Here is a 288,358-nt window from a genome sequence, read left to right as displayed (position 1 = left end):
GTGTTTAAGAGGATTTTGGAAAGGCACGTGAATATGCAGGGAATGGAGGGATATTAATCACTTGCAAGCAAAAAAGAGTTTAATTTGGCATCGTGGGCTGAATTACCTGTTCCTGTGCTGTACTGTTCTATGTAAATATTTCCTTTTAAAGACTTTTGATATTTCTGTAAAGAGGATAATCTTTTAATAAAAAATATACCAGTTCTACCACATAATAATAATAATAATAATAATAATAATAATATAATAATATATCTTTTATTGTCATTGCACGTCAGTGCAACGAGATTTAGTGTGCAGCTCCACTGATGTACAAGAAAGGTAAATAAATACAATACATAAATAAGCAAGCTGAATTGATTGACGTGACCATCTGAGGGAGACTGTCCAAAGGGGGTGGGTGGGGGGGGCACTCATTAGGGCCGGTTCAGAGCCGCTATAGCTCTTGGGATAAAACTGTTCCTGAGTCTGGAGGTTCGGGCGTAGAAGGCCTTGTAACGTCTGCCGGAGGGAAGTAGTTGAAACAGACCGTGGCAGGGGTGTGATGAGTCCTTATGGATACTGAGGGCCTTCCTGAGGCACCGCGTGTGGTAGATGCCCTCCAAGGCTGGTAGCTCTGTCCCGATGATCCGCTGCGCTCTGTTGACGACGCGCTGAAGAGCTCTCCTCTCCGCCTCCGTGCAGCTGAGATACCACACAGAGATGCCATACGTTAGTATGCTCTCTGTGGTGCAGCGGTAGAACGTTGTCAGCAGCTGTTGGGGCAGACCAGTCTTTTTTAATATCCTCAGGAAGAACAGTCGTTGCTGTGCCTTCTTGACCAGCGCGGCGGTGTTTGTGGACCATGTGAGGTCTTCTGAAATGTGAGTGCCCAAAAACTTAAAGCTGGACACATACTTACCCACGGAGCCTGAAATAGTCAAATTTAAAAAAAAAAATCTCATAGCCAAGGATTTCTCTCTTGATACAATGATTCAATGACACTTTATTGTCACGTGTACATAGGTGCGGTGAAATTCCTTATTTTTGCACACAATCTGGTAACATCATACAGCGGACCTCACCCAGGCAGTACACAAAGAATCATAGAAATATAGAAAATAGGTGCAGGAGTAGGCCATTCGGCCCTTTGAACCTGCACCACCATTCAATATGATAATGGCTGATCATCCAACTCAGTATCCTGTACCTGCCTTCTCTCCATACCCCCTGATCCCTTTAGCCACAAGGGCCACATCTAACTCCCTCTTAAATATACCCAATGAACTAGCCTCAACTACCTTCTGTGACCCCTTGTTCTGGACTTCCCCAACATCTGGAACAATCTTCCTGCATCTAGCCTGTCCAACCCCTTAAGAATTTTATAAGTTTCTATAAGATCCCCCCTCAATCTTCTAAATTCTAGCGAGTACAAGCCGAGTCTATCCAGTCTTTCTTCATTTGAAAGTCCTGATATCCCAGGAATCAGTCTGGTGAACCTTATCTGTACTCCCTCTATGGCAAAAATGTCTTTCCTCAGATTAGGAGACCAAAACTGTACACAATACTCCAGATGTGGTCTCACCAAGGCCCTGTACAACTGCAGTAGAACCTCCCTGCTCCTATATTCAAATCCTTTTGCTATGAATGCTAACATACCATTCGTTTTCTTCACTGCTTGCTGCACCTGCATGCCTACTTTCAATGACTGGTGTACCATGACACCCAGGTCTCGTTTCATCTCCCCTTTTCCTAATCGGCCACCATTCAGATAATAGTCTACTTTCCTGTTCTTGCCACCAAAGTGGATAACATCACATTTATCCACATTATACTGCATCTGCCATGAATTTGCCCACTCACCCAACCTATCCAAGTCACCTTGCAGCCTCCTAGCATCCTCCTCACAGCTAACACTTCCCCCCAGCTTCATGTCATCCGCAAACTTGGAGATGTTGCATTCAATTCCCTCGTCCAAATCATTAATATATATTGTAAATAGCTGGGGTCCCAGCATTGAGCCTTGCGGTACCCCACTAGTCACTGCCTGCCATTCTGAAAAGGACCCGTTTATTCCTACCCTTTGCTTCCTGTTTGCCAGCCAGTTCTCTATCTACATCAATACTGAACCTACAATACCGTGTGCTTTACGTTTGCATACTAATCTCGTATGTGGGACCTTGTCGAAAGCCTACTGAAAGTCCAGATATAACACATCCACTGGTTCTCCCTTATCCACTCTACTAGTTACATCCTCGAAAAATTCTATCAGATTCGTCAGACATGATTTACCATTCATAAATCCATGCTGACTTTGCCCAATGATTTCAACACTTTCCAAATGTACCGCTATCCCATCTTTAATAACTGACTTTCTTTCAAAATCTATCCACATCAATTTGATTCACCCAATCTATATGTAGATTGAAGTCACCCATTATAACTGTTTTACCTTTGTTGCACGCATTTCTAATTGCCTGTTTGATGCCACGTTTCTGGCACCGACAAAGTTACAAAATGTTCATCGGACAGATATATTTCCTCGCAGCGGCAAACCAGGCCAAGTGCCGCAAGAGGCAGCAGGCAGCCCCCAGCTGGGCCCCGCTTCATTCGCAGCAGCCCCCCAACAGGTACCCGCTCCTTTCTCCGTACAGAATTGGCACATTCTCCCTGTGACTGCGCAGATTTTCTCTGGATGCTCTGGTTTCATTGTGCATTCCAAAGATGTGCAGGTTTGTAGGTTAGTTGGCTTCTGTAAATTGCTCCTGGTATGTAGGATATGAATCTGGGATAACATGGAACTGGTGAGCAGGTGATGAATAGTCAGCATGGACTCGGTGGACCAAAGGGCCTGTTTCCACACTGTATACCCAGTGTTGATTAATTGTGGGCGCTGTATACTCCAAATGATTGCAATGTGAGGGTGATCTGTCGATGATGCTTTCATTATTCGTCTGAATGAAGACCTGATTCTTCTTGTTGAATATGGCCATAGCATTCCTCGACACTTTATTAAATTACTCCTGTGCCTTGGCTATTCATTTAAAGCATGTTGTCCATCATCAGAGCCTTTACCCCTCAGTATCAGCCATCTGACGATGTTATCCCCAATGGCGGAACTCAAAATGGAGGAGAATGATAAGTAAGGGGTTTTGAATAGAAGTTGCAGCTTGGGTAGAAAATAATTCATAATTCAAGAGAAATACGTACTGCATTTCCACTTTAGCAAAACTATTACAAATTACAGGCTATGTTTCCACAAGTTGGGATTACTATACATTAGATGAAAACTGATGTACTTTAAAACAAAAACAAGTATGAGATTAAATCTTTTGGCAGAATACAGCCTGTGTCTATATGTAGGAAAAGGTTATTCTTATGTCACAGCCAGTGGCAAAACACGTACAGAGTGGGTCTGTAAATATCTGTTTGAATGCTAGTATTAACTGTTTCAGAATGAGAAGTACTGCAATTATTTTATAGTCACAACAGAAAAAAACAAAGTTATTCCTTCATCTTTCTCCATTTCGATTAATATTTTATGTGTATATAAAAGTGCCTGTTTTGATGATACAACACAGCTCTTCAGTATTTGAGTTTTTACTTCCATGAGGAGAAAACGTTGCATTCCGTGCCATTATGATGAAATGAATCTAAAGCTGCTGGTTAGGGAAATTAAAGTAACTAATTGCTGTCGATCTGGGGAGTAAAGGCCAATGAGCTATTGTGGGTGGAGGATACATTCTACAAGCTTTAACTTTCTTTCTGTGAGCAATTTCTATTGATTTGAATTTGCTATTAAAAAATGGTTCATTTTAATAGCACATTTACACTGTATCTCATATTAATAGCCCAGGAAATGTAACAAATCATGGAAACTGGTTAATGCTGTTGGTTACTATTAATTCAGAATTTGTAGGTCTCCATGGACAATCTCAGTTGGAAAGAATGTCGGCTGTGTCTGTACTGATATAATAATCTTGTTGATTATTTTATTGCTCATTGAAGGGCAGTGATGTCTGAGTCTGGGTTAATGGAATGGGAGGGGCAGGGAAGTAAGGTAAGTGGGTGGAGGGCTGGTACTGTGCAGTCTGGTGCAGAGTTGGTACTGTACAGTCTGGTGCAGAGTTGGTACTGTACAGTCTGGTGCAGAGTTGGTACTGTACAGTCTGGTGCAGAGTTGGTACTGTGCAGTCTAGTGCAGCGATGGGTGGGGTGGGGGCCTTATGCTTAGGAGGTAAGTGTGAGACTTGGCTTCATTGTACAATTAAAGGAGAGTTGTCCAGGTACTGACCAGCAATGGCCGGTCCTTGTACTGCATGAGCAAAATACCCCAGCGACTTTCCTTATCTAATTGTTTAAGAAAGAACTGCCGATGCTGGAAAAATCAAAGTAGACAAAACTGCTGCAGAAACTCAGAGGTTGAGGCAGCACCTAAGAGAGAAGGAATAGGCGACGTTTTGGGTCAAGACCCTTCTTCAGACATATAAAGACTCTTTTTCCCGCCCCCCACCCCCCACGACATCAGTCTGAAGAAAGGTCTCGACCCGATACGTCGCCTATTTTTTCTCTCTTCATTCTGCCTCACCCGCTGAGTTTCTCCAGCATTTTTGTCTACCTTCCTTATCCAGTTGATGTTCATTGTGAACAAGCCCCACCAGCTAATGCCTTGCCATCTAACTTGACCCAATAGTCACTAGGAAGCAGGAAGCAGGAAGCACCCGGTTTAATATCTGGAGAGAGGTGATTATTCACTGGTCAGTAAGCATTGTGAGTCATTACATCAAGTTGCCATGTCAACAGATAGCATTTGAAATGTTTTTCAGTATTACTAATACTGGAGCTCTGATGGTTTCCATGGTTTCCAGGTAAATTGACTGCAATTTCTTGTGCCTGTGTGTGAAGAAAAGAAAAGTTGCTGTCAATTATGTGCTTTATTTTTTTTTCAATTCAATTCAATTCAACTTTAATGTCATTGCACAAATACTGAGTATGGGTACAACGAAATGCAGTTTTGCGTCAGTCCGTAGTAGTAGTGCATATAGAAATTTAAAAAAAAGAAGATACAGAATAATCAAAAATACAGAATAATTAAACAATGGGGACGGAGGGACCGGAGAAATCTATCGGCGGGACTCCGAGTTCAGCAATGTGATGGTATAATTGTAGAAGCTGTTCCTCATCCTGCTGGTACGAGACCTGAGGCTCCTGTACCATCTCCCTGATGGGAGGAGGGCAAACAGTCCATGGTTGGGGTGGGAGAGGTCTTTAATGATCTTCCCAGCCCGTCTCAGACACCGTTTTCGGTGGAGGGCATCCAAGGCAGGTTGCACCGAGGAATCTGGTGGCGATCATTGCAATGGTGTGAACTTGTGAAATCTACCCATTATAGACACCAAATACTGGAGTAACTCAGCGGGACAGGCAGCATCTCTGGATAGAAGGAATGGATATCCTACACAAATTGACCCATTGTCTACCATTAAAGATGGATAGAAATATTAGAAGCATTGTAATCAGTGGTACTGCCTTGGAATTTTGTCCATGAGTGCAGTATTTATGGATGGTATTCCATTCAATTTCTAATGCAAATTTTAATGAAAGAAAATCAACGACTTAATGCCTTGATGGCAAAATCTACAATTTTTTCTTCAACGTGGTGAAAATATTAGACACACCGAGGTACAATTTTCTGGACACAAGCTGTGGCATCCAACAGCGTGCAGCGTGGGTTCGTAAACTATATTGATAATCTTCATCTGCACACGTGTGGCTCACGTATGAGGTGGATCATTCAGAGAGGAACAAGGCTGCACAGCTGATCCAGCCCTTAACCCCAGCTCAATCCTCCCACTATCTCAACATATTTGTGTGGCCCGTCAAGACATGGGAGCTGGATGTGACTCCATTCCACCCCCCAACTTGACTGATAGACTTCCACCACAACTTTTCACGCTGCCTCGGCAAGGCCAGCAGCATAATCAAGGACAAATCGCACCCTGGCCACTCCCACTTCTCCCATCAGGCAAAAGGTACACATCCAGATTCAGAGACAGTTTCCTCCCAGCTGTTATCAGGCAATTGAATCATCCTACCAGAACCAGAGAGCAGTGCTGAACTACTATCTACCTCTGATGTCCCTCAGACTAACCTTGACCGGACTTTGCTGGCTTTACCTTGCACCAAATGTTATTCCCTTATCATGTACCTATACACTGCAAATGGATTGATTGTAATCATGTATTGTCTTTCTGCTGACTGGTTAGCACGCAACAAATAGCTTTTCACTGTACCTCGGAACACGTGACAATAAACTAAACTGCAACTGGAACCTAGGCTTTCCCCCTTAGAAACCCAACTCCCAAATGCCTCGAAATTCACTTTGATTTTTGTAAGCAAGAAATAACAACATAATTTCCATCTTTTGGGATCGATATACATTCAATGCTTCTAAAGTTTATGAAAATTAATTTTGGCAGCAGATTTCCGGCCTTGCTAGCTTTCTTCAGTTGTTGGTTGAACCACACTCGTCCACCACTATCTTTACTCCATCATGACTTTAGCTGATTTTTGTTTTAAATCAGGGCTCAGATCATTCAGAAAAAATCTATACCTGAACACGACTTTTAATGAAGTGAGAATTATTTTCATGACCGAAATCTTGCAAATATAAATGGGATATAACACCACCTTTTCACTCTGCTGCCCTCTGGGAGGCGATACAGGTCTCTGAAGGCCCGCACTTGTAGACTAATTAACAGTTTCTACCCACGTGCCATTAAAGAACTAAACTCAAATAGATAACACTGCAGGCAACACAACACAATTCGTGGTGCAATATAAAAATTTGTTTGCTGGAGTGTGCAATATAATGTGCAATATTATTTTATATTTCTAATATCTATTTATTTATTGCATTCATTGATCTTGCCGGTAAATGAGAGTTAATGGTTGTTTGTGTTTTTGTTCTTTTAAATCTTTTATCCCGTGTCTTCTATGTATACCACTGAAGGAGATGCAATGACATGTTGTTGTACAGTTGTTGTGCAATGACAATTAAACGTATTTGATTTGATTTGATTTGACTTTAGGGGCTAAACTGAGTGATCAGCAAATGGGTTCATACCGATAGCAAAACAATGCTTCCATTTTCCAAGAATTTGTTTGTTTTTAGTCATGGTGATGATTCAAGATGCAGGTAACAATGCAGTTCTCTCCTATTTATATTTCTTTAAAAGTAAAGGTAGTCTCTGAAGCAGTAAGGAACTTCATGTCCACACTAGTTCCACCAGGCTGACTTTGTCTCTCCATTCATTAAAATAAAATCACTCTTCCCTTTTTTTTGCTTTCAAATATACAGATTACCATGTGAGTTGTCTCCTTTATCAAATGGGATCACGGCTAAGCTCCAACAGATATCGTCCCTTCTTCTTAAATTATTTTAACATTGACAAGGTATGATTATTCTCGGTGGCAGTGACTGTTACTATCAGACCAACAGCCTGGACCACTGGTGAAAAATTCATAGGCTATTGCTAGTATTACAGAAGGGCGAAAGATCCCATTTTTTGTGGTGCCGACGATGGCTGCCACGGTGTACCGCTCCTTGCTGTTTTGTCTGTATTTGTTCATTTATGTCGTCTGTGAAAATCCCACAAAGATCACTTTCATGAGAGAGGTACTCATTAACATCAGATATTCGGTACCTCCAAATATTGTTCCAGATTTCTCTCACTCGCTGGATTATTAGGACATACTAGTCAGCGGGGCTGTGGCTGTGTTCAAGGTCTTGAGACGGAGGAGGACACGAGGGAAGCACTCTGGAGCACTTGCCCGACTCTGGCAACGAGGATTACTGCACTGCCACTGGCTGGCTTTCAACTACACGGAGCGGACCGCGAAGCGGAGGTAGCGGGGAAATCAAGAGGCGGTGGAATATGCTTCTATACTAACCAGGGCTAGTGCAGCGACATCACGGTACTGTCAAACTTCTGTTCTCCTAATCTGGAATCTTATTTTATAAATTGCAAACTTTTATTCTCCGAGGGAATTTACCTCTTTTATTCTCGCTGGAGTTTACATCCCCCCCCCCAAACCCTGCGTACGTGAGGCGCAAACGCAACTCGCTGACCAGGCAATGAGGGTAGAGAGTGACTTCCCGGACTCCATGATCATTGTTTTGGGGGACTTTAACAAGGCTAACCTCAGCGGAGAGCTTCCAAAATACAGACATCACGTTACCTGCCCCACCAGAGGGGAGAGAACACTCGATCATTGTTACACTACAATCAAGAACGCATATTGCTCTGTTCCCTATGCGGTTTTGGGTCTCTCTGATCATTGCCTTGTTCACCTTATTCCAATCTACAGGCAGAAGCTAAAATCTGCTAAGCCTGTGGTCAGAACAATGAAAAAGTGGACAAGCGAGGGCACTGAGAACCTACAATCCTGCTTTGACTGACATTGGAATGTGTTCAGGGAAGCAACCACAAGCCTCGATTAATATACAGACACTGTGACATCATATGTCAGCTTTTGTGTGGACAGTTGCAATCCCACTAGGACCCGGATCAGGTTCAACAATGACAAGCCTTGGATTACAGCAGAACTCAGACAACTCCGCCAGTCTAAAGATGCGGCCTACAGGAGCGGGGATACAGACCTCTACAGGCAGACCAAGTACAAGCTGAGCAGAGGAATCAGAGCTGCCAAGGAAATGTACTCTGAGAAGTTGAGGAGCAAAATCTCAGTTATAAACTCTTCTTCAGTTGGAAGGGCTTGCAAGAAATCGCCATCTACAAGAGGAAACTCCCCCGCTCCTTGGACAATCGTCAGCTGACCAACGGCCTGAACGAGTTCTACTGCAGGTTCGATAGACAGAAACATAACCCCGGTACCCCCTCCCTCCCTCCCCCACCCACTCCTCCCCAATCACCATCCTGATTCCGGTCTGCAAAGACTGGACCTTCCCCACCCACTCCTCCCCAATCACCACTTCACACCCACTTACAGCCTGACTCCAGTTTGCAAAGACTCGTTCATTACCCACCCCCTCCTTGCTGCCCAACATCAGTCTGGCCATTTCTCCATCACTATCAATAGCAATTGAGGAGGTGGAGAAGCTATTCAGGAGACAGAAAAGCCAGAAATCTCCAGGACCAGACAATGTTTACCCCTCTTCCCTCAAGCTCTGTGCCGAACAACTGGCACCGGTCTACACAGCCAATCGGTCCCTGTCTGCTTCAAAGTTTCCACGATTGTTCCAGCACCCAAAAGCCAAGGATTACTGGTCTTAATGACTACAGGCCTGTCGTACTGACCTCTGTAATCATGAAGACCCTTGAAAGACTTGTACTAGCCCACCTGAAAATATCACAAACCCCCTGCTGAACCCCATGCAGTCTGCCTACCAGGCCAATAGATCAATGGATGATGCAGTCAACCTCGGCCTGCTCTTCATCCTCCAGCACCTAGACCGCCAGGGGACCTATGCAAGGATTTTGTTAGTGTATTTTAGCTCTGCATTCAACACCATTGTGCCAGAGCTACTACACTCCAAACTCTCCCAGTTGACTGTGCCTGAACCCCTCTGTCAGTGGATCACCAACTTCTTGGCAGACAGGAAGCAGCATGTGAGGCTGGGAAAGCACATCTCGCAACTGCTTGCCCTCAGGATAGGAGCACCGCAAGGCTGCGTACTCTCCCCTCTCATTTACTCTCTCTCCACAGACTCCTCTGTCAAGCTTCTCAAGTTTGCGGATGACACAACCCTGATTGGACTGATCCAGAATGGGGAGGAATCTGCCTACAGGCAGGAAGTGACACAGCTGGCGTCCTGGTGCCATCGCAATAACCTGGAGCTCAATGCTCTTAAGACGGTGGAGTTGATTGTAGACTTTAGGAGAGCTCCCCCTCCCCTCCCTCCCCTCCCCCCACTCACCATCAACAACACCACAGTCACATATGTGGAGTCAATTAAGTTCCTTGGAACCATCATCTCCAGGGACCTTAAATGGGAGTCCACCATTGACTCCACAGTCAAAAAGGCCCAACAGAGGATGTACTTCCTGCAGCAGCTGAGAAAACACAATCTGCCACAAGCAATGATGGTCCAGTTCTATGCTGCCATCATAGAATCTGTCCTCACCTTCTCCATCATGGTCTGGTTTGGCTCAGCCACCAAGCATGACATCCGGAGGCTGCAGCGCATCGTTCGATCAGCTGAGAAGATTATTGGCTGCAACCTTCCCCCCATTGACAAACTGTACACTGCAAGGGCCAGGAAGCGAGCGGGTAAGATCATCTCTGACTCCTCTCACCCTGGCCATAATCTCTTTGAAGCACTTCCCTCTGGAAGGCGACTCTGGGCTGTCAAAGCCGCCACAGCCAGACACAAAAACTGCTTTTTTCCCCGAGCAATAGCGCGACTCAACAGCCAAAGGTCTGTAGCCTCCTTTTGCTCTGGTATTTTATTATTGTCAAACCTGCTGTTATGGTCTGGCAAACTAACCTGCCTCTTGCAGAAAGGTCAGCATTTGGCCACATGCTCATGAACCCATATCGATCATCAGGCCTTTGTCACCCAGACAGCCCAGGACCTCAGTTTCTCAGGAGATCTTCCCTCCACAACTTCCAACCATATTGTTCTCCAGCCCCTCACAGCCTGTTTCCACCTCTGGCCAAGATCCACAAACAGGACTGACTGGGCAATATCAAATTTTGCAACTTAAGTTAACCTGGTTCCTCTGTCTGTGTCTGGCCATTCCTGCTTTAAGGCATCCAGTTGTGATATTGGTTCAGAGTTTCTCCCTCCATTGGAGCAGACCGACTTGCACAGTATATCCTACAGCCATGAAATCCAATATAATGATTCAATGATACTTCATTGTCACATGTACCTGAGTGCTGTGAATGTTTCATTTTGCATCCAACCAGGTAAAATCATGTAGCAGACCTCACCTAGGCAGCACACGAGTGTTGCCATGTTTTGACACTGACAAAGTTACAAAAGTTCACCGAACATTCCTATCTGCTGCCTGCCACTGCACGTGGTAGCAGTCCACCACCCCTTCCCCCCGATACCCCTCCCAACCCACACCTCCCCACTGATTCCCCTTCATTCTCAGTGTCCTCCCCCCACCCTGACACCCAACCCCCTCCCACCTCTCCACTGATTCCCCTTCATTCTCAGTGCCGCCCCCCCCCCCCCCCACCACTACATTTTCCCCCTTCGTTCTCAACGCCCCCTCTCCCCACCATGTCCACCAATTGTTCTCGGCAGCTCTCGCTCTCCAACGACGCTCCACGCTTTCCGACAGCCCTCTAATGTTCCTCTCGCTCTCTAATGCCCTTCCTCACTCTCCGTGGTCCCCTGGTTCTTGGCGGTTGCTCACAGGTCCCTCCATGCCCTCATGTCGCGGGTCCCGATGCCAGTGGCCCAGGACTGACTTCAATGTGTGAGCTGGGCCTACCGGGGTAGGTCCACGGTCCCGGCAGTCGTGCTGGGGCATGTTGGAGGGCTTGGCCCCACTGAAACATTAACTCTGTTTCTGGTCGAGACCCAAAACGTCACCCATTCCTTCTCACCAGAGATGCTGCCTGTCCCGCTGAGTTACTCCAGCTTTGCGCATCTATCTTCGGTTTAAACCAGCACCTGCAGTTCCTTCCTACACATTAACTCTGTTTCTCTCTCCACAGAAGCTGCCAGAAGGTGGAGTGTTTACAACAATTTCTGTATATGTTCCATATTTATGCTTGATTGTATGCAAAATGCCAAAATATGCACCTATTTCCCAGATTTGCAATCTCTTGCCCTAACTAATTGGCATCCATTTAATTCCATGATCGAGTTGATGAATCATTGTGGTAACAAGAATGATTCAAATGATATCCATAGAATACAATGTGAATATTAAGACACAATGATTGCTTGAGACAATCACTGAGAAAATTAACCTTTTTGCAGCAACTGATTGGCACAGCTAATCAGGGAAAGAAAACCAGGTGTCAATTCACTTAGAATAAAGGTATTGACAGGAAGCCTGTAAAATATTTATTTGACAAGCATAAGAATAATTTTGAATACAGATATAGCAGGTTTGATTATTGCAATATTTGTGTCTTGCTGCCCTCTACTGTTTTATGTGAATAACCACAATGTTTTTCAAAAACGTTAGTAAGGCTCTATCTACAAATACAAAATGAATTTTAAAACATTGTTGCTTAGATAAGACAAAAAGTGCCAAAAGTAATATTAATTCCTTATTAATAGCACAGATGATATTGAGGGTATTCCTTCTAGAGTCTTATCAAACTATATTTCCAAGATTAATTTTATTCCACTACATTAATTGCTGTTCCAAATGGTAGTTGTCAATGATCCTATATCAAGCAGTTCCCCTCCCATCACCCCCAACAAAAGAAAATTCCCAAAGGAGACCTGACTTTATAAATGTGAGGTTGTCCACTTGGGTGGCAAAAACAGGAAGGCAAATTATTATCTGTATGGTGTCAAGTTGGGAAAAGGGAAAGTACAACGGGATCTGGGTGTCCTTGTTCATCAGTCACTGAAAGTAAGCATGCAGGTCCAGCAGGCAGTGAAGAAAGCGAATGACATGTTGGACTTCCTAACGACAGGAGTTGAGTATAGGAGCAACAAAGTCCTTCTGCAGTTGTACAGGGCCTTAGTGAGACCACACCTGGAGTATTGTGTGCAGTTTTGGACTCCAAATTTGAGGAAGGACATTCTTGCTATTGAGGGATTGCAGCGTAGGTTCACAAGGTTAATTCCTGGGATGGTGGGTCTGTCATATACTGAGATAATGGAGCGGCTGGGCTTGTATACTCTGGAATTTAGAAGGATGGGAGGGACACTTATTGAAACATATAAGATTGTTAAGGGTTTGGACACGCTAGAGGCAGGAAAAGTGTTCCCGATGTTGGGGGGGAATCCAGAACCAGGGACCACAGTTTAAGAATAAGGGGTAAGCCATTTAGAACGGAGATGAGGAAAAACATTTTCACAGAGAGAGTTGTAAATCTGTGGAATTCTCTGCCTCAGAAGGCAGTGGAGGCCAATTCCCTGGATGCTTTCAAGAGAAAGTTAGATAGAGCTCTTAAAGATAGCGGAGTCAAGGGATATGGGGAGAAGGCAGGAATGGGGTACTGATTGGGGATGATCAGCCATGATCACAGTGAATGGCGGTGCTGGCTCAAAGGGCCGAATGGCCTACTCCTGCACCTATTGTCTATTGACTTCAATGTTATATCTTAGTACTAAACGTTGTACCCCTTATCCTTTATCTATGCTCTGTGGACGGACGGCTTGATTGTATTCACCGATAGTTTTTGTTTTTACTGGATAGCACGCAAACAAAAGCTTTTCACTGTATCTCGGTACATGTGACATGCTGTACTAAACTAAACTAAACTAAACTAGGAGTAACGTCCAGCTAACAAAGCAGTTTGCACACAGTTATTTTTTTATTTTACTCTGAGGATTAATTTCTACAGAGGTTCTATTTTGCAAAGGGGTTCCATAACACAAGTACAATACGAGAATAACATACCAATGATTTGCAGATGAACAAGTCATCAGTCATGGACAGAGGACGAGGAATTGATTATGTGTCTTTTCTCTATCTCTTGACCACCCTCTTTTAACATTTCTACTAGGTGACATCATCTGTATGTGATGTTTTGGATGACATACCGACCAAGATGCCACATCTAAGAATTACCCATGTTTGGCCCATATCCTGCTAAACCTTTCACATCCATGTACCTGCCCTAATGTCTTAAATGTTGTTGCTGTACTTGCTTCAACTAATTTATCTGGCAGCTCGTTCCATATACTGACGACCCTCTATGTGATAAAGTTGCCCTTCAGGTCACCATTAAATCTTTCCTGTCTCAATTTAAACCTATTCCCTTTAGTTTTTGATTCTCCTACACCGGGATAAGACTCTGTGCATTCACCCTATCTATTCACCTCACAATTACATTCAACTCATGATTATATACAGTCCACCTCTATAACATCACCTCTCAACCTCCTGCACTCCAATGAACAAAGGTCTTAAAGGAATAATGGAATTTACCCTGCTCCTGCTTCAAGCCTACAAGATTTACCTTTCAGCAGTGTCGTTGCTGTTGGTAATATATTTCACAGTAGTGATTTAAAGGATTTTGTGCCTCATTAGACCGCGGAAGAGATGGTTCTTCATCCCCCATGAGTAAGGATGTTAAGACATAGTTTTCATATATATTTCCTGTGTAAAGTGTTTGCCATTTTCCATATCTAACTGAAGTGACTGTTCTTTTCGTACTATTATTACTATTTTTCAGGGATATAAATTGTAATTCTGTGATGATAGGTTTGTCTCCTTACAGTGGTGTTACTGCAATAAGTGTATGTTATACTGTAGTGAGACATTGCTCTAAGGTAGTAAATCTCTGTTCTCTCAGATGAAATTACATGAAGCATAGTGCTTGGGAGCTTGTATTTCTTCCCCTTCATTATAGCAGATACCTATTGCAGACGTGGGAGAGATTTGCCAAACAAGAGATTTTGTTAGATCTGTTGTATTGAGATCTATTGCTTGTTTTATTGCACTCATCAGTTTTTCCAGTGCCTCATAATCATCTGGAGTAAAGGCAAAGGGTTTTCATTTCTTCGAGTACATCTATCATACAATGGTTGGGCTAATCAGGCATATCAGGAACAAAAACTGTAACATAATTTAGTAAGTCTAAAATTGATTGTAAGGCTTTGAGGATCTTTGGATATTATATACGATCAACCTTCTGTCTCAACGCAGGGGTTAACCCATGCCGTTTCATTGTTAATTGACATGCTGAGAAAGATTACTTCTGATCGGCAGAGTTGTGATTTTTTTATGTTAATTTTATGGCCTCCACCTGTCAGTCTTTTAATACTATTCACAATCTGTGTTGGATGTTCCTCTGATGTACCTGCTGCGCTGTATACATTATCTGCATTTGCACGAATACTTGGTGTTCCCTGTAGAGTCTGAATAGCTCCTGCCGAAAATATTGGTGGACTACTTCAAAAACCTCGGGGGCGTCTAATCCACTGATATTGTAAACCATTGGGAGCTGTAAAAGTCGTATAATATCTATTACTTTCAAGGATTGGATGTGACCAGAAGCCATTAGCTAGGTCTATGTAACTTTTATATTTTAACCAGTTAAACACTGCAGCTTTTGTTGTAATTTCCAACACAGTAGTAATTTGCAAAAGTCAGCAGACATACTTGTTTCCAGAATAGCAATATAAACTATAGCAACAAATGTTCTACGTACTTTTAGACCAAAAAAAATACCTGCTGGAAGAGTGTTGCCTCATAGCTCCTATTGAGGACCAGCTACTGATGAATTACAAATAGTGATGAGTATAGGAGGGAGATTGATCGACTGACCAAATGGTGTCAGAATGACAACGTTGCTCCAAACGTCAGTAGAAGCAAGGAACTAATTGTTGACTTTGGAAGAGGAAAAATGGGGATCCACGAACCTGTCTTCATCGACAGGACAGTGGTGGAAAGAGTTAAAAAATTCAAATTCTGGGATGTGCATATCTCTGAAGATCTGTCCTGGACCTAGCGCATTGGTGCAATTGTAAAGAAAGCCCATCAATGACTCTACTTCCTTTGTTGAGATTTGTTATGTCAATGAATAATCCCTTGAAATTCTACAGGTTCACAGTAGAGACCATATTGATTGCTTGCATCATGGCCTGGTTCGGAAACTCGAATGCCCAGGAATGAAAAAGATTGCAAAAAGGGGTGAACACTGCCCAGTCCATCACAGGTACTGACCTCCCCACCACCGAAGAGATCTATAGGAGTCGGTGCCTCAAAAAGGCAGCCAGCATGATCAAAGACCTACACCACCCTGGCCACACTTTCATTTCACTCCTGCCATTTGGAAGAAGTTATAGGAGCCTGAAGACTGTAACGTCCAGGTTTGGGAGCAACTTCTTCCTAGTAACCTTCAGGTTATGAAACCCTACTACAAGCAAATAAGCTGTCAATGACATAGATTTTGAGGCATTGTTATTGTCTTTGCACCACTATTGTTTGTTATTAGCTCATATGTACTGAACTTCTATTTTTGTTGTTTATTATGGTGTTTACAGAGTAATATGTTTACAATCTGCTGTGCTGTGCTAGTAAGAATTTCATTATTCCATTTTGGGGGTGTATGACAATAAAACACTCTCGACTCATGTTGTTCCTGCATCAGGGAGTGAAAGGACAGCACTCAGTATTGCAAGTCTGAGAAGGGAATTGGGTTGTTGGGAGCTGGTCATACTTGTACCCAGGATGGAGGAAGTATGATCCTAATAGTCAGCTCAATGTATCCCCAAGAGCCAGTCCCATCAAACCAATAACTAACCCCCAAAGAGAGAGGGAGGGAGGGAGGGAGGGAGGGAGGGAGGGAGGGAGGGAGGGAGGGAGGGAGGGAGGGAGGGAGGGAGGGAGTGCAGTTTGATTCTCAAATATTCTGCCAATGTTCCTGTTGTGGCGGCACCTGACAGCAACCCAAGGTTACGACGAACCATCGGCTCTAGAGGGCGGCGTCTTGATGGGGGAGGCGTGAGTCACGGGGTCGTTATCTGAGTTGTTATTTAAGGTCGGGCAACGCCCGTGTCAGTGAGGAGTAGGGAGCTGTATGCAGAAGATTAAACACGTCTAGAGCACACAACCTGTGTCCGACTAGTTTTTTGGCTGGACTCCTGCCAGTCCCCGCCACACTGTTCTACTTAAAGTCTGAAAAAGGGTTCTGACCCAAAACATCACTTACTCCTTTTCTCCAGAGATGCTGCATGCCCCGCTGAGTTAGTCAAGCATTTTGTGTCTATCTTCCTGTTCTCTGACACTATAAAGGATAGTATTCGGCTGAAGGCAAGGGCATATAAGGTAGCCAGAGATAGTGGGAGGGTAGAGGATTGGGAAGCATTTAAAGGTCAGCAAATAATAACTAAGAGATTAATTAAGACGGGGAAAATAGACTATGAAAGGAATTTAGCGAACAACATAAAAACTAATAGTAAGAGTTTTTATAGCATATAAAAAGAAAAAGGGTGGCTAAGGTGAACGTTGGTCCATTGGAGGGTGAGACTGGAGAGTTGTTGGTGGGGAACATGGAAATGGCAAAGGCATTAAACGAGTATTTTGTATCAGTCTTCACCATAGAAGACACAAAAAATATTCCAACGCTGGATAAACAGGGGGCGGTAGGAATGGAGGAGCTAAATACTATTAAGATCACCAAGGAGGTGGTATTAGGGAAATTAATGAGACTGAAGGAGGATAAATCCCCTGGGCCTGATGGATTACATCCAAGGGTCTTGAGGGAGATAGCGGTGGGGATTGTGGATGCATTGGTGATAATTTTCCAAAACTCCCTGGAGGCAGGAACGGTCCCAGTGGATTGGAAAATGGCCAATGTAACACCTATATTTAAAAAAGGAAGTAAACAGAAGGCGGGTAACTATAGACCGGTTAGTCTAACATCGGTGGTGGGTAAAATGTTAGAGACAATTATTAAAGAAACACTAACGGGGCACTTGGATAAACATGACTTCATCGGACAGAACCAGCATGGTTTTGTGAAGGGGAAATCCTGTTTAACGAATCTGCTCGAATTCTTTGAGGAAGTAACAACCCGGGTGGATAAAGGGGAACCGGTGGATGTGGTATACTTGGACTTCCAAAAGGCTTTTGACAAGGTGCCACATAAGAGACTATTGCTAAAAATAAAAAATTATGGGATTAGGGGTAATATATTAGCATGGGTAGAGGATTGGCTAACAAATAGGAAGCAGAGAGTGGGGATAAATGGTTCATACTCGGGATGGCAACCGGTAACTAGCGGGGTTCCGCAAGGGTCGGTGCTGGGACCCCAGTTGTTCACAATTTATATAAATGATTTGGAGGAGGGAACCAAGTGTAATATATCAAAATTTGCGGACGATACAAAAATGGGAGGAAAAGTAGGGGATGAGGAGGATAGGAAGAGTCTGCAAAAGGATATAGATAAGCTAGGTGAGTGGGCAACAACTTGGCAGATGAAATTTAATACTAATAAATGTGAAGTCATTCACTTTGGGAAAAAAAATGATAGGGCAAGTTATTTTCTAAATGAGGAGGAGCTGCGTTGTAATGCAACGCAAAGGGATCTAGGGGTAGTAGTACATGAATCACTAAAAGTCAGTATGCAGGTGCAGCAAGCGATCAGGAAGGCCAATGGAGTTTTGGCCTTTATTGCTAGGGGGATTGAGTATAAAAACACGGAGGTCTTGCTGCAGCTGTACTCAGTATTAGTGAGACCACATTTGGAATACTGTGTACAGTTCTGGGGTCCATACTTAAGAAAGGATGTACTAGCCCTGGAGGCAGTGCAGCGAAGGTTTACAAGATTAATTCCTGCGATGAGGGGATTGACATATGAGGAAAGGTTAAGTAAGCTGGAACTCTACTCTTTGGAGTTTAGAAGAATGAGAGGCGATCTCATTGAAACATATAAGATCGTGAGGGGCCTTGATCGGGTGGATGCACCGAGGATGTTCCCAATGATCGGGGAAACTAGAACTAGGGGACATAGTTGCAGAATAAGGGGGGGCTCTTTTAAAACTGAGATGAGGAAGAACTTCTTCACCCAGAGGGTGGTTAATTTATGGAATTCACTGCCCCAGGGAGCAGTGGAAGCAGAAACGTTAAATATATTTAAGTCTAAAATAGATGGTTTTTTAGCTGCCAAGGGGATAAGGGGCTACGGGGAGAGGGCAGGGATATGGACCTAGGTATGGTTAGTATAGTAAGACCTGAGTGATCTCCTGGACAAGTGTCGATCGCCTGGATTGGGGTCGGAGAGGAATTTCCCGGATTTTTTTCCCGAATTGGACCTGGGTTTTTATCCGGTTTTTTGCCTCCCCCAGGAGATCACGCGGTTCTTGGGGTGGAGAGGGGTGATAGCGGTATAAAGGGGAGGGTAGTGTCTTGTGTTCTGTGTCTTGTGTCTACTGTTTGTGGGTAAGTGTGTCTGTTTAGTGTTCAGCCATGAGCGAATGGCGGTGCGGGCTCGACGGACCTGGTGGTCTACTCTCGCACCTACTTTCTATGTTTCTATGTTTCTATGTTTGCTGATCTCCCTGACCCATGCCTGAACACACATTCCACCTGTACACTCATCACTTGCACCATCCTTCTTCCAATTTTGCAAATTTCTGGGTTTACTCAGAAGCCAATTAAAAATTAAATATTGTAATAAAACTACACAAACAAGTGAGCCCTTTGTTCACTACGACCCTTATGCTTCCTTCAGGGACATAATAGTTCCATATACATCTTTAACGACTTTACTTGTCTAATTCAGAGAATAAATATTGTAGCGTTATTGATGTAGAGTTATTTTAAACTCAGTTCAATAGAGAGATAAATGCATTCCCCGTGAAGGCTTGTTGGCAGATTTTGACATGCACTGTGACTACTTTTCCAGTGTACACTGAAAGAAACCGCAATCATGGTTTCACTTGAATATTTCTCATCCATTCCCTCCAAAAAACTGCACGCTGATAATTCAGCTCAGACCATGAAACAATTGATACAGAGGCTGGTACTAATGAATGTACTCATAATTCTGCAGTTCTGCAACACTCAAACACATGCATTCATTTGGAAGCCTTTATGTGTTGTCATTAATGTAATTAAAATAAAAAGATTTATTTATTTTAGTAACCAACAGCAACCCAGCAAATAGACCAGTTAACAGAAAAAAATGTAAAATAATACACGACAGAATTATAGCCCCAAGAAAAAAATGACAGCAGCATGTTCTTGTATTCATATTCATGACGTAAAAAGTTCTTGATTAGTATGTTCACAGTGAAGGGAATGCAAGAAATTCCATTTGATAGTCAGCTGAATATTTGGCTCGAGACATGTGAACATCACTTTGTTTAGAAATGGCCAAATAACTACTGAAAAATCTACAGCAACAGCAAACTGCTATGACTGCTGGCAAACTGTAAAACTGATTGCCAATCTGTTTTGAGGCACAATCCCTTTGGTGGCTTGGATTACAATTCAACCCAGAATGTTCAGTTTGCATCATTAGGAATGTGCTCTTCCTACAGCAAATCAGATAACCTGTAAACAAGTGGGCAGAAGTCAAAGTTTAGGCACACATTAGAGCATGCAACATCAGCAAGTGTGTGCAGTTGCTTTTACAGTTAAAGGGCTTTCTCATTGTGCGACCTGAAGCAAGACCTAACAAGATTTAACATCGTGGGAACCTTCTGCGATAGCAGTACGGCATTCGTGGACCACCGAGGACCTCCGTGGCGCACACGGCAGGTAGTCGTGTGACTTGGTAAGGTCGGGAGAAAATTCAAACATTTTCGAATTTCTCCAAGAGTGTCTTGAGCAGCGTTGCAACATTGTATGGACGCAGATGCCTGTGCGATATCCGTGCGATATCCGTAATGACACTTGCGAATACCGTGGGAACTCCTGCGAACGGTAAACCCGGAAGCTTGACAGAAGGGACATAAGGTGAGTAAAAGAGGTGGTCTCAATATCGCCAATGGACCATGTGTCCATCGAGGACGTCCCACCTAATTGTCATTGTTTGAGAATCTTTTTCACAGTAAGACTTGCAGAGGTGCCTCTCAGAAAATCGCAAAGAAAGGGGTCAAAGAAAGTCGGAAAGTTTTTAGCCATGCAGGTAAATGAGGAGGAAACTCAGCAAGAGAGACAGGTGGAGAGGCAAGAGGAGATGCCAGAGATACCACTGCCTGTGGGCTCCTTGGAGCAGGGAGAAGGTGATCAGGGTGTATTTGAGATTGCCTCCCCAGTAGCTGTTGCCTCCACAATAGTGGCCCGTGCAATGGGGGGACATCCACCATTCCGTGCTGAACAGGTAAACTATTGTGTTTTGTGCAATATAAATTAAAAAATAAACATTACCATGCGCATATGGACAACAACTTATTCATGAGTTGTGTTAATGAGATTCAAAATAAGAACTCTGATCTTCAAAGGGTACTTTAATGAAAGGTCCTGCAATTGTAAGGTCCGTGAGAAATTTTTGACATGTAACCTCTTAATTTCCTTCTAGAGACACTCAACATCACCTCTGATGTTTGCAGAGCTGCAGCCTGCTCGAAATACACCTTTGCCTGTTGTTTACGGAGAGGTCCGTGCAAAAAGTCCTTTTCAAGAAAGTGCAGCAGGCTGCGCTGACGTCAACTACCCCAGTTAACCCTCGGAAGCTGTGAAAAATCTGTGTGTGTAGATTTTTTTTGTGGTGTTTCAAATGACAGTTTGAGTTTTCGTTTATTTAATTTGTTGGCCACTCACCATTTGGTGTTACATCTGTAGTCCTTTGTAAATGTCTGTATGTTAATATATGTGCCCTTTACTCTTGTGCATTTTCTTTTTGTTGGTGGCTACACATTTTATTATATCCTGAAGTGTGATAAAGCTTTTACCTCTGCATTTTGATTGTCATTGCCATTGCTTGTTTAAAATAAACTTATCTTTTACTATCAGCTTGATGTCTGCAAATCGTCATTAATTCATCACTACAAGACGAATGTCTCTAATGTTATAATCCCTCTCATGCTGAAACACAAAAGACCTTAATGGAGGTGATATTCTCACATTTTGACTCATTAACATTTCTGAGTGTGCAGGACACTGAAATGTCCAGCTTTTTAAACGTGTTCTTCACCTCTTGGTAGAAAATAAAATAAGACAATCAGCACGGTAAATGTGATACAAAGTCTTTATTCCTATTTGAAAATATAAGAAGACGACTTCTGTCACATATTGAGAGGAGATGCATCACACAAAACATTTGTCTGTAAAAGGGCCTCGCAAACACGAAATACAACAAATGAGGCACGCCAGATTATTTAAAACACATTATATCCATCAACCTCCGCAACAAGCGTCAACTCAGGCATTTAAAGGGACAATGCAATGTTCTAAACGGCAGGTTTTGCGGACGGACATCTTAGAGGAAGCACTTTTCAGAGGACAACACTAGGAAGTCAGCTTATAACATGCAGTAGTGTTCCCATGGTCGGCTACCCATCAATAATGCTGTCCTGCCACGGCACACTCCCCAATTGTGAATTGTAGTAAGCGCAGAGATGGTTTCTTTGCTCTTTCACACAGGATATGCCCGAGTTACCTTTCAAACGCTGCAGTGAGACCATTTTCAACTTGTTCGCACCACTTCTCCAAGCACCTAGTGTTACTTCCCCTGTGTCACTGTCCACTAGGTCACCGTCCTGGATGGATGTTGCTGATCCAGCAGCTGCACCTCTCATTCGGATCAGGTTGTGCAGAACACATGCTGCATATACTATACTCTCCACATTCTTGGGCTTCTGCTCCATTGTCTTGAGCAAGCATCTAAATCTGTTTGCCAAGATGCCAAAAGAATTTTCTACTACCCTCCTGGCCCTTGACAGCCTGTAATTGAAGATCCTCTGTTCCCTAGTTAGATTCCTCTGTGGATATGGCTTCATAATCCAGGGCCGTAATGCAAAGGCTTCGTCAGCAACCATCGCATATGGGATGTCCGGGCTGTCTTCTCCTGACAGTGGTTCTGGATCAGGCATGCCTGCTGTTCCACCTTCCATTTTATTTCCAAGCCAGGTTTCTTTCCAAATCCGGCCATCACCAACACTTCCAGGTGTGCCCACATCCACATACAGGAAGTTGTAGTTATAATCAACCACCGCCATGAGTACAATTGAGTGGAATTTCTTGTAATTGAAATAATTTGAGCCACCTCCGGGTGGTTTATGAATTGCCACATGCTTGCCATCCAAAGCCCCACATGTGTGAGCAAAGTTCCACCTGTTTTCAAACCCCAGTGCAACTCTCTTCCACGCATCTGGTGTACTGGGGCATTCCATCACTTCAGCTGAATAAAATTGGATGATCGCCTCACAGGTTTCTCTGACAATACCACAGATGCTGTTGGTGGCGACAAGAAAGTTGTAAGACAGACTTTTATAAGAATCGCCTGAGGCCAAGTAGCGGAGGGTGATTGCTATGCGCAACCCTGGTTCCAGTGCCTTTCTCATTACAGTGTCAGTCTTCTTCAGCAGAGGTCCCAAATTATTCTTTAACTCATTAAAGAGCTCGGGTGAAATTCTGACAAAGTTTTTGAATGCACTTTTATCCTCTTCGCACAGCACATTAAGCAGTTGCTCATATTGTCCTAATTGAGGTCTCCGTTGAAACATGGGCTTAACCCAGTGAGACTTCCTCTTAATTATCTTTTTAATTAATCTCACCCTTCTGCCTTCACGCAAGCGTTTTCGATGCTCATGTTGCGCTAATGCATACAGCACGTCAATGAAAATAACAACCAGCCTGTACTCGAACCAACTTTGTATAGGCATGTCTGCAAATGAGACAATTCTACGAACGGAGGAAATTTATATAGCGTGTGAAAAAAAAGTGACATCATTTGTGCCACGTGATTAACTACACTACAGTCCACGATGTTCATTCACGATTAACGGGAAAGATCGGGAGACGGACAAGTCAGTCGCACAAATGACAGAATTGCCGAGTACCGTGGGAACTCTTTATCGTGGGAACACTTTATCGTGCGGAACTCGTGCTGGACCACGACCACTTCACTCGGGTGACATCTTGCTTCAGGTCGCACCGTGAGAACTCGCCATTAAGGCCAGAGAGTAGGGTCTTGTCTAATCGCCTGAGAGGTTTCTCAGTTCTATTGATAGTTGCATCCGTCAAGGTCTCTTTTGACCGGAGAGAACTCTTGACTTTAGTCTCAGTTTGCAAAGATCACAAGGGCGGTACAGTGGCACAATTGGTAAAGCTGCTGCCTCATAAATCCAGAGGCCTGGATTTGATCCTGAACTTATGCTGTCTGCGCAGTTTGCATGTTCTCCCTGTTGCTGCATGGGTTTTCATAGAGTGCTCCAGTTTCCTGCCATATCCCAAAGACATGCAGGTTTGTAGGCGCGGCTCTGGCTGCAGCGGCTCTCCGGCATTCCTGTTTGTTTTGTGTTTTTTGTGTTGTTTATTTTCGTTTTGGTTAGTCTAGTTTTGGTTTTTAGTTTCTGTTTTGGGGGGGGGGGGGTTGAAAACGGGGCTTGCTGTCTCTCCCTGCGGGGGAATGCGACTTTTTTGTCGTATTCCCCTTCTCTGCCTCCGTCTGCGCTGAGGCCTAATGGCGGAGCTGGCGACCTCGAGGCTCAGGAGGCAGAGCCCGCCAGGACTCGCACTGGGCTCGCTCCCGTGAGGACGGCCCGGCTCGGGGCTGGAACAGGGCTTCCGTGAGGGGCTGTGACGCTCCCGTGAGGATGGCCGGCCCGAGGAAGGAACGGTGCTCCCGTCGGAGTGGCCGAGCTCGGGGAGTTACTGCGTTCCCACCCTGGGGAGGAGCGGCGCCCAAGGTCGGGAGGGGGCTCCCATCCCGAGGAGATCGCGCCCATGTCAGGGCGGCCCAGCCCGAGGGGAACGGTGCCCAGTCTGGCGGCCCACCGAGGTAGGAGCGGCGCACATGTCGGGGCAGCCTTGCGCGAGTCTGAACGGTAACGTACTTCACGTGAGGCGATCCGGCTCGGGGCTGGAACCGTGCTCCGGTGGCTGGGACGGTGTTCTGGCGGCGGTGGCCTGAGTCCGGGGTCGGCCGCGGGCCAGCGGCTGCGTCAGCAGGACTGATGGGCGGCAGCTTCGACCACCCTGGGCCGCGGTGTTTGAGCCGCGGGACAGTTGTAACATCGCCCGGGGGGTATCGCCTCAGCGCAGAGGGAGAAGAGGAGGGAAGAGACTGGAGACCTAAGACTTTTGCCTCCATCACAGTGAGGAGATGTTGGGTGGACTCACTGTGGTGGATGTTAATATGTGTTTATTGTTGTTTTTTATTGTATTGTATTGTATGTATGACTGCTTCAATTTCGTTCAGACTTCGGTCTGAATGACAATAAAGGCTATCTAATCTAATCTAATCTAATCTAAATTGCCTGTATGGTGCAGGGAGTGGTGAGAAAGTGGGATAACATAGAACTAGTATGAATGGGTGATCGATGGAGAGGGGTGCTCAGTGGGCCAAAGGCCCTGTTTTCATGCTGTTTCTCTAAATTAATTAAGATTAGTTTCAATGGGAGTGGATGCGCTGCCTTGCAGCTGCGGCTCGCCTGCAGTCCGTTTGTCTTTTCTGTTTTTTGTTTTCTTTTGTCCGTTTTTTGCGGTTTGTTTCGGTTTGTTTGGCTGTGTGTGTGGGGGGGTGGGTGTGGTGTGTTTTTTGGCTCTTCCTTCTGGGGGATGCGACTTTTCCTGCCGTATCCCCGTCTCCGTGTCCGTCTGCGCTGAGGCCTATCGCGGAGCTGGCGGCCTCCAACTGCGACCGACCTCGAGGCTGTGGAGGCTGTGGAGCAGAGCCAGGACTTACCAACGCGAGCCTGGCCGACTTCGGGGCTGTGGTTGCGGTGCGGCACAACTTCCGACCTGACTTTGGAGCCTCGGAGGCTCGGCCGGCAGGGGCCAGTGGACGACATCATCGGGAGCTCGAGTTCTGTTTTCCGGAGCTCCCGCAACTACAGCTGCGTCCGCTGGACTGGAGGACGGCAGCTTCGGCAGCTTCGACCGCCCCGGGCCGCGGAGTTTGAACCGGCCCGTTTGCGGAGCTCGGATTCAGCCTGCGGGACTTACCTACCATCACCCGGCGGGGTCATAACATCGGAGGCTTGGATTGCCTCAGCGCAGAGGGAGAGCAAGGAGGGAAGAGACAATGACTTTGGGACTTTAAACTGTGTTGAGTGTTTGTTATTTATTCTATGTTATGACTGCAGGCTAAACCATATTGTTTGTTTTGTTTTTGTTTTTGTCTTTTGTTTTTACCTTGTTTGGGATGTGTTTACCTTGTGTGGGACTAAAGATGGAAATTAGCTACTGGCTACAATCTTGCATATTACATGCAAATGTTTATTAATATGCACTGTCCCTAATAAAATCAATTCAATTCTATTCATTCAATGCATTCCCAGGTATTCAAATAGTAACAAATTAAGATCTATGAAGTTCACCAGTGTCTGTATTTAGTAATGTAATGGCTCCCACAGAAAATCATACATGTAAGGATGTTGACTGCAACGTACAAGCAGAATGACCAACAGTGAAGTGAACAGAACTAAATTTCAAAGGCAGATCAGAATGTGATGCCCCCACTTTCGAACACATTTGAGACGCAACCAGTACAAATTTCTAGGCACAACCTTTCAAGGAAGGAAAGGATCAAATTTGTGGGTAAAATAATTCCTTTCCAATTAGACTCTCGTGGAAGACTCCAGGTTAAAGCAACAAATAGTGTGCTGATAATTCCTGTACTTTTTTATTCATTTCAATTGAGCCAAGGATTAGTTAATGAAAGGTTAATGACTGAAATATAAGGGGTGACAGATGTCCAGGCAGGAAGCATTCTTTGTTTAAAGCGGTATCTTTGCAAACCCTAGCTTCACTGCATGTGTATTTTTAATCCACAAATCCTCAAAAAAAAATGTTTTAACGATAGTCTGCAATTAATTACTGCTTTAAATGGTTGGAATGCTTCAATAGACATAACTTAAACATCTATTTTTAATTTATACTAGACTAAGTGGGACCCGTTGGGTCCCATGTTCACACGGGAGGGCTGGCCCCCCTACGCAATATTCCACCTCTCCACCAATTCCAATATTAGTGGCCAATGGGGGGGGGGGGGGGGGGGGCTTTCTGGAGCGCTGGTATGGGTGTTGTTGGCTGCAGGGACTACTGGTCTCCAGAGGGCTAGTATGGACATTGTGGGCCAAATGGATTCTTGGGGTGGCAGCTCAGTCCCTCAAGCCTGATGTGCTGGCAGCTCACTCACGGCTGGTGGGCTGGCAGTTGACTCACGGCTATTCCTTGAAATTCCATTTCAAGCAGGGTGCAAGGCCACCAAATTCAAGTGCAGTTTCTTACCTCTTCGAGCAGCGTGCAAGGCCACAAAATTCAAGTGCAGTTTCATACCACTTCAAGCAGGGTGCAAGGGCACCAAATTCAGGTTCAGTTTCCAACCACTTCAAGCAGGGTGCAAGGCCACCAAATTCAAGTGCAGTTTCCAACCACTTCAATCAGGGTGCAAGACTACCAAATTCAAGTGCAGTTTCAACCCACTTCAAGCAGGGTGCAAGGCCACCAAATTCAAGTGCAGTTTCATACCATTCAAGGAGGGTGCAAGGCCACCAAATTCAAATGCAGTTTCATACCATTTCATGCAGGGTGCAACAACACCACATTCAAATGCAGTTTCATACCATTTCATGCAGGGTGCAAGGCCACCATATTCAAATGCAGTTTCATACCATTTCATGTAGGGTGCAAGGCCACCATATTCAAATGCAGTTTCATACCATTTCAAGCAAGGTGAAATCACCATAAATCCACCATAAAACCACCATAAAACCACACAAAACACCACACACAGTTCAGTCGACATTCAGTTTGTTCAGTTGATTCACAGCTCGGACAGAATTGTGACCTCTCCCTCCCCCATCATACAGAGACTGAGCCATACCCACACTTCCGTTTTTTTTTACCGGAAAAGGTGTGGCCTTCATGGTGTGATTGACAGGAGAGAGATTCTCAACATTTTTTAAACACTAACAACCATTAGCAGTGCATTTTTACTTCAACCTAAACAACCATTAGCAGTGCATTTTTACTTCAACCCAAACAACCATTAACAGTGCATTTTTACTTCAACCCAAACAAACATTAGCAGTGCATTTTCACTTCATTAGCAGTGCATTTTTACTTCATTAGCAGTGCATTTTTACTTCATTAGCAGTGCAATTTTACTTCATTCGCAGTGCATTTTTACTTCATTAGCAGTGTATTTTTAGTTCATTAGCAGTGCCTTTACTTCATTTGCAGTGCATTTTTACTTCAACCCAAATAACCATTAGCAGTGCATTTTTACTTCATTAGCAGTGCATTTATACTTCATTAGCAGTGCATTTTTACTTCATTAGCAGTGCATTTTTACTTCATTAGCAGTGCATTTTTACTTCATTAGCAGTGCATTTGTACTTCATTAGCAGTGCATTTATACTTCATTAGCAGTGCATTTTTTACTTCATTAGCAGTGCATTTTTTACTTCATTAGCAGTGCATTTTTTACTTCATTAGCAGTGCATTTTTTACTTCATTAGCAGTGCATTTATACTTCATTAGCAGAGCATTTATACTTCACTAGCAGTGCATTTATACTTCATTAGCAGTGCATTTTTACTTCATTGACAGTGCATTTTTACTTCATTAGCAGTGCATCTTTACTTCCTTAGTATTGTACTTCTGGTGGCGCTGGTGCCAGCTGCCTCCACCTTCAGCCCGGTATCATTTTGTTTTTTTTGGTTTTTTTGTTATGTTGAAGTGTGTTTTTTATGTTTTTTTTAATGTTTTAATGTGGGGGAAGAAGGTACGGTAAGGGGGATACCGTCCTTCAGTCACTTCCTGGAGAGGACGCGACTATTATTCGAGTCGCGTCCTCACCCCCCCCAGCGGCCTACCTACTGGATTGGCGCGGCCTTTCCTGCCTGGACCGACCAGAGCTCCAGCAGCGGCGGGACAGCGCTGATACATCGCGGGGCTGGCGATGCCTTACCGGGGATCGCCGTCTGGAGCCCGGAGTGCTGGGCCTGCGGCACCGACATCCTGGAGCTGTGGTTCGCGGTGCTCCCAACGCGGGCGGCGCTGACAAACATCGTTGCACATCGTTGCTTTTTGCACAAATTTAATTACAATGCAGATCAGAAGTGGTCAAGATGATAATTTTAGTAATGGTATAGATGAGGGCGGAGGTAGAGGGACAGGTGTTGCATCTCTGCAGTTTTCAGGGGAAAGTACCTGGGTTTGGGTGGGAAGGGATGAGTTAACCAAGGAGTTGTGGAGGGAACCAGGTACTTTCCCCTGCAACACCTGTCCCTATACCTACTCCCTTGACTCCATCCAAAGACCCCGACAGTCTTTTCAGGTGAGGCAGAGGTTCACTTGCACCTCCTCCAAACTCATCTACTGTATCCGCTGTTCCAGGTGTGGACTCCTATATATCCAATATTATATCTATCATATCTATCTATTCTATCTATATTTAAAACTCTGTGTGTGTGTGTGTGTCTGGCTGTGTGTGTTTCTGCCTGTCTTGTGGGTGCCAGCCTTTGATTCATTGCTACGCCAACACCACACGCAGAAACGCCGACATTTTTTCCATTTCGGTAGAGATTTAACTTTTCACTCCAAATATCCACTCCTGATTAAATTTTGTCGTATTTATGTACACATTTTTAATAAAATCCTTCTCCCCCCCCCCCCCCAAAATTTCAAAATGTTAAAAAAAAAACAGCTCACCCATAAAATGTTGATGAACGTTCCATCGTGTGATGTCACAATGCCCAATGCTCACAGATGTCCAATCGGAATGGATCCATTTACATATGCCCTTGCACCTGCACCAGCCGCAGCAACCCCCCCGCCCCCGCAGCCTGTGTCGAAGCGCGTCATCACGTGTGTGGGAATAGAGAAAGAGGATTGGGGGTGATAGGGAAATGGGGAACAGATGGACTGCCCCTACCCCTCCCCTTCCATTCTCCCTCCCCACTATTTCCCCTCTCTCCCCCCACCCCTCACCCCCTCCCTCCACACTATTCCCCTCCCTCCCCTACCCCATCTCCCTCCCCCCACTATCCACCCCCCCTCGCCCACCCCTCTCTCCCCCATCCCTTTCCACTCTCTCCCCCACCCCTCTCTCCTCCCCCTCTCCATCTCCCTCTCCTCACCCCTCTCCCTCTCCTCCCCCTCCCACCCCCATCCCTCTCTCCCCCCACCCCCTTCCCTCTTTCCCCAGCCCCCTTCCCCAACCCCTCTATCCCTCTTCCACCACTGCCCTTACCCCTCTCTCCCCACTCTTCAACTCTCTCCCCCTTACCCCCCCCATCTCCCTCCCCACCCCTCTCTCCCCCTCCCTTCCCCCTCCCTCCCCTCCCTCCCCCACCCCTTCCCCCTACCCCTCTGACCCTCTTCCACCACTCCCCCTACCCCTCTCCTTCTCAACTCTTCCACCTCTCCCCCTCCCACTCTCCCTCCCCACTCTTTCCCCTCTCTCCCCTCACTCCACGCACTTCCCCCTCCCTCCCCTACTCCATCTCCCTCCTCCCCTCCCCCCTCCCCCACAACTCTCTCCCCCTCCCCTTCCCTCTCTCCTCCCCCTATCCCTCCCCTCTCCCCTCCCCTCCCCCACCCCTCTCTCCTCCACCTCTCCATCTCCCTCTCACCCCTCTCCCTCTCCCTCCTCCTCCCACCCCCATCCCTCTCTCTCCAATCCCCTCCCCTCTCCCCCCACCCCCTACCCCATCTCCATCCTCCCCTCCCCCTCTGTCCCTCTTCCACCACTCCTCCTACATCTCCCTCCCCACTTTTCCACTTCTCTCCTCCCTTCCCCCACCCCTCTCCCTCTCCCTCCCCTCCCCTCTCTCGCCCCCTCCCTTCCCCCTCCCTCCCCTCTCTCCCCCACCCCTTCCCCCTACCCCTCTGTCCCTCTTCCACCACTCCCCCTACCCCGCTCCCCCTCCCTCCCCACTCTTCCACCTCTCCTCCCTTCCCCCACCCCTCTTCCTCCCTCCCCCACCCTCTCTCTCACCTTCCCTCTCTCCCCCCACCCCCTTCCCCTACCCCTCTCTCCCTCTCCCACCACTCCCCCTATCCCCTTCCCCCACCCCTCTCTCATCCCCTCCCCCACCCCACTCTCCCCCCTCTCCATCTCCCTCCTCACCCCTCTCCATCCTCCCCTCCCACTCCCTCCCCCATCTCCCCCCCACCCCATTACCCTCTCTCTTGCACCACTCCCCGCTACCCCTCTCCCACCCCCCTACCCCTCTCCCCCCCTTCCTGCTCTCCCTGCTCTCCTCCCACTCCCCACTCTCCTCCCCCTCCCCATCCCCCTCTCTCTCCCCTTACCCCGCTCTCCTCTCCCTCCCAAATCTCTCCCGTTTCCTCACCCCCCTCTCCCCTCCCTCCCCTCTTCTCATCCTCCCCTCTCCCCACACCGTCTCCCTCTCCCCACCTGTGTGTTTGGGGGGTGGTTAGTGTGAGTGTGATGCCGCAGCCCCCCCCCCCCCCCCCCCCCGTTGGGGAAACAGACCCAACGGGTCTGCACTTGGTCTAGTATACTTTTAAAACTGTGTGTGTGTGTGTGTGTGTGTGTGTGTGTGTGTGTGTGTGTGTGTGTGTGTGTGTGTGTGTGTGTGTGTCATTTTGCCTTTGAAACGTATCTCTTCGAAAACCAAGCACCGAAACGGGAACATTTTTACATATTTCAGTTGAGATTTTCCATGTGATTTTAGAAATCCACTCCTCCATACATTTGGTACATTATTTTCCCTAATTTATTATTAAATTTGTTGACCAATCTGACCTTTTTTTTTCATCTGACCGCTGCTCAGCTGCTGACGTTACAATAACAGTGACATTTTTACATGTTCTTGTAGAAATTTTCCTTATGATTTCAAAAATCCACTCCTTTATAAATTTGGTCAATTATTTCCCGAGATATTTACTAAAATGCATCACCAAACAGACACTTAAAATTTTTTTTTACCGTTGCCCAGATGCTGACCGCTTGGCCCCCCCCCCACCCCCACCCACTCTGGAATAATGCAGCTGCTGTCAAACCGCATGCGCAGTTTTCCACGAGGTACATTACCACTCTCCCCCCACCATTCTTCAAAATACTCAGAAAAAACTAGCGTTCTGTTTGCTTTGTTGTCAACCTCCCCCAGCTAACAATTATCTATTCATAATTTTCCTTGAACTTGATCTCTTTTGATCTTACACTTCCTTATCTCTGTAACTCCCTCTCCCCTGATGCTCAGTCTGAAGAAAGGTCTCGACCCAAAACATTACCCATTATTCCTTCTATCCAGAACTGCTGCCTGTCCCACTGAGTTACTCCATCATTTTGTGTCAACCTTCGGTGTAAACCAGCAGCTGCAGTTCCTTCCTGCACATTTGGTGTTGGTGAGTGTTGGTTGTTCAGGGTGAACATGCAGGGATGAAGGGCCTGTTTCCATGCATTTGTTTTGAAGGGCATCCCTTTGCGCTTTAAATCTAAGAAAATAAAATACTGGAACAAAAAAGTGGTGGGTTTGAATAAGTGCCAACAAGGCAATCAGAGAGTTACAAGAAGCAAGGGGGTAAGCTTCAGAAAGTGAAGCATTGTTGACTGTCACTGGTGAAGCAAGGGAGGAAAAAATAAAAATTACATCAGAGCAGGATTACAGGAAGGCAGTAATCACAAATGGATTTAAATGAGGGGAAACAAGATGACATTTGAGCACTGGGTAAACAGATGACCTAAACCAACAAGGGAAATACAATGGCCAAGCAGGACTTGTGCAATATGTGGACAGCAGACTTTGAATAAGGTAAATTTCATGAGTGCAAATCATAGAAAGCAGGAAAACAGTGGAGTAGTCACATCTGGAGTTAACAAAGGCGGAAAAGTTTCAATGTAAAGGATAGAAGTGTGAGACATGATGGAAAAGTGATCTTTGTAAAGGGGCTGTCCCACTGCAGTGAACTAATTGGCGAGTTTAGAAGAATTTATGAGAGTTTGAAAAAATGACATGATGAAGACCTCCTTCGACCTCCTTCGACCTCCTTCGACTAGCTTTGGGAAAATTGGACACCGAATAGTGGAGAGTGAAGACGACCTCATTCGATCTCCTTCGACCTCCCTTCGACTATGTTGAAGACTATTTATGACTACCTTCGACTACCCTCGATTACCTACGAATAAATTGCCAACCTACTACAACCTACTTCGACTAAACCTACGAGTAAAAAAGTATCGATTTTTTCCATGGTGACCTTTTTTCCTCGCAGGCATTTTTCAACATGTTGAAAAATACGCCGCAACCTAGCTGAGGCCCGCGAGGACTACTCTCGAGCATGAAGGAGAGTAACAAAGACCGAGGACATCATGTCAACCATGCTGCGTGTATGAGTCGAGAGCAAACTCGCTAGAACTCGCGGATTAGGTCGCCGCAGTGGGACAGTCCCGATAGGGAGAAGAAACTCATACAGGTTCAGAAAATCCAATGTGCTTACAAGTGGTCTCCTTAAGCCTGAGAAAGTGTTAACTGCAGCAAGTTACTGTTTATCCCCTACAGGGGAGGATCTAGGAAGGATAATACTTGGGGAACCCCGGAGGTAATGTTGTAGGAATGATGGATTGGATGGAGGAGAAAAGCCGATCTTTGAAATATTCTGGATACAAATGGATAAATGCAGACTAAGCTAAGCAAGGGGGGGTCCCATGGGTTTCAGGTTAATTGCCAACTTATCCATTGCCGGTTCTACCCCCAAGTCATTATTATTAAGTATTTTAGACCCAGTGTACAGATTGCTATAACAGATTAAGATTATTGTATCAGTTAAAAACATAAAATATCAACGTTACATTTTCCTTCAAACTTATGTTAGCAAAACAATTAAAAATGAAGGTCAGTTATATGCCTGCAGTCACAAATACATTTTTGCTTATACAGGTATTACAGAAGGGGTGAAAATATAGCCCGAAGTGATGTTCATATTTTGTTGCACTGGGAACTATTAAGAATGAGCATATTTTTTGCCTTATTATACAGTACTTAAATATACATTATTTAATGCTACCTTAGTTTAAATTTAAATGTTAATATAGTCACCAATTATTGAAGTTTTTTTAACATGGTGGAACACTTGGGGCTAATTTTCCCTAAATTAAATCGAGTGATCGGCAAAAGGCAGTTGATCCACTTCGACGGTTTACAAACCAAGCAGTGAATCTTAAAAATAAACACCATTAAATATTTATTGAATATTTTTATACGGCATTTGATTAATTTATTAGGTTATTTTAAAATAAATGTACAGTGAATCATGGGAAACATACATGTGATTAATATTCAGATGCTCCCAAAAGGTGGGAAGAGACAACAAATACTCTCCATACTCTTTTCTAGTGTATTTACTCTTGGAGACAAATTAGTATTTCTAATACTATATACAAATGATAATCCTGCAGAAAGTTATTTTCTTGTATTTCCCTAGACTATTGTGACCTATCCCCATCTCTGACCACTAATCCTCCCTCCTCTGCAACTCGCCCTAGACTCCACCAACTCCCCTTAGACCTCAACAACCCCCACCTCACAGCAAAAACTTGGCCCCAGACTTAGATGATTCTTTCCTCTGTACTGCCTTTGCAATAGTGTAGAGTGTGCAGATGAGATTTACCAGAATAACCCTGGATTGTTTTCTCTTGACCGTCAAAGGTGAGTGCGTGGATGGGTGGAGAGCCGAGAGAAAGAGAAATATATAAAATTACTAGACTAAGTGGGACCCGTTGGGTCCCAGCATCACACAGGAGGGCTAGTCATCCAACGCAATATTTCACCTCTCCACCAATTCTAATATTGGTGGCCAGTTGGCTTTCTGGAGCGCTAGTATGGGTGTTGTGGGTTTCCAGAGGGCTAGTATGCAAATTGTCTCAGTCAATCAAGCCTGTTGTGCTGGCAACTCACTCACGCACGGCTGGTGGGCTGGTAGTTGACTCACGGCTAATCCATGAAATTCTATTTCAAGCAGGGTATAAGGCCACCAAATTCAAGTGCAGTTTCTTACCACTTCAAGCAGGGTATAAGGCCACCAAATTCAAGTGCAGTTTCTAACCATTTGAAGTAGGGTGCAAAGCCACTAAAGACAGCGAGTCGTGACCTCTTCCTCGTCCATCTAGCAGAGACTGAGCCACACCCACATTTCCGGGTTTTATAATCCCTCCCCCCCCCCACCGGAAAAGGTGTGGCTTTCATGGAGTGATTGACAGGAGAGAGATTCTCAACATTAAAAAAAAAAACTAATAACACTTTTATTTTTCATTGATGGGAAGAATTCTCTGCATCTGCTCAGCGGAGGGGGACTGAGTAAGATGGCCAAAAATGACAGCCGTAAGTGGTAGCGTTTTATCTAAAATCAATATACAGTGCAAACAGAAAGTAAGTGCATTTACAGTAGTGCCTTTTAACTTCAAGCCAAAACACCCAAGCCACCATTTGCAGTAAGTAGTGCCTTTCAACTTCAAACCAAAGCTCCCAAGCCACCATTTGCAGTAAGTAGTGCCTTTCAACTTCAAACCAAAGCTCCCAAGCCACCACTTCCAGTATGTAGTGCCTTTCAACTTCATGCTACCATTTGCAGTGCCTTTCAACTTAATGCCAAAGCACCCAAGCTACAATTTGCAGTAAGTAGTGCCTTTCAACTTCAAGCCAATGCACCCACGCCCCCATTTGCATTAAGTAATGCATTTTAACTTCAAGCCATTGCACCCAAGCCACCATTTGCAGTAAGTAGTGCTTTCAACTTCAAGCCACCATTTGCAGTAAGTACTGCCTTTCAACTGCAAGCCATTGCACCCAAGCCACAATTTGCAGTAAGTAGTGCCTTTCAACTTCAAGCCAATGCACCCCCCCCCCCATTTGCAGTAAGTAGTGCCTTTCAACTTCAAGCCACACCCAAGCCATCATTTGCAGGAAGTAGTGCCTTTCAACTTCAAGTCAAAGCTCCCAAGCCACCGTTTGCAGTAATAGTGCCTTTCAACTTCAAGCCAAAGCAACCAATCCACCATTTGCAGTAAGTAGTGCCTTTCAACTTCATGCCACCATTTGCAGTAAGTGGTGTCTTTCAACTTCAAGCCACACCCAAGCCACCATTTGCAGTAAGTAGTGCCTTTCAACTTCAAGCCAAAGCAACCAAGCCACCATTTGCAGTAATAGTGCCTTTCAACTTCAAGCCAAAGCTCCCAAGCCACCATTTGCAGAAAGTAGTGCCTTTCAACTTAATGCCACCATTTGCAGTAAGTAGTGCCTTTCAATTACAAGACACATCCAAGCCAAGCCAAGCCAACCAGGGTGAACTGCAGATGCTGGAATATCGAAGGTACACACAATTGCTGGGGAAACTCAGCGGGTGCAGCAGCATCTATGGAGCGAAGGAAATAGGCGACGTTTCGGGCCGAAACCCTTCTTCAGACTGATGGGGGGTGGGGAAAGAAAGAAGGAAAAGGGGAGGAGGGGGAGGAGCCCGAGGGCGGGCGGATGGGAGGGTGGGAGGAGACAGCTAGAGGGTTAAGGAAGGGGAGGAGACAGCACGGGCTAGCCAAATTGGGAGAATTCAATGTTAATGCCATAAGGACGCAAGGACCCCAGACGGAATATGAGGTGCTGTTCCTCCAATTTCCGCTGTTGCTCACTCTGGCAATGGAGGAGACCCAGGACAGAGAGGTCGGATTGGGAATGGGAGGAGGAGTTGAAGTGCTGAGCCACCGGGAGGTCAGGTAGGTTATTGCGGACTGAGCGGAGGTGTTCGGCGAAACGATCGCCCAACCTACGCTTGGTCTCACCGATGTAAATGAGCTGACATCTAGAGCAGCGGATGCAGTAGATGAGGTTGGAGGAGATACAGGTGAACCTTTGTCGCACCTGGAACGACTGCTTGGGACCTTGACTGGAGTCGAGGGGGGAGGTGAAGGGACAAGTGTTGCATTTCTTGCGGTTGCAACGGAAAGTGCCCGGGGAGGGGGTGGTGCGGGAGGGAAGGGAAGAATTGATGAGGGAGTTGCGGAGGGAGCGGTCTTTGCGGAAGGCAGACATTGGGGGAGATGGGAAGATGTGGCGAGTGGTGGGGTCACGTTGGAGGTGGCGGAAATGGCGGAGGATTATGTGTTGTATTTGCCGGCTGGTGGGGTGAAAGGTGAGGACCAAAGGGACTCTGCCCTTGTTGCGTGTGCGGGGATGGGGAGAGAGAGCAGTGTTACGGGGTATGGATGAGACCCTGGTGTGAGCCTCATCTATGGTGGCGGAGGGGAATCCCCGTTCCCTGAAGAACGAGGACATTTCCGATGCCCTGGTATGAAATGTCTCGTCCTGGGAACAGATGCGGCGTAGGCGGAGGAATTGGGAGTAGGGGATGGAGTCTTTACAGGGGGCAGGGTGGGAAGACGTGTAGTCCAGATAGCCATGTGAGTCAGTGGGTTTGTAATGTATGTCGGTCAGGAGTCTGTCCCCTGCGATGGAGATGGTGAGGTCAAGGAATGGTAGGGAAGTGTCGGAAATCGTCCAGGTGTATTGGAGTGCCGGATGGAAGTTGGTGGTGAAGTGGATGAAGTCAGTCAGTTGTGTGTGGGTGCAGGAGGTGGCACCAAAGCAGTCGTCAATGTAGCGGAGGTAGAGGTCGGGGATGGGGCCCTGGTACGCCTCGAACAAGGATTTTTCAACCAGGGGAGGGAGGGGGGGAGGGAGGGGAGGGGGGGGGAGTGGCTTTCTGAACTATTTTAGAACCAATAGATATTTTTTGCAAGCTTTAGAACCAATAGACATTTTTTTGCCAGCTTTAGAACCAATAGACACTTTTTTATGCAAGCTTTAGAACCAATAGACATTTTTTTGCCAGCTTTAGAACCAATAGACATTTTTTGCAAGCTTTAGAACCAATAGTCATTTTTTTTGCAAGCTTTATAACCAATAGTCATTTTTTTGCAAGTTTAGAACCAATAGACATTTTTTGCAAGCTTTAGAACCAATAGACATTTTTTGCAAGCTTTAGAACCAATAGACATTTTTTGCAAGCTTTAGAACCAATAGTCATTTTTTTTGCAAGCTTTAGAACCAATAGACATGTTTTGCAAGCTTTAGAACCAATAGACATTTTTTGCAAGCTTTAGAACCAATAGACATTTTTTTTGCAAGCTTTAGAACCAATAGAGTCATTTTTTTGCCAGCTTTAGAACCAATAGAGACATTTTTTTGCCAGCTTTAGAACCAATAGAGACACTTGTTGCAAGCTTTAGAACCAATAGACATTTTTTTGCAAGCTTTAGAACCAATAGACATTTTTTGCAAGCTTTAGAACCAATAGAGACACTTTTTGCAAGCTTTAGAACCAATAGACATTTTTTGCAAGCTTTAGAACCAATAGACATTTTTTGCAAGCTTTAGAACCAATAGACACTTTTTTTGCAAGATTTAGAACCAATAGACACTTTTTTTGCAAGCTTTAAAAACAACAGACACATTCTGCAACCATTTTAGAACCACTAAGGGCACTTACATTTGAGTAGACATGTGTTCAGTGTTATTCACAGCTCAGAGAAACGTGACCCTCTCCCTTCCTCCATCTTGAAGAGACTGTGTGGCACACCACTTCCTGGTTTTATAGTCCCTCCCCCCTGCCGCCAGCGGGGGCAGCAGAGAGAATGGGGAATTTTGTAAAAACATTAATATCTCTGTCATTTTTAATCAACGGGAAAAATCCTCAGCACACATGCGGCGGAGGGGGGCTCTGAGCAAGGTGGCCAAAATGACGGCCGTAGGTGGCGGCGTTCTCTCGGAAATCGCAGCACAGATGGCCAAAACCGGTCAAGAACAGACTTTTAGTAATATAGATAGATAGATGAGGCATAGTAAAGGGCCTGTCCCACTTAGGCAGACTGCCTGCGACTGCCAAGTTCACGGCACTTGCCTGAAAAACCGGGAACTGGAACGGCGACAGTCAATGTGGAACACACACACACACACACACACATCGCAAAGGCGGGGGCCAGGGCAAGCAGAGGAGCGCTGTATGAAATTCACACGGTGCAAAGCCAAGGTGATATAGACACACGCCGCGATGAACAGGAAGGTTAAGATGGCTAGCACAGTGTACGGTAAGTCCTTTAAAAGAGGGGGGGAGGGGAGAAGGAGACACTTTTAAGAAGCCAGACAACTTTTAATAAGCCAGAGATACACAGCTGTGAAGTTTGGCGGGCATTTAACATTACCGGTCGGCTATCCTTGGTTCTGAAAACTCGTGCTTACGTTTTTTTTCCTCAATGAGTCAATGAAAATGACCGGACAGCAAGGCGATTAACTAAAACAACCTATGACTACCTCGACTACGTATAACTACATAGCGACCCCACTACAACTGCACCTACGACTACAGGATTATCGATTTTCTCCATGGCGACCAATGTTGAAAAATTAGCGGCGACCATACTGAGGCCGCGACTAGTTCCCAGAATGCGGGAACTCCTCGCGAGCGCAGTCTCCTGCACACGCCTAAAAAGTCGCCTAAGTGGGACAGGCCCTTTAGGGTAGACAGCCAGAGGTGGAAATGTCAAAACATTCAGTGCATTGTTTTAATTTAGAGGAGATCTTTGTAAGAGAATGGGCTAATTAGGGACAGCCAGCTTGGCTTTGTATCTTACTAGGTCGTGTATTACTAACCGAGTCAATTGTCTTTTTGATGAGGTGACAAAAGATATTGATGAAGGTAGGGCGGTGGTTGGTGCATACATGGATTTTAGTAAAGCTTTTTATAAGGTCCCACATTGTAGGCTGATCCAGAAGATTAAGATTACAGGATACACGGTGACTTGGTCGTATGGATTTCAAACTGGCTTATTCATAGAAGGCAGAGGGTTGTGATGGAACTTGGATATTCTGGCTGGAGGTCTGTGATCAATGGAGTACCTTTAGTATCTGTGCTGGGACCTCTGCTGTTTGAGATGTACAGTATATAAATGACCTAGATGTAAATGTAGAAGTGTTGGTGAGTAAGTTTGCTGATGACACTAAAATTGGAGGAGATGCAGATAGTGATGAATGCTGTCAGATACATGAAATATAGATCAGATGCAGAAATGAGCAGAGAACTGGCAGATGGAGTTTAACCCATGCAAGTGTTGCAGTTTGGGAGGTTGAATATAAGATTAGATTAGATTAGATTAGATTCAACTTTATTGTCATTGCACAAATACGCGTACAGGTACAACAAAATGCAGTTTAGCATCTAATCAGATTGCAAAGTAGTAAAATACTGGTTAAAACAATATGTACAATGTGGATATAATTGATCTAGTACATAGGCAAATAAATATATACAGATAAAAGGGTATAAAAGATAGCTAGCGTCGGGCCTGTGAGTTCAGCAGGGTAATGGTATTTTGGAAGAAGCTGTTCCTCAGCCTGCTGGTGCGAGACCTGAGGCTCCTGTACCGCCTCCCTGATGGGAGGAGGGCAAATAGTCCATGGTTGGGGTGTGAGGGGTCCTTAATGATTTTCCCAGCCCATCTCAGACACCGTGTGCGGTGGAGGGCAGCCATGGCAGGGAGCGGGCCAATGGAGAGAGTATACAATTAATGGCAAGAACTCCTTAAACAGAATTGAAGTGCAGAGGGATATTGGAGTCCAAGTTCATAGCTCATTGAAGGTGGCAGCACAAGTAGCTCGGGTGATTTTTTAAAAAAAAGGTTGTATGGTACGCTTGCCTTCATTGCTAGGGGTATTGAATATAAGAGTCAGGAAATCATGATGTAGCTGTATAAGACTTTGGTTAGGTCACATTTGGTGTATTGCTTGCAGTTCTGGTCGCCCCATTACTGGATAGATGTGGAGTCTTTTTAGAGGATGATTTATCAGAATGCTGCCTGGATTAGAGGGATCCAGTTACAGAGAGAGTGTGGAAGGAATTAATTTAGAGGGAAATTAAACGAAAATGAAAAGCGGAGACTTCACAGATTTGCTTCAAGAGACTTTATTGCATGATGTCATGGAGAGATGGCAGCAGTAAACTGCTCACCAGTTCTCTGACTTCATTGCAGAATTAGCCAACAGTTATATTGTGCAGTAAACAACTTTTTTTTAATTAGATTCAACTATATGAAAATATACTATCTACTACATGGGTACCAATTATTTCATTAGTCATTAAATACGTTTTGTTTATGTCAATCTTAGTCAACACCAGATGGTTAATACGAGTCAAACACAATACAAGGGCATCTTGACATTATTCTATCTCACCTTTTAGATGGACCGCTCATCATCCCCTCTCTGAGCCAATTATAAGCCCCCCCCATTTACTGTAACGTATCTACGCTACTTGCGGTAGGGGGCGAGGGTGGTCTACTGTAACACACTGCTGAGAAAAACAAGCTTCTTTATCTCCGTCTACTATTTCATGTTTACATTTACCATCCACCCTTCAACACATTCCTAGACAAGAGGTAATACGTCTAATCTTACTTTGCCAATTCCCAAAACCTCTTCTACACCTGGCCAATGAGAGATGCCAATTGTCACATCCAAACACCCTATCGTTACCTTGTTCATTCCAATCAAAATTAAGTAAGAAAGAATATTAATATTTTCTTTCACAGAGAGGTTGGATAGACTTGGAAGGTACACAAAAAAGCTGGAGAAACTCAGCGGGTGCAACAGCATCTATGGAGCGAAGGAAATAGGCAACATTTCGGGCCAAAACCCTTCTTCAGACTGATGGGGGGGTTGGGGGGCGGGGAGAAGAAAGGAAAAAGGAGGAGGGGCCTGAAGGCTGGGGGATGGGAGGAGACAGCAGGAGGGCTGAGGAAGGGGAGGAGACAGCAAGGACTAACAAAATTGGGAGAATTCAATGTTTATGCCCCCAGGATGCAGACCCCAAGCGGAATATGAGGTGCTGTTCCTCCAATTTCCGGTGGTGCTCGCTCTGGCCATGGAGGAGACCCAGGACAGAGAGGTCGGATACGGAGTGGGAGGGGGCGTTGAAGTGCTGAGCCACCAGGTTGGTTATTGCGGACCGAGCGGAGGTGTTCGGCGAAACGATCGCCCAACCTCCGCTTGGTCTCACCGATATACTGTAGATCTGCTGACATCTAGAGCAGCGGATGCAATAGATGAGGTTAGACTTGAATTGTTTTTCTCTGGAACGTCAGAGTTCCAACATTAGAGGGCATAGCTGTTAGGTGATGGGGGGAACGTTTAATGGAGATGTATGGGCCAATTGATTTTACACAGAGTACTGGGAACCTGGAAAGCACTGTCAGAGTGGTGGTAGAGGTAGATACGATAGTGGCATTTAAGAGGTTTTTAAATAGTTACATGGAAGTCCAGGGAATTGGGGGGGGGGGGGGGGGGGGGTTACGGATCATGTACAGGCAGATAAGATCAGTTTGACTTGGCTTCATGTTCAACATTTTCTGTGAGATATGCAGGGCACGATTTTTTTGCAGAGTGGTGAGTGCCTGGAACGTGCTGCAATGGATGGTGATGGAGGCAGACAAGATAGTGGATTATTAAACAGGCATTGGATAGAAACATGAATAAACAAGGAATGGAGGAATATAGATCACATATAGAAGCTGGGAGACTACGTTAGAGTTGGACAGAACATTGGCGAGGCCACATTTGGAGTATTGTGTTTGGTTTTAAACCACCTGTTATATGAAAGATGAAGTTGTCATGCTGGAAAAGGTGTGGAGAAGATTTACCAGAATGTTGAACGCAACATTTTCACACAAAGGGTGGTAGGTAAACGGAACAACTGCCAGGGGACAGAGTTCAACTAGTTCCTGTCACAACATTTAAAAAACATTTGGATCGGTACATGGATAGGATAAGTTTAGAGGGGTATGGGCCAAAGCCAAAGGCAGTGGGGCTAGTGTAGTTGGGCATGTTGGTCACCATGGGCAAGTTGGGCCAAAGGATCAGTTTCCATGCTGTATGACTCTATGACATGCATGCAGAGGAGATTAGTTTAACATTAGAAAATTCTGTGAGCACCAAAAGATCGCACCGAAACTCTTGGTGCTGACAGATTTTCTTCATATACATAGAACAATACAGCACAGGAACAGACATGGTAGATGTCAGCTGATTTACATCGGTGAGACCAAGCGTAGGTTGGGCGATCGTTTCGCCGAACACCTCCGCTCAGTCCGCAATAACCTACCTGACCTCCCGGTGGCTCAGCACTTCAACTCCCCCTCCCATTCCCAATCCAACCTCTCTGTCCTGGGTCTCCTCCATTGCCAGAGTGAGCAACAGCGGAAATTGGAGGAACAGCACCTCATATTCCGTCTGGGGTCCTTGCGTCCTTATGGCATTAACATTGAATTCTCCCAATTTGGCTAGCCCGTGCTGTCTCCTCCCCTTCCTTAACCCTCTAGCTGTCTCCTCCCACCCTCCCATCCGCCCGCCCTCGGGCTCCTCCTCCTCCCCTTTTCCTTCTTTCTTTCCCCACCCCCCATCAGTCTGAAGAAGGGTTTCGGCCCGAAACGTCGCCTATTTCCTTCGCTCCATAGATGCTGCTGCACCCGCTGAGTTTCCCCAGCAATTGTGTGTACCTTCGATATTCCAGCATCTGCAGTTTCCTTTTGAACACAGGAACAGACATGGTGGCTCACAATATTCATGTACTAAACAATCACACCAGGCTATGAATGTTCAGCACTCAGTGTGTGTATTGTTAGTCTGCTTATGATTTTTTTCCACAGTGAAAACAACTTCACTGTGAGAGCACCAAATGGCCCTCCAGCACTTCTGAATCTTGTTGCAACAGGCCCACATCCAAGATGATCATTGGCGCGCCACACAAAAATGTTTTAGCACCCCTCCTCTGGCATGACTCACTGGCCTACGCTGATAGCAGTTATTGGTTCCATATCTGAGGAAGGATGTGCTGGCGTTTTAGTGGGCCCAGAGGAGGTTTACGAGAGTTATCCTAGTGATGATTGAGTTAACGTATGCTGAGCATTTGGTCGCACTGGGCCTGTGCTCACTGGAGTTTCGAAGGATAAGGGGGGATTCATTGAAACTTACCGAACAGTGAAAAGCCTGGATAGAATGGACATGGAAAGTATGTTTCCACGAGTGGAAGAGCTAGGACCAGAGGGCACATCCTCAGGCTAAAAGGACATACCTTTGAAAAGGAGAAGAGAAATATCTATAGTCAGAGGGTGGTGAACCTGTGGAATTTATTGTCACAGATGGCTGTGGAGGCCAAGTCATTGACAGATTGACCCTCACAAAGGATGTCAAAGGTTATGGGGAGAAGACAGGAGAACGGGATTGAGAGGGAAAGATAAATCGGTCAAGATTGAATGGCAGAGTGGACGATGGGCCAAATGTCCTAGTACTGCTCTTATAACTTATGAACTTAAGAACCTACAGTGTGCTTTCTTGCAAAACAAAGCTTAAATGTCTTACTATTTATAACTAATTTGCACTGACAAACCAAATTAAACTATGTAATCTTACTTGCACAAAATGGGGGAATAATGGATATAAAGTATACTTAATTTCATGATTCCATTTCAATCAATCAACCTTTATTGTCATCTTGCAAAGCAACAGTTGTACAGGGTTAAAATGAGAAGACGTTTCCCAGGGAATACCGGAGCATCGCACATGAAACTTAAAACATTTCACACATAATAACAATAAAAACAATCCAGTCCCTGATGAAACAGTATAAATAGTTAAAAGCAGGTAAAACTGCAACATTAAAATACAGTAAAACCAATCATTAAAATGTCCAGGGCAGCCGATTTGAATGGCCAGTGCCAGAGTTATTAAAATGTCAGTGCAAAGCCGCAGAATCAGGTGACTGTGAGTACAGAGTGACTGTTTAGCAGCCTCACAGCCTGTGGCAGGAAGCTGTTTAGCAGTCTGGTAGTCCGGGCTTTGATGCTACGGTGTCTCTTGCCTGATGGCAGGAGATCCAGGTGTGTGTGGAGGGGGTGCAGTTTGTCCTTAGTTATTCTCAGAGCTTTTTTCAGACAGCGGCTCTGGAACAGTTCTTGTACCGATGGAGTAGACAAAGTGTTTAAGAAGGAACTGCAGATGCTGGAAAATCGAAGGTAGACAAAAGTGCTGGGGAAACGCAGTGGGTGCAGCAGCATCTATGGAGCGAAGGAAATAGGTAACGTTTCAGGCCGAAACCCTTCTTAGTCTGAAGAAGGGTTTCGGCCCGAAACGTTGCCTATTTCCTTCGCTCCATAGATGCTGCTACACCTGCTGAGTTTCTCCAGCACTTTTGTCTACATTCTGTTTGATGGGATGGAAAACAGCCAAATATTACAGTTTTTGGACTTGAGTTACAACATAACTCGTACACGACCAGCTTTATGTTCATTGAATAAAGAGGGCATATTCTCCAGTAACACTGTTACCTCTCCTTGACGTCAACACCCCAATTCCCCTCACCACAGTCACTGCGCACACACTGAAGTGCCTACAAGTATATCCTGAGATTCCCTGCACCATTTTGGGTGCCCCAGTGTCTTGTTCCTTCTGAGCAGGATGAGTTAAAATTACTCCCAAATACTTCAAATCACACAAATAAAAATTGTTTTATCCACTAATCTATTCACGCTAATAAATTGTTACTGTAACATACAACTCTCTGATTCTATGATGGACTGTGAGCAGTGGCGGACTGGCCAGGGTGTCAGCTTGCCCGATGGCAAGTGGGCCCCTGATGAAGTGGGCCCCCTTTGTCACCTGGCAACCAATATTTTTAGACCCAGTCCGCCACCGAACTGTGAGTTTATTACGGATATTTTCAGTTTCTGTTGAAATGTTAACTAAAAACAAGCCATGAGATTCTTCCAGACAAAGGAATGTTTCACCAGATGTTCCCTATCGTATTATTGGTTTGTTAATGCTATAGTGAGTCATCTAATAGATCCAACCCTCCAGATGGCATCAATAGCCAGACTGGCTGTGTAGGCACTAACAGTACACTGAAGAGATTTGAATCTGTGTCACATGGTCTGCCACATTAGATCTCCTCATTTTCAATGTCCTATCACCAAGTTTACCATTGTAAAATCTAACCATATGCAGATGACCCTCCTTGCCTCCACATTTTGAGAAGGATACACAGGTGGGTTTAAACTAGTTTGGCAGGGGGGTGGGATCTCGTACAGGACAGAGGCATGTGAGAGACTGGAAGTTGGTATGGAGGCTAGTGTGCGATATGTTAGTGGACAGGATAGGCAGGTGAAAGGCGGAGAGTGAGGAAGGAGGGTTGGTTTAAACTGCACATATTTTAATGCAAGGGGCCTGACGGGTGAGGCAGATGAGCTTAGGGCATGGATAGGTACGAGTGACTGGGACACTGTAGCCATGACTGAAACTACGTTAAGGGAGGGGCAGGACTGGCAGCTCAATGTTCCGGGGTACAGGAGCTTCAAGAGAGACGGGTGAGGGGAAAGGAGGAGGGGGGGGGGGGGGGTTGCATTGCTGGTTAAGGAGGATGTCACGGCTGTGTTCAGAGTTGACATTACGGACAGTTTGTCTAGTGAGGCTATATGGGTGGAGCTGTAGGAAAAGCTGCGGCATATCGACTTTAATGTAGTTATGTCTGCAGTTATTTACTCTGGATGAAAGGCAAGGCTGATTTTTTCATTAAATGGAGCAAATCTAGAAACAATATGTCGGAAGGAACTGCAGATACTGTTTTAAACCAAAGATAAACTCAAATCTAGAAACAGTTGTCCAAGAAAGTGATAATGTACACAGATAATTGCAATGAAGTAGCCAGATTTTTTTTAAAGTAACTAATTATTAATATTAAATAATAACATATAGGGTTTTTATAACCATTGGGTAGATGGCATCGTGACATAGCAGCTGGTGGTGCTGCCTCACAGCTCCAGGGGAGGTTCCTTGGGTAATGTCAGTGTGAAGTTTTCACTTTCTCCCTGTGACCACTTGGGTTTGCTGGTTACTTCCCACATCCCAAAGACCTGGTGGGTAAATAAGCTACACTAAATTGCTCCCAATGTGTAGGTAAGTGACAGAATCAGGGATGAGTTCTCCGGGTGACTCTTCTGTGTGGGAGAGATTCTGGGTGTGGGAATAAAATAGGTTAGAAACAAAATAATTCGAATAGATTGTAAATGAAATAATTTAGTGTTCATGGGTGTTTAATGGTTTGCACTGACTCAGCAGCCCAAATCCAGCTTTCATGCTGTATAACTCTATAGGCTGAGGGAAGTATTGCTGTAGCTCTACAAAGCCCTGTGTATATCACATTTAATGTACCACATACTCTGAGCATCTTAACCTTAGAAATGATATTAGAATAAAATAAAAAGGATCTGAGAAGCAGTGTGGCGCGGTCCAGATTCACTTGTTTTACCAGTATTCAAAGGTCAAGGTTATCTCATGTAGGTTTTCTTTCTCTTCAATATAAATTGCTAAGAGGTGATTACATTGAGGTCTCTGTTAGTTTTAGAGGATGCAATCAGTTAAATACAAACTTTCTCCACAAGTCAGGAGTTGAGAGGGTAAGATTCGAAGGCAGGCTATTCAACTCACAAGTAAATACTTCCTACAGATGAAAATGAGAGAAGTGTGGAACTTTTTCCAACATAAAAGAGTAGACCGAGGTTCAACTAATTGTATAAATGAAATAAATAATTTGACCCTGACCCTTTATATAAAGATGTTGGGCAATGGAGGAACAGATTAGCACACAGATTAATCAGGACCTCACTGAAGGGGTAGACAGGGTTTAGGGACTAAACGTCCTATTTCTGTTCTGTTCCAGTGTTCCTGTGTAATAATGGTCTGATAAAATAAAACCTACTTGGTTAAGACTTACACGTGTGATGTACGAGTAGGAGATGTTGGTTTATTTGGATAAACTACTTCATGAACTCGTGGTTGGGTGCACATCAACCTGGCATTATTGTGGTTTATGTCCTATGAAAATATTATTCTCCCATGTACGTGCTTCATCCATGGCAGTAGAACGTAAAAAATATATACTGAATAAAACATCCCCTGTGGAGTCAGAAGACCAGGTCACAGCCTTCTTGCCTAATAAAAATAAATCATTTGTGAGAATTGATGAACTTCTGTTAATACAAAACTCTTTCCCAGACCAGGAAGGGAAATTTTGAATACTCTGGAGAATAAAAAAATTAATAAAAAGCTGTTAAAAATGAACATTTAAAAAATATATTAACTCCCTACCACACGTGTGAGGTGGCGCGACCGACTTTGCAGCGGCCTCTGCAGTCCTTCTGTCTTTTTTTATTTTGTTGTCCCGTTGAGTGTATAGTTTGTAGTGTTTTTTTTATTGTTTTTAACTGTGTATGTGTGCGGGCGGGGAAACTTTTAAATCGCTTCCCTGCACCGGAGACCCGACCTCCATTGTCTCCGTTGTGGTTGGGGCCTAGCACCGTGGAGCGGCCTCCAACCGGAACGACCTGGGGGCTCCAGTCGCGGAGCCTGCGGACTCACCATTGTGGGGCTGGCCAGCTTCAGAGCGTGGAGAGCTGTGGTGGCGCGCGGCTGCGGCCCGACTCCAGAGCTTCGGAGGCTCCAGCTGCAGGCCCGGTGGATGGTAACATCGGGAGCTCGCGGGTCCCTGGTGGGAGACCGCTGTTCGGACCTCCCGCAACGGCAACTTCTCCCACCAGAGTTGCGGGGTTGAAGGCGACCCGGAGCGGGGCCTTACATCACCTGGCGCGGCCTAAATGTCCGCGGGACTTGCCATAGCCCACCGGGACTTTGACATCGGGAGAAGAATGGAGAGCAGGGAAGAGACAAGACTTTGCCTTCCATCACAGTGAGAAGGAGATTAACTGTGATGGATGTTTGTGTAAATTGTGTTAGTGTGTGTCTTGGTTCTTTTCTTGTTGTAGGACTACAGAAACCAAATTTCATTTGAACTTCATTTGAGGTTCAAATGACAATAAACAGTATTGTATTGTATTGTAGTCTGTGGTTTTGTTTAATGCCATGGCTTACTCTTAATTTAGTTTAGTTTAGAGATACAGCGCAGAAACAGGCCCTTCGGCCCACCAAGTCCGCACCAACCAGCGATCCCCGCACACTAACATTATCCTATACACACTAGGAGCAATTTACATTTTTATACCAAGCCAATTAACCTACAAACCTATACACTTTTGGAGTATGGGAGGAAACCGAAGATCTTGGAGAAAGCCCATGCAGGTCACGGGGAGAACATACAAACTCCATAAAGCAAGCATCCATAGTCCTTGAGCTTGATCAGTACAGGTGTCAGAGGTTATGGGAAGAAGGCAGGAGAATGAGGTTAGGAGGGAGAGATAGATCAGCCATGATTGAATGGCAGAGTAGAGTTGATGGGCCGAATAGCCTAATTCTACTCCTATTTCCTATGACCTTATGATAGTCAGGATCAAAGCCGGGTCTCTGGCACTGTAAGGCAGTAGCTCTACAGACACGTCACCATGCTGCTCTTTGCATCCAACATATAATTCGGTGACATTTCCGCCATCTTCAATGGGATCCCACCACCATCTTCCCATACCCCCGCCCCTTTCCATTTTCCACAGAGACTACATTCTCTGCACCCCTTAATTCACTAATCCCTGTGTTTTGCATAAGATTCCAGTATCTGCTGTCTCTTGTGTTTCCATATCACAAATGCATGTTTGAACATGAATGCTTTAAGTCAATTTTTGCCTACAGGTCTGAACCCTTTCCAGTTATGCTTTCAGAGTAGTTAGACCCACCCAAATAATTACTTTACTTTTCTGCACTCATTACTCACAATGGCTTGTAATTTTGAGGAGAGTTTAAACTTGCTGGGCAGAGAATGAAACCGAAAGGAGAGAGACAAAAACAAATCTGGATGAGATGTTGAAAAGGTAGGAAACAAAGTAAAAAGTGGGCCTGTCCCATTTGGGCGACTGCGGAGCGTCAGTGACTGACGGCTGTAAAACCGTCAAGTTGCATGACATACACGCTGACGTATGCTGTCATGCGGGTGGTGCCCTGTTAGGGTTGAGGCTGCAAAATATCCTTCCTTCAATGCATGGATTATAAACATTAATATATTAAAATTAATACAATAAAATTAATTGTGCAAATGAAAAGATGTCTGAGTAGTTCAGTTTTATTTATAGATGTATTTGTCTGCTTCCATCCCTCCTTCTCCCCTCCCCCATACCCTTCTCCCCTCCCCTCTCCCCCCCCCCCCTTCCTCCCTTCTCCCCGCTCCACTCCTCTCCCCCTTATCCACTACCCCCTCCCTTCACATCCCCTTCTACCCCTCTCCCTCCCTTCACCCATTCTCCACCCCCACCCCACCCCACCCCCACTTTCCCTGAAGCCCCCCCATTTATAGACCCAGCCTGCGACCAGCGATCCCCCCGCACACTATCCCACACACGCTAGGGACAATTTATACAAACCTATGCGCCTGTGGAATGCGGGAGGAAACCCAAACCCTAACTGTAACCGTAACCGTAGCCGTAACCGTAACCCGATGGGCCGAAGGGCACTGTATCTCTGAACTAAACGTGACGCAGGGGCCCCAGGAGTTGGACTCGAACCCCCAATGTTCTGCTTGCTCCTCATGGGAACTAAACTGTTGGCCACGAGTTGTCCCAGAGGCAGATCTCTCTTCCAATGGTCTCTCCAAACCCCCAGATGCAGGGGGCTTTTCAACTGGGAACAGACAATGTTGTCAATGTACCAAGTGCCACCCACCTGCTCTGGCCACTGAGTCTAAATACCCACCACCCATTTTGATGCAAGGGGAGGGGGCGGAGGGGGGTGGGGAGGGGGCGGAGGGGGGCGGAGGGGGGTGGGGAGGTGGTGGGTGTTGATCTTGGCTCAAATCATGGATAACCTATAATGGAATCAACTTGAGTAGAGCTCATTAGGCAGCAAGAGGCAAAAGATATTAATGGGAATGGTTCATAATCTCCGAATAGTAGCTATAAAGGTGGGTGTGGTATAAATAAGGTAACGTGAAATGAATATAAGATGGTATTACAGTATTCATTAAGTATTTTGATCTACATATACACTTGGTAGATCGAATTTCTAATCTCAATATAGAGGATGAATTTCCAAAATGTACACAAGATGAATCTCCAGAATAGTATTTGGAGTAGTAGAGTAGTATAGTATTCCAGAATAGATGTTAGAGTTTAGAGATACAGCGCGGAAACAGGCCCTTCAGCATCACCAGGTCCGCGCCGACTAGCAATCCCCACACATTTACACTATCCTACATACGCTAGGGAAAATTTACAATTATACCAAGCCAATTAACCTACAAACCTGCACCGAAGACCGGAGATCCTGGAGAAAATCCAGGCAGGTCACGGGGAGAATGTACAAACTCCGTACAGACAAGCACCCGTAGTCAGGATCCAACCCAGGGCTCTGGCACTGTAAGGGGCAACTCTACCGCTGTGCCACTGTGCCTCAAATCTTGAAGAAGTGAGAGTTCTCAAATTGCACACTGAAAAAGAGCAAATCAATAATTTTGGGTAAAGGGGCCCCTAGTAAAATACCAATAAAATATGATAGAATTTTACATTGTTTAGAAGTAATATCTGAAACTTTTCCAATTGAATCAGAATGAATCAATGAAGGAATGAGGGACAGATTAGATATGGTAGATTACTAAACCATTTTAAAAGGTTTGATAGTGGGCAAACAATGGTCACACCAGCAATGAATGAAATAAACTGCTGTTCATTAATGGAATAAAAGTGGCATTAAGGCACAAAACATAAACCACAACAGGAGAAGTGGTCCAAACATGGATAACAGGAGAAAATCATTTATAAGTGTCAGGAAAAGCAATAAGCCTGAAGACAGAGAGCATTTTGGAACAGAAGAAATTGACAAAGAACAGGAAATTTCAATATGAAAATAAACCAGCAGGGACCATAGGAACAGAACTTCCTGCAGGTATTAAAAAGGAAAAGCTGATTGAGAGTCAATATCCACTACAGACAGAGATTAAAGATTCAGTTTAGTTTAGAGATACAGCGTGGAGACAGGCCCTTCGGCCCACCGTGTCTATGCTGATCATCAATCACTCGTGCACTTCTTCTTTCGTGTGGCGTGCACAGCCTAAAGTTGTTGGACAACTTGTTCTATTTGATCTTCCGTTTGTGCACGTCGAGTTGATTGCATTAGTCGAAACAGGGTAGACCACGTGAAGGTTGCAATCTTCCACCCCACTCGTGCACGAGTTCTATGTTATCCCAGTTTCACAACCTATACACTGGAGGAAATTTACTGAACCTAATTAACCTACAAACTTGAATGTTTTTGCAATACTACCTGCTTCAACTCCTCTGACAGCTCGTTTCATACTCCCACCATCCTTTGCATGAAAAAGTTACCACTCAGGCGCCTATTAAATCTTTCCCTCCTCACCTTAAACCTATGTCTCCCCTCACCTTAAACCTAGGATCTCAATTCCCCTACTCTGTGCAACAGGTTCTGTGTTTTTACCCGATCTATTCTTTTCATGATTTTGTACATCCTTGCAAGTGGCAACAGTCTTGTGAATCTTTTGTGCACCCTTTCCAGCTTGATAACATCTCTCCTATAACATTGTGCCCAGAACTGAACACAATACTCTAGATGTGTCCTCACCAACGTCTTATACTCAGTATTCTGATGAAACCCAATGTGCCTAAAGCTTTTTTGACCACCATAGCTACCTGTGACACAACTTTCAAGGAACAATGTACCTGCACTCCTAGATTCCTCTGGTCTCCAACACTCCCCAGAGCCCTACCATTCACTGTGTGGGTCCTGCCCATGCTAGTCTTACCAAAATGCAACACCTCACATTTCTCTGTATCATCAAACATTCTTCAGCCCACCTGCCCAACTAATCAAGATCCTGCTGCAATTTTTAACAACCATCTTCACTTACTGCAATGCCACCCACTTCAGTGTCATCAGCAAAGTTGCTAATTAAGCCATATATCTTCTCATCCAAATCATTGATATAGATGACAAACAGCAATGGGCCCAGAACTGAACCCTGAGGCACATCACTAGTCACCGTCCTCCAGTCTGAAAAATAACATTCCACCATCACCCTCTGCTTTCTTCCATGAAGCCGACTTTCCTTCCTCATTTTGTCTAACTCCACTGTAAAATCTCCTCAAGGTATGCCTACTTTGAGGAAGTTCTCCTCCTCTCCAGAGATGCTGCCTGACCCGCTAAGTTACTCCAATGTTTTGTGTATATTTTCTATGCATTCAGCTAGCTCTCCTTGGATCCCATGTGATCCAACCTTCCAGAGCAGCCAACCATGCAGAAACTTGTCAAATGCCTTGCTGAATATACATTCATATATGTATCTACAGCTCTGCAACCTATACTAAATACCTTCTTCACTGAAAAATTGGAGATCTCATTGGCTTTTCTTTACAGTCCTTCTTAAATAATGGTACAACATTAGCCAGCCTTGAGTCTTCTGATACCTCCCCCATAGCTAACGATGATAAAGATATCTCAGCAAAGGCCCCAGAATTTCTTCCCTAACTTCTCACAGTTACCAATTTGTTTTTTTTTTCATGTTTTCACACAGAGAATAGTGGGTATATGGAATGAGCTGCCAGAGGAAGTAGTTGAGGCAGGTACTACAACAATATTTAAAAGTCATTTGGACAGGTACATGGATAGGAAAGATTTACAGGGACAGGAGACAAACTCAGGCAGGTGGGACTAGTGTAGGTGGGGCATCTTGGTCTGTAATTTCAGAGGAAAATGGGCCAAAATGACTAGCTTAGGTAGTCAAATTGGACAGTTGGTTCAAAGATCCTGTTTTCATTCTGCATGGCTCTATGACTTCCATGGTGTGGGTTGGTAGAATCTGTTAGCTCCTTTGCTCCTCCGGGACCTTAAAAGTCTTGCATTTGGCTAGATGGTATAAGATATTTAGGAATCAGATAAAGAGAAATTTGTACAACTGAAGATTGGCGAACCTCTGGAATGCTTTAGCACAGAAGGCCGTGGTAGCCACAGTTCAATATACTTATGAAGGAGATACAGGGATTTCCAGGCACCATGGCATCAAAAGCTATAGGAAGACAGGAAGAATATGTTGTTCAGATAATAGATCAGCTATGATTGGATTGAAAGATATGATTGGTTCAAAGGGCTGAATGGCCAGCTCCTGCATTCATCAATTCCATCCTCCAAGACAGTCTTGGTTCACTGCAATTTGCCTACTGCCACAATGGGTCCACAGCAGAGATCAACTCCCTGGCACTACAATCATCCCTGGAACATCCAGATAACAAAGACACTTATGTCAGACACTTATTTATCCACTATAACCTGCTTTCAATAATTGCAAACCAATACATCTCTAAACCCAGTCTGAAAAAGGTCTCGACCCAAAACGTCACCTACCCATGTTCTCCGGAGATGCTGCCTGACCCGCAGGGTTACTCCAGCACTTTGTGTACTTTCATCTCCAAACTCCTGGACCGATGATTCAGTACCTCTCTCAGCATTTCCCTTCCCTTCCTGACGGATAGACTACAAACAGCAAACAATACCTCCCTTGTGATAATATTGACACCAGCACCTTAAAAGACTGTGTTTACAATCCTTTCCTATACCCTATTTACACTCCGGCTAAGTGGCATTCTGCTCCATTTACAATTTGATAGATGACACCACAATAATGGCCTGGATCACAAACAATAATGAGATAGAAGAGAAAAGCAGAAACAGAGGTTAGTAGCAGGGTGTCAAAAACAACAAGCACTCCCTCAATGTCAATAACATGAAGGAACTTGTCACCCACTTCAGGAAGGGAGGTGGAGTACACCTCCCAGTCCCTATCAGTGGTGATGAAGTGGAGATAGTTGAGAACTTTAAGTTCCTAGCTGCGAATATCACCAACAATTTCTGCTAATCTGACCACATTAACACCACAGCCAAAAAATCATACCAACATTGCTACTTCCACAGATCTTCTTACCAATTTTTAAAGGGGCACCATCGAAGGCATTCTATCTGGATGCATCACAGTTTTATCTGGAAACTGCGCAGTCCATGACTACAAGAATGTGCGGCAAGTATGAACATAGTCCAGTCCATTGAGCAATCCAGGTGGTAGCAGATTGAGGATGGAGTAAAACAACAGCACAAGATCAGGCCCATCGGCCCACAATGTCTGCTGAACATGATGCCAAGACCAATTCTTATCTAAAATAGACACAAAATGCTGGAGTAATTCAGCAGGACAGACAGCATTGCTGGAGAGAAGGAATGGGTGACGTTTTGGGTTGAGACCCTTCTTCAGACATTCCTTCATTCCAGAGATGCTGCCTGTCCCGCTGAGTTACTCCAATATTTTGTGTCTATCTTCGGTTTAAACCAGCATCTGCAGTTCCTTCCTATCCATCTCTTATCTGCCTGCTTGTAATCCATATCCCTCCATTCCCTGTGTTTCCATATGCCAATCCGTAAATCTCTTAAAATGCCACTATCGTATCTGCCTCAACCACCACCCCCAGCAGCTGATCCTCAGCCAGGCACTCACCACCCTCTGTGTAAAAAACTTGCCCTGCACAACTCCTTTAAGCTTAACCCCTTAAAACTATACCGTCTAATATTTGATTTTTCGACCTTTGGAAAAAGGTTCGGGCTGTCTCTGATAATTTTATATATTTCTATCAGGTCTCCCTGCAAGCTCCGGACTTCCAGAGAAAATAATCCGTCCGTGCAACCTCTCCCTGTAGCTAATATCCCCCAGACCAGGCATCGTTCTAGTAAACCTCCTCTACACCCTTTCCAAACCCATGTGTGAAATAAAACAGATTATGGGAAATTACTGGAGGATTTAGACTGATAGAATTGTTCTGAGAGTCAGTATGGGTTTAGTTTAGTTTAGAGATTCGGTGTGGAAATAGGCCTTTCGGCCCACTGAGTCTGCACCGACCAGCAATCCTTGCACACTTACACTAGCACTATCCTACACACACTAATTTTACAATTATATCGAGCCAATTAACCTACAAACTTGTACGCCTTTGGAGTGTAGGAGGAAACCGGAAAAAAAACCCACGCAGGTCACGGGGAGCATGTTCAAACTCCATACAGAGAGCATCCGTAGTCAGGATCGAACCTGGGTCTCTGGCGCTGAAAAGCAGCAACCATGCAATTCGCCACTGCCGTCCAAAGTTGAATGGCCCCCTGTGTCCTGAGAAATATGAGAACAGAGAGTTGAGCCCTAGGCTTGACACATTTGTTTTTAGTGCTAATCTATTAGGACAGGGTTGATAGAGGCAAATAAACGAGGCCTTTGTAAAGAAAATCATCTCCAACTGGGAGGGGTGCAGATCACAGCAACTGCTAACAATCTGAAATAAAAGGGATTTTGGGGGTATAGCCATTGGTCAGGAACCATCAATTAGGTATGTTGCAAAGCCTACCTGAAGCGTCGTTGAAAATCTGCCGCTGCGGTGTGCGCGATTTTGGCGCTGTTTAGAGGGGGGCAGGTTTAAAACGCGATTTTCTCTAGGCTGTTCAAATCGAAGATGTTCAGCCTAGTTAATTATTAACGAAAAATCGCTGAAAGACCCCGTCGCAAAAGCTATTATTAGTTTTAAAGGCCTCGTATAATAGTTATAGTAGTTTAAAAATCAATCTCTAAACCCGCGACCGCCAGCAACCGCAGGGTCTCATAAAGCAAACCACAGAAGGTATGCTGTATATTTTTACATTAAAAAGGGCTTCTAAAGATCCCTTTATACAAAGTTTAATATTGCGAGTAGCTCATTTTGGGCCCATTATATCCCGCAGTATTTTTCTCGGCATTTGGGGCACAAATCTACCGCAATGTGAACGTTCTAAACCAGCGCGTTCCACGGGGACCCACTGGAAAGCTGATTTAAATGGGCATTTATTTACAGCAATTGAACACTGAATTCCTTCCATTTGGCCTATAAATTAATGTAAATGAGATTTAAAAATCATGTTTTATTGTGAATTATTTGTGAATATTATTTGGACATTTAGGCTATTTAAAAATGTTAATCATTTATTAAGAAATGGATAGATGTTTAGATCTAGTAATTGAAGTCTGAAATTAGCTACAATTAGGTAACTAACTAATTATATGCTTTAATTTCAGGTCATCCAAGTAAGATTATTTTATATTTGTTTCAGAATGCTTCAATCTATGATAACTGAAAATTTCATTCAGTTCTCTTAATTTTTAAGAAAGTTATGGGCTTTTGACTGTTCACGATCACAGCTTTTTTGTTATGTCCATAGAAAATCAATAGGGAACAAGATGCTAATTTCCGAGTATGAAAATGGCCATAACTTTTTAAATACTTGAGATATGAAAGTGAATTAGGTGTCAAATTAAACTTATTTGTATGCTTTATCTGATGGGATAAATTACAGACTTGATTTTTAAAATCTCAAAATTTTGTAACATTGCTACATCAATGGAGAGAAAGTTACTGCCACACATTTCCTTGTGTCAGCATGCTCGGTGAATTAAAATGTTTCCTTACATCTTCTATTCTCATTAAGGTAATTTTCCTAATATGCTTTTTCTCTCGCCACAATTTATGCCTGGCTGCAAAACATCGACAGTTTTTTGTTTTTATTTCAGAATTCCAACATTGCAATAATTCATTCTGTTTTCTCGAGGTTAACAAGAAAGCTAAAATCAATCCGCATTCGATGTTGTTTGATGATTCAGCGCTTTCTTTTTAGGAATGCAAACAGTCGTTATGATGAGCATAAAAACAAACTGTTGGAGGAACTCAGACTGAAGAAGTGTCCTGACCCCAAACAGTCCACTATATCCACAGATGCTGCCTGACTCGCTGAGCTAATCCAGTATTATTGCTCAAGATTTCAGTATCTGCAGTTTCTTCTGTCTCAAGTTGTTATGATGAATTACACAATTTATTTTATATTTTGAAGTACATTGGGCACGGTATATGTTTAAATCCTGAAAGTCCGCGTATACTGAGTAATAAATAAAAGGCGTTATTACTTGTCTTTGAAGCAGGCGCCTTTCAGATCAAGTAAAAACCTTGTTACTATTTGGTGCACTACTGAAATGGGATTTCTACATTATATAGGCTAACAAAACACCCAAATGTATCGCGCAAACAGTGAGTCATTGAGTGCGGGCTGCAAGAGGTCCCGTCCTGACCGACTGGGTGGGGTCTGTAGGTAATTGATGCTGAAACTTACCAGGCGTCTGGGAGCTGGTAGGTTCCCGCCTCACCGCCGGTTTCCTCCCACATTCGGTTTGTAGGTTAATTGGCTTCGGTAAAGATTGTAAATTGTTCCGTGTGTAGGAATAGTGTAAGTGTGCGGGGATCACGAGTCGTGTGGGATCGGCGGGCCTGTTTCCGCGCTGTATCTCGAAACTAAACTAAAGTAAATCTTGTTACTATTACTAGTTTGTTACTTGTTACTAGTTTGTTATCTCCAAACTAAACTAAAGTAACCCTCCCCGGAACTCCACGGGTCACACTTGCCTGAAGAGAGTGAGAGCGGGCGCTGGTTGAGCGCTGATTTGTGAGCGATTTCCGACCGTGAACACCATGCCGGAGTCAAAGAAAACGGAGAAGTACGTGCTGCTGAACGACGACTCTGAGACGGAGGAGTTCAACAAGATGAACATGTCCCTGATGGACGGTGGATCGGAGAAGGACGGGTAAGGACAAGTCGTGACCAGCGGCACACTAGTTAGTAACTGCTTTCCCAAACAAAAAGAAACCATGTGTAGGAAGGAGCCGCAGATGCTGGTTTACGCCGAGAATAGACACAAAATGCTGGAGTAACTCAGCGGGACAGGTAGCGTCTCTGGAGGGAAGGAATAGGCGACGTTTCGGATCGAGACTTCATTTTGCTCTGGTAGTGTTTTACACACAGAACGGGCAAACTAGGTGGAGTTGCGGCTCCACCTGGGTGGAGACACAGACTTGCGGCTCTTTCTCCAACACGAAATACTGGGTGGACTCAGCGGGCCGAGCAGCATCTGGGAAGGGAATAGACGGGCGAAGTTTCGCGGTGGGACCCTCCTCCAGGTCCGCTGAGTACAACCAGTCCTCTGTGTTTTGCTCAGAATTCCAGCATCTGCCGGTTTTTTGTATCTTCAAAGGTTACTGCGATATTGCAGCCCTGTTGGGTGTTGTTCTTTCTTGGGAACCTTGAAGAAACTTTGGTCTTGTTTCACAGAAGAGCAAACAAATTATCCTCACTGCCTTCACCAATAGCTGTTCTGCAGTCAATATCATGAGCCATTATTATTTAGTGATTCGTGGTAACTTGCACATATTGCAAGGTCTTGTTTGTATGATAGTTAAGAATCCCACAAAAGTACAAATATTTTAAATATCCTTTGAATATTGAAGTTTTGAGGCCATTCTGTCATGGACGTTGAAGGTGATTATGGTGTGTGTGTGTCCAGGTTAAGGCAGGACTCCATCCCTCTGAACTGTAATTGTTTACAAGTCAGAATTGCGGTCGCCAACAGAGTTTCCAGCGGCATAAGATGCTACAGGCGCGTCGGCCAGTACATCCACCCACCCGCCTCTCAAAGGCATGTTCGTATGTAAGGGCTGTACATAGATAGGGGATTCGTAACCCAGAACAACCATTCCCTTTGGTCTGGATCCTTGTATGAATCCCTAGGATAGAATGACCTGACTCAGATAGTCATACAGCATGGAAACAGGCCCTTCGGCCCAACTTGCCCATGCCAATCATCTACACTAGTCCCACCTCCCCACGTTTGTCCCACATCGCTCCTTCTTAACCATGTACCTTCCAAATAAAATTCCCATACACTCCCAAATAAAATTCCCATACACTCCCAAATAAAATTCCCATACACATCCCAGAGCATTTTCAAGCTAGTAATGACTAATAATGTGTAGGAAGGAACTACAGTTGCTGGTTTAAACCATAGACACAAAAAAGCTGGAGTAACTCAGCGGTATAGACAGCATCTCTGGAGAAAAGGAATAGGTGACGTTTTCGGGTTGAGACCTTTCTTATGACTAATAAAATGTTTCATGGTATTTGTACATGGCTGGTAACAGTATACGTTTCATTAGTTTAATTATGGATAGTGTGTTAGTGACTTCAATGAAATGAAAGAATTACAGTAAGTATATGGGGAGCGATAGGATATTGGCAACATAGCAAATCGGCACTTCGACAGAGAAATCAACTTGCAGATAGTTCTCAGAAATTGAGCCCATACATAATCCAGGGTTTAGAATTGCAATGTGGCCATTCAGGATCATGTTGGGCAATGCTTCTTCACACGGAGGATGACTCACATTGGGAACAATTTATCGCTAGAGGCATTAAAATTTCAAAATGAGGTCATTAATAGAGTGATTTTATGCAAGTGAAACAGATCCATGACTGACAACTGGAGGTAAGATTTTAGAACAGTCAGGATTGTGTTAAACAATACTGCAAGCCTTTTCCCATTCACAAGTTCCTTAAGTAATGGACCTCCTTGATCAGTTCCATATGTGACGATCATAACAATGCTGAAACCCCTCCAAAACAAGTTACTATGCGTTTTCCATCAATAATTGTTCTGCCCCAATATGCACATGCATACTTTTACCCTCCAAATATCACCCCTCTTGCTTATTACCAGCTTTTAGTCAGAAAAACAGGAAGAATTCAGAAAGTCGGGCATTCTGAGGAAAGAGAAGCAGAATTAATGTTTCACATCAATGTTCTGATAATGGCCTGAAATTTTAACCTTCTTGCTGCCTATCTTGTCATCTGAGCCCATTTTAAATGACCAATTTTAGAAATTAAAAGTTTAGAAGCAATATTACGCAATTCCAAACATTCACATTAGAACAACACCTTGGCACTGAACCAAAGAAAACTATTAAAACTGGTTACTAAAAGCTTTGTCAAGTAAATGACTATTCAGGAGAGTTTTAAAGAAAGAAGTAGTAGGAACAAAGAAAATTAGGGCAAGCTAAGTGATGACACAACCATGAATGATGATGGCTGTGTACACACAAGAGACAAGAGTTGGGTGAGTAGAACGTTATTAGAAGGCTGCAGGACTGGAGAATGCTGTAGGACTAGGAAGGAAGCATGCCATGGAGAATTTTAAATACAAGGGTAGAAGTCTTAAAATCAGTTTGATGGTGGGGGACACAACAGACAATGGATGAACTCAAGTGCATGAAATGTCCAAGATGGAAAGCTGACCAGGACAATTGTGGAATCTTGTATGTCTCAGCTATTATGCTTGCATTGGCAATGCTTCTGAAGGCTGATTGTAGTACAGTGTATTATTGCACATAGCTATAGCGGTGAAATATATCAATCCACTTCAGTGCCGTCAGCATTTTACCTGTAATACTAAGAACACAAAACTTAATAAAACTCGCAAACTGTTGGATTGTATCTTGATTAATGCGTCAGGTGTGTGGAACACATTAGTGCAATATAACTGGAGCAAAAGTGTGATGACATTGTGATAGTAATTACATTTTTTCTTTCTATTGTAGGAGAAAATATACTGCAAGTAAAGCTGGCAGACGTTCTGCTTGGTGTCAGCCACAGTGGGTTTGTCACAGTTTTTTCATCTTTGTCCTCCTCACAACTCAAGTATTTTTGTTTCTCTGTATACTGAAGCTGCGCCAGGAAATACAGATGATAAAGACGGAGCAAACCATCGGTAAGCAAAACGTAGAGATACAAGCCAATCACTTCAAACTGCTATGCAAATAAATTAACTTATTTTACCATTGCTTGATTCAAGTTCAAGTTGGGGTATAAAAATATACACAATTATCTTAATTACAATTTTCCAGCCTTAGATTTGAACAAAACTGATAATGAAATAGAGGTTTTTACAAATCTCATTCAAAAGCAAATTAAATGCAGAATTGTGGAGAAGGTTCAGGGGAATAGGATAGCTCTTTGAAAGAGCTAATATAGCATCTTGGATTGTGCAATTCTGAGAATGTATGATATAACATGTACAGAGAAGGGACCATCAAACTCAAATAATTGCTACCTACATTTTTCTGTCCCACCTCCTGATGTTCTTTATTTCATTAAATTTTGTAACTATTCAAAATGAAAGCATGCAACTTTCTGTTGAACATACAGCTTTAGCTTTACTGATACTACAATCATTTTGGTTTAAAAAGCCAAATTCTACAGCTGCTTTTCCACCTAATTCCATAAACTAAACTCAAACATTTCCATTGGTCAGTTTTATCAATTAGTTCTGTAATATTTGAACTCCATCTAAATTAACTCATCTCAAAATTTTGACCATTCCAAATAAGCAAAATCAAATTAGCCTGATGATCATGTATTTCCCAAAGGTCATTAATTCTATATTTCGCTCATTGTCTTTTCACTTTGCCTTTTTATTTTAGGCTACTTTGTTTGGCAACTACCAATATTACACATCATAAATCTCATTGCAGTTTATTCTTGTAATTATGAGGATAAAGCATGTTGGGACTGTTAAATGAGAGACCTTTGAGAGCCCAGCAATAGATTACTTCCCCACTGTTATAAAAAATGGATCGCCTCTGGCTCATTCCTGATCTGCACCATGGGAGATCATCTGGTGAATTGAAAATAACAAGGGTCCATCCAGTGGACCCTTGTTGGCAGCTTTCTTGCAGCCTGAAATCTATGACACACTTAATCTTGTTTTAAAGACTTTTTACTATTCAGTAACAATGTTAACCTCTGGATGTGATTTGTAATATTATCCATTATCCATACTTGCCTGTATTGCTGTTAGTTGGCTTGATTGTACTCTATCCAGCCTGTGACCCAAACTCGACCTCTCCACCTTGCCCTGCTGCTCTTACATGTGGGCCTATACAGAACCAATTATATGCAACACAATAAAACACACAATATCAATGGATATTTTGAAGGCAGAGATAGATAGATTCTTGATTAGTATGGGTGTCAGCGGGTAAAGGGGAGAAAGCAGGAGACTGGGGTTAGGAGGGAGAGATAGATCAGCCATGGTTGAATGGCGGAGTAGATTTGATGGGCCGAATGGCCTAATTCTGCTCCTTTCACTTATGGACCAATCAGGCCATGGGATTGGCCATGTGCTGTTGAGGGGAGTGGGGGAGGGGGGGGTGGATGAATGCTGAAAACAGGAGAATTCAAAACTGCTTAAACCAAATTAACGCATCAAGCAAAAATATACTTTTTTAATTGAAATGATAATTTTCTTTGAAACACCTTAGATACCATCAATTAATACAAAGGTTAAAATAAACCACATATCTGCTCTCATCTTTACAATCAAGTCAGTGACCTAATTCAATTGAATGTGCTCTCACTACATGTGACAGACAGGTGTGCCACTGATGGGGCCAGCCCTTCAATTCAGGACATTAGTCACTCTTGCGGCTGACCTTGAAGGTTGGCTTTAGTAGATCAATTCCAATTTCCACTCTGGAATGCATTGATCCTGAAACTAAGGGTGAAATGTCTGATAAAAGCAGAATTAAACCACATGTCATGGCAACATCTTTAGTTTTTGGCGAGAAAGCAGGAATATGCTATATTGGCACAGACTATATCGGAGCTTCAACGGAGGTCCTTTTCTGAAAGTACAATTACATGTAATTATCTTCAGTCTCCTACAAACAATGTCAGGCAAAATATTGGGAAAAGTTATGTAAACATAACCTTCCATTCTTCAGTCTGAAAATTTGACAACCATTGAGCAATTTTTGCTGCACTTTTGATAAATTCAGAAATTAAGGTAATGAATAATGTCATGGTAACTTGCAGAATTAATTAAACCTTTCTAATGCAACACTCGTTCATTTATTTTCCTGGTTTCATTTACATTTGCGGAGCTCGATTTTACATCAAAACATTATTAAACGTGCAGGGTATTTTTATTGTCTAAAAGCATCAATACACAGATGTGGGGCAATTTTCAATGAGTGATGTTCCAGAAAGAACAATCTGCCCACTGAGAAACTAAGCCACTTTTCAACCATTGATTTCAAAGGGATGTGAGCAAAGGGACAGTGATTCAATGGGTCAACTGATTGCCCATTCATTGATGTTCTGTATGATCTCTAATAACATCAGTCTCTTGCGTTATGTTTCAGCGTTTGAATGATGTTCAAGGCATGCTTTGATCTTTAATGTTAAGAAGTAATTGCATTCGATCACCCGTACCTAAGTTTGTTGCCTGCAAATTTAGCAAAGTAGAACTCCAAAAAAAAGCTTTGGTTTCTTGTTTCTGTTTGAGGTTTTTTCTGGGGAAAAAATATATATCTTTTTCCAACAAAGAAAAGTGACTTCTCATTAGTTATTTTCTACATTTAATCTAAAGAAGGCTGTTAAAACTAACGAAACAGAACTGCAATTGTGTATGAAAAGTCTTGCTGGCTTTACAGATGAAATGTTGATTGATAAATTACAGCTACAAGCAATGAAAGTTTATCAGCTAGCTGCTTAACATAGAACCCAAAATAAAGCATAGCACAGGGCAGGAATAGGCCATTTGCCCCACGGTATCTGTCAACCATGATGCCAACATTAAACTGCATAATTCAGAATTAAAGAACATTCTTCAGAATTAAAGGATGTTCTTTTAGGAAGGAGGTGAGGAGAAATTTATTTTGTCTGAGGGTGGTAGAATTTTTTGTCACAGAAGGCTGTGGAGCTAAGTCAGTGGATATTTTTAAGGCAGAGATAGATAGATTCTACTGCAAATGTCATTACCATCACTGCATTTTAAAAAACTTTTTTTAAACTTGCGCTGTACATACCTTAAGCATAAAAATATTCTAGATACAAAGTTTTGTCAGTTCAGACATGTTAATGATTAAAATATTTTTATTGTATGATTGCCATGTATTTACTTGGATTGGGTTGGGTTATTTGGAAAGCAGTTCTAAATAACCATGCACAGCTTTTGGCAAATATTGTTCAAAGGTTTTTCATACGAATTGTCCATGTGATGTAATATCAAGTCAGTGAGCCATGCGATAGGCCTTTCAGCCCACTGAGTCTATGCTGATCATCAGCCATCTATACTTATCCTATTTTATGCTGATTCCCCCTCAATTTCATCAGAATTCTACCACACACCTACATTAGAGGCAAGCTACAGTGACTTATTAATCTACCAACCAGCACCACTTTGTGATGTGGGAGGAAACTAGAAAACCTGGAAGAAATCTACGGGTTTACAGCGAGAATGTGCAAACTGCACAGCCAGCACTCAAGATTAGGATTGTGAAACAGTGCCTCTGCTAGCTGCCTCATTGTGCTGCCTCAATGTGTATTACATGAGAGACATTTTAATTTATTTGTGGAATTTTGTAAAGGCTAAGGCTTCAAACTGGAGGCTCCTTTCTCACTCCGGCATACAAACATGAGGGATTTCTGAAAGTAACAATGGTCATTTTTGTCTGTAAATTCAGAAAGGAAGTGTGATTGCATGGCACACTGGTGCAGCTAGTAGAGTCACAGCCCAGAGACCCAAACCCAATCCTGACCTTGGGTGCTGTCAGTGTGGAGTTTGCAGGTTCTCCCTCGGTCCACTTGGGGTTTTCTCACAGTGCTCTAGTTGCGCCCCCCCCCCCCCCCCCACATCCCAAAGGTCATATAGGTTAGGAGTCAATTGAGCATTGTAAATTGGCACATGGTGACCAGTAGAATCTGGGGGACTTGATAGGAATGTGTGGAAAATAAAACAAATGGGACAAGAGCAGAGGGATCTTGGAGTGCAGGTACATAGTTTCTTGGAAGTGGCAATCACAGGTAGACAGGGTGGTCAAAAAGGCTTTTGGCACATTTGCCTTCATCAGTCAGATAATTAAGTATAGAAGTTGGGAGGGCATGGTTTAGTTAATTAAGACATTGGTGAGGCCACATTAAGAGTATTATGTTAAGTTTTGGTCACCATGTTATAGGAAATATGTTGTCAAGCTGGAATGGGTGCAGAGAAAATTACGAGGATGTTGCCAGGTCTCGAGGGCCTGAGCAATAGGGAAAGGTTGAGCAAGTTAGGATTTTATTCCTTGGAGTGCTGCAGGATGAGGGGTGATCATATGGAGTTGTACAAAATCATGAGAGGAAAAATTGCAGTATTTTGCCAAGAATAGGGGAATCAAGAACTAGAGGACACAGGTTTAAGGTGAGGATGGAAAGATTTAATTGGAACCTGACTGGTCACTTTTTTACATAAAGTGAGTGGTAGGCGTATGAAATGAGCTGTTGGAGGAGGTAATTGAGGCAGGTACTATCACAACGTTTCAGAAACATTTTGACAGATATGTGGTTTAGAGAGATATGGGCCAAACGCAGTCAGGTGAACTAGTGTTGATGGGGCATGTTGGTTAGCATGGGCAAGTTGAGCTGAAGGATCTGTACTGTGTTGTATGACTGTAAATGGAGCATTAGTGTGAATTGATGGTTGGTCTGGACCCGAAGGACTGAATACTCTATTTCTGTGCATATTCCTCTATTACTCACCCAATAAATGAGTTTGTAACGCAGAATTATTTTATCTAAATGCCTGTTGAGCAGTGTAATTATTCTGCAATGTAATTAGAATCACTGTAGAGTTGCTTGAAATATAGCGACAGTTGTCTCGTTTGACATTAGCACTCATACTTTCCATATTTATAACCCAAATCGTGCAATCTTACATTTAAAAAGTACTTCCATACATTTAAATTTAAATTGTCGAAGATGCAAAGCAACTGGATTGGTTAGTGCCCATTTTTCATGAGTATATTGTGCAATGGGAGATCTAACATAAGATAGATTGTACTAGTGATCACTTTGAGTTGAAACCATTGCCATTGGGAATTTAGACATTGGGATTCTGTTTTAGTGCATGCCTCTGCAGGCAAGTCATCCTAACTTTACTTCAAACATCTTCTGGGCCAACTTCTGGAGGATTTTTCTTCATTAGTGAGAAAAACAGAACCTATGTAACATTAAAATTTGTGAAATCCATTTGTATTGCTTTATGCAAATTCTAGATAGCAATTAATTTGTCTAGTAGTTGACGAATATGATAGAACTTTGAGATCCAGAGTGAAGAGAATTAACTTATTCTGAATGAGGATTTTCAGAAATGTTCAAATTGATGATATCAATTTGCATAATATCATTTTACACGGAATAGGAATTTTTAGGCTAAAAACAACTGATCCCAATGTTTTTAAAAGTGGCAAATAGTAATCAGTCCAGATAGAATCTGACATCAACATCTATATGAGTAGAAGAAAAGATTTATAAAGAAAATTAAAAGTACATATGTTTTTCAGATGTTTTTAAAAGGAAAGATTTGCTTTGAATGTTATGATTAGATGCCTTAGACTGTTCCCATTGAAATTGTGACTTGGAATTGAAAGCATCAGAATTAATTGCAGCAGATGTTTTACTAACCTTGTGTTCAATGTGATCCATATTTTATGATGTTACATTAAAATATTCTCCTTACCTACTTAATCACTTTTGTTTGTGCTTGAGCCTTCATGGCAATGCCTAATTTCCCTTCCCAGCCTTTTCGTCTTTACCATTATCCACACTATGCAGTTGTACACACCAATGTAGAGATTCCTTAATATGCTTGGTCTCCCATTGAGAGAAATTACACAAGCTGCAGTCCATTGTTTACCAGCTAAAATGCAAATTGGTTCAGCAGCATTCATTAAAGTTAATAGAGAAATAGAACCAAATGAACCAATAGAATAAGTCGATATCATTTCATCTGTTCAAAATATTTAGTTCCATGCCTATTCGTAATCAAAGCCTCTGCTTCGCTCAACAGCCAAGACGTCAACTGAATGTTTTTTTCCCAAATTAGTTTTCTGAAATTTTGCCTGTGCTATATTACTTTTTCTGCTTGGGGGTATGATCCCTATCCTAGTATCTCCTCAATCTTCTAAACACTTCTCAATGCTGAGAACAAAAAGCCTTTCATAATGTCCCACATAAAAGGTTAGTGTTTAGAATTTAAATGCATGTTATTGGAGGTAATGTATGTCTGTGGATTGACAACTGATTGACAGAAATGAAACAGACGAGGAATAAACAGGTTTCTCTTGGGTGCCAGATACTAACTAGCAGAGTAGCAGAGCATCCGTGCTTGGGCCTCAGCCATTCCTAACATAGAAAATAGGTGCAGGAGTTGGCAATTTGACCCTTCGAGCAGGAACCGCCATTCAATCTGATCATAGCTGATCATCCAAAATCAGTACCATGTTCCTGCTTTTCCCCCCATATCCCTTGATTCTGTTAGCCCCAAGAACTATATCTAACTCTCTCCTGAATACATCCAGTAAATGTATCTCCACTGCCTTCTGTGGCAGAGAATTCCATAGATTCACAACTCTCTAGGTGAAAATGTTTGTCCTCATCTCAGTCCTAAATGGCCTACCCCTTATTCTTAAACTGTGACCCCTGGTTCTGGACTCCCCTAACATCGCGAACATTTTTCCTGCATCTAGCTTGTCCAATCTCTTAAGAATTTTATATATTTCTATAAGATCCCCTCTCAATGATATATCAATGATTTGCAAAGGAGAACAGAATGCAGTATTTTAAAGTTTGCAGGTGACAGTAAACTGGTGGGACTGAGAATTGCAAGGAGGAGAATTGCAAAGAAACTTCCTAGTGTCATACAGCAAGGAAACAAGCACCTTGACCCCACTTATCTACGCTGACCAAGATACCCTATCTAAGATAGTCCCATTTGCCCATGTTTGGTCCATATCTCTCTCAATCTTTCCTATCCATGAACCTATCAAGTGTCTTTTAAATGCTGTTATAGTCCATATCTCAACTACCTCCTCTATTAGCTTGTTCCACGTACACACCACTCTCTGTGTGAAAACACTGCCCTGCAGGTTCCAATTAAATCCCCTCTCACCTTTAATCTATGGTTCTTAAGCCTCCTATTCTAGGTAAAAGACTCTGCATTCACCCCTTTAGTTCTGCTCATGATTTTAATGATGGTTCAAAGGGATCTGGGCCAAACGCAGGCAAATTGAACCAGTTTACAGAGGCATCTTGGTTGGCATAGACGAGTTGAACCGCAGGGCCTGGTTCTATGCTGTATGACTCTATGACTAAAATCATCCCCTAGCTTCCTGCATTCCAAGGAATAAAGTCCTAGCTTGCCCAATCTTTCCCTGTATTTCAGGGCCTCAAGTCCTGGCAACGTCCACAGAAATCATCTCTGTGCTCTTTCCAGCGTAATGACATCTAGAGGAACACAATACTCCAAATGCAGATTTGCCAAGGTCTTGGACATCTCCAATATAATGTCCCAACCTCTATACTCAGTACCCTGACTGATGGTGGCCAATGTACCAAAAGCCTCTTGACCACCTATCTACCTCCAGTGTCACATTCAGAGTACTCTGTACCCATCTTAAGCCAGCACCTGGCGACTTGGACCGATGGAACGAGTGACAAACATACTACAGATACAATATAAAATGGATAAATCTACCCGTCTCAACACAAAACCAATGGGGAAAATGCTGGAAGATGGGATTTATGTGGATGGGTGCCCACTGGTCAGTTTGGAAATGGTGGGCCAAACGGTCCATGCTGTATGGCTCCATGAATCAAAAGTGGGTGATGATTACTTATTAATCATAACTAACCTGCCTGGATGTATGTCGATAGAGGGAAAAGAACAAAGACAACAAAAATGTTAAAGTAATGTTACAAATGCTGGATTATATTGTATAGCTGCAGATGCGTGAGACCATATAGATTACTAGAGGGATATGGGCTAAATATGAGCAATCGGGCCTAGCCCAGGATGCCAACTGGACAAATTGGGCCAAAGAGGTTGTTTGCATATCGCAATTCTATGACTGTTTGAACTTCTGTTTGCAGTAAAATCAGAAAATGCTATAAATGTTGAGCACATGACAATATCCATAGAGAGAGATATCCCTTTCTATGGAGAGAGAAACAAGTGCTAATATTTAGGTAGAAGACCCTTCATCATTACTGTGTGTTTAATATTTTCTGTTCTGCATCAGATTCTTTGGATCTGCATTCTTTTTTATGTTTGGTATTTGAAAATCTGAAATAAAAGAGAATGCTGGATATACTCAGGTGAGGCAACATTTATGGATGGGCAAGAATAAAGTTAATATTCAATATCTCTCCATATTTGCAGTGGGTCAACATGAAACACCAACTCTGTTTTGTTCCACTGCAGATAATGCCTGACTTGAGTACTTTCAGGATTTCAGATTTCCAGCATTTGGAGTTGTTTTTAGCTTTTCAATTAATAAAATACAAGATCTACAACAACTCATGTAGTCATTGGAGAAACCCACTTAACAGCAATAGTGTAGTTAAACTATTATGAGGAAAGGAGCAAGTCTGGAACTGAATATTGACCTAATTGAGAAGATACTCGTGTTTCTATTCCAATATCTTTGTAAGGATCTATTACAGAAACCATGACTTTAGGTCTGTTATTATTTGGCTACAAAGAAAAGATTGGATTCAGGTGGGATCATTTGTTCTGCAGCCCCACAAAGCTCAGCCGGTGTTGGAAATGGTGATATCTGAGACCTGCTTTAAGTAGAAGGGAACTTTTGTTCCCTGGTACTGGATTAATCAATAGAGCTTTATTAGCCAAGTAGGCAAAGTAAAGAGTTTTTTATGAGATAGCTTGCAGGGAAAACACAAGATGACGACGATTAAATTACAAGATAACGAATTGAAGACAGACAACTCATTGAGTTAGAGGTGGCTATCTATTTCAAAAGAATGCATAAGTAATATTCTGCTGTTGAGATTGTTGGACTTTAGTGAATATGGTAATTATACTTTTATATGCAGCTGTAACCAATGCTGAACTATTTAACTGCCATGTACTTTGTGGATGTTAAAGGTTCAGTTTGATTTCTATGTGAATAATGTTTATTGTCTCTCACACACATATAATACATAAACAATAGGTGCAGGAGTAGGCCATTCAGCCCTTCAATGTGATCAATGAGCCAGCACCGCCATTCAATGTGATCGTGGCTGATCATCCACAATCATTACCCCGTTCCTGCCTTCTCCCCATATCCCTTGATGATGTTAGCCCTAAGAGCTCTATCTAACTCTGTTTTGAATGCATCCAGTGAATCTTCCTCCACTGCCTTCTGAGGCAGAGAATTCCACAAATTCACAACTCTGTGTGGAAAATGTATTTCCTCATCTCAGTTCTAAATGGCCTATCCCTTATTCTTAAACTGTGGCCTCTGGTTCGTGGACTCCCCCAACATCGGGAACATGTTTCCTGCATCCAGCATGTCCAATCCCTTAATAATTTTATATATTTCTATAAAATTTCCTCTCATCCTTCCGAATTCCAGTGACTACAAGCCCAGTCTTTCCAATCTTTCATCATATGACAGTCCCGCCATCCCAGGCAAAACCTCTTGAACCTACTCTGCACCCTCAATAGCAAGAATGTGCTTCCTCAAATTAGGAGACCAAAACTGCACACAATACTCCAAGTGTGATCTCACCAGGGCTCTGTACAACTGCAGAAGGTCCTCTTTGCTCCTATACCAAACTCCTCGCGTTATGAAGGCCAACATGCCATTAGCTTTCTTCATTGCCTGCTGTACCTGCATGCCTACTTTCAGTGACTGATGTACAAGGACACCCAGGTCTCGCTGTACTTCCCCTTTTCCTAACTTGACACCATTCAGATAATAATCTGCCTTCCTGTTCTAGCCACCAGTGGATAACCTCACATTTATCCACATTATACTGCATCTGCCATGCATCTGCCCACTCACCCAACCTGTCCAAGTCACCCTGCATCCTCGTAGCATCCTCTTGACAGTTCACACTGCCACCCAGCTTTGTGTCATCTGCAAAATTGTTAATGTTTTAATTCCTTCATCTAAATCATTAAAGTATATTGTAAATAGTTGCGGTCCCAGCACCGAGCCTTACGGTACCCCACTAGTCACTGCCTGCCAGTCTGAAAGGGACCAGTTAATCCCTACTCTTTGTTTCCTGTCTGCCAACCAATTTTTTATCCATGTCAATACCCTACCCCCAATACCATGTGCTCTAATTTTGCCCACTAATCTCCTGTGTGGGACCCTATCAAAGGCTTTCTGAAACACTACATCCACTGGCTCTCCCCTTGTCCATTTTACTTGTTACATCCTCAAATTCCAGAAGATTTGTCAAGCATGATTTCACCTTTGTAAATCCATGCTGACTTGGACCGATCCTGTTACTGCTATCCAAATGCGCCACTATTACATCTTTAATAATCAACTCCAGCACCCTGCCCACCACTGATGTCAGGCTAACTGGTCTACAATTCCCTGCTTTCTCTCTCCCTCCTTTCTTTAAAAAGTGGGATAACATTAGCTACCCTCCAATCCACAGGAACTGATCCAGAATCTATAGAACATTGGAAAATGATCACCAATGCATTCACTTTTTCTAGAGCTACCTCCTTGAGTACCCTAGGATGCAGACCATCAGGCACTGGGGATTTATCAGCCTTCAGTCCCATCAGTCTACCCAACACCTTCCTGACTAATATGAATTTCCTTCAGTTCCTCCTTCACCCTCTGTCCCCCAGTACATCTGGGAGATTGTTTGTGTCTTCCTTAGTGAAGATGGATCCAAAGTATCTGTTCAACTCGTCTACCATTTCCTTGTTCCACAAAATAAATTCACCTTTTTCTGTCTTCAAGGGACCCACATTTGTCTTAACTAATTTTTTTCCTCTTCACATACCCAGTGAAGCTTTTACTATCCTCCTTTATATTCTTGGCTAGTTTACCTTCGTACTTCATCTTTTCTCCCCGTATTGCCTTTTAAGTTGCCTTCTGTTGATCTTTAAAAGTTACCCATTCCTCTGGCTTCCCGCTCATCTTTACTATGTTCTACGTCTTCTCTTTTATTTGTATACTGTCCTTGACTTCCCTTGTCAGCCACGGTTGCCTCTTATTCCCCTCAGAATCTTTCTTCCGCTTTGGAATGAAATGATCCTGCATCATCTGGAATATTCCCAGAAATACCCGCCATTGCTGTTCCACCATCATCCCTGCCAGGATCCCTTTCCAGCCAACTTTGGCCAGCTCCTCCCTCATGCCTCCATAGTCCCCTTTGTTCAACTGTAACACTGACACTTCCGATTTTACCTTCTCCCTCTCAAATTGCAGATTAAAACATCATATTATGGTCACTATCTCCTAATGGTACCTTTACCTTGAGTTCCCTTATCAAATCCGGTTCATTACATAACACTAAATCCAGAATTGCCCTCTCCCTGGTAGGGTCGAGTACAAGCTGCTCTAAGAATCCATCATGGAGGCACTCCACAAACTCCCTTTCTTGGGGTCCAGTACCAACCTGATTTTCCCAGTATATCTGCATGTTGAGATCTCCCATAACCACTGTAGCATTATCTTTGTTACATGCCAAATTTACCCCCTGATGCAACTTGTACTGTATATCCAAGCTACTGTTTGGGGGCCTGTAGATAACTCCCATTAGGGTTTGTGCCCTTACAATTTCTCAGTTCTATCCACAATGACTCTACATTATCTGATTCTATGTCACCCCTCGCAAGGGACTGAATTTCATTCTTTATCAACAGAGCTACCCCACCCCCTCTGCCCTTCTTTTCGATAGGACGTATACCCCTGAATATTCAGTTCCCAGCTCTGATCCTCTTGCAGCCATGTCTCTGTAATTCCCACATCATACTCGCCAATTTCTAACTGAGCCTCAAGCTCATCCACTTTATTATACTTTGCGCATTCATATATAACACTTTTAATTCGGTATTCACCTCCACTCCTCTCACGCCAGTTCCTATTTCACCTGACCTTATTCGCTTATCCCTTCTTGAACTTTCCCTCCCATTAATTCGGGTGTCTTTCGTAACTTTTCCTGTACTATCTTCCCGTTTAACTCCATCCTTGTATTCCCAATTTGGCAATCCCTTCCCCCTGCTATTTAGTTTAAATCCACCCGTGTAGCACTAGCAAACCTGCCTGCCAGAATGTCAGTCCCCCACCAGTTAAGGTGTAACCCGTCCCTTTTGTACAAGTCACCCCTACCCCAGAAGAGATCCCAGTGTTCTAGAAATCTAAATCCCGGCTCCCTGCACCACCCCCTCAGCCACATATTCAGATCCCCTATCTCCCTGTTCCTACCCTCACCATCAAGTGGTACTGGAAGCAATCCAGAGATAACCACCCTAGAAGTCCTGTTTGTCAGCCTTCTTCCTAAATCTCAACTCGCGTTGTAGAACCTCCTTCCTCTTCTTCCCAACGTCATTTGTGCCTACATGCAAAACCACTCCCGGCCGCTCACCTTCCCTCTCGAGGATGTTCTGAAGTCGGTCCAAGACATCTTGAACCGTGACACCAGGGAGGCAAGACACCATGCTCGAGGCTCGCCTGCCTCTACAGAATCTCCTTCCGCACCTTGGACAATGGAGTCACCCACCACTATGGCTCTGCCTGACATCGGTCTCGCCGGTCGAGTCTCATCGATAGAATTGGAGCCACCGACCTGTCCGCCACTCGGACTGGAAGCGTCGTCTGCCCCGACAGCTCCCAAGAGGGCGTACCTGTTTGCAAGAGGAACTTCCACCGAGGTCTCTTGCACCCACTTTGTCCTCTTTCTTTCCGTCCCTATCCGTCGCAACTCCTGTACTCTTGGAGTGAAGAACTGACTGTAGGTCATGTCCAGGAAGGTTTTGTCTTCCCGGATGGACTGCAGGTCATCCAGTTGCTGCTCCAGTTCCCTAACGCGGTCATTGAGGAGCTGCACCTGCACCTGGACACATAATTGATCAACTAAATAAGAGGGGGCCACATCCAATGGTAGTATGGGATGTAGTACCAATTAACTTGGCGACAAGCAGTGTGACACCTAAAATGAAGCAAAAGAGATGATTTAAGTCGTGCAAACTTTGTACTCGGATTAAACATTATATTCTTAGTAAGTGGATCAAAGAATTAATTAACAGTTTATACTAAATGTTGAATGTGAACTTCCACCCAGCAGTTTTACTTTGTAGATAACAAAAATGTTGTTTCTACAAGTAAACAGTGTAATGCAGAGAGCAAGTGGGACGCCTGTCATTCACTATGCTCCATTCAGAAGAGCAATCACTATGTTAGATGCTGGATCAGATCTTGCAAACCCCAGTTCTTCCCACTTCCCCCATTCGTAACAAGGACTGAGTCCCCCTTGTCCTCACATTCCACTCCATGAGCCGTCGCATACAGCATATAATCGTCCAACATTTTCGCCACCTCCAACGGGATCCCACTATGCGCCACATCTTCCCATCTCCACCCCTTTCTGCTTTCCGCAGAGACCATTCCCTCAAACTCCCTGGTCAACTCGTCCCTTCCCTCCCAAACCACCTCCTCCCCAGGTACTTTCCCCTACAACTGCAGGAGATGCAACACCTGTCCCTTTACTTCCCCCTCAACTCCATCCAAGAACCCAAACAGTCTTTCCAGGTGAGGCAGAGGTTCACTTGCAACTCCTCCAACCTCATCTACTGTATCCACTGTTCCAGCTGTCAACTTCTCTACATCGGCGAGACCATGTGCAGGCGCGGCGATCATTTCACTGAACACCTTCGCTCAGTCCATCTTAACCTACCTGATCTCCCGGTGGTTCAGCACTTCAACTCCCCTTCCCATTCCCAATCTGACCTTTCTGTCCTGGGCCTCCTCCATCGTCAAAGTGAGGCCTAGGACAGCGCAAATTGGAGGAACAGCACCTCATATTTTGCTTGGGTAGTTTACACCCCAGCGCAGGGATGTCAAACTAATTGTAACTCATTTTAGGTCACGGGCAAAATGCGACTTCCTGTGTGCTGGATCGCGGCGCATATGCGTGAACGCAGTCTGATCCGGCACCGTGGACAGCTGCAGCACGCTCTGGCATCAGGGAAATCTTCCTGCGGGCCGGGTCGGACCCCATTGTGGGCCGCATCTGGCCCGCGGGGCGTGAGTTTGACACCCCTGCCCCAGCGGTATGAACATTGACTTCTCTAACAAGATAGCCCTTGCTTTCCCCCTCCATCCCCTTCCCCTTCCCAGTTCTCCCACCAGTCTTACTTTTCTCTGCCTACATTCTATCTTTGTCCCACTCCCTCCCCTGACATCAGTCTGAAGAAAGTCATCGAAATGTCGCCCATTCCTTCTCTCCATAGACGCTGCGTCACCCGCTGAGTTACTCCAGCATTTTGTGTCTATATTTCACCTAGAATCTCCACTGGTGGACCTGCTCACCTACTTACTTGGTTCAGATATGTAGTTGTATTGTAGTTTTGTTCACTAACTTTCAATTTATGGGAGATTAACTTTAAACTCTCTTACCTCTGTCCGATATTCTCTGTATGAACAAGGGAACTGGGACATTGCCTATGGTAACACTCCACAATTTAAGATTTGTAATATTTAAAAAATCATATATGGTTAAAGTGCACATTGTCAGATTTTAATGAAGGCCATTTTTATGCATTTTGGTTTCACCATGTAGAAATTACAGCTGTGTTTATACATAGTCCCCCCCCCCCCCCCATTTCAGGAGTGCAGAGGCAAAGAAATAAATGATGGGTCTGTCCCAAACATTATGGAGGGCACTGTACCTCCGTTGAAATGAAATCTTATAGTTTCCAGATTTATGTACCTGTCGGTGCTTTTTAATTGAAGCAATAAAACCAAAATACCATGAACACTGGAAATAAGAAATAAAAGGAGAAAATGCGGAATGATTTATGATGGTAGCATTTGGGAATAGGAAACTATTCACATTTTGGATTGTAGGCTTGAAACATTAACTCCGTCCCTTTCTTGAACAGTCTGAACTTTTAATTTTCTTGAATTCTTGCATTTCCCACAATATTCGCTTTTAATTAATGCGGATGAATGATCATTGAACAAAGCCTCCTTGATGGTTCAGCCTTGAGAATTGGCTTTCACTACTCAACAATTCCTACAGCTAATGTTGAGTAACTTTGGTTACATATCAAATGTCCACTTTGGATCAAGCTTATTCATTGACCTGTGCTCTCTTAGTTCCCAATTAAACAATGCCTTGTTTTAAAATTCACATCACTGATTTTGTCATTCCATGGTCTTACCCTCCTTAATGACTGCAATTTTTGCCAATGCCATTATTTTCAGATTCAGATTCAGATTCAACTTTATTGTCATTGTGCAGTGTACAGTACAGAGACAACGTTCCATCTCCGACCTTGTGTGCATCCCAAGTATGATCCCTTCATTACGCCTGATCTTCCTCTAACTACCAAGGCCCAAAGCGCAGGAATTGCTTTCCATTATTTCTCCATTTCTTTACCTAATTTTCCAACTTTTAATGTATGCCTTGAAACTTACCTCCTTCAAGCTTCTATTTACAATGCTGTTGTGAAGCATTTAGGGGGCGTTTTGCTGTAATAAAACTGAAAAGTAAATATAGGTTTGTTTTGTGAAGAAACAACAACAAAAATATGAATAGCTTCTACAATCTGCATTATGCACCATTAACCATTCCTCTGCTCACGTACCCAACTGAAGATCCTTCTATAATCTTTGATAACCATCTTCACTATCTACATGACCTCTCACTTTAGTGTCATCAGCAAGCTTACTAATTATGCCTTGTACATTGAAATAAACCACAAACTGCAATGGGCTAAGCACTGATCCTTGAGGCAGACCATTAGTCACAGGCATCCAGACCAAAAAACAACCTTCCACCATCGCCCTCGGCTTCATGAAGCCTAAATTTTATTCAGTCTGTTGGTTCTCATTTGATCACATTTGAGCAGTCTACCATGCGGAACCTTGTCAAATGCTTTGCTGAAATCCACATAGACAACTTCTACAACTCTGCCCTCGTCAGCCTTTTTCGTGTTTTATTTTTAAAACCAGCATCTGCAGTGCCTTGCGTCTCTAAACATGTTTTGTCTGTTATGTTGCTGTTTATTAGAACCTAGTCAATGGATTGACAACCAGCTTCACAGCGAAGGGACTGGAGTGGACGGAAATGCAAACCTGAACCACAAACTTGAGGATCTAATTAAGAAGGTAATCTCCTTAAACCATGCAAGATACAACTCATTAGTTGTGTCATAATCAGCTGAAATATATTTGGATACAGGTTTTTAACGGCTAGATTTAAATTCTTCTCGCCAAATATTTGATATAGTTATCAGGGAGTAGCTAATCTCTCTTCCCAGCAGAAGCAAAGCATGTGCCAAAATGTTGAATAAAACTGGAGATACTAAGCAGAGCAAACATTTGTGAAGAGAGAAATAGTTAACTTTTTATAACATTAGCAACATCAGAGCTGCATTGAAAAAGTTGTGTTTTATGTCATGATGGGATAGTTGGGTAGCAGTGGAGAGTAAATGGACAATAGAGAATGGATGTTAGATGGTGGAAAGAAAGCAAGATTGTCAACATGACAAAAGTGCTATTGGATGTGTTTAAGAGTGGGTTGGAACAAGGATAGATCATGTGATAGGAACAGAATTAGGCCATTTGGTCCATCCAATCTATTCTGCCATTTAGTCATGGCTGATCTATCTCTCCCTCTTAACGCCATTCTCCTACTTTCTCCCCATAACCTCTGACACCTGTACTAATCAAGAATCTATCACTGCCTTATAAATATCCACTGACATAGCCTCCACAACCTTCCATGGCAAAGAATTCCACTGATTCACCATCCATTGACTAAAGAAAATCCTCCTCATCTCCTTTCTAAAAGTACTTCCTTTAATTCTGAGTCTATGACCTCTAGTCCTAGACTCTCCAACAAGTGGAAACATCCTCGCCACATCCACTCTATCCAAGCCTTTCACTATTCTGTACGTTTCAATGCGGTCCCCCTCATTCTTCTAAACTCCAGCGAGTACAGGCCCAGAGCCATCTAACGCTCATCATATGTTAACCTACTCATTCCTGGGATCATTCTTCTAAGCTTCCTCTGGACCATTTCTAGAGCCAGCGCATCCTCAGATATGGTGCCCAGAATTGCTCACTATATCCCAAATGCGGCCTGACCAGTGCCTCATGGAGCCTCAGCATTACATCCCTGTTTTTGTATACAAGCCCTCTCGAAATAAATGCATGTGTCTTTTTACAATACTGCACACAAAAATGTGACAAAGGGGGTCAAATTTTAAATTCCTTCAAAAAAGTTGACAAGCACTTGATTGGGTTCATGACTAACATAGTATCAACAAAAAAATATAAGAAAAGATAGCATATTGATGGCAAGCTTCCGAAAATGGCATCAGAATACACAAATACATTTTGTGTAATGGTTGTCGTTACAAACCTTCTGACGAATCATCGACCATCGATATAGCTCAAATCCATAAGGTAATGTACCATTTAGACCATTGACACCGCAACGCGCATTACACATCATACACACAAACGTACGTTGCGGTGGACACTCAAAGGTTTGGTGTCCCAGAAAACGAACGTTACATTATGAGCGAAAACCAAACATTTTCACCAATGTGATCTAAAAGGTACATTACCTTATGGATTTGAGCTGATGATTCGTAGGAAGGTTTGATTTGGGATGATTTTTTAAAGTAAGTAAAATGTCTCCGTAACGGTCGTTGTGGAGCTTCCGGAAGTTGATACGAAGGAATGAAGTTAGCGACTTGGTCCGTACGAAAGGTAAACAAGAGACAGTGTGTTGCCAAATTGCAGATTGGCTCAATTTCTTAGTTTTGATGACATATACCAATAAACAGTAAACAAGCTTAACATCATTGGAGGATCAAAGGAATTCAGGATAAAGTCCAGGGTCTACTTACCCCAATTTCTGCCATTTCAATAGTTGCATGATATAACAACAATGGAGTTGATTGATGAATCAACAACTCTTTTTAATTTGAAGCAGAATCCTGCATGTCCAAAGACTAGTGTGAATGTCAACTGCTTGAAAAGACTTACCAGAGCACGCAGGGTCTTTACTTGCGGTCAGTTGTTAAACAATTTGGGAAAGGAGACCTTGAGCTGGCATTTGCCACCAGTATTTTCATGAGAGACCACTTCAGGTGTGGGTCTGAACAATGCCCAGGAGCCTTTAGCAAAATGGTAGATAGCACATTATGAGCTTGACATCTGGATGCACATTTTGTTTCCTAACTGGATGTTTCGGCAATATTTATGACTCTGAAGTGAGTAAAGCACCCAAAATATTTGAGTCCAGAATATCTTTTGCATTTTCAACCAATCTGTATGTTCTAATTCTTACTTGTTGTTCCATTACTCTTTTCCTCATAAGAAGTGATTATTCTGGTTGCGTTGCTTTCCATTGAACTTTTCAATGCCCTCTTTTACAGTTTGAAGAGATTAGAGGCTTAGTTTCTCAAGACAAAAATGGGACTCCAACTGAAAGGCCAGAGCACAATTTGCAGGAAATACGGGTGCTAGATCAGGTACGTCGTTACAAAACTCGACTACATATCAATGCTGTTGCAAAAACAAAATGGAAATGGAAAACCACTTTGTAGCTAACAAATCAAATGAAGTAATTTTATGTGTTGACTTGTTTCTAAACATTTTGGCATAAAAAATTTGTGCATTTTGGCATAAAAAAATGTTGGATCACGTGTGTGGTTTAATACCATGTTTATTTCACAGCCGTGCCTCTGGGTGATGAAGGATCAGTCTCAGAGAGGCCTTCTTGAGGGAAATCACCAGCAGAGGCAGTGTGCACACATTCCCTTCAGCATTCTCTTATTGCTGGCCTAATGGAATGCAACCCAAACCTCCCTCTGCATCCTGGCATGGTTCACTACTTCACTGCAAGAAATTTAAACTAGTAACCAAATCTTTCATTGACTACAAAAGAGCCAACTTGCCCAAGGAACAGCTGTTCAGTTGTACATCCACTGTTTTGTTGAATCTTCACTCAGGCTTTACCACTCTGGGGATGGCGTCACAGTTGCCTATTAATTAATTACATCATTCAATAGGAGTTAAAGAAACACTACACCATCAAGGATTCTGCGGGAATCATTGTAGCATATTGTGGCTGATTACATTGTATGATAAACCATATTCAGCGGCTTCACCAATTACCTCCCTTGTATCATAAGGTCAGAAGTGAGGATATTCACTGCCAATTACACAATGCTCCATTCTAGTTGCAGCTTCTTTGTGAATGAGATCTCAATATAATTCAGGCACATGCTGATATGTGACATTCCTGTCACAAAATGACCATCTCCAATCCGGGCGAGTCTACTCACCCACTCTTGACATTGAAGGTCATTACCTTCAATGTCAAGAGTGGTTGTTGAAGGTATTGGTTCAATACCTTCAACAGGTTCAATACCTTCAACAGCCATCAGGCTATTGAACTCAACTCAAACAAAACTCTGAACATTAATAGCCCATTATCTGTTTATTTGCACTTTATCTGTTTTATTTATTCATGTGTGTATATATTTATACAATGGTATATGGACACACTGATCTGTTCTGTATTCATGCCTTCTATATTCTGTTGTGCTGAAGCAAAGCAAGAATTTCATTGTCCTATCTGGGACACATGACAATAAACTCTTGAATCTTACTATCACTAGGTGCTTTACCATCATTAGCCTGGGGATCGTCATTGATCAGAAATTCAAGGGGACAATCACATAGTTTGACTACAAAAGCAAGTTTTGCTTGCAAGTTGAGCATTTTGTAGCAAGTGACTCATGTAGCTGGCACAGTGGCATAGCGGTAGAGTTGCTCTCTTACGGCGCCAGAGACCCGGGTTCGATCCTGACTATGGATGCTTGTCTATACGGAGTATTACGTTCTTCACCGTGACCTGCGTGTGTTTTCCCCGGGATCTCCGGTTTCCTCCCACACTCCAGGGACGTACAGCTTTGTAAGTTAATTGGCTTGGTTAATTGTAAACTGTCCTGAGTGTGTGTAGGATAGCGCTAGTGTGCAGGGATCGTTGGCCAGCCTGGACTTGGTGGGACGAAGGGCCTGTTTCTGCGCTGTATTTCTAAACTAAATTCCAAACACCTCAAAGTTATAAGGCAGAGATTATGAATATGATGGAATGATTGTCCCACACCCAGATGAGCGTAGCCCAATAAACTTCAATAAAGTTGGGCACTCCAAGGCAAGCAGCTCACCTGATTTGTACCCCATCAATCACCCCAAACATTCTTTCCTCCCACCACCATGACTGCACTATGTATACCTTCTTTAAAATTAACAGGTTATACACCTCATCTTTTTCAAAAGCACATTCTCAAGACCTAGAACAGTGCCAGTAGGAGCTGTAGCTACATGGGAACCCCACTATGTATATGTTTCCCCCCAAGTCACCTAGAACCCTGACTTGGAAATATATCGGCAGTTCATAAATTTTTGCTGGTTTGTATCATGCAAACCCCTACCCAACAGAACTGGTGCAGTACTTTCATCAGCAGGGCTGCAGCAATGCTGGAAGCTTGATCACTATCACTTTGACAAAGTCAATTAAGGGTGCACTTGTCCAGAGATGGAAAACGGAATAAAAGTTAAACATTTAGAGGCAGAGATATCTGGTGTGCAAGAGCAAATGTATTATCAAAACAAAATTAACTACATATTTTATGCATGAAAGTTTAATCAGGCCTCGTCTTTAATCTATTGAATCATAGAAATTCTACATTGTAGATAGATGTCATCATGCCCTCATGGCTGTACCAGTTTAAGTGAATGACCTAGAATGCCATAGGATTTGTTACACTTTTTCAATTAGGCAAATGGGTTCCTGTTTCACATCTTATGTGGCATTGATCTAAGGCAAGAAGAGGTACAAATTTCTCCTAGATTCCTTGGACTAAAAGCATTCTCTACGTGAATGATGAAACTTGCTTCTGAAATATGATTTCATTGAAGTATGTGGACCTGAATTTCAGAAGCAAAGTGCAGTGTGTATATTAATTGAAGAGCAAGTAAGAAGCTGCTGAGATAGAAATCTTCAGAACGTGGTTGCTGTGGTGGTTTAGAGAGTTTTGGGAAGTCGATCAAGGGGACAGCCTAGGAAACATTGACAATTGGTGATGAGTTGGGAATTTGCTGATTTTAGGGGAGAATCTGATCATGATGAAGCAAGCTTATTGATGGGGTTTGCGTATGGATGTGTGGTTGCTGTGAGGAGACATAGAGAATGTTTAGTGGTCGCCGCTCAGATTTCTGAGATGGCAGCTCTATTTTATAATTAGAATCTGATTTGACTATACATGAGAATTTGGAAGAATGAGAAGGTATCTTACGGAAACATTCGTAATTATGAGCTAGGCTGATCAGATGTAGGGAGAATGTTTTTCCTGGCTGGCGAGTCTGGAACTAGGAGTCTCAGTATTAGAAATTAGAAGAGGATTATAAAGACTGAAATAAAGTGAAATGTCTTCACTCAGAAGGTGGCAAACTGCATATTTTCTACCACCGATAGCAGTGGAGACCAAGTCACTGTTTAATTAAGAAAAAGGTAGATAGATTTCTAAGCATAAATGGTATCAAGGGATATGCGAATAAAGTGGAATATGATAATTTGATAAAGATTCAGCTATAATTACATGGAGCAGGTCTGAAGGGCATAATTCAATACCCCAACAATATTTTATGTTTCTATGTTTCTTCTGGCCCTGAAACTGTTTGTTGATAGATGTCACAAGATGTCTGTGGTTCAAATGATTGCCCATCAGATCAAAGAATGAATTTCTAAATTGGATTACAAATTATTTCCCTGTAGAACGGGTTGATTATTTCTGAAATGAATATTAGGTTCATTTCCTCTCTTGTTATAAACAATGTTATGTATTGAAGTTACGTGTGAAATTCTGCATCAGTAATCATTTACTAAATGCATCTTGTCTTGCTTTCATTTCTCTTTGCCATTTTTTTTAACGTAATCCATCTCTAGAGAATTAACATCATACAAGAGAGAATTATTTACTTCGAAGAAAATCTAAAATCACTGCAGGCTAGATGTGAAAAATTAAACGATGGGGTGGAAATCAAGCCAACTGGTAATCAGGTAAGGAAATTATCCATCATCTTTGCACCCTTCATTTTATCACCAGTAGTCATGGAATAAATGTTAAGCACAGAAAACCCTGCATTAATAGACTTTGATGCAAAGATATGAGCTCATGTTTCAGCATTACATTATATAATCATTACATGCAGTTCTGAGAAAAATGGTAATCCCTCATTCATTAAAAAGTTCTTTTTTTATTTAACTACTTTGACAGACATTTTTTAAATGTTTTGAAGAAGAGATTTCACAATGACAAAAATAAATTATTGCCAAATATGTTTGTATAATTGGATGATAAACGTGGCTATGATGGCAGTGGATTCTCTGTGGATTGTCACCTTGTCGTGGTGGAGAAGCTTGTTTGGACCTGAGATCCTGAAAGCGATGCCGTCTGGAGCTATGCTCCTTGTGGGGCCACCCATGGCGGTGAGGTAGAGGGGGGAGGTCTCTGACAAAGAGCAATCCAACCAAGACCTCAACAGTGGAACAGGCAGAGACGGTGGCTGACCTTAGTGGAGCATCACAACGTCTGGGAAGGCGGATGAAGGCTGCAGCAGAAAAGGGTCTCCGGTCGTCTTGGACTCCATGCCACTGGATTCTCACCGAGATCTGTCAAGGACTGTGGGGTGGCTGTCTGTGCACCAGTCTCCCCACGTTATACAAAGTCACGCACAAGTGTCCTCCATATAGGGAATAGCACCCTGGAGTCACCCATGGTCTGCCATGAACGAAGGAAGATGGCAGTATTTTGTGCATCAGCTACCACAGTACATTGTCGTTTAGTCTGCATCCAGCATACATAAGGAATTTACCTTCAACTCTGAGATACATTTTTAGAGGTAAAAGTGATTGTTACTTAATATCTAATCAAATGAAATATATTCAGCACCATCCAAGCTTCTGCAAGTCTGTGCCATCATTATTCACCACCTTCAGAACAACCTTCTTGTAACCTAAAAGAATTCCCAAATAAAATATTTGTTTGTGAATATTACCTCACAAATTTAAAGGTAATTACTTTTTGATAAAGCAGACTTATGCGATGGCATGGCCCTTTACATACATAGTACGCACTTGTAGCTGCATTTCAAATAGCAGGGAAAATTATTGGCACGTATTTTACTGTATTCAACCCTGATAATCCCCATTGTCAGGAACGTCACCACTCCAGATCCGGTTTTGTCATCTGAGACCATCCTGGAGCAAACATAAAAGCTTGAACAATGTAATCGGGTGATGTTGATGAGCCAGATTTTAAAAACCCATCAATCTTGTTTAGTTGAGTTCAGAGATACAGCATGGAAACGGGTCCTTCGGCCCACTGAGTCTGCAACGACCAGCGATCTCCCGTACACCAGTTCTATCCTACACACTAGGGACAATTTACAGAGACCAATTAATGTACAAACCTGCACGTCTTTGGAATGTGGGAGGAAACCAGTGCACCCGGAGAAAACCCACACGGTCATATGTAGAAGGTACAAACTCTGTACATAGCCACCCAAAGTCAGGATCGAACCTGGGTCCTTGGTGCGGTAAGGCAGCAACTCTACTCTTGTGCCACTGTGCTGCCCTAGTCTAGTTTGTTTAGATGGGTGTTCAGAGATGAGAGTTGAGGACAGATGTGTTAAGATTATTGGTTAGAACCAGGAATGCAATTACATATGTGGATAGAACTAGAGTCAGGGATGGTTTGTTGCGAGCAAATGTGAGCATGCTGAGCAGCACCAACACATATGCCCATTAATGTATAACATTATTACTCATCAACCAAGCCTGGTCTCCTGCTATCATGTATCATCTGTGTGCAACAAATACCCCGCATTAAAATAAATCATGTGCAGTCATCTTCCACTTCACAGCATGAGGTTCAAGACCCTTTTGGACAATCCCAATAGAATCAGACCTGAGCACTAGGTTTCTATCGTAGCTCGGAAATGCAGATGCTTTGACTTTCACATTACCACACTGCATGAGGCATATTGGAAAGGACACAGCCAGTTTTAAGATCAAGGCAGCGGTACACGTCCTGCTGCAGCAGGTATGCCCGCAACACTGAAAGCTTCACATGAGGCCAAGGAGGGCACAACTCTGACCAGGGGGCGGCAAACTGATCATCCTGGGCAAATTTGTTGCCAGGGTGGGAAAGAGCACAAACATTTGGCAAGACATGATCAGCAAGATAAGAGTGGAGAAGACTAAGTTCGGTGAGGGCTTTCTCTTGACAAAGTACCTGGAGCATAAACTCACTTCATCCCATCCCCCTCCCCATTCAAGGAACTGACACGGCTACATCAGTACCTGGATGAGGGACAACCATGACACCTGCCTCCATCCTTCCATAACATGCACTGATAACTACTGGACTGACAACTACCTAATCTGTTCTATTAACCTGCTTCCAAAGCATCAACATCAACAAAAGAGCTGCCACAAATTTGATCAATATTGAAGCCCTTATGGACCCCAGCTCTTCTCAGGCAGCATCTCCAAGACAAGCAGTCATCCTCCAACTAGCAGGAATATCAAAGTATTCACAGCTTATCAGCTGGTGTCCACCGTACTAGTACCCAGGGGGAGACACTAGGTTTCTCCACCAAGAATAACCAAGATTGGTTTGATGAGAACGACAAGCAGAATAAGAAGTTAATTATACTAATACAGAGAAGCAGTAAAGCAAGCAATTGAAGGCAGTGGTTCAGCACAAAACCTTGGATCGTAAGAACAGATAATGGATGGGGAGAGGCAGGAGCCTCAATTCACTGATGGCAATGACATACGCAGGTTCTTCAGCGCCAATATCAAGACCCCCCTCCCCACTGACTAGCCAGGAATGGGGGTGAATTCATTAAAGGAAGAGCAGCTTGCTTAAACAAAGTTTCAAAGATCTCCTCAAACGTGACTCTGCACTTGACTAAGCGCACTTGACACTATCTCACTGTAACCTTTCCAGGCCAGCTTTGCTGCCACTCCTGACCAACAAAAGGTTAAGAACGCCATATCCCATATAATAACAAGGTCCCAGTAGTACATGATATTCCAGCTGAAGTCTAAACCTTTGCAGAGAAGTTTGTCACATATTCACAGCCTCATCCTCCACATCTAACTGTCTTCAAGATAGGGGGAAAGATCATAGCTACAGGAGTCTCTGATATCTTAAAAAAGGGTGATTTAATCACCTGGGTCCACTTCAACCACCAACGCCTAGTAGCTGAAGAGCTCTTACCCCAAATCACAGTGTGGATTTTGTCCATTTTCAGTCCGTGTGTATTTTGAAGATTCATAAAACTTCACTGCAGAAAAATGCCAAGAGAAATACTGTTAATCTTTTTACTTCAATTAAATCTTTGATGACATCAGACAGGAGTCATATTTGGCTGGAGAAACAAGAAACTGTTATTGCTGGAATCTGGAGCAAAACACAATGTTGAAGGAACTCAGCGGCTCAAACAGCATCTGTGTAGGGAATGGACAGACTAGTTCTACTTGCACCAGGAAGTCGTAAACCATGGTGTAGATTGGTTATTGCATGTGAACCAGAGTAGTGTAGCATCACTAACTCCACCTTACTGTACTTTATATTAACACCCATTTCCTACTTTGCGTAGTTATACTAGCAGTAGCGATGAACGAACAACCTACTGTACTGCTCTACTATACCTTATGATTAAAGATGATTTAAACTCCAGGCCTGTGTCTGTTAAGTCATTTACACATGGGATTAACCAATGCATCTCCAGCAAAGACCAGCTTCAAACTTGGGGTGGCATAGCGGTAAAGATGCACCGTAGCTTGCAATTTGTACCCTTCTCTAATTGTTCTCAGGATTTTGTCTCCTTTATAATTTTGTTTTCTAATTAGAGTAAACATAGGTGGATATTGATTGAAAAGTACAGAATGAAAACACATTTGTTTTCGGTTTAATGAACATATATAAAATACCCTGTCAAACCTCACTCGTGCACCTCATGATTCATACTGAAATGGAGATTGCCAATGTACATATGCCAAATGTACCTTGCCTCAGTGTTTTGTTTGACAACAGATTGAGCCCAACTGATATTGACATTTCTGTACTTTCCACAGGACCTGTCGAGGCTTTATAGATTTATGCACAAGCTGAATGGATCTACTGTCTCCAGCTTGCTCACAATGAAGGATGAAATCCATGAGTTTCGCAACCTCACATCTGATCTCACTTACAAGTTCAGAACAATGGAAATAAGTCTGCATTCTCTAACAGAGCTGACAAACTCACAGGTTTAGTATCAGATTTCTTTATTCAAAGTTATATGGAATTTCACTCTCACAGTTATGCTTGGTCCTTCTTGATCATTTGCTTCAGTTCTTATAAACACCTGTGGGTGAAAAAAAGCTTGTGACCTGAAATGTTCTCTGCCCATTTCACCTCCACAGATGCTGTCTGACTCACTGAATTCTTCCAGCAATTTGTTATTTGACTTATAGAAACTTCGCTGTCATTTGTGATTGATTTGTTTTCTTGTTTCTTTGCTTATTTTGAGAATAATCACCATGACTGAGGTAGAGTTTGTGCCCAATGTAGGAAGTCATTCTGAATCTCCAGAAGGTTTGAGGATTTATCTGGTGAGATGAGATGATTAAAACAATTCTAAAGCCTTTCAGCCTCACTCCCACCTGCCCACGTCTATAAAGGGATCAGTGACAGTGGCAGAATTGGTTATTCTACCCACATTCAGATCTGAGGTGATCATTTCAATGTTACACCAAGGTCAAAAGGGCCCTGGGATGGCGGGACTGTCGTATGAGGAAAGATTGAAAAGACTAGGCTTGTATTCACTGGTGTTTAGAAGGGGGGAGGGGTTCTTATATAAACATATAAAATTATAAAAGGACTGGACAAGCTAGATGCAGGAAAAATGTTCCCAATGTTGGGCGAGTCCAGAACCAGGGGGCACAGCCTTAGAATAAAGGGGAGGTCATTTAAGACTGAGGTGAGAAAAAAACGTTTTCAACCAGAGAGTTGTGAATTTATGGAATTCCCTGCCACAGAGGGCAGTGGAGGCCAAATCACTGGATTGATTTAAGCGAGAGTTAGATAGAGCTCTAGGGGCTAGTGGAGTCAAGGGATATGGAGAGAAGGCAGGCACGGGTTATTGATACGGGACGATCAGCAAAGATCACAATGAATGGCGCTGCTGGCTCGAATGGCCGAATGGCCTTCTCCTGCACCTATTTTCTATGTTTCTATGAGCCAGCAAATTCAGTGGTTTTAACCTGCTAGCCAAATTTCCCAAACTTCAATACATTTAGCAGGTAAAGAAAGACAAGTCAGCTCCGTGGAAAACTTCAGTGCATTCACAAAAATGAATTGGTGGCAGGAGTAGACTACATGATCCTTCATGTCTGCTGCACCATTTAATAAAGTTTGATCTATTGCAACACTGCCTGTGGGCAGACAACATCCTCAATTCTGCCCTCGTCAATCCTCTTGGTTACCTCTTTAATAAACATAATCATACTTGTGGGATAATTTCCAAGAGCAAAGGCATGGCTGTCCCTGATCAGTCTTTGCTTTTCCAAATGCAATTAAATCCTATTCCTCTGAATCCCTTCCAGTAACATAACCACCACTGATGTAAGGCTCTGCTTGCCTTTACTACCCTTCTTAATAAAGGCAAAATATTAGCAAACCTCCAGTTGTCAAATACCCTATCTGCCCATGGCTTATAATGGTACATAAACCTCTGCCAGGGCCCCAACGATATCTTGTCTTCCTTCCCACAATGTACTGGTCGGCGAGAATGTATTCACTTTTATGTGTCTCAAGGGCGGCACAGTGGTGCAGCAGTAGAACTGCTGCCTTACAGCGCCAGAAACCCGAGTTTGATCCCGACTATCGGCGCTGTCTGTACGGTGTTTGTACGTTCTCTCTGTGACCTGGTGTGTTTTCTCCGGGTGCTCCGGTTTCCTCACACGCTCCAAAGATGTACAACTTGTAGGTCAATTGGCTTTGGTTAAATTGTAAATTGTTCCCTGTGTGTAGGACTAGTTGGTGTATGGGGTGATCGCTGGTCGGCACTGACTAGTTGGGCTGAAGGGCGTGTTTCCGTGCTGTATCTCTAAAGTCTAAAGTAAAATCCAAAGACCTCCAATACCTCTTCCTTCATAATGTTGATATGTTCAGGGTATCAATGATCTCTTATCTGAATGCGATCGTTAATTTGATCATATTCTGCCCTTAGATTCCTCCTACCAAAGTGCAGACTCTCTCGCTTTCCCCACAGCTAACTTGCTCTGTCAGTTACTCGCTCAGTCAATCAATCCATGTTGCAGAATCCAAATATCCTCATCACAGTGGGCCCTCCCACGGATTGTTGGGTCAGAGCCAACCTTGGATACCACAAACTCTTTCCCCTGCCTTTTAATGAATTGAGAATCAAGAACTGATCCTTGTGCATTCCACCAGTTACGTCCTTCTAGCTGAAAAATGGGTATTTATTCCATCTTTGTCTTCTGAGCAATAACCAACCTTCTGTCCATGACATCACATCTCCTCATGGGCTCTTATCGTGCCTTTCATGTGGCACCTTGTCAAATAGCAATGTTACAAAATTTTGAGATTTTAAAAATCAGGTCTGCAATTTATCCCATCAGATAAAGCATAAAAAGAAGTTTAATTTGACACCTAATTCACTTTCATATCTCAAGCATTTAAAAAGTTATGGCCATTTTCATGCTCGGAAATTAGCATCTTGTTCCCTATTGATTTTCTATGGACATAACAAAAAAGCTGTGATCGTGGACAGTCAAAAGCACATAACTTTCTTAAAAATTAAGAGAACTGAATGAAATTTTCAGTTATCATAGATTGAAGCATTCTGAAACAAATATAAAAATAAACTGGGGACCTTGCGTCCTTATGGCATTAACATTGAATTCTCCCAATTTGGCTAGCCCTTGCTGTCTCCTCCCCTTCCTTAACCCTCTAGCTGTCTCCTCCCACCCTCCCATCCGCCCGCCCTCGGGCTCCTCCTCCTCCTCCCCTTTTCCTTCTTTCCCCCCACCCCCCCCCCCCCCCCCCCCACCCCCCATCAGTCTGAAGAAGGGTTTCGGCCCGAAACGTCGCCTATTTCCTTCGCTCCATAGATGCTGCTGCACCCGCTGAGTTTCCCCAGCAATTTTGTGTACCATAAAATAATCTTACTTGGATGACCTGAAATTAAAGCATATAATTAGTTAGTTACCCAAATGTAGCTAATTTCAAACTTCAATTACTAGATAATAATAATAATAATGGATGGGATTTATATAGCGCCTTTCTAATACTCAAGGCGCTTTACATCGCATTATTCATTCACTCCTCAGTCACACTCGGTGGTGGTAAGCTACTTCTGTAGCCACAGCTGCCCTGGGGCAGACTGACGGAAGCGTGGCTGCCATTCTGCGCCTACGGCCCCTCCGACCACCACCAATCACTCACACACATTCACACACAGGCAAAGGTGGGTGAAGTGTCTTGCCCAAAGACACAACGACAGTATGCACTAGAAGCGGGATTCGAACCGGCCACCTTCCGGTCGCCAGCCGAACACTTAGCCCATTGTGCCATCTGTCGTCTAAACATCTATCCATTTCTTAATAAATGATTAACATTTTAAAATAGCCTAAGTGTCCAAATAATATTCACAAATAATTCACAATAAAACATGATTTTAAAATCTCATTTACATTAATTTATAGGCCAAATGGAAGGAATTTAGTGTTCAATTGCTGTAAATTAAAGTCCATTTAAATCAGCTTTCTAGTGGGATCCTGTGAACGCGCTGGTTTAGAACGTTCACATTGCGGTAGATTTGTGCCCTCAAATGCCCAGAAAAATACTGCGGGATATAATGGGGCCCAAATTAGCTACTCGCAACATTAAACTTTGTATAAAGGGATCTTAAGAAGCCCTTTTTAACGTAAAATAAACAGCCTACCTTCCGTTTTCCCCTGTATGAGATCCGACCCGTTGTCGGCGGTCGTGGGTTTAGAGGTTAATTTTTAACCTACTATAACAAGTAAAGAAAGCCATTAAAACTAAAAATAGCTCCAGCTATGGAATCTTCCAGCGATTTTTCATTAATAATTAACTAGGCTGAAAAACCTCGATTTGAACAGCCTAGGGAAAATCGCGTTTTAAACCCGCCCCCCTCTAAACGGCGCCAAAATCGCGCACACGGGCTGGGACAGATTTTCAGCGATCTTTAGGTAGGCTTTGCAACATACCTATGTCAAATGCCTTCTCAAATCCAGATACACTTTACGCTCTATCAACTCTGCTTTAAGTTCCTTAAAAACTCAAGAAAATCTGTCAAACAGCTTTTACCATTCATAAAACCATATTGACAGTTCGATTACATTAAGCTTTTCTTTTGTACTTGATTGTAGACTCCAGGATCATGCCAGTGACAGAAATTAAACTAATAAGTCAACAGTTACTTGCTTCTTGTCATTGTTGAACAATGGTGTCACATTTGGAGGCACAAGGGACTGCAGATGTGGGGAAATTACAGATGTAACATTTGGAGTTTTACATTCCATTGATCCCTGCCTTAAACTTTGAGTTTTGAAAGACCTGAACCAATTGCTCCACTAAATAGGCAGACTTCTTAAAGCTATTTGCTCATTCTTTTACGACCGCTAAAATTCTACCTTGCATGTTTTTTTATTCTCAAACTAAGATGCTTCCTAATTTTCTTTATTAACTTTCAGGTACATTGAAGGATACTTTCCTGCTTTTGCTATTTTCTGCCTCTGGTGCCATAATCAAAGATGAATAATTTAGGGTGAAATTGATTCCAATTGCTTTCTGACATTTTTAGTAACTGTGTCTGATATCAAACTGTCCATGTACTTACTCACTGGCTACTTTACTTGCATGGCCGGGCAGGAATGAGGCACAAACCTGCTGATTCAGCATGTTAAGTAGGCACAGGTACAAGTGTGGAAATAGTTGTTGGTGCTTGGATACATTCCTTGACTGTGGCCGTTGAGAAGATGTGATGTAGGAAATCAGGAAGGAAAAATAATTAGAACTGTCATAACAGGATTGTTTCATCTGCTGCATTTATGGTGTTGAATGGAAGATGGAAACTGGCTTTGACACATGTAAGGAAAGACATTGCACAGGGCATTGGACCTTAAAGTGACCACTTTCCCTGTCTGTTGAGTACATAGCCCAACATCTAGTCCATGTCAGAGCCAAATTATTAGGACCATTTTCATTGTGCAGTAAAAATAATTAAACTGATTGCATTAATCCTTAATATTGAGGAAGATAAATTTGATACCTGCATTGTATTCATAATGTATTGTGACTTTACCTTATTTCCAGTAATGGAACAAATAATATATTTTTAATCATTAATTGTTAATATACTTGGATGTCTGTCTGACCAGTCATTATCTTGACTAGCTCTATTTATGAGTTACAATATGTTTTTTCTCTGTTATATTTTTTATACTGTGGATATTTTCCACGGAAGCCTTTATTCCAGCATTGATTTAGGCGTGTTGCAGGAAACTTCCAATTTGTCATATGATGGTATTTTCAACATATACGGATAAACATATGGAAAACAACATTATTAACACTCAAGTCGTGCAGTGTCTCCGCCATATTCAGTAAATTCTAAGGTTTCGTTTTTTTGTTTTAGACCACTGAGTTGGATCAATTTGAAGAATCACTGGAAAGATTGATCAACATTTCAGTAAAATTGAAATCTCACCAAGGTCAGCTGGAACGGGTTAGTATTGTGTTCTAGCTTTCTTTCTAACACAGATGTAAAGTGTTCAATCAGCAAAGCTTTTAAAGTTGAAATGGAGATTAAAATATTGCATATTTTTCTGTAACTCTTGTTCAGATGAATAAAATCAATGTAGGTTAACTTTAAGTGGAAAGAATGTCCTTTAAAATGTGATTTTAGAGATTAATTTGGTTAAAACAAGGATTTGATGAGCCTGTGTAGGAAGAAACTGCAGATGGTTGTTTAAACCAAAGATAGACACAAAAAGCTGGAGTAACTCAGCGGGACAGGCAGCATCTCTGGAGAGAAAGAATGGGTGACGTTTCGGGTCTGAAGGGTTTCGACCCGAAACATCACCCATTCCTTCTCTCCAGAGGTGCTGCCTGTCCCATTGAGTTACTCCAGCTTTTTGTGTCTATCTTCGATTTGATGAAATGTTTATATGCCTACAGTTTTCAAAGGAGGAAAGAATGGTGTGCATTCAAAACCTCCCCATCAAAGGTTATGGGGAGAAGGCAGGAGAATGGGGTTGAGGGGTAAAAATGGATCAGCCATGATTGAAGGACGGAGCTGATTCGATGGGCTGAATAACCTAATTCTGCTCCCATGTTTTAGAATCTTATGATCTTTGTACTAATCATATACTTCACATGCATTTCTCAAGATATGTAAGGCCACTCAGTTCATCCACTTTATGTTGACTCTGAGAGCAATGCCTTGAATCCCCTTTGCCTACATAGTTCCCTGTAATTTATTCTCTCAGAATCAACTGCCTTTGATTCTCCTACCACCCACTTACAGCAGTCAGTTGGCCTATCAATTAACATGTCTTTAGGATGTGGGAGGAAATCGCATCACCTGGGGGGTTACCAGGGGGATTGTGCACAGTAACACTGTCACAATGAGTATATTGTTAGATTACCAGACAACACTGGAGGATTGAATCTGGGTCATTGGAGCAGCAAGCAAGCTGTGTGGCAGCACACCACCACTTGCCAGCCAATTGCTGCTCCACTCTCCAGTCTCAAGACATCTCAAAGTGCTTTACAGCCAATTAAATCCACTGTGTTGTAATTTAGAAACAAATAAATTCAAAGTAATGGATTCGACAAAGCTAAGCAAAACCAGATTTCTTGAAATTGCTTGCTTTCTGTAAATCTAACCACAAATCTTACATTCCCCAGATGACAGCATCCAAACTGCAACTCTTAAGGATTTGTTATTCTGCATCGGCGTATTTTCTCATTGTAATAAATTTAATATATGTATTGTATACATATTGACCCATGTTCAAATGTGTGGTTTAAATTTCTGCGCCGGTGCATTGACTTGCTTTCAAAATTATAATTATTAATGTTAGGAGTCACCTTCTTTATAATTTAAAGGTTTTGACAAATTTTAAGTAGCTTCACTGCTTCCCTCTATTATTAGAGAGAAAGGGGTAACTGAGTACTTGCAATGTATAAAAGCAGACTTGCCCTTGATGCAGCTTTAATTTTTCAAATGGAGCTACTGAAGAAGAACTCATCCAGGACATCAAAAAATATGTTCCTCTGGGATTAGTGATGATCATAATTCAATTTATCTCCATAATGTTTCCTGCTGGGATAAATAGCCCATGAAGGAGAGCAGTATAACTGGTGAGGACTACCTCAGGAATGTGAGAACATAGGAGCAGGATTGGGAGGCACAATGCCTGAGCCTGCTCCGCTATTCAACTATAACATGGTCCGTGTCCTGAGTACTGTCAAGCACCTTAGACTGAAAATATTTGAATTATTTTTGTGTCACCCGATTGCAATTGGAATTTAAGTCCATTATTTGGCGTTCAAATCCTTACCACTTTTTTAATTGCACATAGAACTTCGACAGAAATTACCGACAGATCTCTCAGCTGAGGGATCTGATCTATCAATCTGAAGATGCTTTGAATCAGACGGGTCAGCCAGCAACAATCATGGCCCATTTGCAAGTGGTAAATATCACAGAATCGCCTCAGCAACTGAACACCAGCAAAATCCCATGGTTAATAAGCCAAGAGGAAGATGCAAAACCAGGTAACTCCTTGGATGTGGTTTATACATAATCTCTAAACTGAACTATAATGGATGAGGAATGTAAGAGCAGTAGACCAAATGTTCCCTGGAAGTTTCTCTGACAATCAATAAGGTCATGATAGGTTTGATCTTCTCATCGGTACCACACTTGCTTCCTGTTACACGTAACCTTGGCTCCCCATAGATAAATCTCAACCTGGAATTTATTCAGTGAATCAGCCTGAATCGTACACTTAAATCAAAAATCACGAACTTCTAAGAAGATAAATCCATTCTCGTCTCACCTTAAATGAGTAAGCCTAATTCTGAAATGATAATTCTCTGTTCTAGATTCCCCCACAGTAACCAGATCATTTTTCGAAGACATGGACACCATTCATTGATTTATTACAAGGATAGCATGGTACAACACAACTTTGGAGTTAAATCTAATTACGAGTTGGGTGGGGAGGGATGCGAGGCAGGTATATTATCATTTTTTTTTTTTGTCTTGTTATTTCTCTATTCCTTCTTTCTTTTATTTACTCTTATTTATATATATATATAAGAGTAAATAAAAGAAAGAAGAAAGGATATTCCCCCACAACAAGAAATATCCATGCAGTATCCACCCATCACATCCCCACACAATCTTCAATAAAATCACCACTCATTCTTCTAAATTCTTCTGAGTGTAGGCGAAACTTGCTCAATCTTTCCATACATGACAGTTCCTCCTTCCCAAATCAATCTCATTAATATTTTCCGTCCGCCCTCCAGAAGCAAATAAGGCTCCAGAGCAAATATTCCTTAAATAAGGATATTCAGTACTCAAAGCCATCTCTAAAATGCACTGCATCATTTATTACTCAGTCGTTGTGTCTGCACTTTCTTTCTATGTTTCATATAGGAGGGCACTTGGATCACTCTGTATTCAGACTCATTCTTTACTTAAACAGTGTTCTGCTTTTCTATATTCCTACCACTGTGGATACTCCCATTTTACCACATTACACTCCGGTCTAGCGAATTTTTACCTATTCATTTAGAGTATCTATTTACCGTTGCATAAATTCTGCGCATTCCTCACTTGGTATTAGCAGCAAATTTTGCTATAATGCACTCAGTCCTTTCATCTTCATTATTAACATTATATTTCCACAGTTGAGGCCTTGCACTGATCCCGATGCTACCCCACAGTTTGTAACTTGCCAACGTGAAAGCTATTTATTATCACAAGGTTGCGAAATATGATAATTTACCAGTTACCTGCTCTGTGAGAACTTTAGACTCAGATTATTACAATTGTATTTCAGATAACAATAAGTAACATGAAAGTCTTATAATTTTGGTTTATGATATTTACAAACTATCCAGGTTAGTAATGCTTTATGCAGTATTAGGAATAATTGTACAGTGCTAAATAACATCATGGTACACGTTTCTTAGTTTTATTTTTACTGTCTGGATTTCCGAACTTGCATTTTGAAGACACTATAGATCTATTAATTTATTTGCAGATAACCAAACGTCAACCACAGAGGAATCCATCCTTGCAACTACTGCAAGAAATTTAATTTTGATTCCTTCAATAACAAATCTGAAAGGTGAGAAACATTAAAATTTATTTCTGTGACAACATAGCAGCATATAAAACTGTCTTGAAGGAATCTTACAGGAACCAGTGCATTTTCCATATGCAGTGTCTGAAACTGCAGAAAAATATGTGCAATAGTTCCTCGATTGGAGTTTAACACTTGGGCAAATCTGCTGAGATTCTTCCATTTCTACTAATAGATCTGCACCCCTTCATCCATTTTACTTGTTACATCCTCAAAAAATTCCAGAAGATTAGTCAAGCATGATTTCCCTTTCATAAATCCATGTTGACTTGGACTAATCCTTTTACTGCTATCCAAATGCCCCATTATTACCTCATTAATAATTGACTCCAGCATCTTTCCCACCACCGAAGTCAGGCTAACTGGTCTGTAATATACCGTTTTCTCTCTCGCTCCTTTCTTGAAATTATTATTCCTAATTCTATGATTCTTTGCTGGTCATCCAATTCACCGTAAGAGCCTATTTGGTAAATTAAAAAGAGTATGTTCTCCAAGCACACACAAGAAAAACTAAAATCTATTTGAAGTATCTAAAATAACTTAATTGAATTAATTGAGTGGCACGCAGTAGAGTTGCTGCCTTACTGTGGCAGAGACCTAGGCTTGACCCTGACTACGGATACTGGACACATGGAGTTTGTACGTTCTCCCTGTGACCGCATGGGTTTTCTCCTGGTGCTCTGGTTTCCTCCCACACTTGAAAGATGTACATGTTTGTAAGTTAATTGGCTTCTGTAAATTGTCCCTAGTGTGTAGGATAGTGCTAGTGTACGGGGTGATCACTGATCGGCATGGACTCAGTGGACGGAAGGGTGTTTCCACACTGTATCTCTAAAGTGTAAATAGAACCCTTTAAGGGCCTGTCCCAGTGGGCAGATGCAGTACAATATAGATAAATGTGAGTGCATGCGCCTAGCGCGACCAAACGTGGTGGCTTGAGGCGTACGACCTCGCGGGGCCGGTCCCACTTCCAACCGCGGAGCCGTCTGGAGTTGTGCGGGGCTGATCCCGACATCATACTCACCAATCAGCTGGACAGGAGGTGGGACGACTGAATTTGGACGTCGCACGGCGTTGGGCGGTTATGTCATCACGCAACGGCACGCCGGGCGGTGACGTCATCGCGCAACGCCACGCGCTAGGCAAGTCAAGACGCTGCGTACGGCGCCGAGGCGCTTCATATGGCCGTCGAGGCGCTGCGTACGGCCTCAATGCGGCTGTGGGCCGACAGGCCGTTGCCGCGCGGAATTTTTGGACAGTGTCAGTTATTCGGAGCCCTGCGCGATGTCGGGACCAGCTCCGCACAACTCCATACGGCTCCGGCGATCGAGGTGGGACCGGCCCCACGAGGCCGTACGGCTCAAGCGACCGCGTTAGGTCGCGCTTGCCGCATGCTGGTGGGACAGGCCTCTCTCTGAGCACCTGACTTTTTCCAGCACTAATTTAAACTAGTAGTTCAGATTGTGCATTTCCTTGCCTAAAAGCTTGAATATCTGTGGAACTTGCAGCACAGCAGTCCTTACTGGGCATTAGTCTACTACAAACTTCACTCAAGAAATGTCCCAAATAAGGGACATGCAGTGGATGTAGTGTATCTAGACTTTCAGAAAGCCTTTGATAAGGTCCCGCACGGGAGACTGGTGACTAAAATTAGAGCACATGGTATTGGGGGTTGGGTGTTGACATGGATAGAAAATTGGTTGGCCGACCGGAAGCAAAGAGTAGGAGTGAATGGGTCCTTCGCAGAATGGCAGGCAGTGGCGAGTGGAGTGCCGTAAGGCTCGGTGTTGGGGCCGCAACTGTTTACCATATATATATATTAATGATTTGGAAGAGGGAATTAGGAGCAACACTAGCAAGTTTGCGGATGACACAAAGCTGGGTGGCAGTGTGAACTGTGAAGAGGATGTTAGGAGGTTGCAGGGTGACCTGGACAGGTTGAGTGAGTGGGCAGATGCGTGGCAGATGCAGTATAATATAGAGAAATGTGAGGTTATCCACTTTGGTGGCAAAAACAAGGGGGCAGATTATTATCTCAATGGGGTTAGGTGAGGTAAGGGGGAGGTACAGCGAGACCTGGGTGTCCTTGTACACCGGTCACTGAAAGTTGGCGTGCAGGTACAGCAGGCAGTGAAGAAAGCTAAAAACACCTGGCCTTTAAAACACGAGGATTTCAGTATAGGTTCTTCTGCAGTTGTATAGGGCTCTGGTGAGACCACATCTGGAGTATTGTGTTCAGTTTTGGTCTCCTAATTTGGGTGCAGCGTAGGTTCACGAGATTGATCCCTGGGATGGCGGGACTGTCATTTGAGGAAAGATTGAAACGACTAGGGACTAGGCTTGTATTCACTGGAGATTAGAAGGATGAGGGGAGGGGGGGGGGGGGGGGGGGGGCGATCTTATAGAACCATATAAAATTATAAAATGACTGGACAAGCTAGATGCAGGAAAAATGTTCCCAATGTTGGGCGAGTCCAGAACCAGAGGCCACAGACTTAGAATAAAGTGGTCATTTAAGACGGAGGTGTGAAAAAGCTTTTTCACCCAGAGAGTTGTGAATTTATGGAATTCCCTGCCACAGAGGGCAGTGGAGGCCAAGTAACTGAATGGAGAGTTAGATAGAGCTCTAGGAGCTAGTGGAGTCAAGGGATATGGGGAGAAGGCAGACACGGGTTATTGATAGCGGACGATCAGCCATGATCACAATGAATAGCGGTGCTGGCTCGAAGGTCCGAATGGCCTCCTCCTGCACCTATTTTCTATGTAGTAATAATAATAATAAATACTTTATTAATCCCCTTTTCAGGGGAAATTCAGATGTCCTTGCAGCACACTAATTAAAATACAAAATAATATTAAAGAAGTTTAACATTAAAACATAAAAACATCCCCCCACAATGGTTCCCACTGTGAAGGAAGGCACAAAGTCCAGTCCCCATCCACTTGAGGCCCCCACAGTCGCCCCTACGGCGGCCCGATGTTTCAGGCCCTCTCGCCGGGTGATGGTGCTACGGCATCGGGAGAACCCTCTCAGCGGCATGGGGTGCCTGGAACGGCCGCTTCCTTGCCGGAGACCGTGGCTTCCAAGCCAACAGGACGCGCTGGACGGAGCTCCACCACTGGCGATCTCGGCGAGATCCCAGGCTCCCGATGTAAAGTTCAGAGTCGCTGGCTGCTCCACAGTCCCGCAGCTCCGCGATGTTCAATCTGCAGATCCCAGTATACCGGAGTTCCAGGGCAGTGACCCAGGCAAGGCATCGCCCGCTCCGCGATAGCACTCCAGCGCTGTGCCACCGCCGAAGCCGATGTTCTGGCCAGGTCCCCACAAGAAACGCCGCTCCAGGCCCGCTGGTAGACCACGAGGACGGGTCGAAGATGCTGCCCGGACGAAGGCAGCCTCTCCGACCAGGTAGGGACCCTGAAAAGCAGTTTCCCCCTCTCCCACACATAAAAAGATTAGACCCCCAACTAACACTCTTTTAACGTACAAATTTTTTAAAAAGTGGGGAAAAAACGGACAGCTGCAGGACAGGCAGCCGTACAGGACAGCGCCCCCATTCCCTCCTAAATAGTCATGGTAATACAATGTGTTCAGTTATTTGTACCAATCATCATGCTGAGATAGCATTTGGAAAATAAGCAAACTATTAGGTGTCACAGTGGGGACTAGAGTTCACATTCCTTTGCTAATCTGCTGCAGGGTTTGCTCATTAAAAAAATAACAAACCTAGGATGCTGGTTACATCTGAAAGACCTGATGTCTGTTTTATGCTTTAAGCCATTCAAAGAGTGTGAGATCTGATTAAACTTTCCAGAAACCACAAATATTTTTTTCGTTTAGTTCATTGTCACGTGTACCCAGGCCTGTTAAAAGTCTCTTTTGTTGCGTGCTATCCAGTCAGCAAAAATATTACAATCAAGCAACCCACAGTGTACAGTACAGGATAACGGGAATAATGTTCGGTGCAAGATGAAGTCAGTAAAGTCCAATTAAAGATAGTCCGAGAGTATCCAGTGAGGTAAATGATAGCTCAGGGCATCTCTCTTTTTGGTGGTAGGATGATTGTGTAGCCTGAATACAGCTGGGAAGTAACTGTCCCTGAATCAGGAGGTAACCTACAAACCTACTCTTGTGATACGTCACAAAGAACAGCAAATATCTGCAATTATAAATCATTTTTCAAGAAACTTAAAAAAGTCCCAGTACCTTGTAATGAAAAGATAATGTCTTGTATCCAATCATGAGAAATGATTAGAGTGTGTTGCATAAAGTATACCCAGAGTTCTAAAAATGCTCTGACAATGACTAACATGTCAGGTGATTTGTTAACATTCTATCTAATGAACACCAATTTCAAATAATATAATGGTTGATCTTCTCAATTTAGTACAATATCCCAATGTTTTTATTATACATTCTTCCATTGATAAGCAGAAGCCTGGCCACATGTATCTAGAAACTGCACATTCCCTGCACAGATTGCATGTTCCTCCTGTGGGTTTCCTCTGTGCTCAGGTTTCCCTCCACATCCCAAGGTGGTGCAGGTTTGTAGGTTAATTGATATCTGTAAATTGCCCCTGGGATGCAAGGAATGGATGTGAAAGTGGGATAACATAAAACTAATGTGAAAGGGTGATTAATGATCGGCATAGCCTCGGTGGGCCGAAGGGCTTGTTTCCGTGCTGTACCCCTAAACTGTAGCATTTTCCTCTTATTATACATATTATCGCATATGGTCAGTTTATGATTTAACCATTGAATATCCAGATCTGCATTTCAGATTTTGTAAATTTTATTTTCTTGTTTAATTCTTTACTTTACCAAATAGTGGATGGCCTGGATAGAATGGATGTGGAGAACATGTTTCCACTAGTAGGAGAGTCTATGACTAGAGGCCATAGCTTCAGAATAAAAGGAAGTTCCTTTAGGAAGGAGAAGCGGAGGAGTTTCTTTAGTCAGAAATCTGTGGAATTCATTGCCACAGAAGGCTATGAAGGCCATATGGATATTTTTGAGGCAGATTGATAGATTCGTGATTAGTACGGGTGTCGGGGGTTATGGGAGAAAGGCAGAATGGTGTTAGGAGGGAGAGATCAGCTATACTTTAATAGCAGAGCAGACTTGATGGGCCGAATGGTCCAATTCTGCTCCCATCACATGAACTTTTTCCATTACCTGTTATCCATTCATAATTTCCCAAAACATTTTTGATAGGTTGAACAATCCTTGTTCCAGGCACTGGCTCTATCCCTGAACTCTATCTCTGTTACATTGATGACTGCATCAAAACTACCTCCTGCACCCATGCAGAACTCATGGACTCGTCAACTTCACCAATTTTCTTCCTGCACTCAAATTTGCTTAGACCATCTCCGATACCTCCCTCCCCTTTCTTTTAAGGATATCGCTGTAAAAATTGTTGGTCTGAAGAAGTGTCTCGACCCGAAACGTCACCCATTCCTCCTCTCCAGAGATGCTGCCTGTCCCACTGAGTTACTCCAGCTTTTTGTATCTATCTTTGATCAATACTCCTTCTTCCAGCACTCCGTTCCTTCTTCTATGAAGCAGACTGGAGTGGGCGTGGTTACCTGACGTATGAGGACCTCGTGAGTAACCTTGGGGAAAGGACACCACCTGGACAAGAAATTAAAAAGTTTGATGTAAACGACGATGACAGATTCACCTATATGGAAATGGTCAATGCTTTAGGATTATAAGGTAACAATTGTGAAACAATGGTTAAGCTTTCCTGTAATTCACTATAGCTTATTTGATTGTGCTAATGCAATCAGGCAGGAGTGTTACATTTCATCACTTCTCTGTATTTAAGAATTAATTTGTACTATTTAATATTTTTCCTTTTAATTGGATGATTAAATGTGCCCATATGAGTCAGACTTACTATTCCTTACAGCAACAGCTTATGTAGTTTATCAGAACTGCACGACAAATGGACCTGCTCCGAACATCACTGCTCTGACCATCTTCAACTGCATCCTCGATGTTTTCACACAGTTGGGCAGATGACTTAATGATCTAACGGCTTGGGGCATAGAACAATATAGTGTATGAACAGGCCCTTTGGCTCATGATGTCTATGCCAACATGATGCAAATTTAAACTGCATATCTGCCTGTATATGGTCTATATACCACCATTCTCTGCCTTGGTTTGTTCAATATTTTTCCTGTGGAATATGTTCAATTGGCAAGTTAATGCCCTACTGGCAAGGATTCCACAAAAAAATATCACCTGTTCATCTTTTCCAAAGAACATGTTGCACTTTGGTGGGTGCTTGTAATGTGCTGCCGGGGTTGTTGGTGGAGGCAGTTATGATGGTGGCACATGAATATGCAAGGAAATGGATCATGAGGAGATTAATTCAACTTGAAATCGTGACCTGGGCTGACATTGTGTGCTGAAGTTCTTGTTCCTGCACGTGAATGCAGCCAAGCAAAATACCCCAAGTTTTAGAATTGGGCCAGGAGGCCAGGGCAGAGAATGGAAGAAAAATGGCAGAACTATATTTATGTTTGAATAGTTTGTCGCCTTTGTTTTATTTAATTTCTGAGTAAACTCCTGAACCATAATTAAACATCAAAAAGATGGAAACAGCATACAAAGTTTGCTATTAAGTGCATATTATTTTGTCATCAAACAAGACTATAGAGGAATGTGAATTTATTTATCGTTTTATCAATTTTTTACAGAGTAAAGCCAAGAAATCCTCCAGCATAAGGACAGATGTCTACAATGCCCTTACTTTCTGCTGCTTAGAGCCAGACTAACAACCACAATATTTTGCATTAATTTGAGGAAATTCAACTGTGGTGAAGCTTTGTATTTAAATTAAAAAATGCTGAATGCTGTTACAAAACATGTAATGATCTAGTTTGTTATAAATTTTATTTGCTGTGGAAAATTCATTTGTCCAGCCTTTGTTTTGCAGGGTGAAAGTAGAGCAGCCTCATGTTACAAACAATACTATACGTTTAGTGGTTCATATTTTAGTTTACAGTGCATGTTTAAAATGGGCAATTTCAAACATCTCTGAAGTGTATAATGTAAAAATTAACAGCTAAAGTAATGACAATAAAAGTATTTGTTACCTCAAATAAAATTGAACATTTTTTAAGTGATATGGTGTATGTGACACTGATGAAACAACTCTTATGGGTTGCTCTTCCATAATTAATAATCAACAAACTCATACATATTTAAAAACCCTACACATACCTGCACCTGGAATAGACAATAGGTGCAAGAGTAGGCCATTCGGCCCTTCGTGCCAGCACCCATTCAATGTGATCTTGGCTGATCATCCCCAATCAGTACCCCGTTCCTGCCTTCTCCCCATATCCCCAGACTCCGCTATCTTTAAGAGCCCTATCTAGCTCTCTTGAAAGTATCCACAGAACCGGCCTCCACCGCCCTCTGAGGCCGAGAATTCCACAGACTTGCAACTCTCTATCAGCAAAAGTGTTTCCTCATCTCCGTTCTAAATGGCTTACCCCTTATTCTTAAACTGTGGCCCCTGGTTCTGGACTCCCCCAACACAGGGAACATGTTTCCTGCCTCTAGCGTGTCCAAACCCTTAACAATCTTATATGTTTCAATGAGATATCCTCTCATCCTTCTAAACTGCAGAGTGTACAAGCCCAGCCACTCCATTCTCTCAGCATATGACAGTCCCGGAAATTAACCTTGTAAACCTAAGCTGCACTCCCTCAATAGCAAGAATGTCCTTCTGCAAATTAGGGGACCAAAACTGCACACGATACTCCAGGTGTTGGCTCACTAGGGCCGTGTATAACAGCAGAAGGACCTTTTTGCTCATATACTCGACTCTTGTTATAAAGGCCAACATGCCTTTCGCTTTCTTCACTGCCTGCTGTACCTGCATGCTTACTTTCATAGACTGATGAACAAGGAACCCCCAGATCCCATTGTACTTCCCCTTTTCCCAACTTGACGCCATTTAGATAGTAATCTGCTTTCCTGTTTTTGATACCAAAGTGGATAACCTCACATTTATCCACATTAAATGGAGAGTGAGTTTCCCTGAGGGTTCTCTCACTAGTCCAGAGCCATTATACTCTCCACTGATCTTGACCCCAATCCCCACCATCCATCAAATTTCTACTGCTTTTGCATTAAAGTTTCACTGATTCGCTTTCTCTGTGTTCTATTAAATAGTGCCAATATCCATTGGTTGCATTCTGAGGCAGCATCAGATTTAAATTGATTAATTCTTAACTTCCTTTGCGTTGGTCATGACTATTAGCTGATGACACAGTGGCGCCGCTGGTAGAGCACCAGAGACCTGGGTTCAATCCTGATTGAGGGTATTGACTGTATGGAGTTTGCACGTTTTACCTGTGACTGCATGCGTTTCCTCTGGATGCTCCAGTTTCCTCCTGCATTCCAAAGATGTGCTGGTTTATAGGTTAATTGGCCTCTGTAAATTGCCTCTCATGTGTAGGATGAAGAGGTGGGATAACAGAACTAGTATGAACCGATGATTGATTGTTGGCCTGGGCTGAATTGCCTTTTTTTTGTGCCACATCTTTAAAAAATTACTTATTTTTACTGCTTTTGAACGTAGAATTGTACCACACAGGAACAGGTTCTGTGGTCCATGATGTCCAAGACAAAATAATGCCAAATTAAACTACCCTCCTCTTCCTGCATGTAATCCATTCTCTGCCTATCCATGTGCTTTCTAAAGCCTGTCAATGCCACGATCATTTCAGCCTCCACCATCACATATGGCAGTGTGTTCCAGGCACCCATTTGGATACAAGATACATTTGTAAACAAACACTGCCTTGCATCTCTCACCTTAAAGCTATGCCCTTGGGCATTTTCCACTTTGTGGAAAAAGGCTCTGAATGTCTACCCTCTTATAATTGTATATACTTCTATCTCAACCTCCAACATTCTAGAGAAAACAAAGCAGTTTGTCTAACCTCTCTTTATTGCTAATCTCTACACTGCTCCTTCCAACGCCCTGGGTCCTGATCTAACATCAAACCTATACCCTACCCCAGGTTCCAATTTCATTTCAGTGCACAAACCCTGAGGCCCCAACTTGGTCTATGGAATTCAGGATGCATCCTTCTCGTCATCCACTCTAACCAGTTTTTTTTATTTGCAAGCTCCACAATATCATGGAGGAATATTGAGCCAAGGGCAACACGGTGGCACAGCAGTAGAGTTGCTGCTATACAGCGCCAGAGACCTGCATTCGATCCTGACTAAAGACAATAGGTGCAGGTGTAGGCCATTTGACCCTTCGAGTCAGCACCGCCATTCACTGTGATCATGGCTGATCATCCCCAATCAGTACCCCGTTCCCGCCCTCTCCCCATATACCTTGACTACGCTATCTTTAAGCGCTCTAACTCTCTTTTGAAAGCATCCAGAGAATTGGCCTCCATTGCCTTCTGAGGCAGAGAATTCCACAGATTCACAACTATCTGGGTGAAAAAAGTTTTTCCTCATCTCTGTTCTAAATGGCCTACCCCTTATTCTTAAACTGTGGCCCTTGGTACTGGACTTCCCCCAACATCGGGAACATCTTTCCTGCCTCTAGCGTGTCCAATCCCTTAATGACCTTGTATGTTTCAATAAGATCCCCTCTCATCTTTCTAAATTCCAGTGTATACAAGCCCAGCCGCTCCATTCCTTCAACATATGACAGTCCCACCATCCCGGGAATTAACCTTGTGAACCTGCGGTGCACTTCCTCAATAGCAAGAATGTCCTTCCAAAAATTTGGAGACCAAAATGGCACACAATACTCCAGGTGTGGTCTCACTAGGGCCCTGTACAACTCTTGTTATGAAGACCAACATGCTTTCTTCACTGCCTGCTGTACCTGCATGCTTACTTTGTGTTTAAGAAGGAACTGCAGATGCTGGAAAATCAAAGGTAGACAAAAGTGCTAGAGAAACTCAGCGGGTGCAGCAGCATCTATGGAGCGAAGGAAATAGGCTGACTTTCAGTGACTGATGAACAATGACACCCAGATCTTGTTGTACTTCCCCTTTTCCTAACTTGACACCATTCAATAATCTGCCCTCCTGTTCTTGCTACCAAAGTGGATAACCTCACATTTATCCACATTAGACTGCATCTGCTCACTCACCCAACCTGGCCAAGTCGCCCTGCATCCTCCTCACAGTTCACACTGCCACCCAGCTTTGTGTCATCTGCAAATGTTGATGTTACTTTTAATCCCTTCATCAAAATCATTAATGCATACTGTAAATAGCTGGGATCCCAACACCGAGCCTTGCGGTACCCCATCAGTCACTGCCTGCCATTCTGAAAGGAACCTGTTAATCCCTACTTTCCTGTCTGCCAACCAATTTTCTATCCATATCAGTGCCCTACCCCCAATACCATGTGCTCTAATTTTGCCCACAAATCTATGTGGGACCTTATCAAAGGCTTTCTGAAAGTCCAGGTACACTACATCCACTGGTTGTTACATTCTCAAAAAATTCCAGAAGATCAGTCATGTATGATTTCCCTTTCGTAAATCCATGCTGACTCTACCGAACCTGTTACTGCTATCCAAATGTGCCGCTATTTAATCTTTTATAATTGACCAGCATCTTCCCCACCACCGATGTTAGGCTAACTGGTCTATAATTCCGTTTTCTCTCCCCCTCCTTTCTTAAAAAGTGGAATTACATTAGCCACCCTCTAATCCACAGGAACTGATCCTAAATCTATAGAACATTGGAAAATGATCATCAATGCGCCCACGATTTTTAGTGCCACTTCCTTAAGTACCCTGGGATGCAGACCATCAAGCCCTGTGGATTTATCAGCCTTCAGTCCCATCAGTCTACCCAACACCATTTACTGCCTAATGTGAATTTCCTTCAATCCCTAGGTCCTCTGGCCACTGGTACATCTGGGAGATTGGATCTGTCTTCACTAAGGAAGACACAAAGTACCTGTTCAACTTATCTGCCATTTCCTTGTTCCCCATAATAAATTCATCTGTTTCTGTCTTCAAGGGGTCAACTTTGGTCTTAACTAATTTTTTCCTCTTCACATACCTAAAGAAGCTTTCACTATCCTCCTTTATATTCTTGACTAGTTTACCTTGTTACCTCATCTTTTCTCCCCGTAGTGTCTTTTTAGTTATCTTCTGTTGCTCTTTAAAAGTTTCCCAATGGCTTCCCGCTCATCTTTGCTGTGTTATACTTCTCTTTTAATTTTACACTGTTCTTGACTTCCCTTGTCAGCCACTCTTACTCCCCTTAGAATCTTTCTTCCTCTTTGGAATGAACTGATCCTGCACCTTCTGTATTATCAGTTAGGTATGTCGATTCTACTGCAGTGTATGTTTATGTTAAATTTTATTTTATGTGTGTATTGTGTTCTTTTCACTTAGTATGGCTGTATGGTAACTCAAATTTCAACGTACCTTAATTGGTTAAGAGACAATAAATGCAAACTTGATTCTCAGAAATACCTGCCATTGTTGTTCCACTATCATCCATGTTACGGTCTCTTTCCAGTCATTTTGGCCAGCTCCTCCCTCATGGCTCTAGTCCCCTTTACCCAACTGTAATACTGATACTTCCGATTTTCCCTTCTACCTCTCAAATTGTAGATTAAAACGTATCATGTAATGGTCACTACCTCCTAATGGCTCATTTACCTTGAGTTGCCTTGTGAAACCCAGTTCATTACACAACACTAAATCCAGAATTGCCTTCTCTCTGGTAGGCTCCAGTACAAGCTGCTCTAAGAATCCATCTTGGAGGCACTCCACAAACTCCCTTTCTTGGGGTCCAGTACCAACCTGATTTTCCCAGTTGAAATCTCCTATAACCACCGTAGCATTACCTTTGCGACATGCCAATTTTAACTCTTGATTCAACTTGCACCCTTTTTCCAGGCTACTGTTTGGGGGCCTGTAGATAACTATGGGTGCTGTCTGTATGGAGTTTGTACGTTCTCCCTGTAATTGCGCGATTTTTCTCCGGGTGCTCTGGTTTCCTCTCACACTCCAAAGACAGAAGAAGGGTTTCGGCCCGAAACGTCGCCTATTTCCTTCGCTCCATAGATGCTGCTGCACCCGCTGAGTTTCCCCAGCAATTTTGTGTACCTCCAAAGACATGCAGGTTTGTAGGTTAATTGGCTTCTGTAAATTGTCTCTAGTGTGTAGGGTGATCAGTGTATGTGTGATCAACGGTCGGCGAGGACTCAGTGGGCCGAAGGTCCATTTTCACACACTCAACAAATCTAATTATATTTTGCTGCAGAGAGCCCACTATCAGACAGGCATTGGCATGCCCCTCATCCATAGCTGGTGATTTTCTTGATCAGTTTTAAAATAAAATTGGTGTTTTACCAAAATATCAAGCATAGCTACATGCTCACATTGAGTGGGACTGGACTCAATTAAGTTGGTCAAAAATGTTATTGATCCAAGGATAACCCATCAGTAATCAAATAATTTTCCAAGCACGGAGGTTGCGTGTTCGCTCACACAACACAGAAACAGGCCCTCTCGCCCAACTCAACCATGCTGAACAAGATACCTAATTTCATTTCCCTACGTTTAACCCGTACTTCTTTGAACATTTCCTATCCACGTGTCTTTTAAATGTTTATAGTATCTGCCTCAACCACCTCCTTTGGCAGCTCGTTCCATATACCATGAATAGGTGGTCCCTCAGGTTCATATTAAATCTAGTCCCTCTCACCTCAACATATGCCCTCTTATTCTTGATTCCCCTACCCTGGACAAAAGAATGTGCATTCACCCTATCCCCTCATGATCTTATACCTATATAAGATTGCTCCTCAGCCTCCAGTGCTCCAAGGACTAAAATTATAGCCTGCTTAACCACTCTCTACAGCTCAGCCCCTCAAGTCCCGGCAACATCCTCGTAAACCTTCTTTGCACTCTTTCCAACTTAATGACATTTTTCCAATAACAGGGTGACCAAATCTGAACACAATATTCCAAGTGTGGCCTCACCAATGTATTGTACAACTGTAAAATATTAGTTTATTTTAAGCACCTCAAAGATGTAATTAGAGCTGCTGCCTCATAGCACCAGCGATCAATCCAGACCTCGGCTGCTGTCTGTGTGGAGTTTGCATGTTCTTCCAGTGACTCTGTTTTCTCCCACATCCTAAAGACATGTGAATTTGTAAGTTAATTAGCCTCTCTAATTGCCCCTAATGTGCAGGTCGAGGATGAGAAAGTGGGATAACATAGAACTAGTGAGAACAGGTGATCGATATTCAGTATGGACTTAGTAGGCTGAAGGGCCTCTTTCCATACTGTATCTCTAAAGTAAATGAAAACAAATATCTATTCAGAGAAGATCAAGTGAATCAAGCAAAGACTGAATTTTATGGCAATATATATCAGCAAATTATCTCAACTCGTGTACAATTTGTTATAACCTCAAACCAAACACCTATTCAACGTTTTGCATTTAACTTTATTGCAATAACAGATGACAGTGTTCATACTTAAAACTGTAGCTGATATTATAGACATTTACATTTTTATATGTACATATAAAAAGAAATGGTTCCAGGCCATGTGTGATCAGTGCTTATTGCTTGTTTTTTTTTCTGCTTTAGCCCAGCTATGCTACAGCCTGAAGACATTGCATCTGTTATTCTATGTCAACACATCTGTATACAGATATGCTAAAAACCACCCCACCACTCATAGCCTCTAAGCAGAGAACCTGCTTTCTCTATAGCCACTTCATGGCAGTACTGTACAGGGCTTTGAACAGAAATGAAAGTAGTGTAAATACATTTACAACAACTTTCCTTTGTTAAATTATTTAAAGCTATTAGCTGTTCATTACCCATCAATTTCCTTACAGTCAGCGGCCATTTGCGGCTCCAAGTAGGATGGAAAAATAGTTTATATTTGGGTCAGAATCAAGGAGACAACAGTAAAATTGGATACAAGGCACTTAGTTCCTTTGTCAAACACATGAACTTCAATTAGAATAAATAAAAAAATACACTCACAGCAGGGCTAGTTCATTTGTCAGTAAACACGTCACACAGTGGACAAACTATGACAAACAGGAAAACAGCACAGGGCTGAAGAATAGTAGTTACGAAACAGTGAATTGTGTGCCCCAGATGTCAAAACAACAGCAAAAAGCTGCCAACATGAAACTGTTGAAAAGTAACAAGCACCAACAGATATTCACCGATGTCCTGATGGGAAAATATAAAGACCATGTAAAAATACTTTGGCAAGTGATGGGCAGTTAAAAGCGTGTCTATTTCACATTTATAGGCCTTGGGCATCAAGGCAGGTACAGAATAAAAGTTAGGTATTTTAAATGATCGAGCAATAATAAACCTTCAATTTTGCCTATCCAAGACATTCTTGATGGAGTCTAGACCCTGTGATTCTTTTTGTACCTATGTGGCAAATTTATTCATAGTACACATTAATTCAATTTGTAAGATCAATTTAAAAGGCATTTCGTAATTTTGAATTGAGTTAATAAATGATGCTGGAGAAAAAACTGCTGCACCCAAAATCACGTGTAAAGTGATGTGGAAACATTGATACCCATCACGGGATGCTGTATTTTTAAATGGGATTTATGAAACATTCCCCAAGCAAGTCACATTAAAGGGTGGTGCAATTATAAATCTACTGTTTAGTTCGTATTGTAAATAACGGCGCATCATTTTCCATATATGTGAATTACAAAAGATAAACCATGTATTCTTGTTATTTAACTTATCAACTACACAATTAGAAATTTTGTTTGAAAACCTGAAACAAAACCTTGAATTAGGTCACTTATGCAACACTTGATAATTATTAAACTCGTACCATCTTTGATTCTGCGAAGGCTGTGTTTGGGAGGGATATCTGGATTTGTGCCCCTTAAAAATCATAGTGATGATAAAAAAAGCAAAGCAATTCTTTACAGGCAGGAGATCCAACCACAAGATTTCCATCGGAAAAGGGGCATTCATCAGAGCAAATGAAACATCTTTAATTAGGTCAAATAATTGAGTATACTAACATCACAAATGCATTAGCATACTATTCAGCACATTCATGGGTAACATAATCTTCAGAGAACTTTGAAACAGAAAAAAAAGAACCAATTTTACCAAGTATCAAAGCCTTCATCTTTTCTTAATTTAAAAAAAAATGGGGCACACAAGTCACTAATAAATCTCAAAACAGTTTATAAAAATTCATAATAAAAGGCTTCAAGAATTAAGGCCCTTATGTTTCAGTGCCAAAAGTAATTTGTGCAGAAATACCAAGATTCAAATATACAGCATTGCATTTTTAAGTTGTGCCCGTCGGTCCTTTAGTCAGCACATGGAATTTTAGGCAAAATTAAGTTAAATGGTGGAGCACATTAACACAGTTATTTTTCTTAAATGCTGTCAGTAATGTGTTACACAGCTGGAATTATACCAACAGTAGTTAACTTAAATCTTTCCCAATATTATGGAATATTCATTTCACTTTCTTTTCATGTTTGATGTGACCATTCTTCCGATGTTTACCATTTGATATTCCATTATTGCAGTATCCATTAGCATTACTATGCAATAATTTAGATGAAAACCTATTGGCGATCAGACTTACTATCAAAAATCCTATCTTGTATGCAACAACAATAATTATTGTAACGAGCAGTAATGCATCCAACAAGTAGTACTGGTAGAACCGGACATTATAAACAGCAGCGCGAAGATGCTGTGCTCCACTGTAACGGAGTACGTAGTTAATCCAATAAACGGTTCGGCTTACAGGATGTTCTGGTTGGTCCTTATGAATCTGAGATAACTGTTCTGCACGTTGCTTGTACCTAAAAAAAACAACAATGCATTAATCAATAAACTATAATAATTTACAACAGAGCATGGAAAAACGTCCTTCAACCAAAATAGTCTATGCAGAGCTGCCAAGTTTTGTCAGAGCATTTCGGTATTCTGGTACCTGAAAATCAGTATTTTGCTGAGGAAATCAGTGTTTTTACACGGTGCTGAACATTTTGCTGAAAAAAAATGTTTTTTTTGTGCAGTCATACCCATGTAAGAGTACAAGTATGCATAACTTTGCTACCAATTGACGTCTTCTACGCACCTCACTTGACAGTGCATTCATTGCCACCCCTTTGTATACTGCTTTTTGAACGGCTGCTTCCTGCTTTTAGCACCAGATGAAGCTGTAGAAGCCATTTTGGAAGCCTCCCTCGCTCTCTCTCCCTCCTTCCCCTCCCCCTACCGCTCCCTCTTCCTTCTTTTTTTCTCTCTCCCTCCCCGAACAGTCTGTGACCCATAGCGCTATGTGTAAAGGCAATAGCGCTCCAGCTGGTAGCGCTATAATTAGAACCCATAGCGCTGTTCGTTTAAATTCCCACGCGCTAAACTGACAGCGCTGTTTAAACCTGGAGCGGGACAGGCAGATCAAAGGTTACAAAAATAATCATCCAGATCTTGACATTTAAAATACTAATAGATTTAATCTGCTTAATGTTTAGAGGTACAGTATGATTTTTTATATCCTTACATCTTTTTAAGCAGCAAGATGAAACAGGAAGTTTTAAAAAAATCCGTATTTTACAAAGCAAAACCGTACATCCGTATTCTTATCGCATTTCCGTACAAAATACAGAAAATCCGTACTACTTGGCAGCTCTGTCTATGCGGACCAAGTTCGGCTATGAGCACTGTTCTCTGTTTCCCCCCCCCCCCCCCCCCTTCCTGACGGGCCGCAGCTGTGAACTGGGAACACGGCCGGAGGCCTTTATCGAGGCGCCACAGTCTCGATGCTTCCTGGGTCGCCGCGTAGAAGCCTGGGTCGGGGCCCGGCCGGGACCTCAAGGGTCGGAGTCCAGGTTGGCGGAGCGGCTGATGGAGCCTGGGGCTGGGGCCCGGGTTGGCACCACGGAGGCGTAAAGTGGGGCGTCGACCGCGGTGAGGCGTCAGCGTTGGTGAAGCGGTGGCAACGGTGAAGCCTCGCGACGATGGGGTCCCACGGTCGACGGTTGATGAGAGCGTGAGATCACCGTGAAGGGGGAGGGGAAGAATAATGGATGGCCCGGCATGGGGGTCCGCCGTGAGGGTGGTGGGGAGAGAACAATGGACAATGCGGGGGGGGGGAGCAGGACACAAAGGACAATAGGGACCCGGCATGGAGGAACTATTGGGGGGGGGAGACAAAAGAGGGAACTGGCATGCTTTGTAACTTTGTCAGTGATGTAGGTGGCTGCTATTTGTATACATTGTGTATCCAAGGATCAAATTTGTCTGTGCCTAGTCACATGTGAAAATAAAGTATGCCTATTCGTCCTAATTAAACTTTACACAAGAGCCGTTTCCTGGTTTCACTGTGAAATTTCCCCTTTTGCGAATGTGTTTGGTACTATTCCGTCAAATCCTCATGTAGAGAATCTTGCAGTTTCCTAATCTCTGGCAGCAAGTTTGTACACCATACAGCAAGTTTAATGTGCATCATTCTGCTGAATCCATTTAGAAGCACCTTCAGAACTATTTCAAATAAAAATTCCCATTTTATTTTCATCTTCAAAACATTTAAACTATTTTTAGGACAAACCAGCTTAACCCTTAATTTCTTAGCAAGATATTTTTATTTGTATGTTTTTTTTACTTTGAGATGCCTACCTCTGATGTTGTTAGTTCACACTTTAAAATAAGCAAACACCTTCAACAATGTGCCTTCTACACTTTTGCAAAATATTGCAAGTCTTTATCTCTTACCGTGGATCAGTAATTATTGTCACCAATGCATTATACAGATCATCTTCTGTCATTGTTTTCCAGCTTAATGAGATGCCCATCCCTTTGGCATGCACACGGGTCATTGTATCATAGTGATCACCAAAAAGGGGAATTCCAACCACAGGAACACCATGGTACATCGCTTCAAATATACCATTTAGACCACCATGGCTTAGAAATCCTCTGATGTTTGGGTGACCTATATTTACATAAATAAAACTATTAGTTTCATTCCAGAACAGCAAAATATAATATCTAATTTCAACGGAAGTATATGCAATTCAATATATATTACTGCCAATAAAAATGCTTTGGAGAAGGTATGGAAGTGGTTTACCAGAGTGATGCCTTGATTAGGGGGTATTAGCTACAGGGAAAAGTTGGAGAGACTAGGATTGTTTTCTCTGAAACGCCAGAGGTTGCAGGAAAACCTAATGGAAGTTTATTAAATGATGAGAAGCATAGATAGGATAGACAATCAGAACCTTTTTCCACAGGATTAAAAAAAATCAAATACTAGAGTGCATAACTTTAAGGTGGGCGGGGGGGGGGGGGGGCAAAGTTTAAAGGAGATGTGCAGGGCAAGTTTAAAAATATATATACACGGAGAATGGTGAGTGCCTGCAACTGCCGTGATTGAGGCGGTTACGATAGTAACATTTAAACAAACTTTTGTATAAGCAAATGGTATGAAGGGAATGGAGGGATATGAATGTATGTGTAGACAGATAAGATTTGGGTCTTGGCAGTATGTTCGGCACTGACATTATGGGCCAAAGTGCCTATTCTTGTGCTGTACTGTTCTATGTTCAAAGCTGTCTACCTTCATTAGCCAATAACGTGCTCACAAACTCGTTTATGGATCTTGTCAAAGTCACTTGGTGAAATGAAAGTGACTGTCTTCAAAAATCAAGCCAAAATGGTACAGCATCAAAGTGAGACACAGTAAAACCTGTTTGGCGCAGCAGTAAGGTTACTGCCTTAGAGCACCAGTGACCTGGGTTCGATCCTGACTACAGGTGCTGTCTGTACAATGTTTGTACACTCTCCTCATGTCCTGCATGGGTTTTCTCCCACACTCCAAAGACATACAGGTTTGTAAGTTAATAGGCTTGGTATAATTGTAAATTGCCCCTAGTGTGTATGGGATAGTGTAAGTGCGCAGGGATCACTGGTTGGCACAGACTCGGTGGGTCGAAGGGCCTGTACCGCGCTGTAACTAAACTAAGACTGGAGTCTCACCATTTATTAAGGAAGATGACTACATGTACAGTCATCACAGTCCCTAAAATAACTTTGCAGGTGTTCCTCAGCCCCATTAAACTGCTTTATCAATCACCTTTCAAATCAGAAATGGTAAAGCTCAGTGAAGAGTACAGTGCTCCTTTCCACATGAAACTGCATGCAAAGTAGCAAGCAGTATCCATTTGCATGAAATAATGAACATTCAGCTTTTTGCTGAGAAATGGCAGACACATGGTAGACAGTAAAAATCTTTTTCTACATGCTCTGTTCAAAGCAAGTATTGGAGGCATTGAGCTCGCTGACGTGGAACATTTGTTGCCAGTGTTACTGCACTACTTCACTTTGTAGCCCATCATTGCATGCAAGCCTCACCACAATAAACAGGTATCTGGATGGTTTTCCAGGACTCTAGCTTATACCCACTTCTATCTCCGGCTGTTTGTTCCATACACGTGCCACCGCCTGTGTGGAACAACTCGGCTCTTGGGATCCTTTTAAATCTTACTCTTCTTACTTTCAATCTTTGCCTTCTAATTTTTGACTCTCCTACACTGGCTCTTCCTTGATGCCACCCTATAAAGGTCATTCCTCAGCATTGTAAGCTCCAGGATAGCTATCTCAGCCTTGTAAAGATAATCGAGGTTCACAACATTAAAACAATGACAACACTGATATGCAATTGGCTAATGGACAGACATAAAGTAGAACATTGGTGACTAGTTCAAGACCAAGGGGAATAATTTTGCAACAAGGTTGTCAATATTCAAACCACTGCTATGCTTAAAATAGAAATTGGCTTCTGTATGCAGAGCATCATTTTGAAAAATTGCAAAGAAAACTCAAATGTACTAACTATAGTGAATAGAAATGAAATGTAAAAAAAGTTCAGATAGGTGGTATGCTCGGACATATAGAAAAGCAATTTAACTCAGCTTGGAAGGTGATGCACTGGACTCAAGACCAAGGGGTGTCCATACCCAGATTTGGAAGGCAGGTGTCCAATTTGCAAAGGATATTAAAATAAATATTAGAACCTTTGTTAAAAAAAATTAAAAAGAAAGTAATTTAAAAATGCTTCAAATTTCTGGTTTTGTGCCATTTGGAATAATGGGGCAGTACAGGTTGCCAATCAGAGGGACACAGAGGTGATTTACCACAATGGTACCAGAATGTGGGATTTCATAATCGTGGAGAGACTTGGAAACAAGGTCATACTGGAGAAATGGTTAAGGGAAATTTAAAACTGTTCAAAATCATAAAGAACTATGGCATGCAGCCAATAGGATAAATTTAAGGAAACTGGCAAATGAACCAGAACAGTTATGAAATGAAGCATAATCTGCAATTAGTTGTCTAAAGTGAGGTGAAAGTAGATTTAATAATAACATTCTCAAAGGGAAATGGATTCTGAGTATATCAGATGAAAATCTGAAACAGATTAGTCAACTGAACAGTCACTCTCAATCTCTCATGTATCAACTCACCAAGTAAATCATTCTGAGGCACCCATTCTACAAGTCTTGTATTGTTGCTCAAATTGCTTGGTTCCTTTCCAGAATACCTGCAGAACATAACAATAATTACACATCTCACAATACTGATTCAAAGCAAATGCTTGTTCTTAAACTTACAAAAGGTATGTGAATGTAAAACTCTATTACTTCTACAGATTTCTTAATTATACAAGAAAACATTTTCTATTTAAATTCCTTTAGTACACGGATAAGCATCAGAAATTGCCTATTAGGAATGAACACAAGCACCTTTATCAGTACAATTTATAATTTGAATTCTTACCAAAATGTTTTCCAGTACATTACATTTTTGTGCCCTATACACCGATTATTCTTCAAAAAATGGCATTAGTATAAAAATCATAACTGGGGGAAATGTGTTATGGCTCCAGCAACAAAATCACCTTTGTAAAATCCAGCTCTCAACATTCTATTAAGACCAATACATAAATTCAAGAATTCAGAATGGATTGTATAATGCAGATGTTATCAAATTTTGCATGCATCATAATACGGAGCTTGATTTAAACTTTATATTCAATATCCTTTCCAAAACTTACCTTATCGCATGGCTTTATATTATTAAAACGGATCACTTCACTAAATCAATAATACAGATTGCAAATAGCTGGGACCCCAACACTAATTTCTGAGACTAACTAGCTGTTCAAGCTTGCCAACTTGAAAATGTTCATTTATTTTTACAAATCTACTGTCTATACTATGTTATGCATAATCTCTAATCTTCTGAGTGTCATCTCTATGAATGTATTTTTGATCAAAAACATAACACCCACTGGTTATGCTTTATCCTGCTAATTGAATCCTCGTAATCTTAATTTCTTTAAGCAACGTACCTTCCAGAAAAGTACTTTGGTTATATCTACTCATTAAGCCTAGGTGTTCAATTATTATTCAATGATAAAAGACTGGTGGGCAAGGTGGTGAAGATAGTGTTTGACATGCTTGCCTTCGACACGCCTGGGTATTGTGTACAGGAAGTGTAGGAAAGAACTGCAGATGCTGGTTTAAATCGAAGGTAGACACAAACTGCAGGAGTAACTCAGCAGGACAGGCAGCATCTCCGGAGGGAAGGAATGGGTGATGTTTCGGGTCGAGACCCTATTCAGACTGATGTCAGGGGAGTACGCGGGACAGATAGAATGCAGTTGGAGACAGTAAAACTGGTGGGAGAACTGGGAAGGGGGAGGGGATGGAGAAAGAGAAGGAACGCAAGGGTTATTTGAAGTTAGATAAGTCATCGTTCATACCACTAGGGTGTAAGCTACCCAAGCGAAATATGAGGTGCTGTTCCTCCAATTTGCGCTGGGCCTCACTCTGACAATGGAGGAGGCCCAGGACATAAAGGTCAGATTGGGAATGGGAGGGGGAGCTGCGGGATATTGAGGAGACCCTAGTGAGAGCCTCATCTATAATGGAAGAGGAGAACCGCCGTCTCCTAAAGAATGAGGACATTGATGATCCAATATGGAAAACCTCATCCTGGGCGCAGATGCGGCGTAGACGGAAGAATTGGGAGTAGGGGATAGAGTCTTTACAGGAAGCAGGGTGGGAAGAAGTGTAGTCTAGATAGCTATGGGAGTCGGTAGGTTTGTAGTGGATGTTGGTCAATAGTCTGACTTCTGTGATGGAGACGGTGAGATCCAGAAACAGTGGGGAGATGTTGGAGATGGTCCAAGTGAATTTGAATGCCGGATGGAAATTAGTCGTCAAGTTGATGAAGTCAGTGAGTTCTGCATGGGTGCAGGAGGCAGCACCGATGCAGTCGTCAATGTAGCGGAGGTAGAGTTCAGGGATATGCCTGGAACAGTGATTGTTCGACGTACCCAACAAAGAGGCAGGCATAGCTGGGGCCCATGCGTGTGCCCATAGTTACGTCTTGGATTTGGAGGAAGTGGGAGGAGTCAAAGGAGAAGTTGATGAGGGTAAGGACCATCTCTGCTAGGCGGAGGCAAGTATTGGTAGATGGAAATTGTCTGGTTCTGCGGTCGAGGAAGAAAGGGAGGGCTTTAAGACCTTCCTGGTTGGGGATGGAGGTGTAGAGTGACTGGACATCCATGGTAAAGATGAGGGAGTGGGGGCCTGGAAGAAGGAAGTCGTTGAAGAGACAAAGAACCGGTGAGGTGTCTTGGACATAGGTAAAGAGGGATTGGATCAGGGGGGAAAGGATGGAGTCAAGGTATGTAGAAATTAATTTGGTGGGACATGAACAAGCAGAAACAATGGGTATTCCACCACAGTTCTGTTTGTGGATTTTGGGGAGGAGATAATGTCGGGCCGTGCAGGACTGTGGAACGATAAGGTTGGAGGCTTCAGAGAGCAGAGAGCCGGAAATAATAAAATCAGAAATGGTGTGTGATATTGTGTAGAGTTCTGTATAAGGTAGTGGTATAACCACATTTGTAGTATTGCATACAATTCTGATCGCCCTCAGTAAGCACATCATTAAATTGCAAAAAGATTTACAAGTATAATAAGCTGGAGAACAATCTGAATAGGCCAGGTCTTTTTTCCATGTAACATAGAAGGCTGAGGGCTGACCTTACACATAAAATTATGAAGGACAGATATGGAATGAACGGCCAGATTAACTAGAGGCTGAAACAATTAAAAAAATCGAAAGACACTTCGACAAGTACATGGATAGGAAAGGTTTGAACGTTTGAAAGGTATGGGGCAAGTGCAGGCATGTGGGACTTGCTGTTATGCGACTTGGTTGACATGTGCAAGTTTTGTTAAAGGCACTGTTTGCGTTCTTAAGAGCTCTATGACACTAGAACACAAAGTAGAGGAATGTTGTAATGATGATCCCTCACTTGTACCTATTCGCAAAATATGATTAAATACTGAAGTTCCCATGAAGCGAACATATGGATTTTAAATGACCTCAACAAGATAGTTTGCAGCTGACAGACCTGCTGCCCTACAGCACCAGACACAGGGTCGATCCTGACCGTGGGTGCTGTCTGTATGGAGTTTGCACAATCACCCTGTGACTGTGTGGATATTCCTCCGGGTGCTCTGGTTTCCTTCCCAAATCCCAAAGATGTGCAGATTTGTAGGTTCATCAGCCTCTGAAAATGTGCCTAGTGTGTAGAGAGTTGATGCGAAAGTGGGATAACAGAGCTAGTGTGAACATCGATCAGCGTGGACTCGATGTGCCAAAGGGCCTGTTTCTATGCTATATCTTTCAATCCATTCAATTTCTACCTTGTTTCAGGAAATAGTCCTTCAAAATGGAGCACAGCGAACAATGAAGATAAACAGATCAATCAGGAAATTACTGGCCAGTTAGCTATGGGGAAGCAATAGGAATCTATAATTAAAGTATGAAATGACTGTATTTGTGCAAATTTGAGCTCCTTCGGTCAAGAATTTCAATAAATGAAAACTTTGGCACAGATATTCAAAACCTGATTGGAACCAAATGTGGAGTGCAATGTTTATTCTGGTTCTGCTCCAAAATGCCACACAAATTCCATAGAAATTGGTTCTAAAGTTAGGTACAAAAAATAATTAAAAGTTTGCATTCCCCATCATATCAATAGTTATGATGATTTGGTTGGCAATCATGGGAAGAGGAAAAGTACGGGAACAGAGGATGAAGACAGAAGAGAATGCAAATGCTGGAAATGGAACAGAAAAAACAGAACACGCGAAGAACGCAGCGGTCAAACAACATTTGTGGAAGAAAAAACACGGAAGTTGACATTATAGGTCAAGCCCCTGCATTAGGACAGGGGGGGAACAGGAACGATTGCCAGAATGAAACACGTGGAACCAGATGGGCAAGAGGATGGGCAGATGGAGCCAAGTGGGGTCATGGGATGGGAGACATGAACAAAGAGAAAGGAAGAGAAACCAACGAAAGAAAACAGTGTAGGAGAGCTGGAAGGTGTGTGTGCGTGTCGTTTCACACGTTCACCTTTTGCATTTTCACTCGCTTTCTTCCCCCTTTAAGGGCAACAGTAGCACAATTGGTGGAGTAGTTGCCTCAGTGCTAAAGACCCGGGTTCGATTCTGGCTTTGGGTGCCGTCTGTGTGGAGTTTGCATGTTCTCCCTGTGACCATGCGGGTTTCCTCCATGTGCTCCAGATTCCCCACTCAGCACAAAGACGTGTGCGTTTGTAGGTTAATTTGCTCCTATAATTTGCCACTAGTGTGTACGGAGTGGATGAGAAAGTGGGATAACATGGAATTAGTGTAAACGGGTGACTGATGGTCGGCTGCAGAATCAGTTTCCATGCTGTATCTCTAAACTAAACTTTTGCCCGAGGCATTGAGCAAGTGTCACACAGCAGCTTTATACAATTTTGATTAAGCCACGTTCAGAATATTATGCAGATTTCTGATCACTCCATTACAGGAAGGCTTTGGGGAGAGCGCAGAAAAGGTTTCCCAGTGTCCTGTCTTAATTAGAGGGCATTAGGCACAAGAAAAGTGCATAGGAAGGAACTGCAGATGCTGGTCTACTCCGAAGATAGACAAAATGCTGGAATAACTCAGCGGGACAGGCAGCATCTCTGGAGAGAAGGAATGAGTGGCGTTTTGGGTCGAGACCTTTCTTCAGACTGAGAGTCAGGGTAGAGGGAGACAGATGTGGAAGTACAAGGTGTGAAAACGGGAGATGAAAGGGGATGAAGTTCAAGGAAAATGAAAAATGCCGCAAGAGATTGGACAAACGTGGATTGTTTTCTCTGGAGCTTCAGAGGTTGAGGAGAGACCCGATAGAAATACATAAAAGTGTGAGCGGCATAGTTAGTAGAAAGTGGAGTATATGCCCCAAACCGCATTAATAGAGCAGAAGTGGGAATGATTGAGAGCTTCGAGTTCTTTGGCAGAAATATTACAGATGATCTGTCATGGACCAGCCATATTGATGCAACAGCGGTGCATCAATTACCACCTGTACGTCCCAAGGAGACTGAGGATATTCAGCATGTATCCAGTGACACAAACATTTGGCGGGTTGCGTCACAGCTTGGTTTGAGAGCAGCTCTACCCAATACTGCAAGAAACTGGAGTGTTGTAGATGTAGCCAAGTCCAACACACAAACCAGACTTCCCACCACAGATTCCATCTACTCTTCACACTACCTCAGAAAATTAGCAAACATAATGAAAGATTTGTCTTGCCCTGGTCATTCTTCCTTCTCTCCCTACTTCCATCCGGCAAAAGGTGGAGAAGCTGAAAAGTGAGCGCCACCAGACTCAGGAACAGCTTCTTCGCCTTTGTTATCGGGCTTCCATAAGCTAAGGTACAGTCCGATTCACCCCTACCCCATTGAGGACATTGGACTTTTTGTTTATCAAACTAATTATTATTAGAATGAATAATAATCGGAAATCGGCCTTGATTGAATGGCAGAGTAGACTCGATGGGCCAAATGGCCTAATTCTACTCCTATAACTTGTGAACTCGCTATAATGTGATTTTACTCCTATAACTTGTGCACTCACTACATTCTGCACTGTGACTTGCCCTTTGCTCTATCGTACTTCAGTTGGACAAGATTGCATTTGTGTATGGTATATCTGAGCTGTTTGGATAGCATGGATAACAAAGCTTTTCACTGTACCTCGATACATGCGACAATAATGAGCCTGAACGTTCAAGCTGGCCTGTCAATGGACTGATGATCAATAATTTCTAGCCCTATACTTCAATGATTCATCTACAGAAAGTAAACATTATGGCCAATGAATGAAATATGCCACACCAACCAGAAGATGGCAACACTGCATTATAACCATTTCACAAAAAATCCTTTCACCACATGCAAGATTTTGTTGGAAATCAGACAGATCTTTTATTTCATCCTGAAACATATTCTATGTTACCTATCCATTTCATAGAGGGATAATCACATTAAATCAATATTTTCCACAACACAAGACAATTATCTCAAATACAGCTTAGTTAGGTTGACATCTATTTATCAATGGTCTTTACTTCCCTACTTTCCTCACAGTGAGTAGGAATCAACTAAATAGACTTTTTGGACAGGAGCTAATAGGAAAGAGGAAATAAGACGTCAGGGTCTTTTCATTTTTTTTCCCCTCTCTATGTTCACGTTACTTTTCTTTCACACTACTTTATTTGTGTTTTATTTCCGCCAATTCGCATTAACATTTCAAAACATATGTAGTTGTGAGCAGATTTGACATGATGTGAAGAACAGGAGACAGAAAAGGGGAATAAAATGCAAGAGAGAAAAGTTAACATCCTAAACAAAATAGACTGGAATTCTAATCAGTTATTAGAAACAAGGATTGTAATGTCACAGCACGAGAGGGAGTGCAGCGTAGGTTCACCAGGTTAATTCCTGGGATGGCGGGACTGACATATGATGAAAGAATGGTCCGACTGGGCTTGTATTCACTGGAATTTAGAAGGATGCCAGGTTATCTTTTACAAACATATAAAATTCTTAAGGAATTGGACAAGCTAGCTGCAGGAAAAATGTTCCCGATGTTGGGGGAGTCCAGAGCCAGGGGTCACAGTTTAAGAATATGGCGTAGGCCATTCAGGGCTGAGATGAGGAAAAACCTTTTCACCCACAGAGTTGTGATTCTGTGGAATTATCTGCCACAGAAGGCAGTGGAGCCCAATTCACTGGATGTTTTCAAAGGAGTTAGATTTAGGGCTAACAGAATCAAGGGATATGGGGGAAAAAGCAGGAACAGGGTACTGATTTTGGATGATCAGCCACGGTGCTGGCTCGAAGGGCCGAATGGCCTACTCCTGCACCTACTTTCTATGTTTCTATGTCAATTTTACTTTCTCCCAGCGTTCTGCATTATTCTACCTGTATAAGCATTGCGACTTGAACCACATTTTAAAAAGCATAGATTAATGCTTGGAGGTTAACCTAGTCTTGGAAATCAAGTTATTAAAATTTTGCACAGTATCCATGTGATCAGTACCCTGTATAAATAGTGCAGCAGGGACTGTAACTCCCCTGATAAGCAGTAGAGGGCACACTTCAGATTTTATAGGAAATGCACGTACCAAAATATCTGCAATTTAAATGGCAAACTAAAATAACTATTGAACCTTTAAATGATTTTCATATGATCCAGGTCTTAAAAAAAGAAAAACAGCACAATTACAATGTTTTCATAGGACTCATTCAGGTTTAAATGGATCTGTTAGGGAATCAATTAACTTTATAGAGGTTTAAGTTCCATTCTTGAAACTGAAGTAACCTGGAATATCCATTACACATCAAATAAAATATAAATAAGGAAAGTGAATATAAATTACAGCCACAGAACGCTGATTACTTGGTGTTGACTGCGCATCAAAAAGAAAAAGGATCCACTTTTCACTTGCCTGGGCAAATTGCACATTTTAAAAAGATATTTTAACATATCCCGTGACTCCGCTATCTTTAAGAACTCCATCTAACTCTCTCTTGAAAGCATCCAGGGAACCGGCCTCCACCGCCCTCTGAGACAGAGAATTCCACAGACTCGCAACTCTGTGTGAAAAAGTATTTCCTCATCTCCGTTCTAAATGGCTTACCCCTTATTCCTAAACTGTAACCCCTGGTTCTGGACTCCCCCAACATCGGGAACATGTTTCCTGCCTCTAGCATGTCCAAACCCTTAATAATCATATGTTTCAATAAGATCCCCTCTCATCCTTCTAAATTCCAGAGTGTACAAGCCCAGCCGTTCTATCAACATTCTATCAACATATGACAGTCCCGCCATCCCGGGATTTAACCTTGTGAACCTACACTGCACTCCCTCAATAGCAAGAATGTCCTTCCTCAAATTTGGAGACCAAAACTGCGCACAATACACCAGGTGTGGTCTCACTAGGGCCCTGTACAACTGCAGAAGGACCTCTTTGCTCCTATACTCAACTCCTCTTGTTATGAAGGCCAACATGCCATTCGCTTTCTTCACTACCTGCTGTACCTGCATGCTTACTTTCAGTGACTGATGAACAAGGACCCCCAGATCTTGTTGTACTTCCCCTTTTCCCAACTTGACACCATTTAGATAATAATCTGTCTGCCTGTTCTTGCCACCAAAGTGGATAGCCTCACATTTATCCACATTAAATTGCATCTGCCATGCATCTGCCCACTCACCCAATCTGTCCAAGTCACCCTGCATCCTCATGGCATCCTCCTCACAGTTCACACTGCCACCCAGCTTTGTGTCATCTGCAAATTTGCTAATGTTACTTTTAATTCCTTCATCTAAATCATTGATGTATATTGTAAATAGCTGCGGTCCCAGCACCAAGCCTTGTGGTACCCCACTAGTCACTGCCTGCCATTCTGAAAGGGACCCGTTAATCCCTACTCTTTGTTTCCTGTCTTTCCAACCAATTTTCTATCCATGTCAGTACCCTACTCCCAATACCATGTGTTAACATCCATTCATCCCAAAATTAGCACATGCTTTTAATCTCCACAACTTTGCCTGGTGCTACCATAGCCCTTGTGCATACATCAACTCCAATGTGTATTATAAAGCTCCATACTTTCTAAACTCCATAGATAGTTTATAGTCCAGAATGCTCTGCATGCTAAATTTCACTAAACCATGTAATCACTCTAACTTTAACTGCTCTTCGATAAACCCGGTTCAAAATCCTTATCTTGTTTTTAAATTTCCCCCCATTGTTTACTACAATCTCATCTAGATGCTTCTAGATCCCTTTAAAACATTCCCTCTAGCATCTTTCATATGAGCTCCCCACTCCCAGTGCAGCCTTTAGTCCTACATGCGATGACTTTTGCAAGAATATGTTGTTTAGAAACATTCTTTAGGGTGGCGCAACTGTAGATTGCTATCTTACATCGCCAGAGACCCGGGTTCAATCCTGACTAGGGGTGCTGTTTGTATGAGATTGTATGTTCTCCCCGTGACCTGCGCACGTTTTCACCGGGATCTCCGGTTTCCTCCCACACTCCAAAGACGTAATATTTGCAGGTTAATTGGCTTGGTATAATTGTAAATTGCCCTTAATGTGTTTAGGATAGTGTAAGTTGCAGGGATCGCTGGTCTGTGCAGACTCGGTGGGACGAAGGGCCTGTTTCCGCACTGTGTGTTGCAATTTGGAAGTCTAATATGGGCAAGACCTACACAGTGAATGGTAGGGCTCTGAGTAGTGTTGTAGAGCAGAGAGATCTAGGAGTGCAGGTGCATAGTTTCTTGAAGGTGGAGTCGAAGGTAGATAGGGTGGTCAAAAAGGCTTATTGCACATTGGCCTTCATCAGTCAGAGTATTGAGTATAGAAGTTGGGAAGTCAGGTTGCAGTTATACAAGACATTGGTGGGACCGTATTTAGAATATTGTGTTCAGTTCTGGGCACCATGTTATAGGAAAGATGCTGTCAAGCTGGAAAAGGTACAGCGAAGATTTACGAGAACGTTGCCAGGACTCGAGGGTCTGAGCTATTGGGAGGGGTTGAGTAGGGCTGGGACTCTATTCCTTGGAGCACAGGAGGATGAGGGGTGATCTTATACAGGTGTATAAATTCATGAGGGGAATAGATCAGATAGACACACAAAGTCTCTTGCTCGGAAAGGGGAAATCGAGAACCAGAGGACATAGGTTTAAGGCAAAAAGATTTAATAAGAATCTGAGAGGGGCAACCTTTTCCACACAAAGTGCGGTGGATGAATAAAACGAGCTGCCAGAGGAGGTAGTTGAGGCAGGTACTATCGCAACGTTTAAGAAACAATTAGACAGGCACATGGATATGACAAGTTTAGAGGGTTATGTGATAAACGCTGGCAGGTTGGATTGGTGTAGCTTGGACATGTTGGCCGCTGTGGGCAAGTTGGGCCGAAGGGCCTGTTCCCACACTGTATCACTCTAAGACCATGAGAACAAAGCCCAAGTAATGGGCAGTGAAGAAAGCGAATGGTATGTTAGCTTTCATAGCAAAAGGATTTGAGTATAGGAGCAGGGAGGTTCTACTGCAGTTGTACAGGGTCTTGGTGAGACCACACCTGGAGTATTGCGTACAGTTTTGGTCTCCAAATCTGAGGAAGGACATTATTGCCATAGAGGGAGTGCAGAGAAGGTTCACCAGACTGATTCCTGGGATGTCAGGACTGTCTTATGAAGAAAGACTGGATAGACTTGGTTTATACTCTCTAGAATTTAGGAGATTGAGAGTGGATCTTATAGAAACTTACAAAATTCTTAAGAGGTTGGACAGGCTAGATGCAGGAAGATTGCTCCCGATGTTGGGGAAGTCCAGGACAAGGGGTCACAGCTTAAGGATAAGGGGGAAATCCTTTAAAACCGAGATGAGAAGAACTTTTTTCACACAGAGAGTGGTGAATCTCTGGAACTCCCTGCCACAGAGGGTAGTCGAGGCCAGTTCATTGGCTATATTTAAGAGGGAGTTAGATGTGGCCCTTGTGGCTAAGGGGATCAGAGGGTATGGAGAGAAGGCAGGTACGGGATACTGAGTTGGATGATCAGCCATGATCATATTGAATGGCGGTGCAGGCTCGAAGGGCCGAATGGCCTACTCCTGCACCTAATTTCTATGTTTCTATGTAATAAACCAATTCTGTTGAGCTATTTTTTGTTTCTTCTGACACCACTCTATCCCAATCCATATACCCAAAGATCGCCCCGCCCATCCAATTCCCACTTTATCTCATACCTCCAGATCACTTTCTGAGGGAGTCTCGACAAAGCTCCTGCCAATGTATGTGCAACTTCATCCGACAAATATTTCACACCGGCTCCAAACGATACGAGGACAAAGCCTTCTTCTTTAGCACCATCTGCCCAGTTCATGAAGTCCTAATTCATGTTAAAAAAAAACGAGTACAAATTAAATCCTTATTTCACTGGAGAACATCTTATAATAAAGAAAATGTCAGGCCATTTATACTTATCAAATGTCATCTCTGCCTTCTGTTAAGATCAGCAATGTTCTGAGGCCAGCACGTCTGATGAAGCCAAGTACAGATAAAACCTCATTACCCAATTTGAGAGAGAAAAGGGCAAATACGATTGGCAATCCACATTTAGCCCAGATGAAAGCAGCAACTCCAGCATGGTTCAGCCCATGACAGAAACTACAACGTTTAATAGACATTTGAACAGGCACTTGGAAAGGATTGTGGGATTTGGTTTGAACATGGGAAAGTGAGATTAGCATGGATAGACGTCATCACCAGTCAGCATTCAGAAGGAGGGCCAAAAGGGCCGTTTCAGTTGTGTGCGATTCTATGAGGATAGTACCTAGGAGTGATTTAGGAAAAGTGTATGCCACTTTATTGAAGTACCAGTTCAGCCCAATTATGTTGGAAAACAACATTGGCTGAAGCCACTCTTCGTGAGCAGAGAATGGGGCAAATTAAAGAAAATTGTTTAATGTTAGAAAGAACTTTGATAAATTAGAATGTTTCTAGTGGCAAAGGTGTTAGTAACTAAAGACGACACAGATATGCTGCAAAAGACCCTTCGGTGGCATAAGGAAAAATAAAATGCAGAGTTGGATGGAAACTTGGGGAGTGGTCTAGGTGAGATTGATAAGGCATTACTTCCAAAAAGCTTGCAATTGCAATATGCTCAATTAGTTTCTTCTGCATCCTATACTTCTCCAATTTAACAATTCCTGTGGAAATGTATAACCAGAATCCAAAGTAAACATTTAAAATTATATTATTACTGTGCATTATTGAATTATAAGACACTTCTTCCACAGTGGCAAGTACAATACAAGATGATGCTTATTTTTATTGCGTGCCATTTGATATTAATCGCATACTGTGTACATTCACTATAATCTAAATATTTTGCAAGTGCAGAGAACAGAAACTAGATGAGGACCTGCAAACTAAAAAAAGTAATTAAAAATGGATTGTATAAATGAATTAATTATTCATCTTCAAAAAATTCAAATCTCGAAACCTGAAGGCAAAGTGTATTTGCTCACAAAAATCAATACCCCTGCATAATAAGACTGAAACTTTGTACAACTTCAGTGCCATGAACATCTCGGAACATGAGCGGGTCATTCAGCATAAGAGAGTTTGCTCTGCAACGCAAGATCATGGCTGCCCTATATTCCCATCTACCTACAATAACCTTCCATCTCCTTCCATACAAAGAATTTATCTACCTCTGCCTTGAAAATATTCAAAGCCATTGTTTCCATCACCTCTTGAAAACAGTTCCAAAGACAATGAACTCTCACATGACCAAAGTGCATTTTGCATGTGTCATATACGACAGCCATTTGTGATGGCAATGGTGGAGGGAATTACTATTCATCATGTGTGGCTGACCTAGTTTGGCCCTTGACGATTCACCAGGATAACAAAGGACTTGGTAACGGTAAATGTAATGATACGGGAAGGTAAGTACACTCTTTCCCTTTTGGAGAAAGCCTTTGGATGGTACTTTTGCATCATGTAGTTACTTATTGTAGAACATAAAACATTACAGCACAGAAACAAGGCCTTCAGTCCACAATGTTTATGCCGAACATGATGTCAAAATAAACTAATCTCAACAGCCTGCACATCGTCCATACCCATTCCCTGCATATCCATGTACCTATTGAAATCCCTCTGAAATGTCACTAACAAATCCGCCTCCATCGTCACCGCTCAGATCCTGTTCCACGCACTTATCAACCTGTGTAAAAATCATGCCCTGCACATCTCCTTTAAACTGTGCCCATTTCACCTTAAAGGTATCCCCTCTTGTGTTTGATATTCTCATCCTGGGAAAAGGGTCCTGACTGTCTACCCTATTGATGCGCCTCATAACTGCATATACTTTTATCTGGTCTCCCCTCAACCTCCTGCATTCCAGTGAGGTCCCAAGTTTGTCCAATCTCTACTAATAGCTAATACCCTCTAATCCAGGTTGGCCACCATCAACCCCAGGTCTGTACAAATTTCAATCCCTGCTATTATAGTTGGATAGGAACTAAAAGGCCACTCTATCACACATCAACCATGCCTGAATGTCATCATTATCTTGTTGCATGTATCTAGTAACTAAAGTGTTTAATATTCAGCAACATCAGTTTGTAAGTTCGCAACATTTGTTTAAGGAAATAGATGTTTGAAGAAGAATATTAATTAAATAGTGGTAAATGAGGAGGCTTTGGGCAAAGACACTGAATACAAACAATACAATACTGACTTCTTAATAATTCAATACATCAACATTGGTACTTTCTGATAAAATATACTACAATATAACCAACTTTAAAAACAAGACAATTCTCGTTCATTCTTGCCCAAGAATTTGTATAGCATAATTTGATTCAATGAGAATCAATTAAAAGCAGAACAAAAGATAACAAAACTTATCGCATTTATATGATTTCACTGTTGCAGGGTTTCATGGGTATTGATTTCCAGAGAAGAAAAACGTATAAAGGATTAAAAAAGTTAATTAGTTACAAATTGGACATTAACTTTAATAAGTCAACCTTTGGTACCATTTATCTTATTTTACATAAAATGCCTCCTTCAATTCATTGTTCTCATATTCTACTTTGTCCTTTGGATTCTCAGATTTATCTTATTTGTAAGATTCACTGAAAGGCAAGTTCCAGTTGGTGACTATATATAACAGCTTTTACCTTATTATATCCTATTCATCGACTACAGCTCTGCCTTTAATACCATTATACCATGCAAGCTTTCAAGTACTTGGGCTGCTTGATATCTTCTGATGACTCACTGGACTTGGAATATCGACCAGAATCAGCAAGGCCAGTCAAGCACTTAGTCGACTCCGAGCATGTGTTAAACCACTACAATATCAAGCTGCCAACTAGGCTGAAAGTCTACAAAGCTGTAGTACTCTTCAGCTTGCTGTATGGATGTGTAACATAGACCTTGTACAGGAAACACATCCGGCAGCTTGAGAAATTCCACATGCGCTCTCTACGGTCTATCATGGGCATTCGCTCGCAAGGCAGGATGCCCCAAAGTGGGAGTGCTGTACCGGTCTGGCTTCACGAGCATCGACGCAACATTCACAAGGCCCAGCGTTGATCGACCGGATTGATGAATCCCTCATGCTTCGTCAACTCCTGTACGGAGTTCTGTCACACGGTCAAAGGAACCCAGGGCGCCTAAAGAAACGGTTCAAAGACTGCATCAAGGACCACTTCCAGCATGCAGGCCTAGGCTCAAAACAACTGGACACCCATGCCAGTGACAGGACTGGTTGGCTTACAACCACTAGGAAGGCTGTCATCAGTTTCGAAGACAATCGCCGGAGCAGACTAGTTAGTGTCAGAGACAGGAGGAAGGCTGCAGCCCTAAATATCCCGACAGTGACCTTCATGTGTGCCTCCCCCCCCCCCTCACCACCCGCTCCCACGTGTGCGGCCTGTGCATCGGACCCGTGAGCAACACTTGATCCCACAAGACATGAGACGGCACATCCATGCTATCGTCGTCTATGAAGAGCCACCACCAAACCTTTTGCCTGATGGGAGAGGGGAGACGAAGGAGTGTACAGGGTGAGACTCATCCTTGATTATGCTGAATCTGGAGGTGACCCCAATCATTTGAACTTCACGGTAATATGTTACATCTGGAAACTCCTTTGGCTGCTGTGGATGACCATGTCTTCTTTCGTGCTTTGACATGCCCTTTGCACTCCACAGTGCGCTGCTGGCCGTTGAACCCTTCAAAGGATTTCTTCCGCCCAATCTGCAGGAACAGACTTCGCATGCTGGGCTGAGCAAGTCCCTCAACTCACCAAGGGTTTGAGACCAGTCGGCCACCCACACCTGGTATAGCTATCCCAACAGTTGAAGTGGTTTTCCAGGGTGTGGCTGCCGTCGCATGCTAACAGCTTCTTGGAGCCACAGGTGGGAGCTGGGTGCCAGGTGGGGACCAAAGGTGGACAAACTACCCTCAGAGGAGCACGGCATAGCCCCCATCAGAGGTGCTACCCCTCGGTGAGCACTCCCATGCACATCAGGCAAAAGGTACAGAAATGTGAAAATACACACCTCCAGATTCAGGGACAGTTTCTTCCCAGCTATCATCAGGCAACTGATTCATCCTACCACAACCAGAGAGCAGTGCTGAACAACTACCTACCTCATTGGTGACCCTCAGACTATCCATGATCAGACGATGCTGGCTTTACCTTGCATTATTCCCTCATCATGCATCTATGGACTGTAATGGCTTGATTGTAATCATGTACTGTATTTCTGCTGACTGGGTAGCGCGCAACAAAGGTTTTTCACCATACCTCGGTACAGGTGACAATAAACTAGACTGAAACTAAAACTGAACCCCCAACTCCAGATTCAGGTATGTGTAGGAAGAAACTGCAGATGCTGGTTTATACTGATATGTCAGTCAATGATGCCGGCAGTCGCCGAAAAAAATCGGCAAGTGGGACAGGCCCTTTAGACTTTAGAGATACAGAACGGAAACAGGCCCTTCGGTCCACTGGGTCCCCGCCAACCAGTGTTCAACGTACACTAGCACTATCCTACATGCTAGGGACAATTTTTACAATTTTAACCAAAGTCAATTAACCCATAAACCTGTGTATTGTGGGAGGAAACCAGAGCACCTGGGGAAAACCCACTATCACAGGGAGAATGAAGAAACTGTACAGACAGCACCCATGGTCAGGATCAACCACGGGTATCTGGTGCTACAAGGCAGCAACTATACCACAGTTTCACTGTGCAGTCCTGGTTCAACCACATCAATAATACAGCCTAGAAAGCACACCAATGCTTTTAGTCCCTCAGAAACTGTGCACTTCCAATTACTCTTGCCAATTTCTAATTATGTGCCATAGAAAGCATCCTATCTGGATACATCACAGCTTGATATGGCAATTGTTGAAGACTGTTGGAAACCATTAATCTACCACACAAACATCAATTATTTTTTCCCCCTCTTACTTATTGGTTCATTGGCAAAAACGTGCTGACTTTCTTAACATGCATCTAATTTAATTTGTGGTAAACAGCTCAAATGAAGCTGCACTTGGCACAAGGATGGCCAATTAATTTTGTTGGAAAGAAAGTGTACTGATCAGTAGTTTCAAGTATGTCAATAACTAAAATGGCTGGTAATTCAGAACAAAAGTCCTGGATCTCAGTAATAAATGCTGATCAATGTTAATAAACTTTTTTTTTTAAACTAGGCCTTCGAAAACCATTTGCACAAATGCAAAGAACTTTAAACAAAATCAGAAAGCGAAATTTGGGCTTGGGAATAAAAACATCACAATACAAAATAAATTACCAAGCTGCACAGCAGTTATTCAACTCCAACTATAGGATCAGTGTTACTACAACAGCAAACTATTAATGAATGCACAGCTGTAACTACAGAGCTAGTCACAGGGTGACACTAACTGGCAGCACCACACTGGCTGTATCTATATTACACAATGCAAACAACTGAAACAAAAACCTTTTCTACATTCCAACTGAGAGTTCCTTGACCCTGTTCTTTTGGGAAAAGCCACAAGACTAAAGAATGCTTCTCCACTCCCACCATGCACAGATAAGAATACTATTTCCTTCATAAATCAATGAATACAAATGTCACGTCTAATAATGATGAGCCACTTTTAGGAGTCACTGTTACTTCAAGAATATTATCAGTATAGATACAGTGAGTGAATGGTAAAGTATAAAATAGCAACAATGGGTCGGATTTTGCATCAGAATTATTCACTTGGCAATCACAATTGTTCACAATCATTATTTTTTTTAATTGCCTACAAGATGGAGTAACGGTAGATTTTCAGTTAAATGTGGAAATATTACGTTGCTATCAGAAGTACTATTCCTCCAATTTTAATAGCATTTTGATAGTTAACATCACCCAAATACACAAAGAGAGTCATCATGAATCCATTTTTATCACAGATTTCAGTAATCTTTCTTTCACAATTTGTTCCCTTTTTCAGATTTGTCCTAGATTGTCACATTCCACGGAAGCTGCCCTAATTAAGGAGTTGGAGACACAAGGAAATGCAGTGCTGATTACAAAAAAAGACAGGTGGTCAGGCAGCATCACCGGAGAACATAAATAAGTAATGTTTTGGGTCAGGACTCTTTTTCAGACTGATCTGATGAAGGGTCTCTACCCTATTCATGTTCTCCAGAGAAGCTGCCTGATCTGCTGAGTTACTCCAGCAACGTCTTTCTTCTAAATTAAGATTTTGGACTGGTTATTGACTAGCCATCAACATGATTAAAAAACCCAGAAGTTGCCAAATTTGTCACTGCAACAGAAATGAAGTATATTATTTTTTTAAGTAATCCAATATCTCCATAGATGCTGCCTCACCCGCTGAGTTTCTCCAGCATTTATTGTCTACCTCCCAATTTAGAAAGTGTTTTAAGATACATTCTCTTAGGTAGACATGCTACCTCACATTGCCAGAGACCCAGACTTGTTCCTGACCTTGGGGATACAGCATGGAAATGGGCCCTTCGACCCACCCAGTCCACGACAAACATCGATCACCCGTTCACACAAATTCTACATTATCACACTTTCTCATCCATTCCCCACATACCAGGAGTAATTTACAGAAGCCAATTCACTTACAAACCCACATGTATTTGGGATGTGAGAGGGAACCGAAGCACCTGGAGTAGGTATGTTGCAAAGCCTACCTGAAGCGTCTTTGAAAATCTGCCGGTGCGGGTGTGCGCGATTTTGGCGCCGTTTAGAGGGGGCGGGTTTAAAACGCGATTTTCTCTAGGCTGTTCAAATCGAAGATGTTCAGCCTAGTTAATTATTAACGAAAAATCGCTGGAAGACCCCGTCGCAAAAGCTATTATTAGTTTTAAAGGCCTCGTAAAATAGTTATAGTAGTTTAAAAATCAATCTCTAAACCCGTGACCGCCAGCAACCGCAGAGTCTCATAAAGCAAACAGCTGAAGTTAGGCTGTATATATTTACATTAAAAAGGGCTTCTAAAGATCCCTTTATACAAAGTTTAATATTGCGAGTAGCTCAATTTGGCCCCATTATATCGCGCAGTATTTTTCTGGGCATTTGGGGCACAAATCTACTGCAATGTGAACGTTCTAAACCAGCGCGTTCCACAGGGACCCACTAGAAAGCTGATTTAAATGGGCATTTATTTACAGCAATTGAACACTAAATTCCTTCCATTTGGCCTATAAATTAATGTAAATGAGATTTAAAAATCATGTTTTATTGTGAATTATTTGTGAATATTATTTGGACATTTAGGCTATTTAAAAATGTTAATCATTTATTAAGAAATGGATAGATGTTTAGATCTAGTAATTGAAGTCTGAAATTAGCTACAATTAGGTAACTAACTAATTATATGCTTTAATTTCAGGTCATCCAAGTAAGATTATTTTATATTTGTTTCAGAATGCTTCAATCTATGATAACTGAAAATTTCATTCAGTTTTCTTAATTTTTAAGAAAGTTATGGGCTTTTGACTGTTCAAGATCACAGCTTTTTTGTTATGTCCATAGAAAATCAATAGGGAACAAGATGCTCATTTCCGAGTATGAAAATGGCCATAACTTTTTAAATACTTGAGATATGAAAGTGAATTAGGTGTCAAATTAAACTTATTTTTATGCTTTATCTGATGGGATAAATTACAGACTTGATTTTTAAAATCTCAAAATTTTGTAACATTGCTACCTGGAGGAAATCCACACAGTCACACATGGAAAATCCACATAGATAGTACCCGAGGCCAGGATCAACCCCGGGTCTCTGGTGCTGAGGCAGCAGCTCTCTTAACTGTGCCACTACTGGGGTGCTGTCTGTGGGAAATGTGCACATTCTCCCTGTGACCACATGGATGTTCTGGTATCCTCCGATATCCCAAAGTCGTGCAGATTAAAGGTTAAGTTGCCTCAATAAATTGTCCCCAGTGACGGGAGGCAGAGGCAAATGTAGGATAAGATAGAATTGGTGTAAATGGATGATCAATGGCCCACTGAGTGCACACTGATCAAAGGACCCATTTCCATGTTGTATCTTTCAACCAATCAATATCCTTCAGTCAATCAAATGATGCCTTACTAGCACTTTTGTCAAATACAAAACATGAAGTCAGACTGAAGTCTGAAGAAGGACCTCGACCCTAAACGTCACCCATTCCTTCTCTCCAGATATGGTACCTGTCCCGCTGAATTACTCCAGCATTTTGTGTCTCCCTTCGATTTAAGCCAGCATCTGCAGTACTTTCGTACACCTTAAATGCTCGTATTTGAGTACTAGCTGAGAAAAGATCTTTATGAAAGCGATTAGAGGAATCAGTCCTAATGTAATTTTCCATTGTCATTTTGCCTCAACCTTACAAGATGCTGGAGTTGTAGAAACAACTAAAGCCATTCTTTGTTAAGGAATTATAATAAAATAGTGCCAGGTAAAGACTGAAAAATTAGCTTGCAGCCAGCATACAGAAATTTTACATTAATTCGTTTCACTGGCCTGGCAAAAAAAAAAGTGGCCGAGCAAAAAAAAAGGACTTTAATGCAATATCGCTACAAATAGTGCAATTTACAGTATTTTAATGTGCTTGCTTTTTGAGACTAAGAATGCAGTACAGGGCAAGTTTCTATATTTATTTAAAAAACATAGGATCCTGTTTTTATATTTCCCTTCAATATTTCAATGCTAGGTTGAGGAAGTGGGGCAACACGATGGATGAGATTTAAAATAGATTAAAATGGGGATACAACCATGAATCAAATCAGGCATGTTAATGTATCCATTTTCTGCAAGCAATAATGATCTGTAAAAGGAATAACACGAAAGCCGCAGAATTGTAAATGGCATGTGGTTTCACCATAACCGACTGCTCTTTCAATACATGGATGGCAAGTTGCACAGAAAAAAGGTAAACCAATTATTTCCACATATTCATTAAATGACAATAGAATTTTTAGATTTCAATTAACAATTCACTAAAAGCATACTTGAAATGTGTTAAACATATTTTAAACCTTGTGTCATACTGCCACACTGTGCATTTCAGATACTCCAACCATGAGATACAAATAAAGAGGGGCCTATATCCTATATCTGTCAGAAACCTCAATATGCATCAGTGTGGCAGTTTATAACATATTACTACTTTTGAGCCTTTAAGAACCACATTCTTATTCGACGACATGCTGGTTTAAACAACAGAACTTTCAAGTTGTGAAAGAATGAACAAATCTTACTTCAGGTAGGAGGCTTGAAGGTTTGGTCAAAATCCCTCCCACATACACCACATTTGGTAATGTAGGCCGAGGGAACTCCAGTGCCACATCTGTACACAGCATCCATAAGCTGGAACCCTGAATTAAATCATACATGGAGCATTCAGGCTCAATTTTGTATTTCAGCATTATTCGCTCGTATTTTGGCAAGAACAGAAAATTCACACCAAAGCGCGATACCAAGTACACTGCAATATTTGCAATTCGTTGAATCAAATTCATGTTGTCTGTAAGGAGGGAGTTGAATTCTGGTACATAGGCGAGTGGTGTTGGAGCACCGACTTCTGTTGGATACCAAAGGCCAGTGGAAAAGACAGCATACTTCACTCCCAGAAGGTGCGCTATCACAAAGCCACACATTTCATTTGGGTCCACCAAAAGCAAGTCAAACTTTTCTTCTTTCAGCTGAGCAATGAAACTCTGGCTGCCAACCATGATATCACAGTTCTTTGAGTAATGCTCCAGAATATCAAAGAGTTCCAGAGCCGTTAGCCTTCCAGAGAAAATATTCCTCATCTTGGACTGCAAGAAATCATCTGCTGTTGTGCTGTTGAAGAAACCTGGATACCGCAGCAATCTAAAGTAATCCGATGAAGGGATCTCTCTACCTTCTGATACTGCAAACACCATCTCATGTCCATCCTCGTGTAACGCTTTCGCGAGGGTCTTAAAAATGTAGAGATGGCTTTCGAACATAATCGGCGGCACGACCACAATTTTGGCAGCCATTGATATTTTCACAAAGCAGCAAAGTAGAGTCAGGATTTGGAAGTACAACTTCATGGCTGAAAATACAACAATAGCAAAGTTAGTACAAACATGATTTGCTCACATATTTAATAATTATATAATCAAAGGTTTCAAAGGTTTTTTTTATTGTCACATGCACCAATTAAGGTACAGTGATATGCGAATTACCATACAGACATACTAAAATAAAGCAACAAGACACATAACTACATAATGGTTAATATGAACATGCACCACAATGGATTCCTCACTGTGATGGAAAGCAATAAAGTCCAATCTAATGCTGTAAAAGACAGGAATAAAGATGAAAGTCTGTATTGTGCATATACACAACACACATATATTTTTTATATATATTCTCCCCACAAGTTAATATAAGATTAACTCAATTTTTTTTTAATTTGGTGCAGATATGGTTAAATATTCCATCCAAACTATCATCAGACATCTCAACAATTTAGATTGTTGAGTTGCCTGAACAATCTAAAATGCTGGAGTAACTCAGCGGGACAGGCATCATCTCTGGAGAGAAGGAATCGGTGATGTTTTAAGTCAAGACACTTCTTCAGAACTACAATTTATACAGCGATATCCAAAAAAGAGTGAATCAATTAAAATGTTTACGTGATTGAGTTGAGCGCGGACAAAGACATGCAGGTTTGTACGTTAATTGGCCTTTAAGTTGCCCCTAATGTGTAAGGAATGGATGAGAAAGTGGAATAACATGGAATGGAGTGTGAATGGGTGATCTATATTTGGCATGGACTTGGTGGGCCTATGGGTCTGTTTCCATGCTATATCAGTAGAAAAAAAGTAGAATGATTAGAATACCAAAATCCTTCAATATGCTGGTGTTTGAAAGCTCACCTACAAGGGCTGAAAGGACAGATGCTACTGAAAAAATACCTCAACACAGAAGGTTTGTTTACATTCTCCAATAAAGCTCAAGCCCACAAAGGCAAGAGTTCTTCCAACTAAATGTATTTTGTGTTTATGGCATACTTCAGCAATATTCTTCATGAAGAGTATTACTCAATTTTATTTTAGTGACACAATCAATAAAATTAATTAAAAACTTCTAGAACTATACTTCCATGTTTCAAACTATAATTGTTTTAATGTAAAGAACCTTCAGCTATCACCCTCCTTGGAGCCTTAAGGCTATAAGGTCATAAGTGACAGGAGCAGAATTAGGCCATTCGGCCCATCGAGTCTACTCCGCCATTCAATCATGGCTGATCTATCTCTCTCTCCTAACCCCATTCTCCTGCCTTCTCCTCATAACCATGGACACCCGTACTATTCATTCTAACCTGAGAGACACCGACATCAACTCATATGATAACAATCAAACAATGCAAAAATCAGATATTGACTGGAAATCATTCCTAGAAACTTAGTTTGAGGTCACCATATCAGTTTGAGGACTGCTATGGCAGTGATGACTTCAAAATGACTGGATAAACAGCCACATAAAATTTAAGCCAAACATACTTTAATAAAATAACAACCATAGCATATTATTTTGCAGAGCCACTGGGGCTGCAAAAGTACGACAGGGCCAACATTCACTTTAGCACCAACTGAGATGATCAAGTCAAATAATGCAAAATGAATGAAAACCTGAGGCAGCTTTTAAAGACAGAATTTAATTTCAGCAAATCAATAGTCCAATGACTATTTAGCTGGCAATTTTAGCACATGCACTAACAGCAGAATTATGTGTCGATTTGGAAGAGAATGGACTAATTTTGATAGAGAATGAGATAATTGGGGATAACCAGCACAGCTTTACTCGCAACAGGTCATATATTACTATATTGATTGAGTTTATTTTGAGGTGGTGACAAAGGAGATTGAAGAAGGTAGGGCGGTAGAAATTGTATATATGGATTTTGATAAAGTTCCTCATGGTAAGCCAATCCAGAAGATTAAACACACAGGATTCTGTGACTTGGTTACATGGATTCAGAACTGGTTTATTCTGCATTAGACAAGAGAGTTGTGCTGGAAGGGAGATATTCTGGCTGGAATTCTGTGACCAGTGGCATTCCACAGGGATCTGTGCTGGGACCTCTGCCTAAATGGAGGTGGGTTGTTGAGCAAGGTTGCTGGCAACACCAAAATTGGAGGAGTTGCAGACAGTGAGGAAGGCCGTCAGAAAATACAGTGGAATATAAATCAGCTGCAGAAATGGGCAGGATAATGGCAGATGGAGTTTAACATGAGCAAATATCAGGTGCTGTATTTTGGGAAGTTGAATGCAAGGGAAGAATATAAAGTAAATAACAAGACCCTTAACAGTATTGATATGCAGATGGACCTTGGAGACTAAGTTCATAGCTCCTAAAGGTGGCAGCACAAGAAGATAGGATGGTAAAAAAAGGTGCATGTATTGCTTGCCTTCATTGCTAGGGGCCTTGAGTATAAGAGTCAGGAAGTACCATTACAATTGTTGCCCCATTACAGGAGAGATGTGGAGTCCCTGGAGAAGGTGCAGCAGTGGTTTACCAGAATGCTGCCTGGATAGGAGGGTTTCAGCCACGAGGAGAGGTTTGGACAAACTTGGAATTTCTCTGGAACATTGTAGGGTAGACGATAGGTTTATCAAAGTATGAGGGGCATAAATACGGTTGACAGTCAAAAATGATATTCCCCAGACAATAGAAAGCATAGCTATAAGGGTAGATGAGGAAAGTATAATGCAGATTTACAGGCCAAATTTCCAGAGTAGTTGGGGCCTGGAATGCATTGCCAGGGATAGTGGCGGAGTGTACGAGTGTGACGTTTAACAGGCTTTTAGATAGGTACATGGAAGTGCAAGGGATGGAGGGATATGGATCAGGCAGATGAGGTCAGCCGAGCATCATGTTGGGCACAATTGTGGGCTGAAGGGTCTGTTCATGCCCTTCAAGTAATATGTTCTACGTTCTAATGCCTTCCTAACTTTAGCGCTGCAAGGTATAAATCATGCTAGATGTCAGATTCAGATTCAAACTTTATTGTCATTGTGCAGTGTACAGTACAGAGACAACGAAATGCAGATGTCTATGAATCTGATCTTTCTGTCCACTACTGAGCTCAGTAGTAGCAAGTTGAAGATCAGATTTACTTCTTGCTCAAGGCTATTTCAGGTCGAAAGTCCAACCGAAAGACTGAGAAGAGAGAAAACAAGTTATTTAAATGTGGAAAATTGAACAGGACAAAAAGAAACTCTTGACATGGAAAGACCAGATTTCTGTTTACATAGCAGTCTGGTTATTAGAAGAGGGCAGAGTGAAAGCAAAAGCAAGAAAGAGAAAATTGACATGTTTTTCTGTGAAATGTAGACCAGAATAGTCACCAAAAGTTGAAATCAAACTGAGAATGGGGCAGCGCAGTGGTGCAGTGGTAGAGTTGCTGCCATGCAGTGCCAGAGACCTGGGTTTGATCCTGACCACAGGTGCTATCTGCACTGAATTTGCATGTTCTCCCTGTGATCGTGTGGGCTTTCTCCAGGTGTTCTGGTTTCCTCCCACGTTACAAAGACATGTAGGCATGCAGGTTAATTGGCTTCTTAGTGTGCAGGATAGAACTAATGTACAGGTGATCGTTGGTCAGCGCAGACTCAGTGGGCCGAAGGGCCTGTTCCCAGGCAGTGTCTCTAAACTAAATGTTGGTTTAGGCACTGTGTATGGAGAGAGAAAAACGGAGTTAATATTACTGAAGGATAATCCTTCAATGGAAGTTGCTGAATTTGAGAGTCCCAAAAAAGCTGCTGATGTGCCTGGACAGATGAAGTGCTTCATTGGAACAGCATAGGAGGCTACAGTGAAGAGGGGATTAAAAGGACAGGCAACTAGTCCTACAGGGTCACTCTTATGGACCGAACACAAGTTCTACAAAGTGCTCACACATTTAGTTTAGCTAAAATCAAGGTGACCGCATTGTTAGCACCAAATACAATATATTAGATTGGAAGTGCAAATGAAATGTGACTTAACATTGTAGGACTGTTGGTTCCTGAACGGTGGGAAAGGAAGTGGTAAAAGAACAGGTGGTGCATCTCTTGTTGCTTGAGGAAGTGTGAACGGAGTAGCTTGTGAAGATGGAAAAGTGGGCCAAGGAATTATAATTCCTTTCAGAACACTGAAAGTGGAGATTTTTCTCTTTGTATAGACACTGGCCAAAATACTAGTTATTTATAGCATTGTGTACTTCTTCCTATCCACTGAATTGCTGCTTCGCTTGATGGGTTTTCTTTTTCTTTATTTCATATTTCCAGCATCTACAGTGTTTCCGATTTTCAGTGGCCGGCACACCTATCATGACATTATTTATTTAAAGAAGGTAATCGGCCTGAATGGACACAATAGTAAAGAAAATAAAAACTACTTGTGTTTTAATTTAACTGATGATTTGTATTATTAAATGTATTTAAAATAACAATTAACATTTATTTCAACTGCTTTTAAACATCTGATTGTATGAGAGAATGAATCATCACTGGCAAATGTAGAGGACTAGTTGACAGTGTGGACCTCCAGAAGTAAAGCCATGGGCTCCAAATGGTTAACGAGGCCTGAGGGATGCTGGTCTTGAATGGTATGACTAAACCAACTTCTTTTTGATGCAGTGAAATTGCCACAGTATAAAGGCATCAATGAGAAATATGGTCCCAGGGGTCAGGCCGAGTGGCCAGGAACAAAGGGCGAGGGGAGGGTAGCCGAGAACTTTAGTCAAAGGGTAGTTACTCTGTGGAACTCATCGTCACAGAGGCCAAGTCAGTAGATATTTTTAAGGCAGAGATAGGCAATTTCTTGATTAGAACGGGTGTCGACGGTTATGGGGAGAAGGCAGGAAAATGGGATTAGGGGGCAGAGATCAGCCATAATTGAATGGTAACGTAGACTCGATGGGCCGAAAGGCCTAAATTCTACTCCGATAACTTGTGAACAAAGGGGGACCAGGCGTGGGGATGGGGGGCCGCCGAGAACCAAGGGGGACCCAGTATGGGGGGCACTGAGAACCAAGGGGGACCCAGTATGGGGGGCACTGAGAACCAAGGGGGACCCGGCGTGCGGGGGGGGGGGGGGCACTGAGAACTAAGGGGGACCCAGTATTGGGGGGGGGGACACTTGAGAACCAAGGGGGACCCGGCGTGGGGGGGGGGGGGGGGGGCACTGAGAACCAAGGGGGACCCGGCGTGGGGGGGCACTGAGAATCAAGGGGGACCCAGTATGAGGAGAGGGGGCCACCGAGTACTAAGGGAGACCCGGCAGGGGGGACAAAGAAGGTATCAACATTACTTAGAGTACTTTTTGTGACTTTGTCAATGATAGCGTGGCCACTCTTTTGTGTACTTTGTATGCAAAAACAAAGAATTTCACTGTATCTGGGCACATTTGACAATAATGTATCATCAGGTCAGTAAGTTTGTTGGTAAGACTGCAAAGTACTAAAAAAAAAATGTGTCCATAATTTAAGGGGGGGGGGGGGGGGGGGGGGGGGGGGGGGGGGGGGTGGGGGGGGGGGTGGTGGGATGTTGGAGCGCGAGGTCAGGTATAGAGCAAGATATAAGATACACTCTCAAGCTAGAGTTCTTTGACCGAGAATCAGGATGGGTTTGCTGATACTATGCCATGTTTTAAATCAATGACCATAAATACACATCGCTGGAGAGGGTTGCTTGAAAATATGGCTTCTATTTTTTAGATTAAAATCTATTTCTAGCTTTCATAAATTTTCTTTTTAATCACAACTGAACACACAATTGTTAGCATAATAATACAATCTTCAACATTACCCTATAAGAGCATGACTGCATTAACATATAACCAAAAAAGGTTGATGAGGGCAAAGCCATATGGATATTGTCCATATGGACTTCAGCAAGGCATTTGATAAGGTTCTGTGTGGTAGGGTACTCTGGAAGGTCAGGTTGCATGGAATCCAGGGAGATCTAGTCCATTGGAGAGAGAATTGGCTTCATGGAAGGAAGCAGAAGGTGATGTTGGAAGGTTATTTTTCAGACAGGTGACCTGTGACTAGTGGCGTGCCTCAGGGATCGGCGTTGAGCCAATTGTTGTTTGCGGTATGTATCAATTTGGATGAGAATGTAGAAGGTAACGGTTAGTAAGTTTGCAGATGACACTAAGGAGGGTGGTATCATAGACAGCAAAAATGGTTATCAAAGATTACAGCAACAGTGTGAGGTGTTGCATCTTGGGAAGTCAAACCAGAGCAGGACCTACACAGTGAATGGCAGGGCCCTGGGGAGTGTTGTAAAGCAGAGGGACCAAGGAGTGCAGTTACATAGGTCCTTGAAAATGGCGTCACATGTAGATGTGGCGGTGAAAAAGACTTTTGGTTCGTTGGGCTTCATCAGTATAGAAGTTAGTATATCAGTATAGAATATAGGTATTGAGTGTAGAAGTTGCGATGTTATGTTATAGTTGTACAAAACGTTGGTGAGGCTGCAATTGGAGTATGGTGTTCAGTTTTGGTCACCCTGCTACAGAAGGATGTTGTGAAGCTGGAAAGAGTGCAGAGATTTACATGGATGTTATCAGGAATTGTGGGGCTGAACTATACTGAGAGGTTGGGCACACTCGGACTACATCCTTTGGAGTGCAGAAGGATGAGGGGTGATCTTATAGAGATCATGATGAGAATAGAAAAAGTGAATGCACAGTCTTTTATCAAGGGTAAAGGAATCAAGAACCAGAGGACATAGGTTCAAGATGAGAGGGGAAAAATTTAATAGGAATCAGAGGGGCAACTTTCGCATTCAGAGCATGGTGGGTATGGAATGGGTATGAGCTGCCAGAGGGAGTTGTGGCAAGTACTATAACATTTGGACAGGTACATGGATAAGGTTTAGGGGGATATGGGCCAAATGCAGGCAGGTGGGACTCCTGTAGGTGGGGCATCTTGATCGGCATGGACAAGTTGGGCCGAACAGCCTGTTTCTGTGCTGTGTGACAAAGACTCTAGGTAGAAAAGGAGATTCACAAAGTTGATGTGGGCATTATAACAGGACACTAAATATTTTAAATGTTGCATTAGTATGAGCATCCTTCGTGCCAAAGGGCATTTAAGGGCACCAGGAGATGGCAGCCCTGCCGGCAGTTTGTTCGTTTTTTCATCTTGTTATATTTAGCGTTTGTTAAAAGTTTGTTTTAATGCATTTCGGTTTGTTTTAAGTGGGGGGAGGGAGGAGGGGATCAGGGGAAACGTTTTTTCTAGTTCCCGGAGATGTGATCAATTTTTCAGATCACATTATCCGGGCTCTGCGGCCTAACATCGCTGGAGCTGGAGGCCTCCTCGGACTGTCGTGAGCCCCACCGCGGGACGCAGACTTAACATCGGAGCGAATCTCTTGCCTGGGATCGCCCCACCGCGGCCCGCGGACTTACCATCAAGGGATCGCAGTCTCGGGAGAGGCTAGTCGGGAGCTCCAATGCCCCAGAAGGTTCAACCAGACGTGAGGTTCAACCGCCCGGCGCGGGGGAACGGACAACCCCCCGATGCAGGAGCTGAACACCTCGACGCGGAGGGCCCGAACGCCGCAGGCTACGGGAGTCAAGACCGTCCCGTCAACGGAGGGCTCGAGGCCCCCAACCGAGGAAGAACAAAAGGATTTGAACTTGATTTCGCCTTCCATCACAGTGAGGAATGTGTCGGAGTCACTGTGGTGGATGTTCATGTTAAAATGTGTTTTTGAGCCTGTTGCTTTTAATTGTATGACTGACCTGCCCAGTGAAATTCCTCGTATGTTGCAAAACATACTTGGCGAATAAAATCTGATTCTGATTCTGAAATGACTCACGCTCTTTTATTTTTTATTCTTTATAGGTTCTGATATCCCTTTCTATTATGGATTTTGTTTATAATGATTTTGTTTATAAATGTTTAACTCTGGGCACTGAACTTCCAAAGTATGGTGTAATATATTGAAATTATTTCCCCCTGAATAAATAATGTTCAGCCTAAAGAATTGCATATGATAATAATTGTCTTTATTTTTCATTACATTTACATGTTTCACTTGAAGTGCTTCTAGCTTGCCCCAAAAGCCTGTGCTATGAAAAAAAAAAGGCTGCACAGCCAAGGTGTACAACCTTTAGTGAAGCAGAGAAAAAATAGCCTGGGAGAGAAGTAAAATATATTGGGATGGAGAGAGAATTTGAGATGAAGGAAAAGCACACATCAGAGCATCTGAAATGACTTGCAATAAAAAAAAAAACACTTAACCTGCATCTACTGCATCACCATAATGATCTCAAATGTGACCATTTAATACGCTACAAAACTAACCTTACTTCATTCTTTCCCACCCATTCCACAGACTAACTGTGTCTAGGCTAGTTGGGGTGAACAAACAGATTTTTCCACCAATACTATAGACAATAAACAATTGGTGCAGGAGTAGGCCATTCGGCCCTTCGAGCCAGTACCGCCATTCAATGTGATCATGGCTGATCATCCCTAATCAGTACCCCGTTCCTGCCTTCTCTCCATATCCCTGACTCCGCTATTTTTAAGAGCCCTATCTAGCTCTCTCTTGAAAGCATCCAGAGAACCTGCCTCCACCGCCCTCTGAGGCAGAGAATTTCACAGACTCACCACTCTCTGTGCGAAAAAGTGTTTCCTCGTATCCGTTTTAAATGGCTTACTCCTTATTCTTAAACTGTGGCCCCTGGTTCTGGACTCCCCCAACATCGCGAACAAGTTTACTGCCTCCAGCATGTCCAAACCCTTAACAATCTTATGTGTTTCAATGAGAATCCCTCTCATCCTTCTAAACACCAGAGTGTACAAGCCCAGCTGCTCCATTCTCTCAGCATATGACAGTCCTGCAATCCAGGGAATTAACCTTGTAAACCTACGCTGCACTCCCTCAATAGCAAGAATGTCCTTCCTCAAATTAGGGGACCAAAACTGCAAATACTCCAGGTGTGGTCTCACTAGGGCTCTGTACAACTGCAGAAGGACCTGTTTGCTCCTATATTCGATTCCTCTTGTTATAAAGGCCAACATGCCATTCACTTTCTTCACTGCCTGCTGTACCTGCATGCTTACTTTCATTGACTGATGTACAAGGACCCCCAGATTCCATTTTACTTCCCCTTTTCCCAACTTGTCGCCTTGTAGATAGTAATCTGCCTTCCTGTTTTTGCTACCAAAGTGGATAACCTCACATTTATCCGCATTAAACTTCATCTGCCATGCATCTGCCCACTCCCCCAACCTGTCCAAGTCACCCTGCATTCTCATTGCCTCCTCCTCACAGTTCACACTGCTACCCAGCTTTGTGTCATCTGCAAATTTGCTAATGTTACTTTGAATCCCTTCATCCAAATCATTGATGTATATTGTAAATAGCTGCGGTCCCAGCACCGAGCCTTGCGACATCCCAATTGCAGCCCAATCTCAAACAACCTTTCCCTTCCAAAGGTACCCATTTGTTGCAAGCATAGGAAATGTTAAGCCCACCCTTTCACGTGTTCTTCCACACTCCAAGAGACCAAAACACTTAACTGGAAGAATGTAGTATATTGCATTGATATAGTGTCCTCTTCATTATACACACCACCGATCAAGAGAACATCACATCATCATCAGTAGGGAGGCACGGTGGTGCAGCGGTAGAGTTGCTGCCTAATAGCTCTTGCTGCGCCAAACACCCTGGTTCGATCCCGACTATGGGTGCTGTCTGTACGGAATTTGTACGCTCTCCCCGTGACCGCATGGGTTTTCTCCGCCATTTTCGGTTTCCTCCCTCACTCCAAAGACGTACAGGTATGTAAGAAGGGTTTCGACCCGAAATGTCGCCTATTCCTTCATTCCATAGATGCTGCCTCACCCGCTGAGTTTCTCCAGCATTTTTGTCTACCTACAGGTATGTAAGATAATTGGCTTGATATGTGTAAAATTATCCATGATGTTGTTAATGTGTGGGGATCATTAGTCGACTCGGTGGGCCAAAGGGCCTGTTTCCACACTGTATATCTAAACTAAACTAAACCAAATCAATCCATCACATAAATTCTGTTTCCCACCGTTTGCAGCAATTCTCCATTCCCTTCTTTCTCTTCATCTTTACTGCCAAGGTTCCTTATGGTTCATCCCAAACAGTTCTGTAACAGAGAACTCTCTGATTTGCCAGCTGTTCATATGGATACAGGCAACAAATGCTGCTGGAAGATCATCAACTGGCTGTAACTTGTTGATCTCCCAGCACCGCGAGATGCCAGTTGCCGACTGGCCCATTCCAGACTGCAGGAGTACGTGCCAAGGGACATACTAAAGCCTGGTAGAGACAACACAAAGACTGTGAGGGTCTAGGGATCTTCTACTGCTGGACATCAAGGGGGCAGAATCTCATGAGAACACATCTCAAACAAGGGAAGGGATATCTAGATAGGTACGAACACTACTAACCCTGACCCACGGTACGAATTTATTCCAAGAGCTCTCCCTAGTTAAAAAAAATAAATCAAACTCGTGGTAAGCACGGAGAATGAACGTAGCGGGTACGTCGGAGCTCGGGGACGTCTCTTAGCACTAATGGCAGGTACTCGGGAAGACTCGCTAATGGCAGGTAACCACGGGACGGCTCATGAAGATTTTTCAACATGATGAAAAATGTCCACGAGAGCCCCGAGTACCGACGAGTGGCCATTACCGTAAATCTCCGAGTTCGAATCAGGGCAAACTCAGGAGAACTCTTGGAATGAACTTGTACCGTGGGACAGGGCTTCTAGAATGTCTGAAGAGTTTTCCAGTTGTTTTTGTTTGTTTTTTCTGGAAAGTTTATATTTAACAAAAAAAAAATTGCTACCCAAGTGGTGCCAATAAAGTTCAGAAATGAGTTGCTACTCATTTACCTGCTAGACTTTGGAACCTTTAGACCCAACAGCTTAATATCATAGTCATTTGCACATCTTCTTTGAAACACTAGTTGTTGGTAGTGGATAAATCAGTGGAAAAAAAATCTGAGCAAAATTGATGGAGATAGAAAACCTGGGATAGTGAACCTTGTTGATACTTGGCTCTTGTGAAGTCTACAATCTCGGTTTAACTGCCTTCTGCACTTTCTCAAGCTACATAAACGGTTGTTGCTTTTTCAAAATGTTTTTGTTTTCCCCATTGTTCCATCAATCTGTTGTTGTTTACACCACCTCCAGGCAAAACTTTTTGAAAATCCAATTCCTTGTCTTTCAACATCATTCTCTGCTCAATCGATGACTCCTGTGCTCCATCCTAGTGAGCCTTATGCCCCTGTCCCACTTAGGAAACCTGAACGGAAACCTCTGGAGACTTTGCGCCCCACCCAAGGTTTCCGTGCGGTTCCCGGAGGTTTTTGTCAGTGTCCCTAATGGTCAAAAGTGGTTTCCGCTTCTTCTATGTTCTATAGAAGAAGCAGAAAGGTTTCCGTTCAGGTTTCCTAAGTGGGACAGGGGCATTACACTGCTGTCTCTGCCTTGCAAAGCCTTTTGACTGCTCATAATTCTCACATATCTACCAGACAATTAAAACAAAATATTTTATTTCAGAAAATGGTCATATAATTATAATTGCATAGGCTGCATTCCAGCTGTTGGGCTTGACAAAATCTGAAGAGTTCACCTTCCAGCCAAACCATCTTTGGTCAACAGAGAAAAAGCATAAGCCTGGAGCTCCCATTTTTCATTGCGAATTATTGTGTATTAATAATCACACACTTCTGTAGAAAATCTTTGCCAATGAAGATCAGAATCAACCACGTGTCTGATGATTCAGGAGAAAGCAAGGTTCTTGTGGCAAAATGCAGATCTTCTGAAATTCAAGGCCAGTGGTTGGCTACTTTGAATGTACCTGCATAACGTTCATCTTTTTTGGTGAAAAGACAGCAAGTTTTTGGCAATTGGAAACTTTTCCAATGAATTAGAGAAAGATGGCTATTTTCAGAAACTAGTGATTCACATTGATGAGATGAGCTTTTGAAAGAGGATGCCCTCAAGTACATTCAGCTCAAAATGTAGAAAATTACTCAAAGCATCAAGGGAGCTAATGAACACCTTAAACTTTTCCTTCAAAGGTGACTATATTATTATTGACATTATTGAACATTATTGACAAGCTTCAACACAAGATACTATTGATAACCTTCTGAAAATTTAAATATGATACTTCCACTGCTTATGTATTTTATGCCTGTTTTTGAACATTGAGTGGGTGGAAAGGCCACACCCACCCCGGCAGCTTTTTGTGCACCTGCAACCACGGTCACTTTCATAAATGTATGATCAGCCTTCCTAACAGTACAGGCGCAAAATGCAACTAGGCAGAGTCCCGTCCATGACTCCAAATCTGCACAGATATCTTTAACCTCCCCCAGCTCCTTTGAGGTTCTCACTTGATTTAAGATTTAAGACAACCACTATCATCTTGGTACCAAAGGAAAGCAAGATAGCATGGCTTCAGAACTACCATCCAGCGACTCTGACATCTATTATCATGAACTGCTTCGAGAGGCTGATCATGAAGCACATCATCTCCAACCTCCCAGACAACCTTGATCCAATGCAAATAGCCTTCCATCATAACATGTCCACAGGCAGATGGATAACAAGAACGCCTACGATCCTGTTTATTGACTGTAGCGCCACCTTCAAAGCCAATCCTAACCAAACTCACCTCTAAATTCCTGGACCTAGGAATCAACTCCTCCCCTTCCACTTAACTGGATCCTCGACATCCATAGACCACCAGTGACAAAACATCCTCCATGATAATTCTCAACTCCACAAGGATGCACTCTCAACCCCTTACTACATTTGCTATATATAGAACAGTACAGCACAGGAACAAGCCCTTCAGCCCACAATATCTGTGCTGAACATGCTAATATAAAACTAATATTGTCTGTTCACCTTTGATCCTTTGCTTCTAAACCGTTCCTATCCATGAATCTGTCCGTGTTCTTTAATTGTTGTAATAGTGCCTGTGTAACCTGACTCTGCTGGCAGCTCATTCCAGCCACCATCCTCTGAGTGAAAAAGGTTGCCCTTCAGGTTCATATTAAATCTTTCCCCTCTCATCTTAAACCAGGGATCGGCAACCTACGGCCCCCGGGTAGAATGCGGCCTGTAACCTGAAATCATCCAGCCCGCAGGCGGATTTTTTCCCCCGTAATCATCTGGCCCGCCGAGCGCCCCAAGCAGCGGCCGAGCTCCGACTGTACCGCATCCTGCGCAAAGCCGTAGGCACAGCCGCCCACCTTCTGTGAACACGTTTAGGAAAGAACTGCAGATGCTGGAAAAATCAAAGGTGGACAAAAATGCTGGAGAAACTCAGCGGGTGAGACATGCAAGGATTGCATGAGGCTGCCTCACCCGCTGAGTTTCTCCAGCCTTTTTGTCTACCTTCTGTGAACACGTGATTTGATGCCTGCCATCCAGGGCGGGGTCCATGTGTACACGTGATAGATGTGACCCACCATCAGCTCAGACATGTGTTCCGGCCCCTATGCTGAACAAGGTTGCCGATCCCTGTCTTAAACCCATGTCCTCTGGTTCTTGATTCACCTACCCTGGGAAAATGAATGCACATTCACCCTATCAATTCCTCTCATGATTTTATACAACTCTGTAAGTTCACCTGCACTCCAAGGAATAAAGTACATGCCTGCCAAACCTCTCCCTATAGCTCAGGCCCTCAAGTACTGGCAACATTCTTGTAAATCTCTGAAGTCTTTACATCGAACATCTTTCATATAGCAGGGTGGCCAAAAAGGCAACCTCATCAACATCTTGTACAATTTTAACAGAATATCACAACTTCTATACTCATAATATCCTGACTGAAGGTCAATGTACCAAATGTTTTTTTTCTCTAGCTTATCTACCTAGAATCATAGTCATATATGGAACAGTGTGGAAACAGGCCCATCGGCCCAACTCGCCCACACCTGCCAACAATGTTCCAGCTACACTAGCCTCACTTGCCTGCACTTGGTCCATATACCTCCAAACCTGTCCTATCCATGTATCTGTCTAACTTTTTCTTATATTATGGGATAGTCCCAGCCTCAACTACCTGCTCTGGCAGCTTGTACCATACACCCACCACCCTTTGTGTGAAAAAGTTATCCCTCGGATTCCTATTAAATCTTTTCCACTTCACCTTGAACCTATGTCCTCTGGCAGAGACAAGAGGAATTGCGAGTAGGGGTTAGCATCTTTGCAAACGGCAGTGGGGGTGGAAGTGTAGCCAACATAACTGTGGGAGTCGGTAGGTTTATAGTAGACTTGAGTCAATAGTCCGTCTCCTGTGATGGAGGCAGGGAGATCAAGAAAGGGGAGAGAGGTGCCAAAGATAATCCAGGTGAATTAAGGCAGGGTGGAAGTTAGTGGAAAAGTTAATGAAGTCTATGAGTTCTGCAGGGTGCAGGAGGCAGCCCCAATGTAGTTGTTGATGTAGCAGAGAAGGAGCTGGAGGATAGGGCCAGTGTATGTCTGGAACAAGGACTTTTGGAAGTCAACAAGAAGGCAGACAGAGCTTTAATGTGAACTAAGTGAGAAGAATCAAAGAAAAGCTGTTGAGGGAGAGAACAAGTTCCGCTCGGCAGTGGAGTGTTAGTAATGGGAAAATGGTCTGTTCAAGTAAGAAATGGAGGGCCTTAAGACTAAGAGAGTTCAGTAACATGGCGTAATGACATCAACCTCTCACTCAATGTCAGCAAGACGAAGGAACGAGTCATTACTTCAGGAACTGGACTAGTGCATCAATGGTGCTGAAGTGGAGCTGGCCTACAATTTCACGCTCCAGGAGCGGGTTAACGGGCGATGGGCAACAGGACAGCGGGTGGTGGAGCTTACTCCCGTGTCAGCGCAATCAAGGAACCAATTGAGGTTACTCGCGCTGACACAGGAGTAAGCTCCACCGCCCGCTGTCCTGTTATCCATCGCCCGTTGACCCGTTCCGTTCAATGATCTTTGCTCTTGAGCTGGCCCCCTCACTGTCCGGTCTACATTGAAAGACACGGACCGGGCAGAGAATGCCATGCATGGTCACCCAGCACAGCAAGTGAGACCATGTCCTGCTCCCGGCGGCAGTCGGAATTTAAGGATTTGCAGGCAGCGGCTGACACGAGTGAGGCCGGCGAGCGGCAGGAGAGAGGTGTTCAGACGGAGAGCACTGCCAGAGGTGAGCAGGCCGGCAGAAGACGCTGAGGTGGCGGCCGGTTCTGCTGTCCAGTCCTGGCGGCCGCTCGCACCCACCCGAGCTTCTTCCCTCCGCGGCCACAATACGGTGGCTCCGCGCCCGTTTTTCCCACCATCTCTCCACCTACCGTCACCCTCCATCCCCCACCCATTCAGTCATTCAGAATGGAGGAGATCTGGAAGCCTTGGGCAAATTGAATTGTTACGTTCCTTATTTTATTTTTTTGAGCGTGAGAAATTTTATGTCCCGCCAGCCTTTTTTCAAAATTTAGCAACTCAAAATGGGGGTGAGTCTTCAACGCAGGTACGTCTTCAATGCGGGGAAATATGGTAATTTATTAGGAAAGGAATCGATCTGGGTTCAAGAAAATGCAGACCTGCCTAGTGTGGCATCGCACAGTGCTTTAAGTCAAAGATGAGTAAGCAAGGGACCATGGGTTGGAATTGAGACACTCCTCCAAAGTTGTTGGGCCACCCACAAAATGATTCAGTTTGGACGGATGACCTATTGCATTTTGGCCCGTCATCACCTCTCAATTTATGAATATTTTCCAACCCTCGCATGGAAGAATTCACACTGCACTCTGCATAATTTATTTGGTCACATCTTTGCATAATTTTGTTTTTGAACAATCCTGTTTTAGAAAGACTGCTTCTCAATTAGATGAATTGAATTTGCTGTCAAATCCAACTTTGGAATTGAGGCAGCAGCAAAAGAAAGTTATCAGAGATTAAGTTGAGGATTAATTGTGTAAATTTTAACCTTCAATCACACACTTTTGTATATTTATGAAAATTATTTCAATCCAATGCAAATGCACTGAACATTGGTTTGTTTTGAATTGTAATAATTATAATTTTATATTGATCTAATTTCCAACTACAGAAGGGAGGGATTTTAATTGCATCTTGTATTTAATCACAACAGATCAGAACTGTAAAGCCTGTGAAAGTATTTGAAGTAGGTGTACACAGCTATTTTAAAAACTTTAGCGAGGTGGACGAGAAATGATGTGGGTGCATAAAACAAAGCAAGTATGAATTTCTGGTAAAAGGCCACTGTATAATAAGCCTCCATCCACAACTGTAAAATGTGCAATTTATTAATGATCTGCCATTTGCTGCAGAGACCAAGAGTCAGAACTGAAAAGTGACCTTTTCAAAAGATATGCTCTGCAAGCATAAAAAGCAAAAGCTATCAGATTTCAACAATCACAAACATTTCACTTTTTAAAACATCAATTGAAATAGTTATCCAGAACAGGATTGAAAAGCTTCCAATTCATAAAAGTCCAGCAATTCAAAAAAAAAAAAATATACATGATAAAATCCTTAACAAAGACAATTGTTTGACTAGCTGCAAATTCTGAAGTTCTTTAAATGATATTCCGGAGCTATTGAATGTACAGCAAGTGACAAGGCCAATACAGGGGGGGGGAGAAGTCCATCACATATACATACACCCATTATGATTTTATCTAGCTCTGCAAGGCAACCCACAACCTCCCTTGCTCCAGGAGAAAAAAAATCCCCAGCCTATCCAGCCTCTTCTCATAATTTGAACCCTACCGTACTAGTAATATTCTTGCAAATCTTTTCTGCAGCACTTGCAACCTAATGACATTTTTCCTTTGGCTGAACAAGCAGAACTACACAGAATACACCAAGCTGGACTCACCAGCAACTTGTACACAATCATATATGCTCATATTCACTGTCTGTGAGAAACAGGTTTATGGGCGGCACTGTGGTAGAGTTGCTGCCTTACAGCATCAGACCCGATCCTGAAGAGTGATGTCTGTACGGAGTTTGTACATTCTCCCTGTGACTGTGTGGGTTTTCTCCTACTTCAGTTCCCTCCCACATAGAGTCATAGAGTGGTACAGTGTGGAAACAGGCCCTTCAGCCCAACACGCTCACACCGGCCAACAATGTCCCAGCTACCCTAATCCCACTTGCCTGCGCTTGGTCCATATCCCTCCAAATCTGTCCTATCCATGTACCTGTCCAACTATTTCTTAAACCATGAGATAGTCACAGCCTCAACTACCTCCTCTGGCAGCTTGTTCCATACACCCACCACACTGTGTGTGAAAATGTTCCCCCTCGGATTCCTATTAAATCTTTTCCCCTTCACCTTGAACCTATGTCCTCTGGTCCTCGATTCCTGCTCTAAGTAAAAGTATGGGGAGAAGGCAGGCACGGGTTATTGATAGGGGACGATCAGCCATGATCACAATGAATGGCGGTGCTGGCTCGAAGGGCCGAATGGCCTCCTCCTGCACCTATTTTCTATGTTTCTAAAAGACTGGTCATCTACCCGATCTATTCCTTTAATGATTTTGTATACCTTTATAAGATCTCCCCTCATCCTCCTACGCTCCAGCCTACTTAACCTCTCCCTACAGCTCACACCCTCTAGTCCTGGCAACATCCTCGTAAATCTTTTCTGAACCCTTTCAAGATTGACAATATCTTTCCTATAACGGTGCCCAGAACTGAACACAATATTATAAATGCGGTCTCACCTACGTCTTATAAAACTGCAACAACCTCCCACCTTCTATACTCAATACTCTGTCTGAAGTGCCAAAAGCCTTTTAGACCACCTTATCTACCTGCGACTCCACCTTCAAGGAACCATGCACTTGTACTCCTCGATCCATCTGCTCTACAACACTACCCAGAGGCCCACCTTTTACTGTGTAGATCCTGCCCTTGTTCGATGTCCCAAAATGCAACACCTCACACTTCTCTGTATTAAATTCCATAAACCAAGTTTAAGTGTGAGTGTTGCACTTTGGCAGGTCCAATGTCAGAGGAAGGCATACAGTTGATTGCAAGACCTTTCATAGCACTGATGTACAGAGGGATCTTGAGATCCAAGTACATAGCTCCCCGAAAGTCGCAACAGAATCAGATAGAGCAGTAACAAAGATGTGTGGTATACTTGTATTCATCAATTAGGGTATTGAGTACCAGAGACAGGAAGTCATGTTGCACCTTTATAGCACTTTGGTTAGGCCACAATTGGAGTATTGCTCCTAAAGTTGAGTATAAGTTTGTAAGTTAATTGGTTTAGGTAAAATTGTCAATTGCCCCCTGTGTGTGGGATAGTGCTAGCGCATGGGGTGATTGTTGGTCGGCGCGGACTCAGTGGGCCAAAGGGTTTGTTTCCACGCTGTATTTTTCAAGTCTTAATTGCAATTCAGTAGAAATGTCATAGCCGTGCAAGATAATGACATACAAGTCAGGATTCAAAGGAAATTTGAAGTTATGTGATTTATTGCAATTGCACAAACAATGCAGCTTTAAAAAAAATCAGTTCTGCTATCCAATTCACTTTTTGAAAAGATGAAAGCTTAAAATGTTGGAAACATGTTGGAAACATTTGGTTGGACAACACCTGTCACAAGATTTTAGATGTCATGCCAGGCATCCCCAGCTTTTCCTAAATATACCTCAAGGCTCGGTGCTGGGACCGCAGCCATTTACAATATACATCAATGATTTGGATGAAGGGATTCAAAGTAACATTAGCAAATTTGCAGATGACACAAAACTGGGTGGCAGTGTGAACTGTGAGGATGCTATGAGAATGCAGGGTGACTTGGACAGGTTGGGGGAGTGGGCAGATGCATGGCAGATGAAGTTTAATGCGGATAAATGTGAGGTTATCCACTTTGGTAGCAAAAACAGGAAGGCAGATTACTATCTAAATGGCTTCAAATTGGGAAAAGGGGAAGTACAACGGGATCTGGGGGTCCTTGTACATCAGTCTATGAAAATAAGCATGCAGGTACAGCAGGCAGTGAAGAAAGCGAATGGCATGTTGGCCTTTATAACAAGAGGAATCGAATATAGGAGCAAAGAGGTCCTTCTGCAGTTGTACAGAGCCCTAGTGAGACCACACCTGGAGTATTGTGTGCAGTTTTGGTCCCCTAATTTGAGGAATGACATTCTTGCTATTGAGGGAGTGCCGCTTACGTTTACAAGGTTAATTCCCGGGATGGCGGGACTGTCATATGCTGAGAGAATGGAGCAGCTGGGCTTGTACACTCTGGTGTTTAGAAGGATGAGAGGATATCTCATTGAAACATATAAGATTGTTAAGAGTTTGGACACGCTGGAGGCAGGAAACATGTTCCTGATGTTGGGGGAGTCCAGAACCAGGGGCCACAGTTTAAGAATAAGCCATTTAGAATGGAGACGAGGAAACACATTTTCTCACAGAGAGTGGTGAGTCTGTGGAATTCTCTGCCTCAGAGGGCGGTGGAGGCAGGTTCTCTGGATGCTTTCAAGAGAGAGCTAGATAGGGCTCATAAAAATAGCAGAGTCAGAGGATATGGGGAGAAGGCAGGAACGGGGTACTGATTGGGGATGATCGGCCATGATCACATTGAATGGCGGTCCTGGCTCGAAGGGCCGAATGGCGTACTCCTGCACCTATTGTCCATTTTAGATTTCCAGCATTGAGTTTTTTTTTAAATTTTCATTCGCATTTTCATTGAGAAGATGCAAGAGCTTTCCAGTCCTTTGCACTTGCTTATTCTGCTATTAATTCTGTCCGCACTCCACCCTGGAATTAGTTCTACAAATTAAACTTTTTAATTAATCCCACACTCATTCTATGACCATACAATCTGAATCAGGAGTTTCTGCTTTTTGGCAGCCTTTGAAATGCACAGCTGTTAAAAAAAAAACAAGTTTAAAAAAAAACCAATGTCACCTCTAAAAGGTTTGATTTTCTCAATTTACTAATAAGTAGCAGCCAGTAATAATTAAGCGTTTTTGTTTTTAAATCAGTTACTCTGTGAGTAAGCAATGCCCTACAATGTTCTTTTTGCATATACCCATTTGTGGCTGTCAGGATTCCATTCTATCAAAGATTATTATTAATGCATATCTTATTTATAAAGTTCCAAAGCATTTTGTCACAACAGAATTTCACTTAATAAAATGACAGAATATCAAACAAAATGTTTTAAACAAATGAAATTTGCTGTTCAGGAGCACAATTGCAACAGGATGCAGAGAAAGCCATATTGGAGCATAGTTCATATTGCCACAGCAAATATAATTCTCAGGATCGCAGATATCAGGCACATTAGTTCTTACACAATGGGTATGTCGGGAGCAGTAAAACAGTATTTAAAATTGACTTTGGAGCACCTGTATTTAAATTGTGTGCAGTGCAAAAAACATTATGTAATGTGTTGCATCCTTTTGGATATTTTTTTACAAATTACCCAAAAGAATGCAACACAGTTGCAACTTACCCCAAGCCAACCACCTGCCTTTAATGACTGCCCTTCATCCAACATTGGTATTCAGGGAGGCAAATTTGCCATTCATCATCTTTTATAGCAGATAGTGTTTAAAAAAAACTATATTTATGTCCTAGCTTTAAAGAGCAAGGGACTAGACTTCTAGCAGTTCCCAATGCTGTTGGCAACATCCAGGTGTTTCTGCAATGCAGTTGGATAACCAAATATCATGCATTGGAAAAGACAACAAACTATTTGGTCAATTTGGCAGCCCCGAAATTGGGAGCGCCATAACAATTTACCTGTTCAAATCAGACAGATGCATCTTTTCAACAACAGCCATCTTTTGTCCCAAGTACTGGTGATCAAATCCACCAAAATTGTGCCAGTCCCTTTCCATTCTTTATTTCCTATTGGCACTGCTCACCCCACTCAGTTCAATGTTTTATCGGGCACGCGCAACTTCACGAGATGCAAGATGACAAATTTGTTGAAAATTGTCAACTTGCGACTAGTAACTAAAAGAAAACGTTACTCTCAAAACCTTTCTCAACATCAGAATTTCTCCCAAATGTTGCATAGCCAAAGCACACCACCTTTGAAGTCTCCTTGGGAATACTTGCCAAGGAGCAGAGATTGAACATACCACAGAGAGAAGCTTTCTAATGGAGATTGGAATACAATAAAAGCAAATGCAAGAAAGGTGGCACAGTTCTGTTTGTCCAGGATTATTACCTTCAGCAATGTGTCCCAGAACCATGGGGCGAGGCATATTTGATTTAAATAAACTACTAAAAGTGCGTGAACATTTGTTTTGGAATTAGCGCAATTATTTAATAAAGAGCTTAATATGAATAAAATAGCCACTAAGATTCCAAATTCAAACAATTTTTTCGTACAAGACAGATGTCTCATTGTAAACTGGTCGAATTTATTAAACAATAAAATGAGAGTATCAGCAGAAAGTGTTAGGACAAGAACCCAATAGAAAGATAGCCTACTTGCCAAAGTTACAGCATTCGGGATGACGAAAGATGCATAAAGAATTTAAAGCAAAATTGAGCAAAGATCACGATGACTGGAATTTTAAAAAGTCGCCTCAAAGCAATTGTCCATCTTAAAAACTGAAAATATTGATAGTGCCAATGAAAATAAGGAAATGAGGCACGTTAAAACATGTTTGCAGCAGTATTCACAGTAATTTTGAATATATAACTAAGGTAGGCCCTCAATCCTGACTTCAATTAAACTTGGTCATTCCTATTAAGTTCGGTTCAAGGGCAACATCTAGGTTCTGAAAACAACCCAGGAAAAAGCAATGACTTCAAAAAATTGGATTTATTATTAGGAAGCAAACAACAACTGACTTTGCACGGCTAGATAAATACCAATTTATTTCAATACAAATCACAGCCAAATGACAAGGAAACTGAAATTTAAGTTAAAAAAAAAAATCATTCTTACAGAAGGAAGAATGACTATTACAAATCTACTTTCCCAAAAATTTGCTTCAGTGAGTCTCTGTAGTAATTTGATAAGAGATCCTTGCTATCATGAAACAACTTTGTGTGGAATGAAAGTAATTCACAGCTTAGAAATCTGGGAAATATAGATCAAGAGATATCGTTCTAAATTGGTTTCATTAATAGCTATACAGAAGACTGATAAAAAGCTGCAAGCGAGGGCGAAATGGCTGAAAACACCAATGTCTACCAGCACAAAAAGGAGAGAACACATGAAACGGTGGCACAGCAGTAGAGTTGCTGCCTTACAGTGAATGCAGCGCCGGAGACCCGGGTTCGATCCCGACTACTGTCTGTATGGAGTTTGTACGTTCTCCCCGTGACCTGCGTGGGTTTTCTCCGAGATCTTCGGTTTCCTCCCACTCCAAAGACATACAGGTTTGTAGGTTAATTGGCTTGGTAAATGTAAAAATTGTCCCTAGTAGGTGTAGGATGGTGCTAATGTGCGGGGATCGCTGGTCGGCATGGACCCGGTGGGCCAAAGTGCCTATTTCCACGCTGTACCACTAAATTAAACTAAACATGCAACAACAATATGTTGCAAAGTGGCATTTACCAATTGGATATTGGCAATTAACTTGTGGAGTTTCCCAGATGTCCATGGAAATACTTTTGAATTATAGGCATGGCTTTAAAAAAAAAACAGAGACCTATTTAAGCACAAATACAAACTGCTAGAAGAACTCAGCAGGTCAGGCAGTATCTGTAGAGGGAAATAGACAGTCGACGTTTTGGGTCGAGACCCTTCATCTAAACTGAAAGAGCAGAAGGAAGTAGCCAGTAGAGTTGAGGTGGAGGGATAGAGCAAGTAATAGGTGTGGTGAGACTACATGGCAGATGGAATCAAGTGCAGGAGGAAAAAGTGAACATATCAACTGAGACTGGGAGAGGATGTGAAGACCCAAAGGCTGCGGGTTATGGAAGTATGGTTCTGGAGAAGAAAGGTTGGATCGAATTAATAAGGGAGAGATGATGGACAGATGGGAACAGTGGGAGGAGGGAAAACGGGACCCACTGATAGGAGTGTGTGAGTAAAACACGAAGTGCTTGAGGAAGTCAGCAGGTCAGGCAGCATCTCTGGAGGAGATGGATAGACGATGTTTTGGGCTGGAATCCATCTTCAGGCTGCTTGTGGAAGGGAGAGAAAGCTGCAAAAGAGATGGGAGTGGGATAGCGCTTGGCAAGTGATAGGTGAGCACTGGTGAAAGAGGGGTGTGTTTGGTAGATGGTTTGGCAAAGGCTAGAGATGAAAAGGATACAAAAGGCTGTAATGAGAGAAGATGAGTGAAAGGTAAAGGTAGAGGAAAGAATGTGGGTGGTAGGGGCAAGATAGTGGAAGATATGGGTAAGCACCTGCGGAGGGGGGAGGTGTGGGTGGAAAAAGGCAGCACAGGAAAGAGAGGGGAAAAAGGGGGATGCACCCTAAATATTGGGGAATACAATTTTTATAGTAATGGGATACAAGCTATCAATATTTCCCCAATTTATGTGTGGTCTCACTCTGGCAATGGAAGCGGCCCAGGACAGAAAGATCAACATGGGAAGGGGAGTTAAAACAGTTAGCAACCAAGAGATCCAGTAACACAAGGTTTGGTGAAACGATAGCCTTGTCCACACTGGCAGTCGCCGATGTAAAGGAGGTCACATCGGGAGCACTGAACACAGATGATAGTCAGATGGGGTATTGTGGAAGGGTATATCTGTAGAAGAGAGAAAGGAAGAGAGGATCAACAGGTTACCAGATATCAGAGAATTCAAATATTTATGCCTTTGTGTTGCAGACTACCCTGGTGGAATACAAAGTGCTGTTTCTTCTAGTTTGCATTTGGCTCATCCTGACAGTGGAGGAGGCAGAGGAAAAAAGACAATATGGGAATGAGGAGGGGAATTTAAATGGTTTTCAACCTAAAGATTTGGCAGTTGCTTGGCAAAGAGGTAATTTAGTCTGTGCTTCATTTCACAGATGTAGTAGTTATAGCAAAAGCACCAAATGTAATAGATTAGAATGGAGGAGGTACAAGTGAATCTCTGGCTCACCTGGAAGGCCTGTTTAAATTCATGGATTGAGCTAGGGGAGGAAATGTAGGGACAGTTGCAGTTGATGCAATTACTCCTATATTGCTCTGATGCAGTTACTCCTATAGTTGTAAGGAAAATTGTCTGCTGATATAAAGAAAACAGGGAGTCCAGGGAATTGTCCCTGCGGAAAAAGAAAGAAGTAGAGAGGAGAAACTGTGACTGGTAGTGGGGTCATGTTAATAGCTGGCAGAAATGTCGAGGAATGATGTGTGAATGCAGAGGCTGATGTCATGAAAAACACAGACTAGGTAACTAGGTGGCTGTTCCATCTGCGGGGAGATGGGGTGAAAGCAGAAGTGCTGGAAATGTCCGGGGGGGGGGGGGGGGGGGGGGGGGGGGGGAGTTATGTTTCCCTGAATGAAAAGGAGAAACATTTCAGATGTCTTGGAATGGAAAGTCTCATCACAAGAACAGATGTGGTGGAGACACAGAATGGTGCAGACACAAAACAGTACAGCAGGCCCTTTGGCCCACAATATCCACGTGTAACATGATGCCACGTTAAATCAATCTCTTCTGCCTGCACAAAACAGAATCGATAGAAGGGGATGGCATCCTTACACAAATCTAGGTAGCTGTAGGAGTTTGTAGTAAATATCAGTGGACAGTTTATCCTCCAAGATAGATACGGAAAGATCACAAAAGGGGAGAAGGGCATTGGAAATGGTCTATGTTGGTAATGAAGTTGATGAAATTGACAAGTTCCACACTGGTGCGGGAAGCAGCACATACGCAGTCAAAGTAGTGGAGAGAGTGTGAGGGAATACCACATTACTGACTCGACTTGATAGTTTGAAATAATTTGATAGACGAGCAATATGTTAGAGACAACAATTACATTTACAATAATTTACCATTCACAGGAAAATGCAAAGAATACTTTTGTATATGATCCATCATGTAAATTCTCCACAACTATTGTTTTGTGCATTAGATGCGTTTGGGTAGAGTATATTCTTTCTGATGCAGATTTGTTTTTCTCCTCTATTGGGAGATCTATAATTGATTACAAATCCCACCATCAGCACTTGCACCCAAGTGATGTACACTCCAGGCCAAGCTTCATAGGGTCATCGTCATAGTTACAGCATGGAAACAGGCCCTTCATCCCAACACTTCCATACCAACCAAGGTGCCTACCTGAGCAAGTCCCATTTGCTTGCATTTACCCCCATTACCCTCAAAATATTTCCTATCTATCTACATGTCCAAAGTCTTTTAAACATTGTAATTATTCCAATCTCTACCACATCCTGTGGCAGTTCATTCTATATACCTACGATTCCCAATGTGAAAATCCTGCCTCACAATTCCCCTATAAATCTTTCCCTTTGACCTTAAGCACCTGCCCTCTATTTTTGGACTACCTGACCCTGGGAAAAACACCATCCATCATATCTCATCTTTGTCAATCATGATTTTACAATACTTTATTAAGTCACCTCTCAGCCTCCTATGCTCCAGAGAAAATAAATCCTAGCCCATCAGGAGGTGGGGTAGCTCTGTTGGTAAGGAATGAAATCCAGTCCCTTATGAGGGGTGACATAATCAGGAGATGTAGTCAGTATGGATAGAGCTGAAGATTTATAAGGGTTAAAAGACCCTAATGGGAGTTATCTACTGGCCTCCAAACAGTAGCCTAGATATAGGGTGCAAGTTGAATAAAGAGTTAAAATTGGCATGTAGCAAAGGTAATGCCACGGGTGGTTATGGGAGATTTCAACATGCAGGTAGACCGGGAAAATCAGGTTGGTACTCGACCCCAAGAAAGGGAGTTTGTGGAGTACCTCCAAGATGGATTTTTAGAGCAGCTTGTACTGGAGCCTACCAGGGAGAAGGCAATTCTGAATTTAGTATTATGTAATGAACCGGATTTGATTAGGGAACTCAAGGTAAATTGCATTTCTTTTTAAAGTCACGGTACAGTGAATTCTGCTAGCTAGCAAGTGCAATTGCATTTTTTTAAAGTTTAAAATGAGGGAGGATTAATAAGGCAAAATGAGCAGACCCTGCGCAGTTGGGGGCTATGGGCGAGTGTTGGAATATTGCGTTGGGGGGAACGGGTTGCGTTGGGGAAATGGGTGAGCGGTGGAATATTGCGTTGGGCAACGGGTTACGTGGGGGGACCAGGCCTCTCGTGGGGGGCTACGGGTGAGTGGTGGAATATTGCATTGGGGAAAGGGTTGCATTGGGGGACCTGACAGGGACCCAATAGGTCCCACTTGGTCTAGTTTGTTTGTGTGTGTGTGATCACATCTACTCGAAAAAACGACGCCGACATTTTTTAAACATATTCTGGTAGAGATTTAGCCCCTGGAGTCAAAAATCGCTTTATCTGAAAATTTCCTGCTTTATTTCTAGAGTTATTAATAAAAATGTTCACAAATCCGATCCAACTTTCAATTAAAAATGCCTGGGGTTTTTTCTGGGGGGGGGGGGGTTTCGCTGATGACATGACAATGGATCTGCCTGCCTTCTGCTCGCGCTACGACTGACGTCAACTCCCACCCCTCCCTCCTCCCTCCGTTGTTCAAAAGTCGCCATGTCGAACTCCCGAGAGCTTTGGTCAACGCAAGCTTGCGCCTTGGCTCGGGTTTCTCGAGAGCTTTGGTCGACGTGCGCTCGGGCCTTGGCTCGGGTTTCCTCACCAACAGAGCTACCCCACCTCCTGATGGGATAGGATCTTGTTATCTTCCGGTGTTCACCGTGCCCTTTCGGTTCACAAAAACTGCTCGATAGAGCTACGATTTTTCGCGTTCCCTCACCGTTCTCCTGTGCTGTGAGTCCAAGTTTCGTTCCGATCGGTTGAATGTCGTAAAAGTTAGCGAGGTTTAAAAATGTTTAAATACCGAGCGTCAGAAGATCGATCTCTTCTGCTGTTCAGCGCCGCACGGATTGGTCTCTTCCCGTCACTCACCGGGACGGTCCGCCCCTTCCTGCGCGATCGCGTCTTTACTGGAGCCGAGGATGGCCACCCCCCCCCCCTGCTCCCACAACCAACCACCAGCCCCCATAACAACCCCCCCCCCCCCCCCGTCGCCCCCACAACCAGACATGCTCACTCACCTTGCTTGTGAGTGGGCGTGTCTGTCTGTCTGCGATTCATGCATGAATTGCGCCAAAACGGTACACGATAGCGCTAAAAATGTTTGCACCACCTTACTCACAATTGTCTTGTGGTGTGTTTTCAACGAGTTTCATTCAGATTGATGTTTTTACATTTTTAAGTTTACAAAATCCAGTTTGAGAAAGAATGATGATCACTGCAGTGGCAGTTGCAGCTATGACGTATGAAGGATCCCATTTGCAACAATGTTGCAATCAGAGAATACTGAGTCCTGGCAGAGGAGGGCTGATCAGGAGGGGGAGGGAGTGGAATTGATTGTTTTAAAAAGTCCTGGCAGCAAGTGGTTGCTTGTTTTTAAAGTTTAAAAAGAGGGAGGATGAAGAGCAGGGGGAGGAAGTGCGGGGGGGGGGGGGGGGTAAGGGAAATAAGGCACCCCTGCGCAGTTGGGGGCTATGAGTGAGTGGTGGAATATGACGCTGGGGAAACTGGCTGCATTGGTGGGGGGGGGGGGGGGGGGGGGGAAAGGGTGAGTGCCGGAGTATTGTGTTGGGGAACGTGTTGCTTTGGGGGGGGGGAGGACTTCTGACTTGGAGCAAAAGCAATTTCCAAAGTCAACAATTATGGAAATTCCAAATCCCAATCATAATATTTTTTTAATCATTTGGAAGATAACAATACAATTAAACATTGCTTCAAAAATGACACTTAACGGATTCATCTAGAAAATTACTTTCTAAAATAAATTTAATTAAAATCTAATTAAAATCTCAGTACAGGTGCACAACCTTTTATCCGAAAGCCTTGGGACCAGACACATTTCGGATATCGGACATTTTCGGGTTTCGGAATGGAAGATTTTTAGCGTAGATTAGGTAGGTAGCGCTGGCGGCTTGGAAAGTCTGGAGCGGCTGCCTCCTCCCCGGAGACCGCGGAATCATTGTAAATCATTGCTTAAATGTTAGTCAGTTAGTTTGGAGGGATTTTATGTGGTGGGGGTGAAGGGGGGAACTTTAATTCTTAGTCCCCTGCCTGGTCAGAGAGGCGGGGAGCGGGCAATGCCTTTCCGGGTCGCCGTGCAGTACTGTGCCGCGGCACCCACATCACAGAGCTGGGGCTGCGGGTGTCCGGCCGCGCTGGATTTGGATTTGTAGCGCCGCGCAGCCAGGGGTAGAGTTCGCCGTGGTCGGAGCTACAACCGGCGCCGCCCGTGGCTGGACCACCGCAGCCCGGACTGCTGTGGGCCGCCGACTCCCAACATCGTGGAGACTGCGGTGGGCCGGCCACGGGCGGCGCCAGTTGTAGCTCCGACGACGGCGAACTCCACCCCTGGCTGCGCGGCGCTACAAATCCAAATCCAGCGCAGCCGGACACAGCCCCAGCTCCACGATGTTGGGAGCCGCGGCACAGCGGTCCGGAGCTTACTGCACGGCGACCCGGTAAGGCATTGCCCGCTCCCCGCTTCTCCGACCAGGTAGGGGACTAAGAATTAAAGTTCCCCCCAAAAGCCCACCAAACTAACTGACTAACATTTAAGCAATGATTTACAATGATTCCTACCGTCCCGCACAATATACACTCACCCAATATACTCTCACCTTCTCTTTTATGAATGGGGATTTAGTTCCCCTTTGTTGGAGGACCGACCGGAGGTTCCGCTGTCACCTCTGCGGGCCGCCCTCGGTAAACGTTTTCAAGGACCTTTCTTCAAGGACCGAAAAAATGTCCGCTATTCGGAGGTTTTCGTTATTTGGATCTTCGGATAAAAGGTTGTGCACCTGTAGTACCTAAACTAGCAATGACAATGGGCATGAGTGGAAGAGCTGCAGTAGGAGCGGGAATGGAAGTGAAATGTAATTAAAAATGTAGCGAAAAATTCCTTTTCTTTTCTCTATACCCTTCCACTTTTTTTTTTTTTTGAGTCTTCCACTTTAAAGAATCAGACCTTGTTTACAAATTGAGCATTGTGTGTATTGGCTTTGTGCTGGAAGTCTAACCTTAAGTTAATTAAATGCAGGCCTCATTTTGCTTGTGCATGAGTGCTTGCATAACTTGTACTTCGTTCACATCTGTTCCCTCATATCTCAAGGCGGCACAGCGGTAGAGTTGCTGCCTTACAGTGCTTGCAGCGCCAAAGACCGGGTTCGAACCCGACTGCAGGTGCTGTCTATACGGAGTTTGTACATTCTCCCCTCGACCGCATGGGTTTTTTCCTAGATCTTCAGTTTACTCCCATATTCCAAAGACATACAGATATGCAGGTAAATTGTCCAGAGTGTGTGCAGATAGCGTTAATGTGCGGGGATCGCTGGTCGGCGCGGACTCGGTGGACCGAGGGGCATGTTTCCGCATTGTATCTTTAAACTAAACAGTTATATTCTTACATTCAGACATCTTGAATCTGCTTTAAATGTTTAACATTGTTAAACATATTGCAGCCAACAATCAAGAATTTACAAATTGGTCAATTTTCAGGCAGGATTAAATGCTTCATTCAGCTTGAAAGGAATTAATTGAAAATCGTTTGCTGGAAACAATGCATTTTACAGCTGCAAAGCAAAAAGATCAGCATGTACATAAAATAAGGCCAAATGGCATTCCCCTACAAATTTCCGCACTATTCAACCCAATCACGACTGATCATCCATTTCATATGCTTTTAGCATTAAGTATATCTGCCTCCTTGATCGAGTTGGTCTCCATTACCTTCTACTGCAGAGAATTCAACGGAAGCGGGTGAAGACATTTCATATCAGCCAAGCATATCTATTTTTAAATTCAGTCATCCTCGTTAGACTTCCCAGCTATTGACAAATAATCTCTCCCATCCTTTTAAGAATAATGTGTGTTTCAGTGGAATCCCCTAGTATTCTTGTAAACAACACCGAATGTAGAGCTAATTAATCCAATCTCTCCTCATACATCATTGCTGCCATTAAAGGAATCAATCTTATAGATCTTTGTTTCACATGATGAGGACATTCTTTCTCAGATGACGCAATGACAACCAGCACAAAAAAATCCAGATTAGGTCTCACCAAGGCACATTTACAGTTACAGCAAGACACTCTTGCTCTTAAATTCTCTTGTAATAAAGGTCAACATAAAATGTGCCTACCAAACTGCTGGCCTTCAGAAATTGGTGCACAAGGATATTCTTGTTATACCTCCCCCTTTCCACCATTAAGATTCAGAAAATATAATCTTTCTAGGTTTCCAATCGAAATGTCACTATCATACTGCATTTGCCAGATTGTCCAATTTATCTCTATCATACTGAAATCTGTTTGCATCCACTTCACAACTTTACGTGCTCTGCAAACTTTGAGATGTTATATTGATATGCATTGTGAATAGCTGGGGGGCAATCATTGGCCCTATGGCATCCCGCAAGTGACTTCTGACCACCCAGAAAAAGACCCATTTATACCCAAACCACTTCTTATCTCTCAACCACTTCTCAATCCATGCCATTTGCAACCGGTCTTTTAAGTAGCATCTTATCACAAATTTTCTGAAAATCCATCCACATCCACTGGCTTTCCCTTATTTATTCTGCTAATTACAACTGTAAACTAAACCTACTAGATTTTTTTCAGCCATGTAAACCCATGTAAAATTTGCAAAATTTGCCCAAAGTGCTGAGCCACCGGGAGGTCAGGTAGGTTCTTGCGGACCGAGCGGAGGTGTTCGGCGAAACGATCGCCCAACCTCCGCTTAGTCTCACCGATGTAGATCAGCTGACATCTAGAGCAGCGGATGCAATAGATGAGGTTGGAGGAGATACAGGTGAACCTCTGTCGCACCTGGAACGACTGTTTGGGTCCTTGAATGGAGTCGAGGGGGGAGGTAAAGGGACAGGTGTTGCATCTCTTGCGGTTGCAACGGAAAGTGGAACGGGAGGGGGTGCTACGGGAGGGAAGGGAAGAATTGACAAGGGAGTTACGGAGGGAGCGGTCTTTGCGGAAGGCAGACATGGGAGGGAGATGGGAAGATGTGGCGAGTGGTGGGGTCACGTTGGAGGTGGCGAAACTGACGGAGGATTACTTGTTGTATGTGACGGCTGGTGGGGTGAAAGGCGAGGACCAGGGGGACTCTGCCCTTGTTGCGAGTGCGGGGATGGGGAGAGAGAGCAGTGTTGCGGGGTATGGAAGAGACCCTGGTGCGAGCCTCATCTATGGTGGAGGAGGGGAACCCCCGTTGCCTGAAGAACCATTATCTCAATGGGGTTAGGTTAGGTAAGGGGGAGGGGTGCAGCGAGACATGGGTGTCCTTGTACACCAGTCACTGAAAGTTGGCGTGCAGGTACAGCAGGCAGTGAAGAAAGCTAATGGAATGTTGGCCTTCATAACAAGAGGATTTTAGTATAGAAGTAGAGAGGTTCTTCTGCAGTTGTATAGGTCTCCGGTAAGACTACATCTAGAGTATTCCGTACAGTTTTCGTCTCCTAATTTGAGGAAAGACATCCTTGTGATTGAGGCAGTGCAGCGTAGGTTCACGAGATTGATCCCTGGGATGGCGGGACTGTCATATGAGGAAAGATTGAAAAGACTAGGCTTGTATTCACTGGAGTTTAGAAGGATGAGGGGTTTTCTTATGGAAACTTATAAAAGGACGTGACAAGCTCGATGCAGGAAAAATGTTCCCAATGTTGGGCGAGTCCAGAACCAGGGGCCACAGTCTTAGAATAAAGGGGAGGCCATTTAAGACTGAGGTGAGAAAACTTTTTCACCCAGAGAGTTGTGAATTTGTGGAATTCCCTGCCACAGAAGGCAGTGGAGGCCAAATCACTGGATGGATTTAAGAGATAGTTAGATAGAGCTCTGGGGGCTAGTGGAATCAAGGGATATGGGGAGTAGGCAGGCACGGGTTATTGATTGGGGACGATCAGCCATGATCGCAATGAATGGCGGTGCTGGCTCGAAGGGCCGAATGGCCTCCTCCTGCACCTATTTTCTATGTTTCTATGTAAAGCAACAAAGGAGCTTTTCAAAACTAAAAAATGGTAAATTCTTGAGTGGCCGAGTCAATCACCCGATCTGAACCCAATTGAGCATGCCTTTTATATGCTGAAGAGAAAACTGAAGAACCCCCAAAACAAGCATAAACTAAAGATGGCTGCAATACAGGGCTGGCAGAGCATCACCAGAGAAGACACCCATCAACTAGTGATGTCCATGAATGGAAAATAGGCCATAGGCAGGAGGCCATTCGACCCTTCGAGCCAGCACTGCAAATTACAGACTTCAAGCAGTCATTACATGCAAAGGATATGCCACAAAATACTAAACATAACTACTTTCATTTACATGACATTGCTGTGTCCCAAACATTATGGTGCCCTGAAATGGTGGGACTATGGTGAAAGCAAAATGTATAAAAATGGCCTTTATTAAAATCTGACAATGTGCATTTTAACCACATGTCATTCTTTTCTATTACAAATCTCAAATTGTGGAGTACAGAAGCAAATAAATAAATGATGGGTCTTTGTCCCAAACATTATGGAGGGCACTGTGCATTATCAGACCGCAGCGATTGGTAGTCTTATTAACTTTTTAAGTAACATTTCTTTACTGAGACTAAATTCCTTCAATTCCTCCCTCTCACTTGATTGCTTTTTCTGGCAATTTTTTTACATTTCTTTGCTCATAACACCATTCCCAACTTCCTTTTTCCCATTCCCAACTCTCCCCCCCGAAGTCTTATCTTTAATGGAACTTTACCTCGTACTAAACGGTAGTTCCTTTATCATGTATGTATACTGTGGAGGGCTTGATTGTAATCGTGTATAGTCTTTCCGCTGACTGGTTAGCACGTAACAAACGGTTACTCTGTACATATGTCATAAGTGATGGGAGTAGAATTAAGCCATTCGGCCCATCAAGTCTACTACGCCATTCAAACATGACTGATCTATCACTCCCTCCTAGCCCCAACATGTGCCAATAAATCAAACTAAACTTTTAGCCATAGCTGGATGATCTTTCCTAATCGTTTAATGTGATCGACAAAAAATAATTATTATCATAACGTGTGTATATATTCTTTCCATTGTTAACATAATTATTGTTTCATATAACATATATTGTTTCCATTGATAACATAAGTATAGAAAGAGTATATGAAAATAAATTTCTTGGTGTGATCTTAGACCACAAAATCCGCTGGAAACCACATATAAACCACATCAAAGCAAAACTGGCAAAGTATAGCAATATTGGGAAAATCAAGACACATTCTGGACCGCAAATCATTACATACTTTGTATAGTACACTCATATTGTCATATCTGAGTTACTGTGTGGAGATATGGGGTAACACCTACAAAACCAACCTACAGCCGTTATGCACATTACAAAAAAGAGCAATAAGAATTACCAATAACGTTGGATATCTTGAACATACCAATTTATTATTCTTAAAGTCACATACACTGAAGTTCACTGATCTGGTTAAATTTAAGACTGTGGAAATCAAATCATGTACAAAGCAAGAAATAATTTACTTCCAAGAAATATACAAAAACTGTTTATGGAAAGACAGGGTGGGTATAATTTGAGAGGGGAACATAATTAAAAAAAACTCAATGTCAGAACAACTCTTAAAAGTATGTGCATAGCAATCTGTGGTTTGAATTTGTGGAATGGTCTGGAACAGGAGATAAAACTTAGCACAAGCATAATTCAGTTTAAAAAGATGTACAAAAACACTTGTTTAAAAGGATATTGGGATAAGGATAACTGATTGTGAGTGGGATATTTGTTATACTGATTGTATTGGGAAGGGTGGTTATAGAGTGATGGGTTGTATATATGACTAAGATACTGTATAGTATATGAGGGTTTTTTCTTCTTTTTTGTATGGCTTTGTAAATATTTGATTAATGTTCAAATGTAAATAATTTGGTGTACATATAGTGGCTGGCGTACATATAGCTGCTAAATTTGTATAAGATAATTACAAGCAGTTGAATAAGGGGTGGGAATTAATAAGCTGTGGCTTCTTCCTGCTCCTTTTCGGACACATATGATTTCATTTATTTATAGATATTGTTTATGACACTTTATAAATATTTTTGTTTCGTTTTTTGTATGCTGTTTCACACTTGCTTTTTATTCTTTTATTCTGTTCGAAATAAATAATAAAATAAAATAAATAAAATAAAATAAACCCATTTAGTTAAGTCCTCCAATATTGGAGAAGTTTGTCAATATTGATAAGGAGTAACTTTGTAGTCTTACATGCAAACTCGTGAAGTTGCTAATAATGATTGGCTCCTCCGGGACACGCTGTACTATTTTGTAAACTTCTAATGTAACCAAGCGAATTTACCTAAAATGGTTTAAAAAAATCAAACTGGTTGCATTGTGAAATGCCTTAATTGTACACCAAACCATAATTACTGTTTGGCAAACTTTGTGACCCTGAAATTAATTTTATGTAGACAAAATGTTTCACAAATGTAACTGACACTTTTTTGTAATTTTACTTCTACTTTAACCTTAAATGTATGGTCCCATATTTAGCAGAGTCAAGAATACTTCATTAATTCTTACTGTTCATGACATTTCTTCATTGTCATTAAGAGCGTCCGTTACCTTGCAACATCTCTAGGTACAAGAGAATGCAAGTAGATTGTGAATGGACCTGCTGGTATTTCCCTCTGCAAGTTTTGGGAAGCTGAGGAATTTCAGAACTCTTGGATTTTTAATATAATTGAGCCTTGAACTCTGAAAGGAATCCAGCAGCAGAGACAGCTTCCTTCCACCTTGGACCTGATGCAGGTTTAACTCTCTATTAACTCTAATGGAGAGGGATAGTTGTGAAAGGGAAGGTCATTTCATTTTATTAAATGGAAATCAAAGGTTTTTCCAAGTATTATAATCTTCAGAAACAAGGTAGTAAGTTTGATTAATTGTAGTGTTAACATTTTCTGACTATTTGATGACTATTCGACACGTCATTGGGTCAGATTACTCAGTATTTCTCAGCCAATTACCATGTTGCAGGTCGAAAAATAGCTGCCAAAACCCCATCTTTAACTGAAGTACTAATGGGTGCTCAAGTTTAGAAGGCTGAAGAGCATATGCTCTCTGAATGAAATACAAAAATTCACAATATATATCGGTCAGCAGGCAATGGGGGGGCGAGACATGATGATTCAGCGCGGTGATTGGAGGAGGGAGGTGTCGTTCAGAGGCAGAAGTAGGGGGATGGGACTGAGGATAGAGTGCGGTGATTGGAGGGAGACGTGCCCAGGTCATAAAGTCACAACGGCAGCCCTGGACACAGACCTGTGCCTCATCCGCAGCCAGGATCGATCCCGGCCGGCTCTCTTTATTTGAAGCAGAAATAATATGTGAATGCTTCATTGAGCATAATTTCGACTGGTAACTACCCACTTCTTCCGAGCACATTATCGCACGCGTCATGCAAGCCGTCTTAAATGACCACCTAAACTGTCATTTGGTAACATAAAAAGCTGCCTAGGTGCCTGGCTGAACAGAAAAAAAAGTGAGAGCCCTGTACAATATCTCTAAACTAAGTAAAATGTATCACAACATTCAAAGGGCACTAAGGAATCACTCGGTTTCAAGGCATGATGTGTAATTTGGATGGGTACATGACAATCCTAATGCTTACTCACAATAGTAAATTGAGAATGCCATACATTAGTAATTTTCAATCCACATCCATCTGTAATAACTCAGACTAGTGTTTTGGTTCGGGTGCATTCAACAATTAAATGTTAAATATTGTACATCAAGGTAAAACACCAGAGATAATTACTGCAATGCCTTTTAATACCTCTATAAATAACATGGGTAACATCATGTATTGTCGTTCTGCTGACTGGTTAGCATGCAACAAAAGCTTTTCACTGAACTTCGGTAATAATCACAGTAATTAATAGGTGGGTAAAGTCACTAAAATACACAAAACGCTTTAAATTTTAAATGAACTTCAAAATCATAAAACAACATTTTACCAAAGTGCTAATACTCCCTAGCATATGTTAACCTAATTTCAGATTAAATGCGTAGGCAAGAACTGCAGATGCTGGTTTAAATCAAAGATAGACACAAAATGCTGGAGTAACTCAGCGGGACAGCATCTCTGGTGAGAAGGAATGGGTGACGTTTCAGGTCGCGACCCTTCTTCAGACTGATCCTCATCAGAATGAGGATCAGTCTTTTTCGAGGATGTAACTAGTAGAGTGGATAAGGGAGAACCAGTGGATGTGTTATATCTGGATTTCAGTAGGCTTTCGACAAGATCCCACATAAGAGATTAGTACGCAAACTTAAAGCACACGGTATTGGGGGTTCAGTATTGATGTGGATAGAGAACTGGCTGGCAGACAGGAAACAAAGAGTAGGAGTAAACGGGTTATTTTCAGAATGGCAGGCAGTGACTAGTGGGGTACCGCAAGGCTCAGTGCTGGGACCCCAGCTATTTACAATATATATTAATGATTTGGACGAGGGAATTGAATACAACATCTCCAAGTTTGCGGATGACACAAAGCTGGGGGGCAGTGTTAGCTGTGAGGAGGATGCTAGGAGGCTGCAAGGTGACTTGGATAGGTTGGGTGAGTGGGCAAATGCATGGCAGATGCAGTAGAATGTGGATAAATGTGAGGTTATCCACTTTGGTGGCAAGAACAGGAAAGTAAACTATTATCTGAATGGCGGCCGATTAGGAAAAGGGGAGACGCAACGAGACCCGGGTGTCATGGTACACCAGTCATTGAAAGTAGGCATGCAGGTGCAGCAGGCAGTGAAGAAAGCGAATGGTATGTTAGCATTCATAGCAAAGGGAATTGAGTATAGGAGCAGGGAGGTTCTACTGCAGTTGTACAGGGTCTTGGTGAGACCACACCTGGAGTATTGCGTACAGTTTTGGTCTCCTAATCTGAGGAAAGACATTCTTGCCATAGAGGGAGTACAGAGAAGGTTCAGCAGACTGATTCCTGGGATGTCAGGACTTTCATATGAAGAAAGACTGGATAGACTCGGCTTGTACTCGCTAGAATTTAGAAGATTGAGGGGGGATCTTATAGAAACTTACAAAATTCTTAAGGGGTTGGACAGGCTAGATGCAGGAAGATTGTTCCCGATGTTGGGGAAGTCCAGAAAAAGGGGTCACAGTTTAAGGATAAGGGGGTAATCTTTTAGGACCGAGATGAGGAAAACTTTTTTCACACAGAGAGTGGTGAATCTCTGGAATTCTCTCCCGCAGAAGGTAGTTGAGGCCAGTTCATTGGCTATATTTAAGAGGGAGTTAGATGTGGCCCTTGTGGCTAAAGGGATCAGGGGGTATGGAGAGAAGGCAGGTACAGGATACTGAGTTGGATGATCAGCCATGATCATATTGAATGGCGGTGCAGGCTCGAAGGGCCGAATGGCCTACTCCTGCACCTATTTTCTATGTTTCTATGTTTCTATCCAAACCATGCAGCTCAGAAATTTACATTTCAGTCAATTCAATAACATGCAATTGATAAAAAATGATAACGTGACTGTCATGAGTTTCATGTTGACCATGGCGTCAGATTATGATAAGGCAAAATCATTCACCACCCAATCGACCTTGCAAAGTCCTCCTCAGAAGTATCAGGCGGCTGGTGCTGGTCTGGAAATCAGAGGCCAACAGATGGTCAAGGTCACATAAAAAATACCCATTGAAAACATATTGAAAATATCAGTCTGAAGGGTCTCGACCCAAAACGTCACCCATTCCTTCTCTCCAGAGATACTGTCTGTCCCGCTGAGTTACTCCAGCATTTTGTGTCTATCTTCACATATAGAAAATCTACTTTACAGCCAATATCCCCCAAATTCATCACAATCCATGGTTATGTCCTGTGCTAATGAACCACCAGATCCGGCAGCACTCTAGCATGCAGCCAGGAGAGCATTCTTCCAAGGATCCTCAATACCGCCACTAGACTTCACAAGTTACGTACCATGAATTCAGACAAGCAAGGAAACCGACTGAGTAGTATCTACCATGCTCCCATAATTGACAAATCAGAACTTTGCTATGTTAAATGAGACTGGAAGCACATGTAGCAAGAGCACAGAATGTAATCTGTGTCAGGGTAAACACTAAGTAAACAGCTCCTTTGGTCAAACTTGCTCTAGTTTGTATTATGGGCTAGTCCTATTTGTCTCCTTTTAGCCCATAGCCCTCTTAACCCTTCCTATTCATATATCTGTCCAAATGTCCTTTGAAAGTCATAATTGTATCCTCTTCTATATCTTCCTCAGGCAGCTCATTCCAGACATGGACTACCCTCCAAGTGATAACTTTGAGATCACCATTAAATCTCTCCTTTCACCTTAAGTCTTTGCCCTCTAAGTTTAGAATTCCCTATCCAGTGAAAAATACTAAGTGATTACTTTTTCCATGCCCCTCATGATTTTGTACACTCCAATAAAGTTACCCCTCAGCTTCCCACACAAAGAACAAAGTGCAAGTCTTTCCAGCCACTCCCAATAAAGTCCTGGTAACATCCTGGTGAATCTTTTCTGTGCCCTTTCCAACCTAATGACATTCTTCCAAAAGCTGATATGTACACAGTACACCAAGTTCTCACTGACAGCTAGTACAGCTGTATTACAATGTCCCAACATGTACTCAATACCCTTCCCCACAAAGGGAAGCATGTCAAAAACCTTTCTCACCACCCTGTCCACCTGAATCAGTACTTTCAGGGAATACTTAATACAGAGAACAGTAAGCACAGGAACTGACCCTTTGTCCCACAAAGCTTGTGTCGAACATGTTTAGGTGAACTGATCTCATCTGCCTGCTCATGATTCATCTTCCCTGCAATTCCCTGCACCCATCTAAAAACCTCAAACGCCCCTATCATATCTGCCTTCACCACCGCCACCCCTGAAAATGTGTTCCTCGCCACCAACACTGTGTAAAAAAAAAAAACTTGCCCCGCACATCTCCATTAAACTTTCTCCCTTTTATCTTATAGTCATGCCCTCTAGTGGTGATCAAGGTTCCAAATGTCTACCCTATCTATGCCTCTCAATTTTATATACTTTTATTCTATACTTCTATCAACTATCCCCTCAACCTCCAGCATTCCAGAGAAAACAATCCAAGTCTATCCAACCTCTCCCAGTAGTTGAAACCATCTAATCCAAGCAAAATTTTGGTAAACTAACTCTGCACCATCTCCAAAGCCTCCACATCTTTCTTATAATGGGGTGACCGGAACTGTACGCAATACTCTAAATGTGGCCTAACCAAAGTCCTATCGAACTGCATCATGACTTCCTGACTCTTATATTCAATGCCCCTGCAATGAAGGCAAGCATAGCATATGCAACCTGTATTCCTAGATCTCACTGTTCTCCAACACTCTTTGATGAGTCACTATCTGGGTGACTTTGATGCACCAAGAATGCATTGGAGCATTACCACTGATCAAATGACCATGTAATTACTAGGGCTGATCAAACAAACACAAGAGAGACACACTTACTTCACCTTATCATTGGCAAACTCTAAGTTGTAAATACATCAATCCATGACTGCCATGACAGAAACAACGACTGTAGATCCTTTATGGAGACAAAACTCCTGTCTTCATACCAAAGTTAATATTGTGTTGTGTGATGCAACTGTGATTCTAAATTGATCCATTAGATCTTGAGTCATCAGAAACAAAATAATATTCCACCACTATCAGAAACTTTTGCAACCCAACATATCCTTCCCTTCACCAATAAGGGATCGGGCATGCAGAAGGACATGCCATGAGCAGTGTCAAATGCATGTACTTATGGCACAGTGGCACAGCGGTAGAGATACTGCCTTACAGCGCCAGGGACCCGGGTTCGATCCTGATTACAGGTGTTATCTGTATGCAGTTTTTACGCTCTCCCTGTGACAGCATGGGTTTTATCTGAGTGCTCCGGTTTCATATCCACATTCCAAAAACATGCAGGTTTGTAGGTTAATTGGCTTCTGTAAATTGTCCCTAGTGTGTAGGATAGAATTTGTGCAAGATTGCTGGCCCGCACGGCCTCGTTGGGCCGAAGTGTTTCCATGCTGTATCTGTAAACTAAACAAAACATACAAAGTTGGCAAAACTGTCCAGGACATGTATTGAACAACCATAAATAACATGTAATAGAAAGAGCTAAGCAATCCCAACAGATAACATCAAAGATCAATTCTGCCACGGTCTATAAGAAATGGTGACAGATAATTAAATGGCTGATGGGGAACAGCATCCAAGAACATACCCATCCTCAAAGACTGATACTAGCACCTGATTTGCAAAAGTTGAGGTAATGTATACATAACCAGAAATGTTGATGATACATTCTAAAATAGTTTTCTTTCAATTCAATCCACCTCATATGATATCAGACAATATCTCAACCATAAAGCAGCAGATCGGTGCTCAAAATTAGCTATATCGTGAATTCCAATACTTTTATCATACTACCACACATATGACAATGTGGAAAGTCACAAAAAGGATGAATTCAATCCAGCTCATTACACGTTCGGATAAATGGTTTTTGACTGGAAATATTTGCTTTTGTTTCCAAAGTTGAACACCCCTCCCCCCCCCACCCCACCTCTTTACAGCTGTTCGGGTTACAGACATTTTCCCCTCAAATAATTCACAAATTACCCCAAAATTTGAGTTAAAATTCACTCTTCCAAAACTTGTCAAAATAAGTAAATTAACAATTTTTGTTTTAAAATAAATTTCTTGACATGTGCATAGATGACGAGCCCTCTCGTTATGGAAAAGTCATGATGGGGACCGTTTCTGGGAATGCAACACCCCCTTCCACATACGGCAGGGGTCGCCTGCATTCTAACCAATTGCAATCAAGATTATATTCAGGGAATCTATACTAGATTACATTTTGCGATAACATGCTTTTTGATGAATCACACTCAGGTTCACTTTCATGCACCAAGAGTGGCATAATGGCAGCAACACTGACCAGATAGCCATGTCTTTATCAGGATAGAAGATGTGAATCGACATGCTATTAAGTGCGAATTATCAACAACATATTTTTCAATACACTCATTAGGTTCTACCAAGTCTCCCGATTTCAAAACGTACATAAACTAAAAAGGAATTCCACAGCTGAGGCAAGAGTGACAAAGGCAGCATTTTAGTGAATGCAGCGTGAAGGACCACTGTAAAGATGAAAACAATAGAAATTTGGATGCAACCACTCCCAAATTAAAATAATTGTGGTTGATGGAGGCCAATCATCTCAAAATCAGAGCGCTGCTACAGTAACTCGGCAAAACAGTGCTTTTCGTCGAATTATTTCCGTTACTTCATTAACCACCTTGCAACACAAAAACAAGGACATCTGTTTCTGACTGAGCAATGTTTAATTCCATTTGCAACTCAGCAAATTACACAATCCATGACTGCATATAGCAGGACTTTGACTATATTCAGGCATGGGCTGCTTGCAGCAAATAACATCATTACCACATTAAAAACTAGGCAATGGTCAAAAGTCAGGAGGGCAGACTAAACCAAAAATTAACAGTTGGATTATTCCACCTAGTTCTGGACACATGAAGGCTTCTGAAGGCTAGCGTGGATAAATAAGGGACAATTGAATAGCCAGCGACTTTTCCATGGTTGGATAAATGTTGGGGCTGTTGTTCTACAGAAGAGGAGACTTAATATGTATCTAAGATCATAAAGAACTTAAATAAACGATTTTCCTGAGAATCCAATCATCTACCCTTGATATTACTTACTAAATCCATTAGAGGGTCACCAGAAACAATTGGCTGGTCTCAAATTTTATGGCCACTGATTTTCCAAATCCTTTTTGCAAAAGAAGAAATGGTAGTAGTGTGTTGGAACATGTTTAATGCCAGGCATTAAACGAGCTTCAATAGTATTTAGGCTCAACCCCATTCAAGAAAAAGTCTGTCTGATCAGCATTATATACATTGCTTTAAACTCCATTCACTACCAATGCATTATAATTGCAGTCTGTTTTATCTGCAAAATGCAGTGATTACATGTCCAGGCAACTCTAGCATCACTACGCATAACTTCTATCGTGGAGTCCAAGCACTGTCCTGCTGAGTTACTCCAACATTTTATGTCTACCTTAGGAAGTCCAACATCTATTCATCCAAAACCTCCATGAAACCAGACACACTGAAAGATTGCAGAATATCGAAGGCAGCAAGTCACCAGTCTCTCGAATGCAAGTAGGAATGAACAATAAATACTAGTCTTCCCACTGCTCTACGTATATGGTAAACAAATAAGATCACTGATAAGAGTAGCGTGTGCAAAAGAAATCTTGGAAAGTGAGAAGAGAGATTAATAATCCGTAGGCTCCTGGGTACAAAATTCAGGATACAATATACAGAAAACGAATACAACTTAGCTGGTGTACAGAATTGATTTCATTCATGCCGGTTAAAACCCTTTTCCAAAGCATACCAGCACCAAAAGAACAGCGCAATTCCGAGCATCCGATCAGAAAATCCAAATCTCCATTTATGTTGCCTTCAACTGAAATTTCTTTTACAAATTACGCTCAGCGTAAAAGACAAATTTAAAAAGATCGAAAACGGAGTGTTATTAAGTCTGAAGAAGGGTCCCGGACCATAAAGAAGCCAATCTATGTTGTCTTGAGATGCTGCCTGACTCCAGCACAGCGTCTTCTTTAATAAACCTGCAGTTCCTTGTTTATACTTATTCAAAATATTGTTCAGCACTCCTAACATTGTTGCCACTTGTTTGATTATGAACTTTGCAGTTTCTGGAAAGCATGTCGGTTCAACGTCGACTGTGCAACAGAGAACCTGTAGCAAAACGGGACAGCTGCTGTTAACCAACAACATCGATCTCCGGATAATACAACTTGCACAGCTCCTCGCAGGTTGCATGGATGTCATACAGTGAGTAATGCGCTCTCCTAGTGTAGTGCACACTTTGTCACGGGTGACAATGCAAACATATTTTGACCCAGACTGTAACGTTACCTGGTGGCAGGGATGGGGACCGTCGCCTAGGGAACTCTGTATCCCCCACCCCCATCCCGTGCAGGTGCAGGAACATGGCGCCAGCGCGGCGCACCACCTGTTACAAGCAACAAGTAACTCTTGTTTATCGCCCCGCAGTTCGGGCGATCGGTGCTTTGTGCGGAGCGGGAGGGCGAAGCAGCTGCTACTGCTGCATGAGCGCTGAGTTTGATTTCTTTTTTAAGAGGGTCTCCGGCCACCGGGTTCCTGTCGAGCCCGCCGTGAGCTGGCCCCGGACACACTCTCACTGCCCGCGGCTCCAGTGGCCGGAGACGGGCTCCGTCCATCAGTCCGCCCAACCGCCCGCGCACTTACCGGCTGCCGCTCCGCTCCGCCTCGCGCCGCTACCGTTGACGTTGCTGCTGCTGCCGCCGCCGCTACCGTTGACGTTGCTGCTGCTGCCGCCGCCGCTCGCGCTCCGTCCGGTACTTTTTTCCACCCGTCGCCTCGTCCCGTCCGAGCGCGCGCTCTCGCCCCTCCCTCCCTCCTTTACTGACGTCAGCAGGAACGCGTGCCGAACTACCCAGAGCACGGGGGGGGGGGGGGGAGGGGATAGGGGTTGAGGGAGGGAATGGGTGTTGAGGGAGGGAATGGGTGGGACGGGAGGGAATGGGAGGGAGGGGAGAGACGGGAAAGGGGTTGAGGGGGGGAATGGGGGTTGAGGGAGGGAATGGGGGAGGGAGGGGGGAGACGGGAATGGGGGAAGAGAAAAGGGGGGATGGGGAGAGGAATGAATGGAGAAGATGGAGGGCGGAGAGAGATCAGGAGTGGGGGAGAGGGAATGGAAGTGAGGGGGAGGGAATAGGGGTGGGAATGGGGAAAGGACAATGGTGGAGAGGTAAATGAATGGGGAAGAGGGGAATGAAAGTGAAGGAGAGGAGTGGGGTGAGACGGCAATGGGGCAGATAGGAATGGGGGAGAGAGAGGGAAATGGGGAGTACGAAAGGGGGAATTTTGAGTCAAGATATTGTCATATACATAAGCATGGTGAGGTGCAACAAAATAGAACACAAGTCCATAGTTGTGCCAGAGGAGGTCCTTAATGTTCCAGTGCCAAGGTAGGATTGGGATTTAGTTTAATTTAGAGATACATCAAGGTCCATTGGTGCACCAATCATTGAGTCTATACCAATCATTGATCACCTATCGGAGGAGGAGCCATCTTGCTAGCCAGCAGCCGTCCGTTTTAATTCGCTTTTTTTTATAGTTTTTAGTGAGTCCTGTTTTTCGTTCGTAGGGGATATGGACTTTTTAATGTTGGGGGTAGGTGCCAACTCTACTTCTAGGTCCCTACCTGGTCGGTGAGGCAGCTTTTTCTCCGGGCTGCCCGTCGACCCGTCCTCGTGGCCTACCAGCGGACTTGGAGTGCCGTTTCCTGGCGGGGACCGCCCAGCACCTCGGCCTCGGTGGCGGCACAGCGCTGGAGCGCTATCGTGGAGCGGAGCGGGCGATGCCTTGCCTGGGTCGCCGCGCTGGAGCTCCGGTGAGCTGAGACCGCCATGTTCAACACCTCCGGGCTGCGGGGCTGCGGAGCGGAGCGGGCGGCGCCGACTTCATCATCGGGAGCCTGGGAGCTCCAAACCGGCGCGGCCTTGTCGGCTTCGGAAGCCGCGGTCTCCAACTAGAAAGGGGCCGTTCCAGGTGGCCCAGCCGCTGAGAGGACTCCCGACGCCGGGGCAACAGCACCCGGTGAGAATGGCCAGGAACATCGGGCCTCCGTAGAGGCAATTGCGGTGGCCTCAATAGGCCTGACTTTGGGGTGAACTTGGGGTGGGGACTGGACATTGTGCCTTCCCCCACAGTGGATACCACTGTGGGGGGATGATTTTATTTTGTCTGTAATGTAATCCTGTTAGTCTTTGTCCAAGATGGCTGCCGTGAAGGGAGAGTGGACGCTGGCGCGCTTTGGCTGCTGCTGCTCTCTCTTCACATTATGTTTTTGATTTTCTGTTTTTGGACTTAATTCTGTTTTTAGTTTGTGTCTCTGTGATGTCTTTATTATTTATTTTACTCTGATTATATGTTTATATTCCTGTTAATCTATGTAAGGTGTCCTTGAGATGTCTGAAAGGCGCCCAACAAATAAAATTTATTATTATTATTATTATTCACACTAGTTCTATGTTGTCACACTTTCACACTTCCTCCACACTAGTGGCAATTTGGATTTGGGAGGAATCCGGAGCACCCATAGAAAATCCCACGTGGTCACAGGAGGAACGTGCAAACTCCACACAGACAGCACCCAAGATCAGGTTTGAACCCGGGTCTCTTGCTGTGAGGCAGCAGTTCTACCAGCTGCTCCAACATGCCAGTTGTGTCTGAAAAAGGGCACCGACCCAAAACATCACCTATGCACATTCTCCAGTGATGCTACCTGCTCACAGGATGGTGCAAATCCCACAACCTCATTCTCAACGTGGGAAAAACTAAGGAGATGGTGGTTGACTTCAGGTGGGCGGGAAAACAACACCATACACCTCTGCACATCGATGGAGCTGATGTGGAATGGGTCAGCAGCGTGAAGTTCCTAGGACTCCACCTGTCAGATGACCTGACGTCCACGACCAACACCACAGCACTGGTCAAGAGAGCCCAGCAGCGACTACACCCTCTCCGCAGACTACGGAAAGCAGGTCTCCCCACTACACACCTACGAACTTTTTATAGAGGGACAATCGAGAGCACATTAACCTACGGCATCACTTCCTGGTTCGGGAGCTGCAAGGCGTACGAACGGCACCAACTAGACAGGATTGTGAAGACCGCCAGCAGGATTATTGGTGCTCCACTCCCTTTCCTGCTGGACATATACAGGAAGAGATGTATCAGCAGAGCCATCTCCATCATCAAAGACCCCTACCACCCATCCCATCACATATTCTCCATCCTGCCATCTGGGAAGAGGTACAGGAGCATTAGCTGCAAAACCAGCAGGATGCTCCTCAGCTTCTTCCCGCAGGCTATAAGACTGATAAACGGACTTTGCCCCCTGCCAAAGTATCGCGCACCAACCACCAACCTGGACACACTGCAGCAGAGCCACTGTCGTGCCGCTGCCGATCGGAACGCCTGTTGATATTTAGTAAAGAGTAGAGTGTTTAATTTGTTCATGATATATGTATTTTTATTTCTATTTATTTTTTACTGCACACTGAATGGACACTGGTTGAGCAACGTTTTTTTGTTTCCTCTGGGTATGTGAGTATTCAGGAAAATGACAATAATGATATACTATACTATACTATACCTGATGAATTCCTCCAGCATCTTATCCTTTTTTGTAAACCAGCATCTGCAGTTCCTTGTTTCTCCTTGGGGTTGTACAGATCAATGGGAAGAGAGGACACCCCAGATGGTGGGGATGATAGTTGCTGCCTTCTCAAGGCACATCTCATGTAGATGCTTTTGATGGTGGGGTGGGCTGTGCACGTGATGGACAATATCATTGTTGTTAGACGAATAACGGCTAATGATACAGAGTACAGGAGGCAATTTGATAATCTGATTCAATGGTGCCAGGTACAACAATTTTGTTGTCAATGTATGGAACATCAAATAGCAGATTGTTGACTTCAGGAAAAGATAACCAAGGATCCATTAAACTGTCTTCACTTGTTTGGCCTGCACGGTGGCGCAGTGGTAGAGTTGCTGCCTGAAAGCGCCAGAGACCCGGGTTCGATCGTGACTACGGGTGCTGTCTGCATGAAGTTTGTACTTTCTCCCCATGACCTGCCTGGGTTTACTCTGGGATCTCCAGTTTCCTCCCACACTCTGAAGATGTACGGGTTTATATGTTAATTGGCTTTGGTATAATTGTAAATTGTCCCTAGGGTATGTAATAATAATAATAATGGATGGGATTATATAGCGCCTTTCTAATACTCAAGGCACTTTACATCGCATTATTCATTCACTCCTCAGTCACACTCGGTGGTGGTAAGCTACTTCTGTAGCCACAGCTGCCCTGGGGCAGACTGACGGAAGCGTGGCTGCCAATCTGCGCCTACGGCCCCTCCGACCACCACCAATCACTCACACACATTCACACACAGGCAAAGGTGGGTGAAGTGCCTTGCCCAAGGACACAACAACAGTACGCACTCCAAGCGGGATTCGAACCGGCTACCTTCCGGTCGCCAGCCGAACACTTAGCCCATTGTGCCATCTGTCGATAATGTTAGTGTGTGGCAATCGCTGGTCGGCGCAGAAGGGCCTGTTTCCACGCTGTATGTCTAAACTAAACTAAAATAAAATAAACGGACACAATGACTGGAGAGTGCCAACAGCTTCAAGTTTCTGGGCGTGCATATGTCTGAAAATCTGTCCTGAGCCCTACACATTTTGCAATCACAAACAAAGCACACCAACGCCTCTACTTCTTCAGAAAATTTAAGGGAGTCGGTATTTCGATTAATAGTCTATCGAACTTCCACAGATGTATAGTAGATGGCCTACTCACTGGATATATCATGACCTGGTTCAGTAACTCGAATGTCCGGCAAATGCAGGAGGCTGCAGACAGTGGTAGACATCACCCATAAATCACAGGTGGTGACCTCCCCACATCGAATGGATCTACAAGAGGTATTGCCTCAAAAAGGTAGCTAATATCATCAAAGACCCACACCATTCTGCAACGCCCTTGTCTCACTACTACCATTGGGACAAAGGAATAGGAGCCTGGGATCGGTGACCTTCTCGTTCAAGAAAAGCTTCTTCCCAGCAACCATCAGGCTCTTGTACACTGCAAGCCATTAACTGGACCTTCCTCAGCAACTATGATCTACTGTGGACTATGTTTTGGTTGTCCTATGCGCTTAAAATATGCACAATTATAGTCTGGTTACCTAATAGTGATAATTAATTTATTGTATTATTGAAGTTGTCTTCTCAAGTGCACTCCTATATTACTTATACCCAGGGAAGGATTTACTTGAACCCGACTGCCGAAATCTGACATATGCCTCCTTTTACCTGACTAAAATCTCAACATCTCTGAACAACCAAGGTTTACAGAACTTACCAGCCTTGTTCTTTAACCTAACAGGAACATGCTGTCCTTGTACTCTTGTTAACTCACTTTTGAAAACATATTTGCCAGCCATCCCCTCACTTGCAACTCCCCTCTCCCAATCAACGTCTGCCAGTTCCTGCCTAACGCCTCCAATATCAGCATTGTTCCGATACAGTATTTTAACATCATGAGAGGACCTATGGAAGATCTTGGCAAAGTATGGTTGCTCTGAAATGTTCATCACAATTGACCACCAACTCCATGAAGATATGATGGCTGGAGTAATGGATGATGGACAGTCATCGGACATGCATGGTCGCTAGTGATGTGAAACAAGGCCATGTGCTCATCCCTACATTGTTTAGTATGATGTTCTCTGCAATGTTGACTAATGCCTCACCTGATAAAGAAGAATGAATCAACCTAAGAAGGGACTTCTTTGCTGATGACTGTGCACTCAGAAGCTGATATGCACAAAAGCTTAGACAAAGTTGCGATGCTTGTGGCAAATTTGGCTCTTACCAAGAGCACAAGGAAAACAGAAATGACACACCAACCTGCACCAAATACTCCAGGCACAGAACTAAACATCCTTGTGAATGGACAAATGCTTTCAAGTTCACATACCTTGGCAGCATTCTTTCAAAGTCAGTCAACATTAATCACAAACTACAGGATAACAAAAGTCAGCCCTGCTTTTAGAAAACTGAGAAATAAAGTGTGGAAATAAAGATGGATCAGTACAAAGATCTAGATGAAGATGTGTTACTGTCATGCCCATCGTATTCCGTTTTTATGAGACACGAGACTAAGTGAGACCCGTTGGGTCCCTGTCACACAGGAGGCTTGGTCCCCCCCAATGCAATATTCCACCACTCACCCATAGCCCCCAACTGCAGAGGCGTAGCTCATTTCCCCTCATCCCTAGCACTCTCTCCCCCTCCTCGTCACCCTCCCTCTTCTTTCCCCTCTCCTCCCCTCCCCAATCCCTCCCTCACCTCTCCCTATCCTTTCCTCTACCCTCAGTCACTCCCTCCCTCCATAATTCCTCCCCCTCCCTACCCCCCTCCTATCCCCCACCTCCCCAGTCCTCACCTCCCCCTATCCGCCCCACTATCCCTCTTCACCTCCCCCACTGCCCTCCTCTCCCTCTATTCCCCCTCCCTACCTCCCCCTCCTCTACTCCCCCACTCCTCACCCTCTATTCCCCCTCCTCCCTCACCCTCCTCACCTCCTCCCCCTTCTTTTCCCTCTCCTCCTACCCCTCCCCCAATCCCTCCCTCATCTCTCCTTTTCCCTACCCTCAGTCACTCCCTCCGTCTCTCCATAACTCCTCTCCCTTCCCTACTCCCCTCCTCTAGCTCTATCCCTTCTCTCCCACACTCTCTTCTCACCTCCCCAGGATCTTGAGGTTGCTACTCCTCTCCCTTTTGTGCTCCGGAGGAGCATCAGCCATCGGCGCCCTTAGAGCCAGGCCTCGGATCCTCGGTTCGGCCCGGAAGCACCAGCAGCTACAGCCGCATGATACCAAGTTCGCTGACGATACCACTGTTGTGGGACGTATCACTGATGGGGACGAGTCAGAGTACAGAAGTGAGATCGACTGACTGACCAAATGGTGCCAGCACAATAAAGCAGCCTTTTCACGGGGCGACTTGACGCAAGAGTTAACCAGAGTTTAACATCGTGGGAACCTCGTGCGATAACAGTACGGCATTCGTGGACCACCGTAGCGCTAACGGCAGGTAATCGTGTAACTTGGTGACTCGGGAGAAAATTCAAGAAAGTTTGAATTTCTCCAAGAGTGACTTGTACACTTGTGGTTGAGCATTGCAACATTATATGGACGTAGTGGCCAGTGCGATATCCGTAATAACTCTTGCGGTTACCGTGGGAACTCCTACGAACGGTGAACCCGGAAGCTGGACAGAGGGGACAGAAGGTGAGGAAAAATTGTCTTCTGTGGGATTGAATTTAAAAAATAAAGATTTGCATCCGCATATGGACATCAACTTATTCATGTTAATGAGATTCAAGAAAATAACTATAATCTTTAAAAGGGACTTTAAAAGGGACTTTACTGAAAGGTTACGCATTTTTATGGTCCGTGAGAAATTTTTCACATGTACTTCTTTGAGAGATACAGGTCGGAGTCCTCGCCGACTAGCGATCGATGCCTTTCCGAAGCAGGGTCCGGAACGCTACCAATCAATGTTGTACAGAGACCCGTGTAAGGAGTGAACTGCACATGCTGGTTTAAACCGAAGACAGACACAAAAAGCTGGAGTAACTCAGCGAGTCAAGCAGCATCTCTGGAGAAAAATAGCTGATGTTTCGGGACGAGACACATCTTCAGACTCAATTCCGATTAGGCTGTCTGAAGAAGGGTTCCGATTCGAATCGCCACCTATTCTTTTTCTCCAGAGATGCTGCCTGACCCGCTGACTTACTCCAGCTTTTTATGTTTTTCTTCCCAGATCTGACTTACCTGCTGAGTTACACCAACATTTTGTGTCCTTCTGTGCGTATTAACCAGCATTAACCAGCGTCTGCAGTTCCTTTAGACATTACCTAACTTCAGATTTTAGAGATATAGCGCGTGGGAACTCCTGCGAACGGTAAACCCGGAAGCTGGACAGAGGGGACAGAAGGTGAGTAAAAAAGGTGGTCTCAATATCGACAAGGGAACATGTGTCCTTCGAGGATGTCCCACCTAATTGTCATTGTTGGATAATCTTTTTAACAGGAACACTTGCAGAGATGGCTCCCAGAAAATCTCAAAGAAAGGGGGTAAAGCGTGTCAGAGATGTTTTTGCCATGTTGCTCTATTCAGTTTCTATATTGTATCAGTTTCTATATCTATATTGTTGCTCTATTCAGTTTCCCAGGGGGTCGGGACGGGACTGGAGTTGGGAGGGAAAGGTGGGGGAGTCGAGGGAGAGGAGGGGGAGACAGATGGGGGTGTCTTCATTTACTGGCGGCGGGTGTCTGTCACTGAAACAGGCAGGTGAGATTTCACATCCACCTTGTGTGTGCCTCTCTATCTCTCTCCCTCCCTCCCTCTTACACAGGCTGAGAGACTCTGTCTCTGTGAGTGTACGTCTCTTTCTCCCCCTCTCCCACACACAGTAAGACCGAGGTACTGTGCTCAGTCCATCTGTGTCTCCCAAATACACAGTAAAACATGTCTCCAAATGAGCCAATTCAACCAAGGGAGGATATTTATAGTGTGTGAAAAAAAAGTTACATCATTTGTGTCACGTGTAGTTCACGATGTTCATTCAAGATTTAACGCGAAAGCTCGGGAGACGGACAAGTCACTCGCACAAATAACAGAAATGCCGAGTACCGTGGGAACTCATTATCTACCCCCCGTTATATCGTGCGAGACTCGTGCTGGACCACGACCACTTCACTCTGGTGACATCTTGCGTCAACTCGCCCCGTGAAAAAGCCCCATTACCTGGCCCTCAACACCAGCAAAACCAAGGAACTGATTGTGGACTTTGGAAGGAGTAGGAGGGGGACCCACAGTACCGTTTATATCAACGGGTCGATGGTGAAGAGGGTCAAGAGCTTCAAATTCCTGGGCGTGCACATCTCTGAAGATCTCTCCAGGTCCGAGAACACTGATGCATCATAAAGAAAGCACATCAGCGCCTCTACTTCCTGAGAAGATTACGGAGAGTCGGTTTGTCAAGGAAGACTCTCTCTAACTTCTACAGGTGCACAGTGGAGAGCATCCGGGCCATACACTCCCCACTACCTTCAGGTAGAATACAGGAGCCTGAAGACTGCAATGACCAGGTTCAGGAACAGCTACTTCCCCACAGCCATCAGGCTATTAAACTCGGCTCGGACAAAACTACGAACATTAATAGCCAATAATCTGTTTATTTGCACTTTATCAGTTTAATTCATGTGTGTATATATTTATGGAATGGCATATGGACACACTGATCTGTTCAGTATCCGTGCCTACTATGTTCTGGTATGCTAAAGCAAAGCAAGAATTTCATTGTCCTATTAGGGACACATGACAATAAAACTCACTTGAACTCTTGAACTCTAACGAGTAATAACAACAATATGAATCGGTTTAATAATTTCAATTGATGGTTATGCCACTCTGCCTTGTCCATTTCTGTCATCATCCCAGCTTCTTCCTATTTTCTCAGTAGCTTTTTTTGCTGCAAGGCTGTTGAACTTTAATTTCAAGAAGATAGACACAAACTGCTGGAGTATCTCAATGGGTCAGGCGCCATCTCTGGAGAAAAGGAATAGATTACATTTCGGACAGACGGAGTCAGCGGAGAGGGAAACTAGAGGTATGAAAATGTTCAGAACAATTCAGAGCTAGCACAGATGATCAAGGAAAGGTGGAGCCCACAATGGTCCATTGTTGATGTGGAAGAGGGGATAACGAAGGAATCTATAGATACGAACAGTGGAACAGGCAGGGTGACTAGCGTGGGGGAGGGGCAGAGAGAGAAAGAATGCAGAGGTTACTGGCAATTAGGAAAATTAATTTTCCACAGAGCTGCCCAAGCGAAATATGAGGTGCTGTTTTGTCCAATTTGGCCTCACTGACTGTGGAGGAGACCCTGGACGGAAAGGTTTGTGTGGGAATGGGATGGGGAGCAACCGGGAGATCGTGTAGGGCGACTGAGCATAGGTGTTCAGCGAAACAATCGCTCAGTTTGCGCTAGGTCTTGTTCTTGGTTCTTGGTTTCTTGGTCCTCCAAAATATTCCAAATGGAATTTAAACTGGAGGTTGATAAATAGGAGTCCACACCAAGAACAACGGATAAAGTAGATGAGGTTGGAGGAGGTGCAAGTGAACCTCTGCCTAACCTGAAAGGATTGTCGGGGTCCCTGGATGGAATCGAGGGAGGAGGTGTAGGGACAGGTGTTGCATCTTGTGCGCTTGCAGGGGAAAGTACCTGGGGAGGGGATGTTTCGGTGGGAAGGGATGAGTTAACCTGAGAGTTGCTGAGCAAACGGACTCTGCAGAAAGCGGAAAGGGGTGTAGATGGGATCCCGTTAGAGGTGATGAAAATGTCAGAGCATTATGTGCTATATGCGACTGCTGATGGGGTGCAAGGTGAAAACTAGGGGGATTCTATCCCTGTTGCGACTGGAGGGGGGTGGGGGGTGGGGGGGTGAGCAAGAGTGGAGCTGCGGGATACCGAGGCAACACGTGTGAGGGCCTTATCTATGATAGAAATGGGGAACCTCTGTTCCTTAAAGAATGAGGACATCTCGGATGTCCTGTAATGGAACACCTCATCTTGGGAGCAGATGCGGCGGAGATGGAAGAATTGGGAGTGGGGATAGAGTCTTTGCAGGAGGCAGGGTGGGAAGAAGTATTCTAGATAGCTGTAGGAGTCAGTAGATTTGTAAAAGGGTTTCGACCCAAAACGTCACCTATTCCTTTTCTCCAGAGATGCCGCCTGACCCGCTGAGTTACTCCAACATTTTGTGTGTATCTTCGGTGTAAACCAGCATTTGCAGTTCCTTCCCACACAAACTCTCATTTCATATATTCTTAGAGATCAACCTCAAGTAGCCTTGGTTTGGAGAACCCAGATGTTTATTGCAGTTGCTTGAGATGGCCTAGTGAAGTTTTATCTAATAAGTACTAATTGAGTGTCTGAGAGATAGTAAGCAGTATCTCTCCTTTTGAGCCAATGCCATTCTCAGAGGATATTGCAAATTCAAACTGCAGGACAACTTTGAAACATCATCACCATGGCAGCCACATACGATTTCATAGCAGGATAAGGGTTGCAATGGAAACAATTGGGATTGTCAGAGATAGCCTGATTACAATGGATCTTAGGAACCTTCCTTCATAGTCTCAACGTGAGCATCTGAAATCCCTGCTAATTAAGAAAGAAACCCAGAAATTCTGTTGTGAACCAGCCAATAATTATAACTTAAAAATAGGTCACATTGCTTTTTACAACTTGCTGTTTACAAATTTGCTGTTATGTTTCCAATATTATATTGTGACAATAGTTTATTGGTATTGGTTTATTATTGTCACGTGTAATAAAATACAGTGAAAAACTTTGTTTTGATTGCTACCCAGGCAGGTTATACCAAATGCGGTACAATCAAAACTCAGAGATTTTGAAAGACAATATTTAAATACAAGATGTTAGACCAGCACATGAATATGCAAGGGATGGAATAGTATGGAGTGCGTGCAGGCAGAAGCGATTAGTTTAACTTGGCATCATGTTCAACACAGGCATCCTCGATCCAAGGGCCTGTTCTTGTTCTGTACTACTCTGTTTTTCGCTTTCTTTAATCTTAGAATAAGATGTAAATGACATTTAAAAATTTGTTGCTCGGAAGAGTAAAATGTTTGTGAGCTTATTTGTTATTAGCTTATTTTTAAATGGTGGGGTAAGTTGAGAAATTGACTTGAATGTTTCCTCAAATTCTCAGTCAGTTAGCTGATGATTACTTAATAACAAGTACCATTTTTCTGTTACAATGTAAAATAAAAAATATTATAGGGTGATGACTAATTAATTTTTAGTCTGAAAGGCAAAGAAACTGGACAAGGGTCCAGTGTTATGATGAAAGGTTCATTGGTATAAAGCATAATTCTTTACCTATCAATAGTTCATTGTTAGTTCTCGCAGAAGTATGCCTCAGCCCATATTAACATTTCATTATATTGATGCTTATTTCTGCTGCCTCTACTAAAATAACATAAAAAGCTCAATAAGCATTTTATTAACTTTATTTTGGTATGTTCATCTCTCAGCTGCATTAGTAGATATTTAATGATGAAGTTTATGTTACGATGAGCTTTCACATTTCTTACAAAGTGTTTCAAATGTATTTAAATTGCTGAAAGTAATGTACCTTTATAGCAGACAAGCCCAGAAATTGAATTGGCCTATCATTTCTCATGTGCAAGTTGTGCAACAATTAATTTAACTTGGAGAAAATTACCACATCAATCATCAATAGTTAAAATCATGCCCATGGGTAAACCAGACAGAGCCCTCCCATGCACTGTTCATGTCAAGCATGCTTGGTGTATTGATATCAGACTTGTACCTCATGGCATCAGTGTTCATATGCTGCCTACTTCTGCCCTGACACCATAAAAAGTAGAAATCCCATGTGCAAGTTGGTTATGTTCATTCCATTTAAATGGATGCTCTATCAATGCTGGTAAACCTGATCGAGCAGCTTTAGAACTGACTACAAGCTGCACGTACCTTCCAAAGTTCAAAGATTATGCTATAATTGAGGGTAGACAAAAATGTTGGAGAAACTCAGCGGGTGAGGCAGCATCTATGGAGTGAAGGAATAGGTGACGTTTCGGGTCTGGAGAATGGTCTCAACCCAAAACGTCACCTATTCCTTCGCCCCATAGATGCTGCCTCATCCGCTGATTTTCTCTAGCATTTTTGTCTACCTTTGATTTTTCCAGCATCTGCAGTTCCTTCTTAAACATGCTATAATTGAGTGCTCGTTTCAACATGTAGCTGAAAAGATGTACTCATTCTTGGTCATCGAGTCATACAGCATGGAAACAGGCCATTTGGCCCATCACATCTATGTCGACTAGTGGGATTTTCTGTATTAATCCCATTTTCCAGCACTCAGCCCATGGGCATCTCTGTCTACGTAATTTAAGTGCTTATCTCGACCCTTCTTAAATGCTGTCAACAACTCTGCTTTCACCACTCTCTCTGGCAGTGCAGACATGGTATTCGATACTCTGGATGAAAAAGGTTTCCTTCAGATCCTCTCCACATCTCTTTCTCCTTACCTTAAATTTACATTCTCTAGTTTTATTCACCTCTGATAAGAAGAAAGATTGCCCATGGTGTACCCTATGAATATCCCTCATAATTTTATATATTCCAATCATGACCCCTCTTAACCTCCTCCGCTCCCAAGGAAATCATACCTAACCTCTCCAGTAGTGTCACTGCTGGCATCAAACACAGCTTAGAATGAATGGTAACTTAGGGTGGATCAGGAAACACTAGTTGGGAAACAAAAACTGCCTCAAAATGAACAGTCCTTCCATAAGTTAAGGTATTGTCCAATTCACCTCTACCAAATTGCTAACATTGAACGTAGCCTATGGAATTGAAGTGACAATGCTGAGAACTATATTCTGAACTGTATCTTCCCCTTGGCTCTTGGGCTGTAGTTGTATTTTGTTCTGTTTTGTGTCAGACGACGTTCTGCCATCGCTTTGCCACAGCCAGTGCCACATCTGTGGCTCTGCGGAGATCGTCTGCAGTGCATGCCTCTCCGCCGCAAGTCAGTAAGTGGGTTCATTGTCTGTACCTCTCCACAGTTGCACTTGTCAGAGTCCGAGAAGCCCCTCTTCTTCAGGTTGAGTCCGCAACGTCCCACTCCAGTGCGGAGGCGGTTTAGGGCTTTCCAGGTAGTATAAGGCAGGTGGCGTCCTGGTGCCATCTGTTGTTTGGTTTTCGTGCCTGCCACGGTTGGCTCTAGTTCCATGAAGCTGTTCCGACTCTTCAAGCGTTTCTTGGCATGTTGATGATTGTGCAAGGGATGACGGGGGTCTGTGTCCACGTTGAGGCGTTCTACTGCAGCCTGCCGATCACGTCTTTGAGATGGTTCGTCGATGCCAGCCAGCTCCTACAGATGTTCAACCTTTGCCGGCTTCAGGCATCCTGTGGTTTTCTTGCAGGCAGTGTTCAATGCAGAGTCCACCTTGCGTGCATGTATTGATTGTATTTATGTATAGTATTATCTGATCTGATTGAATAATCAAAACAAATCTTTTCACTCTGCCTCGGTTCAAATGACAATAATAAATCTAAACCTAATTTTTAGACCGTGTTGGATGAATGTCAGGGACTAACTACAATCTGCACTGATAACATATCACTGACTGAATCCTTGAGCCAGTAACTGAAATGGCTTACTTTAACCATTTTCAATTGTTTTCAACTCATCCTAATATATGTTGCGATAGCATGAAATATATTTCTGCATTGTTTGAATGAGTTGGTATTCTTAGATTTGGAGGAAAAGAACGGAAGCCATCTCAAGCAGCATCTCTGGATAGAAATGGACAAACGATGTTCTGAGTCAGGAACCTGAAGGTTTGAACAATTCCCTCCATATCTCTTTTGCCAGGACAATCTTTCTGGCAGAGATTGCAATTGGATGTTAGCTTTATACATAGCATTGTATGTATGCTAAACATACATAGAATCGGTCTGCTTGTTCATTAAAACATGAAATCTAATTTCTAGCACATCGCCAATGTTAATCTTAGAAATCACCATTTTCCAAATGCAAGGAAACTTCCATCAAAATAGTTTTCATTCTCAATGTTCAATATCAAACTGGTAAATGGGAAAGGAGTGCCTTGCCTGCATAGGTGAGGTAGCTGTTTTCTAAAGTTTAAGGTATCATATGAGACTAAGTTAGTATAAAATCACTATAACAAACTCAAATCAAAGAAAATAGTGCGAAAGTGCATAGTCTAAATTAATTCCCCCCCGCATGAATAGGTAATTTTGATTGAAATCGTGTGTTATAACCTATTCAGACGTATAATGCATATAATGTTCCCTACTTCATAACTCGTGTCACATCCAATTTATGGTGTGGAAACGTGTTGCAGCAGAACTACCTGTAGTTTTTATTACACCTATAATCTGTATTCCATCTGAATCTGTCTAGCGATCACAGAACACCACAACCCAGAGCTCTTAAAATATTATTCAAATTAAACAAGCACGACAAATGATTGCTGAAGATATGATGTGAAATATTTCAAACTCTTGTATGACAATATAACCTCAGCATTCTGTACTTGCAAAGATTTCATCTGAATGGTAAACATGATTAATGCTCATATTGTCAAGAGTGATTTATTGTCCCGAAACGGAAAAATGAAATTCTTATTTGCAGCAGCAAAACAGATATGGAAGCCTACAGATATAAATATTTTCGTCTTTCTGACTGTGTCCGTATGATTAAAGTTCCCTTGAAAGCTTTTCTTTAAATGTAAATATTTATCTTACCTTGACACTGTACTGACAATCAACTCTGTTCACAGCTCCTCTGTAAATTGCTGAAATTTGTTCTGAATTCTCTTTTCTTCATAATTCAAAGATCACACCCATGACAATTTCATTTACTCAACCTTCCCTTTGATTGTAGCATCTTCATCCTGTTGGCCTGCTGCAAAACCATGACATTTCATTTTGGAACATTTAATGTCAAGCCATTAGCTCAGTCAAAAATCTTTGATGGGGAAGAAGTCTTTTCTTATGAATATTCTGACAGGTTGGTGAATACATTTTATTCTAATGTTTAGCACTTTGATAACATTGCCACATTTCAGGGATCCAGATGAAAGATTATATTGTTATAAATGCTTCAGGATTTCTTATTAGTTTATAGCCTGTTTGAAAAAAAATAATCACCGAACTTTTGGGTTCTTTGCAGCGTATTTGTAAAATTATAGGACTAATCTTGCATATTTTTTGTTCACAATGAGTTAAGCATGTATCTGATTACACCCAACTAGGCAGACATTTGCTTACAAAACAGATGCATATAATTTGAATCCAGAAACTACACATAATGAATACATGAATGGAGGTGAAGGACTGGGAGAGTTGTAAACAGAAATATGCTGGATGGCTCATGTGAGACAAGCCTGTTGATGAATTCCCCCACAGTTACATATATAAAGCGTGATGTGTGCTTTAGCCTAATTTGACCATCCAAAGATAGTTTTTTGGATCTTCCATAAATCACCGAAATCATTTGGCTTTGATTTTTACTGTTGAGAGGACCCAAGCTGAGTTTATCTCAAGGTATCCCAGGTAGTGAAGAGTCAACAAAATGTTAAGCCAATGACAGAAAAGCAATAAGGTTATAGTAGTAGGGGGTTTTGTGGCCCATTTTGGCCCTTCTAATTGCCCATTTGCGTTTAATCCGATGAGAGTGCACCAGCATCAGATTACATACCTAAAGTCCAAGTGCAGTTTGATCCCTGACTGAAGGGCCTGTCCCACTTTCACGACCTAATTCACAACCTCTGCCGAGTTTGCCCTTGACTTGTACTCGCAGCATGGTCGTCACGAGGTCGTAGGAGGTCGTAAGTAGGTTGTGATGTTAGTTGTAGGTACATGTGGCATCAAGTAGGTCGGGGCGTTTTTCTAGCCTGATGGAAAAATGTCCACGAGTAAAAAAGGTCATGAATTAGGTCGTGAAAGTGGAACAGGCCCATGAGGTTGTCAGTTCAGAGTTGTTATATTCATATGGTTCGAAAGCAGGAAAGATGGGGCCTGTTAGAGTGGCATTGGCCAGGGTTTCTGGATTATAGTTTCATGTGAATATGTGCCGATTTTAGAATTACAGATCATTGTAAGCAGGAATTAGATCATTCCTGTTTTTACCGCCTTTTGGTAATAACAACTAACCTGTTTTCAGAACGTGCCGTGGAGTGTTGACTTCACAATTATGTTCTCCAAAATTTCCTTCAAAATGTAATGTATTGCTTTATACCATACATGTTTTTTCTTTAGTCACTATTGTTTAGATGTAAGAAAGCATAAAGATGGTTTGGAATGTGCCAGTGAATAGAAGCTTTATTCTACAATGGCAGAAATATGTGATGTTGTTGTTGATGATAGTCTTGCCAAAAATGAAAAAAAAGATAAACTCGACATGCATTCAAATCACAAAGTGCCGTAGAATAAAGTGCCATTTTCAAATACTACTTTGCAGGAACATAAACAGTAATACATACTTTTTCTCCCAGTGATGCATCCTGGTGCCTAGAGGATACAGTTGTTTGATATATGAATTATACTATAATTTGCACGTGACCATTGTTAAATATTGCAATGCAGCTGTTGTGATGTCATTATATATTTTTTTAAATCCTTTCATTTGATGGAATTGGGTCATGCAAAGAATACTCTTCTAAAGTAGTAAAGTAGCTGTTATGACAGTTGGAGATCTGATTTTATAGAGATGATTCTCTAAAAGCACAAAATGTGATCCATATTTTGATTATATTAATTTTCTATCCACACACACCTACATGCATGCCTTCATCCGCATCTTCTGGTCAGAACAAGGGTCCATTTGTCAACTGTCCATTTTCTTGCACAGATGCTGCCCAACCCGTTGAGTTTCTTCAGCAGTTTTTTTTTTGCTTAATATCAGGGCATTCATGGACCGAAAGATTTTAACTTTCCAACTATTAACTTCTTCTTTTCGTGTCCATCTTGTTACAAATGTTGACCTCTGCTGTCATTTTCCGTCCTGAAAGGGGCGCAAGCTTCTGGCGTCAATCAGAGGAAGCCATCACTGGTCACAATAGATGATGGTGGTAGTAGAATTAGCTCAGGATATTTCCCGTTTCCGACGTGGATGCTTCTGCTATGGGGCCAAACTATTGACTGGGACAACCAGAATACTAAGGGCTTGGATGGTGTGTAATTTGTTATGCGCGTTCAGATAAACTTTCTCAATCAATATGTAGATGGCCGCACGAGAGAAGGTGCAAATCTCAACGCCCTCTTTGAATAAAATGTAAGAATCACAGTAGGGAGCCCAGGATGACAAGAGATGCTGAGGCTCTGGTCAAGAAAAAGATGAAGGAATATGTTAAGTGTAAAGAGCAAAAAGGGGAAATGGGATAAGGTAAGGAGAATACAATGAGATTCTACTGGTATATTAAGGGTAAAAGAGTAACTGGGGAGAGAATTGGACCCCTTAAAGATCAACAAGGCTATCTATGTGTGGAACAACAGGATATGCGCAAAGTGCTCAATCAATATTTCTAATCATTATTCACCGTAGTGAAAGACATGGATGCTAGGCAACTCAAAGAAGTTAATAGTAATGTCTTGGAGAGATTCCACATTACAGAAGAGAAGAGGTCTTAAAAAGCAAAGGTCTTAAAAAGGGAAGAAATCGCAAGGGCCTTGCAGTGATATTTGTATCATCGATAGATCTAGAGGAGATGCCGAAAAACTGGGGGTGGCTAATGATGTGCCTCTATTTAAGAAAGACTACAAGGATAATACCGGAACTACACCATGGTGATCCTAGCTTCAGTAGTGGGGAAGTTATAGGAGAGGATTTTGACAAGATCTATAAGCATTTGCAAAGCTATGGACTGATTTTTAACACTGGAGCAGAAATCAGCAGTGCAACAGAGAAATTGTTAAATGTATGTCAACTGCATTCTGAATAGGTGGTGCCATTTTACATGGAAATGAGGAGGAATATTCTGAAAAAACCATCTTCTGGTTACATAGATACATGGACATTAGGTGCAGGAGTAGGCCATTCGGCCCTTCGAGCTAACACTGCCCTTCAATGTGATCATGGCTGATCATCCACAATCAGTACCCCGAGCCTGCCTTCTCCCCAGATCCCTTCATTCCGCTAGCCCGAAGAGCTCTATCTAACTTATTTATGAATGCATCCAGTGAATCGACCTCCACTGCCTTCTGAAGCAGAGAATTCCACAAATTCACATCTCTCTGGGTGAAAAAGTTTTTCTTCATCTCAGTTCTAAATGGTCTAGCCTTTATTCTCAAACTGTGGCCCCTGATTCTGGACTCCCCCAACATCGAGAACATGTTTCCTGCATTTAGCGTGTCCAATCCCTTAATAATTTTATATGTCTCTATAAGATTCCCTCTCATCCTTCTAAATTCCAGTGAATACAAGCCCAGTCACTCCATTCTTCCATCATATGACAGTCCCGCCATCTCGGGAATTAACCTCGTGAACCTACGCTGCACTCCCTCAATAGCAAGAATGCCCTTCCTCAAATTAGGACAGCAAAACTGCACACAATACTCCAGGTGTGATCTCACCAGGGCCCTGTACAACTGTAGAAGGACCTCTTTGTTCCTATACTCAACTCCTCTTGTTATGAAGGCCAAAATGCCATTATGTATCTTCACTTCCTGCTGTACCTGCATACTTAATTTCAGTGACTGATGTGCAAGGCCACCCAGGTCTTGTTGTACTTCCCATTTTCCTAATAATAATCTGCCTTCCTATTCTTGCCACCAAAGTGGATAAACTCACATTTACCCACATTATACTGCATCTGCCATGCATCTGCCCACTCGCCCAACCTGTCCAAGTCACCCTGCATCCTCATAGCATCCTCTTCACAGTTCATACTGCCACCCAGCTTTGTGTCATCTGCAAATTTGCGAATGTTACTTTTAATCCCTTCATCTAAATCATTAATATATATTGTAAATAACTGCGGTCCCAGCTCCGAGCCTTGCGGTACCCCAAGATACCTCCACATTCTCAGAATCCACTTTATTAAACCTTTCAAAATCATATATATCTTTGAAACCATCTACAAACATTCATGGACCAGCAGGGTAAGGGATAAGAGCAGAAGAGACACAAGTAGTTTGCTGGAGGCACTCAATGGGTCAGGCAGTATCTGTGGAGGGAATTGGCAGACATTTGTATTTTCTCCTTATGACTACATAGGTTTCTTCCGGGTGCTCCAGTTTTCTCCCATATCCTAAAGATATGCAGGTTTGTATGTTAATCATCCCCTAGTGTTTAAGGAGTGGGTGAAATAGTGAGATAGCATAGAATTTGTGAAAATGGGTGATCAATGATCTGTATGGACACGATGAGCTGAAGGGCCTGTTTCCATTGTGTAACTCTAAACTAAACAGCCAGACCCAATAACATATTTAGTGGGTGCCATGGAAGAAATGGGGGTGGTGGAAGAGGAGAGAGCAACATTTAGTGAAACCAATTTAGAAGTTCTGTTGGGTGATAATTATGCCAAGAGGGGGGTTGTTATTCTATCTGCCTCAAAAGCTTTTTCTGTCAGCTCATTCCATATACTCACCTACTTCGGTGTTAAATGATTGCCCCTCAGGTTTCTATTACATCTTTCCCTTCTCAACTTAAACCTATTCTCTCTCATTCTTGACTCCCCTACCCTGATAAAAAAATACTGTGCTTTCACACTATCTTTTCCCCTCTTGATTTTGTCACCTTTGAGGACTATAACGCAAGGAAGAAATAACTCATGCGATTGATTAGAAGGGTCAAAAGCGGCCATAAAATGTCTTTGGCGAGTCATTGGGTAATGCGGCATGGAAACAGGCCCTTTGGCCCAACCTGCCAATGCTGACCTAGATGCCCCATCTACACTAGTCCCAGTTGCTTGCTTTTGGCCCATATTCATCTGAACAATTCCTATCCTTGTAACTGTCCCATGTCCTTTAAATGTTATAAGAGTCCGACTTAAGAAAATCCCAAGACTTTCTATGTGTGCATTACAAACAAGAGGGTAAGCAGGGAGAAGGAAGGGCTGGCACAGTAAGGGACACCACAGTGATGCAGCAGTAGAGTTGCATACTTACAATGCTATGGTCCCGGGTTCAATCATGGCTCTCTTGGGGTTATCCTTAATATAATTTGCCTGCTATTGCCAGACTCCTTTTTGCTTTTCTCCTGATTTCCTCAGTTTTCTCCTCAGTTTCCAAAACTACTCCAGGGGTATTCTTAATTCCAGCTGCCTAGAGCTCCCCATCATTCCTTTACTATTTTTTGGCCAGAGCCTCGATTTCTCTCATCATCCAACCTTTCCTACGCCAACTTACTTTGCCCTTCTCTATAACAGGAACATGCAGGTTCTGGATTCTGGTCAGCACACTTTTAAAAACATCCTTATTTTAAGGACGTTCCTTTTCCTTCAAACAACCAGCTCCGATCAATTTGGGGAAGTTTCTGTCCAATACCTTCAAAGTTGGCCTTGCCTCAATGTAGAATCTTAACTCATGGGCCCCCCCTGTCTTTATCCATAACTATGTTAAACCTAATGGAACAGTGGTCGCTGATACCAAAAGCCTCATCCATGAACACTTCATTCACTTGCCCCAACAATTTCCTTAGCCCTCGGGCCCTAGAAATATGTAGGGCCCTCTGCATATTGCTTGAGGAAACTTTCCTGAACACATTTGACAAATTCTGCCCTGTCTAAACCTTTTGCACTGTGACATTCGCAGTCAATACTGGGAAAGTTAAAATCCCCTACTGCAACAATGTTTTATTAGTCCTGCAGCTGTTTGCAATTACCTGGCATATTTGCTCCTCTGGCTCAGTGCCAAAGGCATGGATGGGGCAAATACCCAAGGGGGTATCTTGAAACAGTAGGTGGGTAGTCTAACCTGAGAAGGGAACATACTGGATCTTGTGTTAAGAAACTTGCCTGTCAAGATGACTGGCGCTTCAGGTGAAGAGCATTTGGGGGATAGGGAGCACAACTCTGTACTTTTTAAGATTGTTTTGAATAGGATAAGTCTGGACTTTGCAGAAAGGCACTAAATTGGAGTAAGGGAAATTGCAACATTATTAGGCTTGGGCTTGGGCGAGTACACTGGCATTAGTTGTTATTGGGTAACTCCATATGTGGTAGTCATTTACAGGCCAGTTGTTCAAAGTTTAGGACTGGCATGTTCCAGTAAGGAGGAGGATGGCAAAATAAGGGAACCATGAATGGACAAAGAGGTTGTAAATTTAATCACAAACAAAATGGAAGAATATGCAAGATTTAAGGAGATGAAATCAGACAGCATCTTTGAGGAATATAAAACATTGAGGAAAGAACAGAAGTAGGCAATTAGAAGGGCCAAAGCGGGCCATGACATGGCTTTGACATGCCTGAAGAAAGGTCTCGACATGAAACGTCACCCATTCCTTCTCTCCAGAGATGCTGCCTGCCCCGCTGAGTTACTCCAGCATTTTCTGTCTGCCCATGGCTTTGACAAGTTCGAATAAAGACCATTCCAAGTGTTTTTAAACATACATTTTAAACCAGTGGATTGAGTCAGGGGATGTTGGCGAAATATCTAAAAAGTACTGTTCATCTGTTTTTGCCAAGGATAAGGACAAGGCAGACAGTGAGATCAGTATGGAGAATACTAATATGCAAGGGCAGGGTGGCAGAGAGGCACAGCGGTAGTTCCTGCCTCACCGCTAGGTACCCAGGTTCAATCCTGACTACTGGTGCTGTCTCTACGGAGTTTGCACATTCTCACTGTGATCTCATGGGTTTCCTCCCACATTCCAAAGATGTGCAGGTTTGTAGGTTAATTGGCTTCTGTAAATTGTCCGTTGTGTGTAGGATGCCAAACTGGGATAAAATAGAACGTGTGTATGAGTGACTATTTTCGGCATGGACTCAGTAGGCCAATGGGCCTGTTTCCAGGTTGTATGTCTAAAAGTAGAAAACTAAAACTAAAGGGCAGTTTGAGATTAAGGAGCAGGAGGTGTTGGAGCTCTTGAAAACCCCATTAAAGGTAAATCCACGGGGCATGATGGGATCTATCCCAGGTTATTGGGTGAGGCAAGAGAGGAGATTGCAGGAGCCTTGACGAAGATCTTAATGTCCTCTGTAGCTCCTCTATAATCCCGGAAGACTAGAGAATAGCCTTTACATCTTTACATCTTTCCTAGCCATTAGCAAGATCCCAGAGGACTGAAGAATAGCTAATGTTCCTTTGTTTAAGAAGAGAAGTGGTAAGAATCCAGGAAATTATAAGATGGCAAGCTTCACATCAGTGGTAGGGAAGCTCTTGATGAGGATTCTTCAGGATTGAATTTACTCCCATTTGGGAGAGAATGGGTTTATTAGGGACAGTCAACATGGCTTTGTACACAGCAGGTCATGCCTTACTAGTTAAAAAAAGCTAGTGACAAAGGTGATCAATGAGAATAGAGCATTGGATGTAGTTTGCATGGATTTCAGTAAGGCTTTTGATAAAGCCCGTATAGTTGACTAATCCAGAAGAATAAGTTGTACGGAATTAACAATGACTTTGTCATATGGCTTCTTAACTGGTTTGCTGATAGAAAGAGTTGTGTTGAAGGGCAATATTCAGGCTTGAGGTCTGTGACCAGTGGGGTTTAGTTTAGTTCAGAGGTACAGCTTGAAACAGGCCCTTCGGCCCTCCGAGTCCATGGCGATCATTAATCACCCGTTCACACTAGTTCCATGTTATCCCACTTTCCCAACACATTAGGACCAATTTACAGAGACCAATTAACCTATATACATGTATATCTTTGAGATGTGGAAGGAAACCAGAGCACCTGAAGGGAAACCATGGGTCAGCAGAAAATGTGCAAACTCCTCACAGACATAACCCAAGGTCTGGATGGAACCCGGTCTCTGGCAGTGTGAGGCAGTGGCTCCACCAATTGTGCCACAGTGAAATGACTTCTGTTGTTTGTGATATATACTGTATACACATATACATGACATGGACATAAATGTAGATGAGTTAGTTGGTAAATTTGCTGATGATACCAAGATTGATGGGGTCATGGAGTAAAGTTGTCAGAGTATACAGTGGGATAAAGACCAGCTACAGAAATAGTGAAGAAATGGCAGATAGAGTTTAGTCTAAGCAAATGGGAGGTGTTGCACTTTGGAAAGGATGCAGAAGAGACAGATAAGAGTTCGTCTTGGCATCATGTTCAGTACAGACTTTGTGGGCCGTACATCGAACTGTACTGTTCCACGTTCTAAAGTGTTCCATATATAATATGTTGTATATGCAATTACAAGAGGCGTTGATAGGGTAGGCAACCAGAACCTTTTTCTAGGGTTGGAAATGCCAAAAACTAGAGGGCATAGCTTTAAGATCAAAGGGGGAAAGTTTAGGGGAAATGTGAAAGGCATTTTTTATCCAGAGTGTCATGGGTGCCTAGAATACGCTGCCATGGATGGTGGTGGAAGCAGATATGATAGTGGTGTTTAATAGGCTCTTAGAGAGACACATGGATATGCATGGAATGGAGAGATATGGATCAAAACCAGAGAGGAGATCAGTTTAACTTTGCATCATGTTCAGCATAGACATTGTGGGCCGAAAGGAATTTCTCTGTGCTGCACTGCACCATGTACTAAAGTGTCTTATTTATGGAAGGAGCAGTACACGTCCATCAGTACATGATAGCCATCAAAATTATCAAATAGAGAATGCAGACCTATTAATTGAAAAGGGTAGTGAAAACGTGGAGCTCACTAATAAAGAGAATGGTTAAGACAAATAATATTGATGCATTTAAGTAAAGCTTCTGAAGCATATTAAACAGAAAGGAATAGAAGCTCATACTTCGTGCGGCTAGGGTCACAGCGGTAGAGTTGCTGCCTTACAGTGTCAGAGACCCGGGTTTGATCCTGACTATGGGAACTGTCTGTAAGGTGTTTGCAATTTCTTCCTGTGACCATGTTGGTTTTCTCAGGGTGATTTAGTTTCTTCCCATATTCCAAAGATGTGCAGGTTTATAGGTTAATTGGCTTCTGTAAATTGTCGCTAGTGTGTAGGATGCCAAACTGGGATAACATAGAACTAGTGTGCGTGTGATTATTGGCCAGTGCGGACTTGGTGGACCGAAGGGCCTGTTTCCACGCTGTATCTCTAAAACTAAAAACTGAAACTTAAACTAAAAGCTGATAGGGTTAGACGATGAAGGACAGAAAGAAACTCGTATGAAAAGTAAATATTTTAATTGAAAAATCTGATTCTACATTTTAATGTAATTTTGTATCTAAATTTCTGCTTGTGGTTTGTTTATTCCGCCACAGAAAATGAATTCTTAGAGAAGTTGCCTTCAGAGAGCAATGGGAAATGGCTTTCAACTGCAAGACAGTATATGTCTGTGAGGGTGAGGACAAATGGAACCGAAAGATAGGAAAGAAAACAGTTAAGCTCCATGACATTTTGGATGAATGATTTATAAAGGCTTCACTGTGAAGCACAGGGAGATATTGTTCAGCTCACCAAATGACACCAGCTCTTTGGCTCCATTGGAATCTACTTTAGAAATATAAGCAGATCAAGACATCTCATAGCAACAGTGATGTCACGTAGATCAAGATATGTGACGTCAGAATCTGGTACTGAGAATGAAGATTGGTGAATAAGAGCTGGTTATTACCGTTTGTTTTGCTGGATGACCTAAAAATGCTTGCAGAAATGTAACATGGACTTCAGTAGTTTAAAACAGTCAAGTCTGCCATTCAAACCAAATAATTAGAGGTTGACTACATAAAATTATTTTAAAATTAATAGCAAAATAACTTAAGATCTTAAGATGGGCGAGTAACATAATATACCGAAGCACCAAGACTATTTTGCTTTATTTTACTTAAGTTTCAATACTGCTTAATTGTAATTTGTACCTACAATAGAACAACGGAATTCTTACTTGCAGCAGCATAACAGGCTTGTGCACACAATACGTACAGGCAATGTGTAATAAATAAAAGAAAATCAATAATTTAATAATCATAATACTAGTGCAAAAAAGAAACAAAGTCAGTGCAACTGAAGACAGTCTATAGTTTAGTTTCATTTATTATTGTCACATATACTGAGGTACAGTGAAAAGCTTTTTTGTTCATAGAACATAGACGTTCACAGTTGGTCATAGAGTGATACAATGTGGAAACAGGCCCTTTGGCCCAACTTGCCCACACCCGCCAACAATGTCCCAGCTACACTAGTCCCACTTGTCTGCGCTTGGTCCATATCCCTCCAAACCTGTCCTACCAATGTAACTGTCTAACTGTCTCTTAAACGATGGGATAGTCCTAGCCTCAACTACCTCCTCTGGCAGCTTGTTCCATACACCCACCACCCTTTATGTGAGAAAGTTACCCCTCGGATTCCTATTAAAACTTTTCCCCTTCATCTTGAACCTATGTCCTCTGGTCATTATTTTGTTTTCCAACCACATGACATGTATGTTAGTTAATGTTTGTAGACAAAGAAAGTCACTGGACATAGAGCAGCACAGTGGACATAGACCGGCACAGTTTTTTTTAATTAGACAAATACTTTTATTCAATAAATAAACATACGGAGTATTAACACAATCAAAGACTGCCTATGTTGACAGTTTACAAACAAACGATCATCAAATTAATATAACGCCAACTTTATCAACAATACACTCAACCTCCCGTGGCGACCAGCGTTCACGGAAGGCCTCCAAAGTCTCCGTGGACACCCCGTGTTCCCTCTCCAGGGAGACTCGGGCAAGGACATAAGCCCGGAAAAGGTGAAGGCAGTCAACCCCGGTGTGGCCGTTGACTACCCGCAAAGAGCGGCACAGTGGACATAGAGCGGCTCAGTGGACATAGAGCGGCACAGTGGTAGATCTGCTGCCTCTGAGCACCAGAGACCCAGGCTTGATCCTGACCCCGCGATCAGCTTACCTAATGCATTCAGGAAATATCAATCAGAACCCCAAATAAAACTCTAAACATTTATTGCCAGAACAGCTTCATAAAGATTTGAATCTTCTTAACTGCATGATACAGAAGTCAGACAACAACATTCATGTTCACAGAAATGAACTCTTTATTCTGCACAGCCAAATAGTTCTTACTTCCCAAAATCCTCTTCCATTTCCTATCCTTACATGACAGCTGGTCCGGGTGAATAGGGATCTTTATGCTTAGTCTCAGACTTGGTCTCAAGAATCCATGCTGGCACTCCTGTAAAATAGTAAGAGACTGTTGTACCCTCTGAGATGCAATACAGTGCCATTTGCCACATTAGGTAGATATAAAAGGTACTAGACCAAGTGCAGACCCGTTGGGTCTGTTCCCCCAACGTGCGGTTGTGGGGTGGGGGGGGGGGGGTGGGGAGGCGGCATGCAGTGTCACACACACTAACTATCCCCCCCCCCCCACACACACGCTAATTACCCCCCTTGATATTATATTAATATTATTAATTTGCTCCTTTTACCCCATAAACACCCTATTTACTGACGCATAGCCCCCAACTTGCAGTCACACCTAGAGAGGGGGGGCGGGGGTAAAGAGTGAGGGCAGAGAGAGAAGGGGCAGAGACGGAGAGAGTGGGGCAAGAGGGAGAGGGGGGTGGAGGGGAGGAGAAGAGGGAGGGGGGGGTGAGGGGGGGAAAGGTGGGGAGGAGGGGAGAGAGGGAAGAGGAGGGAGAGAGAGGGGTTGAGAGTGAGGGGTGCTGAGAGGAGAGGTGGGGAGCAGGGAGGGGGAGGGAGGGTGGAGGGAAGAGGATAGGGGCTGTGGAGGGGATGGAGGTTTAGGGGGGAGGGAGGGGGGGAGGAGAGGGGGGAGAGAGGGGGGGGGGGGAAGGAGGGGGGGGGGGGAGAGAGAGAGAGTGCCTTTTTACTTCAACCCAAACCCCCCAAACAACCATTTGCAGGCAGTGCCTTTTTACTTCAAACCAACCATATTTTCATTTTCAAACCACATTAAGGGCACTCACAGTTGAGTAGACATGTGTTCAGTGTTATTCAGAGCTCAGAGAGACGTGACCTCCATCTTGCAGAGACTGATTGAGGCACACCACTTCCTGGTTTTATAGTCCCTCCCCCTCCCTCCAGCACGGGCAGCAGAGAGAATGGTGATTTAAAAAAAAACATTAATATCTCTTTGATTTTTAACCGATGGGAAAAATCCTCTGGTCCAGGAAGGCAGATGTGGGCTCTGAGCGAGGTGGCCAAAAATGACGGCCGTAGGTCGCGGCGTTCTCTCGGAAATCGCAGCACAGTAGGCCAAAAGCGGTCAAGATCAGACTTTTAGTAATATAGATAATTTTTGAGGAGGTTAGGGGGCAATGGAAGGTTAGCCTATGCTGTAACTATCTTTTAACACTCAATTAATATCAATAAACACATATTTTTACTTCAGCTGTCATGACTGTGAATAAACCATACGAAGACTAGAGCTGTAGATGTAAAAAATAACAAAAAATACGCATTCTGGTGACTATTTCTCTGTCAGACACCCTGCAGAAAAGTGAGGTTTTATACTTTTTAACCAGAAAGATAAGCAATTCAAGCTATTATTACATACTGCAATATTTTGGGTGGAGACAGGTAACATTGAAGAATAACATATATCCTCAACTGACAAGATATTTTGGAATATCTAAATAGTAATAGTAATAATAGGTTTGGAAATATAGCATGGAAATAGGCCATTTGGCCCACCAGGTCCACACTGACCATTGATCAGCAAGGGGAAAGATTTAATAGGAACTTCAGGGGCCACTTTTTCACTCTGAGGATGGTAAATATATGAATGAGCTGCCAAGGGAAGTAGTTGAGGCAGGCACAAGTCTGGACAGGTACCTGGATAAGGGAGGTTCAGAGGGTTATGGGCCAAAGGCAGGCAAATGGAACTCACATGGATGGGGCATCTTAGTTACCATGGACTGTTTCCGTGCTCTATGACTGTGTAACTGATCATCAATCCACAGCTGTACATTGCTCCCAATATTATGTGCTCTAAGTTTGTTTAGAGAAACTTACATCCCCTTACATCCCATCTTTTTAAAGGCCTTCTGATCAACTGGTTTTATCTTCTCTGTTCTGCTGGTTCCGACTTGAAACAACTAATATTTGTTAAACTTAAATAAAAGGCACAATGTGCTGGAGTAACTCAGTGGGTCAGGCAGCATCCCTGGAAAACATGGGATGCTATTCTCCCTGGATGCTGTCTGACCAGCTTAGTTACTCCAGAACTTTGTGTCTTTTTAAAAAAAACAGCATCAGCAGTTCCTTGTTTCTACACATTTGTCAAACATGCTTTCCCTTTCATAAATCCATCTTAATCCCATAAATATTTTTTTCCTAAATCCCTTGATACTACTTCCTAAATCTCTACAAGGATGTATTTTGGGAATGTGTGAATAACTTTATTTCTTCATTTTGACAAGCATCAGTCTGTTGCTTTATTTTAATATCACTGGGAACAACAGCAATGGAGAGAACGTTATTTTTTGCATTATCCCGTTGTCAGCTACTTATGCTGCCAACATTCTTATGAACTCTAGTCATCGTATACCCAATTACCTGTGATGGCAGCATGATAGCTAACGATCGAGCTGCTGCCTTACAATGCCAGAGACCCGGGTTCGATCCACACTGTGTGGAGTTTGTACGTTCTCCTCGTGACCTGCGTGTGTTTTCTCTGAGATCTCCGGTTTCCTCCCACACTCCAAAGACGTATATGTTTGTAGGTTAATTGGCTTGGTAACATTGTAAATTGTCCCTGGTGTGTGTAGGATAGTGTTAATATGCGGGGATCGCTGGTCGGCGCAACTCAGTGGGTCGAAGGGCCACTGAATCTCCAACTAAACTAAACTAATGCTCTGACTTGTTTAGCATTACTGCCATGAAAAAGCTCATAACCTTTCATTTTCACATTGCTAGTTTCTTTGTTTCTTTAAACAACTATTTTGTTGTCTTGAGGAAACAGTAGTGTGTGAGAGGAGGAGCAGGAAGTACATGAGTATGTAGTCTCAAATAAAGCTATGGTAAATATAGATAAATGTTGGAAAAGGTGAAATAACTCACTTTGAATTCAATATAAATGTCGATATTTTCAAAACAGTGAGACCTGAGACAAGTCATATACGTTGTGCGAAAAAACGCCATGCAGCCCACAATGTCCACACCCAAGAGTAGGTAGTCATCTCTATTCATCCCATCTTCCAGCACTTTGTTGACCTTCTCTGCCTGGCCAATTCAACTGCTCATGTGGAGGAGTGAATTGATTTGATTGCCCCGATATCACAAACAATTGAAAGCAATTCAAAACAATCAAAATATCAGAGAACAGATTAATTATGTGGAGGACGTTATATTGCTCATTTCCCATATCCAGATCTAAAGTATTGTATTTGTTCTGTATGTCACACAAGTAGGAACACTACTAAAAGATTATGATTAAAGGATGAAATTATAAGGAGAGATTTTAATAATTAAAATTTGAACGTTGGCATAATGTAACTGAGTATTGAAAATAATAAAGGTATTTGATTAAAAAAAGTTACAAATAAGGTTATTCTACAAACTAGAATCGAAATCATAATGTAATTAGTTTAGAACTTGGTCATGAAGATCTAAAAACAGGAAACGTGTTATCAGAAAAGAAAGTGGGATTGAAGAATTCCCTACTTCAAACAGCTGTGGATGCAAGTTAAATTGAAACAGTGATATTAACAGATTTGTGTTTGTAAAACATATCAAGGGATATATTTTAATGGTTGACAAAATGCAGAGGAGGTAAAGATCGTTATATTTTGCACAAAACTAAAATACAGAAAATGGTGAAATCTAAAATGAAAATGGAAAAAGCTGGATGTACTCAACAAGTCAGGAAGCAGGTGTGAAAACTGGAATAGAATTAAAGTTTCAGATCAGTTTTGAAGACAGGTGATTGGCCTAAAATATTAAATCTGTTCATCTTTCTGTTAAACTTGCCACAGATGCCGAGTATTTCTTGTATTTTCTATTTTTATTGCATGATATCCTTATGTACTTCCGGTGGCGCTGGCATCAGCTGCCTCCACCTACAGCCCGGTATCTTTTTGTTTTTTTGTTTATTTAGTTATGTAAAAGTGTGTTTTTTTGTGTTTTTTGATGTGGGGGAAGAGGGCACGGTGCGGGGGATACCGTCCTTCAGCCGCTTCCTGGTGAAGACGCGACTTTTATTCGAGTCGCGTCCTCGCCCCCCCCCCCCCCCCACCACCAGCGGCCTACCTACTGGATTGGCGCGGACTTCCCTGCGACCAGAGCTCCAGCAGCGGCGGGACAGCGCTGATACATCGCGAGGCTGGCGATGCCTTACCGAGGGTCGCCGTCTGGAGCCCGGAGTGCTGGACCTGCTGCACCGACATCCTGGAGCTGAGGTTTGCGGAGCTCCCAACGCGGGCGGCGCTGATGGACAGCGCGGGGTCCTGTGACTCTGCCCAGCTCGGCCTGCGGACTCGGGAGCTGCGGACACGGGAGCTGCGGACACGGGAGCTGCGGACTCGGGAGCTGCGGACACGGGAGCTGCGGACACGGGAGCTGCGGACTCGGGCGCTGCGGACTCGGGCGCTGCGGGAGGCGGCTGATCGGGAGGTCCGGGCCGCTGAGGAGGAGGATGTTCACCGTCGGGGTTCGGCGTCGGCGTTCCACCAGCCCGGCGTGAGGGCCTGAACATCGGGCCACCCAGGGCGGCGACTGCGGGTGCTAGGAAGGCCTCGACCACGAGGGAAAATCTGGGAAGAACGGAGTGGAGGCTGGCTGGACTATGGTGCCTTCCTCACCTTGGTGCCACTGTGTTATGTTGTGTCGTGGACTTTCAGTGTTTGTGCTTTTTTTTTAAATTCTATTTTATTTTTAATATGTTTCATTATTTATTATTATTTATTTATTTTTATTTTTATGATACTGCCTGTAAGGGAAATTCATTTCGTTGTCTCTAACTGAGACAATGACAATAAATTTGAATACAATACAATACAATACAATACAATACAATATATAGCATAAATCTTAAGTTCCTCACCTTGTGAAATTCCCTTATTCTATTCAATTATTCATCTATTTCCTCCTTACTCAAATTAATTATCCTTTCACCTATTGCACTACTTCCACCAGCTGCTAAAGTCATATGTTCAACTGCCTCAATCTCTAGCCATATATTTTAAACAGTGCAAATAATATACAATATTTGACATACTTGACCTAGAGTTTTGTTTTTCACCCCATTCCTTCTTTTCAAGGCAAAGTTCCAATAATTATATACGACTGCCTCAACTAATTATTTGTTATCAACAGTCAGCTGATTGACTTTCCTATGAAATGGCACCACAATAAATAAAAGCAAAATTAACATAGAAAAAAACATAGAGAGGAAAAGAGCACCTTTATTAAATAGATATCAAAGATTGTGATCTCATTGAGAAATCTAGAAGCAGATTTAGTGTGCCTGATTGTGGCACTTGAACAAAGCCAGTACATGATCATTTTACTTCATTTTTCTCAACTCCAGTCTGCAAAGGAATTCCAGGAACAGTTGAGCACTGCAAAAAAGTCACAAAGTTCAGGAGTAACTCAGTGTGTCAGGTACTATCTTTGGAAGACATGGATAGACAACATTTTGGGCCGTGACCCTACGTCAGTCTAATTATAATAAGGGGGAAACATAGAAACATAGAAATTAGGTGCAGGAGTAGGCCATTCGGCCCTTCGAGCCTGCACCGCCATTCAATATGATCATGGCTGATCATCCAACTCAGTATCCCGTACCGCCCGGAAGAAAGGAGGTGGGGATTGGACAAGGCCTGACAAGTGACAGATAGATTCAGGTGAGCAGGTTTTTTATGGCAGGTTGGTGGACAAAGGTCAGAGATGAAAAGCAGACAAAGGCTGTAAAATATGAAGAGAAGAGGAGTAAATTTTGCAGCCAGAGGAAGGGATGTGGGTAGAACTTGATGAGGAGAAAATAAAAGCAGGACAGGATAATGGATGTGCATTTGGGTGGGGCAGAGGATAGAGAGGGGAATTATGCAGGGTGAGAGGAGCTCACTTATTCTGCACTGAGCAGTAAACATAAAAGTGGTGTCTGAAAACAATAGACAATAGGTGCAGGGGTAGGCCATTCGGCCCTTCGAGCCAGCACTGCCATTCAATGTGATCATGGCTGATCATCCGCAATCAGTACCCCGTTCCTGCCTCTCCCCATATCCACTGACTCCGCTATCTTTAAGAGCCCTATCTAGCTCTCTCTTGAATGAATTTTCTCTCCGGAGAACCAGCCTCCACCGCTCTCTGAGGCAGAGAATTCCACAGACTCACAACTCTCTGTGTGAAAAAGTGTTTCCTTATCTCCGTTCTAAATGGCTTACCCCATATTCTTAAACTGTGTCCCCTGGTTCTGGAGTCCCCCAACATCGGGAACATGTTTCCTGCCTCTAGCATGTCCAAACCCTTAATAATCTTATATGTTTCAATAAGATTACCTCTCATCCTTCTAAATTCCAGAGTATGCAAGCCCAGCCGCGCCATTCTCTCAGCATATGACAGCCCCGCCATCCGGGGAATTAACCTTGTGAATCTACGCTGCACTCCTTCAATAGCAAGAATGTCCTTCCTCAAATATGGAGACCAAAACTGCACACAATACTCCAGGTGTTGTCTCACTAGGACACTATACAACTGAAGAGTTGTAAATGGTACACCCTAATCATGGGGGGGGGGCTGAAGCCCCTCCACTTTTTTGGTGAGACATGCTTCATAATCCGAAATTATCCAGCCTGCAGGCATATTTTTCTCTTCTGAGGACCTCTGACATCTAGAATCTCAGAACAAGCGCACAGTGAGCGCGGCAAAACCACGACCAGCTGTGGCGGAAACCGACTGCCCCCCCAAAACCCTCCCTCCCCTCCGCTCAACGTCCAATCACAGCGCGGTTCACAGTCGAGATATGGGGCAGTGAACGAAGCGCTGTGATTAGCCGCCGAGCGGAAGGGAGGGTGGGTGGGCCCAGAGAGAGAAGGCCCCGAGAGGGAGGGAGAGGGAGGGAGAGGGGGAGAGAGAAGGTCGGCCCCAAGAGGGAGGGAGAGAGAGAGAGACGGCCCGAGAGGGAGGGAGGGAGAGAGTCGGCCCCAAGAGGGAGGGAGAGGGAGAGAGAGGGTCGGCCCCGAGAGGGAGAGAGAGAGGGGGGGATATATCCCCCCACTTTTTGAGTTGGGGGATGGCCTGTATTATCCCCCAGTTTTTGGAAGCCGAGCAACAACAAAAAATAATAATTGTGCCACCCTCCCCCCGCTCGGTCACTCCGCTCCCTCACCAGGTACCGAGGCCGGTGATCAGTGATCGCTCAGCCCCCCCCCCCCCCTCCCACTTTCAAAAACGTTCTGCGGCCCCTGCTAATTCACAAAGTCGTATCAGAAAAAAATCAGCAGTAGGCACGCTTATGGAAACATTAAATGGCAGAATTAGCAATCATATAATTAAGTGAGGTTTGACTAAGAAAAGCGAGAATAGATTTGTTAAAGGCAAATTATGTATAACCAATTTAATAAATGTTTAATGAAACAATAGAGGGAGTCAATAAGGGAAGTGTGATCAATGTGGAATAAATTAATAGAAAAATGCCCAAGTGACAAGAAACAGCAAATAATAATGAACGTGAGTTGTACAGACCAGAGGAAATTGTAAAAGGGAACTCCTAGGGTTGGTGCTGAGAACACAGTTTTAGTTTAGTTTAGTTTAGTTTAGTTTAGTTTAGTTTAGAGATGCGGCGTGAAAACAGGCCCTTCTGTCTAGTGAGCCCGTGCTGACCAGTGATCTCCTTAACACTAATTCTGTCCTGCACACTAGGGACAATTTACAAAGCCAATTAACCTACAAACCTTTACATCTTTGGAATATGGGAGGAAACCAGAGCACCCCATGCAGTAACAAGCAGAACATGCAAACACCATACAGACAGCACCCGTTTATCAGGCAAACCCGGGTGCCTGAGGCTGAAATGCAGCAACTGTGGAATTGTGGATCATATCGCTGCACCACCGTGCCTCTTTGTCAAATATAAATTATTGACATGGATGTACAGAGCATTTGTTAAATTTAATGATAAAACAAAATTTGAAATCATCAACACTAGCAGGAGACTAATGATAGATTTCAATAAGGCATAGACATAAGCTGAATGAGGGAACATGTGTAAGATAGTTGCCAGAAGAATGTCAGAGAAAGTGAAAGAAAGAATAAATGTGGATGTTATTCTGGTTGTATGTTTGTGAACAATTATGTTCCATCTCAGATCAATGTGGAATGTCACAAGTTACATCTTGACAATCATTGGAACATATATTTATATCTAGTCTCTGCTCTTTATTCTTCATTCATCCCATTTGTGCTCTCAAGGATTCTATTCTCATCAAAGTCTATTTAATTTAGCTTAGAGATTAGAATTGTGTTGCTACCATTATCACAATTGTACCATCCTACCACTACTAACTGTTCTGTTGATGACATTGACACAAAACCCTGGACCGAAACTCCATTTAGTTGCTACTTCCAAATAAGACTAACTAGCCCTGTGACACTGTTGGCCTTCTTAAAAGGGGAGGCTCTCACTGTCTTCAACTGCAGGGAAATATCAAATACCAAAGGGTATAGGTTGAAGGTGAGAGGAGCAATGTTTAAAGATATGGGGGAAAGTTTTTTTACTCAGCGGATGGTGAGTGCCTGGAACCTGCTGCATGGAGTGGTGGAGAGGCAGATATGATAGTGGCATTTAAGAGACTTTTGGACAGGCAGGAATTGCAGGAATGGAGAGATATGAATGATGTGCAGGCAGATAAGAGTTGGTCTTGGCATCATGTTTGGTACGAACATTGCGGGCTGAAGAACCTGTTCCTGTGATGTGTTGTTCTATGCCAGTGAATGTCATTCCAAAAGTTTGGGAAGTTTGCTGAAAGACATGTAATCAGTTAGAAGGCCATCAATTCTTCACAGGGCAAATTGATATTTCCTTTGGCTGTGATATCTAGACCCAGCTGTCAGGGTCTCAGAATAAGGAGTTTGTTTATTAGGTCAGACATGAGAATAAATCTCTTCTCCCAGAGGCTTGTGAATCTTTGAAGTTCTCTCATGAAGTAGGCTGTGGAAACTCAGTTGCTGGGTACTGTATATTGAAGACGGACATCAGTAGATTTTTAGATATTAAGGAAATCAGGCAAGACCTGATAGAAGTTTATAATGTTATAAGAGGCATAGATGGTACAGTCAAAACGTTTTCCCTGCGTGGAAATGTCAAATACATAGCTAATGTCAAATACACAGCACATAACTATAAGGTCAGAGGAAGGAAGTTTAAAGGAGATGTACGGGGCTAGTATATTTTTACATAAAGTGCCGGGTGTCTGGAACCGTGGTGATGGTGGAAGCACACATAACAGTGGCTTTTAAGAGGCTTTTGGATAGACATGTGGATATACAGGGAATGTTGGGATATGAATCACATGCAGGCTGAGAAGATTTTAGTTCAAATTGGGATCATGGACATTGTAGGATGAAGGGCCTGTTCCTGAGCTGTACATTTCTATGTTCTCTGTTTATGGCAGACAATAATGGAAATTATTGTGCTATGGCAGACAATTATGACACACAATAATGGAAATTAATCTGTTCAGCAGTACTGAATAAGTTATTCTGCTTGTCCCACGATTTGCACTCTGTTTGCACCCACACAATGGGCAATGCAGAATATCTTCAAGCATTGCTGACAAGTTAAAGCAAGACCAGAGCTCCATGAGTACTGCAGCAGGATGGGCCCATCTCATCTCCCCTTCTCCTCTCAAATGATAGGTTGAGGTGCCCTCTGCTTCCAATGTTTCATGCTGAAGACTAGGAAATCCAGAAACTGGTGCAGACTCCAGAAACTATTTAGTTTGTCTCATTGCTTCCTCATGTCTTTTTCAAATAACAAATTTCACCTTTTTTTCACATCCAGAATATCTCTAATTCAAACTCTGAACAACATGCTACTCGCTCAGCACAGCTTTAAACAAGTGCAGTTATTTGGGTTTGTGATTTCCTTTGCTGAATGCCAGACTCTCCACACATGTATAGTATAAAGTGCTGGCTAGATCATCACAACTTTTTTAGCTTGGAAGAAAATTAAATCATCATTGCACAAGAATTTTCAAATACAAATGCCTAATTTGCATGTAATGCATTTGCTATTGCACAATCCAATTTACCAAATAGCATGATTTAGTTCAGAGATACAGCATGGAAACTGGGCGTTTAGCCAACTGAATCCACACTGACCATCGATCACCCGTTCACAGTAGTTCTTTGTTATTACACTTTCTCATCCAGTCCCTACACATTAGGGGCAATTTTACAATTCACCTATAAACCTTCCGCCTTTGGGATGTGGGAGGAATGCGGAGCACCCGGAGGAAACCCGTGCAGTTACAGGGAGAATGTGCAAACTCCATACGGACAGTACATGAGGCCAGGGTTGAATCCAGATCTCTAGCACTGAAAAGCACACTCTTGCTACAATGTTGTGCTTTCATTAAGTGCATAGTATTGGAATTTAGTGGGTTGAGCAGTGCTGAATAAACAGCTCTGACTGCTACAATTAACTGCTTGATCATTGGTTCAGGACATTTGCACTTAGCATCATGTGCACAGCCTCTGTAGTGTATAAGCCCACTCTTAAAGCCGGTTGCCTTCTACAAAAGCTTGTAGAAGCTCGTAAAGGCCCTTATAAAATTATAACAAAATCTCAACTGTAAAAATCATAGGCCGGCCTGTCTGGTTACTGTATCCAATGGTGCAGATTCAACAGCATTTTACCAAAACAACATTTAGATGATTGATTTGAACCCCCAACACTGATGTCGTCCTCCATCCCATCCCTCGTTGCACGTGGCAGCAGAACAGTTGAATCTTATCTGCTCCTAATTTCAAACTCAGTTTTACAGTTCAGATGATTTAGGTCACTTTAATTGAAAACAATGTGAACAATATCAGTATTCACTTGGCACCAAATGAAGCTGTGAGTAGAGAATAAGCCCATTGTTAGTGTGTAACCCTCGCACTGAAGAATAAGATGGACTTTCCCATTGTCAGTGAAGTAAAAATAATAACAAATACTTCAAGGGTTAACCTAGATAAACTGGTGATTACTATTATACCGAGTGGGTTGAGCTTTCTCCAAAGGAACAAGCAAAATTCTGTGCATTCACTAGCACCATCCCCACAAAGCACAAACATTTCATTGTGTAGGAAGTATAATAGGGAGAGACTGGAATGTCATTTATATTATTAAGCTCCTGGATCATGCTTACAATATCTTTAGAAATGCATGCTAGAAATCTTTTATAATTTTCAATAATATGTTATTTACCTTTCTGAGACGGCAGCCTTTTAAATGTTTAAATGCCTTTAAGGCAGCAGCCTTTTAAATGTTTAAATGCTTTTATCATGCAATTATTTCACCCTCAAATTTCCAAAGAAAACTTGCAGAATGATAGACACGACATTCTCCTCAGGTAGTAAAATATAGTATTTATTCATGTACTCATTTGACAAAGATAATTACGAAATACTCTTTCTATTTATGACAATGTTCCTTGACCCTACTGCTGCTTAGTTAATGATTTAAGAGCTGGGTTGATTATAAGCCCATTATTCATGCTTATGTGAATCCGACACCTGATGCCCATACACAAAACAATTCCATTCACTTTAATGCTGTAGTGTTCTTTTTCAAAGGACCGTTTTTTAAATTTAAATTTAACTGACCATATCTTTCTCAATGTTTGGACAAAGCTTTGATAGCTCATTGGCAAAATGCTGGTCGGTTGGCTTCTAGTTTTGTGGGATGGCAGGAGTGTTTATTTGCAAAAGGGTATTACATGTCCTTAATGACATATCCTTTATAATGGAAAATTAAACCTGCTCTTCGCCTTTGGGAAGTTGACAATCTATGGCTTTGCATGGATTTTGTTTCACACCGTCAACTCTATAACTTTGTAAGATAGAATGACCTAATTTAGATTACACAGCACTTTGATCACTGTTATACCAATGTATTTTGTTACTCAGTAACCTGTGAATAGATTGCATCAAGCAGGTACAATTTTATTGGCATGTAACTAAGTAACAAAATATATTTTAGCACAACTTTTCTCTCATTTCCTGCCTTTCCTTTAATAAGTGGAACCATCACATTGCTTATTTTCAAGATAACTTACATTTACTTTAAGCATTATAACTAAGCAAGCTGTTGTTCTAGCCATGAACTCCCAAGATAAAGTAGGATACTAATTTAGATTGCACAATTGATATTTTGTTGCACTCAAGTAGTGATATTAAATTACCAAGCTGAGACTTAATTTAATAATACTTGAATGAAAATAGGAGATATTGTAGGAGAAATTGTAGTTTAGGAATTGCTAGTGCAAAAAAACATTAAAACGCTTCATAGATTAGTGTGAAATCCCTTTGTCTTCTGTTTTAATCATGATATCCTATGAAGCAACAGCACCAGCGAGCTGCTTCCGGAGAATGAAAGGCAGTGTCAGTTTGCAAGCGTCCCCTTGGGACTGAGGATGACTTGCTCACATTCTGGTTATGTGTTGATGTGACTGATACTGATGAGGCTAAGCTGGGACCCACAGGCTCCACCACAGCCTGATGGGATCCGGGCGTATGCAATTTGTCAGACGGCATGCTCCTTCCACCATTTACAGTGAAGTTCCATGTATTCCTGCAGCACAGCCCTGAAGCTCTCAGTGCCATGCTGGTCAGTCCTCCTCCACTTTGAGCAGTAATTGAGAGTCAGTGGAGATGTTGCATTTCTTTTCCCGGAGGATTTAAGCATATCCCTGAATCTTTTCCTCCATCCATCTGGTTAGCTCTTCCCTTGGTAAAGCTCAGAATAATGTGTCTGCTTTGGGAGTCAGAGACTCATACTGCATCTAAGCAGCCACTTCAACACAATTCATCCATGCCAACCAAGATACGCCATCTAAGCTAGTTCCATTTGGGGACTCATGGTCTACGAGGTACCAGTGATCCCTGCCCACCTAATGTCCAGAGACCGGAACTGCTTCCAGTTTCAAAGTAGTGGAAAAATGCCATTGATGCGTCTCTGTAAAATACTCCAAATTCATTGGAAGGATAAGTCGTCATACCAGTACCTCGTTCAGGCCAATATCCCAGCAATGAAGCCCTAGCTTGGTTGAGTGGGCCATGTTGATCGGGTACTTCCTACCAGTTTCTTGCAACAGATACTCTATTCTGATCTCCATCACAGGTGTAGATTACCAGGTGCACGGTAAAAAATATTCAAGGATGCTCCGCAAAAACATGCAATATCCTCTCAGACAACTAAGACACTTTGACACATGACCAGTCAAAGAGGAGAAAGAGCATTTAGGATAGTATTGAGATTCCCCAATCCATGCATTGGGTGCAATGTCTTCACCTCCGGGTGGCGCCCGCAATGGCTGGCTTGCCAACAGTCTCTCGTCCTTTCATTCTTTGTTGTTGTTTAGTATGTGTTAAATGTATGTTTTAGTGTTCTTTAGCTTGTTTTATGTGGGGAGTGTGTGGGGGGGGTGTTGGAGGAAACCTTTTTTAATCTCTGACCTCCACTGAGATGCAATTTGTGTCCGTATCGTATCTCCGTCCGCACTGTGGCATAATATCGTGGAGTTGTCAGCCTCTGCTGGGGACCGACTTCGGGAGTTTCAATCGTGGGAGGCTGCAGGACTTAACATCGTGGAGCTGGCGAACCCAGCCTGCGGAATTTAACATCGTGGAGCTCCCTAACCCTTGGTTCGAAACCGACATCGGGAGCTCCAAGCCACAGGAGATTCGACCCCCCCGACGTGAGAGCTTTGATCACCCCGACGTGGGAGCTTCGATTGCCCCAACATCAGGGCTTCGATCGCCGGCTGCGGGAGCTTTGATCGCCCCAACTGTGGATGGTTTGACTGCCCCGACCACGGGAAAATAAAGAGGAAGTAGATTAGACCTTATTGCCCTCCATCACAGTGAGGAATGTGGGGAATCCGCTGTGGTGGATGTTTATGTTAACCTTTATGTAGTTGTTTGTTTTGTTGCTCTTTTTAAGTAGGGCTGTATGGTAATTCAAGTTTCACTGTTTCTAATTCACTAATTGGTACACGTGACAATAAATTGACCTTTGAACCTTTGAACACAGAAGCCCAGCACAAATGGAAGAATTCATCAACTACCCATTCACCCACCAATCAATCAGATACCTGCTGCACCCTCGCTGCAGCGGTTTCATCGCTTGCCTTATCTCTCCATGGCAATCCATTAAATTGAAGTGGAAGTAGTTCATCCATGAGTCCAGGAGACTACCTGAAAATAAAGAAACCCTGTTGTGAACATGCTAACAGTTTTATCAATATGACATCTACAAATATTTTGCAAATACTAGAAGCCTTCCTGAAACCAAAATAGCACTCACTATTTATATTTCCATGTTTCGAGCTCCTAAATCTTAAGGGCATCGTAAAGCCATGCAAGTAGAATATAGAACACATAATAATACAGCACTGGAACAGGCTCTTCAGCCCACAGTGTCTGTCCTGAACATGATTCCAAATGAATTTTCGGCCTGCACATGATCTATATCACACCATTCCTTGTTTGTTCATGTTCCTCTCGAAATGCCTCTTAAAAAGTGTGGAGATTTCGTTTTGTGCTTAAACTAGGACATGCCCCATTATGCGGACAAGGCTGGTTTATTAAGCAATATTTTTGAAAAAGCAGCACATGATCCCAAAAGCATGATTTGCATTAAAAAATACATTGCATGGGAATTCTTTCTATTTTAGCATGGTTGGCCTACTTCAGGGAAATTGTACTGGAAAAACAACTGCAATCTTGTCTTCACAGTTTGTATGCTTAAGCATATCTCTACTATTTCTGTGTCATTTTTACTGATCTACCAAATACTTGTTATTTTTATCACTCCACTCCTGAAGAATCCTGAAGATAGCAACACAGATGGAGAGGGTGAAGGTTGACACATATGATGCTCATCTTCATTAATAGTTTAGGAGCAGGGTGGTCTTGGTAGAACTTCATAAAATATTGGTTACACAACAACTGAATTGGTCATAGTCATATAGTGTGGAAACAGACTTTTCAGCCCAACTTGCCCACACCGACCAACATGTCCCATCTACACTAGTCCCACTCGCCTGCGTTTGGCCCAAATCCCTCCAAACCTGTCCTATCCATGTACTTGTCTAATTGCTTCTTAAACGTTGCCATAGTCCCTGCCACAACTACCTCTTATGGCAGCTTGTTACATATGCCCGCCACCCTTTGTGTGTAAACGTTCCCCCTCAGTGTCCAGCGAGTGTTCAGCGAAATGGTTGCTGAATCTTGCCGATGCACAGGATGCTACATTGGGAACACCAGATGCAGTAGATGAGATTAGAGGAGGTGCATGTGAACCTCTATCTCAGTTAGAAAGCCTGCTGGGGTCCCTGGATCATGGCGAGGGAGGAGGTATAGGGATAGGTCTTACAAGGCAAAGGATGTTATGTTGGATGCGAAGACTGGTTTGGTGAAAGGTGAGGACCAGGGGAACTCTATCCTCGTTCTATCTGGGAGGAGGGGGAGCGAGGGCAGAACTATAGGACACAGAAGAGACGGGGGTGAGGGATCCATCTTTGACAGAAAGGGGGAAACCACATTTACCTAAGAAAGAAAACAGCTTGGATGTTCTCCATTAGAGAGCTTCATCTTGGGAGCAGACACGGCTGAGTCGGAGGAATTGGGAGTAAGGAATGGTGTCTTTGCAAGAAGAAGGTTAAGAGGAAATGTAGTCCAGATAACTGTGGGAGTCAATAGGTTTTTAGTAGTAATCAGTTAATTGTGTCCTGTAAACTAGAAGGCTAAATAATTATATTAACAATTTAATAAATACGGATCAAACAGGATTTATACCCAAAAGACAATCATTTAATAATTTGAGAAGGCTTTTCAATATAATGTACTCTCATAATGAGGACAATTAAGATATTTCAGTTGTCACGCTGGATGCAGAGAAGGCATTTGATCAAGTAGAATGGCAGTATTTATACAAGGTACTCCAAAAATTCAATATGGGAGAGAATTTTATTAGATGGGTTAAACTACTTTACGATAGACCTATGGCAAGAATACTAACTAACAATACGCTATCTCCAAAATTTTACTTATCAAGGGGTAATAGGCAAGGGTGTGCCTTATCACCATTGCTATTTGCCCTTATGATAGAACCGTTGGCCGAAAGGATTAGAAATCACCCGAATATTCACGGATATAACACTAAGGACTCAAAGAATAACATTTCACTATATGCTGATGATATCCTTTTATATATTACTAATACACAAACGAGTATACCCACCTTATTAACACTAATTGAGGAATTCGGCTCTTTTTCAGGATATAGAATAAATTGGAATAAAAGCGAAATTATGTCTTTAAAACCACAGGATTCGAGACACTTACTAAAATTCCCCTTCAAAATTGCAACAGAAAAATTCAAGTATCTGGGTATTCAAATTACGAGAAGACACAAATCATTATTTAGTGCCAATTTTATACCACTATTAAATAAACTGAATGATATGATTAAATTTTGGAAAACGCTTCTGCTCTCATTGATAGGTAGAATTAACGCTATAAAAATGACTTTCTTACCACAATTAATATATTTGTTTCAAGCGATCCCAATATATATTCCAAAATATTTTTTCAAAAAACTAGATTCCACTATCACTAATTTTATATGGGATTACAGAACACATAGAATTCAACGAAAGCATTTGTGCAAATCTAAAGAAGTTGGGGGTTTATCATTACCTAACTTTATGTATTACTACTGGGCAGTGCATATTAAGAACATAATGTACTGGCTGGATAGTTCCACTCAGCAGTTGGAGTGGATAAGAATGGAGAAAGAGGAGTGCTATCCGCACAATATAGGAACGATCCTGCTCTCACCGATAAAATTGAATAGTATAATATATAAGAAGAACCCAATTATTCACAATATAATAAGAATTTGGAAACAAATAAAAGTATCCTTGAAATTAAATAATTTATCAGTACTAACCCCACTATTGAACAACCCCGCATTCAAACCTTCTCTCATCGACAACACATATCAACAATGGGATAGACTGGGGATTAGGAAAGTAGGGGATATGTATGAATTGGGTAAACTGTTATCATTTCAACAATTAAAATTTAAATTTAAATTGAAGGATAATCAATATTTTAAATATATACAGGTATGTGACTTTATGAAGAAATATACACATAGATTTCAAACTATATTTTTAGACCCTTTAGAAGAAGCAATGAATATTAAGGCTGATTCACAAAAATTAATATCATACTTTTATAATAATATATTATATAGAGAATAAGGGAAGATTGGGAACATGAGCTAATGATAAAGATCTCGAAGGATAGATGGGAAAAGTATTTGATGAATACACATAACTGTTCTATTAATGCAAGACATAATTTAATTCAATTCAAATTATTACATAGACTATATTATTCAAAAACGAGGTTGAATAAATTTTATCCAAACGTCTCTCCCAGATGCGATAAATGTTTGTTTCAAAACGCTAATATAACACATTCATTTGTAAGATGTACAAAGTTGAATAAATTTTGGAGTGATATATTTGATATATTTACAAAGCTCTTCAAGTCAAGAATAGAACCCAAAATGGAATGGATTATATTTGGAATAATAGGAGAAGATACCAATTTAAATAAAGACCAAAATGTTTTTTTTAATTATGGGTTAATAATTGGAAAGAAATTGATACTTAAATTTTGGAAAAATACAACCATACCAACTGTTAAAATGTGGATTAGGAATATGATGGACATAGCACGCCTTGAAGAAATGAGACTCCGACTAATAGATAAATATGACCAATTCTTAAGGAGTTGGTCTCCTTTCATCGACTTTTTGGAATCATGTGATGCAGCGGTACCATAAGGATTGCTGATTTCAGTTCATGACGTGGATAGACCTACATCTCCGAATATAGATTTGAAAAATTCTCTTTTAAGGGGCCTTCTCTTCTATTTCTACTTTCCACTTTTTCTTTTTTCTTTTATTTTTTTATTTTTTTATATACACACTTCACGTTTTTCTACTCTCTACCATCTATTTTTCCACTTTTTCCCCTTTCTATTGGTTTCTTTTTCTTGTCTTGCTTACTTCCTTCCCATAACATAAAACTAGAGGTTGTACATAGAATAGATTACGGTATGACGTAGTTGGCACCTAAAATTAGGTGCCACTGTATTGTTTTGTACTGTATTAACTTCTAATAAAATAAAAATAAAATAAAAAAAAGTGTCCTGTAATAGAAACAGAGAGATTAAGAGAGAGATATCAGAGATAGTGAAGCGGCCTTTTCACGGGGCGACTTGACGCAAGAGTTAACCGGAGTTTAACATCGTGGGAACCTCGTGCGATAACAGTGCGGCATTCGTGGACCACCGTGGACCACCGTAGCGCTAACGGCAGGTCATCGTGTAACTTGGTCACTCGGGAGAAAATTCAAGAAAGTTTGAATTTCTCCAAGATTGACTTGTACACTTGTGGTTGAGTATTGCAACATTATATGAACGTAGTGGCCAGTGCGATATCCGTAATAACTCTTGCGGGTACCGTGGGAACTCCTGCGAACGGTGAACCCGGAAGCTGGACAGAGGGAACAGAAGGTGAGTAAAAATTATCTTATGTGGGATTGAATTTAAAAAATAAATAAAAATAAAGATTTGCATCCGCATATGGACATCAACTTATTCATGAGTTATGTTAATGAGATTCAAGAAAATAACTATAATCTTTAAAAGGGACTTTAAAAGGGACTTTACTGAAAGGTTACGCATTTTTATGGTCCGTGAGAAAATTTTCACATGTACTTCTTTGAGAGATACAGGTCGGAGTCCTCGGGTCCAGGGGTCCGGAACGCTACCAATCAATGTTGTACAGAGACCCGTGTAAGGAGTGAACTGTACATGCTGGTTTAAACCGAAGACAGACACAAAAAGCTGGAGTAACTCAGCGAGTCAAGCAGCATCTCTGGAGAAAAAAAGCTGATGTTTCGGGACGAGACACATCTTCAGACTCAATTCCGATTAGGCTGTCTGAAGAAGGGTTCCGGTGTTGGGGGAGTCCAGAACCAGGGTCCCAGTTTTACAGTCTACCGTGGGAACTCTTTAACTCAGTAAAGTAAAGTAGCCTTTATTGTCATATCAGCGCACAGGCAGCAGTTGACTGTTGCTCTATTCAGTTTCCCAGGGGGTCGGGACGGGACTGGAGTTGGGAGAGAAAGGTGGGGGAGTCGAGGGAGAGGAGGGGGAGACAGATGTTGGTGTCTTCATTTACTGACGGCGGGTGTCTGTCACTGAAACAGGCAGGTGAGATTTCACATCCACCTTGTGTGTGCCTCTCTCTCTCTCTCCCTCCCTCTTACACAGGCTGAGAGACTGCCTCTGTGAGTGTACGTCTCTTTCTCCCCCTCTCCCACACACAGTAAGACCGAGGTACTGTGCTCAGTCCATCTGTGTCTCCCACATACACAGTAAAATATGTCTCCAAATGAGCCAATTCAACCAAGGGAGGATATATATAGTGTGTGAAAAAAAAAGTTACATCATTTGTGTCACGTGTAGTTCACGATGTTCATTCAAGATTTAACGGGAAAGCTCGGGAAACGGACAAGTCACTCGCACAAATAACAGAAATGCCGAGTACCGTGGGAACTCTTTATCTACTGCCGTTATATCGTGCAAGACTCGTGCTGGACCACGACCTCTTCACTCTGGTGACATCTTGCGTCAACTCGCCCCGTGAAAAGGCCGCTTTAAGGTGAGTTTGAAGGCTGGTGGTTAGTGGCGAAGTTAATGAAATCTATGAGTACTGCATGGGTGCAGGACCGACCCCGATGCTGTCGTCAATGTAGCGGAGAAAGAGTTGGGGAATAGGTCCTGCATGCGCCTGGAATAAGGACTGTTCGACATAAACAATAAAAAAGCAGGCATAGCTGGACACGTGCGAGTGTCCATGGCTACACCTTTAACTTGGTGAAAGTGGGAGGAGTCAGAACAAAAGTTGTTGAGGGTGAGGACAAGTTCCATCAGGCGGAGGACAATGTTAGTAGAGGGAAATTGATTGGGTCTCTGTTTGAGGAAGAACCAACGTGGGTGGAAGTGTAAAGAGGCATGATGTCCACCGGAAGTGGCGGCGCTGCCTTGCAGCTGCGGCTCGCCTGCAGTCCGTTTGGCTTTTCTGTTTTTTGTTTTCTCTTGTCCCGTTTTTACAGTTTATTTCGGTTTATTTAGTTGTGTATGTGTGGGGGGGTGGGTGTAACATGTTTTTTGATTCTTCCTTCGGGGGGGATGCGACCTTTCTTGCCGTATCCCCCGTGTCCGTCTGCGCTGAGGCCTATCGCGGAGCTGGCAGCCTCCAACTGCGACCGACCTCGAGGCTGCGGAGGCAGAGCCAGGACTTACCAACGCGAGGCTGGCCGACTTCGGGGCTGTGGTTGCGGTGCGACCCAACTTCCGACCCGACTTTGGAGCCTCGGAGGCTCGGCCGCGGGCCAGTGGACGACATCATCGGGAGCTCGAGTTCTGTTTCCGGAGCTCCCGCAACTACAGCTGCGTCCGCTGGACTGGAGGGCGGCAGCTTCGGCAGCTTCGACCGCCCCGGGCCGCGGAGTTTGAACCGGCCCGTTTGCAGAGCACGGATTCAGCCGCGGGACTTACTTACCATCACCCGGCGGGGTCATAACATCGGAGGCTTGGATTGCCTCAGCGCAGAGGGAGAGCAAGGAGGGAAGAGACTTTGGCTTTGGGACTTTAAACTGTGTTGAGTGTTTGTTATTTATTCTATGTTATGACTGCAGGCTAAACCATTTTGTTGCACTGAAAAGTGCAATGACAATAAATTGAATCAAATCAAATCAAATCAAAATGTCCACAGTAAAAAAAATAAGCAATGGGTGCCTAGATATTGAAAATTATTGAAGAGTTGAAGGCCATGTGAACTGTCTTGGAATAGGCTTAAGATGACGAATAAGAGAGTTAGAGGTATCTGAGGAAGAATGTTTGCAATATTGAACACACTGGCTGAGAAGATTGTGGAGTCAGGTACTCACACTTATAGATGTATTTTGACAAACACTTAAATTGCCAGTGTTTAGATAGGCTATGGACCATGTGCTGGTTAGTGGGTATAGTATATATAAGTACTTGATAATTGGCATGGAAAAGGTGGTTGAAGGGTGCTGTATGACTAACTATTGTTACTTGCTAATGTCATTTGCTTAATTGAAAAATTAAATGCAATAATTCGAGACTCTTTTGCTCTGTGTAGTTATGGAATATGATTGTGGAAGTTCTCTGCAGAAATCAAATCTTTGATTGCCTAATGGCTCTTGATTGTAAGGATATACACTTTGGTTAGCCCCTGCTACAAAATGAACTTAGCACTGATTTTAAAGTGTGTTTACAAAGTACATAGGTATTTCACTTAGCATTCAGGGTCATAAGGTCATAAGTGATAGGATAGAATTAGGCAATTCGGTAGGATAGAATTAATCAAGTCTACTCCGCCATTCAATCATGGCTGATCTATCTCTCCCTCCTAACAACATTCTCTTGCCTTCTCCCCATAACCTTTGACACCTCTGAATCTATCTCTGCCTTAAAAATATCCACTGACTTGGCGTCCACAGCCTTCTGTGGCAAAGAATTCCACAGATTCACCACCCTTGACTGAAACATTGCGTTTGCTTTCTTTACTACCAATTCGACAGATTAACCTTTTGGGAATCCTGCACCAGCACTCCCAAGTCCCTTTGCACCTCTGATTTCTGCATTCTCTCCCCATTTAGAAAATAGTCTACGCCTTTATTTCTACTACCAAAATGCACACTTTGCTACACTATATTCCATCTGCCACTTCTCTGCCCACTCTCCCAACATGTCCAAGTCCTTCTGCAGAGTCCCTGCTTTCTCTTCACTACCTGCCCTTCAACCTATTTTCAGATCATTCATAAACTTGGCCACAAAGCCTTCAATCCCCTAGTCTAAATCATTAATATGAAGAGTAGCGGCCGCAGCACCGACCCCTGCGGAACTCCGCTACTCACTGGCAGCCAACCAGAAAAAAAACCCTTTATTGCCACTCTTTGTCTTCTGCCATCCAGCCAACCTGCTCTCCATGCTAGCATCTGCCCTTTGATACTATGGGCAATCATCTTCCTTAGCCGCCTCACGTGTGGCATCTTATCAAAGGCTTTCTGAAAATCATCTCCTGCCTCTCTATGTCTGCCCTGCTATTTACTTCTTCAAAGAATTCCAGAAAATTTGTCAAGCAAGACCTCCCCTTCACAAAGCCATGCTGACGTTGGCCTATTTTATCGTTAACTTCTATGGTGTATTTCTAAGAACGGGATCACACACTCACAGAGAATGTACAAACTCTACACATTTCTCTGGAAGTTTTGTCAGTACCCTGTTGCGTTACTGGATGAATTCACCAGTAACTTCGGAGTTCTAATTTATCCCTTGCTCAGGTACCATCGCAATGTGAATATATCCCTGATTCCTATGGTATTTTCTCAAAGCTCAGATTGCCAATCCAATTGTTCAACCAAATGAAGTGAGCATCTTTCCAATCCCTTCATGCCAATTGTGGTTAAATGCCAGGTGGAGTTGAGCATTACTTTGCATAAGCTAATTATCGCTTGCTGTGATGTGTATTTCATTGCTCATGTTTTAAAGCATTAGACAATGCAAAATGGGCATCGCTCCACTGCGGCGGATTTTCTATTCTCCTCGCACCACTTCAGTGCTGTAGCTGTCAGTGATGGAAATGTACCTACTTGTCCCAAACAGATTGTTATAGCTTAGACAAACCATTAGGGAAGCGAATTATAAGACTGGATTTCTTGAGCACATTTCCTTATAATGGAGCTTTGAAAAATATAGAAATTGGACTCTAGTGTTATTGGATACATTTCTTTTGATTAATAGCTCCTACCACTGGTGGTAGCACTTTGATGTATTATACCTAAATGCATCATTGACCTTTACTGTTTTGTAAAAATTCTCAAATTACTTTCTTCTATAAACTAGTCTTATATCCACTTGGAAATGAAATAATAAGTGCAAAGCTAATTCTAGTATTTAAGATGATTAAAAGTGTTTTAAAATATTAAAATAACCATTTTCCTCAATTGAAAGAATCCAAAACTAAAGGACAAAATATTCCGTAGTGTCAGGATTAACTTCACATAAACTGCAAAGGAAATCTGAAACTCTATGATTAAATAGAATAATTGTTCCAAGACAAATATAAGGTAGGCTGGAAGTCTATAAAGAAGCCAATGACAGCAAGTTCAGTAGACAGGATGGCAGGAGATGGAAAGGAGCGAGTAAAGATGGTTGAATTAAATTGATTTTATTTCAACGCTATAGGCCTGACAAGTTAGGCAGATAAACTCATGGCATGGAATGTGATGTGCGACTAACTTTATTATGGAACCTGACTAAGAGAGGGACAGAACTGGCAGCTTAGTATTCCATGGTACGGGTCATAGAGTCATACAGCACGGAAATAGGTCCTTCATCCCAACTTGTCCATGCCACAACTAGTCCCACCTGCCCGCATTTGGTGCATATCCCTCAAAACCTTTCCTATCCACAGTATCTGCCTAACAACCTCCTCTAGCAGCTCATTCCAATGAGCGATCATTCCGTACGCAATCTCTATCCTCCACACTAGAGACAATTTACAGAAGTCAATGAACCTATAAACCTATACATCTTTGGAGAGGGGGGAAACCTGAGCACCCGGCAAAAACCCACGCTGATCAGGGGGAATGTATAAACTCCATACAACAATGCCATCACCGAGGCACATCGTCATGATCGTACCTGGGTCTCTTGTGCTGTAAGGCAGTGCCTCTACCGCTGTGTCATCGTGCCAGCCAAATCATGACTTCTACATTCTCATCCAAATTATTGATATAAATGGGCCCTGTACCAATCCCTGACGCACACCACTAGTCAAAGGCCTCCAGTCTGAGGAACGACCACCATGACCTTGTGCTTCCTTCCAGCACTATTCTCTATCCAGTCGGCTAGCTCTCCCTTGATCCCATGCGATCTAACCATCCAGAGCAGAGTTATCAATTGCCTTGCTGAACGTCTTACGGTTTTGCCCTCACCTTTTTGGTTATTTCTTTAAAAAACGTAATCCATTTCGTAAGGAATGATCTCATACATACAAAACCACGCTCACTATTCCTAATCAACCCCTGTCTATCCAAACGCATATATATCTTCACCCTCTGACACTCTCCAGCAACATGCCTACTACAGATGCTAGGCTCACTGGATAATAGATCTCTAGCTTTTCCTTGCAACCTTTTTTTTAAATAGAGACATAATATTTTGTTTTTCATCAGTTTTCCCACACCTCACCCAAATTTAATGATGATTCATATACCTCAGCCAGGGGGTTTGAAATTACTTCTACAGCTTCTCACAGTGTCCTTGAATATATCTAATCAGACCCGGGAGATTTGTCTACCTTCATACACCTTAGAAAGTTCAGCACCATCTCGACCATAATACTGACTGTCCTCAAGACACCTCCATTGACTGTCCCAAGTATCCCAGTCTTCATGTCTTTCTCCACGGTAAAGCAGAGAAATACTCATTGAGGATCTCTTGCAGCTCAACACAGAGATGACTGCTTTGGTTTCTGAGGGGGCCTATTCCTTCTCTAGTTATCCTCTTTCTCAATGTATTTATAAAATCTCTTTGGATTTTTATGAATATTATCCGCCAGAGCTATCTCCTGTCACTTTTTGCCCTTCTGATTACATATGCTCCTCAGTTCCCAAAACTCCTCAGGGATACACTTGATCCCAGTTGCCAACACCTGTCCAATGCCTCCTGTTTCTGACCAGTGCTACAATTTCTCTCATCATCCAAGCTTCCTTACACCCACCTGCCTTGCCCTTCACTCTAACAAGAACATGCATGCCCTGAACTCTAGTCATCATACCTTTAAAAGCCTCACACTTTAAAGACATTCCTTTGCCTGCAAACAACCCACTCCATTGAATTTGAGGCAGTTCCCGTCTAATATCAGGTGCTATGGGTGGGATAGAGATGAGGGTAAAAGAAGAGGGGACCTGCCTTACTGATTAACGCAAATTTTATGGCAGTAGTCTGAGATGACATTGTCAAAGGATTGTCCAGTGAGGCTACATAGGTGGAGCTGAGGAAAAAAAGGGATGATCAATTTGCACTATAGGTCCCGTAATAGTCACTAGATTTGCCCCCGGCGGCCGGGGCTCTGGAACTTCGGCCCGTCCAGAACCGGCAGATCCATTCACATAGCCTATTTCCAAGGCCGGATTTGTGGGCCGATATCTTGGCTCCGCGGTGGCCTAGGCAAACTATTCTGGTACCATTTGACTCCTCACGGAGGCCGTGACCTTTGGTCCGGCAAAACGGATAATCCAGCAAGGCTCTAGAGCCAAGGGTGCCGGAGGTGAAACTGTATATTAAGGGAAAAAATGTAAAACATTTGACTTCTCAAAAACCAAAGTGGTGCTTGAGTTAGTTAATGAAGATGTCTTGAGGACAGTCCATATTATAGATGTGGATGTGCTGGATGTCCTTAGATGTATGAGGGTCGATAAAACTCCTGGGCTGATCAGGTATATATAAGAACTCTGTGGAAAGCTAACTGAGATAAATGAATCACTGGTGAAGTCCTAGCGGACTGGAGGGTGGCTAATGGTATACTTCTATTTAAGAATGGCTACAAAGTGAAACTTGGGAACTATCAATCATTAAGTCTAACATCTTTGGTAGGAAAGTTATTAGAGAGGATTCTAAGGGATAAGGTATGGATTCATTTGGAAAGACTGAGGTTGATTAGGTTTAGTCAGCATAGTTTTGCACATACAAAATTGAGTCTCATTAATTTATAGCCTCGCCTATATCCCTCCAAACCCTTCCTATCCATGTACCTGTCCACATGTCATTGATTCCCGCCTCTGTAAAACTGCCAGATTTTCCACGTAGCAACATGATGTAAGGAGGCACAAGATAATCTTTCTTTTTAAACTTAATTGAAGCATACAAATCATTGTTAACTTTTATCTACATTCTCTGTAGTAGGCTTGAAGCTGATGTATATTTACATGCTCAGAATTTATGAAGAGGCTATGACAAACAAAAGGTGCTGCATGACCCAAATTTAGTGTCATCTTCCTTGGGGACTTATCACTGATTTTTGTATTGTTATAGCTGTGGCTGTGCTGCAAGTGCTTGATTTGTCATTTTGTTGATATAGCTTCTTATCAAATATGCAGCTGAATAGAAATATATCAGGGACATGTAGGATACAATATTTTATGTTTGTTGTATTGCCTGCTAAACAAAGTGCACGTTGATATATTTTTGAGTTATCTGCCATCTGCTAGGAAGTCTTTCTGGCCATTTGCTGGCACTGAAAGACTGTTATTAAGTGAAAGCAGTGCACAATGGCTCCAGATGTTAAAACGCCTGTTTAAAAAAGTGTAGCCCGGGGCACTTGCCTAGGCCCAAGCTGTGGATATATGGAGCACTCTTTCTTTCATTACCCCCAATTGTTTTTTCTGTTACATCAATAACAGTACTGCTACTGCTTCCTACATTCAGAGTCAGAGAGATGTACAGCATGGAAACAGGCCCTTCAGCCTAATTTGTTCATGCCAACCAACTTACCCCTATCAAGCTAATCCCACCTCCCTACGCCTGACCCATGCAACCAATCTCTTCTATCCACGTACCTGTCTAAGTGCCTTTCATCTGTCATATTTCTAAGGTTTGCTCTGGCAGCTCGTTCCATATATGCACCACCCTCTGTGTTGACAAAGTTGCCCCTCAGGTTCCTTTTAAATCTTTCATCTCTCCTCTTTAACCTATGCCCTCTAATTTAAGACTCTTTTACCCTAGGAAAAAGGCTGTGGCCATTCATCTTATCCATGCCCCTCAAGATGTTATAAGCCTTTAGAAGTCACCCCTCAGGCTTCTACATGCCAAGAAATTAGTCCAAGCCTATCCAGCTACTTCTTATAATTCAAAGTCTCACATCCTGGTAGTATCCTAGTGAATCTTTTTATGCACTTTTTCCAGTTTAAAGGCATCCTTCCTGTGGCTGGGTAAACAAAAATATGCACAATACTCCAAATGGAGCATACACTAGCATAGAACTTAAAATGTTGTCATTTTTACTGCCAGTTTCTACCCTGCTCTTTTCTCTACCTGATTCATCTCAGACTCTTCCTTTCCTTTTCTGGATCTTTCTCTCTCAGATAGGCCAGCCACAAATATTCATTACAAGTTGATAGCCTCTCATCTTGCTTCACAATTTTTGCTTCACATGTTCCACTATTCTCTCCTTTCGGCATTTTGTAGGGACCGTTCCCTCAGTAACTCGTTTGTCAGCTCTCCTGTCCCAGTAACTAGGTACTAGTTACTTATGGCCTTTTCTCATGCAACCATAAGACATGCAGTAGCTGTCCTTTCTTCTTTTGCCTTCCCGCCATTCAAGTTCAAGTTCACATTTATTGCCACATGCATCAATGAAGGTACAGTGGAATTTGACTTACCATGCACCCATACAAACAGAAGAGCACAATACACAATAGAATATAACATGAACATCCACCACAGTGAAATCAACATTCTTCACTGTGGTGGGAGGCAACAACTTTGTCAGTCGTCCTCCTTTATGCATCCGTGTTCGGGACCATGAACCCTCCGCAGTTGCCGCTACGGATGGCCCGATGCACAGGCCCCCTCGACGGGATGCTCGAAACTCCGACATCGGGATGGACGGACACTCTGCGGCTTGGAGGTCCCGATTCAGTCACTTCCTACCGGATACTAGGGGTTCATGATGTTATAGGCCGTAGGCCGATAGTCGGAGCTCTTCTCCAGCGATCCCAGGCAAGGGATTATAGGCTCCACGATAGAAAGTCCACACCGCGCCCGCGACAAGAAGCTCTGCAGACCGTGGCTTCAGTATGTTATAGGCCGCAGGCCGGCGGTCGGAGCACTTCTTCTGGCGACCCCCGGCAAGGGCTCACCCGCTCCGCGATGGAAAGCCCACGCCACGCCCACGGCTAGAAGCTCCGCAGACCACGGCTTCAGGATGTCGTAGTCCGAGGGCCAGCGATCGGAGCACTTCTTCTGTCGACCCCTGGCAAGGGATCGCCTGGCCATGCGATGGAAAGTCCGCGCTGCGCCCGCTGCTGAAGCTCTGGACCCGACTCCAGGAAAGGCCACACGAATCCAAGCTGTTAGGCCGCGAGGGCAGGGCGAAATGTAACTAATAGAAAAGTCGCATTCCACCGAGGTAAGTAACTAAAATACAGTTTCCCCCAATACCCGACCCCACACTAAAATACACTTAAACACACTAAAACACACTTTTAGACATACTAAAAAGTGGAAAGGCCGAACAGCTGCAGGCGAGGCTGCCATCGCTAACGGCGCCCCCTTCAGGAACCTAAACAGTCCTTTCAAGTGAAGTAGAGATCCACTTGAATTTTTTCCAATCTAGTTTATTGCACTCAGGGTTCACAAAATAGTCTCATATAAACTGAAGAAAACCACGCAAATTGGGTGATCGGTTGAGGAACAACACCTATCTAGGCAAATTGCAGCTTCTGGACAATATCAAGATAACTTAACGTAGCTCACATTTTCACTTTGTCTGTATAAGAACTGGCCTTCTCTGCCTGTCATCGTTAATTAAATTGTTCTTATGCTATGCATATAGTCTGGCCTGCTGGGCATGCCCACAGCCTCACCATTTACAACAGAGTACACAGACAGGAAGCTTAATGTGTTGGGAACTATACCCATTGAGCCACTTGGATTCACCCTATTGGGGGTAACCCCTTAGTTGTATACATTTCTCCCTCGGTAATTATGAGGTGTTGCACTTTGGGAAGTCACACCAGGGCAGGACCTTGCCAAAGAATGCAGGGCTCTTGGCAGAGGGAACTAGGAGTGTAAACATACATAGAAACCTAGAAAATAGTGCAGGAGTAGGCCATTCAGCCCTTTGGGCCAGCAACATCATTCAATATGATCATGGCTGATTGTCCAAAATCAGTACCCCATTCCGGCTTTTTCCCCATATCCCTTGATTTCCTTAGCCCGAAGAGCTAAATCTAACTCTCTCTTGAAAACATTCAGTGAATTGGCCTCCACTGCCTTCTGTGGCTGAGAATTCCACAGATTCACAACTCTGGGTGAAAAAGTTTTTCCTCATCTCAGTCCTAAATGGCCTACCCCTTATTCTTAAAATGTGACCCCTGGTTCTGGATTCCCCCAACATTGGGAACATTTTTTCCTGCATCTACCCTGTCTAATCCTCTAAGATTTTATACGTTTCTATAAGATACCCTCTCATCCTTCAAAAATTCCAGCGATTACAAGCCTAGTTGACCCATTCATTCATCATACGTCATTCCCGCCATCCTGGGAATTGAACTGGTGAACCTACGCTGCACTCCCACAATAGCAATAATGTCCTTCCTCAAATTAGGAGACCAAAACCGCACACAGTACGCCAGGAGTGGTCTCACCAGGGCCCTGTACAACTGCAGTAGGACCTCCTTGCTCCAAAACTCAAATCCTCTCACAATGAAGGCCAACTTCTTCACTTGGCTTTCTTCACTGCCTGCTGTACCTGCATGCTTACTTTCAGTGACTGATGTACAAGCACACCCAGGTCTCGTTGCACCTCCCCTTCTCCTAATCTGACACCATGCAGATAATAATCTGCCTTCCTGTTCTTGCCACCAAAGTGGATAACCACACATTTATCCACATTGTACTGCATCTGCCATGCTTCTGCCCACTCACCCAACTTATCCAAGTCACCCTGCAGCCTCATAGCACTCTCCTCGCAGCTCACACTGCCACCCAGTGTTGTGTCATCCACAAACTTAGAGATGTTACATTTAATTGCCTTGTCTAAATCATTAATATATATTGTAAACAACTGGGGTCCCAGCACCGAGCCTTGTGGCACCCCACTAGTCACTGCCATTCTGAAAAGGACCCGATAAATCCTACTCTTTGCTTCCGGTCTGCCAACCAGTTCTCTATCCATGTCAATACCCTACCCCCAATACCCTGTGCTCTAATTTTGCACACTAATCTCTTGTGTGGGACCTTGTCAAAGGCTTTTTGAAAGTCCATATATACCACATCCACTGGCTCTCCCTTATCCATTCTACTTGTTACATCCTCAAAAAATTCCAAAAGATTAGTCAAGTATTATTTACCCATCATAAATCCCACCTATTCCTTTCTGTCTATCCTTCCTGAATATCAAATACCTCCGCATGTTTAGCTCCCAGCTTTGGTCACCCTGGAGCCATGTCTCCGTAATTCCAATTATATTATATCCCTTAACTACTAACTGCGCATTAAATTCATCTACCTAATTTCGAATGCTCCTCGCATTAAGGCACAAAGCTTTCAGGTTTGTTTTTCTTATCTCCCTTCTACCTTTTGCTTCTGTCCTCCTTTTATGTCCCTCTGTCTCCTTGCATTGGGTCCCATCCCCCTGACCCTCTTAGTTTAAACGTGACATTTCCTACACTCTCTTTCCCATTAGCTGCACGGATACGCTTCCACGGTATTGACTCCCCCCCCCCCCCCCCCCCACTATTTAGTTTAAACTCACCTGTGTAGATACATGTTCCTTGAAAGTGGCATCATAGGTATATAAAGTGGTCAAGAAGACTTTTGGCACAGTTGTACAAGTAATTGGTGAGGCCACATTTGGAATATTATGGTCAGTTTTGGCCACCCTGCTACGGGAACGACGTTTCTAACTGGAAAGAGTGCAGGGAAGATTTATGAGAATGTTGCCAGGTCTTGAGGGCATGATCTGCTGTATAAGCGAGAGGAGCAGAATTAGGCAATTTTGTCCATTAAGTCTACTCCACCATTCAATCGTGGCTGATCTATCTTTCCCTCATAACCCGCCTCTAACGCAGTTGACAGTCAGTTACTGCATCCCATCTATTTTCCACAACTCTGCTCTAAGTTCCTCTCCTCATAGACAAAGCAAGGATATAGTTTTCATTTTCCAATCACCAGCCCCAATGTTCAACACAAAGAAATGCAGATGCTAATTTACAACCCGAAATGTCATTTATTAATGTCCTTCGAGATGCTGTCAGACCCTATTGAGCTCTCCAGCATTGAGTGTATGTTTCTCAGTGTTTAACAGATCGTTCCGTGCAATTCTGCCACCTTCAACATGACTCTTCTACCAGATAGATCTTTTCCTCCCCTTTCCTCTGTAGGGACCATTTCCATCATTTAGAATAGAATAGAAGGCCTTTTAGTGTCATTCAAACAAACAAAAGTTTGAATGAAATTTTGTTCCCTGCAGTCATAACAGCAAAAAAACCCCACATAATTAACACCGTTTCACACAAACATCCATCACAGTGAATCTCCAAACACCTCCTCACTGTGATGGATGGCAAAAGTCTTATCTCTTCTCTGTACTTCTCCCGCGGTCAGGCAGTCAAACTGCTGCGTCAAGGTGATCGAGGCTCTTGATGTTAAAGCCCTGCGACGGGCCGATTCAAACCCCGCGATTCGGGGCAGGTGAAGTTGCCGTTGCGGGAGCTCCCGAAAATCGGTCTGCTACCAGGGACCTGCGAGCTCCCGATATTAACGTCCACAGGGCCTGCGGCCGAAGCATCCGAAGCTCCAAAGTTGGGTCGCAGCCACAGCGCCACCACAGCCTCCGAAGTCAGCCAGCTCCGTGATGGTGTGCGTGTGGGTGGGTGTGTCATTTTGCCTTTGAAACGTATTTCCTCAAAAACCAGATACAAAAACGTGGAGATATTTACATATGTCAGTAGGGATTTCACTTATGATTTCGGAAAACCTCTCCTCACTAAATTTGCTCAATTATTTCCCCAGATTTTGAATTAAATTGTTCACAAAACTCACTTTAAAAAAAATCAGCTGCTGACGTCACAATGCCCACATGCCCACCAATCAAGGCCCACCTGCCTCCTGCCCCTCCCCCCTGCCACTGTGGATTAATGCAGCTGCTGTCAACGCGCATGCGCAGTTTTCCACGAGGTACATTACTCCACCCACCCCCTCGTTCTTCAAAAGGTGCAGAAAGAACGAGAATGTTCTGCAGCAAAAATCCTAGAGCTGCGCTCAGCTATAGGATCTTTGTTTTGCAGATCGCTCACGCGCTGAACGAGGTTCTCCTCACTGTCGGCGCAGCTCGTGAAGCCCCGCCCCTTCCATTGATAGTATCAAAACAAAAGATGAACAGTACAAATTAGCCAGAAAAAGCAGCCTACCAGAGGACTGGGAGAAATTCAGAGTCCAGCAGAGGAGGACAAAAGGCTTAATTAGGAAAGGGAAAATAAATCATGAAAGAAAACTGGCAGGGAACATAAAAACTGACCGCAAAAGTTTTTATAGATATGTGAAGAGGAAAAAATTAGTTAAAACAAATGTAGGTCCCTTGCAGTCAGAAACAGGCGAATTGATCATGGGGAACAAGGACGTGGCAGACCAATTGAATAACTACTTTGGTTCTGTCTTCACTAAGGAAGACATAAATAATCTGCCGGAAATAGCAAGGGACCCGGGGTTAAATGAGATGGAGGAACTGTGAAATCCAGGTTAGCCAGGAAGTGGTGTTAGGTAAATTGAATGGATTAAAGGCCGATAAATCCCCAGGGCCACATAAATTGCATCCCAGAGCACTTAAGGAAGTAGCCGCAGAAATAGTGGATGCATTAGTAATAATTTTTCAAAACTCTTTAGATTCTGGAGTAGTTCCTGAGGACTGGAGGGTAGCTAATGTAACCCCACTTTTCAAAAAGGGAGGAGAGAGAAAACGGGGAATTACAGACAAGTTAGTCTAACATCGTTGGTGAGGAAAATTCTGGAGTCAGTTATTAAAGATGGGAGAGCAGCACATTTGGAAAGTGGTGAATTCATTGAACAAAGTCAGCTTGGATTTATGAAAGGTAAATCATGTCTGACGAATCTTATAGAATTTTTTGAGGAAGTAACTAGTAGAGTGGATAAGGGAGAACCAGTGGATGTGTTATATCTGGACTTTCAGAAGGCTTTCAACAAGCTCCACATAAGAGATTAGTATACAAACTTAAAGCACACGGTATTGGGGGTTCAGTATTGATGTGGATAGAGAACTGGCTGGCAGACAGGAAGCAAAGAGTAGGAGTAAACGGGTCCTTTTCAGAATGCCAGGCAGTGACTAGTGGGGTACCGCAAGGCTCAGTGCTGGGACCCCAGCTATTTACAATATATATTAATGATTTGGACGAGGGAATTGAATGCAACATCTCCAGGTTTGCGGATGACACAAAGCTGGGGGGCAGTGTTAGCTGTGAGGAGGATGTTAGGAGGCTGCAAGGTGACTTGGATAGGCTGGGTGAGTGGGCAAATGCATGGCAGATGCAGTATAATGTGGATAAATGTGAGGTTATCCACTTTGGTGGCAAAAACAGGAAAGTAGACTATTATCTGAATGGTGGCCGATTAGGAAAAGGGGAGATGCAACGAGACCTGGGTGTCATGGTACACCAGTCATTGAAAGTAGGAATGCAGGTGCAGCAGGCAATGAAGAAAGCAAATGGTATGGTAGCATTCATAGCAAAAGGAATTGAGTATAAGGGCAGGGGGGTTCTACTGCAGTTGTACAGGGTCTTGGTGAGACCACACCTGGAGTATTCCGTACAGTTTTGATCTCCTAATCTGAGGAAAGACATTCTTGCCATAGAGGGAGTACAGAGAAGGTTCACCAGACTGATTCCTGGGATGTCAGGACTTTCATATGAAGAAAGACTGGATAGACTCGGCTTGTACACGCTAGAATTTAGAAGATTGAGGGGGGATCTTATAGAAACGTACAAAATTCTTAAGGGGTTGGACAGGCTAGATGCAGGAAGATTGTGCCCGATGTTGGGGAAGTCCAGAACTAGGGGTCACAGTTTAAGGATAAGAGGGAAGTCTTTTAGGATCATTTTTTACATAGAGAGTGGTGAATCTGTGGAATTCTCTGCCACAGAAGGTGGTTGAGGCCAGTTCATTAGCTATATTTAAGAGGGAATTAGATGTGGGCCTTGTAGCTAAAGGGATCAGGGGGTATGGAGAGAAGGCAGGGATGGGATACTGAGTTGGATGACCAGCCATGATCATATCGAATGGTGGTGCAGGCTCGAAGGGCCGAATGGCCTACTCCTGCATCTATTTTCTATGTTTTCTATGTTTCTATCCCCTGCGCGCTCATTCCAGCTGTGGGTTTCCAGAGAGTCAGAAGCCACTTCTGTCTCCGCATTTCGCAGCGCACACACTCGCCCGGCTCCCCTCCACCCCCCACCCCCCTCATCTTCTCACCTCCTCCCCTCTCTCCACTCTCCTCTCTACCCGTCACAGGGGACAACCTCCTCTCCGGGGAGGCCCGATCTTCTGTCCCCCCCCCCCCGGCCCGGCCCGGCTCTGTCATGCTGGTGGGTGCGCTTACCTTTGTGGAAGCCAAGATCGGCTGGTTCCCCCGCTGCTTTTCATCGTCCTCAGATAGCTCTGTACCTCGCTCGGGCTGCCGCCCCGCCCCCTTCTCTTTCTCACTCTCTCCCCCTCTCTCTCTCACCCCTCTCTCTCTTCCCTCTCGCTCCCTCCCTCTCCCCCATCTCTCTCTCTCCTCTCTCTCTCCTCTCTCTCTCTCTCTCCCCCCTCACTCTCCCTCCCTCCCCCCCTCTCTCTCCCCCCTCCCTCTCTCTCTCCCCTTCCTCTCCCCAACCCCCTGCCCTCCCACACCCTCCCCTCCCCCACCCCCTTCCCTCCACCTCCCTCTCCCTTCCCCCCACCTCCCCCTCCCTTTCCCCCTCTCTTTCCTTCCCTCTCTCTTCTCCCATCTCTCGCTCCCCTCCTCCCCCACCCTTCCCCCTCACCCATCCTACCTCTCCTCCTCCCCTATCCCACCCCCGACAATGAAAATCGCGATTTAAAAAAAAAGAAATTACAATGAAAATCGTGTTTTTTCTTTATAATAAGCCAAACACAGTTAGCTGTTAATGAAAATTGAAGAATTTAATTAAAACTGAGTTTTTTAGGAAATTGCGATTTTTCATGTAAATGAGACTTGGGGTCCCATTGTGATGTCATTGTGACACGGCTGACGGGCACAGCAAGTGGAAAAGTGGTTTGAAAAGTGTTTTTTGTGAAGTTTAAAATGTCAATAACTTGTAAAATATAACATCAATCCGAACAAAACTTGTCTCTTTTACATCCCAGGACAATGGTGAGTAAGGTAGGCCAAAAATTGTAGTGCTATCGTGTACCATTTGGGGGGGAGGTTTCTTTTTTTTTTAATCCCAATTTTCATTGTTGGGGTGGGATGGGGGAGGTTGCATTTTTTTTTAAACTGCGCGCTTTTCATTATGGATAGGTTGGAGGTGAGTGGGGGAGCAGGGGGATAGAGGGAGAGGAGGGGTAGGGAGGGGAGAGGTGCCATGGAGGGAGGGAGAAAGTGACTGAGGGTAGGGGAAAGGAGAGAGAGGGAGGTGAGTGAGGGAGGGGAAAGAAGAGGGTGGGTGAAGAGGAGGGGAGGGAGTGCTGGGGGATGAGGGGGAATGGAGGAGGATAGGGGTAGGAAGAGGGATGACGAGGTAATGGAGAAGGAGGGGGAAGAGGGGGGAGGGGAGGGGGCGAGGTGAGGAAGCAGAGGAGGGTTGGTGGAGGGTGGGGAGAGGAAGGATAATGGAGGAGGGGAACAGGGGACTTTAGAGGGTGAGTGAGATGCATTCACATTGATCTTATTTTTTACAAGTTATTGCCATTTTGAACTTTAAAATCGTCGCAGTCGTGCTCCCACTTGCCGGCCGCGCCTGCGCAGTTGGGGGGGATGGATTTGCCGTGACTCGCGTCACAACGGGGATCTCTGGTGTCACAATGGGAACCCATCATCCGCGCATGCGCCGTTGGGGGCTGTGGGTCAGTGGTGGAATATTGCGTTGGGGGACGGGCACAACGGGTCAGCACCTGGTCTAGTTGTTTTTAAATATTCCTCTAAACGTCAGATATTCCAGTTCGCCCTCCTAACAAAACCTATCAAGGGGAATTTTTGAAATAGGCTTTTGCTCTGCCTGCTGTTGATAACTTGCGGCTGAGTCCTTGCTGCCAGGACTCAGAGTGTGGAGGCCGAGCAAGATCAGCTCTTCACGCTCAGGCCTGGTGAGTGTGGATGGTCAGGAACTGCAGGCATTGTCACTATCCCCCATTATCTGGTGTTTTGCCAATTATGGTTCATACGCGGCAATGGCTGCCTCGCCAACAGTCTGTCTGTCCCTTCCTTCTTTGTGTTTTAATAGTATGTGTTAAATGTATGTTTTTAGTGTTCTTTAGCATGTTTTATGTGGGGTGGGGTGGGGCATGGGGGGGTGCTTGGGGGAAACTTTATAAACTCTTACCTCGACAGTAGCAATTTTTTTCCATATCGTATCTCTGTCCACACTGCAGCCTAACATCGAGGGGTTGGCGGCCTTTGCTGGAGACCAACCTTTGAGAGCTCCATCACGGGGAGCCGACGGGACTTTAACATCGTGGAGCCCGCGATCCCTCTGCCAGGATCTCGAAGCTCCAACTGTGGTTGCTTGCGGACTTAACATCTCAGAGACCGACTTCGGGAACTCCAAGCCGCAGGAGCTTCGACCGCCCCGACGCGGACGTTTCGATCGCCCCAACGTGGAGAATCCGCTGTGGTGGATGGTTATGTTAAATTTTATGTAGTTGTGCATCTTGTTGCTTTTTTAATGTACTCTAATTGGTACACGTGACAATAAAAAACCTTTGAAATGTAATTTTTAAACTGGAGTGGGCAGCCATAAAGTTCCATAAATATTTATTTGTTTTATGTTGCCAATTCTTTTTTTTAATTTTTTGTGACATGAGGATAAATAACCAGATAGGTTTTACAAAACTGGATCAGTATTAGATTGTAATTTTAATTATTGTCAAAAATACTTTGTCCAGTGCCTATTGCGAAATTGGTGACTTTCTAATATATATTTCAGGATGAACACTAAAAACTACGTACATTTTTTAATTCCGTGAGAACAAGTAGGACATTTTTGTTTTATAATAGCATATTATCAAATTTTAGAGATCTGCCAAAATATTTCATGTTCAGTGAATAGTTATCACTGTTATTAAATGGGCTGAGAAGACTGGGTAACACATCACGATATGCATATAAAATACCAACAGAGGAGTTTCTTGTGTAGTTTTATGTAGATGTTAGTTCCATACAAGTTGCATTATCAAGAGTGTGGAGACATTTTAAGAATTTGTAACAGAGAATGGAGAGGAATCTAAAGCTTTCCCCACAAGATGTGTAAGGGATAGGGTTCAGGAATGTAAAGCCGCCACAAAAACCCACAATCTTTTCAGATCGAAGTCTCGTGTCAGGGAAACGTCACAATAACTCCTATGTTCTGGGCATAAACATGGAGACAACGTTTAAATTTCGGTAGCCTCCATGCGTTAGTGGTGACATTTTGTGAATCAGATCTTTCCTCTTACAAAAATAAGGAATCAGCCATGGAGAGGATTATTCTAATGGTACTTTTCTTGAAATTAGGTGCATCATTATGAATGCACCTAACTCAAAGAAAAGTTGCACAGAGAAACATGTACAAACAATCAATCCCATGAAAGGAGACTAATTGAGAGACTATAATAACATGCCCTGAAAAATGCAAGATGGAGTGCATGTGGGTGGGTGTGGCTGGGAATTGTGAGTGGGAGGGCTGTAAAATGTAAGTAATTTGCCAGATGGTTGGGATGAAGGTCCCAATGCCGCATTTTCCACACTTTCCACACTCAAATAGAATGTGTGCCTACAATACATTCAAGGGACGTTGATCCTCAAACGTTAGTTGCTCAATTTAATATTACAACTCACAGTTGCATTTACACGATTTACTTAAATATCTGAGTTTCTCCAAACAATTTTATGGTCAAGTAACCTGTTCCCCCTCTGTCCTTTTTTTTCTCTCCTTCTCTCCTTTTTATTCTCTCCTTCTGATCTACCAAGGCCCTTTCACAAACCTCTTTCTTACAACCACTGCCCCTCAGCTTTTTACTACCTTTCCTTTCCTTTCTCCCACCTACCCCATCCGCTCATCACCCACACACTACTCCCACTGGATCTCATATGTTCTTCCCCACTCTTCCCATCTGCCCACCATCCTTCTCTTACTGGGTTTTGTGCTTCCATTATTAGTCCTGCAGAGATCTGCAGTCCTCTGTTGTCTCCACATCACCTCCCAGCTCTGAATAGGAAGGAACTGCAGATGCAGGATAAGGATGAGGATGAGGATGAGGGGTGATCTTATAGAGGGGTATAAGATCAGGTAGATGCACAGAGTTTCTTGCCCAAAGTAGGTGAATCGAGGACCAGAGGACATAGGTTTAGGGTGAAGGAGAAAAGATGTAATAGGAATCTGAGGGGGTAACCTTTTCCCACAAAGGGTGGTGAATGTATGGAACAAGCTGCCAGAGGAGGTAGTTGAGCCAGTAATGATCCCAACATTTCAGAAACAGTTAGACAGGTACATGGATAGGACAGGTTTGGAGTGATATGGACCAAATGCTGGCAGGTGGGACTAGTGTAGCTCGGACATGTTGTGCTGAAGGGCCTGTTTCCACACTATATCATTCTATGACTCTCTGCTGGTTTACAGCAAAGATAGACACAAAAAGCTGGAGTTACTCAGCGGGTCAGTCAGCATCTTTGGAGTAAAGGAATAGGTGATGTTTCAGGTCAAGACCCTTTTCCAGACTGAAAGTCAGGGGAAAGGAAAACGAGAGATATAGAAGGTACACAGAACAAACGAATAAAAGATATGCAAAAAGCAATAATGATCAAGAAAAGGTGGAGCCCACAATTGCCCATTATTCGTTGTGGGGAAGGTGATAAGTTATACAGACAGTGAAACTCAACATGACGATAGTGAAATTCCCAGTCAACCTCCCAGCTTCTGTTGCTACCTCCACCCTTCCCTCCCCGACCTAATTCCTAACAGCTAACCAACCCCTCCGCACCTGGCTCCATCTATTGCTTGCTAGCTCTTGTCACTCCTCTCCCTCTCAACTTTTTTATACTGGGTATCGCCACAGGATTTTAGGTTCATTGGCTTCTGTCAATTGTAAAATTGTCCCTCGTGTGCAGGATAGTGCTAGTTTATGGTGTGATCACTGGTCGACGCAGACTCAGTCGGCCCAAGGGCCTGTTTCCACTCTGTGTCGCTAAAGTCTAAAGAGTTAATTCAAAACAGAGACTGTAAATGTTATTGACATTAAAGAGCACCAGAGACCCGGGTTCGATCCTGACCTCAGGTACTGTCTGTGTAGAGTTCGCACATTCTCCCTGTGACCATGTGAGTTTCCTCTGGTTGTTCCGGATGATTCCTCCATTATTCCAAAGACTTGCAGGTTTGTAGGTTAGTTGGCCTCTGTAAATTTCCCCAAGATTGTAGGGTGTGGATGAGAAAGTGGGCTAACATAGAACTAGTGTGAATGGGTGATCGATGATCTATGTGGATTCAGTGGGTTGCAGGGCCTGTTTCCATGCTCTATATGTAAAATAACCTTGACTAAATCAAGAGATAAGAATCTTATCACAACTTGAGGGCTTGAGTTATAAAGAGAGACTGGTTATACTTTTTGGTCTGGAGTGTAGGAGGCTGAGGGGGTGACCTTACAGAGTAAAACAAAATCACGTGAAGCATTGATAAGGTAAACAGTCACAATCTTTTTCACAGGGTAGAGCTGATTCCAGAACTAGAGAGCAATAGGTTTAAAATGAGAAGGGAAAGATTTAAAGGAGACCTGAGGGACAATTTCTTCATACATATATGGAACGAGAGGAATAGATGGGGTAAATGCAGAATCTTTTGCCCAGAGCAGGGAAATCGAGAATCGGTTGATGTAGGTTTAAGGTGAGGGGAGGGGGGGTGAGATTTAATAGTAACCTGAGGGGTAACATTTTTACACAAAGGGTGGTGGGCACATGGAACGAGTTACCAGAGGAGGGAGTTGAGGCAGATACTATAACAACATTTAAGAGACATTTGGACAGGTACATTGATAGGATAGGTGTAGAGGGTTATGGGCCATGCAGAGGCAGATGGGACTGATCTCCAGTGCATAAGAAATATCCCATGCTTCAGTACTAGATATACGTGGGATCAGCCAGAATGTAGTTTGCTTTTCCATGGAGCAGTCAGAGCATATTGTTTTCCATAATCATAAGGAACACAAGGATGATGCAGATGTTTGTGGCCATTTCAGGATTTCTATGAGACTGGCATCATATGCCCATCGCAGGTACAGGTGTCAGATGTTATGGGGAGAAGGCCGGAGAATGGGGTTAGCAGGGAGAGATAGATCAGCCATGAGTAGACTTGATGGGCCGAATGGTCTACTACTATCCCTTGTAAACTTATGATCAGATCTTCCAAGAAGGCACCTCACAAAGATTATCACTCTCTTAATGTCCTTATCTATGCGCACCACAGTGGTTCCTCCAGGTCGGCAGCAGCTCTCACAAGTTTATATACAGGGGAAAACAGCATGAGTCATAGAGTTCAACAGCACGGAAACAACTTCAACCCAACTTGCCCGTGCCAACCAAGATGCCCCATCTACACTACTCCCATGTTTGGCCCATATCCCTCTAAACCTTTCATATCCATGTGCTTGTTCAAATGTCTTTTAAGTATTGTTATAGTACCTGCATCATTACCTCCTCTGGCAGCTTATCCCATATAACCAATGAAAAAGTTACAGCTCAGATTCCTATTAATCTTCATCATCTCCAAGGACATTAAGTGGGGGGCTACCATCGACTCCACAGTCAAAAAGGCACAACAGAGGATGTACTTCCTACGGCAGCTGAGGAAGCACAATCTGCCACAGGCAATGATGGTCCAATTCTACACGGCCATCGTAGAATCTGTTCTCACCTTCTCCATCATGGTCTGGTTTGGCTCAGCCACCAAGCACGACACCTGGAGGCTGCAGCGAATCGTCCGATCAGCAGAGAAGATTAATGGCTGCAACCTTCCCTCCATTGATGAACTGTGCACTGCAAGGGCCAGGAAGTGAGCGGGCAAGATCATCTCTGACCCCTCTCACCCTGGCCACAAACTCTTTGAATCACTTCCCTCTGGAAGGCGACTCCGAATTGTCAAAGCTGCCACAGCCAGACATAAAAACTGTTTTTATCCACGAGTAGTTGCTCTACTCAACAGCCAAAAATCTGTAGCCTCCCTTTGATCTGGTATTTTGTTGGTTCACATGCTTGATCAATGGTGTTTTATCATTAATGTCTTATTATTATTATTAATGTTTACTGTTTTCTGAGTCATTCGTAACTGTCACTGTATGTCATGTTGTTACATGTGGGCGGAGCACCAAGGCAAATTCCTTGTATGTGAATACTTGGCCAGTAAACTTACTTACTTAAATCTTCCCATCTCATTTTAAACCTTTGTGCTCTGATTCTTGATTTCTCTACTATGGGTAAAAGTCCTCGAGATTCCACGTGGTCACAGGGAGAACGTACAAACTCGGTACAGACAGCACGGGATCGAACCTGGGTCTCTGGCCGTATAAGGCAGCAACTCTACAACTGCGCCACTGTACAATCCTATAAAAAAAAGAAAGAAAATCGCAGTCCCTCACTATCACAAACTTTGCAGTCGAGGATCCCGTATTTGGGGACATTGCAGGCATCAGCACACCTGAGGTGCAATGGGATAACCTTCGCCTGGGAGATCGGCCATCGTGACCACCGATTCTCCCCTGCGAGATAAGTACTATAACAGCCTTATTAGTCTTGCACCTGCCTGCAATCTCCTGACACATTTGCTCTTCTAATCCCTGTAGACTATTTAAGGGCCTAGAGTACACTCCCAACAAGATAATCATCCCCTATTTATTTCTCAGCTCCACCCATATACCATCAAGATTTCTATTTCCAATCTGAAGAGAATGTGGCTACACGGGCACAAAAGATATTTGTGTTTCCAAACCTTAATAAGTTATTTCCATATCCCCAGTTCCCTGAGGAAACCAGATACAATAGATTTTAGTAGAATAGTAATTGAACAGATTCTTAAAACACAGCTGCCTTGGAGTATATCAGCTTGCCCTGTGATGATGAAAGGTACAGCTACCAGTAGGTAATGAGGATCATCTTTGACTTGTAAAGAAGGAAGCCTTCAAGAAATCTGGAGGAACTAGTAACAAAAAGGCAATCATTAATTGCCTTTGCATTCATTACGGGTGGCACAGTGGCACAGCGGTAGAGTTGCTGCCTTACAATGCCAGAGACCTAGTTTCAATCCAAACTACGGTTCTGTCTGTACGGAGTTTGTACGTTCTCCCTGTGACCGTGTGGATTTTCTCCGGGTGCTCCGGTTTCCTCCCACACTCCAGAAACGTACAAGTTGATAGGTTATTTGGCTTCAGTAAAATTGTTCATTGTCCCTAGTGTGTGGGATAGTGTTAATGTACGGGGTGATCGCTGGTCAGCACGGACTCGGTGGGCCGAATGGCCTGTTTCCGTGCTGTTTCTCTAAAGTCTAAATTAATATCAGCCAGCATCCAAAATTGTACTCTGCAACTTACTCCACTTTGCTCCTGCCTGACCATATCCATCCCCTCAGCGATACAGTACAGGTGTATCCTTATTTCCCATGCAGAATCTAGTCTGCATCACTGACACATGGTATAGGCTTCTAGATAAGCTAATAAAGACAAAAAAATGAGACATGCTGGCATGATGAATCTGCATTATTTTCCAATTGTATCCATTTTGACAAGGGTCAAATTCTCAGAACTTACTTATTGGAAATAACTCATTTTTCTACCTGCTTAATATTGCCCTCCTCTATACCTACCCCAATTTCATTTCACTGAATATAATTCTCCTGCTCTGCTCACCACTGATGTTCTGTTGGTTCACTCTGAGCTCGTATACAAATGGATGTATCAAGACTGCTTACAAGAATCTTACTACAGGGTACTATCAATTTAGGAATATGTGGTATTAATGATATTCTTGCTTAACATTTTTCTCCAGCTAGTCAGTACCTGCCAACATTAATTCAAACCTTTAATAATACCAATAACTCAACGTGAAACCAAATTGTATTAAAGTTTGTTAAAATAGGAACCTTTTCCAAGTGTTCTCTTTATTGGAAACTACAGATCACCAGCAAGGTCTATTTCCAATCTGTACCATCCACTAAAACCGGTAGTCCACAGCCAGATATTTATTACACAGATGTGACTTAGAATTGCAATGGAATTCGAATTTAGAACATAAAACAGTACAGCACAAGAACCGGCCCACAAGGTCTGTGCGAACATGATGACAAACCACCACTTATCTCCCGCACATACCCCATATCCCTCCATTCCTTACACATCCATATGTCTGTCCATCCAAAATTCTTTTAAATGCCACCAACCCATCAACGCCTCTACTTGCGTAAAAGGTTGAGGAGATTTGATATGACAATGAATACTCTCTTAAACTTCTACAGTAGAGAGCATATTGACTGCTTGCATCATGGCCTGGTTCAGCAATTCGAACGCCCAAGAACAAAGAATAATGCTAAAAGTGGTGAACATTGTCCATTCCATCACAGGTACTCACCTCTTCATCATCAAAGAGATCTACAAGAGTCACTGCCTCAAATAGGCGGCCAAAATTGTCACAGACCTATGCCACCCTGTCCACACTATCATTCTACTTCTGCCATTGGGAAGAGGTTATAGGAGCCTGAAAACTGTATTGTCCAAGTTCATGAGCAGTTTCTTCCATACAACCATCAGGTTACTAAACAGTACAACCTCCATGTGGGCTATAGAATAGAATACGTTTTATTGTCATTGCACAGCAACTGTACAACAAAATTTCAGTGCATCTCCTTAAGTGGTATACAATAGAAGGCACAGGATAAAAAGATTTAAAAGAACAAAAACACAATCAACCATTAACTCTCATATTACCGGCACGATCAATGAATAAAATAAATAAATAGATAGTAGAAATATTGCACATTATATTGCACACTCCAGCAGACAATTTTTATATTGCACCACGAATTGTGTTGTGTTGCCCGCAGTGTTATCTATTTGAGTTTAGTTCTTTAATGGCACATGGGTAGAAACTGTTAATTAGTCTACAAGTGCGGGCCTTCAGAGACCTGTATCGCCTCCCAGAGGGCAGCAGAGTGAAAAGGTGTTTAAGAAGGAACTGCAGATGCTGGAAAATCGAAGATACACAAAAATGCTGGAGAAACTCAGCGGGTGCAGCAGCATCTATGGAGCAAAGGAGATAGGCAACGTTTCGGGCCGAAACCCTTCTTCAGACTCCTTTGTGAAAAGGTGGTTGGCAGGGTGGGATAAGTCCTGTTTGATGTTTGTGGCCCGACGTAAACATCGGGCCCTGTAAATGTCTTCCAGGGAGGGTAGTTGAGTGTTTGTGATGCTCTGTGCTGTTTTAATAACTCTCTGTAGTGCCTTCCTTTCAGCCACAGTGCAGCTAGCAAACCACACCAGGATGCCATAGGAGAGGATGCTTTCCACGGCGCATCGGTATATAGACATAGGGGCTTTATCTTTTGACTTTGCACTATTATTCTTTATTTATTTATCAATTATATATATGCATGTATATATACTCTAAACACCGAACATTTTATTTTGGTTTATTATGGGTTTTACAGAGTACTATGTTTACATATCTGTTGTGTTGCTGCAAATAAGAATTTCATTGTTCCGTTTCGGTACATATGACAATAAACACTCTTAACTCTTAACTCTTGAACCACCAACCCCAGCAGCACACTCCAAGCACTCACCGCCCTCTGTATTCAAAAGCTTGCCCTGTGGTTGGATAATCCAACCAGCGATGGGCTGTGTGCAGCTAAATTTCCAACAAACCGCATATGGCAGAAGGTCCTGGCGAGCTGAAGCAGGAGGCCTGGCTCGCCCGCCGTGGAACTGGGAACCCACCTGGAGAGGAATGCCGCCGGGACCAGGCCCAGATCGACCCCAACGTCCAGAGTACAGGAGAGGACGTTGGAGGGAGTCGGGGACAGCGGCGGACACAAGAACAAAGAAGAACCAGGGTGTCTTACCTTACGTGCTCTCAAAGTCGGCTGTGGGAGGCATCCCCCGGAGCACAAAAGCTAAAGGTGGATGGGCGAGGAGAAAGACGACGGTTCGTAGGACGATCTGAATAGTGGTGAGGGTTGCAACAGGCCTTTATGTCCAGCTGTAGCTGGGACTTTGAAAATGGCACCAAAACCTGGCAGCTTTTGTACATGGTCTCTGTGGGCTGTTTCTATGCAATCTATTAAATATGGGATTGTACTTGTGTGTCAAGATAACCTACTCAACTATATGCAAAAAAAGGAATTTCATTGTACCTTGGTACGTGTGATAATAAAGAAGCATTGATCCGTTCATTGAACATACTGTTTCAAGAAACCATCTTGAATACATCACACAAATTCTGCCCTCTTCAAAGCCTTTGGTACTGAGCAAGTTCCAGTCAATAAGGAGAAAGATAAAATCTCCCATTTATATAGCCCTGTTGCTATGGCATCTTTGGTAATCTGTCTACATATCTGTGTTCTATCTCCCGCTTGCTATTGAGGGACCTGTAGTACAATCTCATTTGTGTGCTTGCTCCTTTCCTGTTTCAAAGCTCCACCTATACCACCTCAACAAACAAATTCTCCAATATGTTCTCTCATAACAGTCTCCCTGACCAGCAGCACAACTTGTCCATCGCTTTTGCCTCCCGCTCAGTCATGTCTGAAACATCAAAACATTGAGCTGCCAGTCATGTCCCTCCCACAACCAACTTTCCACAATGGCCTCAATGTCATAGTCCTAAACATTAATCCACGCTCTAAGTTCATCTGCTTTCTCCACAATACTCCTTGCCTGACATAAACACATCAGCATCACCATATTCCATTACCTCTCCTTGTCTGTCATTCCCTTGAGACTTAATGGTCCTGACCGCTACATTCCCATTCCCATTCCCATCACTTACTGGTCCTGACCACTACATTCCCATCACTCCTTAAAGTTTCTGACCTACTATCCTAGTTCCTGCTCCCTGCCTCTCTAGTTTAAATGCTCCTAAGTAGCACCAGCAAACCTTCCCTGCAAGGATACTGGTTCCCCTCCAGTTCAGATGTAAACTGTCTCTCTTGTACAAGTCACCTCTGCCCCAGTAGAGATCCCAAAGGTCTAAAATTCTGAATCCCTTCCCCCATGCACCAACTCCTGAGTCATGCATTCATCTGCCCTACTTCCTATTTCTACCCTCACTAGCACGTGGCACAGGGTGTAATCCAGAGATTGCTACCCTTGGAGTTCTGCTTTTTAATCTTCTGCCTAACTCCCTTATATTCACTTCTAAGGACCTCATCCCATTGTGTCATTTGTGCCATCGTGCACAACCTCCGGCTGCTCCCCCTCCCCCTTGAGAATGTTTGACAACTGTTTGGAGACATCCTGGACCCTAGCACCAAAGATAGATACAAAATGCTGGAGTAACTCAGCAGATCAGTCACATTTCTGGAGGATTGGAATAGGTGATGTTTCGGGTCGAGACCCTTCTTCAGACACACCATCCTGGAGTCCCGTTTGCTGCCACAGAATCTCCTGTCTGTCTCCCTAACTAAAGAGTCTCCAATCCCTTTGGCTCTGTCTGACTTCTCCCTTCCCTGCTGTGCCTCAGAGCCAGGCCCGACACCACAGGCCAGACTACTGCTGATGTTCCTACTCTTCCCTGACCAGTCATCCACCACAACAGTATCCAAAGGAACAGGGGCTTCAATTTAATGAGGCTTCAACCCAGGCTTTGATTACAAGCAGAACAGTCTGACAGCGAGTATGAGTGGATAATCTTTGTTGCACTCACTTTTTCATTATGATTATGAAACATTCCACCAAGGAATGAATCGCATGTACTCTTATTCTTTGTTATTTTAATTATTATTTAAAGCCATCTTCATTGGTTCCAAGGCGTGTTTATCTTCAAAATTAATTATTCAATGCATGCAAATAAAACATTATCCCACTGATTTTAATTTATGGTAAAGTATTTATCTTTAATTCTTAGGCTCCGCTGGCATCATCTTTCGGTTGCTACAAGATACAAAAAAAAACTTAACAGCACTCAATTGATGACACTTATTGCTTGTGTCAGGTCAGCAACTCCAGTTTTTTATTATACTTCCAGCTATTTCTCTTCTGCTGCTGTTAAAACATGTTTGTTGAAGATCACCAGGGGAAAATTAGCAGCTGCAATCATTTGTTCCATTGTTGCATAATCACATAGTATTTATTTCAACATTCATGAAGCAAATATTAAAACGTTGCCAAGTGTGTGTAAAAAGGTAATGCGAATAGTGAAACTTCACAAGCAGCATCAGCATTCAGCATATCAAAATATAGATTAATTTCAGAATAAGTAAACTGTAACAGTAGTATAAAACAAAACCTAAACTGAGAAAGAACACATCCCCCTTCCGTCTTTACATATCACTCCTGTTCTTTCCTTATCTCACACCCTATTCACCTCTAGCTTTTGTAACTTACTCCACCCATCTTGTCAAGCAAATCCCCCTCTCACCTATATCCATCACTTACCAGGCCCTGCCTCACACTGCACTGCTTCCATCCCCCCCCCCCCCCCCCCCCCCCCCCCTATCCCCTCACCTCTCCAGCTACCCCCCCTCCCACTTTGCATTGTTTGAAGAAGACTGCCTGACCTGCTAAGGGACTCCAGCACTCTGTTTTTGCTCAAGATTCCGGTACCTGCAGTTTCTTGTGTTTCTCTTTGTTGTTTAATGTCTGTTTTCTATTAATGCTCACTTGGAGTGGTGGAAGTGCTCACATGCAACTCACTGTCTTGTCCCCCCTGATCCATCCCTCAAGCCAATTGTTTCCGCTGAGAATATCTGGGATTGCAGACTCCCTCAGGATGGCGGAGTTATATCACCTCCCAGGACACATGGCCTTGCCCTTGAGAAAACTCTTCACATGAACAACTATTACTTGCATAATAAGGATTGGAAGCCTTTCCTATGGATAAAGAGCTCTGAATTCTTTGGGGAGCCCAGGATATGAGTGCAGTCAATGGCAGCCTGCACCTTGGTGGCAAATCCCAGTGTCTGCGGTGCCATCTGCTCCACATTAAAGTCTAATTACACAAGGTCTTTCCTCCATGAATAAAAACATCCCTATTGCATGAGATACTAAACTGAAATGTATGACATAGGACATAGGTGGTTCCTTGGGATGATGCACATGCTCGGAAGTGGACTTTAGGCTTCAAAATAAGTAACAATTTAGGTCAGTGAGTGGAGATCAAGCAGATTGAGCCCATAATCTGCAGGGTTTAACTGAATGACAAAGCGATCTCATTAGAACATTCAAAAGACTTCACAGGTTAAATGCAGGGATAGCGTTACTCCTGGCTGGTTTACCAAGAGGCCGAGCTTATTATCTTAAAATATGGTCAATTGGGTCTCGGCTGAGAAGAAATTCTTCATCCAATGGATAGGTAATTCTCTATTGGAGAGGAGTGTGTGGGCAGGGGAGGGGGTAGAGAGTTGAGAGAAAAAGACGGGGAAGAGCCATGGGAGAGGGGTGTATCACAGGGGAGGGTGGCAGGAGCCAGCGAGGGACCAGAGAGGAAGGGGCTGGAGCTGGCGGTGCAATGGGGACTCACAGCAGGCGCTGGTCGCTAGTTGTTCTCCTCTGCCAGGATCAGAGTCTCCGCTTTCCGTTTGGCGACATCTCCGACTCCACGCCACTTCTGGTCCCTCCGAAAATTTATCCGGTTGGAAACCTCCGCCGGCCATCCTCAACTCCAGTAATGATGGCGCAGGAAGGGACGGATCGTCCTGGGGAGTGACAGGAGAAAAGACCAATTCGCGCAGCGCTGACTGGCAGGAGAGGAAATCGATCTGCGCACGCGCGTTTTTTAAGATTTTTAAACCTCGCTAACTTTTACAATATACCAACAATCGGAATTAAACTTGTTGCACTCACAGCATAGGAGAACGGTGAGTAAGTTGGTGAAGATTGTAGTGTACCATTTTTGCGCAAATACAAAAAAACGTGCAACAAGATCAGAGTTTTAGTGATGGATAGATGGATAGAAAGATAGAAAGATAAATGGATAGAAAGATAGAAAGATAGAAAGATAGAAAGATAGAAGGATAGAAGGATAGAAGGATAGAAGGATAGATAGATAGATAGATAGATAGATAGATAGATAGATAGATAGATGGATGGATGGATGGATGGATGGATGGATGGATGGATGGATGGATGGATGGATGGATGGATGGATGGATGGATGGATGGATGGATGGATGGATGGATGGATGGATGGATGGATGGATGGATGGATGGATGGATGGATGGATGGATGGATGGCTAACTTTTACAATATACCAACAATCAGAATTAAACTTGTTGCACTCACAGCATAGGAGAACGGTGAGTAAGTTGGTGAAGATTGTAGCGTACCATTTTTGCGCAAATACAAAAAAACGTGCAACAAGATCAGAGTTTTAGTGATGGATAGATGGATAGAAAGATAGATGGATAGAAAGATAAATGGATAGAAAGATAGAAGGATAGATAGATGGATGGATGGATGGATGGATGGATGGATGGATGGATGGATGGATGGATGGATGGATGGATGGATGGATGGATGGATGGATGGATGGATGGATGGATGGATGGATGACAACATGTCTTGTGGATGAATGGATCAACATGTCTTGTGATCCACAATGTCCATGCAGAATGTGATGTCAGGTTAAACTAACCTTTGCCTGCAAGTGCAAGCCAGAGTGGAATTGTCAAAGACTAGAGGGCATAGCTTTAAGGTGAGGGGGGCATTCCCTATATATATATATATGCTTATCTAAAAGCATCTTCAGACTGTCTACCCTATCTACATCTCTCACTGCCTCTCTTTCACACTGCCATCAGCCTCCGATGCTCCATAGAAAAAAAATCCAAGTTTGTCCATCCTCTCCTTATAGCTCCAGAGCATTCTGCTTAACCTCTTCTGCACCTTCCACATCCTTCCTGTAATAGATGAACAGAATTGTACGCATACTCCAAATGTGACACAACCAAGGCCCTATAAAGCTGCGACAAGACTTCCTTACTCTCATACACAATGTGTCGACCAATGAGGGCAAGCATACCATACGCTTACTCAGATTAAACACTATCTGCCAGACATTTCAGCACTGTGTTGTCAGAGCTACAGTTGGGGTTTGTGTTGTCCTTTAGCCACTTGAATGAAGAGCACAAAATGTTGTAAGCTTTTTTTTCTGTGAATATTGTTTTCTGGAGCTTTGAGTTCCAATTTATGACAGATGCTGCTTGACCTGCTGTGTTATTCCAGCACTTTGTGTTCACAAAATCACGTTATAGGAGTAGAATTAGGTCATTCGGCCCATCGAATCTACTCCACCATTCAATCATGAGTGATCGCTGCCTTCTAATCCCATTTTCTTGCCTTCTCCCCATAACCCTTAACTCAAGAATTTGTCTCCCTGCCTTAAAAATATCGCTGACTTGGCCTCCACAGCCCTCGGTGACAAGGTTCCACAGATTAACTACCCTCTGACTAAAGAAGTACCTCCTCACCTCCTTTCTATGTCCTTTTATGACGAAAAGTGTGGAGACACCAGTAACATGATGATTTACATCACTAGGTTTGATAATCAGAAAATGTCAAACACTAACAAGGGTCACAATGGAAGTTCTCAGTCTAATTTTACAATTAGCATGACTTTATGCACAAAAAAATGCTAATGCAATTTACTCTGGGTAAAATTGATATTGGGTCACATAGCTGTGAAAAATAATACTTACAATCCAATTTCTAGACAAATGTTCATCTTATGAAATACGCATGAATGTGATCTCTGAGATTTTGAAGGTAGACAAAAATGCTGTGGAAACTCAGAAGGTGAGGCTGCATCTATGGAGAGAAGGAATAGGCGACGTATCGGGTTGAGACTCTTCTTCAGACTGATGTTGGTGGGGGGGGAGAGAAAGAAAGGAAGAAGCGGAGATGGTAGGCTTGTGGGAGGGCTGGGAAGGGGAGGGGAAGGAGGGAAAAAGCAAGGACTAACTGAAGTTGGAGAAGTCAATGTTCATACTGCTGGGGTGTAAACTACCCAAGCGAAATATGAGGTTCTGTTCCTCCAATTTGCGCACTCCTCACTCTGGCAATTTTAGCAACTTTTGCCAAAATTGGTTATTGCAGAGGAAAAGATATTTGTAAATTCCCACCAATGCATTCTTACATAAATTTGTATTGTTCACTATTTTGCACGTTTTACTCCCACTAAATATTATTTTGCATATTTCTGAGGACCGAAATTTGCAGGTGTAAAATGAAAGGTAAAGAAATTAGGAGTGACACAAGGGAAATCTTTTTTGCGTAATGTGCAGTTGGAATCTGAATGAACATTACCTGCAGATGTGTTGGGGTAAATATGATCTTAGTCATCAAGAGGGAACTACAATGCAATGGTTGCAATGCAATGGAGAAAGAGCTAGATCTGGAATCAGTGAGTAACTGGAATAGAGCCAGCAGGTCCCATGTTCTCCTTCTGTGCCGCAACCATTCTATAATTCTTAAAGCATTTGTGAAATATTTCTTCATGAAACATAAAATTAGAATAAACTATATCTTACAATCTAGAAAAAAAACAGAGAAGCATGAGAATATGCTGTGGTAAATACATGCATTAACTGTCAGAAGATTGACAAAATGCCTCCACTTTCAATAGGTTGAAAGCTTACCTCATTAACAATGCCTGAACACCTCGGAAGGAAACTCTAGAAATGAAGAAATTGCTGGAATATTCAACAGGTTTGGAAACATCAATGGAAAGAGAAACAGAGTCAACATTTCAGTTGATAATGAAAGGACATTGATCTGAGACCATTTTCATTAAAGGTAATTTGCCTGAAATGTTACTCTGTTTGCCTCCCCACAAATGCTACCAAATCTGCACTTCCTGTTTTTATTGCACATTTCCAACTTCAGGAAACTACTGTTTAATGTGAATCCTTACTTGTGAATTTTAACCCTATACTTGAATGTTTTTCCGGCTGAAATAGCTTAATTAACCATGAATTACAAATGGAACTGAACATCATACAATCATCAGCAAACATTCACATTTCTCACCTAATGTTTGAAGAAAGATCACTGACAATACATGTGAAGGTGGTTGGGCTTTGCACACTGTCTTGAAGACCTAATGCAACAAGGTATTGGACCTGACAAGATTGCATAATAATGGCCGAAATGTTACCCATTCCTTCTCTCCAGAGATACTGCCTGTCCTGCTGAGTTACTCCAGCATTTTGTGTCTATCTTCGGTTTAAACCAGCATTTGCAGTTCCTTCCTACACAGATTGCATACGTTTTTTTTCCTGAGTGGATTCAACCATTTGGGTGGCAAACTGCCACAGCTGGTAGAGTCACTGCTTCATTGTGCCAGAGATCGAGATCAATTCTGACCTGAGGAGATGTGGAGTTTGCATGTTCTCCCTGTGACTGCTTGAGTTTCCTCCGAGTTGTCTGGTTTCTTCCCACATCCCAATGACATGTGGGGTTGTAGGTTAATAGGCCTCTGTAAATTGCTCCTAAAATCGGATAACATAGAACTAGTGTGTTAATGGGTGATCCATGGTTGTGAGATTGCATGTGGTGGGTTGAAGAGCCTGTTCCCATGCTTACCTTTCAGTCAATTCAATCAATTTCTCTACTACTCTTTAGCACCACACTTGGTAAAAATACTGCCATAATGTCACTTCCATCCACCCTCTGAATTCACCTCCTTTACACTTGCTTGCACCGACTGCGATGAGGTGTGAAGCTGAGCAGTCTAAACATTTTCGAAAATAGCAACACACGAAAAGGCCACCCAGTCCAACTGATGTCATGCTAATCCCTCTTTTCAGCTCTAAGTATACACCTTAACACCTATGTAATGTTTATCCAAACACTTTCAAATGTGCATTAAAGGTTCTGCACTTTAAGGCAGTGAATTACAGACCTCCAACACCATATAGGGGCTGTCCCACTGCAGCGACATAATCTGCGAGTTTAGAAGAGTTTGCCCTCGACTCAAACTTGCAGCATGGTCAACACGTGGTCCTAGGAGGTCCTATGAGGTCACTGGAACTCCCTTTTCATGCTCGAGGGAAGTTCCTGAATGTTGAAAAAATTTCCGCGAGTAAAGATTGGTCGGCATGGTTCTTTTGAACTCATAGTGCAGTGGAGTGGGGTCGCTATGTAGTTATAGGCAGTCGAGGGCAATCTCCTTCGCTGACCGGGCATTTTAATTGGCTCCTTGGAGTTTTCAGGATCATGGAAAACCGAACGGTAAGTTAGATGCCCGCTAGATTTTATTATAAGTAGTCTGGCTTCTTAAAAGTGTCTCCACTCCTTCTCCCCCTCTTCTCTCCCTCCTCCGCGCTCTCTAAACGACTTACCGTACACTGTGCAGCCGTCTTTTACCTTCCTGTTCATCGCGGGTGTGAATTTCAGACAGCGCTCCCCTGCTTTCCCTGGCCCCCGCCTTTGCGATGTTTTGTGTGTGTGTGCGGTCGGTCGATCCAGCTCGCGGTTTCATCGCTGATGGTCGATCCAGCTCGAGGTTTTTCAGGCAAGTGCCCTCGAGCTTGAAGTTCGAAGACAGTCGCTGAAAGGTCGCGTCAGTGGGACAGGCCCTTATCTGTGTAATTTTTTCCCCCTTCAACCCTCCAAATGTTACCATAGTTTTACACTCTGCCCTTGACTATTGCTGTCTTTGCCAGTATATCCTTCCTTTCCAATCTATACATCTCCCATAATTTTATACCACCAAATTAAATCTCCCTTCACCCTCTTTTATTCTGAAGAGCTGGGCCAATCATTCCTAATTCCTAATAAGTAAAGTTCTCCAGCCCTGGCAACTTCCTCACAAACTTTCTCTCGTGTAATTACATCTTTACTGCAGTGTTGTGTTCAGAGGTGTACACAGTTCTCTCACCCGTTGCCCAGCAGCAAATTATTGACAGAAAATTCTGTGTTTACGTACACCTGGGTGGAGAGCCTGATATCGCTGAGCGTGCGCAAACACCATCAGTTCCCCTGACAGCATCCCCGCTGATATTTCAATACATTGCAAAGCTCCTTTAACTTCAGAGAAGCAATGAACTGCAGAGCTCGAATCTTGAGCAAAACGCGGAATACTGGGGGAACTCAGAAGGGTCAGACGGCATCTGGGAATAGAAATGGACAGGAGACATTTTCGTTCAGGTCCCAATCTTAAACATCATCTGTCCATTCCTTCCAAGAATGCTGCCTGACCCACTGAGTTCCACCAGTTGCGCTTTTCTTTAAACTTGAAGGCTCATGGATCATTGCCCTGAATGTAACATCATGGAGGTGTAACTTTAATAAATGTTATTGGATTCACCCAGGTTCCCACAGGATGGATTAGTTTTAAAAATACCTCCTATATTATGCAACTAATCATAGATTCCATTCAAAATATTTGTGAGGAATAAATCAATTCCTGCCCAACATGCCCAAATTCCTGTCCTGAACATGATTGTTTTGAGTTAAAAATGGATGAAAGAGGGCCTACTGTCAATGAAGGCCTACCTCTTGATGGGTGAAGGTGTCCAATCATTTACAATAGGTGTTAGGCAGCTTACCACTGAAACTGGGTCCTGTACTGGCTGTAAGACCAAGGACACGTCTGCCTGTGGGTCATTCCAACACCAATCTATTTTACATCTGCCAGCTTGCCACTTTGATGCAACTGAGCCGGCCACTAAATTTGACTTGAGCCACTGACGCACACACAGTCAATGTGCAGATGAAATGGTCTGTCAACTTAGAAACATAGAAAGTAGGTGCAGGAGTAGGCCATTCGGACCTTCAAGCCAGCACCACCATTCAATAGGTTCATGGCTGATCATCCAGAATCAGTACCCCGTTCCTGCTTTTTCACCATATCCCTTGATTCCACTAGCCCTAACTTACTGCCCATTTCATGCACAATGCAAAATCCTCTCCCCACTACCTGTTATAAACACGCCACAATATGTTACAGGCATTGTTATGAAGAATAATATAAGATTTCTCCTGCAATTCTCCAATCAGATCCCAATGAAACAGAAACTCCTCATGGATAGCTTTCCTCAGAATATAATGTTGGTAACTGTGAAAGCACACTGTTGTTAGTAGGAGTAGAGGTCACACTTATCTGTGCTTGTCACACACCCGCAGTAAGTCCCATCTGAGGCAGCTGTGAAAGTGGCTATTATTAATTCTCCTTGCAAGAATTAATTTCTTTTACCATGCAAAACCTTTTTGAAGCTGATAATTAGATGGTTATCAAGAAGGCTTTTCACTAAACAGTACACATCCAGATGCTTACATTAGCTGTGTACATTCACATTACAGGTAGCTCCGTACCGTACCGTATCAGCAATGTTAAGGTACCAGCTGGTGAAATTAAACATGATTATCTTTTGTTTGTGAACTGGAGAACTGGATCCAGGGGCAAAGCACTAAGCACCTAGCTCCTCAGGTTTCTGCCAGTCTGTACATAACGTAACCCCATTCATTTGAAAGGCACAACTGACCTTCATTGTAAAGCCAAAAGCAGAGCTTGTTTTTATTTTACTCCATATTTTGATATTTTAAAATCAGTTTATATTTCCTATTTTTTTTGTTTGAATTGTTGTATAATTTTTCAGAGACTGTACTAAGGCCTTTTTCATCAGTGTGTTAAAAGAGCTGCAGCGGGGCCTCAGATTCCACAACCTGAGGCCTAGCAACACCTTCTGTCCTGCGTTGCCTCACAGGTCGCCTGGGACAATCAGGCCTTGAGCTTCAAAGGTATTGTGGAGTTACAAAGGCTGAGTGCAGCTGTGAGATAAACATGTGATTGAGTATGAGTGATGGGCTGGATTCAGCATCATCTGACGCGTGTTTTTTGACCCCATGATTAGTTAGTTCATTTGGTAACAGTATGTAAATCTTTATTGACAATGATCGCAAAAGGATGTGGGTAGCTTCACCAATAGAGTTATGGAATCATTGACTCATACAGCACAGAAATGGGTCAGCAGTCAGCTCACCATATCCCTGCTAATCTTCTTTTGCCCATCTACACTTCCTCTGCACCCTCACCAAAGCCTCCACATCTTTCCTGTAATAGGGTGACCAGAAGTGCGGCGCAATATTCCAAATGTGGCCTAACCAAAGTCCTAGAGAACTGCATCCTGACTCTTGTGCTCAATGCCCCTAGCAATGAAGGCAAACATACCATGTGCCTTCTTTACCACTTGTGTTGCCACTTTTAGTGGGCTACATGCAGACATGCAGGTTTGTAGGTTAACTGACCTCTAAATTGCCCTTAGTGTGTAGGATGCAAAACTGGAATAACATTGAACCATTGATCGTTGGTCGGCATGGGCTTGGTGGGCTGAAGGGCCTGTTTCCACGCTGTTTCTCTAAACTAAACCTGAACCTACATCTCCCCCTTCGCATACATCCAGGAACTGCAGCAGCCATTACAGGTGAGACAAAGGTTCACTTGCACCTTCTCTAACTTCATTTATTGAATTTGGTGCTCCCGATATGGCTTCCTTTATATTGGCGAGACCACGCATAGACTAGGCAACCATTTCACCAAACACTTATGCCAATGTCTGCCAAGGCATCCTGTATCTCGTAGTTGCTTCAGTATCTGTGCTGGTAACCAACGTCCTAGAGAACTGCATCCTGAATTCACACCAAAAGATAGTAAAACATCTGTTCGATGTCTGCTGTGAAGGCAATGGCTTCCTTTCTGAAGCGTATGAGTACGCCGAGCAGTGTGTTATTTAGGTCAGGCCCAGTTAACAGGACATTGTTAAGTGACACTCCATCATATTGCATACTGGAGTCAAACACTTCCAAACTCTGATTTGCTTTGGCTTCTTTGCATGGTACACACCAAACATAAGTAAATAGCACTGTTCCTCTTCCTCTTCCACTGCTGTGTCTTTTTCACAATTCGATAATTGCAAAGTTATTTCTAGGTTTGTTTTCTCTGCCTTCAACTGCATTTCTTTTTTCGGCAAAGGAGAGGCAGGCCTTCGCTGCTTCTGCTTTTGCCCTTGCCTTAGCTGCAGCAGGGCCAATTGATGAAGCACTTCCAAATGTCGAACATGAAGCTTTGGACCTGGTTGTAAACTAAGATGCTCCCTCAGCCATGGTTTAGTTAGGTGAGGAATGCCTGGTTAGACACTGCTGTGGTAGTCATGCACTGGCTGCGTGTCACAGCATTGTAATAGCACCACTGTTGCCTACAATATGACTGCGTTATCCTATCCGGTAGAGAGCTGTCGTTTCATCGTGCTGTCCTCAAAATATGGCTGTATATCTTGACAGTCAGCTTAAACACCTTCCTTTATCAAGACTCTGGACGTAAATGCTTTTGTTCACAGGTTTATTGAATCGGGAAAGTGTGAACCTACAAGTACAAAAAGGCGTAGAAATCAGAAATACATTTATTGCAAACATACTACAATAACACTGTAAATAAACATTCTACCTAAAATAACAAATCCCAAACATAAGTAAACATTAAACATTGCAACACATACCGACGATGCTGTCAAAAGGCATAAGATGTTTGCAGATGTTCACAAAATATATCAAGACCGAAAAATGAGCTTCTGCCTCCACTGTTCTGCACTCAAATCCTGTCAAAGGTCAATTGACAAGATCACAAGGTCAACCAGTTATAAATTAGGTGTTTGCCCATGGCCACTACAAGGCACTACATCGTCTCTGCATTTAATACTGAAACTGTAGCAGAACACTCCATTTTATTTCCCCTTCCCATTCCCAGACCGACATTTTTGGTCCTCGCCCCTTCATTGCCAGAGTGAGACCGCACACAAACTGGAGGAACAGCACCTTATAGCTTGAGCTTGCGTTTTTAAAATGGTGGCAGTGACTCCAAGCTGCTACAATTGCCACAGAGGCAGTGATGTGCATCACTGGCCGGGGAGAGATGGGAGGGTGGGGGGGAGCTTGAGCTTGCGTTTGTAAAATGGTAAAAAGGTCAGGCGGTGAGTGCTGCAGGACGCACGCCCAGAGAATAAAGAGGGACCCAGTGTGGAGGGACTGCCAACTACAAAAAGGGACCATTGGGACTGCTTTGTAACTTTGTTGGTGACTCTTTGCATACTTTGTGTGTTATGCAAAACAAAGAATTTCACTTTGACACATAGTCAAGTATCATTCATTCATTCACCTCAGTGCTGTCAAATTGGAGTTTGCACTTTCTCCAAATTGGAGTTTGCAATCACTCCCACATGCCCAAGATTTGAGGGTTTAGATGATTAATTTGCCATGGTAAATGTGCCCGAGTATAAAGTTGAACGATAGAATCTGAGAGGAATTGATGGGATGTGGGGAGAATAAAATTGGATCAGTGTATATATAACGGCTATAAATGAGTGCTTAATGGATAGTGTACACCTTCAAAGCTCAGATGTCCAGCCAAGAACCTCTTCTTCCCCACTGCCATCTGATTTCTGAACCAAGCACCACTTTCACACCTCTTTTATGTAGGTATTGCCAAGTACTCTTACTATTAATTCAACCTCATTAGATTACTCTTTTATTGTAATTGTATTATAACCATATAACCATATAACAATTACAGCACGGAAACAGGCCACCTCGACCCTTCTAGTCCGTGCCGAACACGTATTCTCCCCTAGTCCCATATACCTGCGCTCAGACCATAACCCTCCATTCCTTTCCCGTCCATATAACTATCCAATTTATTTTTAAATGATAAAAACGAACCTGCCTCCACCACCTTCCCTGGAAGCTCATTCCACACAGCCACCACTCTCTGAGTAAAGAAGTTCCCCCTCATGTTACCCCTAAACTTCTGTCCCTTAATTCTCAAGTCATGTCCCCTTGTTTGAATCTTCCCTACTCTCAGTGGGAAAAGCTTATCCACGTCAACTCTGTCTATCCCTCTCATCCCTCTCATCATTTTAAAGACCTCTATCAAGTCCCCCCTTAACTTTCTGCGCTCCAAAGAATAAAGCCCTAATATTCTCTTATTGTTTGCACTAAACAGAATTTTGCACCAGAACCTATGCCAGTGTGGTGGCACAGTGATGCAGTGGTACACTTGCTGAGACCCGGGTTCAATCCCGACTACGTGTGCTGTCTGCACGGAGTTTACACGTTCTCCCCATTCTCCCCGTGACAGCATGGGCTTTCTCCGGGTGCTCTGGTTTCCTCCCAAATCCAAAAGACAAGCAGGTTTGTAAATTGTTCCTACAGTGTAGGATAAAATTAGGGAATGGCTGACCGTTGGTGAGCCAAAGGCCTGTTTCAGCTCTGTATCTCTAAACTAAATTAAACCATTCTGCTGATTTGCACTTTCCGTTGTATTTATTGTTGTGGAAATTATAAAGGCAGCACTATCCGAGCAGACAGCCGTGGAAGATGAGATGTAGTTGGAGCTGTGTGTCCACACGTTAACACCGCTGGATCTTCAATAATTCAGACTCATTGCAACACTATTTTTCAGGGTTGGGTACAATCCTATTCAGTTGAGTGTGAACAAATGATGCTGTCATTCAGGAAGGTTGGAACCACTTAAACATTTCATCTCATGATTTCCAGAAGTGGCCATTGAAAGCAAACTATTAGAGACATCATGACTGAATTATTTTCCTTCAATAGTCCATGCTTATGATAATTGTTGTAATATTTACTCCAATTGAATTGCCCATATTGATAAGTACTAACTCACTGAGAGACAGCTAGGTGCTGGTAAATCATTCATCAGTCAAATTGTTAAATTAAAACGTATAATATAGAAAATGTTCTCCTTCAGTAAAGGTCTACATTACCTGCTCACAGCTTGTTTATCACTGGACACGCATGGAATGCCCCAGTACCATAATCATCAAGATGCTGTTTTACATTAAATAATCATTTCAATGGAATCAGTGTCAAAGTATCGCTCAATACCTTTGAAAATCTTGCAATTCAGTATTATGATATCTAAAATGTACAGTGGACGTATTTCTGTATCTGTCATCTCTTAAAGCTTACAGTCGGCTGAATGATTGCAAACAAAGCATGACGTACAGAGCCATTGTTCTTCAGGCCTGTGGGGGAAGACACCCAGTGCTCTCGTCTTCCTTCTACACTGGAGAATTGCTCCCCCTGCTGATAAGATGATAGAATGTAAATTTAAATAAATTACAGGTATTTTATTAATTGTAAATGAACTGGTACTAAGAGTTTTTCCAAAGCTCACTGGTTTGAGAGGTTTTACTACAAATGTTTGTCAAGGTGGGAATCCAAATTCTCATCTCCACACCTTCACAAGTCACTGAATGCCTCTTTTTATAAGTTGGAGACTTCAAAAATTATGAGGTACAGTAAATTCTCGTTTTAGGATCATTTCAGATAGAGCAGATGAACCTGCCGCCCACCTACGGAGCCCCGGCTTTCAACGCCAGCCCCAACCCACAAGGTGCACCAGCAAGCCCTTCTGCACCCACCACATGGTCTAGTGACACGGCAGTTGTTGCAGCTCACGTTGTAGGCCCTGGAGACTGCACTTACTTCAGACCGCCGCCACCGTCAGGGCACACTCAGTCACCGTGGGGTTCCCTCCCTCCCTCCCGCCTGTTGCTGCTTCTTGTTGTCAGTGGTGGCTCTCCAGTTGTCCGCTCTCCAGTCGACCGTACTTCCTCCTCCTTCTCCCCGGAGTCGCCAACATCCTCCACCTTGGGTGAGAGGGCAGGGAGCCCACAGTGACTGAACGCATCCTGTGGTGGCTGCCTGAATAAAGCGCTGTTTCCAGGGGCTACAATGTGAGCTGCAACAACAGCCGCGTGAACCGGTGAAGAAGGGCTCGCTTGTGCAGACCAACGACACCATCGCCTAGTTTTAAGGTAAAAAGGCACAAAGTGCTGGATAAACTCAGCAGACTGGGCAGAGCAGTTACCACATCCAGCTGTGATGCATCCCAGTAGAATTCTTTCTGTGATGCCTCTGCAGAAATTGGTAAGAGTCATTGGAGATAACCACATTTCCTTAGCATTTTGAGGCAGTAGAGCAGGATGTGCCTTCTTGGTGTAGGAAAGAATATGACTGGATGAGGACAAATTGTTGCTGATATTTTCACCCAAGAACTTGAAGCTCTCGACCATTTCCACTTTAGCACAAATGATGCAGACTGGGGCGTGTACACCACCCAATCTCAAGAAGTCAATGACTAGCTCATTCGTCTTGCCTCAGCAAGAGGCTATTGGGAGAGAGGTTGTTATCTTGATATGTTATTAAGCTCTCTATCTACTTCCTGTACTCCATCTTGTTATTGTTTGTGATCCAGCCCATCCAGTGGAGTCATCTGCAAACATGTAAATGAAGTTAGGGCATAATTTTTTAGCCAAACAGCCATAAATGTATAAGGAGTATGGTATGGGGCTGGGAACGCATACCTGCGAGGCAATGGTGTTGAGAATTATCATGGAGGATGCTTTGTTTTTTGTCCTCACTGATTATGGGTCAATAAGTCGAGGATCCAGTGGCAGAGGGGGTTACTGTGACCTAAGTCCAGGACTTTAGAGATGAGTTTGGTTGGGATAATGGTGTTGAAGGCAGAGCTATAGTCAGTAAATAGGAGTTAAGCATAGGTGTCCTTGTTCTCCAGATCTTCCAGGGATGAGTGAAGAGCCAGGGAGGTGACATCTACTGTGGACCTGTTACCGAATAGCAATGTCAAAACTGTCCGGGAGGCTGGTGTTGAAGTGAACATGACCAATCTCAAGAAATATTTCAGGATGATGATTGTCAGAGAGACTGGACGGTCATCATTAGGCCACGTTATCTTGTTTTTCTTTGGCACCAGCCTGATATGATCTTCTTAAAACTGGTGGGAACCAAATATTAGAGTAGAGAGACTTTAAAGATGTCCACGATTACTCCTGCCTGCTGAACCATGCAGGTTCTGAGGACACGACTGGGCACTCCATCGGGCAAGAATGGGTTTTACTCAGAAGAAGGTCATTCTGATGTCCATGATGGTGACCGTGGGTCCAGGTGTCCGGAGACTGTCGGGGCAGGGGCAATCATTCCACCGACCTCTGTTCAAAGCAAGTATTGAATTCATTGAGAGGGACGCGTTGTGTGCCCAGCCTCATGTTATGCTTGTGATAGCATGCAAGCCTTTCCACAATCATCTGTACGTTTATCCTGGGATTCTAACTTGGACCAGTATACTGGCACTGTGAAGTAAGAACATCATTTAGAGGGGTTCTTTGCACAAAAGGAGGCATTTGGCAATAGTGAGCTGCAGTCTCACAAGAGTAAGGAAATCTTTTGTGCCAACTCAGCGGTGGCTACCTTCACACAGATGTATTGCCGCAGAGTAATCCGATGAGGACAATAATGGGAGAAGTCTATTGACAATGCTAAGTAAAATGCTGGATGGATTGTCTAGCCTGTCAGATTGAATGGAGGAGATGTCTGGGAACATGGTGGAATCCAACTTACATAACTCATGAGAGGTCATCCAGAGCAGAAGAGAGTCACTGAACATGATCTGAACTTCTTTGCCATCCTTTCTTCTTTCAGCCACACAGCACCGGACTTCTGTTTCCATGGTTTTTCAGGCGGATCCCACTGGAACACAGCTAACTGCGAGACAACACAAGATCTCTGCAGGCTGAGCAGACTTCTGTTCTCTGAGAGCAAAGAGGTACCTAACTCAACAAAATGCAGGCATTAGTGACCAGGTCGCTGCCTTACAGGGTCACAAAATGCAGGTGATGAAAAGGTGAGATAAAACAGAAAATGCTGGGGAAACTCAGCAGGTCAAACAGTGGAGAAAGAAACAGAACTAATGTTTTAGGCCAATGAGTCTTCATTAGAATTAGACGGGTGAGATAATAAACATGTTTTACCTTGCAAAGTGGGTAGAAGTGACGAGAAGTGAGGGAATGGCTGTAAGAGGGTACCGACCAAAGCTGTCATGGCAACTGTTACTTAACATCGCAGTAGTAAGAGACAGAAGAGCAAAAAAAAACAAAGGAAGATATTGAACTAGCTAATCAATGAGAAAAAAGCTGGTTATATTTCAGTTCAGTTTAGTTTATTGTCACGTGTACTGAGGTACAGTGAAAAGCTATTTGTTGCATGCTATCCAGTCAGCGGAAAGACAATACATGATTACAATCGAGCTATTCGCAGCGTCCAGACACATGATAAGGGAATAATGTTTAGTGCAATTTGAATTCAATGTTGTGTCCTGAGGGATTCAATGTGCAGATTGTTCCATGAGTTCACCATTGTCATCAGTAGTGTAGGAAACCAGAGAAATTGGGAAAGCTTTACATAGTCCTTTCAGAAGACAGGATCGAACATAAAGCAACACAGTAGAGGGACAGGCCCTTCGGCCCACAGTGTGGGCCATTTATTATGCCATTTTGTCTCCCTGCACAAGATCCATTCCTATCTACAGTATATGGATAGTTCAAATGTGATAGGAAGGAACTGCAGCATTCATACCATCTTGAGCTGGAACCACACTGGATCTTGCGTTGGGGAACAAACCTGGCCTCGCGACTTATGTTTCAGTGGAAGAGTATTTTGGGAACATTGATCACTTTATAAGATCAGTTATGAATAAAGATAATTCTGGACCTTGGGGAAAAATAACAAATTGGGGAAAAGCAGATTAAAACATTATTAGGCTGGAGCTAGGGAGAGTAAGTTGGAGCAGCTGTTATTCAATAAATCAACAGCAGACATAAGGGAATTATATTATTTAAAATCCAGCTAATCAGAGTTCAGGACTTGCATGTTCCAGTAAAGAGGAAAGATAAAGTCAAGCAAGGGACCCTTGGATGACCAGGGAGATTATAAATTTGGTTGAAAAGATAAAGGAAGCATTTGTAAGGTTAGGAAGCTGAAATCAGACAGGGCCTTTAAGGAATATAAAACAAGCAGGAAGAACCCAAACAGGTAAAGGGCCAACAAGCCTCATGAAATGTCATTGGCAAATCAGACTTACAAAAATCCAGAAGTTTTTTATACATAAATTTAGAACAATAGAGAGTAACAGGGAAAAGGGTTATAGAACAATAGAGAGTAACAGGGAAAAGGTCCATCAAGGAAAAGACCACTCAAGGATAAAAGGAGTAATTTATGCTTCGAGTCAGAAGATGTAGATGAGAAACTTTGAGGAGTTTGCATCTGTATTCAACAAGTAGAAGGCCTAGTTAGCAAGCAACAAAAGCTTTTCACTGTATCTCGGTACACATGGCAATAAACTCTACTGAACTGAACTGGAATGAGTACAGTGAGAACAGCATGGAGTACACTAATATGTTCTGGCAGAACGACGTGCTGCTGGGTTCTTTGAAAAGCATGTTGGATAATTTCTCAGGGCCTAATGGGATCTATCCCCGGTTATTGAGTGATGCAAGCGAGGAGATTACAGGCGCCTTGTTAAAGATCTTGGTATCCTTTCTAGTCACAGCTTAGGTCCCAGAGGTCTGGAGAGTAGTCATTGTTGTTCAAGAAGGAACTGCAGATGCTGGAAAATCGAAGGTAGACAAAAATGCTGGAGAAACTCAGCGGCAGCATCTATAGAGCGAAGAAAATAGGCAACGTTTCGGGCCGAAACCCTTCATTGTTGTTCCTTTGTTTAGGAAGGGAACTAGAGATAAACACAGAAATTATAGGCCAGTGAGCCCCACATCAGTGGAAAAAAGCTATTGGAGCGGATTCTTTGGGATAAGATTTATTTGTCTTTGAAAGCGAATGGGATAATTAGGGAACATCAGCATAGCTTTGACTGCAGCAGGTCACGTTTTACTAATCTGATGTGGTTTATGAGGAGGTAATAAAGGTGATTGATGAGACTGGGACAGTGGATTTTAATAAATCATTTGATAAAGTCCCTCAAGGTAGGGTGATCCCGAAGATTAAAATGTATGGATCCACAGTAACGTGGTTTGAATTCAGAACTGGTTTACCCATAGACAAACAGAGCATAGTGGTGGAAGGGCGCTATTCTGCCGGGAGATCTGTGACCACTACTAAATGCAGATGCGTTAGTTATTAAGTTTGCAGAATTGTGGACAATGAAGAAAGATGTCAATGGATCAAGTGAGATATAGACAAGTTGCAGATGGAGGTGGGGAAATGGTAGTTGGAGTTTAATCCAAGCAAATGGGAGATATCACACTTTGGGAAGGTGAATGCAAGGGGAAGCTAATGACAAAGATCGGATGCAGAAGAGGTGGATCAGAATGCTACCTGGATTGGAGGCTGCTAGGTTTAAGGAGAGGTTAGACAAACTTAAATTGTTTCCATTGGAGTGTTGAAGGTTGAGGAGAGACCAGATAGAAGTATATTAAATTATGGGAGGCATAGATAAGGTAGCGAGTCGGCATCTTTTTTCCTGGATGAAAATGTCAGACTGGATGATAAAGCTTTAAGATCAGAAGGCAAAACTTTAAAGGAGCTGTTGGGGGCAAGTTCTTAACCAGAGTGGTAGATGCCTCGAATGCACTACCAGGGGTGGTGATGGAAGTAGATATGATAGTGGTATTTAAGAGACTTTTAGACTAGCTCATGGATATGCAGAGAATGGAGAAACATGGACCACTTGCAAGCAGATGAGATTAGTTTAACATAGCATCATGTTCAGTATGATATTGTGGATCTAGAGCCCATTCCTGTGCTCTGCTGTTCTATGTTCTTTCCAGTTACTGACTGACTGTGGAATATTTTTGGCATTTTGTTTTGTTTTATTTTCCAAGATGATGCTATATTTTTAGGCACATTTATGTTCACAAACTGCTACCTGAAGGAAGGAAGTAACCTTAAATCAAATTCCTCGTCTATATGACCTTAAAACTGGTATTATCTGCTTCCTAGAAAAATTAAAAATCAACATAGGCAAGAGAAAAAAATAGCCTGAAAGGGAAGTGAAAGCATTTTGAATCAGATTTATTTTGTTTAACCACGTTGCCTTTCAAGTGCTAGAGTGTTGCTTGCCAATGTCACAGCAGTGAACTGTGCTTCAAAAAGTCATTAATTGGCTTTCAGGTGTTTGGTGAAATGTGATAAGTGCAAGTTCCTTCCTTCTAATACCGAAAGAAGGAAAGGGGAAATCTTCAAAGCTATTAGTGCATGTGTTAATTACAGTTAAATCTCTGTGCCTAAGGGAAGGCAAGTTCTTAATGCAATGTGTTATGCAGGCATCACACGTTCTCTAGTATTGTTTCCAAATGCGTGTTCTTTTCAAGTATTAAACCAAACTAGTGTCTCGGCCTCAGGCTTACATTAAGCAATTTAACAGCAATTGGGACTTGAGACTGTGATCTACATGTCTTGACTCTCAGTACGTATCTGCCCAGTAGATTAATTTGTTTAGCCACTGGAATAGATCAGAATAGGCAGACCAGTGAAAGTGCTTCAACCTGCTGCTTCTATCCTTTATTTCATATCTCTGCGTTCTGATGCAGTTGACTGGGACATTGCTCACTGCTTTAATATTTGTTAAATAACTTCACACTTTATTTGTCCCAGAATGATCTCTTGAGAGTTTCATGCCATGATTGAAACAGAAATTAAACTGTTCCACAGAGAAATTATAAATGTTCTTCAATGCCATTGAAATGACCCACAGTGATGTTTGCATTAGATGGTATAAAGTTTTATTGCAGTTAAATCTGAGGGGAGTTCTTTTGACTTTAACATTGGCCCTGAAATAAACTTGGCATAATAAAGAAACGTATTATGGAGAAAGATGAAGTTCGTTAATTCTGTGTTGAATTTATATGAGATGGCCAACAACTGCTTTCTTTCAGCCTTACTATCCCACAAGCTTTGCCAATCTCAGCTGTCATCCCAGCAGATATCTGGCAACAGCAACACCCACACCATCATGAGCTCATCTTTGAAGTCTATCAGTTATGCAGGGCAGCAAAGGCCAGGGAAGCTTACCAATTACACAGAGACCATCACCAGGACAGAAGATATTTTCATCATCTTCCTCATCTGCACCCCCATTCCGCATCCCAACCACTTCATTTAGTTTAGAGATACAATGCAAAACAGGCCCTTCAGCCCCCCAAGTCCGTGCCAACCAGCGATCCCTGCGCATTAACGCTATCCTACACACATCAGATACAATTTTAAATTTATACCAAGCCACTTAACCTACAAACCTGTATGTCTTTGGAGTGTGGGAGGAAACCGAAGATCCCAGAGAAAACCCATGCAGGTCAAGGGAAGAACGTACAAACACACACTAGGGACAATTTGCAATGATACCAAGCCTATTAACCTACAAACCTGTACATCTTTGGAATATGGGAGGAAACCGGAGATCCCAGATAAAACACACGCAGGTCATGGGGAGAATGTACAAACTCTGTATAGAGAGCACCTGTAGTCGGGATCAAACCCATGTCTCTGGCGCTGTAACAATAACAGTCTGACAATAAATTGAATTGTATTGTATTGTATTGTATTGTTATGCCCCTGTCCCACTTAGGAAACCTGAACGGAAACCTCTGGAAACTTTGCGCCCCACCCAAGGTTTCTGTGCGGTTCCCGGAGGTTGCAGGTGGTTGCCGGAGGTTGCAGGTAGTGGAAGCAGGTAGGGAGACTGACAAAAACCTCCGGGAACCTCCAGGAACCGCACGGAAATCTTGGGTGGGGCGCACAGTCTCCAGAGGTTTCCGTTCAGGTTTCCTAAGTGGGACAGGGGCATAAGGCAGCAACTCTACCCCTGTGCCACCGTGCCGACCTCATAAGGGGACCAAAAAAATAATAATGGCAAAATATTCCAGGTGAAACCAAACGTTATGATCATGGATAGACCAAGGTATTTCACAATGTGGAGATCAATTTTTAAAGTTCCATTCTTTCCATGATCATCTTTTAAGCCAATTGGGTGATCCATACCCCTGAGCCCTGGTGAGAAACCTGCAGCCTGGCTCAACATCCAAAGTATCCAGACCACTAGATTTCCTGAGGACACACTGTGCCAATATCTACCTGTCCAGCAAATTGCTAGCCTCAATGGATATTCACCATTAGCACATTGAAGGGTTGTCCACTGTTCTGATTCCTTATGTGCCTCTGAACACATTAATTTAGCACAAAGGTAGACACAAAATGCTGGAGTAACTCAGCGGGACAGGCAACATTTCTGGAAAGAAGGAATGGGTGACGTTTCGGGTCGAGACCCTTCATCAGACTGATGTCGGGGGAGTGGGCAAGACAGAAATAGAATGTAGTCAGAGACAGTAAGACTGGTGGGAGAACTGGGAAGGTGGAGGGGGTGGAGAGAGAGGGAAGCAAGGGCTATTTGAAGTTAGATAAGTCAATGTTCATACCGCTGGGGTGTAAACTACCCAAGCAAAATATGAGGTGCTGTTCCTCCAATTTGTGCTTGGCCTCACTCTGACAATGGAGGAGGCCCAGGACAGAAAGGTCAGATTGGGAATGGGAGTGGGGTTGCTGAGCAACTGGGAGATCAGGCAGGTTAAGGCGGACTGAGCGGAGGTATTCAGCGAAACCATCTCCGAGCCTGCGCTTGGTCTCGCCGATGTAGAGAAGTTGACACCTATAGTAGATGAAGTTGGAGGAGGTGCAAGTGAACCACTGCCTCACCTGAAAAGACTGTCGGGTTCTTGGATGGTCGAGGGAGGAGGTAAAGGGACAGGTGTTGCATCTCCTTCCAATTTTGTCGGAACCTATAGTCCGGGGTTGGGTCCGATTTAGCACCATAGCTTTGACCCTCCTTCACCATCACCTCTAAATTGCAACAAGAACAGTGATACTAAATACTAATTCCACACTGAAACGTCCATCTCTGCCTACGTTTAACAGGCTCCATAAGTTATTTTCTGTAAAGAACAGTCTGAAAATACCATGTTGGCAACTCCCACATTGTGCAGCAGCTGCATAACGTGCCATGATTACGTTGCTTTATTTGCTACTTTGTTTTGTTTCATTTGTTCAGTTACATTTCAGCGCACCAACCCAGAACACTCTGTACCATTAATCACACCAGCAAAACATGTGACTTGTTTGTGTGTTTCTGCTAATTTCACTGACATAGATACATTGAAAATAGGCGAAGGTGTGGGCCATTCTGGCCCTTCGAGCCAGCACCATCATTTAATGTGATCATGGCTGATCATCCACAATCAGTACCCCATTCCTGCATTCTCCCCATATCCCTTGATTCCACTAGCCCTAGCTTTCTTTTGAATGCATCCAGTGAGTTGGCCTCCACTGCCTTCTGAAGCAGAGAATTCCACAAATTCACAACTCTCTGGGTGAAAAAGTTTTCCTTATCTCAGTTCTAAATGGCCTACCCCTTATTCTTAAACTGTGGCCCCTGGTTTTGGACTCCCCCAACATCGGGAACATGTTTCCTGCATCTAGCATGTCCAAACCCTTAATAATTTTATATGCTTCTAAACTTCAGTGCATACAAGCCCTGTCATTCCATTCTTTCATCATATGACAGTCCCGCCTTCCCGGGAATTAACCTTGTGAACCTACGCTGCACTCCTTCAATAGCAAGAATGTACTTCCTCAAATTTGGAGACCAAAACAGCACACAATACTCCAGGTGTGGTCTCACCAGAGACCTGCATAACTGCAGAATGACCTCTTTGCTCCTATACTCAAATCCTCTCGTTATGAAGGCCAACATGCCATTAGCTTTCTTCACTGCCTGCTGTACTTGCATGCTTACTTTCAGTGACTGATGTACAAGGACACCCAGATCTCGTTGCACTTCCCCTTTACCTAATCTGACACCATTCAGATAATAATCTGCCCTCCATTTCTTGCCACCAAAGTGGATAACCTCACATTTATCCACATTATACTGCATCTACCCTGCATCCTCATAGCATCCTTTTCACAGTTCACACTGCCGCCCAGCTTTGTGTCATTTGCAAATTTGCTAATGTTACTTTTAATTCCTTCATCTAAATCATTAATATATATTGTGAATAGCTGCGGTCACAGCACTGAGCCTTGCAGCACCCCACTAGTCACTACCTGCCATTCTGAAAGGGAACCATTAATTCCTACTCTGTGTTTCCTGTCTGTCAACCAATTTTCTATCATGTCAATCCCCTACCCCCAATACCATGTACTCTAATTTTGTCCACTAATCTCCTGTGTGGGACCTTATCAAAGATTGGAAAATGATCACCAATGCGTCCACGATTTCTAGAGCCACCACCTTGAGTACCCTGGGATGCAGACCATCAGGCCCTGGGGATTTATCAGCCTTCAGTCCCATCAGTCGATCCAACACCATTTCCTTCCTAGTGTGAATTTCCTTCAGTTCCTCTGTCACCATAGATTCTATCCCCTAGTACAACTGGGAGATTGTTTGTGTCTTCCTTAGTGAAGACAGATCCAAAGTACCTGTTGAACTCCTCTGCCATTTCCTTGTTCCCCATAATAAGTTCACCTGTTTCTGTCTTCAAGGGATCCACATTTGTTTTAACAAATCTTTTCCTTTTCACATACTTAAAGAAACTTTTACTATATATTCTTGGCTAGCTTAACTTTGTACTTCATCTTTCCTCCCTATATTGCCTTTTTAGTTGCCTTCTGTTCTTCAAATATTTCCCAATCCTCTGGCTTCTCGCTCATCTTTGCTATGTTATACGTCTTCTCTTTTTGTTTTATACTGTCCTTGACTTCCCTTGTCTGCCACAGACGCCTCTTACTTGTCAGCCATAGACGCCACAGGCGCCTCTTACGCCTCTTAGAATCTTTCCTCCTCTTTGGAATGAAATGATCGTGCATCTTCAGGATTATTCCCAGAAATTCCTGCCATTGCTGTTCCACTTTCACCTTCCAGTCAACTTTGGCCAGCTCCTCCCTCATGCCTCCATAGTCCCCTTTGTTCAACTGCAATACTGACACTTCTGATTTTACCATTTGCCTCTCAAATTGCAGATCATATTATGGTCACTACCTCCTAAGGTTCCTTTACCTTGAGTTCCCTTATCAAATCCAGTTCATTGCACAACACTAAATCCAGAATTGCCTTCTCCCTGGTAGACTCGAGCTGCTCTAAGAATCCATCTCGGAGGCACTCCACAATCTTCCTTTCATGGGGACCAGTACCAACCTGATTTTCCCAGTCTACCTTAGACACAATATGCTGGAGAAAATCAGCGGGTGAGGCAGCATCTATGGAGAGAAGTAATTGGTGACGTTTTGGGTGACCTTCTTCATACTGATGTCAGGGGAGAGGGTAGGACAAAGAAAGAAAGTGGGCGGAGAGTGAGACTAGTGGGAGGACTTGGAAAGGGGAGGGGAAGGAGAGGGAGAGAGAGCAAGGGCTACCTGAAGTTAAAGAAGTCAACGTTCATACCGCTGGGGTGTAAACTACCCAAGTGAAATATGAGGTGCTGTTCCTCCAATTTGCGCTGGGCCTCACTATGACAATGGTGGAGGCCCAGGACAGAAAGGTCAGATTGGGAATGGGAGGGGGAGTTGAAGTGCTGGGCCAATGGGAGATCAGCTTGGTTAAGACTGATAGGAGATGTTCATCGAAACGATCGCCGAGCCTGCGCTTGGTCTCGCCGATGTAGAAAAGATGACACATGGAATAACGGATGCAGTAGATCAGTTGGAGGATGTGCAAATTAGTGGTGAAGTGGATGAAGTCAGTGAGTTCTGAATGGGTGCACAGAAATTGGCTGGTTCTGCGGTCGAGGAAGAAACGGAGGGCTTTAAGACCCTCCTGGTGGGGGGGGGGGGGGGAGGTGTGGAGTGACTGGACATCCATAGTAAAGATGAGGGAGTGGGGGCCTGGAAAAAGGAAGTAATTGAAGAGACGAAAAGCGTGTGAGGTGTCTTGGACGTTGGTAGGGACGGATTGGACCAGGGGAATAGGATGGATTCGAGGTATGTGGAAATTAATTCGGTAGGGCATGAATAAGCAGAAACAATGGGTCTGCAAGGACAGTTCTATTTGTGGATTTTGGGGAGAAAATAAAATCGGGCCGTGCGGAGCTGGGGAACGATGAGGTTGGAGGATTTAGGGGGCAGAGAGCTGGAAGTGATGAAGTTAGTAATGGTGTGTGATATTAAGGCCTGGTGCTCGTCTGTGGGGTCATGGTCCAAGGATAAGTAGGAGGTGTCTGAGAGTTGACGCCTGGCCTCAGCCCGGTAGAGGTCAGCGCGCCAGACTACCACGGCACCTCCCTTGTCGGTGGGTTTGATTACCAAGTCGGGGTTGCTGCAGAGTGAGCGGAGGGCTTGTACGTTCAGGGGGGGAGAGGTTAGGTAAGGGAAGTGGAAAATTTAAGGCGGTTGATGTCCCGCTGGCAGTTAGAAATGTAAAGGTCTAAAGAGGGTAGAGAACCAACCGGGGGAGTCCAAGAGGAGGGGGTTCTTTGGAGACGGGAGAAGTAGTCATCACTGGGTGGTGAGGGCTCCTTCTCATAGAAAAGTGCACGGAGACGGAGGCGACGGAAGAAGAGCTCCACATCGTGGCGGACCCAGAACTCGTTGAGGTGGGAGCAGAGGGGAACAAGGGTGAGGCCTCTGCTGAGGGCAGACCGTTCCGTATCAGAAAGGGGGTGGTCAGGGGGGATGGTGAACACACGGCAAGGATGGGGGTTGGGGTCGGAGGAAGGCAGGTGAGTGGAAGGAAGCCGAGGCAATGTCTGGTGGGAGGATGGTGGGTGTTCAGAGAGGAGGGGGGCATGGGGTCTATTGTAGATTTTCCCAGTCTACTTGCATGTTGAAATCTCCCATTACCACCGTAGCATTACCTTTGTTACATGCCAATTTTAACTCCTGTTGCAACATGCACCCTATATCTAGGCTACTGTTTGGGGGCCTGTAGATAACTACCATTAGGGTCTTTTTGCCCTTACAATTTATCAGTTCTATCCACAATGACTTTACATTTTCTGATTCTATGTCACCCCTCGCAAAGGACTGAATTCCATTCCTTACCAACAGAGCCACCCCACCCCCTCTGCCCACCTGTCTGGTTTTTCGACAGGACGTATATACCTGAATATTCAGTTCCCAGCTCCGATCCTTTTGCAGCCATGTCTCTGTAATTCCCACAACATCATACCTACCCATCTCTAACTGAGCTCCAAGCTCATCCACTTTATTTCTTATACGTTGCACATTCATCTATAACACTTTTAATTCCGTATTCACCTCCCCTCTCACACCGGTTCCAATTTCACCTGACCTTACTCTCTTATCCCTTCTTCAACTTTCCGTCCCATTAATTTGGGTGTCTTTTGTAACTTTACCTGTACTCCCTTCCCCTTTAACTCCATCCTTATACTCCCAATTTGTCGACCCCTCCCCCTGCTATTTAGTTTAAACCCACCGGTGCAGCACTAGCAAACCTAGCTGCCAGAATGTTGGTCCCCCTCCAGTTAAGGTGCAACCTGTCCCTTTTGTACAGATCACCCCCAACCTAGAAGAGATCCCAGTGGTCTATAAATCGAAATCCCTGCCCCATGCACCAGTTCCTCAGCCACATATTCAGATCCCATATCTCCCTGTTCCTGCTCTCACCAGCACAAGGTACTGGAAGCAAGCCAGAGATAACCATGCCAGAGATCCTGCTTTACAGCCTTCCTCCTAAAGCGGCCTTTTCACGGGGCGACTTGACGCAAGAGTTAACCGGAGTTTAACATCGTGGGAACCTCGTGCGATAACAGTGCGGCATTCGTGGACCACCGTGGCGCTAACGGCAGGTCATCGTGTAACTTGGTCACTCGGGAGAAAATTCAAGAAAGTTTGAATTTCTCCAAGAGTGACTTGTACACTTGTGGTTGAGTATTGCAACATTATATGAACGTAGTGTCCAGTGCGATATCCGTAATAACTCTTGCGGGTACCGTGGGAACTCCTGCGAACGGTGAACCCGGAAGCTGGACAGAGGGGACAGAAGGTGAGTAAAAATTATCTTATGTGGATTGAATTTTAAAAATAAATAAAAATAAAGATTTGCATCCGCATATGGACATCAACTTATTCATGAGTTATGGTAATGAGATTCAAGAAAATAACTATAATCTTTAAAAGGGACTTTAAAAGGGACTTTACTGAAAGGTTACGCATTTTTATGGTCCGTGAGAAATTTTTCACATGTACTTCTTTGAGAGATACAGGTCGGAGTCCTCGGGTCCAGGGGTCCGGAACGCTACCAATCAATGTTGTACAGAGACCCGTGTAAGGAGTGAACTGTACATGCTGGTTTAAACCGAAGACAGACACAAAAAGCTGGAGTAACTCAGCGAGTCAAGCAGCATCTCTGGAGAAAAAAAGCTGATGTTTCGGGACGAGACACATCTTCAGACTCAATTCCGATTAGGCTGTCTGAAGAAGGGTTCCGGTGTTGGGGGAGTCCAGAACCAGGGTCCCAGTTTTACAGTCTACCGTGGGAACTCTTTAACTCAGTAAAGTAAAGTAGCCTTTATTGTCATATCAGCGCACAGGCAGCAGTTGACTGTTGCTCTATTCAGTTTCCCAGGGGGTCGGGACGGGACTGGAGTTGGGAGAGAAAGGTGGGGGAGTCGAGGGAGAGGAGGGGGAGACAGATGGGGGTGTCTTCATTTACTGACGGCGGGTGTCTGTCACTGAAACAGGCAGGTGAGATTTCACATCCACCTTGTGTGTGCCTCTCTCTCTCCCTCCCTCCCTCTTACACAGGCTGAGAGACTCTGCCTCTGTGAGTGTACGTCTCTTTCTCCCCCTCTCCCACACACAGTAAGACCGAGGTACTGTGCTCAGTCCATCTGTGTCTCCCACATACACAGTAAAATATGTCTCCAAATGAGCCAATTCAACCAAGGGAGGATATATATAGTGTGTGAAAAAAAAAGTTACATCATTTGTGTCACGTGTAGTTCACGATGTTCATTCAAGATTTAACGGGAAAGGTCGGGAAACGGACAAGTCACTCGCGCAAATAGCAGAAATGCCGAGTACCGTGGGAACTCTTTATCTACTGCCGTTATATCGTGCGAGACTCGTGCTGGACCACGACCTCTTCACTCTGGTGACATCTTGCGTCAACTCGCCCCGTGAAAAGGCCGCATAACTCTCTAAACTCACGTTACAGACCTCCTTCCTCTTCTTCCTAACGTCGTTTGTTTGCTGACATACACAACCACTTCCAGCTGCTCCCCTTTCCTCAAGGATGCCCAGGCACAAGGCAACTTACGGTTAAAGTGAAAAGTTGAGCAGCTCCAGCAGCATTTGGCCATTGATATATATATATTTTGCCTGTGGGAAATCCCTCAGCCTCCAGACCACTTACTTTTGCAGTTTTGCGGGGTTGGGGGGAAGGAGATGGGTGAGGGTGAAAGAAGAAAGTCTGTGCTCAATTCATCGTATAGAACATAATTGTATCAGCAGTTCCGCATTCAAACATTTGGTGGCGCTGTGCTGCCATGCATGCTATCTTTAATGTATCATTATGCAAGCACTTAAACTTTCTGCATTTGTGCTTGGAACAAATAAAATTCAGTTGCTGAGCACCTGAGATTGAAATGTCTATTAGAATGAATCCACTAGTATCCCAGGTTAATACTGCATCAATGAAGTGTCTTCACCTTAACTGACTTCCAAGGCACGAACAACTCGTGCACTAACATGAAGTGCTTTGAGAGGTTGATCGGTAAGAAGCTGGTTCCATTACAATTTTGCCTACTGCCATAATAGATCAATGAGCTGTTACTCTTCTTTCCAGAGATGCTGCCTCACCCGCTGAGTTACTCCAGCATTTTGTGTCTACCTTCGATTTTACCAGCACCTGCAGTTCCTTCTTACACATAGTGTCAGGCTGTTGCTCATAGACTATAGTTCACCATTCAACACCATCATCTCTCCCAAACCTGTTTCCAAGATCAGGGAACTGAATCTCTGTGCATCCCTTTGCAACTGCATCCTTGTTTTCCTCATCAACAGAACACAATCAATAAGAATTGGCAGCAATACTTGCTCTTCAATAATCATCAGCACAGGAGCACCCAAAGGTTGTGTGATCAGTCCCCTGCTCTACTCACTATCCATGGCGGTGTAGCCGCACACAGTTCCAACTCCAGATTTAAATTTGTCAACCTCAGCAGCGCAGAACGCCATAGAAGATCCTTTTACTCTGTGGCTATCAAATTGTCCAATTCTGTCCAATCTTTGCACATTCCCAATCCTGGACTTTCCACTCGTCACTTTAATTTCATGTATCTTGTTGTATTTTATGACTTGGCAGACCAATTTCCCTCCTGGGGTAAATAAAGTTCTATCCTGTTGTATCGTACAGCACCACAGTGGACGAATTATGGATAATGATGAGTCTGAGTTTGGGAGGAAGATCGATTGACTGATTGAATGGTGCCAGAACAACAACCTTGCTCTCAATGTTAGAAAGACCAAGGAGCTCATTTACCAAGGAGTTGACTTTAGAACAGGGAGGTAGTCAACAACTTCAACTACCCGGGTGTTCATATCTCTGAAGATCACCAGAGATTTCTGCACCCAGAGCTAAGACATTAAATGTAGGCAAAAAAAAGTTGATAAAAAGGAACAGGCCATTTTGTGAAAACGGGTTACAGACGATGAGATGGTGAAACCAAACGTAATCTGTCTGGGCCTACCTGATCTCCCAATTTTCAAACACTTTAATTCCCCTTCCCATTCCCACACTGAACTTTCTGTCCTGGGCCTCCTCCATTGTCAGAGTGAGGCCAAATGCAAATGGAGGAACAGCACCTCATATTTCGCTCGGGTAGCTTCCAACCCAGCGGTGTAAATTATGTTTTCTCTAACTTCAAGTAACCCTTGCATCCCCTCTCTCTCTGTTCCTCCCACACCCAAGTCATTGCACCAGCTTCAAAGCCGTCTTGAGTCTCATTGTCTGTAACTTGTTTTCAGTTAGGCCCCATTAGGTAACATTGGCCTATTCCCTTTATCATTGATACTTTTTTGCATATCCTTCATTCATTTGTTCTATATATCTATATCATTCACCTCTCTATATCACCATCCATAATCTCTTGTTTTCCTTTCCCCTGACTCTCAGTCTGAAGAAAGGTCTCGACCGGAAACGTCACCTATTCCTTTTCTCCAGAAATGCTGTCTGACCCGCTGAGTTGCTCCTGCTTTGTGCGTCTATCTTTGATCACGCAGAGTGTCTGAGCAAGGGTTGGTCGGATTGTTGCCCTGTATGGTATGGATGTAATGGATGTAACATTGTGAAATGAATAACATGGCCTTTATTAATTCCAGACTAGTGTAAGGGAATAGGTCTGTGCATGTTTGCTGGTGTTCTAAAATCACTGTACATTTGGATTGCATTGGATGATTCATCAAATGCTTGATTTGTAGTTGGTGAAAATGTTTTGGAGTGTAGAAATTAGTACATTTATGGGAACACAACCTCTGAGCCATATTGCTTTGGTAGCCAGTGCTTGGCAGTTCTAGTTGTTTCATATCAATTAACGCTGGGGAATAAGGCAATGGTTACATTATTGAATGTAAATCCGGGATTGATGGAACTCTTGTTGGAGATGGTCATTGCTTGGCATCTAAGTAACATGAAAATCTGGCAGTGCATACCTGAATAGTGCCTGGGTCATGCTACATGTGGATGCGGACTGCTTCACTTCATGTGGAATCATAAATTTAGTTTGGGTTAATTTAGAGATACAGTGCGGAAACAGGCCCATCGGCCCACCGAGTCCGTGCCTATCATCGATCCCCGCACACTAACATGATCCTACACACACAAGGGACCAATCATACCAAGCTGATTAACCTACAAACCTGAACGTCTTTGGAGTGTGGGAGGAAACCGGAGGTCCTGGAGAAACCCCACGCAGGTCACGGGGGGAACATACAAACTCTGTGCAGACAAGCACCGTAGTCAGGATCGAACCAGCGTCTCTGGGGCTGTATGAAAGTAACTGTATCGCTGCACCACCGTGCCGATTTGTGCCAACCTTATTTATTGCAAAACACTGTCCTGCTTAATGAAGTAGATAGATCCTTGCAAGGAATGAAACTGTCCTCTGCATAAAGCCAGCAACACAGAGTTGATGGCAACAGGATCATCTCTACCACTGCACCACCACAGGGTCATCTCCACCACTGCACCACCACAGGATCAACTATCACTGCACCACCACAGGGTCAACTCTACCACTGCACCACCACAGGGTCATCTCCACCACTGCACCACCACAGGGTCATCTCCACCACTGCACCACCACAGGGTCATCTCCACCACTGCACCACCACAGGGTCATCTCCACCACTGCACCACCACAGGGTCATCTCCACCACTGCACCACCACAGGGTCATCTCCACCACTGCACCACCACAGGGTCATCTCCACCACTGCACCACCACAGGGTCATCTCCACCACTGCTCCACCACAGGGTCAACTCTACCACTGCACCACCACAGGGTCATCTCCACCACTGCTCCACCACAGGGTCAACTCTACCACTGCACCACCACAGGATCAACTATCACTGCTCCACCACAGGATCAACTCTACGACAACCCGTTAAGGGCCTGTCCCACTTACGTGTCCTTGGCACGCAAATTACGCGACCTCGTGGTTGTGTTGAGGCGCACGGTTATCGTATGACCGCGCGGGGCCGGTCCCATTGAGAAGCGCAAAGGGGTATGGAGTTGTGCGCGACATCGCGCGGGGCTCCAAAATTTTTTTAGCAAACGAAATCTTCGCGCGCCAACGGCTTGTCGCAGAACTGACGGCCAAAGTGGGACAGGCCCAAGACCCTGGTGCGACGCAATGTCTCACCTTCAACAGCAGCAGAAGCAGGCAAACGATCACCGAGCTCAGCCTGGGGCTCACGGCCATTGCGGTCTGGATCCGCCCCCACTCCTATTCCCAGAGCGGGGCCAAGAAGATTGAAGATGGACACAAAATGCAGGAGTAACTCAGCGGGACTGGCAGCATCTCTGGAGAGAAGGAATGGATGACGCGTTTCGGGTCAAGACCCTTCTTTCAGACTGAAGAAGGGTCTCGACACGAAACATCACCCATTCCTTTGCTCCAGAGATGCTGCCGGTCCCGCTGAGTTACTCCTGCATTTTGTGTCCGTCTTCAAATGACGTCACGCGCTCCAGACCCCCACAAGGTCGCGTAATTAACGTGCCAAGGACACGTAAGTGGGACAGGCCCTTTAGACATTGTGCAATAATCAGTAAACATCTCCACTTTAGCCATTGTGACTGAAGGAGTCAAAGCAGTTCAAAGCTTTTGGTTTCTGGCAGGTGAGATGCATTATTGTCATGCATAGTCTCAAAAAACAGGAACTCATTGTGCTGAGCTGACTGGTTGCCCACTAGTAGATTCAGGAGTCTCACCTGTATTAATGATATGTTTGACAGGCTGGAAACATAGGCTTGCCATGAAAAAACTGGACTACCCTTCATCTCAATCCCCTGATCAGTGCTTCCCTCCGGAGACGTTGCAGAATCTCATACTGTTAGTTTTCCAACTGAAACGAGTATCA

The 288,358-nt window shown here is 43.2% G+C and overlaps 2 protein-coding genes, 1 long non-coding RNA gene and 1 other non-coding gene across 5 annotated transcripts; 1 reads left to right on the top strand and 3 right to left on the bottom strand.

Annotated features, from left to right (window-relative positions):
* The first annotated feature begins 58,241 nt into the window (after nucleotides 1-58,241).
* Nucleotides 58,242-104,383, top strand: LOC116974744 (EF-hand calcium-binding domain-containing protein 14-like). The gene is made up of 11 exons (XM_033023459.1): nucleotides 58,242-58,406; nucleotides 61,249-61,418; nucleotides 77,738-77,835; nucleotides 80,118-80,213; nucleotides 83,699-83,812; nucleotides 87,902-88,075; nucleotides 93,496-93,585; nucleotides 95,447-95,642; nucleotides 97,142-97,228; nucleotides 102,786-102,962; nucleotides 103,955-104,383. The coding sequence occupies exons 1-10, from the start codon at nucleotides 58,294-58,296 to the stop codon at nucleotides 102,959-102,961; spliced, it is 1,314 nt and encodes a 437-aa protein (XP_032879350.1). The 5' UTR covers nucleotides 58,242-58,293; the 3' UTR covers nucleotide 102,962; nucleotides 103,955-104,383.
* On the bottom strand, nucleotides 96,277-105,613 carry LOC116974760. The gene is made up of 3 exons (XR_004412426.1): nucleotides 105,502-105,613; nucleotides 103,822-103,823; nucleotides 96,277-96,290 (listed from the first exon to the last, which is right to left on the bottom strand). It is a non-coding gene; the product is annotated as an uncharacterized LOC116974760 (long non-coding RNA).
* A 5,092-nt stretch (nucleotides 105,614-110,705) lies between these two features.
* On the bottom strand, nucleotides 110,706-182,487 carry ugt8 (UDP glycosyltransferase 8). Of its 2 annotated transcripts, none has more exons than XM_033023451.1 (6): nucleotides 182,315-182,487; nucleotides 138,016-138,839; nucleotides 128,472-128,614; nucleotides 117,773-117,849; nucleotides 115,023-115,242; nucleotides 110,706-113,107 (listed from the first exon to the last, which is right to left on the bottom strand). In XM_033023451.1, the coding sequence occupies exons 2-6, from the start codon at nucleotides 138,835-138,837 to the stop codon at nucleotides 112,753-112,755; spliced, it is 1,617 nt and encodes a 538-aa protein (XP_032879342.1). In that variant the 5' UTR covers nucleotides 138,838-138,839; nucleotides 182,315-182,487; the 3' UTR covers nucleotides 110,706-112,752. The 2 variants fall into 2 exon arrangements, with proteins under 2 accessions (XP_032879342.1, XP_032879336.1); XM_033023445.1 differs by lacking the exon at nucleotides 182,315-182,487 and adding an exon at nucleotides 181,961-182,225.
* Nucleotides 182,488-250,285: 67,798 nt separating this feature from the next.
* LOC116983549 lies at nucleotides 250,286-250,448 on the bottom strand. Its single transcript, XR_004414742.1, has one exon. It is a non-coding gene; the product is annotated as a U1 spliceosomal RNA (small nuclear RNA).
* Nucleotides 250,449-288,358: the final 37,910 nt, after the last annotated feature.

This window comes from Amblyraja radiata, chromosome 1 (genome assembly GCF_010909765.2).
Source record: "Amblyraja radiata isolate CabotCenter1 chromosome 1, sAmbRad1.1.pri, whole genome shotgun sequence".
Taxonomy (NCBI): Eukaryota; Metazoa; Chordata; class Chondrichthyes; order Rajiformes; family Rajidae; genus Amblyraja; species Amblyraja radiata.
This window is presented reverse-complemented; position numbering and strand designations above follow the sequence as displayed.

Coding starts and splice junctions, on each gene's coding strand:
- LOC116974744 (XM_033023459.1), top strand. CDS start 58,294: ATGCCGGAGTCAAAGAAAACGGAGAAGTACGTGCTGCTGAACGACGAC. Junction 95,643..97,141: donor AGAGGAAGATGCAAAACCAG/GTAACTCCTTGG, acceptor ATTTATTTGCAG/ATAACCAAACGTCAACCACA. Junction 97,229..102,785: donor TTCAATAACAAATCTGAAAG/GTGAGAAACATT, acceptor TCCTTCTTCCAG/CACTCCGTTCCTTCTTCTAT.
- ugt8 (XM_033023445.1), bottom strand. CDS start 182,036: ATGTTCCTGCACCTGCACGGGATGGGGGTGGGGGATACAGAGTTCCCT. Junction 128,615..138,015: donor CTTCAAGCCTCCTACCTGAA/GTAAGATTTGTT, acceptor AACATGAATTAG/GACTTCATGAACTGGGCAGA. Junction 117,850..128,471: donor CCTCAGAAAGTGATCTGGAG/GTATGAGATAAA, acceptor TATGTTCTGCAG/GTATTCTGGAAAGGAACCAA.